Raw genomic sequence first — 213490 nt, forward strand, 5'->3', positions numbered from 1 at the left:
CTCGGGCTGCCAGGGCTGCGCCCACGGTTGGCTGACGGCTCTGGCACCGCCCCACCCCCCAGCGTGCTTGCTTGGCGGGAAGGCCTGGAGAACGGCGTTCTGTCACCGGACCCGGGAGCCTCGACCGTGCCGCGCAGACGGGAGATAAGCGCGTGGGGGCCACTGCTCCGGAGCACCCACGTGCCGCTGGCTGGCCTGGGAAAGCGGGGTCCGAGGGCCGGCGAGTGCCACTTGTCCAGTCTCACGCCAGCTCAGACCCCGCCCGCCACGCCCGTCTCTGAGGCCGGCCCGGGACAGCGGACACGGGGGCCCAGGCCTGGCCGTGGGGGGGGTGCTGCCCCCTAGGCCTGGCTCCCTGGACACCCACGCGTGGGTTGAGGGCCCGGATGGGGACGTTGGCATTGATCCCCGGCAGGTGCCCCCAGAAGGCTCCTCTGGCTGCCACCACAGCAGGAAGCCCGGAGACCCCGGTTTGCTGGGACTCCCGCTCACGGAGGTGCCCGAGTGGACTTGTGGGTGGCTCCCGGCCGGCCTCCTCCCCGTCCCTGCCTCCTGGGCCCTGCCTCGGGCAGAGGTGACGACCCCGGGGGAGAACAGGTGAGGCTTCACCCCCCGAGGCTTGGCGGCCAATGGCATCAGATCAAAGCACTGAAACTGGCCATGGGGGTGTTTGGGAAGATTTCGACACTGGGCGTGGGAACTCGCCGGGCCTGGACAGCGGCCATCTCCCGTCCGCGGGGCAGGCCCAGCCGGCGCGAGGACGCGGGGCTGAGGGGGTTTCGTGGCTTCCCACACAGGGGCTGGGGGTCAGCCCCTCTGCCCCTTTGCCAGGCCCGGGAACCCCCTGCTCGGGGACACAGCAGGGACCACAAGACCCTCGGCACGGAGTGGCCAGAGGGAAATCCCCGCTGGGGGACACAGCAGGAAGGAACGTCAGGCCTGGGGTGAGGGGCACCTGCCCTCCACCCCGCAAGGCCCGTGTGACACTGCCCTCAGCGGGCCGAGTGTCGCTGGTGACCCTCACCATGCAGCCCACCTGGCCCCAGGCCCTGCCGACTTTGCCTCTGGAGCTATTGTGAATCTGCCACTCCTGGTCCACCTTCCAGGGGGCCTGTAGCCCCCTACCTAGGGCCACGTTCCCCCAACCACACCCGGGAGGCCCCGGCCCTCTGGCCTCTGTCCCCTCCCCACCACCTCCAGCTTCTCCGCTGCCTTGGAAGCCCCCACCTACCCCCCGGTGCTCAGGGGCCGTCTGCGGAGGCAACGGCGGAGCCAGTAGGGCCGGAGGGGGAGACAGACCTGGGGGGCAGTGGCTGGTGGTCCCGGCTCACTGGGCCCAGCCCCTCCTTGGTGAGGACTGGGGCTCCCTGGGGACCCCACCCGTCTGCACTTCCAGCCTTGGCCCGTTGGTCCCTGGGCCAGGGTTTGGGGGTGACACTACTGCTCCCCTGATCCCTGGACCCCCGTACTCCCCCAGACTCGGCCCCCAACCCCTGTGCTGAGCGCTGCCTGCAGCCCCACTGTGTGGCTGAGACGACAGAACATCCCACCCGTGGCTGCGAGGGGCCCCTGAAAGCCTCTGGGCCCGGGTGTCTGGGTGCGGGGCCGGCCCCCAGCCCAGGGCAAGGTGAAGAGTGCCCGGCGTCTGCCTAGCTGGGTGGAACCCTGTTCTGGAAGGGGCCAGGGGCCTGTGGTCCTTTATGTCCACTGTGTCCCGCTGGGGGGGCCCGGGAAGCCTTTCAGCCTGGGGTGGGGCAGCCAGAGCCGGGTGGGCTGGGGCTGGACACTTGCCGCCACCCCCCTCCCCAGCAGGGGGCTTAGCTAGGGCAGGGCCCCCCAGGGAGCCCCCACCCTGCCCCTGGCTCCTCTGAGTCCCAGGTGGGGCTGAGCAGTCACTGCAGACTGGCACCCCCGAACGCTCCCTCGTCACACGCCTTTTCCCACCCCGGGACCCCCCCAAGCTCTCCAGACAGAGCCCCGGGCACAGGCCGGCTCCGGGCGGGCGCTGGGGAGGCAGCTCGGCCCCCACCGGCCCCAGGGGCAGAGCAGGATCCTGCAGGCTCCACGTCCACATCCTGGGGGGGACGTCCAGCTCCTCGGCCCCCAGCCAAGGCCGCCCCCAGCCAAGGAGCCGCAGGGCGCGGCCGCGGGCCGTGACGGCCTGAGTGTGTCCAGCTCCGGCTGGGTCCGGCCCAACCGCCCTGCCCGGCCCCAAGCTGATTGCCGGCGGATGTGGAGTGAAAAGCAAACAGATAAGCGTGTTGGGGCCGGGGGTTTGGGCCCCCCTGGGCTGCCCCCCCGCAGGCAGCAGGAGCCGCAGGGGTTATCTGGGCACCTCCTGCCCACAGGCAAGCAGCTGGGCGGGGGCTGGCGTTGCGTCCCCCGGGCTGGTTGGGGACTTTGCAGAGGGCAGGACCCTGGGAGCCGACGGTCGGGGCGGCTGGCCATGGGGGGCTGGGTGCACAAGACCTCCTCCCCCGAGAATCCTCCTCCCCGTCATGGGGGAGGACGTGGGGGTCATTGGGCAGCCCGCAGGGCCCCTGAGGGCCAGAGCCCCGGGGGCGGGTGCAGGTGTCCCTGGGTGGGGGCTGGCGCCAGGCTGGGCAGGCTGCCTCACCGAGGGGACAGTTTGCCGGCTCTGCAGGCGGGTGGGGGCATGCTTGACGGCTCTGGGGCTGCAGATCCTGTCGAGAATTTGGCTTTTCCCCAGCAAAGCCCCAGGTGCCGCAGTCAGACTGGAGTCTCTAGGAATCACGTGCAGGGCCGGTCCTGGGCCGTGAGAAAGGGCCTCGTCTGGAGGGTCCGGGGACGCTGGCGTTGGCTGGGTGGGGCCTGCGGAGAGCCCGGGAGCCCCCCAGGCCCCCAACAGCCAGTTCTGCGCGGCTGTGAGGGGGACAGGTGGACTTCCTGGGCCACTCACACCAGGGGGCCCGCGGGGCCAGACCTGCTGTCTGGAGGCCGAGTGCCGCGGGGGCCTGGGGGCTCCGTGCACACGGCCTGCAGGGCCTGAGGGGGGGCACAGGGCCTGCAGAAGCCCCCCAGGTTGCATGGGAGGCGCCCCCACAGCCAGGCGCTGGGGACCTCTCCCGCAGGGTCAGGGCGGAGACAGGTGGAGACCGCTGATGCCCACGGTCTCAGCAGCTGCCCCTCGGCCGAAGTGGCCCCCGTGGGCCGTGGGGGCTGCCCCCGGGAGGCACAGACGTCCCTCTGACCCTGAGTCCCCCCGAGACTGGAGCACTAGTGAGGGGCTGAGGACCCCCGACGAGGACTGGTGCCCGAGGCGACACCTGCTGCACGTGGCAGCAGCCTCCGTGTCCTCACAGCACCGACTTCCACACGGAGGCCGGTGCCCGGGGTGGACGTGGGCGCACACGTTCCCGGAAGCCTCACGTCATTGCTGCCAGCGCGTGTGGGTGGGTGAACGCCGTGTTCTCCCCACGCGCCTGTCCTGCGGGCGGCCACAGATGGAGCTGTTGGGACCGCGGGGCACGAGCCTGGTCTCAGCACAAACCCGCCGTTTCTCTGGGAGTGGGGTGGCCGGATCCCGCGGCTGGCGTCCGTCTAACTGTCCAGAGGCCATCAGGCCGCTCTCCGGCGAGGCCGTGTGGCTTTGCCCGCCCGGAGCCTGAGCCCCGCACCCGCCGCTCCCCCGGCCCGGCAGGCTCGGTTGCTGGGGCTTCTGCACACGCTAACACGCGTGTCGCGCCTTCACGGTGCAGCTTGAATGTGACTTTCCTGATGGCGGATGACGCCGCGTGTTGTTCACCATCCGTCGTCTCTGATGAAATGTCTGTCCAGACCTTTCACCCGTTTTTAAATTGGGCCATTTGCTGAGGGCGCGTTCAGTTTTGAGGGCGCTTCGTGTGTCCGGGGCCCAAGTCCTTCCTCACGCACGGGCTTCGCGGAGACTTCTCCCCACGTGTGGCTCGTCCTTTAGGCTCTGACTGGTGTCAGGAGACGACACTGTGACATGCTAGAAACTTCTGCTCAAGAGAGCAGAAGCTCCTAATTTCGACAAAGTCCAATTTATTAGTTTTTCTCCTATAGATCCTACTTTTAGTGTGGTAGCTAAGAAATCTCTGCCCAACCCAAGGGCACAAAATCCTGTGATTATAGCATGACCTTTTCTCTTTTTCTTTTTCTTTTTTGTTTTTTTGAGACAGAGTGTCACTTTGTTGCCATGGCTAGAGTGAGTGCCGTGGCATCAGCCTAGCTCACAGCAACCTCAAACTCCTGGGCTCAAGCGAGCCTCCTGCCTCAGCCTCCCAGGTAGCTGGGACTACAGGCATGCGCCACCATGCCCGGCTAATTTTTTCTATATATATTTTTAGTTGTCCAGATAATTTATTTCTATTTTTAGTAGAGACGGGGTCTCACTCAGGCTGGTCTCGAACTCCTGACCTCGAGCGATCCACCCACCTCGGCCTCCCAGAGGGCTGGGATTACAGGCGTGAGCCACCGCGCCCAGCCAACATGACCTTTTTTCAAATGAAAAAAGATAATAGAGGTGTTTAGTCTTGGGACACGTGATAATTTAACACATTCATATGATTTGTAAAGACCAAGTCAGAGTCCTCCAATATTATTATTTGTCTTTTCTTCAAGTTCCCTTGTAGCTATTTTGAGATATGTAACGGATTATTGTGACTTGTAGTTACACTACTGATCTATCTAACTGTCTTCTAGGTCTTGTTCTTCTATCCAACCGTATGTGAAATCGCCGTCTTTATCCTCACTAATATTTCTTGCTCTAAAATCCACTTTGACTCTTTCTATCCTTTTACTCTCAGTAACTTATTTGTGCCTTTTGTCCTTCTATATGGTGAGTGTCTTGAGGCAGTTTACAGAGTGATCTTGCCTGACAATCGCATCTTTCGGTTGGGATGTTCACACTTGGCGCAGTCCCCGGTGTGGCGAAGCTCAGATCTACCATCTTGCTATTTGTTTCGCTTCTGCCATCTGTTCCTTGTGTCCCTTTTCCTTCCTTCTGCCTCCTTTTGGATCAACCGAGCGCTTTCTCATGACTCCATTTTATCTCCTGCGTTTGCGTATTTGCTACAACCCTTAGTTTTGTTTTAGCCGTCACCTTGTGTCTATGGGACGTATCTTCATGTCAAGGTCACGTCTGCAGTCGACCTTGCAGAGACGTTTGACGCTTCACATGCGGAACAAGAGCCCGCCGTGTCCCTCGTCCCAGGCCCCGCTGGTCTCGCCATACGTGTGGCGTCACCCTACGTCGTAGACACCGTACCGCGCTGTTCTCGTTTGTGTTGAATCAGTCATCTTTGAACGAGGGTGAAACAGTGTGTGAACAGTCTTACCTGTTCCCCCCCACAGCTTCAGATGCTCTCATGGCTCTGCGTTGACCCGGTTTTCGGTCGGGTTTACTTTTCCTTCTGCTTGAAGGACCTTCTTTAACGTTTCTTGATAAGGTACCGGCAATAGTTGTTTGTCTGAAAACATTCCTCACGTTTGAAAGATATTTTTCTAGGATGATAGTTTCTTTTAAAAGTGTCGCTCACTGTCTGCTCACTTGCGTGGACTCTGACAGAAATCTGCGTCCTCTTCATACGTGTTCCTCTTGCGTGGCGCACTGCCACCTCCCGACCGCCGTAAGACTTTCTTCTTTTCACTGATTTTGGGCGATTTGGTTTTGGTTCGTCTTGGTGTTGTTCTCTTCCTGTTTCCTGTGCTTGGGGTTCATTGAGCTTCTTGCATCTGTGGGTCCCTAGTTCCCATCAAATTCAAACGCCCTCTGGCCACTATTCCGCCCTTCTCCCCGCCCTCCGCTCCTCCGTGTGCTCCGTCTGCCGCGTGCCGGCTGTCCAAGCTGCTCGCTGACCGGCAGGGCGGAAACCTGCTAGGTGTTCGCGGGTGGGTTGGAGAAAGAATTCTCACACAGAGTTTAGGACAGAAAGAAGTATAAGGTTTGTTTATTTTCGGAAGGAAGGAAGGGAGGGAGGGAGGGAGGAAAATGCCGGGCAGTTGAGGAAGAGTGGCGGGTGTTTCAAAGCCACTGTCCCCAACCTCTGTGGCACCAGGGACTGTTTTCATGGAAGACAATTTTGCCACAGACTGGGGGTGGGGGGACGGTTTCGGGATGATTCAAGCACATTACATTTATTGCACACTTTATTTCTATTTTTATCACATTGTGGCATATGCTGAGATAATGATGCAACTCACTGTTGGTTGGGGACCCCTGTTTTAAAGGGTAAAGATGGCTTCTCCCTCTGCTTTAACGACTGGTCACAGGAGCAACCGCGGGGCAGCCGTGTTTGCTTTTTCTATTTTTTTCCCCTTTTCTCTGTGAAGCCAACTTATCTGAGTCCTTGAAATGTGCTCCTTGCAGGAACGAGGCAGAGCTGGAGCAGGGAGTTCGCACCCTGCCGTCTGCTTAAGCCTCTTCAAGGCTGAGAAAACGAAGTCGCAGAGAGACCGAGTTAGACCACACGTGTTTTAATTAAACAGAACAAAGGGCGTAGTTGTGATTTTTTTTTCTCAGGGGGCAATTATGTGCTGTGAGTTTATTTCCCTTACTTTCTGTCTGGCAGTTTATTTTCTCTGTTAGGCAGGTTACTAGTAAGACCACCTTTCACTGATGAGCTACTTGTGTTTAGGGTTCTTTTTGTCTCTCCGTGTTTCACTTTGAACAGTTTCTATTGCTGTTTCCAAGTTCTCTACTCTTTTCTTCTGCAGCGTCTAATCTGCTGTTGATCCTGTCCGGTGCATTTTTCATCTCATACATGATCGATTTTATCTCTGTCTCTTTTTATTTTTTTGAGACAGGGTCTTGCTTTGTCTCCCAGGCTGAAGTGTAGTGGCGTCATCGTAGCTCACTGCAGCCTCGAACTCCTGGGCTCGAGTGATCCTCCTGCCTCAGCCTCCCGGGTAGCTGGGACTGCAGGCATGTGACACCATGCCAGCTAATGTTTCTATTTTTTGTAGAGATGGGGTCTCACTCTTGCTCAGGCTGGACTCGAGCTCCTGGCCTCAAGTGATCCTCCCGCCTTGGCCTCCCAGAGTGCTGGGATTGCAGGCGTGAGCCACCACGCCTGGCTTGGTTGCTTTTTATGTCTAGAAGTTTAATTTGGGTCTTTTTTACATCTTCTCTATCTCTACTTAGGATGTTCAATCTTTCTGATAGCTTTTCATCACATGGAATACAGTTACAATAACTGTTTTAATATCTTGTCTGTTAATTCTAGCATCTGTGTTGGTTTTGCATTGGTTTCAATTAACTGATTTTTCTCCTGATTATGGTTTGAATTATCCTTTTTCTTTGCCTGCCTGGTACTCTTTGAGTGGATGCCAGATATTATTAATTTTACCTTGTTGGGTGCTGGATATGTTTGTGTTTCTGTAAATATTCTGAAGCTTTGTTCTTTTTTTGCTTGTTTTTTTTGCGTCAGTGTCTCACTTTGTTGCCCAGGTTAGAGTGCCATGGCGTCAGCCTAGCTCACAGCAACCTCAGACTCCTGGGCTCAAGCGATCCTCCTGCCTCAGCCTCCCGAGTAGCTGGGACCACAGGTGTGTGCCACCACATCTAACTAATTTTTCTATTTTTAGTAGAGATGGGGTCTCACTCTTGCTCAGGCTGGTCTCAAACTCCTGGCCTCAAGTGATCCTCCCACCTTGGCCTCCAAGAATGCTAAGATTGCAGGCATGAGCTACTGCACCTGGCCTGAAGCTTTGTTCTGGAACACAATTAAGGTTCTAAGAACAGTTTGATCCTTTGGGGCCTTACTTCTGTGATTTGTTGGGTGGGATCGGAGTGGTGCTCAGTCTAGGGGAAATCACCCCCTGCTATTGCGGCGAGACCCTGCAGAGCAGCCTGCCCATCGTACTGTGAATCAGAGGTTTCTCAGTATGGCTGGTGGGACAGGCACCCCCAGCCTGTGAGTGCTGCGGCTGCTGTTCCCTCCCGTCCTCTCAGGTGGTTCCTTCCCAGCCCTGAGTAGGGGCTCCTGGGCATGTGCCGGGCCATTCTGTGCCGAGCACTCCAGGGCACCATCCGCAGGTCTCTAGCTTTGCTCCTGCGGCTCTGTGCCCTCCAGCGTCCTGTGCACACCAGCCACCCTGGCCTCCCTGGACGCTCAGCCGACCCCCTCCTTGGCTCCCTTCGTTGGCACCGTGTTCTGGAAACTTTTCAAGGTGGTGATCTGGACAGCTGCAGGGCTCCTGTCACATGCTTCCTGTCCCCTAGGGACTGAGCGTCTGTCTCGCCAAATGCCTGTGTTGAAACGCTGGCCCCCAGGGTGGTGGTCTCAGGAGATGGGGCTTTGGGAGGTGATTAGGTCGTGGGCTGGAGCCCTCCGGGATGGGATTAGGGCCCAGAGGCTCCCTGGCCCCTTCAGCCGCGTGACGACCTGGAGAGAAGGTGCCATCTGGGCACCAGGAAGTGGGTCCTCACCAGATGCCGAGTCCGCCGGCGCCTGGGTCTTGGGCTTCCCGCCTCCAGGACTGTGAGAAACAAATTTCTGTTGTTTATGAGCCGCACGGTTTGTGGCATTTGCTACGGCAGCCCGAGTGGATGGAGCCACGCCTCTTGGGGACCTCTGCTGGCCACAGACTGGAGACTTTGGCAACAGGGACGATTCCCTCGGAGGCCTGGAAGTCTGAGGTCGGGGCCGGCAGGCACTTTCTCCCGAGGCTGTGGGGGGTCTCTCCCAGGCCCCCTCCAGCTTCCGGAGAATCCTGGCTGCTCCTTGGCTCGTGAACCTGTCACGCCGACCTCCCCCTGCGCACTCACACGCTGCTCTCTGCGCGTGGCCGTGTCCCCATCCCCCCAGGACGGCGGCCGTCTTGCAGCAGGCGCCCCCTTGCCGCCGCGCCCCGGCGCTGGCCCCGTGCCTGTCTGGCTGCCTGTGCGAGACACTGCAGGGCCCAGGACCGGGAGCCCCATCCCCCGCGGCACCGGCGGCTCCTTGGAAGTTTCTGTGGACTCTCCTGCATGGCCACCATTTGGACCTGCTGGTGCGAAGGCCACACGGCTTCCTCCAGGCCTGTGCACGTGGCCACAGGCGGATGCCCCAGCTCTGGGATCCGGCTTTGTGCGGCCTGGGACCTCCTGGGCAGTCACCGCTGTGGCGGCAGCGACCAGCTCCCCAGCAAGGACCCCTTCCGCAGGGACAGGGGACAGCTCAGGCTCCCCTCGCACAGTGAGAAGCAGCTGCCACAGGCCACAAGCTGGGGGCCACAAGCTGGGGGCCTGCAAGGCCATGAGGGGGGATGGGCAGGGCCGTGAGCGGATGGGCGGGGCCATGGGGGATAGGCGGGGCCATATGTTGGGGGATGGGCAGGGCCCCACTTCTTGCCCTCAGAGCTGTGGGTGGTGATTCATGAGCCTGGTGCTCAGGTCCCTGTCCCAGAGCCACCATCGGTGTGGCCCCTGCACCGTCCTCTTGGCCTGGGGGACCCAGGTGGCCCGGCTGAGGACGGGCATCAGAGCCCTGACCCTCCCCAGGGCCCGGGAGGAGGAGGCCATGGGCCTCCCAGGGCAGAGCTCGGGGGCAGCGGGCGGAGAAGTGCCCAGAAGCACAGGAGCCGCAGCCGGACAGGCTGCTGGGCCGCCGGGGCCGTCACAGGTGGGCCAGGTCATGAGGGTCTGGGCAGTGACAGAGCCAGGGCGAGCTCACAGCTGGGGACAGAGTCCCTGCCCCAGAGCCGTCCTTGGAGCCAAAGGGCCCCAGTGGCCGGAGCTTCCTGCCACCATGGAGAGTTACTGCGATTTCTCTGTGGCTACCGTCCCCATGCAGAGGAGGAAACCGAGGCACAGGGTGGGAGTGACCTGCCGAGGTCCTGTGGGACGGAAGTGGAGGAACCGGTGCGCTTGGCCCCAGACGCGGACCCTGGTGTCCCAGCGCCCACGGGCGGCGTCCACCACGGGCCTGGGCTGCGGAAACACACGTGTGGTCGGTCACAGGGACGTCACCTGACCAGCGTGGCTCGGGCTGTCGAGGGCGGATGGGGGTGGGGCGGGGGCCATGACAGGAGGGCCCAGGGCCGCGGGGCTGCGCCCGTCTCCATGCAGGGGCGCAGAGTGGGCCAGGGGTCACGCGGGCAGCGACCCCACGCTCCTGCCACACACACCTGCAGCTCAGGCCATGCGCGGCTCACGCGGGCCCGTGCCCTGCTGCACACACTCCATTATCAGGGTGCTGCGTGCTCACACTGCACATCTCATGTGTGCGGCTCCGCGAGTCCAAGCACACGGCACACCTGCACCAGCACCGCCGCTCGGGTTTCCACCGTCCGAAACCAGTTCTGCCTGTTCCAGAACGTCCTGTAGACGGAGCCAGAGCGCACGGGCCCGGCTTCCTCCAGTCGGTACCTGACAACACACGGGCACACGCTCCAGAGCCCGCACACGCCCCAAGCACATGCCCTCGCCCAGCCCTCCCCTGGGACAGAGTGGGTGCCAGGTGCCACCTGCTGGCTGGCCTTGGCATCTCGGGTGTCACCCCTTCTGGAACCTTCCATGGGGGTCACACAGGCCCGGGGTTGGGCAGGGAAGCCATGCAGAGCTTCTGCGTGCCCAGGGGCGGGGGGCCAGGCCCCCGGTGTCCTGGCTGGAGGAGCCCCCGGCTGCCCCGGAGAAACTGGGCTGGGCAGAGGGGAGGAGGAACGGGGGCCCCGGGCTGGCGTCCAAGCGCCTCCTCCCCGTCTGCCTCGCGGGAGCTGGACAGGACGGTCCCCCGGGACCTCTGGGCTGGCGAGTCCCAAGGGCGCCAGGGAGGGGCGCTTGGCAGGCTGACCTGAGTCCTCAAGCTCCAGCGGCTGTGCCGGCCCCCCGCCCCCGCCCCACCCTGCTGCTTTGAGAAGCGGCCGCACCCTGGACCCCAGACCAGGGCACCTCCAGCAGCAGCTGTGCCGGCCCCCCCCATGGCCCCCAGGCCTGGCAGGGATGCTGGAGGCCCCCACCCCTGGGGACCCCGCACAATCCCAGCCTGAGCTGGCTGCTCCCTCGGGGCTCCCTGGTCTTGTCCCCACCCCAGACCTGGCCATGGCCTTGGAGTCCTGACCACGCTGCTGTGCCCACAAGCTGTGTGCCCCACGAGAGGGGCATGTGGGCTGCCGCCTGCCCCTGTGGGGCCCCCAGGCCTGGCGCGGCCCGGACATCTGGATTTCTGCACAGCGGGGCTGGGGTCCCAGCCAGACACGCGGGTCCCAGGCCCCCCGTTCAGGGCCCTGGGCCTAGGACTCCACGTGTTTACCCAGCACCCAGGTGAGTCTGGGGGTGTCCGGGGGGCGGTGAGGCTCCTGCAGGTCGGCCCCAACCCCGCCCTGGGTGGCCCCCGGGCCACAGGGTTGCAGGCCCCCACCCCACACACACCCGGGTCCCCGACAGCTTCCTGCGACCCTGGGGCCCCATGGAGGGTTCCTCCCCACAGTGTCCCTCAGGCCAGACACCCCGTGCCCCCTCCCTGTGCCTGCACCGGGCAAGCCCAGGTGACATCCTGGAAACTGGCACCTCCCTAGCAAACCCCTCGCCGCTGCGGCTGGGCCTGCCCTCCTCCCTGGCAGCTGAACCCGCCTGTGGCTGTGGGCCCAGCGGATGTGTGGTGGAACCGCCCACCTCCGTCAGCAGTGGCGCTTCGCTGAGCGCCAGCTGTATGCAGAGCAAGGGGTGGGCCGGCTCTGAAGGGCCAGGAGGACCTGTGGTCCGAGACCCCCAGGAGCACGAACCCACCCTGGGGACCCCGCCAGCCCCTCCCCTTCCCTCCTCTTCCTCCGTCAGCTCCTGGGAGCCCCCGCCCTGCAGCCTGCGGGGGCTGCCGCAGGACACCGCACCCCTCCCGCAGCCGGGCGCTGGCCTGGGGGACGTGACCTCCCCGGAACACCTGGGCAGAGAGGCGCTGGGCAGGGGCAGCCCAGATGCCCTCTCGACCTCTGGGCCCCGGGCCCAGCGGGGGCAGAGCCAGGAGAGGCTGCTGGGGCCTGTGTTGCTGGGTGTGAGGGCAGCTGGGCCCCTGGGGAAGCCTGGGCCCACCAGGAGGGGCGGTCACTGTCACGGCTGGCCAGGGCAGAGTCCGGGGACTGCATCCACTCAGGGGTGGGAGGCAGCTGGCGGAGCCCTCCCAGCTGCCCAGGGCCCTGTGGGCAGGAGAGTGGGCGCAGGTGCCAGGCTGTGCCGGCTCCTGGCTGCCGTGTCTTGTGCCATTTGATGGCTGGCGCGGTGCCCTCGCGTGGACCCAGTGCTGGCCTCACCCCCGCCTGCCCCTGCCCCAGTTCCCACCCGAGACCCCACTTGACCCCTCGGCCGCAGCACTCAACCCTCAGACCCAGCCCCATCCCCCGAGCCCCCGGCCTCTCGCCAACCTCCCCCAGATACGCCCTCCCGACCCTACGCCCCCGTCCGTGCTCCCCCGGCCCCAGTGGACGGGGTGCACCAGGAGCTCGGGGAGGGTGGGCTCCCTCTGCGGCTGCACCCCCAGGACCCGAGGGACGGACATGCAGGCGCTGGGTCCCAGCCCCACCAGCCACGTCTGTCTTCCCCAGGCTCATCCGCCCTGGGCCAGAGGGTGGCCACGCCGGGGCGGGGGGACTTCACGCTCCTCCACGCTCCATGGCGCTGCCCTGAGCTACGCCGTCCCCTCTGTCCCTGTGGAGCGAGAGCAAGTGCCACTCCCAGTGGGCTCCCTGCTCCCAGTGCCCAGGGTCCCTGCTGCCTCGCCGGTTCCGGGAAGAAGCCAGCGGGAGGAAGGGTGTTGGCGCTGGACCTGCGCCCGCAACAGGACCTGGCCATAAAGCCGGGCGGGGAGAGGCCGTGGTGTGGACAGCGGGTGGGGAGAGGCCGTGGTGTGGACAGCCGGCCCGGCCACCCTGGCCCACAGCTGTCGGCCCTTCCTGGGAGCTGGCACCTTTGTTTGTTCCTTGAAGGAGCTGGCGGCACGGCCCGCCCGGGGCCCTCCTGCCCACACCAACTCCACCCAGCAGTGGGGCAAAAGCCTGGAGGGGCCATCAGTGACCAGGCGGGGAAACTAAGGCCCAGAAAAGGCAGGGTATAGAGAAGCAGCTTGCCCGACGGCTAGAGCTGGGCCGGGACCAGGCGCTGGGCGGTTCGTCTCCGGCAAGTGTCTCCCACGGCCTGGCCTCATCCTGGGATGGCCAGGACGGGCAGGGGTGGCCGTCTCTGGTGGCTGCCGCTCCGCACGGGGCCAGGGTCTGGCTGCAGCTGGGTGAGGTCCCCAGAGGGCACGGATGCTCCCCTGGGGGTGCCGGCGGCAGTCCAGATGTATTACCCCAGTGTCTGGCGTGGACTGTGGGTCCCTGGGGCTCCTTAACAGGCGAGCCCGTGAGTGCTGAGCTATTTTCTTTTCTTCTTTTTTTAAATTTCGAGACAGGGTTTTCTCTGTCGCCCGGGCTGGCGAGGAACTTCTGGCCTCAAGCGATCCTCCCGCCTCAGCCTCCCGGAGTGCTGGGATCACAGGCCTGAGAAGTGACTTGCTGTTCACGCTGCCCCCCTGCACTCGGCTCCCAGGGGGCCGCTGGGCGCTCCCCCTCCTTCCACCTCGAACACTCACAGGGACAGGAGGGCCCGGGTCCCCCACGACGTCCCACGTGGATCCGTGGACATCACCAACTTCACGCAACCTCCCCTCGGCCCTGGAGCGTGAGCGCCGTGTCCCAGCACCCCGCAGCCCTGCGGCTCCCACTGTCCCCGCTCCAGCCGGGCTGCGTGGCCGCTGTCACCAGGTTGCTCGAGAGAGTGCCTTGCCACGTGAGGCGGTTGCCGGACCCTGCGACACTGCTCAGCAGAAGTTTTTCTCCAGAATGAACGAAGTGAAAGCACGTGCCGGTCTTCGTTGCCACCATAAGCCTGCGCTTTCAAAGGAGGATCAGAGGAACCCGCCACCTTTCCGAGGAGGCTTCCCGGCTGGGTCAGGGACTGTGCTCCATATGGGCCCGGGGCGCGTCCCGCTTGGGGACAGCTTTGACCCTTCGACGTGCCTCTCCCGGTGACCCATGTGACATCACGACGTCACCCGCTGCCAAAGCACCGCCCACAGAGTCCACAAGGATCCACAGAGGCCGTGGGAGCCCCTCCCTCTCCCGGCTGCAAACCTGGGTTTTTGGTTTTGGACATCGCAGTTATGTCTTATGAAAGTGTTGTTTATGGTGGCATGTAAGGTGTCTGTCATTATTCTAAATGAAATGACACATTTTAAGAATCTGTTTTGGTGCCTGACGTGGCGAGTGTGGGGGATCCCCGCGAAGCCACAGCCCTCGGGGCCTCCGGACTCCGGGACGTGGAGGGTCTTCCCGGAGCTGAGAGCCACGGACGTGTCCCTGCCGGTGGCCCTGGGGCTGCCCCTCCTGCCAGCTGGGACGTGTTCCCGGCCCCCTGACGCCTCCGTGGGGGTGACGTGGGGCACAGGGAGGTCACCCCCACGCAGGGTGCTGGCCCCCACAGCCCCCACAGAGCCGCCCCCCGTCCCAGCTGAGGGCGGGTGCCCCGGCCTCTGTTTATTTTGTTACTTGAAGTGATTTCCTACGAATTTTAAACACAGTTTATTGTTTTTATTGTGAGGAAATACACATAACAAAACGCACCAGCTGCCCCGTTTCCCACAGCTCGGCGGCATTAGGTCTGTCCGAGGCGTGTGCAGTCGTCAGCACCCCGGCTCCGGAACCTTCTCCTCTCCAGACTGGAGCTCTGTCCCATCACACGCTAAGTCCCCGTCCCCTCCCAGCCCCTGGTGACCGGCCGCGAGTGGAATCCTGGTGTGTCCCCGTGTCCCCGAGGTCCCTCCACGGTGCAGCCCGTGCCAGAGGCTCCTCCCTTTTGAAGGCTGAGTGACGTTCCGCCACGTGGACGGACCACGTTTCGTGTCTCCATCGTGTGTCCCTGACGCTGGGGCCTCCGTGCCTTTTGGCTGCTGGGAGCAGTGCCGCCATGGTCATGCGTGTGCAGAATCACTGTTGCCCCCGTGGTAATGTGTGTGTGGAATCACTGTTGCCGCCGTGGACATGCGTGTGTGGAATCACTGTTGCCGCCGTGGTCATGCGTGTGCAGAATCACTGTTGCTGCCGTGGACATGCGTGTGTGGAATCACTGTTGCCCCCGTGGACATGCGTGTGCAGAATCACTGTTGACACCATGGTCATGTGTGTGCGGAATCACTGTTGCCCCCGTGGTCATGTGTGTGCAGAATCACTGTTGCCCCCGTGGTCATGCGTGTGCAGAATCACCGTTGCCCCTGTGGTCATGTGTGTGTGGAATCACTGTTGCCCCCGTGGACATGCATGTGCGGAATCACTGTTGTCACTGTGGTCACGCGTGTGTGGAATCACTGTTGCCCCCGTGGTTGGGCGTGTGTGGAATCACCGTGCGTATGCAGAATCACCATTGCCACCATGGTCATGCGTGTGCAGAATCACCATTGCCCCCATGGTCATGTGTGTGTGGAATCACTGTTGCCCCCGTGGACATGCATGTGCGGAATCACTGTTGCCACTGTGGTCACGCGTGTGTGGAATCACTGTTGCCCCCGTGGTTGGGCGTGTGTGGAATCACCGTGCGTATGCAGAATCACCATTGCCACCATGGTCATGCGTGTGTGGAATCACTGTTGCCGCTGTGGACATGGGTGCATGGAATCACTCTTGCCAGGTCTCTGGGGACACACCCAGAGGTGGAACTGCTGCGTCACTCGGTCACTCTGTGGTCAGGTTTGGAGGAAGTGCCACTGTCCCCAGGGGCTGCCCCACTGACCGTCCCACCTGCAGCCCACAGGGCTCCCCTTTCTCACAGCCCCCGTCTCGCTTTGTGTTTGGAGGTGCACAGCCTAGTGGCCATGATGCGCTGGCCTTCCGGGTTGGGGTCCACCCGTGGGACCCCCCAGGCTGGGCCTGCAGGACCCAGAGCCTGTGGTGGGTTTGTGGGTGGGTGCCGTTTGCCGCCCCTCAGGTACCCCCCCCCAGGCCTCTGGGCCTCACTGTCACCCTCGTCTTCCTCTGGGAGCCGCAGCCCCTGGCTCCTGGCAGGTCAGAGGCCGAAGGGGTCTGAGCTCTGCCCGCCCTGAGGGGCTGCTGAGGGATCTGGCTCTTCTGCCCCCGGAGGGGCCCCCAGAATCCGCCCAGAGCTCCCCCCAGGGTCCTGGGCGCCCGCCTGTCCCATGTCCCCGAGCCAAGGCGGGAGTGTGGCCTGGAGACCTACTGGGGCTGGTGGCTGGGTCCCACCTCCTGTCCGGCTACGGTCTCAGCCAGAGCCTGAGGCCCCCAGGACCCCGGAGCGCAAGACCCCACCCCAGGGGGCTGGCACCGGATGTGGGGCTGTGCCTGGGACCCCACGCGGCTGGCACTGCCCTCTTTATGACCCTCTTCCTCCTCGTGCTGTTCAGTGTCATTAGTGGTGCCTGGTGTGGGGAGCAGGAATTTATGGCCTCAGGGTGACCCGGAGCAGCCTGGTCCTTTCCGTCTTTACTTTGTCAGTGACACTGTGGTGACGTGGGGAGCCTTTGACTCACAGGCCAGCAGCTGGGAGGTGCCCAAGACCATTGTTTTCATAGAAAGCTGTAGGTGCTGGTGACCGGAATTGGACAACACGGCCGGGCACAGTGGCCACGCCTGACCCCAGCACACGGGAGTGGATGCTTGAGCCCAGGAGTTGGAGGCTGCAGTGACCTGTGATGACACCACTGCACTCCAGCTCAGTGACAGAGCGAGAATCTGTCTGGAAAAAGACAGAAAGAAAGAAAGACAGAGAGACAGACAAGAGAAAACAGAGCTGGAAGGTGGGAGAAAAACTCCCTCCCTTGGACGCCGCCTCCCGGTCGCATCCGGTTCTGGCTGCTGGCACTGTCCTGAGTGTTCTTGGGAACGACTCTGGAACCCGAGCCTTTCCTTCAGTGACTCCTAACGTCTCTGAGCACGAGCAGCCTGTAGGCACCGAGGAAGCTCCGTCCCGTCCCGCCGCCAGGGGCCGGGGTCCCCAGCCCTGCTGCTGACTGCCGGGGTCGGGGCCTGGCTGGGCTGGGCTCGTAGTCGGAACAGACGGTCACAGTCCCTGGCGTCTGTTACGTGACTCTTAATCCGTCCACAGTGTCTTCTTAGATCCAGCAGAAAACAGGATTGAAAGCTACATGTGTCCACAGGGAAGGGCAGCAACATGTGCTCGTGGCCGGGGCCAGGGACCCTAGGGGGGGCTGGGAGTCCGTGGACAAGCAGGTCCGTGGCCCCATCCTGTCAGGGCCACCCTGGGCGTGGCTGACATTCAGGGTCCCCTGGGGCTGAGACCTGGTGGCCCAGCGGTGACCCCCCTTTATCTGCCCCTCCTGGCCTCACGCCGCTCCCTGCTCCTGACACTTGGGCTCCCACCGCTGGTCCAATCCAGGTGAGATCAGGTGCTCCAGGCTCCAGGGTGTCCTTGTTGTCACATGTCACTAGTGTTGCCCCTTCACCTACTCCATTTCTTCCCATCCCACGTGTCCGAGTGACGGTGGCTGTCGTCAGGGCGTGTTGCCTTCTGTGGTGGTCGGCTCGGTGGCTGTAACGAAACACCGTTTGCGGGTGGCTTCGGCAACAGACGTTTCTTGTGGTTCTGGGGCCTGGAAGTCCGAGGCCAGGGTCCCCGTGGATCTGGTTTCTGGAAGGCTCTCCCGGCTCACAGACAGCAGCCTCCTCCCTGTCCCCATGTGACGGGCAGAACCAGCCCAGGGGCCGCCCACCCACGGCCTCCTCTAACCCTGATGCCTCCCGGAGGCCCCATCTCCAAACAAGTCGCAGTGGGGGTCGGGCCTCGGTCCCGAGCACTTGCCAAACAATCCGTTTGAGAGAAAATTCTTTGCTGAGCTGCAGGGCAAAACCACGTCTTTGGTTTGTATTTGCTGAGTTTAAAGAGCAGGACATTTTCCACGTCTGTAGCAGGAATATCTCTGGAGAGAGTTTGGGGTCGGGACAGGGTGGCCCTGCCTCCCAGCTGGTCTCTACGGGGTCCGGGTGGTGTTGGCAAAGCAGACACCCCTCTGTCCCAGGCGTCCCCTCCCCAGATGGCACCGTGCATGTGATCTGGTCCCTCGGGCTCAGCCGCGCAAAGCCGTCCGCACTGCCCTGTGGGCCTTCCCGGGGCTCCACTGACGGCTGCTTCCCGGGGGGGCGCCGGTGGGCAGAGGGGCCCCGTCTCCTTCCGGCAGCTGCACTGGGCCCCTCCTCCAAGCGCCTGGGTTCCCGTAACCCCTCCTCCTCCTCTGCTCCCCCCAGACCTAGGGCCACAGCTGCGTCCGGCATTTTCTAACCCCTGGGGTTGTGCACTCGCGGCCCTCTACCCTTGGCGTCCAATCCTCTCTGTTTGAAACACCTGGCATGGTTTGTGTTTCTCCAACTTGGCAGAAGTTTCTGCGGTGTTGAACGGTCCGTGGGGTTTCTCGTGGGCCGTGTGGCGGGGCCCGTGCGGGCCGTGTTTGGAGTGTCCGGCGATCCTGCTCTCCGTGCTGTTCTGACGACTGTTCTTAAGCCCAAATGACCTCAGGACAAAGTCTGCTAGTGCACCACGCATCGAAGACAGCACGAGGCTCCTAAAAAGGTTACAGACGGGACTTCCTGAGGGTGCGGCAATCCCACTGCAGGGTGTGATCCCAGGGACGGAACCGGGAGCCACAGGGATGTCGGAAGGCCCAGGCCCACCGCAGCGCTGCCGGAACCGCCACGGCGCAGCGTCAGCCTCAGCGCTGGTCAGTGGACGGAGGAAGGGAATTCGGTTCGTACACACAATGGAATACTATCCAGCCTCCAAAAAGAAGGAAATGTTATCGTTCGTGACAGCGTGGGTGCCGCCGGGGCATCCTGTTCGGAGGGTCACAGGCACCATCGTGGGTCTGTGGGAGCCGAGAGCTGAGCTCGGGGAGCAGGGGGAAGGGGCCGCCAGGGCAGGGGGCTGGGGAGACAAAGTCGCAGGTAGACTGGGCTGTCGTCACGCGGTGACAGTTACTAATAGTGGATTGTACCCTTGGATATTGAGAGAGCAGGTTTTACGTGATCTCACCAGGAAAAGGGCACGTATGTGAGGCACACGTGTGTGTTGATTAGCATGATGCAGCCATTGCACGGCGTGTGCGTGTCTTAAACATCACGCTGCACACACAGACACACACCAGAGGAGCGGTAAGTGTGTGAGTGTTTGTTCTTGCTCGGGGTCGCAGGTCATCGGCCAGTGCTGCTGGGTCCGCACAGCATCCCCCTCGGCGACTGGCCCCGGCTACCCCCAGCGGATCTTCTCAGGGGGTGGGTGACATGCTGCATCCCTTGCTGGGGGTGTCAACCTCGACCACCCGGCTCAGGGTTCGACTGCAAAGTTACTGTTCCCACTTTGCAGCTAATCAGTCTCGTGGGGAAGATGCTTTGATCTTGTGCAAATAACTCATTTCTCTCCCAAGTGCAGCTGCTGAGCTTGGGATCTGTCTGCAGACACGGCCCTAGGACTGTGCCGTGACGTTCCTACGGTGGTACTCCTGTTTCCCTCATTGCTCTCACATTAACTGGAATTCTTCCATAAGAACGAGCACTTGTTTATGCAATTGTTTATATCACTATGGATTCATAAATATTTGTTTTATTCTTTGGGCTGTAATCCGTTATTATCTGTATTTATTTTGTTGCCCAAATTGTTCTGGCTTTGACCATTGGGAGCTCCTGTGTCCCTTGGACATGGCTCTGTGCCTTTCGAGTACTTCCCTGTTTTATGCCACCGTGGAATTCTCCAGCTTTATCTTGTAATTTCCTTTCCCAGAAACTCAGCCACTTCTGTAAGGAGTTCTGGTTCCTTTTATTGGAGAATGGTGTTCAGAAACCAAGATCTGGGCATTAGGTGTGGTTACGACTACTGGGGCCTCGTTGCTGGTAGGCCTGCTCAGAGGACAACACGTGCATGTGTACTAACCCATGCACACACACACGCACACACACATGCTCATACATCTTTATCTGATGCTCGTTATTTTAAGCCACTTGATTTTGGGGTGGTTTGTTATGCAGCAATTGCTGACTGATACATGTGGCTGGAACTTTGCAAACTATATTTCCAGACTTCCTGGCCGGTGGCTTCCTGGAAGGCGCAGCTGGGAGGCGAGGAGAAGAGATTCCCCTTCCTCTGCCAGCTCCTTGCCGGGGCCCTCTTGCCACAGGGGCTGGTTCCTACCCCAGCCCCACGTCTTCCAGCCCCCAAACCGCCTCAGGAGCCTCTCCGTTCTCTCCGCCCCTGGGTCCCAGTAGCCCAACCTCTTCCAGTCCCCCGGCCCCGGGGCCAGAAGCTGCTTCCTGCTGCCCACAGCCTCGGTGAGTCAGCACCCGCTTTTCTCGTCCCGCCTCCGGCACCCGCGAAGCTGGTCGCTGTACCGACTCCCCTCTGTTGAAACGCTGATGTGGTTTCCCGTCCCCGACGGGACAGTGTGGCTGCAGGGTGGACTCCCACGTTTGGTCCGAGGGGCAGAGGCCCACGCGGCTGGAGAGGAGCGCGGTGAGGGGCCCGGACCCCGGGCAGGAGCGGTTCACCATCCGTGGGACACTGCTAGTGCATTTAGGGAAAACCTGCGGCGCTAAACTCCTACGTCAGAAAAGAAGAGACGTCTCAAATCAATGACCTTCTCTTTGCCTTAAGAAATGAGGAAAGAAAAAGAATATCCAATTAAACCCAAAGTAAGCAGAGAAAGGAAAACCATTGATAAAATGACAGAACAAAACACCAGTGAAAAATTAATGAGACCAAACGCTGGTTCTTGGAGAAGATCAATACGACTGATAAGCCCCTGGCCAGACTGACGGGAAAGAGAAATCACTGGAGCAGGAACTAGGGCGGAGGCCCGCTGCAGACTCCACGGATATTGGGAGGATCATAGGGAATATTATGAACGACTGTCTGCCAGTAGACTTAGCAACTTAACTGAAATGGACAAACGCCTTGGAGACATAATTTATCAAAACTCACTCAGGAAGAAATAACTTGGATGGCCCTCTATGTTAAAGGAATTGAATAATAATTAAAACCAAAGCAAACCTTCCCCCAGAGGAAACTTCAGGCCCAGATGGCCTCACTAGGGAATTCTACCAAAGACTTAAGGGAGCAATGATGCCGATTCTACACAAACTCTTCCAAAAAGTTAACAAGGAAGGAATACTTTCAACCCTTTCTCGGGGGCCAGTATTCCCTCGATGTCCAAACCACACAAAGACAGACAAGGAAAGAAAACCGTGGACCAACATCCCTCACGAAAACGGATGCAAAAATTCTAAACAAAGTTTTTGGTAAATTGAATCCACCAATGTATTGAAATTGTGACCGAATGGGGTTTATCCAGGAATCTGGGGCTGTCTTGGCATTGCAAATCCACGTAACTCACCGTTTCAACAGACTAGAGAACACAAACCATGTGATCATCTCTATAAAAGCAGAGAAAGTGCTGACAAAATCCGATGTCCATTTCTGATGAAAACTCTCAGTAAACTGAGAATCGAAGAGCACTTCCTCCTCAGGACAAAGGCATTTACGAAAACCCTACCGGTGACATCATACCTAAAGACTGAATATTTCCCCTGAAACCAGGAACCAGTCCAGGATGTCTGTGCTCACCACGTCTCATCAACGCTGTGCTGGAAATCACAGCCCGTGCGATCAGGAAGAAAAATAAATTTAGAAAATCTAGATTGGAAAGGAAAGAGGGAAACTGACTTTATTCACAAATAACACAAGCTAATACCGAGAATTGTCGTAAAGCTATGGCAACTAGAGCTGTGCAGTGTTAGGACAGCGTAAAGATAGACAAGCAGGCCAGTGAAACGGAACCCAGAGCCCAGAGATAAACTCACAGGCATATACACCACGCGTGTCCAGCAAGGGGGCAAAGGCACCGCCGTGGAGCAAGGACAGCTGTGTGTGCCAACGGTGCCGGAGCAGCTGGACACCCACATGCCAGAAACGGGCTTCCCGCCGCTCCTCACACCACATACGACATTTGGCTCCAAGCGGATCACGTACCGACAGCCGTGAAACTGCTAAAAGAAATGTGTGACCCTGGGTTAGGCAAAGAGTTCTTACATACGGCACCCACGGCACGATCCGTGAAAGACTAGATCGATACATTGGGCTTCATCAAAATTAAAAATCTCTTCTCTTGCGAAGACACTACTGAGAGAATGAAAAGACCCCCCACGCTGGGAGAGACCCTGCCGTCTCTGATGCAGGACCGGTGTCCAGAGCGTGTAAATAACCTCTAGATCTCGATAAAAATATCCACTCAAATAATCCGATGGATCATGGGCAAAAGATTTTAGACATTTCACCAGAGAAGATACGTGGGGGGCAGATAAGCACAGAAAACGATTCTTAACATCACTAGTCGTCAGAAAAATACAGTTTCAAACCATAGTGAGAGACCACCGCACCCTTGTTAGAACGGCTACAACTGAAAAGGCCGACGGTACCAAGTGTCGGCAGGGCTGGGGACAGCCGGGACTCTCACGGACGCTGGCGGGCACGCGGCTGGGTTGGGCACCTTGGAAACCAGTTCAGCAGTTTCTTAAAGAGTGGAACGTGCACCTCCCACGCAATCTGGACACGCTGCTCCCAGATATTCGCCTGAAAGGAAGGTGTATGTCCACACAAAGACTTGCACACACATGTAATAGCCTTGACTGGAAACGACCCGGATGTCCGTTAGCGGGTGGGGGAGGGGCGCCTGCGACACACACACACACACACTGAGGCGGGAGCCGCTGGCACATGGATCTGAGCGTCGCTGCACAGAGTGAGAGAAACCAAACACTGCCACGAAGGGCACGTACTGCGTGGTCAGTTTATATAAAATCCTAGAAAATGCAAACTAAGCCTCAGTGACAGAAAAGGGACCTGTGGTTCCTCTTGAGTGGGGACGGGCGGGAGTGGGAGATTCCAAGGGGATGCGAGGAGACCCACGTGGGGGATGGGCATGGATTACGCTGCGTCCCGATCGTGGCGGTGGTTTCGAGGGCGTGTGTTTCTCAACACTGACCAAATCATGCACTTAAACACGCGCAGTTCATTACATATCGGTCACACCGCAGGAAAGCGGTTTTAAACTATTTCAAATTGGGCTTTTCAACAATACTGTGTCTATGCATTTTCCAGACTAGTAAATCGTAAGGGTTTTCCTTGTTGCAATAACATCATAATCATAATTTATAGCGGCTGCATGATATTCTAGAATTGTTTGGCTCCTAGAGATTTAAAACTAATCAAAACATATATTAGACCCAAAATTGTAGCGATGGTAGAAAAAGACCAGCGGTCGCCAGGGATTTGGAGGGAGAGTTGACTCGGTGAAGCACGGAGCGTGTTTTAGGGGGACTATTCTGTGCAATACTGTAGGGTGGATACTCAACAGTCTGCGTTTGTCGAAACCCAGAGAACTTTATACAGAACTTTATACACAAAGAAAAAAATATTTAGGAGGTTGGGGGATCCCCAGGATGAAATGCAGAATGCGACAAAACAATCTGCCCGTATCACAGAGGCATAAGATAAACGCATGGAAGGGCGTGGGGGAAGGTGAAGTGTTCGGCACTTGGGGCACCTCAGCAGGGAGGACGGGGACACTGAGGTTCCTCCCCTGGGGCCATGACACCCAGGAACCTCTAATCTTCCTGTTACTCATGATTGAGTTCCTTCCAAAAAGCAACAGTCTCCACCCTTGCCAAAAGCAGCCACACTATTGTGAAGTGGTGGACAGCGTAGGCGCGGGGCTGGGAGGGCTCTGGGACCACATTGTGGCTCTGCTGTTCTCTGGCTGGGCTTGCACCCTCTCCGGGTCTCTGGGATGGAGGACAGTGAGTCCTGCCCTCCAGGTTGGGGGGGCGAGGTGGGGTAGAGTGAGGCGGGGCTGTTGAGCACTTGGTCTGTACCTGCACATGGTGAGTCCTCGTGAGGTGGGAGCTCTGTGGACCTGCTACAGAAGGTGCACCCTTGGACCTGAGAGCTTTCATCTGTTCCTCCATTCACCCATCCATCCCCTACCCTTCCATCCACCCATACATCTATCCCACCGCCCAGCTATCCATTTGTCTTCCACCTGTCTGTATATCTGTCCATCTGTCTGTCCATCCATCTACCCATTCACCCACCCACTCATCCACCCACCCATCCACCCACCCACCCACACATTCAAGCACCTATCCACCCACCCACCCACCCACCCATCCTCCTAACCATCCATCCACCCACCCATCCATCCATCCACCCACCCATACATCTATCCTATCATTCATCCATCCATCTGTCCCTCCATCCACCTACCCACCCATCCATTCACCCATCCATCCATCCACCCACCCACCCATCCACCCATCCATTCACCCATCCATCTATCCTACCATTCATCCATTCATTTGTCCATCTGCTTGTCTGTATATCTGTTCATCTGTCTGTCCATCCATCCACCCATTCACCCACCAACCCAATGACTATCCACACACCCCCACAACAAGCAACCATCCATCTATCCATCCACCTATCCACTCCCCCCCACCCAGCAACTATCCACCCACTGATTCACCCACCCATCCACCCAACCATCCATCCATCCACCCATCTACCCATCCATCCATCTATCCGTCCACCCATCCATCTATTCATCCATTCATCCATCTTCCAATCCATCCATCTATCCTCCTATCCATCCATCCACCCCCCCACCCCCCCACCCCCCAACCCCCCATCCACCCCCCTACCCCTCCATCCACCCCCCCATCCATCCACCCCCCCATCCATCCACCTGTCCATCCAGAAACAAAGTTGCTGAGTGCATCTACTGCAAGGAAGGCCCATGGAGGAGTCCACACAGGCTGCTGCCCTTGAGGTATTCATAGCAGGAAGGGCAGCAATGGTCATACAGTGTGGCCAGGATGGCGAGGACACTGTTCAGGGTGAGGGTGACACCTGGACCAGGTCTTGAGAGGAGCAGGGTAAGTGTCCAAGCCTGGCTGGACTCCCGAAGCACAGCGACTCACCTGATGCGGGGGCTGCCCTTTCCCCCAAGGAGGCCCTTGCAGCAGGGCCCCGGCCTGGGTGAGTGTCCTGGCCTACTGCCCCGGCCCCTCCTGACCCCTCACCCAGGAGCAAATAGCACTGCGTGCTTACTTGCTCCCCCTCACACATCCCATTTTAAACGTGCGCAGGACATGGGAGGTGATGTGGCCTGGGTCTGCACACGCCACACCCCGTCTTTCAGAACCTTTGCAGCCCGGGAAGTGGACATGCTTTGATGTCAGAGTCTGCCCGGGGAGGGGTGGGCATGGCTGGTGTTAGACTTGTTCCCTCGAATCCCCGGATTCTCACCCCTGGGAATCGGTCTGGGCCCTGGCCACCCTGCCCCCATGGATGGCTGGGGCTGGGAATCATGGCTTCTCTCGGCACAACCTCCCTCTGCCCACCAGCGTGGAGCCAGAGCTGTGGCACTGGGGTCAGTCAGCCAGGCCCCAACCCCACTAAGTCCAGCTGGCCGGGGGCTGTGTGGCCTGCTCCTGGCGAGTCCTGGCTGGGGCTCCGTGGTCAGCAGGGCAGGTGCTGGGCCGCTGCACCTCCTGCTCCCTGAGACTCTGGCTTAGAGACTGTGATGTGAGACGCTCAGTGACTCAGTTTCCCCTTCTGTGACACAGGTTAATAATCAGACCAACCACTGGGGTCGTGGGGAATGGCCTGAGATGACACGTATAGCTGAGACGTGGTAGCCTGCATTCGCTGAAGCCTCCATTTGAGTAACTGGCCATGTGGCCCGTGTGGGGGCCAGCCCAGCATGGGGGACAGAGCGGCTGTGGGGACAGGGTTTGCGGAGCTGTAGCGTGGGCTGGTGGGGGCCCTCCACAAAGCCAAGCCCACAACTATCTCCCAACCTATTGGGGGGTTTGGGCCATGCAGGGTGTGTTAGGGTTCTGCATGGAGGCAACCAATAGGGTGTGTGTGTGTGCACGCATGTGTGTGCATGCATGTATGTGCCTGTGTGCACGTGTGTGGGTATGTGCACACGTGTGTACACGTGTGCACCATTGGTTCACGTGATCGTAGGGGCTCCAGTCTGAGACCTGCGTGTGGATCCGCAGGCTGCACACCAGGGAGGGTGGGTGCTGCGGCTGGAGTCTGAAGGCCATCGGAGTGGGGGGCCGGTGCCCTGTTTCCTGGGGACCTTGGGCTTCTCTCTTGGCCGTCGACTGAGCGAGCGAGGCTCCCCACGGCAGGAAGCATCACCTGCTCACGTCTGAACACCACCTTCGCGGCAGCATCTAGACTAGGTTTAGCCAAAGCCTGATACCACGGCCCAGCCGAGCTGACACACCACTGGCCACCATGTGAGGGACAGAACCGCAGCCGGGGACGTACCAGCCGTCCTGGCTCTTCCTGGCAGGTGTGGGCCCCTCTTCTCTCCCTCCCAGCCTTCGTTCCTTCTTCCCCTCCTCCTCCCTGTCCTCTCCCTCTTCCCTCCTCCTCCTCCTTCCTCCCCACCCCGGCTTCCTGATGAGTCAGGTTTGTGGACACACCATGGTGGGAAAGTCACTGGAGGCACCTGTGTGACGTCTGCCTCCTCCCTGCAGGCGGGGCTGTAAATTCCGTGCAGCCCTTGGCAACCGTGTCTTGTCAGGGCAAACAGCGGGCGTGGGGCCGGGCTGGGGGCGGTAAGGGCGCCGGGACCCTGTGCCCGGGTGGGGGTGCTCCGAGCTGAGCCCTGGGCGGGCAGTCGGCTGCCTGCTCGGTGGTGTCCGGCCTGCGGCTGGTGGGCCGTCGCTCCCCGCCTCAGCCACCGCAGCCTGGCCACACAGAGCGGCACCACCAAGCAGGTCCTCAGAGTGGCCGAAGCCCCCACTCTCCCTCCATCCGAGGCCCCTCACGCCCCTGTGGGAAAACGGCAGGGTGGTGGGGGTCCCCCGGGATGACGGTGGCCGCCGCCCTCCCACCGCCCAGAGGACAGCCATTGCCTCGTGTGTGCGTAGCTCACGCTGCCCTGGTGGAATCGAAGCTTCTCGGCCTCCTCTGCCTGGACGACCTCGCAGCCGGCCGAGGCCCGGCTCATGCGGCTGAGCCCGGGTGCTGGTCGGGGAGGCTCTCACTTTGGGGGTAGTGGGCGAGACTCTGGTCACCGCGGCGGGATGGGCTCCCACCCGCCATCTTCTCCAGCACGAGGTCCCTGGACCCCATTAGCGAATGCAGTGGGCTCTCCGCGCCCGGCCCCACGCTGGGATGCCCGCCTTCGAGCTCATACAGGGCCTCCTCTGGGACCCTGCCCTGGGCCAAGAAGGGTGTTAGAGTCAGATCCTGGGCCTGGGCCCCACCACTGACCACCCAGAGGATACTTAGGGGTCACCTTAGATCCGGGAGGACCCCCCTCTCAGACCCTAGGGCAGGAGGGGCCACGCTGGGCCTTCTATGCCCATTTGGCACCCCCAGCCACATCCGGAGGGAGTCTGGCTTAGAAAATCACCGCCCTTAGGGCCTCTCGGGGGCATGTCCAGGATGAGAGTCCAGGAGCTGGGGCCCGTCTTTGGGTTCCCCAAGGGCTGGGTGCCAGCGTGGAGCCCGCCCAGGGACTTGGCACAATGGTCCTGCTCCGGCCCTGCTGGCTCCGGTTCCCTGGTCTGTGCTTCCGCTGGCTCAGCCACACACTGGGCCTCCCCCACGTGCCCAGGTCCTGGCAGGAGGACAGACCCCAGGCCTGGCGTGGGTGGGCACAGCAGGAGGGGACGAGGGCTCCTGGGCACCTTCGTCCCTGATGTCTTTGCAGGGTGGGGCCCGTCTGTGGGCCTCGGCCCCCGGCTGTGGCCGGGAGATGCAGGGGCCTGAGCAGGAGGTGGCGTCAGGGCTCGGAGCAGCACCAGGGAAGGCCTGGAGCAAGCAAGTGTCACCGACTGTGTGCAGGAGCCGGTCTCGGCAGCAGGGAGGTCCGGGGAAGGGGCCTGGCACCCCGCCCGGGAGGAATCTTTCCCGCTCAGCCAGCACGCGGTGCCGCGGTGGATCGGAGGCCCCGTGCTCCGGGCTCGCTTGCTGCCCTCACCAAGGCTGGAAACCGAGCTCAGGAGCGCGTCTGTTTCGGAAACGCAGGGTGTGGAGGGGGCGTCCCCGACCTCCGCTGACCCTCCGGCTGCAGGGTGGTGTCTGCCTGTGCCCCCCAGGCTGGCCACGGTCACACGTCTGGGGCTGGTACAAGCTCGGACGCCACACGGGTCCTCGAGGCGTCTCCAGACAACCGGGGGGACTGCGGCCTGCGCTCCGCGGGGGCACAGCTGTCCTGGCAGGACCCCCGAGTGAGAGCTGGCAGCTGCCGCACCCTCGGCCCCAGGAAGAGCAGTAGACGAGCACTCCCCGCGGCAAGCCAGTTCCCCCGGATTCCGGCGGGCGAGCTCTGGCCAGGCGGGCGCTCCCCGAGTTCCAATTACATGTAATTCCACAGCCCGGCTCAGCCGGGGAGGGAGGGGATTAGAGGGGCCGGGACCGCTGGCAGAGCTCAGTGAGCCACCCATGGGGTCAGCGCGGCCTCCGGGACCCCGCAGGGGCCACGTCCTCCTTGTCCTCGGGAAGCTGCTTGCCCTGCTGGTGCCCCAAGAGTGACAGGAGCCCGAGCAGGCCTGGGGGGCCTGTGGCCGTCTCAGCCCACACTGCTCGGCAAGGGGGGTCCGGAACAGGAGACGGCGGCCCACATAGGGCGGGGCCCCCCAGGAGCACCTCATTTGGCCTGGGCCCTGCTGGGGGCACCGGCTGGCGTCTGGGGGCCGTGGGGGCTGCGGAGCCTGGCAGGACATGCTTTCGGCTGGACGCCCGTCCCCTGGCCCCACGGGGCCTGGTCCCGCTAGGAGCTGGGAGAGACTGGAGCTCCCCCTTGGGCGTGTGTTAGGTTAGGGGGCTGCCGTGAGTTTACCTGGGAAGCTGTAAAGAGATAAACCTCAGATAACCTGAGTCAATATTTCCCCACAGCTGTTTTCTAGATAATCTGGCAAACGCCCCACCCACGCCCGCCCCTCCCCGCCCTCCCACTGGGGCATAAAAGGCCCGGACCCCGGCCCCGGGTTGCAACCCGCACCGCCCGTGCCAGCCACCATGGGCCCGCCGCTGGCCCGCCTGGTGGCCGTCTGCCTGGCCCTGTCTGTGGCCGGCAGCTCGGAGTCCCAGCAAGGTGAGAGGGCCGGGCAGGGGGTGGCAGAATGTTCGCAGGCGACCCCAGCCCTTGGGGAGGTCCCAAGGGCACCAAAGCAGCCTGAGCGGCTACGGCTGGGTCTTCCCCCGCCTGGGTGGGGCCTTCTGCAGCAGCCCCCACCCTGGGGACCCTCGGGGCAGGGGGCGAGGATGGGTCTTTGGTTCCCCATCCCCTTGGGGCCCAGTGGGGTCCAGGGCCCAGTGCCAGGTGGAAACAGCAGCCAGGCCGTGTCCTCGGGCGTGCGGGGGGCATGGGTGGCCAGGACCCCTCAGGAGGCCACAGTCCCAGGGACTCTTGGATGGCCAAGGCCAACACGGGCCCTTCTAGAGAGTGGGCTGTTTGTCCTCCTGGTGCAGGCTCCCCTCAGCCAGGAAAGAGTGTGGACAGAGGATGGGAGACCCCCACCCCCTGGGACGGGAGAGACCCCCGTCCCACGGGGCCGAGTGCAAAGCCAGGGATGGGGTGTTTGGGGGGCCGAGTGCAAAGCCAGGGACGGGGTGTTTGGGGGGCCGAGTGCAAAGCCAGGGACGGGGTGTTTGGGGGGCTGAGTGCAAAGCCAGGGACGGGGTGTTTGGGGGGCCGAGTGCAAAGCCAGGGACGGGGTGGTCAGGGGGCTGAGTGCAAAGCCAGGGACGGGGTGTTTGGTGGGTTGAGTGCAAAGACAGGGACAGGCCGTCGGGGGTCCTGGCCCCGGGGGTGGACGTGCTGTGGGCAGCCTCTGAGGGTCCGGCCCTGTCCTGCTGGATGCAGGTGGGTGGGCCGGGGCAGGCCGGGGTCCGGTGCCTGTGGCGGGGCCTCCGAGGGCAGCTTCGGGGGCAGGGGACACTCAGCCCTGTTCCCACTGCTCCGCCAGCCGTCCGGAGCCAGAACCACGGCCACAACGTCTGCAGCACCTGGGGCGACTTCCACTACAAGACCTTCGACGGCGACATCTACCGCTTCCCCGGCCTCTGCGAGTACAACCTGGCGTCCGACTGCAGGGACTCCTACAAGGAGTTCTCCGTGCACCTGAAGCGGGCCGAGAGCCAGGACGGGGGCCTCCCGCAGATCAAGTCCGTGCTGCTGACCCTCAGGGACGACGCCGTCTACCTCACGAGCCGGCTGGTCGTGGTGAACGGCGCCTTGTGAGTGGGGCCCTCCCACATCCCAGTACCGGGGCGCGACGGCTCCCGCGGGCAAGCACGTCCCCGCGCTGCCCCTGAGACCCCCTCTGCCCCAGCACTCTAAGGACAGCCTTGAGCTCTGAGTTCAGGTCACTAATTCATTCAGCAAACACCGCTGAGCCCGGCCAGCAGGCGAGGGCCTGACTGGTCCCGGGGGTCCTTCGCAGCCCCTGGCCCTGGAGCCCACCCGGCTCGGCCGCCTGCAGTCCTGGCCGTGTGCACCTCCCCTGGCTAGAGTTACCCTGCAGACCTATTGTTCCCGGATTGTCTCTGCAACAATGAGGCCCAATAAGCGCATTTCTGTCCCACCTGCAGGACTCGCCCTTTTCCTGCCCCGGGGCGGGGGGGGGCCTGTTTCTTGCCCGAGGCTCCATCCTGGGGGGAGCAGGGGCCCGTGGGGTGAGGCGCAGGGGCTGGGGTGAGCAGCTGCAGGGTCGGCCCTGGGGGCCACAGGGCAGGGGTTGGAGACCCGTGGGCGGGGCCCTCGCTCAGGGGGCCTGGAGGCGGCTGGGCTGTCCGGCCCCCTCCTCCCCTAGACCTGGTGCCCTCGGCCCCAGGGAGGGCCGTGCCCAGCACAGGGCCCCGGGGCAGGAGAGCCGTGTGGGGCTGGCTCCGCCCAGTCGGGGAGGACAGGTGCTTCCTGCCCACGCCCGTGCGCCCCCCGCCCCCGCCGGGCTGGTGCCCCACAGCACACGCGAGGCACACGGGATGCACATGTGAGGCACACGCTGTGTGCGCGAGATGCCCACGTGACATTCGCAGCCCCAGCACCCCCAGGCAGCGGGACCCTGGCGGGGAGGGCCGGCCGGGTGGCCCCTGCGGGGCGTGAGACTCCTGTGCCCGCAGGGTCAGCACCCCGCACTACAGCTCCGGGCTGCTCATCGAGCGGAACAAGGTCTACACCAAGGTCTACTCCCGCGTCGGGCTCACCCTCATGTGGGACCAGGAGGACTCGCTCATGGTATGCGCCAGCGGCAAGGAGCCGGGGGCAGGGACCTCCAGGGAGGGCAGAGGTGGGGCACGACCCCGCAGCCGGGGTCGAGGGTCAGCAGCGGAAGCAGGCCTGGCCTCACTCGGCTAGCGCGGGCCTGGGCGGGGCCCTCCCCGTGACCCCTGCCAGGCATCTCTGTGGCCCAGCCGGGCCCTCCTGCCCCACCGGGCTGCGGCCCAAACAAGGGGCAAGTTTGTGGGGTCCCGCTGGTGGCCCTGGCCCCTGGGCCTGGCCAAGCCAGCTCACCTGGCTGCTCCCCGCACAGCTGGAGCTGGAGAGCAAATTCGGGAACAGCACCTGCGGCCTGTGTGGGGACTACAACGGGCTGCAGTCCTACTCCGAGTTCATCTCCGAAGGTGAGGCCGGCTCCGGCGGGCGGGGGTGGGGCGGCTGCGGCTGCGGCCCCGCTGAAGGGCTGTGCTCCCCCAGGCGTGCTCTTCAGCCCCCTGGAGTTCGGGAACATGCAGAAGGTCAACACGCCGGGGGAGGAGTGCGAGAACCCTGAGGAGGCCACGGAGACCGATTCCTGCTCCGAGCACGTGAGTTTCCGCCCGCAGCCCCCGCCCTGGCGGCCACCCCTGGGGCGGGGTGAGGGGCACGAGCAGCCTGCCCACCCGCCTCTGTCCCCAGCGTGACCAGTGTGAGAGGCTGCTGACCCTCGAGGCCTTCGAGGCCTGCCAGGACCTGGTGTCGCGGGAGCCGTTCGTGAGTGCCTGCGTGCAGGACCAGTGCCGGTGCGCGGCCGGCGACAGCTGCATCTGCAGCACCGTGGCCGAGTTCTCGCGCCAGTGCTCCCACGCCGGCGGCCGGCCCGGGAACTGGAGGAACGACACGCTGTGCCGTAAGCGCCGCGCCCCTGCGGGCGGGACCCCGGGGAGCTCCCCGCCTGCACCCCCGAGGTGGCCTCTGCCCCCGGGCAGGGCAGCCCGATGCCGAGCGCCCCGCGGCCGGCTCACCCCGCGGCCGTTGCCGTTCCAGCCAAGAGCTGCCCCTACAACATGGTTTACCTGGAGAGCGGCTCGCCCTGCGTGGACAGCTGCTCACACCTGGAGGTCAGCAGGCTGTGTGAGGAGCATCGCATGGACGGCTGCTTCTGCCCGGAAGGTGCGCGCTCGGGAGCCGGGCGGGAGGAGGGGCGCTGCCCCGAGGCCGCCGCGGCCTTGCTGCCTTGGGCTGAGGCTCTCACCTCACTGAGGGGCGGCTTTGCCGGACGGTGGGGCAGCGACGGCACAGGAAGTGCCTCTCTCCCCTCTCGGGCCCCCCATCCCAGGGGCAGGTCCGGACGGACGGGCACCAAGGCCAAGACCCTCCTGCAGCGGTGGCTTCAGGGGGCTTAGGAGGGGCCAGCCTTCCTGGTCATCACCTGCCCCTGGCCTGAGGGCAGTGGGAACCGCAGGTGTCGGAGGTGCCTGCGGGGGGTGGGGGGGGCGGCTGGGGTCACGCCGCGTCCCTGGCTCTCCCAGGCACCGTGTACGACGACATCTCGGGCAGGGGCTGCATCCCCGCCAGCCAGTGCTCCTGCAGGCTGCACGGGCAGCAGTACGCGCCGGGCCGGGAGGTCTCCAGCGACTGCGAGCAGTGGTGAGGCTCGCCCCCGGGCTCGGGGACCTCGAGGGCCGGTGCAGCCGCCGAGCGCTGAGCCTGTGCCCCCCGCCCCCCAACAGTGTCTGCAGTGCCGGCCGCTGGGAGTGCAAAGAGCTGCCGTGCCCTGGGACCTGTGCCCTGGAGGGAGGTGCCCACATCACCACCTTCGATGGGAAAAAGTACACCTTCCACGGGGACTGCTACTACGTCCTGGCCAAGGTAGGCTGGCCGGGGGCCGGGGTGTGGGGCCGGCGGCGGGCCCTTGGCCATCCGGTGCCAGCGGCAGCCAGGCGCTGCCCTGGACGTTGCTCTGGGCTGGAGTCTGGGACGCAGCGTCCCCCCGAATGCCTGCTGGGGCCGGGACTACGGGGGCTACCTGCCCACCCGGCCCTCGGCCCCTGCAACGCCGCCCCTCCCCGCAGGACGACAACAACAACGGCTCCTACGCCCTCCTGGGCGAGCTGGCGCCCTGCGGCTCCACGGAGCAGCAGACCTGCCTGAAGTCGCTGCTGCTGCTGGCTGACGACCAGAAAAACGTGAGCCCCCCACCCCCCACCCCAGCGCCCCGGGGGCCCCACAGCCCCCACAGCCCCTCGCAGCCTGGCCTTCCCCGCAGGTGGTGGCCTTCAGGTCAGACGGCACCGTGCTGCTGAACGAGCTGGAGATGCAGCTGCCCCACGTGACCGGTGAGTCCCGCCCGCCCCGCTGGGCCCGGATCCGCCAGGAGGCTGGTGGGTGGGCCGGGGGAGGGGCCCTGTGGCGTCTGGCAGACCCGCTGTCCTTGGGCCTCTGCTGGGGGCAGTGGGAGGGTGTCCCTCCTGCCGAGGGACCCAGAGCCCACGGCGCCCCCCTCACTGTGCCTCCCCGCAGCGAGCTTCTCGGTGCTCCGCCCGTCCTCCAACCACATCGCCCTGAGCACGGCCTTCGGCCTCCGGCTGCAGGTGCAGCTGGCGCCCGTCATGCAGCTCTTCCTGACGCTGGACCAGGACGCGCAGGGCCAGGTGCAGGGTGAGTGGCCCCGCCCCGCCTGCCGCCTGCAGGGCCCCCCGGGGGGCCTGGCCCCCGCCCGCCCCGGCCCTGCCCCAGCCCCAGCCCTGTCCTGCTTCCTCAGGCCTCTGCGGGAACTTCAACGGCCTGGAAGCGGACGACTTCCAGACGGCGGGCGGGCTGGTGGAGGCCACGGGGGCCGGCTTCGCCAACACCTGGAAGGCCCAGTCGAGCTGTGAGGACAAGGACGACTGGCTGGACGACCCCTGCACCCTGAGCGTGGAGAGCGGTGAGGCCCAGCCTGCCTTGGGGACGCGGGCGCGGTGAGGTGGGGAGGAGGGGTGCCCTCTGCACGGGCTCACCTGCTGCTTCCCGCCCAGCGGCTGGTTTATGGTGACCCATGGTGGCACCTGCCAGGTGACCTGGCAGAGGAGCAGGGCCACTAATTGCTGGGTGGTGGCCCTGGCCCTGGCGCTGGCCTGGTGCCACAGCAGCGTGACCCTGCTGCCCCATCACACGTCACCTGGATGCCAGGCCCATCAGGGTCCAGAGGGGGAGTGGGGGGCCCTGAAGCAGGGGGGCCCATCTTGCTTGAAGCTGCCTGGAGATTTGCCCAGAGGGAGGGGCCTGGGCTTGGGTCCGCTCCAGCCTGGGCCACCAGGAGGCCAGACCCAGGGGACGTCAGGGACCCAGCCCCGGCTGAGGCTCTGCCCCCCACCCTTAGCCAACTACGCCGAGCACTGGTGCTCCCTTCTAAAGAACACGAAGACAGTCTTCGGCAGGTGCCACGCGGCTGTGGACCCCACCGAGTATTACAAGGTGAGCAGAGCTGCACCTGCTCGGTGCCTGGCAGGGTCCCGAAAGCCATCAGGCGTCCCTGGAGCCCTGGCTGAGCCTGCCGGTAGCCGAGCATGTGTGTGTGTGTGTGTGTGTGTGCACACGCGAGCACACGTCTGTGAGTGCCGGCACGTGTGTGAGTGTCGCCTGCGCTTGGGGGGTGCCGGGGCCATGCCCGGCCTCCGCGTCACCGTCCGCTTTGCTTTGCCCCCAGAGGTGCAAATACGACACGTGCAACTGTCAGAACAACGAAGACTGCCTGTGCGCGGCCCTGTCCTCCTACGCACACGCGTGTGCGGCCAGGGGCGTCACGCTGTGGGGCTGGAGGGAGGACGTCTGCAGTGAGTGCCCTGGGGACCTGGCTGTGGGTGGTGGGGGATGGGGGCAGTTCTCTGCCGCCGGTGGCCCGGCTTCCAGCTTCACTGGTCAGGAGTAGACAAAGGGGCAGGGGCACCGCAGGGACCGCAGCCCCGAGCTGTGGCAGCTGAATCCGGAGCCGGGGGTCCCAGGTCACTGCTTTCCCTGGCCCCTGGGCCTTTCCGGGCAGAGTGGGGGCTCAGGGACAGCCTGTGGGGTGGGAGTCGGGGGCAGGTCCCTGCTGCCCCTCACGCCGGCCCCGCGGTGCCCGCAGACAGCGACGTGGACTCCTGCTCCAGCTCACAGCTCTTCCTGTACAACCTGACCACCTGCCAGCAGACCTGCCGCGCCCTCTCCGACCCCGACGCCCACTGTCTGCAGGGCTTTGTGCCTGTGGACGGCTGCGGCTGCCCCGACCACACCTTCCTGGACGAGAAGGGCCACTGTGTGTCCCTGGCCAAGTGCTCCTGCTACCACCGTGGCCTCTACCTGGAGGCGGGGGACGTGGTCGTGAGGCAGGACGAGCGATGGTGGGTGCCGGGACCCAGGGAGGGGCGCGGCGTGGGGGCCGGGGCATCCGTCCGAGTCTGCCCCGAGCAGAGACCTGGGAGGCCGCACCTGGGGGCGCTTCTGAGAGGGGCCGCTCTGCACGGGGACGGAGCCTGAGCCCCGCTCACCACCCCTCCCTCACAGCGTCTGCCGGAACGGGAGGCTGCACTGCGCACAGGTCAAGCTGCTCGGGCAGAGTGAGTGGACACCTCCCCTTGCTCCGCCACGTGCCCAGGCCCGCTCCCCCCACCCCCCGCCTGCCTGAGCCCCCCAGCTGCCGCTTGAGCTGAGACAGCCCCTCCGTCCTGCAGGCTGTGCGGCCCCGAAGATCTACATCGACTGCAACAATCTGACAGCCCTGGTGGTCACGCAGCCCCGGCCCGTCAGCTGCCAGACGCTGGCCGCCGGCTATGTGCGTGTCGGGGGCTGCCATGGGCGGGCGGGGGGTCTCTGCTGTCTGGGCCTGTCGTGAGGGTACAGGGGGGCTCCCATGCCGCGCCCCCCACCCCGGGGCCTGGGTGCCGAGTCCTGTGGACATCCCCCTGCCCCTGGGAGGGGCGTGGAGGCCCGTGGGCCCGCCGGGCACGGGGCCAGGACCTCTCCCCGGGGAGGCGGCGGCCTCACCCGCCCGCTGAGCGCGGCCTGCTCTGTCCCCAGTACCACACCGAGTGCATCAGCGGCTGCGTGTGCCCCGACGGGCTGATGGACGACGGCCGTGGCGGCTGCGTGGTGGAGGAGGAGTGCCCCTGCGTCCACAACAGAGACGTGTATTCCCCCGGGGACAAGATCACGGTGGACTGCAACAGCTGGTAAGCCGGCCTGGCAGCCACCGAGCACACACCAAGGGGCAGGTGCCTGTCCTGTGGGGTCTGCTGGGTCCTGTGGGATCACGTGGTGGCCCCCATGGCAGGGTGGTCTTCCGTGTCTGCCGCTGGCCCCGGAGCCAAGGGGGATGTGTTTGGTGCTGCTTGCGGGGCTGGGCTGGGTGCTTGCAGGTGTCCCATGTGCGCTGCCTGGGACGCCGTCCACACGGTAGTGCCCGGGGTCTCGTCCAGGCCCCGCTTGAGCAGGGGTGGGGCCTGGCCCCCAGGTCCCTTCAGGCTCCTCTGCTGTCCTCAGCACCTGCCAGGGGGGACGCTGGGTGTGCACCCAGTCTGTGTGCCACGGCTCCTGCGCCATCTACGGGAGTGGCCACTACATCACCTTTGACGGGAAACACTACGACTTTGACGGACACTGCTCCTACGTGGCTGTCCAGGTGAGGCCACGGACATGGCCCAGTCTGCCCCGCGTGTGGCCCTCAGCCCACGATGGAGCCCCGGGACGTGGGACGGGCCGGCCCTTCCTGGGCCCCAGCCCAAGCCCTCGGGGGATCCGGCCTTCCAGCAGTGGGTGGGGGGCACGACGATGCCCCTTCCCCCGCGCTGTGACCCCCCGTGGGTGCCTGGGGAGGGTGGGGTTGACAGACCAGCGTGGGGACTGAGGGGCCTGTGGGGGGAGTTACGACAGGTCAAGGAGGGCTGGGCCTAGGCGGCTGCCACACTGTGCTCTAAGCCCCACGCCCCTGCGCAGTTCCTGGTCCCCAGCCAAGAGAGGAGGGGCTGAGGCTTGGTGGGGTCCGAGTCAGGGCGCAGCCCCCAGACCGGGCAGGGCGGGCCAGGGTCTGTCTGCTCTGGAGGCTGCCCGGCCCCTGCCGGCTGGGGTGCGCCGGGCCCCTGCGGCTGACGCTGCCCTGTGGCCCCAGGACTACTGCGGCCAGAACTCCTCGCTGGGCTCCTTCAGTGTCATCACCGAGAACGTCCCCTGTGGCACCACGGGTGTCACCTGCTCTAAGGCCATCAAGATCTTCTTGGGGGTGAGTGCTGCCGGCCCCTGGGGACCCTGGAGCCCTCGGGGACGCTGGGGCCTGCCAGTGACCGGCCTTCTCCTCTGGGCAGAGGACAGAGCTGAAGCTGGAAGACAAGCAGCGTGTGGTGATCCAGCGCGACGTGGGCCACCACGTGGCCTACACCACACGAGAGGTGGGCCAGTACCTGGTGGTGGAGGCCAGCATTGGCGTCATCGTCATCTGGGACAAGAAGACCACTGTCTTTGTCAAGCTGGCTCCATCCTACCAGGTGGGCGCCACCCCCGCCCCCCTGCCCGCCCCTCCCTCCCCCGCAGCCCCTTCCCCGAGCTGAGCGTGTCCCTCGCAGGGCGCCGTGTGTGGCCTGTGCGGGAACTTCGACTACCGCTCCAGCAACGACTTCACCACGCGGGACCACATGGTGGTCAGCAGCGAGCTGGACTTTGGCAACAGCTGGAAAGAGGCCTCCAGCTGCCCAGACGTGAGCAGCGTCCCCGAGCCCTGCAGCCTGAACCCGCACCGCCAGGCCTGGGCCGAGAAGCAGTGCAGCATCCTCAAGAGCAGCGTGTTCAGCGCCTGCCACAGCAAGGTGGGGCACGGGCGGGGCCAGGGCATGCTAATGAGAAGGGCATGACTATGGGTGGGGCCAGGGCATGCTAATGAGAAGGGCGTGGCTATGGCCAGGACATGCTAATGAGAAGGGCATGACTATGGGTGGGGCCAGGGCATGCTAATGAGAAGGGCATGGCTATGGCCAGGACATGCTAATGAGAAGGGCATGACTATGGGTGGGGCCAGGGCATGCTAATGAGAAGGGCATGGCTATGGCCAGGACATGCTAATGAGAAAGGCATGGCTATGGCCAGGGCATGCTAATGAGAAGGGCGTGGCTATGGCCAGGACATGCTAATGAGAAAGGCATGGCTGTGGCCAGGGCATGCTAATGAGAAGGGCATGGCTATGGGTGGGGCCATGGCATGCTAATGAGAAAGGCATGGCTATGGGTGGGGCCATGGCATGCTAATGAGAAAGGCATGACTATGGGTGGGGCCAGGGCATGCTAATGAGAAGGGCGTGGCTATGGCCAGGACATGCTAATGAGAAAGGCATGGCTGTGGCCAGGGCATGCTAATGAGAAGGGCGTGGCTATGGGTGGGGCCATGGCATGCTAATGAGATGGGCATGGCCATAGGTGGGGTCGGGCTGGGGGCTGCTTCTCCGAGGGCTCTGTGGGCACCTTGCAAGCGCCTTCCAGCTTTGGCTCTGTCCTGTGTCTGTTGGCCACGTGACCATATGACCAGCTCTTCCTCTGAGACCCCTGGCTGGACCTCTAGCCTCCGCTACCTTGCTAGGCTCACAGGCTCACCTGGGAGGGAGAAAGGACCCAACGCCCACTAAGGCCCTGGCCCTCAGCTAGGGCAGTGGGAGGTGGGCGGGTTTTGGGATTGTTGTCCTACAGCTGAGGACCGCGGGGCTCCAGAAGCCACGGTCGTCCAGACGTCTGTGCTGGGGGCCCTGGGAGGCTGGTACCGGGTGACGTGCCTGTCCTAGGAGCAGGGCCAGCCACAGGGTCCTGAGCTTCTGGCCTCGTGAAGGCAGCACGGGCCCGGGGCACACTGAAGTCCTCCCCCAGGTGGACCCCACGGCCTTCTACGAGGCCTGCGTGCACGACTCGTGCTCCTGCGACACGGGTGGGGACTGCGAGTGCTTCTGCTCCGCCGTGGCCGCCTACGCCCAGGAGTGTACCAAGGAGGGGGCCTGCGTGTTCTGGAGGACGCCGGACCTGTGCCGTGAGTGCGCACCGGTTCTGGGCTCAGGGCTGACGGGGGCAGGGGCTGGCGGCACTCCTGGCCCACCTAGCGAACGCGTGTCGGGTGCCTGTCGTCCATCCCCTCCCCCACTCCCCGGGCATCCTTCTTCGGGGCCACGGAGGGACCTGGGATGGCAGGAGTGAGCTCGGTGCGCCGCTGCCCCCGGCCCCCACCCAGCCTCACTCGCACCTTGGCGCCCACCTGCGCCCTCCGAGTCTGACCCACCCCTGTCTGCCCCCAGCTGTGTTCTGCGACTACTACAACCCTCCGCACGAGTGTGAGTGGCACTACGAGCCGTGCGGGAACCGCAGCTTCGAGACCTGCAGGACGCTCAACGGCATCCACTCCAACATCTCTGTGTCCTACCTGGAGGGTGAGCGGCGCCAGCAGCCCACGTAGGGCACGGCCTCCGGGGAGTGATGGCCCGCCCGCCCGGCCCATGTGGGGCGGAAGGCGGTGCGGTCTGGAGACCCACAGGGACACCCGGAGAGATGTCCCCGAGGCCTGCGGGGGCCAGGCTCACCTTGTCGCAGATTCAGGGAGGAAGCAGCTTGACGGGCAAATGCGAGATGTCAGGAGTTGGGGTGCTGTGGGCAGCCGGGGGGGGCATTGCAGACACAGGTCTGGGGGTCCTCTGTGGGCATCTGAGCTGGGAACTAGTGCAGAAAAGGAGCAAGGCAGGGAAGGAATGTCCCACCATGCAGAGGGACGTGGGCCGGGCGTGGCTCGGGGGCTGGGAAAGGCCGGGCTGGCCCCCAGCAGGCCACCGGGAGACCCCTGGCTGAAGAACCCTGGGAGGATGGGTGACGGGTGGGTCTGCGGGACGGGGGTCCTCTGCAGTGGTCCCAGCCCTGTGTCTGCACCCCCCCAGGCTGCTACCCCCGATGCCCTAAGGACAGGCCCATCTATGACGAGGACCTGAAGAAGTGTGTCTCTGGGGACAAGTGTGGCTGCTACATGGAAGACACTCGCTACCTACCGGGAGACTCGGTTCCCACCGAGGAGATCTGCAAGTCTTGGTACCTAAGCCCACGTGGCGGGGGCCTGGGAGCCCTCCGCTGGCGTCCTGTCCAGGCGGGCTGGCGTCTCCTGCCTGGCCTTGCTCCCTTCCTGCCCACAGTTGGAACCCAGGGGTGGGCTCCTTTGGCGCTGGCTTTCAGGGCAGCGCAGGGGTCTCTAGGCTGCACTCGCAGTGGGGGAAGCGGCGTCTGAGCCGGGAGGGGAGGCCGGGGCGGGGAGGCCCCTGCAGCCGTGGCCCTTGCCTTGCAGCGTGTGCACCAACTCTTCTCACATCGTCTGCCGGCCCGAAGAAGGTAAGGGGGCCGCGGGCCAGGGCCCCTGACCGGGGCAGCCAGGGCTGGGGCGGGGCTGCTCTCTCTCCCAGGCAGTGCCCCCGTGGGCCCCCTGCCACGCGGCTGCCTTGGAGCTCACGCGACACGTCTGCCTCTTGTGGGGAGCGGGGGCCCTGTGGGCCAGCGTCTGTCCTGACAGGAGCCCTGTTTCCGGGGGGGGGGGGCTCTGGGGCTGGAGTCCCCCTACGGCGTGTGTCTGCCACTTGTTAGAACTGGGGTGTGCCCGGCTGTCCCCACCGCTCGCTCCCTCTCACCCCAGGGAAGATTTTCAACTGGACCCAGGATGGCGTCTTCTGCTACTGGGAGACCTGCGGGCCCAACGGGACGGTGGAGAAGCACTTCAACATCTGCGCGTCCACCACGACGCGCCCGTCCACCCCGACACGCCCGTCCACCCCGACACGCCCATCCACCCCGACGGTCTCCACCACAGCCACCCTCGGCAGCAGCACCAGCTTCACCACCACCACCGCCACCCTGACCCCCAGCACAGGTGAGCCCCGGCCGCGTCCCTGACGTCCTGGGCCTGGCCCTGCCCTGCACCCAGCACTGGCCCCCGGCACAGACGGCCCTTCTAGGGACAGGGGCCCGCCAGGCTCTGGCCCCTGGGAATCGCCGCAAGGTGAGGGCACTGGCATTGCTCTGACCCGGGGGACGTGGCCCCTGATTCCCTGGCCTCGTGAGCTGAGATGGCCACAGCACGTCCACATCCCCAAGCCCAGACCACAGTGGAAGGTGACTTGGGGACATTTCCAACAACCAGCAGGAAAATATCCCTCAGGGTTAGGGAAGTCGGAGACATTTCCTTAAGTGCCTCTGCGTTGGTTCTGGCTGAAACTGCAGCCCCCATCCCACACGCTGCCAGGGCTGTGACAGCCACAGGAAAAAAGACACTTTTAAAAATTTAAAAAAGACTATTAGAAACCCTGACATAGGCAATAATGTCCTCTCTTTTCCCCTCTCTTCATTGCAGTGTCATCAACGACTCAGCGTAAGTGACGTGGGTGGCGTCTCACACTGACACCCAGCAGCAAGGGCGCACGGCCCCGGGCTCCCTCGGCACGCAGACGTGAGGGCGGGCGCACCTGCCCACGGAGCAAAGATGGGTGTATTTCGGGGGCTGCGCAGGGTGTGCGGAGGGCAGGCCCCGATGAGGCGGGACTTGCGCAGCTGTGTTGGCCACCTTGGTGGTCAAGAGTAGAGACAAAGCCCCCTCTGGCTTCCTCGGGGAAACGGGTGACCCCTTTGTTCCTTAGTTTTTTGACACAAATATTTGAGACTAGTTGAGGAGGGGCACCGGGCCGCAGCTTGGAGACAGGGCGTGACACGCCTAGGCATGGCCTGGTGTGGCCCCTCCTCTCCGCTCGGTTTTCAGTTGCAAAATGAGGCTGGCAGTGGGGTCCAGCCCTGGACCCTGGCCCTACAATCTGGTCCCAGCAATGACTGGGAAAGGAGGGGCTGGATCTGGGGGACGGTCACAGAGGCCACTGAGTCCTCTGAGTCACGGTGGCCTCCTAGAGGTTCCTGCCTTGAGGCACGGTGACCAATGCCAGCTTTGCTCCCCTAGATCTGTGCTGCTTCTGGTCCGAATGGATCAACGAGCACCAGCCGGACGGCGGCAGTGACAGTGGTGACCGAGAGACGTTTGAGGGTGTCTGCACGGCTCCCGAGGTCATCGAGTGCAGGTCGGCCGCAGAGCCCCACCTCAGCTGGGAGGAGCTGGGCCAGAAGGTTCAGTGTGACGTCTCACTTGGCTTCATCTGCAACAATGAAGATCAGTTCGAAAACGAACCATTTGGAATCTGCTATGACTACGAGATACGTGTGTATTGCTGTGTGCCGATGGATATCTGCCCTACGTCCACCCCAGCCACCATGACCACAAGGACCACGCCCATCCCTCCAACCACCACGCCCATCCCTCCAACCACCACCCCCATCCCTCCAACCACCACCACGCACATCCCTCCAACCACCACGCCCATCCCTCCAACCACCACCCCCATCCCTCCAACCACCACTACGCCCATCCCACCAACCACCACCCCCATCCCTCCAACCACCACCACGCCCATCCCTCCAACCACCACCACGCCCATCCCTCCAACCACCACCACGCCCATCCCTCCAACCACCACGCCCATCCCTCCAACCACCACCACGCCCATCCCTCCAACCACCAGGCCCATCCCTCCAACCACCACCCCCATCCCTCCAACCACCACCACGCCCATCCCTCCAACCACCAGGCCCATCCCTCCAACCACCACCACGCCCATCCCTCCAACCACCACGCCCATCCCTCCAACCACCACCACGCCCATCCCTCCAACCACCACGCCCATCCCTCCAACCACCACCCCCATCCCTCCAACCACCACCACACCCATCCCTCCAACCACCACCCCCATCCCTCCAACCACCACCACGCCCATCCCTCCAACCACCACGCCGATCCCTCCAACCACCACCCCCATCCCTCCAACCACCACGCCCATCCCTCCAACCACCACCACGCCCATCCCTCCAACCACCACCACGCCCATCCCTCCAACCACCACCCCCATCCCTCCAACCACCACCACGCCCATCCCTCCAACCACTACCCCCATCCCTCCAACCACCACGCCCATCCCTCCAACCACCACCCCCATCCCTCCAACCACCACCACGCCCATCCCTCCAACCACTACCCCCATCCCTCCAACCACCACGCCCATCCCTCCAACCACCACCCCCATCCCTCCAACCACCACCACGCCCATCCCTCCAACCACTAGCCCGATCCCTCCAACCACCACGCCCATCCCTCCAACCACCACCCCCATCCCTCCAACCACTAGCCCGATCCCTCCAACCACCACGCCCATCCCTCCAACCACCACCCCCATCCCTCCAACCACCACCACGCCCATCCCTCCAACCACCACGCCGATCCCTCCAACCACCACCCCCATCCCTCCAACCACCACGCCCATCCCTCCAACCACCACGACGCCCATCCCTCCAACCACCACGCCCATCCCTCCAACCACCACGCCCATTCCTCCAACCACCACGCCCATCCCTACAACCACCACCACGCCCATCCCTCCAACCACCACGCCCATCCCTCGAACCACCACCACGCCCATCCCTCCAACCACCACGCCCATCCCTCCAACCACTACCCCCATCCCTCCAACCACCACCACGCCCATCCCTCCAACCACCACCCCCATCCCTCCAACCACCACCACGCCCATCCCTCCAACCACTACCCCCATCCCTCCAACCACCACGCCCATCCCTCCAACCACCACCCCCATCCCTCCAACCACCACCACGCCCATCCCTCCAACCACTACCCCCATCCCTCCAACCACCACGCCCATCCCTCCAACCACCACCCCCATCCCTCCAACCACCACCACGCCCATCCCTCCAACCACTAGCCCGATCCCTCCAACCACCACGCCCATCCCTCCAACCACCACCCCCATCCCTCCAACCACTAGCCCGATCCCTCCAACCACCACGCCCATCCCTCCAACCACCACCCCCATCCCTCCAACCACCACCACGCCCATCCCTCCAACCACCACGCCGATCCCTCCAACCACCACCCCCATCCCTCCAACCACCACGCCCATCCCTCCAACCACCACGACGCCCATCCCTCCAACCACCACGCCCATCCCTCCAACCACCACGCCCATTCCTCCAACCACCACGCCCATCCCTACAACCACCACCACGCCCATCCCTCCAACCACCACGCCCATCCCTCGAACCACCACCACGCCCATCCCTCCAACCACCACGCCCATCCCTCCAACCACTACCCCCATCCCTCCAACCACCACCACGCCCATCCCTCCAACCACTACCCCCATCCCTCCAACCACCACCACGCCCATCCCTCCAACCACCACGCCCATCCCTCCAACCACCACCACGCCCATCCCTCCAACCACCACGCCCATCCCTCCAACCACCACCACGCCCATCCCTCCAACCACCACGCCCATCCCTCCAACCACCACGCCCATCCCTCCAACCACCACCACGCCCATCCCTCCAACCACTACCCCCATCCCTCCAACCACCACCACGCCCATCCCTCCAACCACCACCACGCCCATCCCTCCAACCACCACGCCCATCCCTCCAACCACCACCACGCCCATCCCTCCAACCACCACGCCCATCCCTCCAACCACCACGCCCATCCCTCCAACCACCACCACCCCCATCCCTCCAACCACCACGCCCATCCCTCCAACCACCACGCCCATCCCTCCAACCACTACCCCCATCCCTCCAACCGCCACGCCCATCCCTCCAACCACCACCACGCCCATCCCTCCAACCACTACCCCCATCCCTCCAACCACCACGCCGATCCCTCCAACTACCACCACGCCCATCCCTCCAACCACTACCCCCATCCCTCCAACCACCACGCCCATCTCTCCAACCACCACCACGCCCATCCCTCCAACCACGACCCCCGTCCCTCCAACCACCACCACGCCCATCCCTCCAACCACCACCACGCCCATCCCTCCAACCACCACCCCCATCCCTCCAACCACCACGCCCATCCCTCCAACCACCACCACGCCCATCCCTCCAACCACCACCCCCATCCCTCCAACCACCACACCCATCCCTCCAACCACCACGCCCATCCCTCCAACCACCACCACGCCCATCCCTCCAACCACCACCACACCCATCCCTCCAACCACCACGCCCATCCCTCCAACCACCACCACACCCATCCCTCCAACCACCACGCCCATCCCTCCAACCACCACCACACCCATCCCTCCAAACACGACGCCCATCCCTCCAACCACCACCACGCCCATCCCTCCAACCACCACGCCCATCCCTCCAACCACCACACCCATCCCTCCAACCACCACCACCCCCATCCCTCCAACCACCACGCCCATCCCTCCAACCACCACCACGCCCATCCCTCCAACCACCACCCCCATCCCTCCAACCACCACCACCCCCATCCCTCCAACCACCACGCCCATCCCTCCAACCACCACCACGCCCATCCCTCCAACCACCACGCCCATCCCTCCAACCACCACACCCATCCCTCCAACCACCACCACCCCCATCCCTCCAACCACCACGCCCATCCCTCCAACCACCACCACGCCCATCCCTCCAACCACCACCCCCATCCCTCCAACCACCACGCCCATCCCTCCAACCACCACCACGCCCATCCCTCCAACCACCACGCCCATCCCTCCAACCACCACACCCATCCCTCCAACCACCACCACCCCCATCCCTCCAACCACCACGCCAATCCCTCCAACCACCACCACGCCCATCCCTCCAACCACCACGCCCATCCCTCCAACCACCACACCCATCCCTCCAACCACCACCACCCCCATCCCTCCAACCACCACGCCCATCCCTCCAACCACCACCACGCCCATCCCTCCAACCACCACCCCCATCCCTCCAACCACCACGCCCATCCCTTCAACCACCACGCCCATCCCTCCAACCACCACCACTCCCATCCCTCCAACCACTACCCCCATCCCTCCAACCACCACGCCCATCCCTCCAACCACCACCACGCCCATCCCTCCAACCACTACCCCCATCCCTCCAACCACCACGCCCATCCCTCCAACCACCACCACGCCCATCCCTCCAACCACCACCCCCATCCCTCCAACCACCACGCCCATCCCTCCAACCACCACGCCCATCCCTCCAACCACCACCACGCCCATCCCTCCAACCACCACCCCCATCCCTCCAACCACCACACCCATCCCTCCAACCACCACCACACCCATCCCTCCAACCACTACCCCCATCCCTCCAACCACCACGCCCATCCCTCCAACCACCACCACGCCCATCCCTCCAACCACTACCTCCATCCCTCCAACCACCACCCCCATCCCTCCAACCACCACGCCCATCCCTCCAACCACCACCACGCCCATCCCTCCAACCACCACCCCCATCCCTCCAACCACCACGCCCATCCCTCCAACCACTACCACGCCCATCCCTCCAACCACCACGCCCATCCCTGCAACCACTACCACGCCCATCCCTCCAACCACCACCCCCATTCCTCCAACCACCACCCCCATCCCTCCAACCACCACCACGCCCTTCCCTCCAACGACTACCCCCATCCTTCCAACCACCACCCCCATCCCTCCAACCACCACCACGCCCTTCCCTCCAACCACTACCCCCATCCCTCCAACCACCACGCCCATCCCTTCACCAACCACTACCCCCATCCTTCCAACCACTACACCCATCCCTTCACCAACCACTACCCCCATCCCTCCAACCACCACTACCATCCCTCCAACCACCACGCCCATCCCTTCACCAACCACTACCCCCATCCCTCCAACCACCACTCCCATCCCTCCAACCACCACGCCCATCCCTTCACCAACCACTACCCCCATCCCTCCAACCACCACGCCCATCCCTCCAACCACCACCACGCCCATCCCTCCAACCACCACCCCCATCCCTCCAACCACCACGCCCATCCCTCCAACCACCACTCCCATCCCTCCAACCACCACCACGCCCATCCCTCCAACCACCACCCCCATCCCTCCAACCACCACCACGCCCATCCCTCCAACCACCACCCCCATCCCTCCAACCACCACTCCCATCCCTCCAACCACCACGCCCATCCCTTCACCAACCACTACCCCCATCCCTCCAACCACCACGCCCATCCCTCCAACCACCACTCCCATCCCTCCAACCACCACCACGCCCATCCCTCCAACCACCACCACCCCCATCCCTCCAACCACCACGCCCATCCCTCCAACCACCACCACGCCCATCCCTCCAACCACTACCCCCATCCCTCCAACCACCACCCCCATCCCTCCAACCACCACCACGCCCATCCCTCCAACCACCACCCCCATCCCTCCAACCACCACACCCATCCCTTCACCAACCACTACCCCCATCCTTCCAACCACTACACCCATCCCTTCACCAACCACTACCCCCATCCCTCCAACCACTACGTCCATCCCTTCACCAACCACTACCCCCATCCCTCCAACCACCACTCCCATCCCTCCAACCACCACGCCCATCCCTCCAACCACCACCACGCCCATCCCTCCAACCACCACCCCCATCCCTCCAACCACCACCACGCCCATCCCTCCAACCACCACCCCCATCCCTCCAACCACCACGCCCATCCCTTCACCAACCACCACCCCCATCCTTCCAACCACCATGCCCATCCCTTCACCTACCACTACTCCCATCCCTCCAACCACCACGCCCATCCCTCCAACCACCACCACGCCCATCCCTCCAACCACCACGCCCATCCCTTCACCAACCACTACCCCCATCCCTCCAACCACCACTCCCATCCCTCCAACCACTACACCCATCCCTTCACCAACCACTACCCCCATCCCTCCAACTAACACCCCCATCCCTCCAACCACCACCACTCCCATCCCTTCACCAACCACTACCCCCATCCCTCCAACCACCACGCCCATCCCTTCACCAACCACTACCCCCATCCCTCCAACCACCACGACACCCATCCCTTCACGAAATACTACCCCCATCCCTCCAACCAACACCCCCATCCCTCCAACCAACACCACACCCATCCCTTCACCTACCACCACTCCCATCCTTGCAACCACCACTCCCATCCCTTCACCAACCACTACCCCTGTCCCTTCACCAACCACTACCCCCATCCCTCCAACCAACACCCCCATCCTTCCAACCACCACCACTCCTATCCCTTCACCAACCACTACCCCCATTCCTCCAACCACCACTCCCATGCTTTCAACCATCACCACCCCCCACCCTGCAACCAGCACTCCCTTGCCTCCATCAAGCACCACCCACACCACTTCAGCATCCTCAAAAACCGTGCCCACTACCACAGAGAGGACTACCTCGGTGACAACCACTACTACGACATCCACAGCCACACCTACTCCTGAGTCCACCACTCCATCCACCCCAGTGCCAACAACCACTCCATGTGTCCTTGACTGCGAATGGACCGGGTGGCTGGATTCAGGGAAAACTGACCCTATGCCATCAGGTGGAGATATAGAATTGATTGAAGATGCTTGTGGAGAAGGCTGGGCAATTAACATCTCCTGCAGAGCCACCATGTACCCCAATATTCCGATCGAACAGCTTGGACAGACCGTGGTGTGTAATGTCTCAGTGGGGCTGGAGTGCAAAAACGAAGATCAAAAGCCTGGCGGGACCATTCCCATGCCCTACTGCATCAACTACGCGATCAACGTGTACTGCTGTAAGTGTGCCAGAACAGTTGCATACACTACAACCACAGCCACCTCCACCCAGACGCCTGCTACCACCACCACACAGACCCCATCCACACCTGGTACTACCACCCTAAATACCTCACCCCCAACACCTGGTACCACCACCACAGCGACCCCACCCCCAGCACCAGGTACCACCACCACAGGGACCTCATCCCCAACACCTGGTCCCACCACAACAGGGATCCCAACCCCAACACCTAGTACCACCACGACAGGGACTTCATCCCCAGCACCTGGTCCCACAACCACAGGGAGCCCATTCACACCACCTGGAACCACCAGCACAGGGATACTGACCTCAACATCTACTACGACCACCACAGGGACCTCATCCCCAGCTTCTGCTTCCACCACCACAGAGATCCCAACCTCAGCATCTGGTGCCACAACCACAGGGATCTCATCACCAGTACTTGGTTCCACCAGCACAGGGACCCCAACCACAACACATGGTACCACCAGCACAGGGATCCCAATACCAACACCTGGTACCACCAGCACAGGGATCCCAACCTCAACACCTGGTACCTCAACCGCAGAGACTTCATCCTCAGCACCTGGTACCACCAGCACAGGGATCCCAACACCAACACCTGGTACCACCAGCACAGGGATCCCAACCTCAACACCTGGTACCACAACCGCGGAGATCTCATCCTCAGCACCTGGTACCAGCACTTCAGGGACTCCATTCACAGCACCTGGTACTACCAGCACAGGGATCCCAACCTCAACACCTGGTCCCACCACCACTGGGACCTCATCCCCAGTACCTGGTACCAGCACCACAGGGATCCCAACACCAATACCTGGTACCACCAGCAGAGGGATCCCAACCTCAACACCTAGTACCACCAGCACAGGGACCTCATCCCCAGCACCTGGTACCACCAGCACAGGGATCCCAACACCAACACCTGGTACCACCAGCACAGGGATCCCAACACCAACAGCTGGTACCACCAGCAGAGGGATCCCAACCTCAACACCTGGTACCACCACCACAGGGACCTCATCCACAGCACCTGGTACCACCAGCACAGGGATCCCAACCTCAACACCTGGTACCACAACCGCAGGGACCTCATCCCCAGCACCTAGTACCAGCACCTCAGGGACCCCATTCACAGCACCTGGTACTACCAGCACAGGGATCCCAACCTCAACACCTGGTACCACCACCACAGGGACCTCATCTTCAGCACCTGGTACCACCAGCATAGGGACCCCAACCCCAACACCTGGTACCACCACCACAGGGACCCCTACCCATACTCGAACTCCCACCACCACAAGCACAGTCATCCCGACCCCTCCAGGCACAGTGCCCACTGCTCAGTCAACCACCCCAAAATCCCAACCTGAGTCCTCCACCCCACCGACCTCTCAGTCCACCTCTTCCCTTTCCACGGAGTCCACCACTCTTTTGACCATCTCCTCACCTGCCTCGGAGACCTCTAGCACACCAGTGCCTTCCTCATCAACGGCACCAACGATTATGACGACAGAAGTCCGCACCGCTTCCTCACCTCCAGGATCTCAGGTCCCCACACCCAGCACCACTGCAGCCCCTCCAGGTAACAGACACATGGAACCACCCTTTCCTTGCCTGGAATCTCACCCAGTGCCAGTGCCTGCTCTGCACAGCAAAAGCCTATCCTAGGAAGGTTGAGGCCAGCTCTGTGTGCCTCCCTGCCCACCGAGCCTGATCGCTGGGTGTTTGGGGTGTGCTTGCCAGTTGCTGGCGTGGGCAGCAGAGCTCGAGGCCACTGTGCTTCCCACCCAGAGGCTTTCCTCAAGTGCAGCTGCATTGCCCACTTCCCTCTGCCCACTGCTGTGCGAGGTTGCATCGTGGGCAAAGTCTCTCCCATGGGAGCCCACCAGGGCTGTGCAGGGCAGGGCTTGCCAGCGAGGGCGCTGGGCATTCTGCCTTCTCCTGCTGGCACCGCCCTTCCTGGGGCCTTCACAGCCAGTCATCCTGGCACCTCCCAGATGGATCAGTGTCCTGCACCTAACCCCTGCAGCCATCTCTTATCATTAGCAGATTTGGTCAGCAAGCCATGGTGCCACCTGGAGTGGCAGCTTCCCCTGTGGGTCTCTGTGTCACCACGAGATGTACAGGTACCCCTCAGCCCTCACTCCCACCTGCACTCTCACAGGAACCACCACCCACGGAACTACGACTGGGCTACCTCCACCTGCCTCTGTGTCGACAACCCCTGTGGGGACCCCCACCCGGCCAGCCCTCCCCTCGACCACGACCTCCAGCACCTCCTCCTCCAGGGTGCCCACCCCCACGCTGACAACCATTCCCATCCCATCCACCATTGTCGAGTGCTGCGTGCTGAATGATACCTACTACGCGCCAGGTACCTGTTTTTCACTCCTAGTGCCTGTGCAGCTGAGGCTGGTTTTGATCCTGGCTCTTCCTGACGCGGTAGGGGTTGGCTCAGGAAGCCGGATGCTGGCTGTGGGTGCATGTCTCCGGGGCACGGGGGCTTCCCTCATGACCTCCGTGGGGACCTGGCCAGCGTGTGCCTCTGGATGGGGTGAGGACTGGGGCTCTCTCCCTTTGCAGGTGAGCTGGTGTACAACGGCACACACGGAGACACGTGCTACTACGTGAACTGCTCACTGAGCTGCACCCTCGAGTTCTACAATTGGTCATGCCCATCCACGCCCTCCCCAACGCCCACGCCCTCTAAGCCAACGCCGACGACTACATCCTCGAAGCCAACATCCTCCCCAACGCCCAGCACGCCGGCCACCACCAAGCCCTCTGGGTGCCCTGACTTTGATCCTCCCAGACAGGTCAGCAGGTCATGGGTGGCTTTGTTCCCTTGGCAGCGAATGTCCAGGCACCATCTTCCGGTTGACCGTCTGAGGTCTGAGGCTTCTAGCAGTCTCTCAGGTGCAGGGTCTACTGAGTCCACCACCCCTAACTGTGCCTACTGTGCCTATCGAGATGGCCAGCTGCAACAAGGCCCCCTTGGCCTCCAGCCTCCCAGGCAGGGCTCATAGGCACTCCTGAGCATGCCCAGCCCCTTGGCTGTGTGGGCGTGGGGGTCTGGCTGACTGCCCCTCACCCTCCCACCCATAGGAGAACGAGACCTGGAGGCTGTGTGAATGCTTCATGGCCACCTGCAAGCATGACAACACAGTGGAAATTGTGGAGGTGGAGTGCAAGCCCCCACCCATGCCCACCTGCTCCAACGGCCTCAAGCCTGTGTCTGTGCTGGACCCCGACGGCTGTTGCTGGCACTGGGAGTGCGACTGTGAGTTCTGTGGCTGTAGGCAGGTCCCCTGGGCTGTGAGGGCCAGGCTCTCCGGGTGCAGACTGACCTCGTTGCTGATCGGAGGACCCCATGGTGGGCCAGGCAGACCAAGGACATGCCTGGCGGAGGGAGGTCACCTCCCTGGAACAAGGATGCTTCCACCATGGGGGGCAGAGTGGCTTTGAACCCTGAGCCTTCTGCCTCCAGCTCCAGCCCCACGCTGCAGAGTGGGCCTCCACAGGCTGGGGGGAACCCACTTTTGGGGGCCGGAGGCTGAGTTGGATCAGCTCTAGCTCAGATGCCACGTGTGCCGTACGCCCAGAGCCGGGGCTGCAGACCTGCCCGAGGCTCCACGAGTCCTGACCTGGCTGGGGCTATGTCTGGCTCACGGAGCTCCCTCCACAGGCTACTGCACGGGCTGGGGGGACCCGCACTACGTCACCTTCGACGGGCTCTACTACAGCTACCAGGGCAACTGCACCTACGTGCTGGTGGAGGAGATCACCCCCACGGTGGACAACTTCGGGGTCTACATTGACAACTACCACTGTGACGTCAACGACAAGGTGTCCTGCCCCCGTACCCTGATCGTGCGCCATGAGACCCAGGAGGTGCTGATGAAGACCGTGCAGATGGCGCCCATGGAGGTGCAGGTACGCCAGGCGCGGCCCTGGGCTCCCAGCGGGGCTGTCATGGGCTCCGTCACGTGGCAGTCCCCAAGCAGCAGAGGACTGGGCTGCAGGGCCCTGGCTGGCCCGTGAGAGAGGGCGGGGCCTCGCTCAGGGCCATGTCAACTCTTCTCACAGCCCCCCAGGGCCCCACGCGTGGCCCCTGGGCCCGGCTCTGTCCCTGAGGACAGGGGCTCTGCACATATGCCCAGCGGAGACCTCCCTACGGCGTGGCATCATTGGCTCTGATGGCCGAGAGGCCTGGGGAGCCCAGCACGTGCACGGGGGGCCAAGAAGTGCCTTCCCGGGCTGCCCCCTGGGACCACCTGGGACACGGGGCTGCTCCTGTGGGTGGAAGGGAGCCAGAAAGGCGACAGGAAAGGGGATGGGGGCAGAGACACCCTCCCACGTGCAGGCCTGAGAGCAGGAGGGTGGTGGCCCTGCCCGTCGGGCACACCCGTCCTGGAGAACACCCGGGTGGCCACCAGCTGCCGTGTCGCTGCAGGTGCAGGTCAACAAGCAGACGGTGGCGCTGCCGTACAAGAAGTACGGGCTGCAGGTGTACGAGTCGGGCATCAACTACGTGGTGGACATCCCCGAGCTGGGCGCCCTGGTCTCCTACAACGGCCTGTCCTTCTCCATCCGGCTGCCCTACCGACTGTTTGGCAACAACACCCAGGGCCAGTGTGGTGAGCGCACGGCCCCTGCCGGCTCCCGAGACCTGCGCCCAGAAGCTGGCTCAGCCCGGGCCGGGAGCGGGTCCCAGCGCCCTGCGTCTGGTCCCTGTGTGGAGCCAGCAGGGGTTGGCCTGGCCTCATGCCTGCCCGCGGCCCTGGCCCAGCCGGTACCAAGGCTGAAGCGGGGGAGGGCTCGCCCAGTCTGCGGGGGACTTGGACTTGGCACCGGCACCACAGGGCCCCTCTCGCACTGCAGGCACCTGCACCAACACCACCGCGGACGACTGCATTCTGCCCAGCGGGGAGGTCGTGTCCAGCTGTGAGATTGCGGCTGACCAGTGGATAGTGAACGACCCCTCCAAGCCACACTGTCCCCAGCTCATCTCCACGACCAAGCGCCCGGCCACCACCGTGCCCGGGGGCAGCACCCTGCCCCTCCCCGAAGACTGTGTCAAGTCTCCGCTCTGTGAGCTCATCAAAGACAGGTGACCTGCCCGGATGAACATGGCCTCAGTGCAGCCCCTCCCCACGCCCCATCCCCCACCTCTTTCCCCCTCCTCAGCCTCTCCCTCCCTGGCTGGCCCAGGGCCCGCTGAGCTTGCGGCCGGGGGTGGACCAGTTGACCCCACAGAGCTGGCATTCAGGGCTGGGGGGTGGCAGGTTTGGGGCTCGGCAGTGGGGGGTGGGGTGCTCCTGAAGCCGGCAGCCACGGGGAGTGAGCGCCCCGTCCCCAGAGGTGTGGGCGTTGTGCCGAGGCGGTGTCCCCTGCCAGAGCTGCAGGAGGGACGCTGGCACCGTGACACTTAGACGCGCAGCGTCTGTCTCCAGGAGCCGGGGCCCAGTGCCGCCTCCCCGCAAGGCCTCCTGTCCCTCTGGGCACTAAGTGGGCCGGGAGGGCAGCCTGGCGGGGCGGGGTGCTTGCTGGGGAGCATGGGGGGGCGGTGCCGCTCCCCCGGCAGCCAGAACGTGACCCGCCCTCCCCACACAGTGTGTTTGTGCCCTGCCACACCCTCGTGGACCCCGAGTTCTACTACAACGCCTGCGTGTTCGACAGCTGCTTCGTGCCCAATGAGGGCATGGAGTGCGCCAGTCTGCAGGCCTACGCGGCCCTGTGTGCCCAGCAGGGCGCCTGCATCGACTGGCGGAACCACACCCAGGGCACCTGCTGTAAGTGCCCTCCTTGCCCCCGGTGTCCCGCAGGGCACTGTGCCCGGCCTGAAGTTGGTGGGCCGGGGCCAGGCACGTGGGGACAGCTGTGGGGGGACAGGGCTGCGGTGCAGGGAGTCCCGCCAGCCCTGCTGAGCACAGCCCCACACCCACACCCAGCTGAGACGGCTGCCCCAGGGTGGAGGGTGGGGTGCCATGGGGCGCTGGGCCGCGCTGGCGCTCAGGGGCATGGGCTCCTCCCTGACCGGCCCTCCTGGTGCCACGTGTGTGTCCCGCAGCTGTGCAGTGCCCATCTCACAGGGAGTACCGGGCCTGCGGCCCCGAGGAAGAGCCCACCTGCAAGTCCAGGTATGTCGCGGGAGCACCCACCTCCAGCAGCGGGAACCGGCGCCCACCCCAGCCCCTCCAGCCCCTCTGACGAGCCTCCCGCCCCCCAGCTCCTCCTCGGAGAGCAGCAACAGCACGGTGGAAGGCTGCTTCTGTCCCCAGGGCACCACCAGCTACGCCGCCGGCTACGACGTCTGCGTGGAGACCTGCGGTAGGGGCCTCTCCTGCGTGTCCCAGGGGCTGGGGCCACGGGGCTGACCCCAGCGCCCTGCCGCACGAGGACGCCACTAACAGCACTTGTGTTCCCCCTCTTCCTAGGCTGCGTGGGGCCTGACAACGTGCCCAGAGAGGTAGGTCCCCCGTCCCCACAAATGCTAGGTTTTGGGGGTGGGGGATGGCAGTGAAAACCCAGGAGCCTCAAAAATCGAATATGAGTCACTGAAATCCAGAAAGGCTGAGTTAGCAGGGACAGTCACCCTCCACCCCCATCTCTGCATCCCCCCACCCTGTCTCTCCACCCCCCCACCCCGTCTCTCCACCTGCCACCCCAGTCTCTCCACCCCCTACCCGAGTCGCCGCATCCCCCCACCCCGTCTCTCCACCCCCATCCCCACCCCATCCCCCACCCCATCCCCCCGTCTCTCCACCCCCATCCCCACCCCATCCCCCACCCCCACCCCATCCCCCACCCCATCCCCCTGTCTCTCCACCCCCCACCCCATCTCTCCACCCTCATCCCCCCACCCCATCCCCCCATCTCTCCACCCCCCACCCCCACCCCATCCCCCCACCCCGCACTGGCCATGTGACACTCAGTCCAAACCTCAGGTGACACCTTGCCCACCTCAGTGCAGTCTGGGCCTCCTACCTGTGGTCACAGTCACGTGGTGCGAGTCTTAGCGCAATTCTGTGCAGAGCTGACACCTCTGAGCGGTGCGTCGGCCACGTGCCAGGCCCATGGTGGCAGACGCTGGTGGACAGTCACGGTTTTGTGCCAGTAGTGACCTGGGCCCTGACTAGCAGCGCTGCCCTGCCCCGGCCCTGCCCCGTGTGCCTGGCGGGGGGAGGGGCTGACGGAGAGCTCACCCTGGGGCCGGTGAGGTCACGCCCCTCCTCCCCTGCCCTCCCCTGCAGTTTGGGGAGAGCTTCGAGTTCGACTGCAAGGCCTGCGTCTGCCTGGAGGGCGGCAGTGGCATCGTCTGCCAGCCCAGGGAGTGTGGCCAGAGCGCCCCCAGCTTCTGCGAGGAGGACGGCACCTCCCTCGTCACAGAGGTCAACCCCGCCGACACCTGCTGCAACGTCACCTTCTGCAGTAAGGCCGCCCCCACCCCCCCACCCCCCGGCCGGGGGCACATCCCGCACGCTGGGCCGTCCCGCGTGGGGAGCTGGGAGCCGCTGGCTTTGGGCTCAGGCCTGGCGTCCCTGTGCAGGGCCGGCCGGGGCAGGGAGGGGACCTGCAGCGGCCCCAGGCGCCCCGCCCTGCGCTCGGGGAGGGGGGCCGTGCCCGTGAGGCACCACCCTCACTGCGTGTGCCCCCCGCGCAGAGTGCAACAGCAGCCTGTGCCAGGAGAAGCCCCCCGTGTGCTCGCTGGGCTTCGAAGTGAAGAGCGAGACCGTGTCCGGGAGGTGCTGCCCCGTGTACTCGTGCGGTGAGCAGGGCGGGGGGCGGGCGGGACCGCTCCCTCCGGGGGGCCACGCAGACGGCTGCGCGCTCAGCTGACGCACCCCCGGTGCCCGGCTCCCAGCGCCCGTCTGTCCACCGGGTGCACATCAGGAGCCGCGGGGACGGGCCGAGTGGCTGCTGCAGGACGGCCTCTAACAGCCTTTCTCCTCCTCCTCCTCCTCCTCCCAGAGCCCAAGGGTGTGTGTGTTCACGAGAATGCTGAGTATCAGGTGCGCCCTGGCTGGGGGGGCGGGGCTGTGGCATGGGGTCCCGGGTGGGCTCCTGGGCTGGCCGGGGCGGCCGGGGGTCCCGCCTCACTGGCCGTCCCTGCACCTGCAGCCGGGGTCTCCAGTGCACTCCTCCGAGTGCCAGAACTGCGTCTGCACCAAGGACGTGGACAACAGCACCTCCCTCAACGTCATCGCCTGCACCCACGTGTCCTGCAACGTCTCCTGTGGCCCTGTGAGTGTACACAAGCCCCGCCCCGTCCTCTGCCTCGGTCTACCCTCTTCCCTCCTTCCAGAAAAGCACCCGGGCCCCGCCCACTTCCACAGGGCTTTGCTGTGACGTTTTCTCTCCTCTGTTCAATGCCGGCCCTGCACCTGCCCCGTCCGGGGCCTCCCGCAAGTGGGGGGTGGTCTTGCAGCCCCAGGGGCCCTGGGCGGGGGGCCGGGCCTGGAGCTCAGCCTCGTGTGTCTGTCCCCAGGGCTTCGACCTCGTGGAGGCCCCTGGGCAGTGCTGCAAGAAGTGCGAGCAGACGCACTGTGTCATGGACCTGCCCCAAGGCCAGCACATCCTGAAGGTGCGCACAGGGTTGCCCCGGCCCCCGGCACGGCAGGGCCTGCCCAGTCCCCGGCATAGCTGCGTGCGGGTGTCCTGGGGCTGCCGTGCCAACGGCCACCACTGGGCTTGACACAAATGGGCTCTCCCAGTTCTGGAGCCCAGGAATCCAAGCACCAGTGGCTCAGGCCACCCTCCCTCGGGGGCTCCTGGGGAGGGGCCCTCCTGCCTTTCCCGGCTCCTGGGGGCTGCGGGCGTCCCTTGGCTTGTGGCCGCACCACTCCAGTCTCTGCCTCCGTGGTCCGGGGACTGCACCTCTGTGTCTGTGTCTCTCCTCTTCTGACTCTTGTAAGGATTTGGGGCCCACCCTAATCCAGGGTGGTCCCATCTTAACATCCCTCATGGAATGATGCCCTCAAAGACCCTGCTTCCGAGTGAGGTCACAGCCATAGATTCAGGGGGTCTCGCAGCCCCCAGGCTGGGCCTGTCTGAGCAGCTGCACCCGCCAGGTGTTTGCAGCCTGTGTCCTGGTCAGCCCCCAGGCCGGGCCGGCCCACCCCTCACTGCCCTCTGCCCACAGCCCGGCGACATACAGAGCGACCCCAGCAACAACTGCACCTTCTTCAGCTGCATGAAGATCCACAACCAGCTCATCTCGTCCATCTCCAACATCACCTGCCCGGACTTCGACCCCAGCACTTGCGTCCCGGTGCGTGGCTGTCTGGGGCCCTGCTGTGTGCTCTGCTGGGAGTGGGGGGGTTCCTTGAAGTCCCAGGGGGCCCAAGCCTGGCCTGAGCTGCCCCAGAGGCTTTGCCCCGGGCCCTTCGGCAGGAATGCCCGCCCCGTGCTAGGAAGGGGGCTGTCACCGCTGGTGGTGTCCCGGGGTCCAGGCTCACTCTCCTCTCCCTCAGGGCTCCATCACCCTCATGCCCAACGGCTGCTGCAGGACCTGTGAGTACAGCACGGCAGGCGGGCACTCGCGTGGGCGGGTCCCCAGTCTCCTCTGCGCCTCCCGCTCTAGTCTGGATGCTGAGTTTGAGGGCCTCACCCGGGGTGCCCAGGAAGCCTGAGTCCCTGCGTGGGTGGAGCCCACGGCGTTCGCCCAGGGGAGGGCAGGGAGGGCCGAGGGGGCGGGCTGGCCCTGCCTGGGGAGGGAGGACGCCGGGGAACGAGGAAAGCAGAGCCAGTGTGGACCCTCGAGGCTGTGGCGGCCCCGCCCCTGAGCCCGCGCCTCCTTCCCCCAGGCATCCCTCGCAATGAGACCAGGACCTTCTGCTCCACCGTCCTTGTCACCAGGGAAATCTCGTACGCCGGCTGCACCAAGCTGGTCACCATGAATGATTGCTCTGGGTCCTGTGGAACATTCGTCATGTGAGTCCCGGGCTGTGAGGGTGGCCTGGGCGGGGCCGAGGCTGGCGCTGCCCCCGGAGGTGGCCCCTCACTGCGGCCCTCCCCCCAGGTACTCTGAGGAGGCCCAGTCCCTGGACCACAGGTGCACCTGCTGCAAAGAGGAGAGAACCAGCCAGCGCGAGGTGGTCCTGACCTGCCCCGACGGCAGCTCGCTGGAGCACACCTACACCCACATCGAGAGCTGCCTGTGCCAGGACACCGTCTGTGGCCTCCCGGAGGCCCGGCAGACCAGCCTCAGCCGTGCCCGGCGCTCCCTGCAGCGTGTGGGACGGAAGTGAGCGCGGCCGGGCGGCCCCGTCCCCGCTGACACGCTGAGCCTCCTCACCTGCACCGGCTTCTCTCTGTGGATATTTATTTCTGAGTCTTTCTCAACCCTTTGCTTCCCGCAATAAACCCGGCAGACATGCTGTGCTGGTGGTTTGCGTTGATGCCACAGGGGTACGAGTTGGCCGCTGTGCACGGTCGAGGCCTGGCAGGTTCACCCCCCGTGGGCTCCGCACACAGGACACGGGGGCACCGCTCGAGCCATGCGGTGGGCCTGCCTTTGGCAGACGCTGCGTCCAAAGCGCGGCGCCCGCGGCTCCCTCCCCTCGGGCTCCTGCAGCCCGCGGGAAGTTCCCGCTGGGCCGTCAGACGCAGTCAGAGCCCCCCGGAAGCCCCGCAGTCCTCAGCCAGCTCCAGGGCTTTCCACGGTTGCTGAGGCCTCATCCCGCCAAGGGGCCCAGATGGCTCCGGGGAGAGTGTGCACTCGTGCAGGGTTGGCGTGGGTACACACGTGTGAGAGCATGCACATGCACACGTGTTTGCATGTGCTGTGCTGTGTGAAACGCACCTCACCCCGGGTCTCCACACGGCACGATGGGCGACACAGTGACAGAAGAGTCCATGAGCTTCTGGGCCTGCTGGGCTGAGTCACCAGCACCTTCGAGCTGACTTGCAGAAGGTGGCGCTGTGCCCGCGTGTGCACCTGGGCGTGTCCGCGCCCACGCGTGTTTGGAGAGCTGAGCCCTGGCCTTCGCGAGAGGCTGTGGAGGCCGCTGGGCCCCCGAGCAGGAACTTGCGCTGTTCAGGGAGGAGCGGGTGACGCGGGGGGCGGTCCCTGGGCGGGGCCCTGAGCGTCTCTGAGGCCGAAGGGGTGGTGCCCGCGAGGCCACTCCCCAGCACGGGGCCGGCCGCCGACACCCAACCAATGACACTGCCTGGGAGGACAGGCACCTGCCAGGCTCCGCAGCCCCTGAGGGGACAGTGGGGTTTGCACCAGGTCCCCACGTCCTGCTGTCCACTGGCTGCCTCCCAGGGAGCTGGGCCAAGACCCCTGCCTGCTCCCGGCCCACCCCAGGGGGCTGCAGTTGAGTGGCGGCGGCCGTGGGCTCTGCAGGCCTGTGGGGACGCCCCAGCACATCCGTGCCACCCTGGGATCGGGGGCCTGCCTGGGCCTGGGAGAGCCCCCGCAAGCACCCACCCCGTCCCCTCTGGTGACCCCTGGAGCCCACACTGTCCAGGCCGTGGACCCCCTGGGTGGTCCCCCCTAGAGCGGCTGCCAGGAGACCAAGGGCATCTGCCTCGGGCACGGCCAGAGGGTCCCGGCTGCTTCAGTCGGCCCTTCCGTAAGGGGGCCAGGGTGCTCCAGAGCCGCTGCCGTCCTCCCTGTGCCAGAGCACAGTGGCCGTCCAGCGTGGCCGCCGCGTTCACCCACGATCACCATTTGTCATGGCGGCTGGTGCGAGCCCGAGGGTCTTGCCTGGCGTCCGAGTCCCCGAGGGTCCTGGCTCTGCAAAGCTGCCATTGAGCAGAAGGGGGGGCAGTGACACTCAGCGTCCACAGGGACAGATTTCAGGAGGAAAAAGACAGGATGTGCCCAGATGCAGAACAGACACTGGATAACGTAAACAGCTGTCTTGATTTTTTTAAAAAAAGTGAACGCCAACTAGAGGAGAACATTCCCAGCATGGAGGGTCTGCAGACAGCCTGAGGCTCACACGGGCTCCCTGATGCCCGGGACTGTCCCCGCGGGGTTGGGGCGTGGAGGGTGCCCCGGTCGGACGGGCTCGGGAGGCTCCGCCACGGCTCCGAGAAACGGAAAGGGTCGGAAGAGATAAAACCGTCCCGACTTAACGGCAACGCGACCATCAAGGGGGGCGGAGGAGCCAAGAGAGGACGGGGCTCCCTGCTGAGCTGGTGAGGGGCCAGAGACAGAGCTGCTGCCAGGCAGGAGGCGGGAAAGCCGCAGCACCTGTGCACACCGGTGACAGCCAGCCGCTGCCGTCCAGGGACAGCCTGGGGGTGGCTGAGTGTCGCCTGCATTTAACAGACAGCAGGATGGGCTGGGACGGGCCAGTGCCCGGGGGCCCACAGCTGCCCACCGCGCTGCCCACGCCAGGCCCTGGCCACACCGCAGGCCTCCCTCGCTCCTCCCCGTGGGCTCGCACCAGCTTACCAATGAACTCCGCAAATGCTTGGCCACAGGAAGGGAGGCAGAAAGTCCTCTCTGTCACTGGGTGAACTTCCGTGGCCCGGAGCGTGGCCCGTGGCCCGCCGACCCGGGCGGAAGGGCTCCGAGGCGTCTGCGGTTTGGCTGAGTTCAGCTGCGCTGGGCCTGGGTCTTGCCTGAGCCCTGATTTCCTGGACAGGAGGCCGCCTGCCCCGGCCCAGAGACCCCATCCCGCCCCTTCTCGGGAGGGTCCTGGAGGCACCGGGCAGGGTGGGTGGAGCCGCAGCGCAGGCCGGGCTCCGCGGGGCCTCAGTCTGGCGGGCGCGGCGCCAGGGCAGGGGAGCTGACCGGGCAGCCAGCCCAGCCTCTCGGGGGGGGGGGCGGGGGCTGCGGCGGCAGGAGCACTCGGGGAGGAGAAAGCCCCTCTGTGGCTCAGGGGCTGAGGGGCGGCGGGACCACCAGGGGCCACTGACAGTGGGCAGAGCGCAGTCGAGGCAGAGGCGTGTCCCCGTGGCCAGCTGGACGGGCCGGAGTGGAGAGCCCATCCCAGACCCAGACGGCACAGCCGGCCCTCGGGCGTCTCCTTGATGCGGCCGCACCAGGCCTGTCCTAACCGCGCCCGTGTGGGGCGCCTGGCAGGGGCAGCTGGACAGGTGGGGCGACTGTGCCCGTCCCTGGACCTGCAGCCGAGGCCGGAGCAGCGGGGTGGGCGCGTGCACGGCCGCCGGTCCCCCCCGCTGCCCTCACGGGGGGCTGCCACAGAGGCCGGAACCAGGTGCGGGTGCAACGGGCCTGCAGAGGGCGGCTCCCTCCCTGTTGGCTTCTGAGGTCAGAGGTCAAGGGTCACAGGTTAAGGTGCCATGCGGTGCCTGGCGTCTCTGGCCCACCACCGCCCTGCAGACGGGCAGCCAGCCCATCTCACCCCTCGGGAAGTGGGAGAAGACGGATGACTCCCTGACCCTGGGGACCACCGAGTCACCTTAGGCCCCTGGGATGAGAGGACGCCGCTGGCCCCGGGCCACCAAGGGGAGCCCCTTCAACACCGGCCCCACGATCTCTCGGGGACCTGGTTGAATAAGCCTGCGGGGGGAGGGGGAGATCTGCATCCTCCCCCCCCCCCCCCCCCCCCCCCGGCCCCTGACCCCGACCCCTGACCCCGACCCCCAAGGCTGGACGCAGCACAGGAAACAGCAGCCCGAGGGCGTCCGAAGGCCCCAGATCCGCCCCCTTCCCTTTGCACACGTCCAAGCTGCCCCTCGGCCTCGGGCCTCCTGCTGCCATGACAACGTCAGGAATTCCGGTTCCGGCTGTTATGCGTGAATCCCCCCCCCCCCCCCCCGCCCCCGCCTGTGCTCACAGTTTTGGTGGACGTGACCTCCTCTCTCGGTGAGAACCTGGGGTGGAACCGCTGGGTCCTGTAGCCCCAAAGTTTTCCGAAGCGGTTGTGGGCGCCCCAGCCCTGTCCCCAACGCCAGCGGCTCCCCACTGCTGGCACTTGGTGGGGCCCCAGGGCCAGGGCAGCCACCGGTGAGGCCCCCGCCAGACTCAGACACAGCCCCCGCTCCCAGGTGCCACGGTCCAGCAGGTCTGGGGGCTCCTTGTCCCCCAGGGCCCGAGGTGCCGGCCTTGGGGCCCTTCAGGGGTCTCGTCCTGGAACGTGCTTGGCCCGGCTCCCTGGCGCGGGGTCCCCATGGCTGGGCCTGTGGGTGCCTGAGCGGAAGACCTGGCCCAGGCAGGCGCCCCCACCCCTGGCCACATGAGGGGCCCTCCTTCGGCCCCGAGTGATCTGATTTCTGGGGTGTGTTGTGACGCCCTCGGGGGACAGGGCCATTTTCCTCTGTGGCTCCCTTAGCTGCCCACCTGCTGCTTGGACGTGGGGGGCAAAGGCCCCAGCCTCTTGGCTGTCACAGGTCATTTATCCAGCCTGGTCAGTGGCAGAAGCCAGGGCCACCTGCCTGCGTGGCCAGGCCCAGGCACCCCCACCTGGATAGATGTCTGGGAAACAGGATCAGCGTCGTTGGTGGTTGTCAGGGGCGGTGGGCAGAGCAGTGTCCTTGGGCCCGTCCCTCGAGGACACTTTGGGGCACACTCCCTGTCGGGGTGCATTGTGCCAGGAGGGGTCAGCAGGTGGGGACCCTGGGCCCAGCCTCCTGGGTCCAGCCTAGACTGCCCAGCTGCAGGGCCGGGGGCAGGGGGGCAGAGGAAGGCTGTGTTTCCGGAAGGGTCTCCCAGAGGCTGAGAGGAGGGACGAGGGGCCCTGCCTGAGTGGGCAGAGCATCTGGAGGTCCCCGGTGGGGGGTCCGGGGGGGCCTCGAGGAAGAGCCTGCCCTGAGCTTCTGGCCCTTTTCAAACCCAGAGGTGCTGCTTCTGGGGCCTCGGGCGTGGCCGCCCCGTCCCAGGCCACGGGACACCCCACTCCCCCGGGGTGCTGCCCAGGGCTGCGTCACCAAACCCCGGAAATCTCATGGATAAATACGGCAGCCGGGCCAGCCCTGAGTGCAAACAGGGAGCATCCGTGTAGTCTCGCCACGCAGCGGGGAGCCTGGGACCCTCCTCTCTCGCCCTCCTCCCTCCCCGTGTTCCGGCACCTTCCCCCAGGCTGGGCGCTGACCGCCCCTTGCTCTGAATGTCCTCTTGAGGCAGAAGGTCGCAGCGTCCTGCAGGGCCCGTGGCCTGGGACTGCTGGGGTCTGGGGGTGCTCAGGCCTTTGGGAGCTGCCGCAGCCCTGCCCCGGCCCACGTGGGGGTGCCAGAGGGCGGCAGCACAAGGGGTCTCCGCGTGCGGAGGGGTTGGCGGCTCAGCCTTGGCTCTGAGCCAGCCTTTCCCCGCTCCCGTGACGGCCCAGCCCCTGCCTGGCGCACGTCCCGGCCAGAGTGCAGATAACCCAGCACTTGTTTTCCCAGGGAGGGGCAACGGGAGAAGGTATTTTCCTTTCTGTGACTAAGTGTGTCTTTTGCCAGCCCCGGTGCCAAGGGATCGGCTCCCAGGCCCCAAGGGACCGGCTCCCAGGCCCCCAAACCCGGCGCAGGACTCAGGCTGCCCGGGAGCCTGGCAAGGTCTGGGCTGGCCCTGGGGTCACGTGGAGCCTGGGTCGCCCTGGGCCTGTCCTCGGACTGCCCGTCAGGGAAGCAGCATCCCGGGCTGGCCGGGCCATCACGCCACCGGGCGAGCACCGTCCCAGGGCGCAGGGGAGCACGGGCAGCTCAGGGGACACTTGCCGACGACGTTGCCACCAGGAAGCCCCGGTCCTCTAGTTCAGGTGGCCGCGAGGTCCAGCCCTTCCGTGGTGGACAGCGGGTTCCGTGTCGGCCACAGACCCTCCCCCCGTGCCCCTGCCTCGTGCAGCAGCCTCGCTGACCCCGACCCTGCGGCAGGGGTGACAGCGTCGGAGGGAGGCTCTGACAGCGTTTCGGGCTGTCCCTTGGCGCCATCCCCCGTGACATTCAGGCCTCAGAGGCTTCGGTCCCGTGAGGACGCGTGTCCAGCGCTGCGGCGTCGTCAGCCTCCGTGTCGGTGCTGGACACAGGGGAGCACAGAGCCCTGGAGACAACGGAGACGGCGCGGGGGGCGCGGGGGTCCCGTGACGGCCGAGATGGCAGACTTCCCGTTATGCATATTTTGCCACAATAAAAATGTGTCATTGGCCGGGCGTGGTGGCTCACGCCTGTAATCCCAGCACTCTGGGAGGCCGAGGCGGGTGGATCACTCGAGGTCAGGAGTTCCAGACCAGCCTGAGCGAGAGTGAGACCCCGTCTGTACTAAAAATAGAAAGAAATTATCTGGCCAACTAAAATATATACAGAAAAAATTAGCCGGGCATGGTGGCGCATGCCTGTAGTCCCAGCTACTCGGGAGGCTGAGGCAGGAGGATCGCTTGAGCCCAGGAGTCTGAGGTTGCTGTGAGCTAGGCTGATGCCACGGCACTCACTCTAGCCTGGGCAACAAAGTGAGACTCTGTCTCAAAAAAAAAAAAAAATGTGTTGTTAAGAAGAGAGAGGTGGGGAAATTTCCCATTTCAACCTTTTTTTGGAGACAGGGTCTTGCTCTGGCACCCAGGCTGGAGGGCAGTGGTGTCCTCGCAGCTGGCTGCAGCCTCCAACTCCTGGGCTCCAGCGATCCTCCCGCCCCGGCCTCCCCAGTGCTGGGACCACGGGTGGGAGCCACGCGCCCGGCCACGTTTCACCCGTGTTGAAGTGCAGTTCAGCAGCATTGAGCAATCCCAGTGCTGTGCCACACCGCCCAGCCCCCAAACCTCCTTGTCTTCCCAAACCGGAGCTCTGTCCCTGTCACACACTAAGTCCCCGTCCCCTCCAGCCCCTGGTGACCACTGTCCACTCTCTGTCTCAACATTGGGGCCCTCGTGCGAGTGGAATCCCAACCTGTGTCCTGTGTCCGGCTCTTCCACTGAGCACCTGTCCCCAGGGTCCCTCCCTGCTGTGGCCTGTCGGATTTCCTCGCTGCCCCAGGCTGAGTGACGTCCCACTGCGCGGATGGGCTGCACGTGGCTTCCCCATCGCCGGGCGGTCGCTGGGCTGCGGCTGCGTCCTGGTCGGGAGGACAGTGCCGCTGTGCAGAGTGCGGGGCCTGGCAGTGACCGCGGGCCCTGAGATCCCACCAGACACGCCTGAGGCCTGGCGGGGGTGCCCACGGGGTGGGGACTTCCTCAGGACGACTGTCTGCACCACAGCGGGCACTGGCCAGAGCCCACCGAAGCTCTGCGTGCATAAGCCGACCCCCCTGGGCCTGCCAGGCAGCCCCCAGCCCCGCCGCGCCCGGGTGCAATCCCCCTGGGGGGTCGCCAGACCCCAGCACGACACGCCGGGCACCAGGACCGGCAGCCTCGGACCTAGTGCCCGGCCCACTCTAGACCCCCAGAGCAGAGGGGGCTGGAGGGAGGCGCACTGGGGAGGGTCCCTGGCGTAACTGAATCCTGAGCCCCAGCCAGGCTGCCATGTCATCGGCACTGGGGGCCTCCGAAGCCTGGCCTTTGTGTCCCCAGGATCAGCCGTCCAGCTGCACCCAAGGGGCCCGGAGGCACTGCCAGCTCCTCTCTCCCTCTCCTGCCCTGCACAGGCTCCGTCTGGCGCGGGGTCCCTTGCCCACCCCCGTGGGGCAGAGGGGCCCACGAGGCCTCGTCCTCGTCCTCGTCCTCCTCCTGCTGCCACAGCGGGACCAGGGCCTGGGGCGTCACAGACAACACGCGCTCACTCGGCCCAGGTTCTGAGCTGGCGCCAGCGTCTGGGGGTCTTTGCCTGGTGCAGGGCAGAGGATAGGGACATAGGGCAGGGCATTTGCACGGCTGGGCTGCACCTAGGGGAGGGCCAACCCCACGTCAGCCCCCGCGGACCCCCAGGCCACGCCCCACGGCCAGTCCTTGGCTGCCCAGGGGTCTCCCGGGGCCGTGTAACATGGCCAAAGCCCAGTGGCTGGAAAACATCAGAAACGCAGCGACTCGATGCAGGTGCTGAAGTCGGAATTCGAGGAGTCGGGAGTGTTCACGCCTGGAGGGTCTGGGGGGCCCCTCGCTGCCTGTCCCCACTCCTGGTGGCTCAGGCGTCCCTGGTCCTCACAAGTCCTCCTGCCGCATCTGTGTTTCTCTCGTGAGGACAGCCCTTGCGGACTCAGGCCCAGTGGGGGGTCCAGGACGATCCGCTACACCCTGGACTCATCTGAGCTCCTCCCCAGGGGGCTGGGACTGGGCTCCTCCCCTGGGGGCCCCTCGAGCGGGCCACCTCCTTGCCAGACACCTGACGGGACTCGAAGTGACAGAGCTGCCCCTGGGGCAGAGGGGGCATCTCACCCCTGCCGGGGGTCGGCACCCTCAGACCCGCTGAGGACTTGGGGTGCCCAGGCACGGGGCGGAGGGGGCACCTCAAGGAAAGTGCTGCTCCCACACTGGACCCACCGGCCGCGTGGCTGCTGTGGCTCCCACAGGCTGGGCACCTGGGGGCTCCCAGCTGGACACAAGCCCCCCGCCCCCCACGGGAAGGACTCTGGGCGCCCCCGCTCCCCGCTCTGGGACAAAGCCCCTGGGCCCCATCCCTGTGGCGTGTTTGCTCTCTGACAGCATCAAGGCAGACAAACACGGGCACAGCCGGCGTGGGAACCGGAACGTTTGCTGCCACCCCTGCGAAGAGACTCCCTACGGGCGGGGTCCGCTGCTGCGGGGAGAGACGGACCCCCGGGCTGCTCAGGGGCCAGGGCTGCGCCTCGGTCCACGGCCCACGCAGGCAGGGGCCTCCTCGGCGTGCCCCGGGCAAGGCACCGGGCTGGATGGCCCCAGCCCCCCTGTGCGCCAGCCTCGCTCTGCCCACCCCAGCCTCCCCCACCCCTGACCCCCCACCTGTGGACCCCAATCTGTTCCCGCCTTGATCAGAGGGAGCCGCTGGTGTGAGGTGCCCTCTGGCCTCCCTGCACCCATCGAGGCCCCGGGGTCTCCAGAGCGCGGGCCAGGCCTGGGGGTCCTGCCCACCACGTGCCCCCCATGGCCCCACATGCACCCCACTGTCCAGCCTCGGGGGCCCAGGGCCAGACTGCCCTGAGGCTTGCGGGTGGGGTGAGTGGGGGCTCTGAGGACCCCAGCTGAGGGGGGGCGGGCCGAGCTGCCCACGCACAGTCCCAGGGCTCTGCAGCGGGGCGGCCTGGGTGGGGGGTGTCCGAGCTGGGCCCCATCCCCCGCACAGGGCAGTGGGCTGTGACCTTGGGTGAGGCGGGTGGGCAGAGTGGGGGTGAGACGACGGCTCCCCGCAGGGCCAGCCTTGCCCCCGGCAGCCGGCACTCCTGGGGTCCAGGGCCTCTGTCCTGCGGGGCCGGGCGGTGCCCCTGTGCCGCACACCCTGTCTCTCCACCTCTCCTCCCTGCAGGTGCCCAGTGCCCACGCCAGCCTGGAGCCTCCTCGGGGGGCCCAGAGGCTCCTGCACCTGCCCCACCTCTCGCTGCCCCCCGGGGAGTCCAGCATCACCCCGCGGGTCTCGGCAGGGCAGGCCTCAAACCTGCCGCCAGGCGGAGAGCTGGGCCCTGCCACTGCCGGGGGGTAGGCCGGCCCCTGGCACAGCTGTCCTGCGGCTGGACATGGCCCCCAAATGAGCCCTGCAGATGTGGGGAGCGGGGGGCGGGGTAGCCGGCTGGGACAGCAGAGCGAGCCCCCCAAGCCTGTCCCTTATCTTGCCCTGTGAGCTCCTCTTGGGTGCGGCTGCTGCCCGCAGATAACCGGATTAGCGGTGTGTGCCCTCAGGTGCGGGAGGAGGGTTATCAGGCCAGGATGTTGTCTCAGGTGGAGCTGGGCTGGCCCAGGTGAGGTGGGCGTTCCCAGACCCCCAATACGTGGCTCTGCCCGGCTCCCACCCGTGGCCGGGAGGTGGTGGGGTCTCTGCCCGCACCTGCTGCCTGCTGCCGTGGGGGAATGGGTGGGTGTGGGTGGCGGGTGAAGGGGCTGTGGGGTGGCCCAGCTCAGCTGGGGGCCCCATGGGTTGGGCCTCAGGCCCCCGCAGGGCAAGGCGTGCAGCCGGACAGGGGCCCTGGTGCCCGAGAGTGCCCCTTCATGCCTCCCGGCCAGTTCCCGGGATCCCTGCTTACAGACGAGGAAACCGAGTCCTGGGAACTTGGCTGCCGTGTTCCCAGAGAACAGCTCACCCCGAGACAGGCTGGGCACCTTACGACAACACAGGACCGAAAAACAAAACTAGGCAGTGAAGAGACTGGGTGGGAGAAACGCAGACAGGAGGGCGCGGGGGAGGGGAGCTGGGGCCCGACCACATGTGGCAGGAACAGTGCCGGTGACGGGGCCGGGCTGGCCGTCCGGGAGGAGCAGGGACCCGGGGCCGGGGGATTTGGAGATGAATGGGGTGAGGGTGGGGCTGGGCCCACCTGTGTCCAAGCACAGCCAGGCCTGGCTCCGCCCGAGACCCTCCAGGGCAGCCCCAGTCCTGCTCCTGCCTCTTCACTGCCTGCGGGTCTCAGCCCTGCAACCACTCGTCAGAGTCCTGCCCTGCGGAGCCCTCCCTGTCGTGTGTCCCGACCCCACCCTGTCCCCAAACTGCAGTGCAGAGGGACCCGGCTGGGGCTCAGGTCCTGCGTCTGGCCCAGAGCCAGGGCTGCGGCTAACACCTCTTTGTCTGCAGCCTCATCGTGGGCTCCAGGCACTCTGGGCACAAAAGCCGGGACACGGAGCCCCTGCTGTCTAGACAGCCCCGCCCCACGGGCAGGCAGGAAGGGGGAAAGGGCACGGGGTGAAGACGCAGATGCCCCCGGCTCCCCTCCCTCCCTCAGGGCAGCAGCTCCAGGAGACAGGTGGATGGGATCCTCGTCCTGAGGGCTCACGAAACCGGGAAAGGAGCCAAACGAACCCAAAGCGAGCGGGAGGGAGGCAGGACTGGAGATAGCACGGGCGTTAACGACACCGAACACAGGAAGATGGCAAAGAAGGGCACACGTTGACGACGTCGGGACCCAGCGGGGCCACCGGTGGCCACAGACCCCGTGGGTGGCAGCGGGGTGGGGGCGCCATGTGCAGACTCCCCACGACGCACACACCGACCCGCTGGCCTAAGATAGGTAGCTCGGTGGCCCTGTCAGCGATTGTGAAAATCGAATTCACAGTGCCAGACACACTAGGAAACAGCTTTTCCCTGGGGCCAGGGTGTTTTATTAAAACAAAACGATCCCTGCCAGTTGGTCATTTCTTCTTATTGTTTTCCCTGCCCGAGTGATAGGCAACACAAGCCACGTTTTTAGAATCCAATTGTCAACATTAACTGTAGCAATAAGAATATCAAGGAAGGTTTTCAGGAAACAGCTGCAGGGCTTTGCTACATGAGGCCCCGGGGTCAAAACCAGCCTGAGTTAAATGCAACTCACGTGGCAGCGTGTTTGACTCCAGAGAGGTCTCCAAGCTCAGATGATTTCAGTGGAGAATTTCATGAAATCTTTAAAGAAGAACTAGCACCAGTTCTACACAATTTCTTCCAGAAAGTAGAAGAGGAGGGAAGCCGGTGTTACCCAGATACCAAAATCAGACAGACAGTACAAAAAACAAACTAAAAAAAAAAAAAAACCAAACAAACAAGTAAAAAACCAAAACTACAGATCAACATTCCTTATGAACATAGATACAAAAATCTGTAACAAAATGGCAGCAAATAGAATTCAGCCATATATACCAATTTTTTTTTCTTTTTTTGAGACAGTCTTGCTCTGCTGCCCAGGCTACAGTGCCGTGGCGTCAGCCCAGCTCACAGCAACCTCCAACTCCTGGGCTCAAGCGATCCTCCTGCCTCAGCCTCCTGGGTAACTGGGCCTACAGGCATGCGCCACCACGCCCAGCTAATTTTTCTATTTTTAGTTGTTTGGCTAATTTCTTTCTATTTTCAGTAGAGACAGGGTTTCACTCTTGCTCAGGCTGGTCTCGAACTCCTGACCTCGAGCGATCCTCCCGCCTCGGCCTCCCAGAGTGCTGGCATTACAGGCATGAGCCACCTGCCCGGCCCAGCCATATATAAAAAAGAATACATCATATCCAAATGAGGTTTGCTCCTGGTTTGCGAGCCTGGTTCGATATTCAGAAAATTAATGTATTCTACTATATTATCAGACCAAAGAAGAAAAATCACGTATCAATTAATGCAGAAAAAGCATGTGACAAAACTCACCCTGTGTTCATCACAAACTCTCAGGAAAGTAGGCGTGCGTGGGGTTTCCCCGAGACGGAGAGCAGGTACCGCCCGCTGCAGGGAGAGCAGCCCACACACGGAGGCTCGGGGTCGCAGCGGAGAAAGGTCTTTGGTCCGCAGAGCGCTAAGTGGGGAGACAGAGACATCTCTCAAATCCACCTCCCGGAGAACTAGGGAGACAGAGTTTTTAAGGATAGTTTAGCAGGCAGGGGATTAGGTAATTAGGTTTGTTAATTGGGGCAGAATTTCGGGGTGTGGGGATCAGCGTCCTGTGCCACTCCCGTCCCTGGGGTCCCGATTCTGGCTGAGTTGGCTTCGCGGTCTGGGCCGCCAGTGGTGGGGGGGCAGGCAGTCCACTGGGACACGGGGCCCTAAGAAACCTTGAAAACCACCTTTAGCTTCCGGAAAGGTGATGCTATCTGCCGAGAAAGTTGAGAATCTTTATGACCCCAGCTGTGTGGCTCCAGGTGGCAATGACAGGGGACAGTTCCTAATTAGTATCATTATTTTTAGCGAGGCCCTCTCTACAGTCCTCGCCTGGCACCCCGTTATTGAAGGGTGGTTTCAACCATCTACAAAAAAGAAAAACCGACGCTAAGAAAACTCCACTGCTGACGTGTCCTTAGTGGTGACGCCGAATCCTTTCTGCCCACGGGGAGTGAAGCGGGGACGTGCCCTGTCCGCACTGACACAACGTCCTGCGGGAGCCCCGGCCCTGCAGTGGGGCAAGAGCAGGGGACAAAAGTCGCAGCGCGGAAGAAGCAAAGCTGTCCTGCTCTCCAATGACATGACGTCTGTGCAGAAAATCCCAAAGACTCTTAAAAAAATCCAAGAACCAACGTCTGTTCAGAAAGGTCGAAGGACGCGGGACACATGTGGAACAGTGAGCTGTCTGTGTGTGTGGCAACGGCCACGCCGCCGTCTCTATCGACCACACGCCACCCTTTGCAATTGCTCCAATACCGTGAGACACTTAGGCGTGGATCTGAGGGAACACGCAGAGGACTCGCGTGTCTGAGAACCGGAAGACGCTGGGGGGAGACGGAGTCTGCAGAGAGACTTGCTGTGCTCGTGCCGTGGAAAACTCGACGTAGGAAAGGCGTTGATTCCCCCCAGATTAACACGCGAGTTTAACGCAATCCCACGGAAACCCCGCCACGCTGGAGGAACCGAGCAGGGAGCAGTGGGGCGGCCGCCTGGTTCCAGGCTCCGCGCGGAGCCGAGCGAGCAGGACCGCGAGGCCCAGACACGCCCGTCCGGCTGCCGGCGAAAGCGCACGGCGCCTCGGCCGGAGAAGACTTGCCCAGAGACAGAAGGGTCACCAGTGAGTCTCACGCCTCCTGCAGAATTAGCCCGAAGTGGACCAGGGCCTGGAATGCAGCATGAGGAGCCGTGCAGCGTTCAGGGAAAGTGTGGGGAGAGCGTTGCTGGGGTCTGGGCCGGGCGAAGCGCTCTGAGGCCAGAAGCACCATCCACAGAAGGAAATCGGCCGCGTGGACGTGTCAAAACTGAAACCTTGTGCTCTGTGCGCGACGTTGCTCTGTGTGCGAGGAGCCGCAGACGGAGAGGAAACAGCAGCAAACCACACACCCCACCGCGGACTCGTGTCCAGAACACACCACGAACCTCAAAGCTCAGCGTTCAACGTCGAACTCCGCCCAGGCGGCGAGCGGACGGGAGGAGCCGGCTCCGCGGTGCCAGCGACGCAAACACATGTGAACAGAGCTCCACGCCCGTGACCATGGGGAGCGCTGCTTCAGTGCACAGAGATGTCACCTCGCACCTGTCACGCTGGCCGGGCTAGACAGCCGTGACAACGCCAAACACTGGCACACAGGTGGGAGCGGATCACCGGCAGTCCCTCTGGAAAATGGTTTGCCGGTTTCCTAAAAACCTAAGCGTGCAACTACTTACAGCCCAGCGACTATACTCCGAGCATTTGTCCCCCACGAATGCCAAGTGACGTCCACGCAGAAGCCCGTGCAGCAGCGTCCACAGCAGCTTCCTCTGCGGCAGCCGCAGCTGGAAACAGCCCACCAGGCCATCGTGAGGCGGGCGGCTAAATACACTCTGGTCCGTCCGCACCGTGAACATTTCTCAGCAATGAAAGGCAGCAAACTCTCGGTACCCGCCACAGCCTGCGTGAATCTGGGTCTGTCGCCTCCCAGCGCAGGTCGGGTGGGCGTCCTGCTCAGAGGGACGAGGCTCCGGAGAGGAGGCTGTTCTAGGGGCTGCGTGGCCCTCCCATGCCAACGGGGCGTGTTGTCCTGTGTGCCTCCTGCTGGCCTCCCTGCCTGAGCCCCAAACCACCCCACAGGGGGCTGCAGGGAGGGCCCAGCCCAGCTCTCAGGGACGTCGGCCCTGGGTGGGGAGCTGGGTGTCAGGGCTGCCGCTGCACCCAGCGCTCCCCAAATGCTTCCCGCTCCGCCTCTGGGGTGCAGGCCAGAGGCTCAGGCACAGGGGGGTCTCCAGGATGTCCCCTCTGCAGTGCCCGCCTCTACAGGGCAGGGGGCCCTGCGGCTGAGGCTGTGGAGTGCCCGGGGTGAGGCCCTGGGGCAGGGCCATGGCCAGCTCTGTGGTGCCGAGAGCTGGAGACCTGGGAGTCTGTGCTCACGGCCTCCCTTCTGTGTGTGTGTGTGTGCATGGCTGTATATGTCTGCAGGGTTGTGTGTGTGTTTGCACAACTGTGCGTGTGGCTGTGTGTGCTTGCATGGCTGAGTGTGTTTGTATGGCTGAGTGTGTTTGCATGTCTGTGTGTGTTTGCATGGCTGAGTGTGTTTGCATGGCTGTGTGTGTTGGTGTGACTGTGTGTGTTTGCAGAGTTGTGTGTATGTGTGGGTGGCTGAGTGTGTTTGCAGGGTTGTGAGTGTGTTTGCATGGCTGAGTGTGTTTGCATGGCTGTGTGTGTTTGCATGGCTGAGTGTGTTTGCAGGGCTGTGAGTGTGTTTGCATGGCTGAGTGTGTTTGCATGGCTGTGTGTGTTTGCATGGCTGAGTGTGTTTGCAGGGTTGTGAGTGTGTTTGCATGGCTGAGTGTGTTTGCATGGCTGTGTGTGTTTGCATGGCTGAGTGTGTTTGCAGGGCTGTGAGTGTGTTTGCATGGCTGAGTGTGTTTGCATGGCTGTGTGTGTGTGGGTGGCTGTGTGTGCTTGTGTGGCTGAGTGTGTTTGTGTGGCTGTGTGTGTTTGCAGGGTTGTGTGTGTTTGTGTGGCTGAGTGTATTTGTGTGGCTGTGTGTGTTTGCAGGGTTGTGTGTGTTTGCATGGCTGTGTGTGTGTGGGTGGCTGTGTGTGTTTGTGTGGCTGTGTGTGTTTGCAGAGTTGTGTGTGTTTGTGTGGCTGTGTGTGTTTGCAGGGTTGTGTGTGTTTGTGTGGCTGTGTGTGTTTGCAGGGTTGTGTGTTTGCATGGCTGAGTGTGTTTGCATGGCTGTGTGTGTTTGCATGGCTGAGTGTGTTTGCAGGGCGGTGAGTGTGTTTGCATGGCTGAGTGTGTTTGCATGGCTGTGTGTGTTTGTGTGGCTGTGTGTGTTTGCAGGGTTGTATGTGTTTGCATGTCTGTGTGTGTTTGCATGGCTGTGTGTGTTTGCAGGGTTGTGTGTGTGTTTGCGTGGCTGTGTGTGTTTGTGTGGCTGAGTGTGTTTGCATGGCTGTGTGTGTTTGTGTGGCTGTGTGTGTTTGCAGGGTTGTGTGTGTTTGCGTGGCTGTGTGTGTTTGCAGGGTTGTGTTTGTGTTTGCGTGGCTGTGTCTGTGCTCACAGGGCCGTGTGTGTGCGTGTGTGGACTGACGCTGCTCCCACGTTTCTGCTCCTTCAGTTTGTGGGCTCGTCCAGAGGGAGCTTCTGCAGTTCCGACCCCAGAGCCGGCCCCGTTGTGCTGTGTTTGCTCTCCCGGGTCACAGACCCGCGCTGTGCGGGCGAGTGTGCGCTGCCTCCTTCGCACGGTGCCGTCCGGCAGGTGTCTCTCCCAGGACCAGCGACCGCGGCTGCCGGGCGCCCCGCTCCTGTGACCTCCTGGGTGGCCGCGGGCGCTGTGCCTGCCCTGCTGTGGGGTCCATGCCGCGTGTGCCGTGTGTGCCATGCAGGCTCTGAGCTGAGCCGGGCGGGGTGAGCAGAACCCAGCCCTGGGGGGCCCTGGGGGGCCCTGGGGCAGTGGTTCGGAGCAGGTGTGTTTACCTGCGCGTTTCTCAGAGATTCCAGGCTGAGAGCCGTGTACACTTGGGTCGTGTTTGCGAGGGGGGCGGGGGCCCGGGCAGGGTGGGGCCCTGCACTTCTGGGTTTCTACCCCAAAACGGACGTGCCGTGGGCTGCCTGCTCTGGGGGCTGGGCTAGCACCGGCCCTGAGAGACTCAGCCCTTGCCCCAGGACTGGGGGGTGCCGGCCCCAGCCCAGCCCCCGTGGCTCAGCTCCCTCCAGCCGATGCTTTTGTGAGCCTCCTCGGAGAGATGGCCGGTTTACTCGTATTTTATATGAACCAGGAAGATCGGAGCTGAAGCCTCTGTGGGCGAGGGGCTGGGCTGAGCCTGCGGCAGAGGGACCCCGGGCGCTGCTGGGACGGGGGAAGCTCAGGGACAGGCCTGCAGGGCCTGTTTTTTTTTTTTCTTGACACAGTCTCGCTCTGTTGCCCAAGCTAGAGTGCGGTGGCATCAGCCTAGCTCACTGCAGCCTCCAACTGCTGGGCTCAAGCGATCCTCCTGCCTCAGCCTCCCCAGTAGCTGGGTCTACAGGTGCTTGACATGTACCTTCTAAATGCGCTGACCCCACTTGGTGGCCATCCCCCACCCAGGCTGGTCCCTCCTGCTGTGCTGGGGCGGAGGTACTGACTGTGCCCCAACACCCACTCAGGCCTGGCCTCCGGGGACCCTCTTGTCCCCCAGCCAACCCGGGTGGTGCTCCAGAGAGGGCATGCAGCCTGGCCAGTGCCCGGGCCCGGGGTGGGAGCGGCACGTGGGCAGTGGAGCTGGGGAGGTGACGACAACAGTGTCCCCGACTGTCACGGGCCCTCGGGGCTCTTGGGATTGTGGGAGAGGCAGGGCTGAGGACACCGGCCAGGTGCTGGCCTCGGAGGGGGTTTGGGGTCTGCAGATCTGCCCCACGATCTGTGACCCTGCAGCCCCCACCCCAAAATTATTCACAGCATCACGGGCACGCGGGGCGCCAGGACAGCGGCCGCCCGCAGCGGTCAGTGTGCTCCTTGCTGTGCACGGGCAGGGAGCCGACCCTGTGGCCGGAGCCGTGCGTGTCGGGACGGGCTTGGGCGGAACCGTGTGTCCAGTGACTCAGAGAAGACAAACAAGCGCCCCACCAGAAAGTCAAATTTGCTGTGCCCCCGTCCCCCCGCACTCAGTCGCAGCCCTGGCCCTGCCCAGGGTGCCTAGGCAGGGTCTCGGCTCCCCGGGCAGCGGCCGGCTGACCCCCACGGGCCCTGCCCCCCACTGCTCCCCTCAGGCCCCTAGGCAAAGCAGGTGACGACGCCTCCCTCCCAACCCAGGAGTGCCTGGCCTGGCAGAGGCAGCCCCAGCCTGCTCCTTCTGTCAACAGCAGTGACAGTTCCCGGTCAGCGTCCCTGTCCCAGCCCGGCCCTCGGGGCCTCCCCCAAAGCCAGAGCCCACTTCCTGCTCCCTCCGCGAGGGCCTCCACCGCCTTCTTCCTGGAATCATTCTCCGGCTTTCTCGGATGCCGGGCAAGGCGGACACGCGGCCCTGCCCCCACCCCCCCAGCCTCCGCCGGGCGTGAGGTCAGATGCTAGAAAGTCGCCGGGTCGGCAGGACGTGGCGGCAGCACCTGCTTCTGGACGGGGCGGGGCTCTGCGAGGCCCCCTCACCTGGCCCTCAGGCACTCGGGGGTGGCGGCCCGAGGCCGGTGGTGGCTGGTTCTGAGCTCGTCCTGGGGACCAGCCCCGCTCAGAGGATGCTGCAGCTGACACACGGCTCACGTCACCCTCGGGCAGCAGGTCCCGAGATTTCCCATTTCACAGAGGAGGGACCTGAGGCTCAGAGAGGGTGACGCGCTGGCCCAGGGCACACAGCGGGGGCCGGGGGACCACAGCCCAGATGCCCCCCAGGGGAAAACACCAGCCCCACCTGGCCTCCCCAGGACAGAGCCCCAGCCCCCACCCAGGCAGCCTCCTGCAGGACAAGGAGGCTGAGGTCCGGCGGCCTGAGAGTCACACGGGGCACCCAGGTCCCGCCAGCCACAGCCGCTGAGCCCAGCAGCCCCGCCGGTCACCCCACCGTGCCCAGGAACTGAGCAGGCGGGTGGTCCCAGCACTGGGGATCCAGCGTCTCCAGCCTTGTCCCTGTGGCCGGTGACAGCAGGGCTGGGAGGGGTCACGGCTGTGGTCAGGCAGGGCGGGGCCTGTGTTCCCGGCAGCCTGGCGGCCACTTCCTTCCCTGATGGGGTCCAAGGACAGAGTGGGGGGGTCTGTGGAGCTCCCTGACACCCGGGTGGAGCCCCCCGCTCTGCGGGTTCAAGCCCCTTTGCTGCCCCACATCTCGGCCCTTCCCCAGCGGGTCCCGGCGGCCTGGGCTTAATCTCCACTGAGTCAGCGGCACAGTCACCGTGGCACGCAGGGCCCTGAGCTTGCTTCCCCTCCCAAGTTGCTGGCCTGAAACACGCCCCACCTGTTCCGGACCCCACCGCATTCCTCCCGTCTCCGTGGCAACGCCTGGGGACACCCTGTCAGGCCCATAACCCCACCCCTCCTGGACGCCCTCCGCTCCGGCTACGGCAAGCCATGGCGGTCACATCCGGGAGAGAGGGGCGCCGGGACACCCCGGCCAGAGCGGTGGGCCGGGACCTGGGGGCTCACGCGCAGCATCACGCGGTGCGTCCTCCCGGTGGGCACGGCCTCACCCGCTGGCACAGTCCCCACCGGGAGCCTCTTCCTGGGAGGATTTTCACAGACCCACTTCCCAGATGAGGAAACTGAGGCTCCGAGAGGCAGCTGGTTGCAGGCCACGCGCTTCCCCAGGCACCTCTGACCTGAGCGTGGGGCGTCCGGGGTGGGGGTGGGCAGGGGCTGCTTTACGGGGCACCTGCTTTTGGGGCTGCCGGCCCCAGGCCCTGCCACAGCCCTGCTGGGAGTTCTGCAGCTCATCCTTGGCCACGCCCACCACGTGGACGGCATTGCAGGCAGGCAGCCAAGAGACTTGGGGTTCAGGGGGACAGTGACTCTGACTCTTGAGGACGAGGCACAGCCCTGCAGTGTCCTGGCTGCTGGCCTCAAGCTGACTCCGGCCCCCAAGGCTGGGATAGCTCCACCCGAGGGGGTAGCAGGAGGGGCCGTGTGCAGGGTGGGCCACGTGCCGTGGGGGGAGGGTCCTGGGCAGATGAGGCAGCTGGGCCGGCCCTGCCTCTGCACCCCTGGGCAGGACCCCCACCCTGGTGGCCTGCGGGGACTGCACGGCTCAGGGTGCCTGGGGGCACCAGGACCTCACTGGCTCCCAGGGACACACAGGGAGCCCCCACAGGACTCAGAAGCAAGGCCAGGTGGGCTTTCTGGAAAGTTCTAGTCCGAGGAACCCTGTTTAGAGCCACAGCCCCCCCTTTCCCCCCCGCCGAGGCATCTGGCCTGGGAGGGACTTGCATGGGACCAGGTGGTCACCTGATGGCCCACGTCCTGCGGATCGGAGGAAGCGTGGCACGGCCAGGTGGTCACCGGCAGTGGCCCTGGTGGCATCTGGTGGGGGATGTGCCGGGGGAGCCAGCCACAGCCAGGGCTGCAGGGTCTGGGTGGCTGAGGGACAGCTGCCTGGGCTCAGCCCCCGCCTCACACACGCAGGTGTCCTGGCTCTGAGCCCAGGCCGGTGACTCAGACAGCTCAGGGGCCACGGCGTGGACACTGGCTGACCCACCGCCTCCCTGCCCTTCCCAGGGTGTGAGGCAGGCTGGGGCCACTCACACTCACCCGGCCTGGGTCCTGGTCACCACCTGCAGACCCTCCTGGCGCCCCACGGCCCCGCCATGCTGGCCACAAAGGCCACACAACCCTCCGTAGCCAGCGACCTGCTGGGCCTGCCCCTAGTGGCATCCACTGTCCCCAGGGGCTCCTCAGGGCCCTTTGCCACCTCAGCCCCCGGCATCTGGTGTTCAACCGGGCCAGGTGGGAGCCCTGGCTCTGCTGGGCGGGTCACACCTCTGGGGCACCAGCTGGCCGGGCCACTTACCCACAGCATGGTGCTCACTCTCCCAGGGGTCACCCACTCACTGATCCACTCACTCATTCACCCACTCACTCATTCACCCACTCACTCATCCACCCACTCATCCACTCACCCACTCACTCACCCACTCATCCACCCACTCACCCACTCACTCACCCACTCACTCATCCACTCACCCACTCACTCACCCACCCACTCACTCACCCACTCACTCATCCATCACTCACCCCCTCACTCACCCACTCACTCACTCATCCACTCACTCATCCACTCATCCACTCACTCATCCACCCACTCAACCACTCACTCACCCACTCACTCATCCACTCACCCACTCACCCACCCACTCACTCACCCACTCACTCATCCATCACTCACCCCCTCACTCATCCACTCACTCACCCACTCACTCATCCACTCACTCATCCACTCACCCACTCACTCACCCTCTCTCTCACCCACTCACTCACCCAAACACTCATCCACTCATCCACTCACTCATCCACCCACTCACCCACTCACTCACCCACTCACCCACTCACTCACCCACTCACCCACTCACTCACTCATCCACTCACTCATCCACTCATCCACTCATTCATCCACTCACTCATCCACTCACTCATCCACTCACCCACTCTCTCACCCACTCACCCACTCACTCATCCACTCACTCATCCACTCACTCATCCACTCATCCACTCATTCATCCACTCACTCATCCACTCACTCATCCACTCACCCACTCACCCACTCTCTCACCCACTCACTCATACACTCATCCACTCATTCATCCACTCACTCATCCACTCAGTCACCCACTCACTCATCCACTCACTCATCCACTCACCCACTCACTCATTCATTCCCTCACTCGTCCATTCCCTCCCTCCCCCGTGCTCCTGCCCCCGCACTCCTGCCTGTGTCGAGCGCCTTCTCTCCCAGGCACGGGGGCTGAGAGGGGCACAGGGCTGCTGAGAGGGGCACAGGGCGGTGGAGAACTGGGTGTTGAAAAGGAGCTGGGGATGGGCCCCAGGAGAGCCGTAAGCAAAGGCTGATAACAGCTTCCAGGGCCTCCCCTGGGGCAGAGGACCGGCCCCCTCCCCCTTTCCTGCCCTTCCTCTTGGTGGGGCCCAGCTGACCTTGGCTGGGGCTGCGTGGCCACCGGGGAGGGGAGTCCACACCCAGGGTCTGGGGTCATCACATGGTGCTGGAGCCGTCGGGGCAGCCCGGTCAGCGGGACGTCTCTGGGCGGGGGCCAGCCAGCAGCTCCCCAGCCTGGGCACCCTCAGCCCCGGCAGCCAGAGGCCGCCGTGTGGATCGAGTTGCCCCCCACGCCCGCCTGGGGCCAGGAGCCGAAGCTCAGCCAGCTCTGCGCAGCGCTGGGCTGGGGGCTGCTGTGGGGAGGGGTCTTGCCGCCTGCTGCCCCTGAGCCCCCTCCCAGAGGGCGAGGTCGGCCAGCCAGGCCGGGCGGGGGAGCCTCGGGCAGCACCTGGCATCCTCGGGGCTGCTGTGGCTTCTCCAGGCACCAGGCTGCGGGAGAGGGGTAGCGCCCAGGCAAGTCTGGGCTGGGGGCCCGGGGAGTCGGGGGGGGGGATGGGTGGGTGCCTGCCGGCCAGGACTGGGGGGGGGCCCTTGGGAAACAGGCCCTGCCTGCAGACACGCCCCTCTCTGCCCGTGGGCGAGGGGAACCGCAGCCCGGCCCCGCCCACACACGTGGGCCCAGGGCTGGGGCCGGCCTGGGCTACAAAAGGCCCCTGACACCTGGGTCCCTCCTAGTGGCCACCGGGGACCTCCCAAGACCCACATGGGCGTTGGCAGGAGGAAGCTGGCCCCACTCTGGGGCCTGGCGCTCGCCCTGGCCTGCGCCCGGCACACAGGTAGGACGGGAGCCCCAGCCGCTCGCCAGGGCCCGGCCTGGTGGGCGTCGGCAGCTCGGCCTCTGCCCTGGGCCCTAGGCAGGCCTCGCGCGGCCGGGCTCCCAGGCTCTGAGCCCCGGCCTGCGGCTTGGCCACCGACAAGTGGCTTCCAGCCCGTGGGGCTGGGGGACCCTCAGGCGGCAGGGCCCTGAGGGGCGAGGCAGGAGCCCCCATCGTGGCCTGGCCAGAGGGGCTCACAGCCCCTGGGCACCTGCCCTGGGACACCCCACACACGCCCGCTCTCCAGCCCACGCTCCCCGCCGCGGCCTCGGTGGGAGCCACCCGGGTCTCTGCCTCTCATGGGAGGCGGGACAGTGTGGCCTCTGCTCCCAGCGGGCAGCTGGGCCTGGACCCAGGAGGAGATGCGGGGGTGGGGAGAGGCGCCTGGGTTCCCCCCAACTCCGGCTGGCACAGCCCTGGCCCAGGCCCTGGCCCTGTGCTGAGCAGACTTAGGGCCAGGAAAACGCCATCCCTGTCTGCTCGGTGTGATCCGAGCCGTGGCCCAACCGGAGCTGCAGGCCAGGCGGGGCGCTGCCCGTACCCCCTCCTTGGGAGCCGCTCTCCTCCGGCCCAGCTCGGCCCCCTCTCCGGCTGGAATTCTCCCCCAGGGCTGCACCCAGCGGGCAGGTGGGGCAGGGCCAGGGCAGGGGTGAGGGAGGCCGGGCAGCCCATGACCCTCAGGAACCCCGGGGCTTGCAGGTGCTGAGGGGCCCGTCCTCCGGCTCCAGGTACTTGGCCCTGCTGGGGACAGGAGCGTGGGGGGCCGGGGTCCCAGCCTGGCCCGAGGACCCCAGAGTCAGGCACAAGAACTGGGAAGCTCAGGCTCCAGGTGGAGGCCCAAGACCCCCTGTCAGGGTCCCTTGGGGGCGGCGGGCACCTGCCTCCAGGCTGGCTCTGCGGGGGGCTGTGCGGAGCCGCTGCCTGCAGATGCCCTGCTCATGCGGCACAGGCTCTGGGCCCCCGAAACCTGCCTCCCAGCCCGGTGCCCCGGTCAGCTGTGGGTCTGACCCCGCCCGTCCCCCGCCCCACCCCGCACCTGGCCCACAGGTCCCCCACCCGCTGGGGGCTCCCCCCAGAGCCCTGGTCACCTGGGGACAAGCTGTGCCCGACCGTGGCTTTTACTATCTGATCCCTTGGGGGTCACTGCCCGGGCAGGAGCCCCCAGGCATGGAGACACTCAATGTGAGGGAACCAATGGGAACAAGAGAATGTCTCTGGAGGGGCCCGGGGCGCGACCTCAGACACCCGGCTTCCGTGGACAGGGGTCCCCCAGCGCCCCGGCCACCCCCTCTCGCCCTGGGCTCTCTGTCCCTCCCCAGCCCGTGCAGTCTGTGGCAGCCCGAGGTGCTGGGCGCCCGCAGCTCAGCCGGCTCCTCGTCCCACAGGCCACGCCCAGGACGGCTCGTCCCAGCGCAGCTATGAGCACCGCGCAGACCTCACCCCTGTGCCCTGGGGACCCGGTGAGTCTCAGCGTCCGGCCCCCTGGCCCCTGCCCGGCATGGCGCCGGGTCCCCAGGGCACTGGTCTTGGAGTGGCTCCCCAGCTGGCCACCGCCGAGGGGCTGGGGCTCGGAAGGGCAGGAGGACTCCACACACGGCCCCAGTTGGTCCCAGCGCCTGCACTCTGCGTCCCCACTGCGTGCAGTGCCCACAGCCACCGAGGCTCAGGCCAGGCCCAAGGGAGCTGCGGAGGGGAGACGGGCTGGTGGCGCCCACGTCCCCTGCCAGGCCAGCGAGCACACTGGTGCCGTGGTGCCGGCTCCTGCCTTCCTCTCTCCCGTTTGGCTCTGGATGTTCAGTGACACGCGTGTTCTGGGCCTGGTGCCTGGCTGCTCCTCCCTGGCACAGCCCTGGGCAGGTGGGCGAGGGGCCAAGAGGCAAACCCGGTGTATTCCCCAAACTGGGCCAAGCAGGGAGGGCCCCGAGCCTAATCTCAGCTCCCAAGAGCTTATCTTGGGCTGTGATGTTGACTCAGGCATTTATTTTCCTTTTGGTGACAGAGTCTCTCTGTCCCTGGGGCTGGAGCGCAGTGGCGCAATCACAGCTCTCTGCAGCCTGGAACTCCCGGGCTGGAGAGATCCTGCCTCAGCCTCCCCAGTAGTCGGTACTGCAGGTTTGCGTCATGACGCCCGGCTAATTTCTGTATTGTTTTAGGGATGGGGTCTTGCTGTCTTGCTCAGGCTGGTCTTGAACTCTTGGCTTCAAGCGATCCTTCTGCCTCGGCCTCCCACAGTGCTGAGATTACTGGCGTGAGCCACTGTGCCCGCCTGACTCCGCAGTTTTGATTCTGGGCCCCGGGGGGTGGGCGTGTGTGAGCTGCCAGCCCCAGGGCTCTCTCCAGGTGGCAGCGCAGAGGGACTAGAGTCGCAGACGCTGGGCGGCCCCCGCGGATAACGGTCAGACAGGGAGCCCCCGACAGGTAGCCTGGGCCCCCACCCAAAGCCGGGCAGGCACCCAGGAGCCCTGTTTCTGCAGGTGACCCACTCAGCGGGGTGATGACCTTCCTGCCCCTGAAGGCCGTCCCCGTGATCCGAGGTGAGTGAACCTGGGGCTGGCGGGGGAGGGTGTGGCTTGCTGAGCTCCCTCCACCGGAGGTGCCAGTGGGAACGGGGATCCCAGGTCCTGGGGGGACACTGCAGGGGCTTGAGAAAGGGTCCCAAGCTTCGGGGAGCACATTCCCAGGGCTTCCTAAGCGCAGCCAGGACCCCGAGAACCCCAGGGATGGCCGGGCGGGGTGTGTGGGGCACAAGGGCGGACGGCATCTCCTGAGGCCGCTCACACCCTCCCTGCAGCCCGGAACCCGGCGCACAACGGGCGCGTCTGCAGCACCTGGGGCGACTTCCACTACAAGACCTTCGACGGCGACGTCTTCCGCTTCCCCGGCCTCTGCAACTACGTGCTCTCCGCACACTGCGGCGCCGCCTACGAGGACTTCAATGTCCAGCTGCGCCGTGGCCGGGAGTCCAACGCCACCACCCTGGGCAGGGTCACCATGAAGCTCGATGGGCTGGTGGTCGAGCTGACCAAGAGCTCCATCCTGGTCGATGGCCGCCCGTGAGTCGGGGCCCCGCCGGGCGGTGGGGCCGGGTGGGGTTGGCATCCGGGTGGTGCTGGGGTCCAGCGAAGCATCCAGGTCCAGGGGGGCCGTGGGGCTACGGGCGAGCCCCTGACAGTGGGGGACTCGCCTCAGCTGTGGCTCTCATTCTGCCCCCGCCTCGCCCTTCATGACACGAAGCTCCAGGGCCCCCATCTCTGTCCCATGGTCATGGTGAATGCGTCACAGGTCACAGCTGTGGCCGTAGGGACCCTCCCCGCCTGGGGCCCCTGTCCTGGCTGTGCCCTGAGCAGCTCTGCCCGGCCTCTCTCTGCAGGGTCCGGCTGCCCTTCAGCCGCTCTGGGGTCCTCATCCAGCGCAGAGGCAGCCACATAAGGGTGGTGGCCAGGCTGGGCCTAGTCTTCACGTGGAACCAGGACGACAGCCTCCTGGTGAGGCGGGGGATGGGGCGGGGGGATGGGGGAGGGGGGACAGGGCAGGGGGACAGACGGTGGGGATGGGGGATGGGGGACCCTGGTGAGACTGGGGGCCCGGGTACCCCCTCCAGCCCTCCGGCCGTTCCAGAGAGGGCAGCAGGTGCTCTGCAGAGGGGCTGTGCAGACCCCGCCCCCCACAGCAGGCAGGAGCCCTGGGGTCTGTGCCCCTCACGGGGGCCCCATGGCGTCACCTGCAGGAGGGGCCAGCCCTGCTCTGGCTCACGCTCCACGCAGTCTGGAGGGGCCCAGGGCTGCGTCCCTCCGTGAGCCTCCTTGGGGTCCCGGGGCTCCTGCACATCTGGGCCCCCCGGGCGGGGACAGCACCTGAGTCTCCTCCCGTTCCAGCTGGAGCTGGACCCCAAGTACGCCAACCAGACCTGCGGGCTGTGTGGAGACTTCAATGGCAGGCCGGCCGTCGGCGAGTTCCTCACCCACAGTAAGGACCTTGGCGCCATCGCTGGCCGTCCCCACCGCTCCCGGGAGGGCTCCCATCCCTGCATCCCGGGCTGTGCACACACGCACACGCATGCACATGCATGCACATGCACACACGCTCCATGCACATGCACACACATGAACCCACACGCACACATGCACACACACACGCATGCACACACACATGCACACATGCACATACATGTACACATGCACACATGCACATGTGCACACACTATAAGCACACACACAAGCACACACACAAACACACGTGCACACACAATACATGTACACACAATACACGCACACGCACACACATGCACACACACACACATGCACGCACCCACACACAGACACATCTGCGCACACACAATCCCGGCACCACAGGCCCCAGGGCTGTGGGGGGAAGCAAAGCAAGGCTCTCAGCGAGGCTGCTCGGGGCAGTGGCCCCTGACTGCACAGCCTCACCTGAAGTTGCGGACCTGCCATCCTCTTGGTCCTTGAGTCCGTCTGCCACCAAGCAGTGGCCTTGCAAATGTGACCTGCCCCAGCCAGCGCCCCAGCCCGGCTCCCCTGGGCCGAGCCCGGAAGCCCCCACAGGCCCCATGCAGGGTGTGCGGCCACAGGGCCCGGAGCCACCGAAATCCTGCAGCCCCTGGCCAGGCGGGCCCCGCACGGGGTGGCGTCTCTGAGGGCTGGGAGGTTGGGGGTTAGCACTCTGGGCCCCCTGCTGTGTCCCAGACCAGCAGCCAGGTGGCTCTGGGTCCCGGGTCAGTTGACTCCTGGGGCCACCACCCTGTGGCCCTGGATGCCCTTGTGCTGGCCCCTCATGTCCCCTGGCGGCGTGGATGGGGACACGCGGGCAGAGTGTGCCCATCTGTGCTTCCGCAGACGCCAGGCTGACCCCCCTGGAGTTTGGGAACCTGCAGAAGCTGGACGGCCCCACGGAGCAGTGCCCGGACCCCGCCCCTGCAGCCCCCGAGAACTGCTCGGCCAGCGTCGTAAGGCTCGGGGCGGACGGGCCCGGGAGGTGGGGAGTGGCCGTGACCGGGGACACTGCAGACGTCCCTGCGTGTGGTCCTGAGCCCGGACTCAGCTGGGCCCGGCCTCTGCCGCAGGGCATCTGCGAGGAGCTGCTGGGCGGCCGGCTGCTCGCGGGCTGCGCGGCCCTGGTGGACGTCGGTAGCTACGTGGACGCCTGCCGGCAGGACCTGTGCCTCTGCCAACGCACCGACCCGCTCAGCTGCGCGTGCGACACCCTGGCCGAGTACTCGCGGCAGTGCGCACACGCCGGGGGGCTGCCCCCGGACTGGCGGGGCCCTGACCTCTGCCGTGAGTACCCCGTCCCAGCCCCTGCCCACCATCCTGTCCTGGGCCGGCCCGGCCAGACGTGACGTGGCCCCGACTCTCCGCTGTCCCCGCAGCCCAGACCTGCCCCGACAACATGCAGTACCACGAGTGCCGCTCGCCCTGCGCCGACACCTGCTCCAACCTGGAGCACTCCCGCGCCTGCGAGGACCACTGCACCGCCGGCTGCTTCTGCCCTGAGGGTGAGCGCGTCTCCACCGCCCGCCGGGCAGGCCCTGGGAAACTCGCGGACGCGTCCTGGGTGCCAGGTGGCTGCACGGCCACGGCCTGGCCTTGGAGGACAGATCCCGGCCCGGCCAGCTGAGGCCCCGGCCAGTGGCTCTGAGGGAGGAGGGCCTGGCCCCTCCACACGCCACGGTGTGGACATGGCGCCGGCACCTGTCACACGGCTGCTCCCCGCAGGGACGGTGCTCGACGACATTGGGCAGACTGGCTGCGTCCCTGTGTCCCAGTGCGCCTGCACGTACAACGGGGCCACCTATGCTCCGGGCACTGCCTATGCCACAGACTGCACCAACTGGTAGGTCTGGGCCCTCCCTCCCGGCCCCCGTCACGCCCGGGCCTGGCCCTCTGGCCGAGACCCGTCGGGTGCTCGGGGTCCGCACTCAGCGGGGGCCTCTGGCTGCTCCTAGCACCTGCTCCGGGGGCCGCTGGAGCTGCCAGGAGGTTCCGTGTCCTGGCACCTGCTCCGTGCTCGGCGGCGCCCACTTCTCCACGTTCGACGAGAGGCAGTACACGGTGCACGGGGACTGCAGCTACGTGCTGGCCAAGGTACGGCCTGGGATGCCCGGGGGCTGGGATGCTCCCTCAGGGATGGAGCTGGCTGAGGGTCTGCCCAGCCCCTCCAGCCCTGGCTGCCTGTGGCTGCTGCGCCTGGGGCAGCCCTGGGGGTCTGCAATGCTGAGACCGCGAGGAGACACCCGGCTCCCCAGTGTGTGTCCCTGTGAGTCCCCGAGGCTGCTGGTCGGAGCCTCCGGCATGGGGACCCCCGGCTAGTGCCCTGCCCGACTGCTCTGCAGCCTGGGTTTCGATCAATAGTCGTTAGAGCAATTCCAGGCTTACAGAGAAACTAGGGAGGAAGCATGAGAATTCCATGTACCTGTGTCTCCTGCACACGGTTTCCCTGCCATGAGCGACCCAGCCATGCGCGGGGCGCTGTCATCGTCCGTGAGTCTGTGCCGACGCCAGGACTGGCTCTCAGGATGGCGCGCTCCGTGGGTTTGGACGGACATGCGGTGTCCGGGGTCCACACGGCAGGGTCACACAGAACTGTCCCTCCTCACCCGGCAGGTGCCAACCGTCTCTGCCCTCCCCTCACGGTCACTGGTTGGCATCGCCCAGGGCCACCTTCTCAGATTTGTCACTCTTTGTGTGCCTGGTGTCCCCACGGGGGTCTGAGAGTCCCCCTCGGGGGGGGAGGTTAGAGGACAAAGCCCCCAGGTGGTGGCGGGATGGAGGGGCCCAGACCTGGGAGGGCCGGGCGGCCGGGCGGGCGGAGCGTGAGGGCCCTGCTGTCCCCCAGCCCTGCGGCAGCGGCTCCTTCACGGTGCTGGCCGAGCTGCGCCCGTGTGGGCTGACGGACAGCGAGACCTGCCTGAGGAGCGTCACGCTGAGCCTGGACGGGGCGCACACGGTGGGTGTGGCCGGCGGGGCTGGGGGAGCCCGGGGGCGGATGTCCCTCAGGGCCCCTGGGGGGGCAGCGGAGGCCTGGCCCCACCCTAGCCCTGTCCCCCCCTGCCCCAGGTGGTCGTGGTGACGGCCAGCGGGGACGTGTTCGTGAACCAGATCTACACGCAGCTGCCGGTCTCTGCAGGTGAGGCGCCCTCCCTCCTTCCCTCCCTCCCGCCCGGGCCCGACCCCGCTGCCCGGCAAACCCTCCCCGTCCGTCCACAGCCAACGTCACCGTCTTCAGACCCTCCACCTTCTTCATCGTGGCGCAGACCGGCCTGGGGCTGCAGCTGGAGGTGCAGCTGGTGCCCCTCATGCAGCTGTTCGTGCGGCTGGACCCCGAGCTCCGCGGGCGAACCTGCGGTAAGAGGTGCCGCTGCCGGGGTCCCTGAGCCCCCCTCGCCGGCCGGGGCGCGGGGCCTCACGGCCTGCCGCCCCCAGGCCTCTGCGGGAACTTCAACCAGAACCAGGCGGACGACTTCGCGGCCCTGAGCGGGCTGGTGGAGGGCACGGGCGCGGCCTTCGCCAACACCTGGAAGACCCAGGCCGCCTGCCCCAACGTCAGGAACAGCTTCGAGGACCCCTGCTCCCTGAGCGTGGAGAACGGTGTGTGTGCCACACGGGGCCAGCGGGCCGCAGGGGTCTCCAGGGCCAGGCTGGCAGCCGGCACCCCCTGCCCTCCCCGGAGGTCGTGAACCTGGGCCCCTGCTCGAGGGCAGAAGAAAGGGCACGAGGCTGTTGCACCTACCTTTGACCCTGCCCGTATGCCCTGGCTGGGCAGTGGCGCAAGGGGGACTCGGGCTCGGCGGGGCCTGGCCTCCTGCCCTCCCGCCTGTGGCCCAGGATGCGGGGTCCGCGCCCAGACGGGGCCGGAGGGCCTTGCTTTCCTGCCCAAGGTGGTGGCCACCAGCACCCCTGGCAGGTGGTAGCCCTGGGGGCTGAGTGGGGACCACGCGGCCTGTGGCAGGGTTTGCCCTGACACCCGCCTGCCCAGGGGAGCCGGACGCCCAGTCCCCAGGCCGCCGCGGAGCCGGGCGGGGGAGCCGCTGACGGCCGCTCCTCCCCCACAGAGAAGTACGCTCAGCACTGGTGCTCGCGGCTGACAGACACCCACGGCCCCTTCGCCCGGTGCCACGCCGCCGTGAGCCCCGGCACCTACTACTCGGTAACGCCGCGCCTCCTCGGTGGAGTCCGGACGCTGGGCCTCCCAGCTGCCCTGAGGGAGGGGGGGGCGCTGGGGCTGGGACCAAGCCCGAGTCTGTCCCCAGCGCCCGCCCGCCCGCCCTCCCCACGCTCACCAGGTCTGGAGCCCTGGCCCTTCGCCAGGCCCAGGGCTGAGCCCGCGGTAGGCGGTCGGCCGGGCCCGGGGCTGAGCTGACCGGGGAGGGAGGGGCTGGGCCACGGGTCAGGACCACCATCCAGGGGCCACAGTGTGCGATGCCCACCGCGGGGGGCCAGGCCCTGACGCCTGCGGCCCCCCCAGAACTGCCTGTTCGACACGTGCAACTGCGAGAGGACCGAGGACTGCCTGTGCGCCGCCCTGTCGGCCTACGTGCACGCCTGCGCCGCCAAGGGCGTGCTGCTGCGCGGCTGGAGGGACGGCGTCTGCGGTGAGGGGCCGCGGGGAGCGGGGAGGGAGGCCTGGGCCGGCCCGGTGGGCGGCCCCCAGCGCCCTGAGTGTGCCCTCCTGCCACGCCGCAGCCACGCCCACGACCACCTGCCCCGAGTCCATGGCCTACCACTACCACATCAGCACCTGCCAGCCCACCTGCCGCGCTCTGAGCGAGGGGGACGTCACCTGCCACGTGTCCTTTGTGCCCGTGGACGGCTGCGCCTGCCCCGAGGGCACCTTCCTGGACGAGGCGGGCAAGTGTGTGGAGGCCGCCAGCTGTCCCTGCTACCACAGGGGCTCCGTGGTCCCCAGCGGGGAGTCGGTGCACGACGGCGGGGCCCTCTGGTAAGAGCCTCGCTGGGCGGGGGGACCCCAGAGCTCCGACCGGCAGTGCCGCCCTGACCACTCTCTCCTCACAGCACCTGCACACGGGGGGCGCTGAGCTGCATCGGGGGCCCCGTCCTCGCGTCGGGTGAGTCGGGGGCTCGCGGCCTCGGCCTCAGTGTCCCTGAGACGCCTGAAACACGGCTTCGGGGCCAGCCCACCGCAGTGCACGGGGCTGGGGTGTCGGTCGGTTTCCGTGTGTCGGGCGTGGTGCGAGCCCCGGGCTCAGCCATGGGGACGGCGGGGTGTGGGCGCCCCACATGCACACAGCACAGACACGCCTCCCTGCACGCGTGGGTCCAGGCACTGGGGCAACCCGTGTCCCTTGGGCCAGCCTGGCGGGGGTGGTGGGTCCCTGACGGCCCCCTGTCCCCAGTGTGCACCGCGCCCATGGTCTACGTTGACTGCCGCAACGCCACGGCCGGGGCCGCCGGGGCCGGCTGCCAGAAGAGCTGCCACACCCTGGACATGGCCTGCGTAAGCCCCGCCCCCCGCGACTCCCGACCGCCCAGAGCCCCCACAGCCCCACGGAGGGCACCTGTGCAGACCCTCAGCCCCTCAGGGTTGGTCCCGGGGTGGGCGCGGCTCCCAAACGACAGGAGGGCCCAGGCCGCCCGGTGGCCCTGCCCACGGCTGGTGGATCCCAGGCAGGTCCCTCCGGCGTGGTGCGGCGGGTCTGTCCCTGGGACGGCCCCACCCGTCACTCCGAGTGTCTGCGGCCCCACAGTACAGCCCCCAGTGCGTGCCCGGCTGCGTGTGCCCCGAAGGGCTGGTGGCGGATGGCGAGGGCGGCTGCGTGGCGGAGGAGGACTGCCCCTGCGTGCACAACGAGGCCAGCTACCCGGCCGGCCAGACCATCCTCGTGGGCTGCAACACCTGGTAGGCTCGGCCGCGGGGCCTGTCCTGGGCGACACTCGGCACAGACGCAGGGCTGGACGCCCAAGCCCAGCCAGGGAGGCCGGGCGGCATCCGTGGTGCCGGGTCCTTCCGGGGGGCCGGGCGGCTGCACCCACCGGACGGGAGCCCCCGGGAAGGCCGCGCACGCCCCACCCCGTCCCACCCCGTCCTAGCCCGCGGGGGGGGGGGGGCTCTGGCCTGACTCCCGGCCGCCCTGCCCAGCACCTGTGACAGAAGGCTGTGGCGGTGCACGGACAAGCCCTGCCTGGCCACCTGCACCGTGTACGGGGACGGCCACTACCTCACATTCGACAGGCAGCGCTACAGCTTCAACGGCGACTGCGAGTACACGCTCGTGCAGGTGCGCAGCGCCGCCCGGTCCCCACGGTGCCCCCACGGTCCCCACGGCCCCCACAGGCGACGGCCCCGGGCCCAGGCAGGTCGGCCCGCCTGTCCCCGAGGGTCCCCGAGGGCCTGGCTTCTGATGGCCTCTGCTCCCCAGGACGACTGTGGCAGCAGCGGTGGTGCCCAGGAGGCCTTCCGCGTGGTCACCGAGAACGTCCCCTGCGGCACGACAGGCACCACCTGCTCCAAGGCCATAAAGCTCTTCCTGGGGGTGAGTGTCGGGGGTCCCAGAGCAGGGCCGGGGGCCCCGCCCAGGCCCTGAGCCGCCCCTTGCCGCGCAGAGCTACGAGCTGAAGCTGAGCGCCGGGAAGGTGGAGGTGATCGGGGACGGCGCCGGGCAGGAGGCGCCATACTCCATCCGCCAGACGGGCGTCTTCCTGGTGGTGGACACGAACGTGGGCCTCGTGCTGCTCTGGGACCGGAAGACCAGCATCTCCATCCAGCTCAGCCCCGAGCTCAAGGTGAGGCGCCGGGGCCGGGGGCAGAGAGACAGAGACAGAGACAGAGAAACAGAGACAGACAGACAGAGACAGAGAATTGTCTCTGAAGGCTCTGGGGGACCCTCTCTGGCCTCTCCCACTCCTGGGGCTCCGGGCATCCTCGGCTGTGGCCGCGTCACTACAGTCTCTGTCCCCCATGTGCCTGTGTCCAGATTTCCCTCTATTTCCCAGGGCTGGCCGTTGTTTAGCCCACTCAAACTGAGCACGACCTCGTCCCGACTGGGGTGCCCTGCACGACCCTGTTTCCTGACCCCTTGCAGGCCCAGGGTCAGACCCAAGCGTGCCCTCAGGGCACCATTCCGCCCCCCGTGGGGGGTCAGCGCCCTTTTCTCCGGGGGAGGCTCTCGGGGGGGCCCCACAGGGTGACGGGGACTTGCTCTCAGGCCTCCCCAGAGGGAAGAGAGATGGTGCCGTGTCGCAGGACCCTGGGCATGACATGGCGGGGGGCAGCCACCGCGCGGTGCCCATCCCCCTCGCTCTGCGCCCACAGGGCAGGGTCTGCGGCCTGTGTGGGAACTTCGACGACAACGCCCTCAACGACTTCACCACGCGGAGCCAGTCTGTGGCGGGAAACGCCCTGGAGTTCGGGAACAGCTGGAAGTTCTCCCCGAACTGCCCGGACGCCCTGGCGCCCAGGGACCCCTGCACCGCCAACCCGCACCGCAAGTCCTGGGCGCAGCGGCAGTGCAGCATCATCAACGGCGCCACCTTCGCCGCCTGCCATGCCCACGTACGGCCGCCAGGCCGGGAGGGGGGCTTCTCTGGGCCCAAGGGACGCGCAGTGATGCCTGGGAGCCCCAGTAGGGAGAAGGGGCTTGGGGGACACAGCCGCGAGCCAAGGGCGTGGGCAGTCGGGCCTCAGGGGCTGGCTGGTGTGGCCACGCGGGATGGGCCCTGGGCTGGTTTGGGAGCCACGGGGACTGTCACCGCTGAAGACTGCCCGAGAGCCCGAGGCCTGAGTCGGGACCACCCAGCTCACACGCTTGCTCCCCCGAGCCCCGGCGGGAACTGGCCCAGGTCGACAGGCCAGCACAGCCCCAGTCCCGGGAGCCACGTGGTGCGGGGTCCCCAGAGCCTGAGGCCCTGTGCCCCTCAGGTGGAGCCGGCCAAGTACTACGAGGCCTGCGTGAGCGACGCGTGCGCCTGCGACTCGGGGGGCGACTGCGAGTGTTTCTGCACGGCCGTGGCCGCCTACGCCCAGGCCTGCCACCACGTGGGGCTCTGCGTGGCCTGGAGGACCCCCGACGTCTGCCGTGAGTGCACGGGGCTGCGGGGCAGAGGCGGGAAAGGCCGATGTGCCTGGGAACAGAATACAGAGGAGAGGTGGTAGAAGGTTCTGGAAGGAGGTCAGCAGAGTGCCCCAGTCCGGCCCAGGTGGAGCCAGGGGAGCAGGGCACGGCCGGGAGGTGCGCTGGCTGCAGACCCCAGCCCGACGGGGCCCCTCGGCACCCCACCCCAGCTGCCCCCACACGCCCGTCCTGCTGGCTGAGGGCACAGGGTGGGGACGCCCGCAGACCGCCTGGGCTGGTGCCCGGGGCCACTGAGCCGCCTCCCCCGCAGCTCTCTTCTGCGACTACTACAACCCCGAGGGCCACTGCGAGTGGCACTACCAGCCCTGCGGGGCCCCCTGCATGCGCACCTGCCGGAACCCCCGCGGAGACTGCCTGCACGACGCCCGCGGCCTCGAAGGTGGGCTGCCCGCGGCCTGGGAGGGCTGTCCTGGGTCCCCTGGGGCCTCCCGCCAGGCCGCACTCTTGCCGGCGGCCCCGCCACGGGTTGCCACGGGGCCGGTGCTGTGCCCACGAGGACTCCCGGGTGGGGCTGCTGGTCTGTCCGGGTGGGACGCGGAGGCTCAGGCCTCTCTGCTGGCAGGTTGCTACCCGACGTGCCCAGCGGAGGCTCCCATCTTTGACGAGGACAAGATGCAGTGTGTGGCCAAGTGCCCGGCCCCACCCCCGCCACCACCCTGCCGCGTCCAGGGGAAGTCGTACCAGCCCGGAGAGCCGGTGCCCTCGGACAGGAACTGCCAGTCCTGGTGAGCTGCCCGGCTGCAGGGATGTGGGGGGTTCAAGCCCACAGCCTGGGTTTTAGGGGGTGCTGGGGTGTCCACAGCCTGGGTTTTAGGGGGTGCTGGGGTGTCCACAGCCTGGGTTAGGGGGTGCTGGAGTGTCCACAGCCTGAGTTAGGGGGGTACTGGGGTGTCCACAGCCTGGGTTAGGGGGTGCTGGGGTGTCCACAGCCTGGGTTAGGGGGTACTGGGGTGTCACAGCCTGGGTTAGGGGGTGCTGGGGTGTCCACAGCCTGGGTTAGGGGGTGCTGGGGTGTCCACAGCCTGGATTAGGGGGTGCTGGGGTCCACAGCCTGGGTTTTAGGGGTGCTGGGGTGTCCACAGCCTGGGTTTTAGGGGGTGCTGGGGTGTCCACAGCCTGGGTTTTAGGGGGTGCTGGGGTGTCCACAGCCTGGGTTAGGGGGTGCTGGGGGTCCACAGCCTGGGTTTTAGGGGGTGCTGGGGTGTCCACAGCCTGGGTTAGGGGGTGCTGGGGGTCCACAGCCTGGGTTTAGGGGTGCTGGGGTGTCCACAGCCTGGGTTAGGGGGTGCTGGGGGTGTCCACAGCCTGGGTTAGGGGGTTCTGGGGGTCCATAGCCTGGGTTTTGGGGGTGCTGGGGGTGTCCACAGGCTGGGTTTCAGGGGCCAGGGGCTGCAGGACTGGGGACCTCCCTGTTGCTGGAGCCGATGCCGTGGGCTTGTGTGACTCGAGCTTTGCCGGGGCCAGGACCCCCACGTCCTGAGGCCCAGGGGGGCTGAGCACAGGGCGGTGACAGGGGGCTGTAGGGTACAGTGCAGGCGACGGGGGGCAGTGGGGAAGCTGCAAGCAGGGGGGGCCACTGCGCCTGCAAAGAGGCAGTGAGGGGGTGACTTCAGGCCAGCGGGGCCTGTGGGGCCTGTGTCCCCCATGTGGGGTGTGGGGCAGCCGGGACACCTGTGGACACCCCTGTGGAGCGGCCCCCGCCCAGCCCCTGCACGGTGGGTGCCCAGCGGCGGTGCCGGCCCCCACGCCCAGCCGCCCTCCCTCCTCTCCCCAGCGTGTGCGGTGCCAGCAGCGTGCAGTGCTCCTACAACGCCAGCGGTGAGCGGCTGCAGCCTCTGGGGGCCGGGGCTCGGGGGGCTCGGGGGGGGGGCTCGGGGGTCTCCGCCCGTGGCCCCAGCCCCTGACAGGCCGGCCGCTCTGCCCCACAGCCTGCGTCTGCACCTATGACGGCCGGCGCTTCCGTCCCGGAGACGTCATCTACCACACAGCGGACGGCACGGGCGGCTGCCTGTCCGCCCACTGCGGGGCCAACGGCACCATCCAGAGGAGCGTCCACGGCTGCAGCCCCAGCAGCCCCCCGCCCCCGACCACCTTCTCCTTCTCCACGGCCCCACGGGGTGAGAGCGCCGCTGCCGCGAGAGGGCTCCGGCCTTGGGGGCTGTCCCTCTGCCCGCTGACGGGCACGGCTTCTCGCTGGGCACCGGGCTTGCGCCCCACTCTGGGCACCGGCGGCCCTTGAAGGTCGGGAAGGCCCGGAGTGGGGCGCTAGGCACAGGGACGGCCTGCCAGCTCCCCACCCGGCCCCGCAGTGGGAGGGCGCCCGGCTCCGTGGCAGCCCCCGCCAGCCCTTGGGGGGTGGGAGCGCTCACCCTCCCCTGCCCCCCACATCCCCACCCACGTCTGGGGAAGACGTCTCGGGGCCCCTGAGACATCGACTGAGCTCCTCGGACAGGGACACACCAGCTCCCAGGGGCACCGGCCCGTGGGTTCTGCTCAGGGCATGGGCTGGGAGTTCGCTTCCCCTAAACAAGATCAACTTGCCTGTTTGTCACACCTGCCCGGGCCAGGCAGGCGCTGAGCAGCTGTCCAAGTTGGAGACAGGCTGGCCCAGGCCACCGACGGGGGTGGCAGGGTGGGACGGGGCAGGGCCAGGTGCAGCCGCCCGAGGACGGGCCCTGATGCTCAGCCTGGCACTGTCTCTTCTGCCCACAGACGTGAGCTCAAGACCGACCCCCAGCCCCGGCCTGAGCACAGCGCACGCGGGCCCTCCGAGCAGGGCCCAGTCCACAGCCGCGGGCACCCCACCCAGGACGGCACCTTCCTCAGCCTCTGTGCCGGCCCACCATGGCTGCGGGGAGGAGTGCCTGTGGTCACCGTGGCTGGACGTCAGCCGTCCTGGACGGGGCATCGACAGCGGTGACTTCGACACGCTGGAGAACCTCCGAGCCCACGGGTACCGCGTGTGCCTCGCACCCAGGGAGGTGCAGTGCCGGGCCGAGGACGCCCCCGAGGTGCCGCTGCACGTGCTGGGGCAGCGGGTGGACTGCAGCCCGGCGCTGGGGCTGACCTGCCACAACAAGGACCAGGCGTCCGGGCTCTGTGACAACTACCAGATCAGGGTCCTGTGCTGCACGCCCCTGGCCTGCCCCACCTCCCACGGCCCCAGCCAGACCACGCCCCCGGCACCTTCCAGGACCGCGGAGACCCAGGCCTCGGGCTCCCCAGCCCCCGGCAGCACAGCCGGCCCGGCCACTGTCTCCACAGCTGCCACGGCACGGACCACGGTCAGCACCACGCCTGCCCCGGGCACCAGCACAGCCGTGCTGACCCCCAGCTTGACGCCGGGGCCCACAGCCTCGACACCCCCTGTGTCGCCCCCTGGGACCTCAGGGGCCACGGGCGAGCCACCCTCCCCCAGGCCCACCCGGGACTGCCAACAGGAGGTCTGCAGCTGGACCGCGTGGATCGACGGCAGCTACCCCAGCCCCGAACCGAACGGTGGAGATTTTGACACGTTCCAGAACCTGAGAGCAAAAGGCTACAAATTCTGCGACAGGCCCAGGCGCGTGCAGTGCAGGGCGCAGGCCTTCCCCGACACGCCCCTGGCCGAGCTCGGCCAGGACGTGACCTGCAACGCCAGGGAGGGGCTGCTCTGCCTGAACCGGAACCAGCTGCCGCCCATCTGCTACAACTACGAGATCCGCATCCAGTGCTGCCGCCTGCAGGACGTGTGCCCCCCGGGGACCACGGCGCCCGCGACCTCGGCCGCCACACCGCCCACGCCACCTGCAGCCCGCACTGAAACGCACACCACGGCGACAACGGCAGTCCCCTCGACCCCGACACAGCACACGGGGGTGAGCTCCACAGCGGTGGCCACGCCGGCCAGCACCAGGCACAGCACTCACGTGGTGACTGCCCCCGAGACCAGGGACTGCCAGCCCAGGTGCGCGTGGACCAAGTGGTTCGACGTGGACTATCCGGCCCCGGGGCCCCACGGTGGAGACGTCGAAACCTACAACCACATCATCAGCAGAGGGGAGAGCATCTGCCACCGGCCCGGGGACATCAGCAAGCTCGAGTGCCGCGCGGAGAACCACCCCGACGTGGGCCTGGAGGCGCTGGGCCAGGTGGTGCAGTGCAGCCGCGACGTGGGCCTGCTGTGCCGGAACCGGGACCAGGCGGGGGCTCAGAAGCTGTGCCTCAACTACCAGGTGCGCGTGCTGTGCTGCCGGACCCCTGACGGCTGCCCCCTGACCACCATCCCGGTCACAGTCCTCAGCACCTTAAGTGAGAACGTCACCAGCCCAACTCAGAGCACCTTGTCTGGGCAGAGAACCAGCACAACCTCTGAGGAGACAGCCAGCACAACCTCCTCACCACAAAGCAGCACCAGCTCTGGTCCCATGACCAGTGGCACCTCTGCTCCTACAGCCGGCACCACCTCTGGTCCTATAACCAGGACAACCTCAGCTTCCACAGCCAGCACCACATCTCGGCATAAATTGAAAACTACCTTGGGTCCTATAACCAGCACAACCTCCTTGCCACAAACAAGCACCATCTCTGGTCCTCCAGCCAGCACAACCTCTGGTCCTATAACCAAGGAAACCCCTGCTTCTACAGCCAGCACCATCTCTCGGCATAAATTCAAAACTACCTTGGGTCATATAACCAGGACAACCTCCTCACCACAAACCAGTGCCACCTCTGGTCCTACAGCCAGTACAACCTCTGGTCCCATTGCCAGTGCCACCTCTGGTCCTACAGCCAGCACAATCTCTGGTCCCATAACAAGGGCAACCTCTGCTTCTACAGCCAGCACCATCTCTCAGCATAAATTGAAAACTACCTTGGGTCCTATAACCAGCACAACCTCCTCACCACAAACCAGCACCACCTCTGGTCCTACAGCCAGTGGATCCTCTGGTCCTATAACCAGGGCAAGCTCTGGTCCTATAACCAAGGCACCCTCTGGTCGTACAGCCAGCACAATCTCTGGTCATATAACCAGTGCATTCTCTGGTCCCACAGCCAGCACAACCTCTCATGCCACACCCAGTGGCACCTCTGGTCCTACAGCCACAACAATCTCTGGTCCTATAACCAAGGAAACCTCTGCGTCTACACCCAGCACGACCTCTCGACATAAGTTGAAAACTACCTTGGGTCCTATAACCAGCACCACCTCCTCACTACAAACCAGCACTACTTCCGGTCTTATACCGAGAACAACCTCTGCTTCTACAGCCAGCACAACCTCTGCTTCTACAGCCAGCACCATCTCTCGGCATAAATTGAAAACTACCTTGGGTCCTATAACCAGCACAGCCTCCTCACCACAAACCAGTACCACCTCCAGTCTTACAGTGAGCACAACCTCTGGTCCTATAACCAAGGCAATCTCTGGTCCTACAATCAGCACCACCTCTGGTCCCATTGCCAGTGCCACCTCTGGTCCTACAGCCAGCACAAAATCTGGTCCTATAATCAGGACAACCTCAGCTTCCACGGCCAGCACCACATCTCGGCATGAATTGAAAACTACCTTGGGTCCTATAACCAGGACTACCTCCTCACGACAAACTATTACCATCTCTGGTCCTACAGCCAGCACAACCTCTGGTCCCATAACCAGGGCAACCTCCGGTCCCATACCCAGTGGCACTTCTGCTCCTATACCCAGGGCAAACTCCAGTCCTACAGCCAGCACAACCTCTGGTCCTATAACCAGGGCAACCTCTGGTCCTACAGCCAGCACAACCTCTGGTCCTATACCCAGGGCAACCTCTGGTCCCATACCCAGTGGCACTTCTGCTCCTATAGTCAGCACATCCTCTGGTCCCATAACCAGGGCAACCTCGGGTCCTACAGCCAGCACCACCTCTGGTCCTATAACCAGCACAACCTTTGGTCCTATAACCAGGGCAACCTCTGGTCCCATACCCAGTGGCACCTCTGTTCCTATTGCTAGCACAACTTCTGGTTCTATAACCAGGGCAACCTCTGGTCCTATAGCCAGCACATCTTCTGGTTCTATAGCCAGCACAACCTTTGGAACTATAAGCAGGGCAACCTCTGGTCCCATACTCAGTGGCACCTCTAGTCCTATATCCAGCACAACCTCTGGACCTATAACCAGCAGAACTTCTGGTCCCATACCCAGTGGCACCTCTGGTCCTATAACCAGCACAACCCTTGGTCCTATAACCAGGGCAACCTCTGGACCTATAACCAGCACAACCTCTGGTCCCATACCCAGTGGCACCTCTGGTCCTATAACCAAGGTAACCTCTGGTCCTACAGCCAGCACCAAATCACAGCATAAATTGAAAACTACCTGGGGTCCTATAACCAGCACAACCTCCTCCCCACAAACCAGCACTGCTTCCAGTCTTACAGTGGGCACAACCTCTGGTCCTATAACAAAGGCAACCTCCGGTCCTATAACAAGGGCAACCTCTGCTTCTACAGCCAGCACCATCTCTCGGCATAAATTGAAAACTACCTTGGGTCCTATAACCAGCACAGCCTCCTCACCACAAACCAGTGCCACCTCTGGTCCTACAGCCAGTACAACCTCTGGTCCCATTGCCACCTCTGGTCCTACAGCCAGTACAACCTCTGGTCCCATTGCCACCTCTGGTCCTACAGCCAGCACAATCTCTGGTCCTATAACCAGAACAACCTCAGCTTCCACAGCCAGCACCATCTCTCGGCATAAATTGAAAACTACCTTGGGTCCTATAACCAGCACAACCTCCTCACCACAAACCAGCACCACCTCTGGTCCTACAATCAGCACAACCTCTGGTCCCGTTGCCACCTCTGGTCCTATAGCCAGCACATCCTCTGGACTTATAACCAGGGCAACCTCTGGTCCCATACCCAGTGGCACCTCTGGTCCTATAGCCAGCACATCCTCTGTTCCTATAACCAGGCCAACCTCTGGTCCTATACCCAGCTCATCCTCTGGTCCTATAACCAGGGCAACCTCTGGTCCCATACCTAGTAGCACCTCTGGTCCTATAGCCAGCACAACCTCCAGTTCTATAACCAGGGCAACCTCTGGTCCCATACCCAGTGGCACCTATGGTCCTACAGCCAGCACAAACTCTGGGCCTATAACCAGGTCAACCTCTGGTCCCATACCCAGTGGCACCCCTCGTCCTACAGCCAGCACATCCTCTGGTCCCATTGCCAGTGCCACCTCTGGTCCTATAGCCAGCACTACCTCTGGTCCCATAACCAGGGCAACTTCTGGTCCTACAGGCAGCACATCCTCTGGTCCTATAACCAGGGCAACCTCGGGTCCCATACCCACTGGCACCTCTGGTCCTACAGCCAGCACATCCTCTGGTCCCATTGCCAGTGCCACCTCTGGACCTATAACCAGCACAACCTCTGGTCCCATACCCAGTGGCACCTCTGGTCCTATAACCAGCACATCCTCTGGTCCTACAGCCAGCACCAAATCACAGCATAAATTGAAAACTACCTTGGGTCCTATAACCAGCACCACCTCCTCACCACAAACCAGCACTGCTTCCAGTCTTACAGTGGGTACAACCTCCGGTCCTATAACAAGGGCAACCTCTGCTTCTACAGCCAGCACCATCTCTCGGCATAAATTGAAAACTACCTTGGGTCCTATAACCAGCACAACCTCCTCACCACAAACCAGCACCACCTCTGGTCCTACAACCAGCATAACCTCAGCTCCCATACCCCGTGCCACCTCTGGTCCTACAGCCAGTGGATCCTCTGGTCCTATAACCAGGGCAAGCTCTGGTCCTATAACCAAGGCAACCTCTGGTCGTACAGCCAGCACAATCTCTGGTCATATAACCAGTGCATTCTCTGGTCCCACAGCCAGCACAACCTCTCATGCCACACCCAGTGGCACCTCTGGTCCTACAGCCACAACAATCTCTGGTCCTATAACCAAGGAAACCTCTGCGTCTACACCCAGCACGACCTCTCGACATAAGTTGAAAACTACCTTGGGTCCTATAACCAGCACCACCTCCTCACTACAAACCAGCACTACTTCCGGTCTTATACCGAGAACAACCTCTGGTCCTACAGCCAGCACAACCTCTGCTTCTACAGCCAGCACCATCTCTCGGCATAAATTGAAAACTACCTTGGGTCCTATAACCAGCACAACCTCCTCACCACAAACCAGCACCACCTCTGGTCCTACAACCAGCATAACCTCAGCTCCCATACCCCGTGCCACCTCTGGTCCTACAGCCAGTGGATCCTCTGGTCCTATAACCAGGGCAAGCTCTGGTCCTATAACCAAGGCAACCTCTGGTCGTACAGCCAGCACAATCTCTGGTCATATAACCAGTGCATTCTCTGGTCCCACAGCCAGCACAACCTCTCATGCCACACCCAGTGGCACCTCTGGTCCTACAGCCACAACAATCTCTGGTCCTATAACCAAGGAAACCTCTGCGTCTACACCCAGCACGACCTCTCGACATAAGTTGAAAACTACCTTGGGTCCTATAACCAGCACCACCTCCTCACTACAAACCAGCACTACTTCCGGTCTTATACCGAGAACAACCTCTGGTCCTACAGCCAGCACAACCTCTGCTTCTACAGCCAGCACCATCTCTCGGCATAAATTGAAAACTACCTTGGGTCCTATAACCAGCACAACCTCCTCACCACAAACCAGTACCACCTCCAGTCTTACAGTGAGCACAACCTCTGGTCCTACAATCAGCACCACCTCTGGTCCTATTGACAGTGCCACCTCTGGTCCTACAGCCAGCACAAAATCTGGTCCTATAAGCAGGACAACCTCAGCTTCCACGGCCAGCACCACATCTCGGCATGAATTGAAAACTACCTTGGGTCCTATAACCAGCACAACCTCCTCACCACAAACCAGCACCACCTCTGGTCCTCCAGCCAGCACAACCTCTGCTCCTATAACCAGGGCAACCTCTGGTCCTACAGCCAGCACAGCCTCTGGTCCTATACCCAGGGAAACCTCTGGTCCCATACCCAGTGGCACTTCTGCTCCTATAGCCAGCACATCCTCTGGTCCCATAACCAGGGCAACCTCTGGTCCTACAGCCAGCACCACCTCTGGTCCTATAACCAGCACAACCTTTGGTCCTATAACCAGGGCAACCTCTGGTCCCATACCCAGTGGCACCTCTGGTCCTATAGCTAGCACAACTTCTGGTCCTATAACCAGGGCAACCTCTGGTCCTATAGCCAGCACATCTTCTGGTTCTATAGCCAGCACAACCTCTGGAACTATAACCAGGGCAACCTCTGGTCCCATACTCAGTGGCACCTCTAGTCCTATATCCAGCACAACCTCTGGACCTATAACCAGCAGAACTTCTGGTCCCATACCCAGTGGCACCTCTGGTCCTATAACCAGCACAACCTCTGGTCCCATACCCAGTGGCACCTCTGGTGTTATAACTAAGGTAACCTCTGGTCCTACAGCCAGGACCAAATCACAGCATAAATTGAAAACTACCTGGGGTCCTATAACCAGCACAACCTCCTCCCCACAAACCAGCACTACTTCCAGTCTTACAGTGAGCACAACCTCTGGTCCTATAACAAGGGCAACCTCTGCTTCTACAGCCAGCACCATCTCTCGGCATAAATTGAAAACTACCTTGGGTCCTATAACCAGCACAGCCTCCTCACCACAAACCAGTACCACCTCTGGTCCTACAGCCAGTACAACCTCTGGTCCCATTGCCAGTGCCACCTCTGGTCCTACAGCCAGCACAATCTCTGGTCCTATAACCAGAACAACCTCAGCTTCCACAGCCAGCACCATCTCTCGGCATAAATTGAAAACTACCTTGGGTCCTATAACCAGCACAACCTCCTCACCACAAACCAGCACCACCTCTGGTCCTACAATCAGCACAACCTCTGGTCCCGTTGCCACCTCTGGTCCTATAGCCAGCATATCCTCTGGACTTATAACCAGGGCAACCTCTGGTCCCATACCCAGTGGCACCTCTGGTCCTATAGCCAGCACATCCTCTGTTCCTATAACCAGACCAACCTCTGGTCCTATAGCCAGCTCATCCTCTGGTCCTATAACCAGGGCAACTTCTGGTCCCATACCCAGTGGCACCTCTGGTCCTATAGCCAGCACAACCTCTGGTCCTATAACCAGGGCAACCTCTGGTCCCATACCCAGTAGCACCTCTGGTCCTATAGCCAGCACAGCCTCTGGTCCCATACCCAGTGGCCCCTTTGGTCCTACAGGCAGCACAACCTCTGGTCCTATAACCAGGGCAACCTCTGGTCCCATACCCAGTGGCACCCCTGGTCCTATAGCCAGCACATCTTCTGGTCCCATAACCCGGGCAACCTCTGGTCCTACAGCCAGCACAACCTCTGGTCCTATAACCAGGGCAACCTCTGGTCCTATACCCAGTGGCACCTCTGGTCCTATAACCAGGGCAACCTCTGGTCCCTTACCCAGTGGCACCTCTGGTCCTATAGCCAGCACAACCTCTAGTCCCATAACCAGGGCAACTTCTGGTCCTACAGGCAGCACATCCTCTGGTCCTATAACCAGGGCAACCTCTGGTCCCATACCCAGTGGCACCTCTGGTCCTATAGCTAGCACATCCTCTGGTCCTATAACCAGCACATCCTCTGGTCCCATTGCCAGTGCCACCTCTGGACCTATAACCAGCACAACCTCTGGTCCCATACTCAGTGGCACCTCTGGTCCTATAACCAAGGTAACCTCTGGTCCTACAGCCAGCACCAAATCACAGCATAAATTGAAAACTACCTGGGGTCCTGTAACCAGCACAACCTCCTCCTCGCAAACCATCACTGCTTCTGGTCTTACAGTGGGCACAACCTCTGGTCCTATAACAAGGGCAACCTCTGCTTCTACAGCCAGCACCATCTCTCGGCATAAATTGAAAACTACTTTGGGTCCTATAACCAGCACAACCTCCTCACCACAAACCAGTGCCACCTCTGGTCCTACAATCAGCACAACCTCTGGTCCCATTGCCAGTGCCACCTCTGGTCCTATAGGCAGCACATCCTCTGTTCCTCTAACCAGGGCAACCTCTGGTCCTATAGCCAGCACATCCTCTGTTCCTATAACCAGGGCAACCTCTGGTCCTATAGCCAGCACAACCTCTGGTCCTATAACCAGGGCAACCTCTGGTCCCATACCCAGTGGCACCTCTAGTCCCATAAGCAGTAGCACCTCTGGTCCTATAGGCAGCACAGCCTCTGGTCCTATAACCAGGGCAACCTCTGGTCCTATAACTACTCCCAGCCCTGTCCCCACCACCAGCACGACCTCTGCTGCTTTAACTAGCACAGTCCATGTCCCTACTCCCGGGACAACCGTCATCCCACCTGTGACCAGGGACTGCCAGCCCAGGTGTGTGTGGACCAAGTGGTTCGACGTGGACTATCCGGCTCCGGGGCCCCACGGTGGAGACGTCGAAACCTACAACCACATCATCAGCAGAGGGGAGAGCATCTGCCACCGGCCCAGGGACATCAGCAAGCTCGAGTGCCGCGCGGAGAACCACCCCGACGTGGGCCTGGAGGCGCTGGGCCAGGTGGTGCAGTGCAGCCGCGACGTGGGCCTGCTGTGCCGGAACCGGGACCAGGCGGGGGCTCAGAAGCTGTGCCTCAACTACCAGGTGCGCGTGCTGTGCTGTCGGACCCCTGACGGCTGCGCCCTTGGCCCCGTGACCCCCTACACGACTCCCCCTGGCGAGACGTCACCTGCCGTCCTGTCCAGCTCTGCCACGTCCAGCTCTGCCGTGTCCAGCTCTGTGGCGCCCTCCAGCCCGACCTGCTTCTGCAGCGTTGGCGACCGGCTGTATCCCGCAGGTATGTCCCCCCTCAGGGCTGGTCCCAGCACCCCGGCCGCGGCTCTCCCTTCGTGGGCAGCCACCGTGTCATGGGCTCGAGGTCTCTGCCCGCTCGCGGCACAGGCTGACGGCCCGTGCTGAGCGGCCACAGTCCTTCTGTCCAGTGATTTCCCATTTACATGGGGTGGAAGGGGCCCCTGGCCACGGGACCACCGGCTCGCGGAGGGCCGCGCCCTCTCTCAGCTCACGGCCGTGGCGTCCCTTCCTCCCACAGGATCCGTCATTTACCGCCAGGCAGACCTTGCAGGGCACTGCTATCACGCCTTGTGCAACTGGGACTGTCAGGTGGTCAGATGGGTTGACAGTGCCTGTCCCTCCACCACGGCGCCCCTGTCCCCGGTGACATCCCCTTCCACCGCCACCTCTGAGCCTGTCCCGGCACAGGGATGTCCACATGCGGTTCCCCCACGAAAGGTAACGCCCACCTTCCGGCCCCTCCGGACCCTCGGGGGCTCCTGTGGGACCTCAAGCGTCTTTGCAACTGGGCTTGCACTTGAAGGTCTTGTGCAGGTCACTGGCCCCGCCCACCCAGAGATGGCGCCGTGCCAGCCTGGGGCATCCGGTCCTGGGGCTTCCCGACGGGCCTGCCTGGCAGGGAGCCGGCGTGGGGGCTGAGGCTGCAGCTGCAGGCCGGGTGCCCGGAGGGTACAGCTCCCACCCAAGACCCCCAGCCAGCTCCGGGCTGGACGTCGGCAGGGGGCGGGAGTGGGATGGGCAGGAGACCGGGGCTCGAATGGGGGTCTCGGCAGCACAGCCGCGGTCCCTCGTCCTCCCTTGTCCCCTCGAGGGGACCCCAGAGGCTGGGGAGGGCTCAGAGCCTGCCTTTGCCTGTGCTTTGCAGAAAGGGGAGACCTGGGCTATGCCCAACTGCTCCCAGGCCACCTGCGAGGGCGGCAACGTCATCTCCCTGCGCCCGCGCCCGTGCCCGCATGTGGAGAAGCCCACCTGTGCCAACGGCTACCCGGCCCTGAAGGTGGCCGACCAGGACGGCTGCTGCCAGCACTACCAGTGCCAGTGTGAGCGGGGGGCCGGTGAAGCGGGGGCCAGGGCAGAGGAGGGGCTCGGCCCAAGCAGGATGGAATTGGGTGGACGCCAGGCAGGACTTCCAGCATCAAGGCAGGCGCGGGCGGGCTCCAGGGTGGCAGGACCCCCAGGGCACTGAGGGGTACCCCCGCCCGCCCGAGCCCCCAGACCACCGGCCCTGCCAGGCGGGAGAAGGGGGAGGCGGCTGTCCCTGCCACACTCAGGCCTTGCCGGGCACCTACCGGACAGAGGGGTGTGTTCCGATGCTGTGGGGGAGTCACGTGCTGCCCGTGTGGCAAGACAGGGGTGGGGGGCTGTGGCGGGGGAGGCCCCGAAGCCCCATAAGGCCGCCTTGGCGCCCGGCAGGTGTGTGCAGCGGCTGGGGAGACCCTCACTACATCACCTTTGACGGCACCTACTACACGTTCCTGGACAACTGCACGTATGTGCTGGTGCAGCAGATCGTGCCCGTGTACGGCCACTTCCGCGTGCTCATCGACAACTACTTCTGCGGCGCGGAGGACGGGCTCTCCTGCCCCAAGTCCATCATCGTGGAGTACGGGGGGGACCGCGTGGTGCTGACCCGCAGGCCCGTCGGCGGGGTGATGACCAACGAGGTGGGCACGCCCCCGCGGGTGCCTGGCGGGGCAGGGGAGCGCCCTCCCCGGGGCCCTGGCGGCACTGACGGTGCCCGGCCCTGTCTTCCCGCCGCCGTGCCGCGTCCAGGTCATCTTCGACAACGAGGTGGTGAGCCCCGGCTTCCGGAAGAACGGCATCGTGGTCTCGCGAGTTGGCATCAAGATGTACGTGACCATCCCCGCGATCGGCGTCCAGGTCATGTTCAGCGGCCTCATCTTCTCGGTGGAAGTGCCGTTCAGCAAGTTCGCCAACAACACCGAGGGCCAGTGCGGTGAGGCCCCGGGCTGTCCCTGGCAGCGCCGTGCGCGAGTCTGGCCTGGGACACTGTTCTCGTCTGTGAGGTCAGGGTGGGCTTCCTGTAGGGGGAGGACGGCCGACCCCAGGGCAGAGCGTGCTCGGTACCCATGAGAGAAAGTCGGGGCACCCACGGCCTGGGGTGCCGGGGAGCGTGGTCGGGTCGGGCAGCGGCGGAGCCCGAGGGGCCCGGTCCCCGGCCGGCCCTCACGGTGGGGCATCCGTGCACCACGGAGGGGTGACCCCGAGATGCCAGGGCCCTGCCCCCAGTGTGGGGATATGGACCCCAGGGGGTGGGCGAGGCTCTGCGGTCCACGGCCTGACCCGCGCCGCGTCTGGCCAGGCACATGCACCAATGACCAGAAGGACGATTGCCGCCTGCCTGGGGGGGCCGTGGCCACCTCCTGCTCCAAGATGGCCGGCCTCTGGAACGTGACCAACCCTGACCAGCCGTCCTGCCATGGGCCTCGCCAGGCACCCACCACCGTGGGGCCCACCACCGTGGGGCCCACGCCCCCACCTGCCACGTGCCCGCCGTCCCCTCTCTGCCAGCTGATTCTGAGCAAGTGAGGCCGGAGTGAGGGGTGGCCCCACCAACCCCACCCTTCCAAGGGCTGCGGGAAGAAGCGGGTCTTCGGGGGCCGTCCCTGGGGCGCCTAGTGGGTGCTCAGTCCCCGAGTCTCGCGCCTGTCGGTGGGGGCGTCGGTCACTGTGCCAGCAGCACAGGTGTGCAGGGCCGGGGGCCCTGGGAAGGGTGTGCAGGACGTGGGGGGCCGCCAGGCCCTGACCCCTGTGCTCACGGGCCCTGTAGACGCTCCCCTGTCCTCCTGGAGAGGCCAGAGACCCGGCACCCGTGGGGCCCCCAAAGGGGTGTGGTGCCCGCTGCACCACCTGGAGGCCCCCAGGGCGCAGGGGCTGAGTCCAGGGAGGGCCTGGCAGGGGCTCTGCCCACCGCCCCGTCCTCCCCTCCACAGGGTCTTCGAGCCGTGCCACGCCGTGATCCCCCCATGGTCGTTCTACGAGGGCTGCGCCTTTGACCAGTGCCACGTGACCGACCCAGAGGTGGTGTGCTCCGGCCTGGAGCTGTATGCGTCGCTGTGCGCGACCTACGGCGTGTGCATCGACTGGAGGGGCCGGACCAACCACACGTGCCGTGAGTGCCCTGGCCTGGCGGCCGCCACCACCCCCCAGGTCATGCCAGCTGTGAGGGGACAGGCACGCCGGGCAGACGGTCAGCAGGTGGCTTGGGTGGTCAGGGTGGGCTTCCTAGAGGGGGAGGAGGGCCAACCCCAGGGCAGAGCACACTCGGTTCCCCAGAGAGAAAGTCGGGGCACCCATGGCCTGGGGTGCCGGGGCACAGTGGTCCGGTCAGGCAGCCGTGGAGCCTGAGGGGTCCCTGGCGGGACCACGGTGGCCACGGCAGCTCCTGAGTGGGCGCCAGTGCTCCCAGGCCCGCCCTGCTCCTGGCGGACCCCCTCAGGCGTGGCCCCTGTGCCTGCAGTGCTCGCCTGCCCAGCCGGCAAGGTGTACCAGCCCTGTGGCCCGGCCGACCCCACCTACTGCTACGGGAACGACAGCGCCAGCCCCGCGTAGGTGCCCCCCTCCCCCCCCCCCCGCCCGGCCCCCCCCCACCCTGGGGCAGGGGCTCGGCCAACCCTCGGCTCCCTCCCCGCAGGGTCCTGCAGGACGTCGGCACCATCACGGAAGGCTGCTTCTGTCCCCAGGGCATGACATTCTTCAGCGCCAGCACCCAGGCCTGCGTGCCCGCCGGCTGCCCCCGTACGTAGACCAGCGTGGGCTGCGCGGGCCTGCCCCAGTCCCCGAGTGTCCTCCCAGCACTGACCGTGGTCCCTCTCCCCCCAGGGTGCCTGGGGCCCCGCGGAGAGCCCATGGAGGTGAGCGCAGGCCCGGCCCCGGCCCGGCCCGGGGCCCAGGAGCCGGAGGAGGGCGGCTCCGACACGCAGACCCCGGAAGTGGCCGGGGTGGGGCGGGGCGGGGAAGGACGGGTCGCGGGAGGCCCCAGCGCCACTCGGGAGGCTTCTGTCCCCGGCGCCCAGCCTGCCTTGGGACGGCGCCCCGGGTGGCTGCCCGGGCTGACCCTGAGGCCTGCCCTGCCCCTCCCCGGACCCTCTGCCCTGCTGGGACGCGGGACACCCTTCTGAAGGCCCCGGGTCCTCTGCTTGCAGCCGGGCCAAACAGTCACCGTCGACTGCCAAGAGTGCAGCTGCGAGGGGACCGCTTGGACTGTGACCTGCCGGACAAAGCCCTGCCCGCTGCCCCCCGCCTGCCCCCTGCCCGGCCTGGTGCCGGTGCCGGTGGCCCCTCGGGCTGGCCAGTGCTGCCCTCAGTACCGCTGTGGTAAGGCGCTCGCGGGGGGGGGGGGGACGACACGGCTGCCCCACACCGGCCACACACGCATGCACAGCACCTGCCCCGGAGGCATCCTGGCCACAGCCTTGTCTGCTGTCCCTGGAGCCCGGTGTGGGGGAGGGGCCCTCCGCCCAGGCTGGCCCGGAACCTTCCGCAGCCCCAGGGCGGCCAGCGCTCCTGGAGAGCCCCGGGGCCAGGCTGGGGCGCAGACTCCCGACACCCCCCCCTCCCGCCCACAGCCTGCAATGCCAGCCACTGCCCCAGGCCCGTGGAGTGTCCCCAGGGCTCCCACCCGGCCCTGAGCTACGAGGAGGGGACCTGCTGCCCAACGCAGAACTGCAGTGAGTGTCCCCGACCCGGCACCTGCTGCGTTGGGCGCGGCAGGCTGGGGACCCAGTCTGGGAATTTTCGGGGCTTAACCAGGCAAGGCCGCAGCTCACCCACCGCTGGGCTGCGGCTGCGGCCTGGGCAGGCGGGGCCTGGGACCCCAGCCGAGCGGAGGCGCCGAGGCGGCAGGAACGGGTAGGGGGGTCTCTGCCGGGCCGGCCGCAGCCTGCTTGTCTCCCCCGGGCAGGCTGGACGGTTTGCAGCGTCAACGGGACTCTGTACCAGGTGAGAGCCCGCTGGGCACAGAGCCCACAGCACAGGGCTGAGCTTCCCACCCGCCCTGGCTCCCCAGCCAGCCCCTCGGAGCAGACTTGGGCATGGCCGGGCACCTCCTCCGCTGGGCCCTGGGGACGGAGTCTGCGAGTGCCACCTGCACACCGGAGTGGCCGAGGCCCGACACGGCTCCGCAGCCCTGGAGGGGTGATGCCCGTGTGCCAGGGCCGGCCCGGGGCCCCTCGCCCCTCAGCATCCACCGTGCCAGCTGGGCCGGACCCCACGTCTCCATCCCGAATGCGCCAAGGCCCCCAGCTGGGCCCCAGAGTGTGATCTCGCTGGGGTGCAGCGTGGGCTCGGCCCTCAGCACGGGGCCCCTGGGCTGTGGTCTCTGGGCCAGGAGTTTCCGCCAGGGACCCCCCAGGGGAGCGGGTCAGCCTGGCAGGGGACAGGAGGTGGACCCCCTCCATGCCCGGCCAGGCTCACGAACGCCCGGCCCCCCGGCTCTCCCCAGCCCGGTGCAGTGGTCTCCTCCACCCTGTGCGAAACCTGCAGGTGTGAGGTGGCCGGCGGCCGCCAGGCAGACACACCCGTGGTCACCTGTGAGACCCAGATCTGCGACACCCACTGCCCCACGGTGAGCACCCACCGCCTGCCCCGCCCCCACCCTGCAGCCACCCCGGGCTCAGGCCGCACGCCCTCCCCTCCCTCAGGGCTTCGAGTACCAGGCCCGGAGCGGGCAGTGCTGTGGTGCCTGCGTGCAGGTGGCCTGCGTCGCCAACAGCAGCGGCAGCCCCGCCCACCTCTTCTATGTGAGTCGCGGCTGCCACCGGCCGGGCAGCGTCGGGCACAGCCTGGTGCTGGGGCTCTGAGCAGGCGGGTCCCGCCCCGGGCGCTCGCGGAGCTGCACCGCAGGGCTGGGGTGGACGGACAGACGCAGGGTGGGACGGAGGGAGGTTGGCGGGGCACTCACGGCCCGGCTCCCTCGCAGCCTGGGGAGACCTGGTCGGACCCTGGGAACCACTGCGTGACCCACGAGTGTGAGAGGAGCCAGGACGGGCTGGTGGTGGTGACCACACGGAAGGCGTGTCCCCCACTCAGCTGTGCTCTGGTGAGTTCTGGGATCCGGGCGCAGCCGGGGCGTGTCCCCAACGGGGCCAGCCCAGCAGCGCCAGGAGGGCTGTCACCTCCCGCATGGGGGCTGTGGCTCCCGCCTGTTCCCGCTGGGGCTCCCGCACGTCCTCCCCGCACTGACTGGCGCTTTCCGGCACAGGACCAGGCCCAGCTGGGCGAGGACGGCTGCTGCCACTTCTGTCCCCAGCCCAGTAAGTGCCCGTGTTTGCCGGGGAGGCCTGACCCGCCCGCGGAGGTGCAGGGAGCCCCCTAATCCCTGCCCGCCGTGCCCCTCCCCAGGGTCGACCTGTGCCGTGCACCACAGGCAGCAGCTCATCCGGCAGCGGGACTGCAGCTCCGCGGAGCCTGTGCACCTGGCCTACTGCCAGGGCGACTGCGGGGACACCGGCTCCCTGTGCGTGAGGCCCCCGCCTGGCAGACTCGTGGTTGCAGCGGGTGCAGGGGCCCGGGCTCAGGGGCCGGGGGGCAGATGAGGGCAGAACCCTGGGGGCAGGAAGGGGTCCAGGCCTGGAGTCTGAGGCCCGGGACGGGTCTGGGTGGGGCTGAGCGCAGGTCTGGGTTTCGGGGCTCTCCCCTCGGCTACTCGCTGCAGCCCCGAGGCAGCCCCGGAGGGTGTCCTCGCACCTAGCACACGGGCGCCGGCGTCACACGCTGGCCTCCGGCAGATGGGGTGGGGACACGGCTGTGGCCCCCACGTGGCATCCGCGCTGACGGCCCTGCCCACAGGTACTCCCTGGAGGCCCAGGCGCTGCGGCACAGCTGCAGGTGCTGCCAGGAGCTGCGCACGACGCTGCGGAACGTGACCCTACACTGCGCCGACGGCTCCCGCCGGGCCTTCCACTACACCACGGTGGAGGAGTGTGGCTGCGCGGGCCAGCGCTGCCCCTCGCCCGGTGACGCCAGCCACACGGGGGAGCCGGAGCCCGATGGCAGCGAGGAGGAACACAGCCGGGAGACAGGCGGCCGGAGCCGGCGAGCAGGGTCCCAGGAATCCCCTGCCCACTGACCCACCAGAGACAACGTCCTCCGTGTCCTCAGTCTTGGTTCCCAAGGCCCTTGTCCAGTGACGAGTCCAGAATACAGTCCCCCACGGCGCTCACTGGGCAGCCCCTCCTGCCTGTGGACCCCGCTCAGGCAGAGCCTGGGCCGCTGGGGGCTCCTCTGGCCACAGGCCCAGCCTGCCGAGTCGGGGCTTAAGCACCACGTGAGGGTCTCACGAATGACTGTCGGTGACAGGGCCACCGGCTACACGGCAGCTACCGAGAGGTAGAGCCTCACACGACCTCGGCCCTGGGCTGTGTCCCCTCCACAGGAAGTGGCCAAGCTGTCCCATAAATATACTTCAAGCATTTTGCAATTCCTGGACTCTGTGCATCTTTCAGCTTGTCCATGAAGCCGAGTGAGGGAATGGGTGAGTGGATGAGTGAGTGGGTGAGAGAGTGGATGAGAGAGTGGATGAGTGAGTGGATCAATGAGTGAGTGGATGAGAGAGTGGATGAATGAGTGGATCAATGAGTGAGTGGATGAGAGAGTGGATGAGTGAGTGGATGAGAGAGTGGATGAGTGGATGAGTGAGTGGGTGAGTGAGTGACTGGATGAGAGAGTGGATGAGTGAGTGAGTGGATGAGTGAGTGAGTGGGTGGATAAGTGAGTGACTGGATGAGACAGTGGATGAGTAAGTGAATGAGAAAGTGGATGAGTGAGTGGATAAGTGAGTGACTGGATGAGAGAGTGGATAAGTGAGTGACTGGATGAGAGAGTGGATGAGTGAGTGAGTGGGTGGATGAGTGAGTGGATAAGTGAGTGACGATGAGAGAGTGGATGAGTGAGTGAGTGGATGAGAGAGTGAGTGGATGAGTGAGTGGATAAGTGAGTGAGTGAGTGGGTAGATGAGTGAGTGGGTGAGTGAATGGACGCATGAATGAATGTGTGAGGGGGGAGGCCGGGCATCAGGGCGGGAACCGAGTACATCACCCAGGTGAGGGCTCTGGTGCAGGAGGGTTGCACCTGGTGGGGAGCCCACGGAGCTTCTGGGACTCTTCCTGGCCCTGCAGTGAGCTGGGTGTGCAGGTGGCCGTGTGTGTGGACTCGTGTGCGCGTGGACTCTGCAGGCTCTCAGAGGCTAGTGACGCGCAGCGGGCGCAGGGACTCTCTGCAGGGCTGGGCAGGGCCTTCCCCGTGACCACCCCCCCACCCCACCCCCACATCCCTGATCCCCAGAGGCCCAGGGGAGGCCCCAGACACCCCCAGGGACACGCTGGGCCCCGGCCACGCAGCAGTGGCAGGACGGAGTGCCAGGATGGGCAGCGCTGGCCCCGCGCCCCGGGAGCCCACAGCTGGACAGCGCCGGCGCGGGGAGGGGGCAGGGGACGCTGTGGTCACACACGAATGCCCAGGGGTTCCAGAGCTCCCTGCCCAATCCTGGGGTGGGCTGGTGGGGAAGTGGCCCCCAGGCAGAGGAGCCGGGGGGGACGGGCACCAACCGCTGGACAGCGCTGGCCGCCTGGGGACACACGGGGTCCCGCCTGGCCTCTGCCTGGGCCAGGCCAGGTGCAGTCTGGGCCGGTGGGGGTGGCGGTACCCACCTGCCATTTTGCGAGTGTGGCCATGTTCCCTGAGCCGTCACCAGGTGGCAGCACCTCTGGGCCCTGCACCTCCGTGGCCCGGGCGGGTCCTGGGTGAGGGGACGACGGCACTCAGCCACTTGCTCAGGGACCTGCCTCCTCCCACCCCCGTCCAGCCAGTCCTGCAAGTGGAGGCCGGAGCTGGTCCCCAAAGGCACCCAAGGTCCCTCCTGCCTGGGGGTCATGTCCGCACCTGCAGGCACTGGCAGGTCAGAGGGCACAGCCGGCCCCGCGCCCACCTGGGCTATGGTTTTCCACCGCGGGCAGGTCGCCGTGCGGCTTCTTGCCTCCGCATGGGCTCAGGCCCGGGGCCGCCCGGCAAGTCCAGCCCCAGCGGCCACTGCTGCGCAGAGCCGACCTCACAGCCTGACTCCTGCCGTGACCAGGTGGGGCAGGGGGCTCCCCAGCCATGACCCTTGACCCCCCGCTGGGCAGGCGGGAAGCACAGCCTGGGGGCTCCTGTCCCGGCGCCCAGTTGGCCCACTGACCCCTAATCAGTGTGCTGCCCCCCCGGGTGGATCTGGTGTCTGGACTAATCCCCCACCCCCCGCTGAGCACAGCTGACCCCCAGGGCTGGGGAGGGCGTGGTCCTGGCCCTCCTGCACTCACCTCCCTGGCAGGAAGAAACCGGATAGCGGGTCCCTGGCGGGAGCAGCCGCCCCACCCCCACCACAGCCCCCTGCTGGGTTATGCAAGCCGCAGTTTCCGGAAAGCACTATGGAGCTGGGCATGGCCCCAAACACGGGCAGCCACCCGCCGTGCCCCCTGCGGCCCCCTCCTCCAGACACTGGCAACGCTGGGGTTGGCGGGAGGAGGGCCAAGGGCCAGGCTCGGCCGGGGGAGGGGTCCCGAGGCCCCCCCCGGGCCTGGCCTGTGTGGAGACCTCGCGGGGAGGGCTGCACACGCACGTGTCGGGCCAGAACTTGCCCATCTGAGGGGGCGCGGTGCCCGCCCTCATGCCTGGGGCTACGCTGGGGCCAGCTTCTGCCAGACTGAGGGACTAGGGAGGGTCCGGAGACGAGGCTGGGGCAGCCTGTGGCCGTGGAGTGTAGGTCCGGCTTGACCTCCGCCCTCTCGTCCCGCATCGTTCCCCTGTGGGAACCCGCAGCCCTGCCCTGCTCCGGACCCGCAGGGCGAGGCTGCCTGGTCTGAGGCCGGGCCAGGGAGGGCCCCAGTGGTCAGCCTGGTCCTGGGCACACAGGCGCTGCTTGGAGCTCTTTGGGCACCGACCTGGGCCCTGGGCAGCAGGTCAGCCTCTCCAGAGCAGACAGGTGTCTCGGGCACCAGCCTGGCCCAGACACAGAGAGGGACGCAGTGACCTCAGGGCAGCCAGCCAGGCGCTGGGAACAGAGGGGCCCGAGAGGGTGAGGGCTGCTCGGCCCAGGGGGAGCAGGGTGCTGGCGGGTGCCGACCACTCACCTGGGCACAGGCCCCACTGTGGGACACGCAGCCCTGCCCCAGCTGTGCCTGGCCACCAGCGGGGCTTCCAGGACGGCAATGTGCCCGCAGTGGGCTGGTCCCTGGGCGAGACCCAGGGCACATCTAGCCAGTGGCAAACCTTGCAAGAACAGAAAGCTGCAGAAGAAATGGCCACCAATACTGAAAATCCAACCAGTGCCGACAGCCCCTGGCACTGGCCGGACACGAGAGCCGCCTGCATCACTGCCGTCTGCCCACAACCCCGAGCACCCGGAAAGCGTCACACAAATGCGGCAGTGCAGCTCCGGCTGCGTCAAAGCCGCGGGGTGAATGACCGCCGGGCAGAGAATGCCCACACCCGGGACGGGGACACAGGCGGGGCTCTGCGTTCCACACGGCCCAGGCCGGCCGCAGGCAGCGGAGGTTTCGGAGGAAGTTGGCAAACTCACTGTGGAATCGACATGGACCAACGGTCCTCAAATATCCGGGTCACCCTTGGAACGGAAGAGCCAGGCGTGCACTGCCCTGCCAGGCGGGGGGCTCCCCACCCAGCCAGCGCGGACGCAGCACCCGAGTGGGGGCACCACGCACACCAGAGGCCCCTGGGGACTCAGCACCCAGCCTGGGCATGGGAGACTCACCCTGATCCCAGCGGTGCACCCTGCCGCGCGGTGAGCAGAGTTCACCTGCCGCTGCCACACGGCAAAGTAAAGCCAAAGAAGGTGAATCCGGCAGCCGGGCCGCGGCTGGGACTGTGGGCGCAGTGTCCAGAGTCCGCTGGGGACAGTGGGACGGGGATGGCCCCAGGCAGAGGGGCCGGGTGGCTGGACGCAGGCGGCCAGGCCAGGCATCGCTCTGAGCGCGGCAGGGCCGTGGGGGCCATGGGGGCTGTGGGGGCCAGCGGAGGCACAGCGAGGTCCCCGCGTGTTTGCCACTGCCGTGGCGGTGCTGGCCGGCTCGTACAGTCCACCTCGTGGGCCACACCAGGTTTCTACGTTTCACAAAACAGAATAAAATAATACATCGTCGAGAGTGACCGTGAGAAAGCGCTTGTCTCCTCCTGGGCCCCAAGAAAACCGAATTTATGACTGAGGTTCCAGAAGCACAGACGGCGGACCCTGCAGTGAACAGAGACAGGGTGGGCGGGTTTCTGGGATGGAGCCCTGGGCCGAGGCCCCACGCAAGGCCCATTCAGGGGGCAGGAGGGCGGGCGTCTGCAGAGAGGCCGCGGTTGGGCCTGGGGCTCGAGGCGCGGCCCAGGCGGGAGGGACCCACTCGCTCACCTCTCACACTCTCTCATCTTCCACTGTCACCCAGAGTGACTCGGTTTACCTGAGGGTGACCTGCCCCCTTCACCACGATCTCACCTGCCTCCCCTGACCCTCCTTGCCCGGCCCACCCTTCTCCCAGTCTGGGTTCCTGAGCCCTCGGCGGCCAGCCAGGGCGCCCGGCCACAGCTGTGCGGGACGCTGGCTCTGCCCTCCAGACAGGCAGGGACGCAGCTCGGCCTCCGTGCTCCGGGCCCTGCTGGAGGCCCCTGCTGATGGGGGCAGCTCCCATCACCTCCCGAGAGCCCTCTCTGCTCACAACCCCCATGTGCCACCCCCAGGCCCAGACCCCGCAGAGGCCGTGAGGGCAGGGCTTGCCAAATGGGCGGGAGGAGGTGCTGCTGCCTGGACTTGGGTCCCTTCCTGTGCCCGGCAGGGCAGCCCTGCCCCACCCGTCCCCGCAGGAAGCCGGCCGAGTTGCCTGCTGGCCCTGCCTCAAACAAGCCCCGTCCTCAGTTGGTGGCCGACACACTGGCCCCAGCCCCACGGGGTCCAGGAAGAAGCCACTGGTGCAGGACCTGCCCTGGCCCCTGCCCCTTGCTCCCAGCAGGCCACCCACCGCAGTGGGACCCTGGGCCTGGGCCGGGCTCAGGAAGCCACTGGCAGCTCCACTGAGCCCCGGCCTGGCCTCTTCCCCAGCGACGTCCCAGACGGCCGTCCCCGGGGCCAGCTGGTGTCTACAGCAGAGATGGCCGGGTTGGTTTTACAAACTCTGTTTCTGGAGAATTTAGAGCAATTGCTGCCCAGCTCACACGTGGGAGTGTGGGTGCAGCCACGGCCACAGAGCCGGGCCCAGGGCACACGTGGACGCCTGGGCTGGGGGCCCTGCCCCTCCCTTGGAAACGGGTGGGCAGTTCACCTGGGCAGAAGCCCCCCGACCCAGGGACTCCACCCACGTCCGCTGGGCAGAGGGGCAGGGGTGCGGCCCACCCTCCTCCTCCAGGCCCTGGGCTCTGAGGGCGGCCGTGGGCGAGGCAGCCCCTGTGTCCCCGTGGCCAGGGCGCCTGAGTAGCGCTGGGTGAGGCCTGGGTCTGACCACCTCCCCCTCGGCCCCACAAACAAAGTCCCCTGGGCCTTTCAGACGACCCTGACCCTTGACGCCTGCTGTGCACACCGCTTCTCTGAACTGGGGTGCAGCCCAGAGTTCAGAGCTCACTGACCGCTGACCTCGGGGCAGCTCTGACTGGCGCCCCAGGAGCACCGTGGTCCACTCAGGCCACACGCGCCTTCCGAGCCTGGGCCCATCCCAGACGTGGGGGCCGGGGGGGCCCTGGCCAGGCAGCTGCGCAGACGGACAGTGTCTGGGCAGGGGCAGGGGTCATGCCGGAGCCTGGGCCGCCCGTCACCGCAGGGCCTGAGCCTGGGGGCCGGGGGCAGTGCCCGGCTGGCCTTGGTGCCAGGAGCCGCACTCAGCTCCAGGCCACCAGGGAAGGTGGCAGCCATGTGGGGCTCGCGGGGCCTGGGCACCGTGTCAACACTGGGGTTCCTGGAGGGAGGGGGGCCTGTTTGCCCGCTGGCACTGGCGCTCTCTGGCTGGGCCCGGGCACCGCGCCCCCCCCCATGTGCTCCCCCTGTGTTTTCTTAATCCCCGGCAAACACAGCGGGGACCTGGCTCTTCCTCTGCCCACACCCGCCCCACATCCTCCCCGCCTGCCTGCCCAGGCCACGCCTGCGCACCGCGTGAGCCGCCCAACCCCTGGCCCTGCGTGGGGTGAAAAAGAAGAGAAAACTAAACCCAAAGCTAGCACCGGGGAGAAAGAGAAGAGGTTACAGCAGAGATAAATAAATTAGTGAATTAAAAAAAAAAAAAACAGAAAAAACAATGAAACTAAAAGCTGGTTCTTTAAAAAGATCGATAAAATGGAGAAATATTTAGCTAGATTTGCTAAGAAAAAAGAGAGGAGATTCAGATTACTAACATCAGAAATGAAAGGGACATTACTGCCAATTTTACAGAAACCAAAATGATTATAAGAGAATACTATTAACACTTACATGCCAACAAATTTGATAGCTTAGAAGAAATATACAAATTCCTGAAACCACAGGATCTAACAGAGAAGCTGAACAGACGATGACGGCTAAGGGGACTGGATCGGTGACAAGGACCTTCCCAGGACAGTGGCTCCACTGCTGAATTCGACCAAACATTTAAAGCGTTAAGACCAGCATTTCCCAAACTCCCCAGAGAAGCTGAAGGAAAGGGAACACACTCCCAATTATTCCACGAAGCCAGCATGACGTTGACGCCAAAGGCACACAAAGACAGTACGAGAAAAGGCAACCAAAGATCAATATCCCTCATAAACACTGATGTGAAAATCCTCAGCACAACACTACTAAACCGCAGACAGCAGAGTGAAAGGATTATGGACTGTGATCAATGGGTTTTACTCCCAGGATGCAAGGATGGCTCAAGCAATGAAACATCAATCAGTGAAGTGCCCACATTAACAGAGTGACAACTGCAAAAACCATCATCTCCACTGATGCAGAAAAAGCATTTGCCAAAATTCAACACCCTTTCATGATTGAAAAAAAAAAAAGACTTGATAAACTAAGAATAGGGGAAAACTAACTCAACATAGTAACGGCCACATACGAAAGCCCACGGCTAACCTTGTACTCGGCAGTGAAAGACCGAAACCCTTTCCTGCAAGACCAGGAACAAACAATGATGCTCACATCACGTTAATGCTCAGCATAGCGTTGGAAGTTCCAGCCGGGGCAGTAAGGCAAGACAAAGAAATGCAAGACACCCAAATTGCAAAGGAAGAAGTGACATTACTGGGTTCATGGGTCACATCATCTCACATGTAGAAAACCCTAAAAATCCCACCCCAGAACTGTCCCAGCTGATGAAAGTATTCAGCAGTTGCTGTAGACCAGCACTGAGCAATCAGAAAGGAAAATGCAGAAACAAGCCCATTCACACAGCATCAAAAAGAATAAAATGCTCAGGAATAAACTTAACCACGGAGGCAAAAGTTTGTGCACTGAAAGCTACAAAACATTGCTGGGAAAAATGTAAAGACACGAAGTGGAAAGACCTCCTGTGCCCACGCGTCTGATGATGCAAGATGATAACAAGACTCTCCAAAGGGATCTGCAGGTGTCACGCGATCCCCACCAAAATCCCAGTGACGTTTCTGGACAACAGAAGAATCTACGCTGAAATTCATGCAGACTGTCCCGGACCCTGAGTAGCCAATATCTTGAGACAGGACAGAACTGGACGGCTCACACTTCTGGACTTCAAAACTGGGTGCAAAGCTGCGGGAACAAAACACCGTGGAGAGAACCCAGGCCCGGACGCAAGCCTCGGCACGCGCGGCCGGCCGACGTTCGCCCGTGTGCCGGGACCGCTCCGCGGAGAAACACGGTGCTGAGTACACCAGATGTTCACACGCGACGAGAGCCGCCGGACCCTTCCCTGACCCACGGCAAGGAAAACTCAAAATGGAGCAAATATCTAGACATAGGAGCTAAAGCGATGAAACTCTCAGAAGAAAACGGGAAAATCTTCATGACGTTGGATTCGGTGACGATTTCTCGCACAGGACGGCAATGGCACAGGCGGCAGGACAGATACAGACTCCATCAAGATGAAACCTTTCTGTGTCGAAACAGTCACAGACAGCACAGACGGGGAGAAAGATCTGCAAATCACGTATCTGGTAAGGGATTACTATCTAGAATGTATTTTTAAAAACTCCTAAAACTCAACAACAAAAACCCAAACAACCCGACTCAGATTCAGACACAGGACGCGGGTGGACGTTTCTCCCAAGGAGACGTGTCAGCCGGCACAGCCTTCGGGAAACGGGAGGCCGCGGTGAGATGCCACGTCCCAGCCACGAGGCTGGCCGCTGTGGAGGGAACGGCCAGTAGCCGGTGTTGGTGGAGACGCACAGGAGCCGGGGCCCGGGCACTGATGGGACAGGAAGTGGGGCCGCGGCGTGGGGGACCCCGGGGACGCAGAGCCAGACACAGGACACACCCCGGCCGGTGCCACTCGCTGAGGCCCCCGTCCTCGGTCCCACGGAGACAGAGCGGATGGGGGTGCGGGGCTGGGGAGGGGCCGGGGCGCTCGTGTCCACGGGGCAGGGCTTCCGCTGGGGGGATGAGAAGGTTCTGGAGGTGGGCGGCGGCGCTGGCTGCACATGGTGAAGTACTTAATGCCCCTTGACGTGCAGTCAGAAATGGTGAAAATGGTAAATTTCTTGTCATATGCCTTTTACCAGAATAAAAAAGTCATGCCGGATAGTTTTCCTGCCTAACCTGCTCCAATCTGCCCCTCCCAGACCCCCAGGCCGCTGCCCGTTGCTGCTCCCTCCTTCCCCGTCAGGCCCCACGCCCAGGGCAGCACCAGGACAGCTGGCCGCTCAGAAGGTGCTAGAAGGCAGGCAGGGAGGGCGGGAGCAGGCCGAAAACCGGACCTGTGTGAAGGCCAGGAGACAGCAGAGCCGCGGGTGGGCCACGGCGGGGGCGCAGGCTGGGGCTGCCCTGGGCCGGGGGCCCCACGTTCTCGCAGCCTGGGTGGGGGTTGGGGAGTGGGCACAGCTGTCCTCACAGCCCGTGGCTCAGGGGGCAGGATGTCCCCCCACCAGGTGACTCAGCCCACCCAGCGGGCCCTGCTGCCGGACAGGCCAGGGTCTGGGCCATGACGGCCACCAGGCACCAGCCCTGGTGTTCAGGTAGCACGAGACCCCCGAGTCTTGCAGGAGACCCCGGAGTGTGCCAGGGAGGGCGGGGCCTGCTGGGCCACCCGCACAGGGGGCCGGGTGCCAGGACCACCCTCGCTGTGGGGCCCACCCAGCCCTGGGCCTGCCCTGCCCACGGCCCTCTGGGCACACACTGGGCCCTCAGCCCACCAGGGACATGAGAGCACCGAGCCCCCGCCCCAGAGGGGAGGTGCCCCTGGGGCGCAGCAGGTAGCTGGTGTGTGGCACCCCCACGTCTCGTCCCCAGCACTGCCCAGGGTGGGCTCCTGGCAGACGACAGCCCAGCCAGCCCACGCCCTGGGCCTCCCGGGGGCTCCGTGCTGCCCAGCGGGAGCCGGGCAAACAGCCAGCACTCAATGAGAACACGAGGCCCATGGACCCTGGGGCCCCGTCCTCCAGCCTGCAGGGCTGTGGCGGGAGGCAGGGAGGGCCGGGAGGGGTCCGGGGCTCCTGGGCGGGTCGTCCTGGCAGGACCAGCCCCACACAGGCCGCCTGAGGCGGGCACAGCCCAGGCGGGGCCACCGGGCAGGTTCCTGGCACCGCGGGCAGGAGGCTCCCCAGGCCCCAGGAGGCTGTGGCGCTGCCCCCCTTCCCGGCAGGAACCGCTGTCCCCCCACTGCCCGTTGACGGCACCGTCAGCCGTGAAGAGCTGACTCCGCAAACAGGCTGAGCAAACAGGCCGCCCTCCCTGGCCACATCCGGGATGTCTCAACAGCCGCAACCCCACAGGCCACCGTGGCGGTCAGCCCCACCGCCTCGGCCCGCCGGATCTGCCCTGCCCTGACCTCTGCCCTCTGCCCTGGAGGCGTTCAGTGGCGGGCCCTGCCTGTGGGGCTCTCTTCCCGGGCTGGGGTGCGGAGGGACGGCCAAGGGACACTGAGCCACCTCGGGGTCCCCAGAGGAAACATAGGCACCTGGGCCACTTGAGCTGGGGTGAGGGGGCCACCCCTGGATGGGGAGGAGAGGGGGCCAGGAGGGGACCCGGGAGCCGCAGGCCAGGGGATCTGGGCAGGGGACAGGTGCCACAGCGTCACTGAGCACCAGCTGTTTGCCCAGCCCGTGCCCGGGGCAGGCAGGAAGGCGGCAGAGACAAGGGTCTGCCAGGGGCTCTGGCCCACCCCGCTGGCCATGCCCTGAGGTCCCCGGGCCCAGCCGTTGCCCCAGGCCCCTCCAGCTGTGCCAGAGAGTTGGAGACCAAAGGCGCTGGCCCCCTTTGCTTTGGAAACGTCCCCTGGTGGGAGGAGCTGGAGCAGCCTGAGCCCTAGGCGGGAGCAGGGTGCGAGCTCTGCTGGGACCTGGCCCAAGGGTGCCCCGCGTGACGGGACCCCGGCCCTGCCACAGCCACGAGGAGGGTGAGGTTTGCAAAGCGTGTCCAAACCCTTTTGAAATTATCAAGGTGGCAAAAAACACGTAACACCTGCAACCTCAGCTGTGTCTACGGGCGTGGTTCAGCGGCGCTCAGCCCGTTCACGGGGCAGCCAGCCCCGCCGCCCGCCCCAGAGCTGCCTCGTCCTCCCACACCGGGGCCCTGTCCCCGCTGCATACGCACTCCCGCCCCTCCCTGCCCCCAGTGGCCACCACCCACTCCCGGTCCCCACGGGCCTGACGACTCTGGGACCTCACGGCAGGGCCACACGGTGCGTCCTTTGCGGCAATCGTAGCTCACCGAGCAGCGTCTGAAGTTCACGTGTCATCGCCCGCGTCAGAACCCGTGTCAGAACCCGTGTCCCTCCAAGGCTGAGTGATCGTCCAGGTGGGACGGCCGCGCTTGACCCAGGCACCCGCTAGGCCTTGCGGCGTTTGTGACCAAGGCCACCGAGAACGCGGGTCTGGGCCACGGCGCTGAGGCCAGAAGGGTCGCAGAGCTCAGCGGTCAGCTCTTTGGGGAAGCGCCGCGGTTTCCCGCCCCGCGCCCTCACATTCCCACCGGCAGCCGGGGCTCCAGTGTCACCATGCCCTTGCCGACTTGTCACTGTGTTGGCTGGACAGCAGCCGTCCTGCTGGGCTTTCAAGGCTTTGCGAGGGGCCTTCCCTTGGCCACAGCGACTCCCCTTCTAGGGAATCTGTCTCTGAAAGGCGGGCGCGGGGTCCCCGCCAGGGCCCGGGACAGGGCTTGACGGAGAGAGCACAGGACGGCCCCGCAAACACACGGCAGACGGGCAGGGAAGCACCAGGGACGGCACGCGGCAGAGGAGGGTGTGTGGATGCTGAGGGTGGCCGGGCAGAGAAGGACGTGTGGCCCAGGAAGCTCCCGCCCACACCCTCCCGGGGCTCCCTCCCGGGGGTCCCTCCCAGGGGTCCCCATCAGCCCCCAGGAGCAGCTGCTTCCTTTGCCCCCGCTCGCATGGGACAAGCAGCACTGACCGCCAGTGAGCTCACTGGCCTCAGTTTCCCCTGGAACCCGAACCTCAAAATGCAGAGGAGCCCAGAGACCTCCCAGAGCCTTCAAGGGCTCTGCTCTCTGGGCTGGGGTCCCTGGACATGCAGCCTCCTCCCGGGACCCCACAAGACACACAGACCCGTCCCCAGCCCTGGTGCCAGCCAAGCACAGCCCCGAGCTGAGCAGGTGCCCCAGGGCTGCCCACTGCCGGGGTTGGTGCTGGCACAGCGCACGACGCCCGCTCTGTGGGACGGGTGCTGAGCGCCTGTCCTCGGGCCCAGGCCTCCCACGCTGAGTCCCCTCTCCGTCAGCCCCTCTCCCCAGCCGGCCGCCCCCGGGAGCCTGGTGGGCTGAGGGTGGGCGAGGCAGGCTCGAGACCACGTCCCTGCAGCCGGGGTGGTCGGGGCCAGCCCTGCTTCGGGGCTTTGCCACGGAGGATCGCACCGGCATTACCGGGCATGGGTGGGACCCCCCCCCCCCCAGCCGACCGCAGCCAGAAGCCGCGGGGGGTGGGGGCGTCCTGGGCCCAGGGGTGCAGAGCTACAAATCCTTCCTCCTCCAGCCTCTTCCCTGCCACAGCCCCTCCCTGAGAGCAAACACACGCGGAGGCTCCAGGGAGAGGAGGGTGCCCTGCGTGGCCGGGAGCCGGGCACCGGGCCAAGGCCGACGGCTACATAAGCCCGTGGCCCCCCGGGGCGGCAGGCACCGGCCACTCTCCTCGCCGCCCGCCCAGCCGGCCCCCACCATGGGCACCAGGGGTGCGTGCCGGGCGCTGGCGTGGGCCCTCGTGGCCCTGCTTTTGGCACGGCAGGCAGGTAAGGCCCCCGGCCCACCGGACGCCGTGCTCATGGCAACCTCCCGACACCCCGGCCCCTGACCTCAGTCTGTGTCCACTTGGGGTGACGCAGCGTCCGCGCACAAGGAGGCTGGCGAGAGATGGAGAGAGGGGGCCCTGCTAGGCCGGGGTGTCCTCCCCTGACCACGGGGCAGGGCCCCTGGGGTGGGATGGGAGCGGGTGCCGGCCGAGGGCCGTGCTGGGGTAGGTGCCAGAGCGAGCAGGACTGCCGCTGCCAGGAGATTCCGCAGCCGTCGGGGGGAAGACGGGGCATCGCGCAGGACTGAGGAACGAGACAATAGAGGAGAGACAGTGGGGTTGGGGACGCAAGGCTTTCCAGACCAAGAGTCCCGAGACTAGTTCCTCCCTCGTGTTTGTTCATTCTAAGAATATAAGGTCATCCTAGATCATACCAGCCATCACTGCTCTGTAGCCATCCCGCAGGCAAACGAGCTCTAAAGATTTCCAAATAGATCACAGTAACAGGTGCACGGCATTCAGGTAAGCCTTAGAGATCACTGATGAAGGCCGAGAGATCCAGGTGCACGTTAACCTCAGCAAAGCTATTAGCCTAAAACAAAATAGGAACATACATTTGGGATTGCGCCAGGCCAGTTCCACGCAGGCTGGACGTTCCTGACCGCGGCCCGGAGCAGCTTCCGCCCCAGGAGAGAAACTGTTCTCAGTTCCTCCCGCGCTTGGAATGTCCTCGGCACCCGGAAAACAGCCAGACTGTCCCGTCCGCAGAGGCGTCCACGCCAGCAACCTCCCTAGGTCACCCCGGCATTTCTAAGCCACCCCAGCAAGCCCCCATGGGGTGGGGGCCTGCAGGTGACAGGGCCGGGGCCACAGGGACAGGCGAGGTGCCCAGGGCCATCACAGGCCACACCCACGGCAGCTTTCGCGGCCAGCGGTTTCCCTGGCCTGTCACCTGTCCCAGGAGGAGCCGTGAGCGCTAATACTTACTGTCAACAGAGAAAGCCGTGGCCCCAGGGCCGCCGCCAACACCTGGAAGTGCCCCTGCCCGCGGCTGCCCCTGTCCGTGCTCCCTTCCAGGGTGTGAGCAGGGCTGGGGCAGGGAGGCCCCTCCTGCCGTGGGTGTGGGACGCTGGTTTCCCCGGCACAGCCGTGTCCCCCACCTGGCGGCACCGGGCATGGCCAGGGCTCTGTGAACCAAAGGGGCTGTGGGCCCCACCTGGTCCTCCCCTACCAAGCCCGCGGGCAGGAGGCTGGTTCTGTCGCCGCCAGACACACACTGTGGCCGGTGGGGGTGAGGCTGGGCCCCACAGAGGGGCTTTGCATCTGTGTGAGCCCTGGGCTGCACGTCGGGGGACACACCCTCCGCGGTGTGACGGGCGGGCGGCAGTGGGCACTTCTCTGGCCGAGTGATGGAGCCCGAGTCGCCGGCCCAAGGAGGGCCCTGCGCCCAGCGGGCACCCGAGGGAACGGGGCCGGGGAGGAGGGGCTGCAGGGCTGGCAGGCGGTGGCGGCCACGCTGTGTCCTGGGTCGGGGTGGATGAACGGAGTGGCCTCGCTCCTGGGAAAGGCAGGCAACCGAGCCCTCCAGGGAAGGGAGCCACGCGCCAGCCAGTCCCGGCCTCCCCACACGCTAGCGGGCGTGGCGGGGAGAGTGGGCGCCGTGGTGCGGCTGTGAGCCGGGCGGCCCGGCCGGCTGTGTCCGCACCTGAGCTGAGGAGTGGGGGCAGGGCTGACCCAGCCCGTGCCACGATGATGGCGGCCCGCCACCCACCGCCCACTGCCCACCGCCCGCCACCCGCCAAGCACAGCAGCTCCAGGGCCACGGGCAGGGACTGGCCCGGCCTGAGCCCGGCAGAGAGAGGCTGGGGGCCGGGGGTGCACATGCCCCTTCCCAGGACCCTCACCCTGGAGGCCTCGGGCCGCCATCCCAGCGCCAGCCCAACGCCGGGCGATGCCCCGCGGCCCGGGCCCCGCCTGACTGACAGTCCTGGTCTTGGGTTTCTGCTCCGTCACGCCTGGACGCCTCCCCGACAAAGCCGGTCTTTGTCCTTCTCCGAGGGACATGTGGACGGGGCTGAGCCCCCTCCTCGAGGTGGCCACGGCGACAGGGCCACGCCTTTTCCTGGTTCCATTTCCTCCCCCTGCCCGCGGAAGCAGGCGCCGGCCGCCAAGTTCTGCAGGGGTGGCGCCTGGCGGCAGAGCTGGTGGGCAGAGCTGGGGCTGCTCAACCCAGTCCCATCGGGCTCCCAGGCAGCCCCGGGAGGGGTCGCGGCCTCGGGCCAGACGAGCTCCTGCTGCACCAGCCCTTCCGGGCACAGAGACGCAAACAGTGTGCGCGGTGGGCGTGGGCGGGGGGCCCGTGTCTGGCTCTGGCCGACTCCCACCCCTTCTCCTGCAGAGACCCAGGCCCCCACGGAGCGGAGCACAGGGCCCCCCACGCACGGTCGCAGGGCGGACGGCGGTACGCAGCCAGGCCCAGGTGGGGGTTTCCTGCCCAGGCGGACAGGGCTGGGCACCGAGTGGGCCGGGGGATTCCACGTGCCCACGTGCCACACAGAGCCCCCTGGTCCCCGCGGGCCAGTGCAGGCGTCAGGGGACAGGGTGTCTACATGAGAGGAAGGTACACAGTGGAGAGGCTCATACGTGCAGGCAGCACACGCCTGCGTGTACACGTGTGTGCACACGCAGATGGACACCCCAGGGCGGGAGGCTCCCGGGTGACAGGTGGGGACGGGACGGCCCTGCCCCAGGCCAGCCGTTAGCCCTGGGCTCCCTGTCGCCCCGGGGTGGCCAGTGAGGGGGGGCCCTGGAGGGCGTTCCCAGTGACCTGGCGCGGTGGCCCGGCCCTTGCCCACAGCCTGGCCCACGTCCTCGCCCGCCCGGCACCTGAGCTTCGTCACCCCCATCACCGTCCTCCCCAGCAGCGGTGAGTGACACCGGCCCTGCCCGCCCGGAGGGGTGGGGCCCTGACTTGCGGTGAAGCCGGCACCACGGGCCGGTCGGGGGCCGGAGCCTTCCCTGTGGGCAGTTCTGGGGGCTGAGCACAGGTGCGGGGGGGCGGGCAGCCCGGGGTCTCGGGGGCATCGGGCAGCCAGGCAGCTGCAGCGGCCAAGAACAAGGCGCCTGGCCCGGAGGGGGCTGCGGCGGGCGGCTGGGCGTGGGGAGGGCGTGGACACTGGCGGCCGCTCACGCCCTCCCCGCAGCCCGGAACCCGGCGCACAACGGGCGCGTCTGCAGCACCTGGGGCGACTTCCACTACAAGACCTTCGACGGCGACGTCTTCCGCTTCCCCGGCCTCTGCAACTACGTGCTCTCCGCGCACTGCGGCGCCGCCTACGAGGACTTCAACGTCCAGCTGCGCCGCGGCCGGGCGGGCTCCCAGCCCACGGTCACCCACATCGTGCTCCGGGCCCCGGGGTTGGTGCTGGAGGTGTCCAACGGCTCCGTGCTCGTGGACGGGCAGCGGTGAGCGCGGCCTCCGGGCCCATCGGGGCCCCCCAGGCCCCACTGCCAGGGCCGGGCTGGAGGAGGCGGGGAGGGCTCTGGGCGCAGCCGCACGGCCGGGGAAGAACCGGACCTTCCCGCCCAGGGAGGAGCTGCCCTACAGCCGCGCCGGCCTCCTGGTGGAGCGCAGCAGCGAGTACGTCAAGGTTGGCGTCCGGCTGGTCCTGACCCTGCTGTGGAACGGAGAGGACAGCGTCCTGGTGAGGGGTCCTGCGGGTCCCCGGCCCCTCCCGGCCCGTCCGGAGGGGCCCAGGGGGTTGGCGGCTGGCAGGGGCCGCAGGGCCTGGGGGGCAGAGGCTCCGAGGCAGCAGCTGCCCCTCCCCTGCCCCTAGCTCGAGCTGGACCCCAAGTACGCGAACCAGACCTGTGGCCTGTGCGGGGACTTCAACGGCCTCCCGGCCTTCAACGAGTTCTACGCCCACAGTGAGTGCGCCCAGAGCTGGGGCCGTGGCCCCGTGTGCCCGTCCCACCGCGGCCTGGACAGTCCCGGGGAGGCCGGGAGGGGCAGGGGTGCGGGTCCCCTGCCGGCCAGCCTCGCCCTCCACGCCACACGGGTGCTTCTCTCTGCAGACGCCAGGCTGAGCCCCCTGGAGTTCGGGAACCTGCAGAAGCTGGATGGGCCCACGGAGCAGTGTCCGGACGCCCAGCCCGAGCCGGCCGGCAACTGCACAGACGGGGTGAGCGTCTGCTCCTGGACACGGGCACAGCCGGGCCGAGGTCTGAGCTCGTCCTGGGGGCCGGGACAAGGCAGGGCCCAGGCCAGGCCGAGGGTGGACGCCGAGGGAGCCCAGGACCAGAACCTCCCCCGGGAGCGGGGAGGACCCCCCTCTGGACGTGGCCTGGAAGATCCGGGATCCCCAGAGCGGCAGAGTCGCTGGGGCTGGGGTCCCTGTCCCCTCACGCAGCCCACCTGGGCCCTGTGGGGAGGACCTTCGCCAGGGGGCGGCACTGAGCCTGCGGGCCCAAGGCTGACAGCCAACTCCCACTGCCCCTTCTCTGATGTGCCCCTGGGGCGGGGTCCGCGCCTTCCCTAGGCCCAGCCTGGGCAGGCACGTCCTGGCAGGCGGGCAGAGCTCGCAGGCAGGAAGGGGGCCGGTCCGCGCACCTGGCGACCCCCTGGCTGTGCCCCCAGGAGGGCGTCTGCCGCAGCACCCTGCTGGGACCGGCCTTCACCCAGTGCAACTCCCTGGTGGATGCCTCCGCGTACCTGGCCGCCTGTGCCCAAGACCTGTGCCGCTGCCCCACCTGTCCGTGCGCCACCTTTGCCGAGTACTCCCGCCAGTGTGCCCACGCCGGGGGCCAACCGCAGAACTGGAGGGGCCCCGACCTCTGCCGTGAGTGCCCCCGCCTGGGCCAGGGTCGCGCAGGGGAGACGGGGCAGGGGCTGCCCCTCAGGGGCCAGAGCCAGAGGGTGGCCGGGGAGAGGGGACGGGGGGCATGGGCAGGGGGGAGACGGCCCCATCCCTCGACTTGCGCCTTGCCCAGGAGACAGCCGGGCACTGGGGCCACCCAAGACCAGGGCGTCCGGGCTGTTCCAGGGCCCGGCCCAGCATCCAGAGGCCCTGGTGGCAGGTGGCAGGTGGCAGGTGGGGAGCAGCTGGCTGCAGCTGGCCGGCACGGGGGCCAGCCCTGGGCCGTGGGGAGCGGGGCTGGGGTCTGGCCACCCCTGGGCCCAGCCCTGCCTCCTGCCACCGCAGCCCAGACCTGCCCCCTCAACATGGAGCACCAGGAGTGTGGCTCGCCCTGCGTGGACACCTGCTCCAACCCCCAGCGCTCGCAGCTGTGTGAGGACCACTGCGTGGACGGCTGCTTCTGCCCCCCAGGCAGGTCCCCCCAGCACCACGGCCGTTGCCGTGCCCCGTGCACCCCCAGCCCCAGCTGGTGGCCCAGAAGCACAGCCTCTCCCAAGGGTCCCCAGAGCCCAGGCAGGTGGCTGCTGGCCACCAGGGCCTGCTGGTTGGCAGAGGCGGGAGGACCAGCTGTCACGAGTCCTGCAGGCCAGGCGGGGAAACCAAGGCACAGAGGCGCTCAGGGTCCCCCTAGAGCAGGGGTCTCAGGGCAGAGGCAGCAGCCTGGTCCGGGGCCCTTCCTGCAGGAGGCAGCTTGTCCCCCAGGCGGGGGTCTTCTTGGGGGCTGGGCAGGGGACCCCCTGCGCCTCGGCGTCCCCACCTGCGCTCACGCCCCCACCCCGCAGGCACCGTGCTGGACGACGTCACGCACTCCGGCTGCCTGGCCCTGGCACAGTGCCCCTGCACCCACGGCGGCCGCACCTACGCCCCCGGGGACTCCTTCGCCACCAGCTGCAGCTCCTGGTAGGTCCCGGCAGCTCCCGCCGGGTGGGGCGCGTGGGGTGGCCCAGCTCTCCAACTCCCCTCTGCTCCCCCCAGCACCTGCTCCGGGGGGCTGTGGCAGTGCCAGGCCCAGCCGTGCCCCGGCACCTGCTCCGTGCTGGGCGGTGCCCACATCTCCACCTACGACGAGAAGCTCTATGACCTGCACGGCGACTGCAGCTACGTGCTGTCCAAGGTGCGCCCGCGGGCACCACGCCTGCCCCGCCCCGAGACGCCCCGCTCGCGAGGGGAGCCCGGCTCACACCCACCGGCTGCGCACGGCCGCGGGGCCCCAGGCCTCGGGACAGGCTGCCGGGGGGTGACCAGAGGTGCCAGCGGCCACTCCCCAGGGAGCCGCCCCCCGTGGGCAGCCCGCGGCCCACGCCCTCACGGGGTCTGCCCCTCAGAAATGCGCAGACGGCACCTTCACCGTGCTGGCCGAGCTGTGGCAATGCGGCCTGACAGACAACGAGAACTGCCTGCGAGCGGTGACGCTGCACCTGGACGGCGGGGACACGGTGAGGGCCGCCCCGGGCGGGAGACGGAGGCCTCGGCCCCTGCTCAAGCCCCACAAGCCACGTCCCGAGAGGCGGTTCTAGAAGCCACTCAGGCTCCCCGCGGGTGACGCCGGGTGACCCCGTCTCAGCCAGGGCAGGGGGTCCGGCAGCGTCTGACCCCGCCCTCCCCCCTGGCCAGGTGATCCGGATCCAGGCGGACGGCGGCGTGTTCGTGAATTCCATCTACACCCAGCTGCCCGTGTCGGCAGGTAGGCAGGGCCGGCGCCTCCAGGGCGGGCTCGGCCCCCAGAGCCTGGCAGTGCCCCGCTCGGACCCTGGCCTCGGGCAGTTCCGGAACAGCCCACGCTCGGCGTCTCGACTGCAGAGTGGGGGTGACAAGGCCCCCCGCAGGCTGCAGGGGGGGGACCCTGCATCTGCCCCCGGCCCCGCCCCAGCCCCGCCCCTCCGTCCGCCAGCCCAGCCCCGCCCCTCCGTCCGCCAGCCCAGCCCCGCCCCTCCGTCCGCCAGCCCAGCCCCGCCCCTCCGTCCGCCAGCCCAGCCCCGCCCCTCCGTCCGCCGCCCCAGCCCCGCCCCTCCGTCCGCCGCCCCAGCCCCGCCCCTCCGTCCGCCAGCCCAGCCCCGCCCCTCCGTCCGCCAGCCCAGCCCCGCCCCTCCGTCCGCCAGCCCCGCCCCGCCCCTCCGTCCGCCAGCCCAGCCCCGCCCCTCCGTCCGCCAGCCCAGCCCCGCCCCTCCGTCCGCCAGCCCAGCCCCGCCCTCTGACGCGCCCCCACCCTGGCAGCCAACATCACCATCTTCAGAGCCTCGAGCTTCTTCCTGGTGGCGCAGGCGGGCGCCGGGCTGCAGCTGCAGGTGCAGCTGGTGCCCCTCATGCAGGTGTTCGTGCGGCTGGACCCTGCGTACCGCGGCCAGACATGCGGTGAGGCGCCCAGTGGGGGCTTCGGGGGCTTCCGTGGGGGGCCGGCAGGGGTGGGGTGGGCAGAGGCCGGCAGCAGAGGGGACTGGGGAGGGGGCCGGCGCCAGCCCAGGACGCTGCCGTCCGAGCAGTGGCCGGGAGGTGGGGGGAGGACGGGAGTGGGCTGCCCACCCGGCGACCTGCAGTCGGCTCTGGAAGCAGGACCCCGGGGAGATGGTGGGCTCGGCAGCCCCCTGACGTCCCCCGGCCCCGGCCCCAGGCCTCTGCGGGAACTTCAACCAGAACCAGGCGGACGACTTCGCGGCCCTGAGCGGGCTGGTGGAGGGCACGGGCGCGGCCTTCGCCAACACCTGGAAGACCCAGGCCGCCTGCCCCAACGTCAGGAACAGCTTCGAGGACCCCTGCTCCCTGAGCGTGGAGAACGGTAACCCCCAGCCTGTGCCGCCCCAGGCTCAAGTCCCACCTGGCCTGCCCTCCCTGTCCCCTGGGCCGTGGGGGCCCCTGGGCGGGGCTTGGGGGGCCCCACAGAGGCAGGAAGGCGTGAGGAGGGCCGGGGCGCGGGCAGACGGGGCATGGCGGGCCGGGCCCCAGATTCCAAGTCACGGCTCCCGGGGGCTGCGGGGCGGAGCCGCATGATCACGCGGTGCCCTGGGCCCCCCCAGAGAACTACGCCCGGCACTGGTGCTCCCGGCTGACCGACGCCACTGGTGCCTTCTCACCCTGCCACTCCGTGGTCAACCCCGTGCCCTTCCACTCGGTGAGTGCCCACGACGGCCGCGGCCCCAGGACTGGGTTGGGGACGCTGGGGACAGAGCCGGGGAGGAGGCCTGGCAGGGCCCCTTCCTCGAGGCCACCTGTCCCCATGGCCACCTGTCCCCATGGCAAAGCAGTACCAGCTGGTGGCTGGAAGCCAGAGGCGTGATCCTCGTGCACCCTGGGGACGGGAGGTGTGGGCGGGGCTGGCACCCAGGTCCCTGGAGAGCGCCCCCCCCCCCCCCCCCCCGCCACCACCATCTCCGCCCACAGCCTTTTCCTAAAGACACCAGGTGCCGGGTCAGGGCCCACCCTCACGGCCTCGTCCTAACTTGGCTACATCCGCGAAGACCCTCTTTCCAAGCAGGCCCCTCTGCAGGCCGTTAGGACCCCCCAGCGTATCTTTTGGGGGATGAAATTCAGCCCCCGGCAGGGGACTCACCAGCCACTTTCCTGGAAGCCCCAAGCTCTGAGGTGCACACGGCTCCGGCCCCAGGACCGTGTCTCCAGGGCAGACCCCGGCCCACCCCAACCCCCACCTGCAGCCTTTCCCCGCGGAGACCCCTCTTGTGGAGCGTGGCCAGGCTCACGCCTGGAGGGCCGGCCCCCAACTCCCCTCGCGCAGCCCTGGCCTGCTCCCGCCCTGACACGGCTGCCCCCGTGGCCATGGCGGCTGTCGGTGGCCCCGACCCTGCTCAGAGCTTCGGGAGACCCCACCCCGACCCCCACCCCGATGCAGCCCTTCTCCTGCCGCGGGGCCGCTCCTCCTCGGGGGGGCCCTGACGCCTGCGGCCCCCCCAGAACTGCCTGTTCGACACGTGCAACTGCGAGAGGACTGAGGACTGCCTGTGCGCCGCCCTGTCGGCCTACGTGCACGCCTGCGCCGCCAAGGGCGTGCTGCTGCGCGGCTGGAGGGACGGCGTCTGCGGTGAGCATGCCACCGAGACCCACGCGCGCCATCCGCCATCGTGCGGTTCCCGGCCCAGCCCCTCCCGTTTCCTCTCCGGCCTCGCAGGAGCCCCCCATCCCCACCATCCGGGACGGGGACACCGGGTCCGGGGCGGGCCAGGCCCAGCTGCTGACTGGATGCTCCCGGCCCCGCCGCTCACAGCCGCATACATGAGCAGCTGCCCTGAGTCACAGAGCTACGCCTACGTGGTGGACGCCTGCCCGCCCACCTGCCGCGCCCTGAGCGAGGGGGACGTCACCTGCAGCGTCTCCTTCGTGCCCGTGGACGGCTGCACCTGTGCCGAGGGCACCTTCCTGGACGACACGGGAGCGTGCGTGCCGGCCAGCAAGTGCCCCTGCTACCTCCACGGCACCGCGGTGGCCCCCGGAGAGGTGGTGCATGACAATGGCGCCGTGTGGTGAGCGGGGAAAAGAGGCCGGGAGGCGGCTCCTCGCGGCGGAGGGCCAGGGCCTAACCCCGGAGGGTCCAGCGTCCTTCTCCCCACTTGCCGAGTTCACCGGCACCTCCCAGGGCTGAGGCGGGCGCGGGGAGGGCGCGGGGCTGGCGGGCTGTGGTGCAGCCACGGGTCCAGGCCGACCGTCCGTCTCTCGCAGCTCCTGTGCCGGCGGGAAGCTGAGCTGCCTGGGCACCGCACCGCAGAGCAGCTCAGGTAGCACGACCTGCGCCCGCCCCGCCGGGAGGCTCCAGGGCAGGGAGGGGCCCCAGGCGTCTGCCCGGCAGAGCGGCCAGGTGCCCGGGGGTCCTGGGCACGCGGCAATCAGGACACGGTCAGGGATGTGTGGGGTCGTCAGCCAGGGGGCCGGGGACCCTCACTCCGAGCTCTGCCCCCAGGCTGTGCGGCCCCCATGGTGTACCTGGACTGCAGCAACAGCTCCGCGGGCGCCCCGGGGGCCGAGTGCCTCCGCAGCTGCCACTCGCTGGACGTGGACTGCGTGAGTCTCCCGGGCACGGCGGACGCCTCCCGTGGTCTGTGCTGCAGGGAGCGGGGCCGCGAAGGGAGCCGGGGGTCCGTGGACGGTTGTGGCTTGCTGACCCCAGACGCTGCCCCACCCACGGTGCTGCCTTGGGAGTGGCTGTGCGTGCACACCCGGCGGACGGCCCCAGGGACGGCGCCCACGCGTGCTGGTGCCCGGCCTGACAGGTGCCGCCTGCCCCACAGTTCAGCACACACTGCGTGTCCGGCTGCGTCTGCCCCCCGGGGCTGGTGTCCGACGGGGCCGGGGGCTGCGTTGCCGAGGAAGACTGCCCCTGCGTGCACAACGAGGCCTCCTACAGGCCTGGGGACAGCATCAGGGTCGACTGCAACACATGGTGAGTCACGGTCCGAGCGGCGGGCGGGGCAGACCCGGGACCGAGCCGGCCTGAGCCAGACGGGGCCTTGGCGGGAGCAGGAGTCGGTTTCCTGGAAGGTGCCTGGGGGCCCGGGTGTCTCCTGGCACGTGGCGGGGCCCTGCCGTGGAGGAATGGCCGGGGGCTGGGCCTGGCCTTGGCACCGCCCTGCACATGGGCCCGGCCACAGGGCTGTGTGTGCTGCCCAGGGTGGGACGGGCTCTGGGAGGGCAGCCCCCCTGGAGCAGGCACCGCCCCCCACCCCGAGCAGCACCTGCAGGAACCGCCGGTGGGAGTGCAGCCGCCGGCCCTGCCTGGGCACCTGTGTGGCCTACGGGGACGGCCACTTCATCACCTTCGACGGTGAGCGCTACCGCTTCGGAGGCAGCTGCGAGTACACCCTGGCCCAGGTACGTGGCCGGCGTGGTCCCCGCCTGCTCCGCAGGACGGACGTGCTCGGGCCGTGACCAAGGCCTCCTCTCTTCCCATCCCAGGACTACTGCGGGGGCAACGCCACCCACGGGACCTTCCGTATCATCACCGAGAACGTCCCCTGTGGGACCACTGGCGTCACCTGCTCCAAGGCCCTCAAGCTCTTCGTGGAGGTGAGGGTGTCCCCAGGAGGGTCTGCGGGCCAGCCTTCCGTGGCACCCACGGGCCTCCAGCTGTGCCGTGTCCCGGGGTTGCCGCCACACACAGCCACACACGGTTCCCTCAGCCCCGGAGCCCGAGCCTCGGGGCGGAACGGCCGGGCTGTGCTCACCCCCCGCCTCTCCCAGCTCTGGGGGCTGCAGACGCTCCCCGGCTTATGGCCGCATCACCCCAACCTCGGCCTTTGCCCCCACGTGGCTTCTCCCCGTGTGTCTGTGTCTCTTCGGTCACTCATGAGGACCCCTGTCATGGGACCTGGGGCCCACCCGGGTAGTCTGGGACGATCTTGTTTCAAGACCCTTCACATAACCCCATCTGTAGAGACCCTTCTTCCCAACAGGGACAGTCACAGGTTCTGGGGGTTAGAAGGTGGGCAGACCTTTCTGGGGACCCCTTCACCCCCCCACACCTGGGGACACTCACTTCCAGCAAAGGGAGGTCAGAGTTTACAGGGCAGAGAGCAGAGCTGTCGGCTGGGGGTCTTTCCCCTGGAAGGGTGGGAGGGGCCGAGGGAGGGGCAGTGAGCAGGGGGCGTGGGGTGCAGTGCCTGGTGGGGGGCGGGGGGCCCACTCCCTGCACTCCCTACCCTGGGCCGCAGGCCCCTCCCGGCAGCTGCTGCCTCCCCTGTGCCCCCAGAGCTACGAGCTGATCCTCCGCGAGGGCAGCTTCACAGTGGTAGAAAGGGGGCCCGGCGGGGACCCGCCCTACAAGATCCGCTACATGGGCAACTTCCTGGTGGTCGAGACCCGCAGCGGGATGGCCGTGGCCTGGGACCGGAGGACCAGCGTGTTCATCCGGCTGCGCCAGGACTACAAGGTGAGCGCCGGCCGCACACGCCCGGGTCAGGCTGTGCCGGGCCGGAGCGTGGCAGCCGGCAAGGCCGCCGGGGCTGCCTTCACTTGCAAAACCTGGGCGGGGTGACGCCACGCACGGGGTCAGGTCCCCACGGGGTGTGCGGAGACCAGGGTCCCCGCTCTCTGGACTCTGAAATGGGCAGAGGGCTCTACGGGGGGCAGGTATCACCTGCATGGCTGCCTCCAGGACCCGCGTCACACCTGTCCCCTGAGGGCCCTGCACACCCCGGGCTGGGGTCTGTGCTGCCCCTACTGTCCCCACCCCCTAGCTGTCAGGGCCCCTCGCTCTGCGCCCACAGGGCAGGGTCTGCGGCCTGTGCGGGAACTTCGACGACAACGCCCTCAACGACTTCACCACGCGGAGCCAGTCCGTGGCGGGAAACGCTCTGGAGTTCGGGAACAGCTGGAAGTTCTCCCCGAACTGCCCGGACGCCCTGGCGCCCAGGGACCCCTGCACCGCCAACCCGTACCGCAAGTCCTGGGCGCAGAAGCAGTGCAGCATCATCAACGGCGCCACCTTCGCCGCCTGCCGTGCTCAGGTAGGGCTTGGTGGGCAGGGCCGGCGGGCGCTGCGTCCAGCCGGGTGGGCACACGGCAGGTCTCTGGGGACAGTCTCGACCCTGAGCGCTTGGCACCAGCCTGGGGTTTTCAGGTCTCGAGTCTGGACCTCCCACCAGCCCGGCACCTGTGTTCCTTGTCCCTGGCACAGAGCTGTCCCCTGTGCAGCCCTGGCCACCCTCCCCCAGGACACCCAGGGCTGCCCGGTCCCCAGCACCAGCAGGGCCACCACAGGGGCTCACAGCTGGCTGGGGAGGGTTCAGCAATCGGCCTTCAGTAGAGACTCTTCCAAAAGGCAGTTTCCTGTTATTATGAGAAATGCTTGAGTGCCCACTTAAGGTCGCAGCTTTGTGACTCAGGACCTCAATGGCAATGAGAAGAGGGCAGGTCACGTTTACACACAGCAGCTGACAGGCCTTGGCTTGTGCTGACAGCCCCTGAGTTACTCTCACCGCGGTCACGGCTGCTCCCTCGAGTAGGTGGCCAACGTCCCTCTGGCCGTCCTGCTCACCAGCTCAGACGGTGCCCCGTGGCCTGCCCAGGCTGACCACGGATTCAGATGGTGCCCCGTGGCCTGCCCAGGCTGACCACGGATTCAGACGGTGCCCCGTGGCCTGCCCAGGCTGACCACGGATTCAGACGGTGCCCCGTGGCCTGCCCAGGCTGACCACGGATTCAGACGGTGCTCCGTGGCCTGCCCGGGCTGACCACGGATTCAGACGGTGCCCCGTGGCCTGCCCGGGCTGACCACGGATTCAGACGGTGCTCCGTGGCCTGCCCGGGCTGACCACGGATTCAGACGGTGCCCCGTGGCCTGCCCGGGCTGACCATGGATTCAGACGGTGCCCCGTGGCCTGCCCGGGCTGACCATGGATTCAGATGGTGCTCCGTGGCCTGCCCAGGCTGACCATGGATTCAGACGGTGCCCTATGGTGGCAAAAATGAGAACTTGGGGCCGGGCGCGGTGGCTCACGCCTGTGATCCCAGCACTGTGGGAGGCTGAGGCAGGAGGTCACTTGAGGTCAGGAGTTGAGGCTGCAGGGAGCTGAGATCCCACCACTGCACTGCAGCCCGGGCGGCAGAGCGAGAGCTTGTCTCAAAAAGCAAGCAAGAAAGAGTGAGACCCTGGTCCACTCTAGGGTCTGCTGCCTAGAGGACTGAGTTCGGGGCTCGCCCTTCTCGCCCTGAGGAAACAGCCCCTGGGTGTCAGGACAGGGTCAGCACCACGGTTCCCAGGGCGAGCAGGGCTGGAAGGCAGATGCCATGTAAAGTCACCTGCACCTTCCTCCGGCCATGTTCACTGTGTGCCTGCAAGTTCGGCATGTTCTGAGTGCTAAGCTCACCCCAGTGACTGAGGGACAAACCTGCTCCCACAGAGCTTACCCCCGGGAGGGAGGCAGCAGGGTGGGGACATGCAGGACAGGTGTGGGAGTCCCTGAGTGGGGAGCCACCGTGGGGCCATGGGGAGTAGCAATTGCGGGGACGGCTCAGTGACAGGAAGGGCCCGGTGGGCAGGAAGCCAGCGCAGCTGGAGTAGAGCCACCAGGGCCACGGGCGGGGTGAGAGGAGGGGAGGCCAGCTGCTGTGCCCCGTGTGGGTGTGGAAGCTGCAGGCCACATGACCGTGTCACCTGGTGAAAGAATCCAAGGGGCACAAGTGAAGGTGCAGAGGTGGGCACACAGGCAGGTGAGCAGGTGGGCAGATGGAAAGGTGGGCAGGGGCACAGGTGGGCAGGGCCACAGGTGGGCAGAGGCACAGGTGACAGGGGCACAGGTGGGCAGGGACACAGGTGGGCAGGGGCACAGGTGGGCAGAGGCACAGGTGGGAAGGGACACAGGTGGGCAAGGGCACAGGTGATGGGCACAGGTGGGCAGGGGCACAGGTGAGCAAGGGCACAGGTGGGCAGGGGCACAGGTGGGCAGGGACACAGGTGGGTAAGGGCACAGGTGACAGGGACACAGATGGGGAGGGACACAGGTGGGCAGGGACACAGGTGACAGGGGCACAGGTGGGCAAGGGCACAGGTGGGCAGGGACACAGGTGGCAGGGACACAGGTGACAGGGACACAGGTGACAGGGGCACAGGTGGGAAGGGACACAGGTGGGAAGGGGCACAGGTGGGAAGGGTCCGAGGTGGGAAGGGGCACAGGAGGCAGGGACACAGGTGGGAAGGGGCCGAGGTGGGAAGGGGCACAGGTGGGAAGGGACACAGGTGGTAGGGGCACAGGTGGGAAGGGGCCGAGGTGGGAAGGGGCACAGGAGGCAGGGACACAGGTGGGAAGGGGCACAGGTGGCAGGGACACAGGTGGGAAGGGGCACAGGTGGCAGGGACACAGGTGAGAAGGGGCCGAGGTGGGAAGGGGCACAGGTGGGAAGGGACACAGGTGGCAGGGACACAGGTGGGAAGGGGCCGGGGTGGGAAGGGGCACAGGTGGTAGGGGCACAGGTGGGAAGGGGCACAGGTGGCAGGGACACAGGTGGTAGGGGCACAGGTGGGAAGGGACACAGGTGGGCAGGGGCACAGGTGGGCAGGAGAGGTGGTGCTGGGGCAGCTCCCTTTGAGACACACTGGGGGCACTTGTGGCCCCAGAAGCCAGGGCCGCCACTCCCTGGGGTGGGGCTTTGAAACACAAGTGGCCTCAGGGACTCACTCAGGCCAGCCGAGCCCTGGCCGGGGCGGGATGCGTCCTGCTCTCTGAGCCACACACGGGCCCTGCCCCCAGGTGGATTCCACCAAGTACTACGAGGCCTGCGTGAGTGACGCGTGCGCCTGCGACTCGGGGGGCGACTTCCAGTGTTTCTGCACGGCCGTGGCCGCCTACGCCCAGGCCTGCCGCGACGCTGGCCTCTGCGTGTCCTGGAGGACCCCCGACGTCTGCCGTGAGTGGGGCTCTGTCCGTGGTGCTGACGCGGGGCCGGGGACAGGGGCAGGCAGAGCAGTCTCTCCCGGGGCCTGACCCACACACATGTACGCACAGATACCACACACCTGTGGGTTTACACGTATGTATGCACATTCATATGCACAAACGCAGATTTGTGCAAAAATACCAGACAGGTGTTCCCCCGGAGATGGCTCCTCAGGGACAGGAGTTCCAAGGGCAGAGCCCCGGCCGGCCCCCGAGGCCCAGACGCCTGGGACAAGCCCGGGACTGCCCTGGGAACGCAGCCCGGTGTGGCGGGGCTGCCCGTGCACACCCAGGGGAGGGCCAGCAGGCACCCCCTGAGGCTCTGCCCCCCTGCCCAGCCCTGTTCTGCGACTACTACAACCCACACGGGGAGTGTGAGTGGCACTACCAGCCCTGCGGGGCCCCCTGCCTGAGAACCTGCCGGAACCCAAGTGGGCGCTGCCTGGTTGACCTGCCCAGCCTGGAAGGTGAGGGGTGGGCTGTTCTGGGGGACCTCCCTGGGTCCGTGCAGTGTGCACGGGGGTGGGGGCCCAGGACCCTGCCCGCTGGCAGGGGGCGGCTGTCCCAGGCAGCACCGGGCCGGCGGAGGCTACACGGTGCGCCTACTCCTGCCATGCCCAGGCTGCTACCCCAAGTGCCCGCCCAGCGAGCCCTTCTTCAGCGAGGACCAGATGACGTGTGTGGCCCAGTGTGGCTGCTACGACGAGGACGGGAGATACTACGATGTCGGCTCGAGGGTCCCCACAGCGGAGAACTGCCAGAGCTGGTGCGTGGGGTGGGGGCGTGGGGGGTGCTGGGGAGGGGCCGGGGTGGCTGTCCCCAGGCGCTCAGCTCCACTCTCGCCTCCTCCCAGTGCCTGCACCCCCGGCGGCCTCCAGTGCACTCACAGCCTTGCGGGTAAGGCGGGCTGGGTGGCCCGGGAGGGCCTGGCGGGGCCGGGGGCCGGGGAGCTCCGTGACCCGATGCCTGCCCCGCCCCAGCCTGCACGTGCACCTACGAGGGCAGGACCTACGGCTACCAGGACGTCATCTACAACACGACGGACGGGCTCGGTGGCTGCCTGAGTGCCATCTGTGGAGACAACGGAACGATTATCCGGAAGACCGTGGAATGTCCCGGAACCCCATCCACAGCGCCGTTCACCTTCACCAGCATCTCGACGCCCCTCCCCACGACGGGTAAGCCCCGCCTGGCTGTCCCGAGGCCCAACCACGTCTGGGTGACCAGGAGGGACCTGCAGGGCACTCGGTGCAGGAGGCCCAGACACCAGGGACACCTTGGGTCCAAACCCGCCGACCCGCTTCCCCAGGCTCGGGCTGGCTGCCCACAGCCCCCCACCCCCTGCATGTCTCCAGGAGCTCCCCAGGAGGCACAGGGGACAGGGCTGCCCCCCAGGGACAATAAAACCTTCCCGGACACTGTCCTGTCCCACAGCATAGCCCATCCCAGCCACTCCCTCAACATCAGAAGGCTGGGGCAGGCCCTTGGGGCCCCAGGGAAAGGGTCCTAGGTCACCCTCCTCCCTGCGAAGCAAGGAGCAGCAGAGGCTGAGCCAGGGCCCCTCTCACGCCCCTCCCAGGCCCTGTGCCGAGCTTCTCCACCGTGTGTGTCCTCGAGGTCTGCCGCTGGTCCGCCTGGTACGACGGGGACCGTCCCGAGCCGGGCGAGGAGGGTGGAGACTTTGAGACATTTGCAAACCTGAGGCAGAAGGGGTACCAGGTGTGCAGCGCACCCACCGACATCGAGTGCCGAGCGGCGGGGCTCCCCCGTACACCCCTGCAGGAGCTGGGCCAGAAGGTGGCCTGTGACCCCACGCAGGGGCTGACATGTGCCAACATTGAGCAGAAACCCCCACTCTGCCTCAACTACGAGGTGCGAGTTCTGTGCTGCGACTACGTACCCTGCGGCCCCTCCCCAGCCCCAGGCACCAGCCCCCAGCCCTCCCACAGCACCACTGCAGAGCACCCCGGGTCCCCCTCCACCCAGACCAGGGTAACTGAGGGGACAACCCAACAAGCAGTGCCCAGCTTCCCATCGACAGTGGCCCTGACCTCCCAGACCAGGCCCAGCTCGCCCACTGTGACGGTCACCCACTCGGTCAGCTCCCTGGGCCCAGGTTCCACCACCTGTCAGCCCCGATGTCAGTGGACAGAGTGGTTTGATGAGGATTACCCCAAGTCTGAAACGGCTGGCGGGGACATTGAGTCCTACGATAAAATCAGGGCTGCGGGAAGGGACATCTGCGAGCGGCCGCAGGACATACAGTGTCGGGCCGAGAACTTCCCCAACTGGACCCTGGAGCAGGTGGGCCAGACGGTGCACTGCAACGTGCGCTTCGGCCTGGTGTGTTGGAACCAGGAGCAGGAGGGCGTGTTCAAGATGTGCTACAACTACCAAATCCGAGTGCTGTGCTGCAGTACCGATCACTGCACGGGAGCCACCTCTGCCCTGCCACCAGCCACGACACCGGGGACAGCCACCACACTCCCCTGGGCCTCGTCCTCAACACCACAGCCTACGAGTAGCACAGGGGTGACCTGGACTCCCCCAGCCAGCACCACAGCCGTGTCCATCCTCTCGAAGGGACCGACATCCCCCAGCTACACGACTCCTCCAGTCTCCACGCAACCCACTAGCCCAAGGTGGGCCACGTCCATCCTTCCAACTCGCCCAACCCTGGAGGGGACCACAGGGACAACAGGCACAACGGGCCCCTCATGGCCAACCACACCAGCCCCAACAACACAAACCTCGACGGCTCACCTAACAGGCACTGCCAGCACCATCTCCAAAGAGTCGCTGACCACAGGCCTGGCACTGACGACACACACGAGCCAGCCGCCCACTTCCTACACCGAGACCGGCACCTCAGCCAGCGCCACCACCAGCCAGGGCACGACTGCCTGTCAACCCAAGTGCGAGTGGACAGAATGGTTTGACGTGGACTTTCCGATCTCAGGGGTTGCAGGTGGGGACATGGAGACTTTAGAAAACATCAGGGCTGCGGGGGGCAAGATTTGCGAGGCACCGGAGAAGATAGAGTGCAGGGCAGAGAACTACCCCAACGTGAGCATCGACCAGATCGGGCAGGTGCTGATCTGCAGCCTGGAGACGGGGCTGATCTGCAGGAACGAGGACCAGGTGGGCAGGTTCAACATGTGCTTCAACTACAATGTGCGTGTGCTCTGCTGCGACGACTACAGCCACTGTCCCAGCACAGCCACCCCCACCGGGCCCGCCTCCCCAGCCACCACCTCCCTGGCCACCACCTCTCAGGCAACCAACACTCCAGCCGTGATCTCCACAGGAATGACATCCAAAGGAACCACCTCCCTGGCCACCACCTCATATGCCACCACCTCCTTAGGCACCACCACCCCGGCCACCACACCCCAAGGCACAGCTTCGACAGCCACAACCTCCATAGGCACAACCTCCACGGGAACCACTTCCTCAGCCACCACCTCCCCAGCCACCACCTCCTCAGCCACCACCTCCCCAGCCACCACTTCCTCAGCCACAATCTCCTCAGCCACCACCACCCCGACCACCACATACACAGGCACAACCTCTAAAGGAACCACCTCCACGGGAACCATTTCCAAGGGAACCACCTCCCCGGCCACCACCTCCCCACGCACAGCTTCGACAGCCACAACCTCCATAGGCACAACCTCCCCGGCCACCACCTCCTCAGCCACCATCTCCTCAGCCACCACCTCCCCGGCCACCACCTCCTCGGCCACCATCTCCTCGGCCACCACCTCTGCGGCCACTACCTCCCCAGCCACCACCTCCTCGGCCAGCATCTCCTTGGCCACCACCTCCGTGGCCACCACCTCCTCGGCCACCACCTCTGCCGCCACCATCTCCTCAGCCACCACCTCCCCGGCCACCACCTCCTCAGCCACTACCTCCCCGGCCACCACCTCCTCGGCCACCATCTCCTTGGCCACCACCTCTGCGGCCACTACCTCCCCAGCCACCACCTCCTCGGCCAGCATCTCCTTGGCCACCACCTCTGCGGCCACTACCTCCCTGGCCACCACCTCCGTGGCCACCACCTCCTCGGCCACCATCTCCTCGGCCACCACCTCCACGGCCACCACCTACACGGGCACAATCTCTAAAGGAACCACCTCCACGGGAACCACTTCCAAGGGAACCACCTCTCCGGCCACCACCTCCAGGGGTTCTACCTCCACAGCCACCACCTCCTCAGGCACAATCTCCACAGGCACCACCTCCCAGGCCACCATCTCCCCAGGCACAGCTTCGAGAGCCACAACCTCCATACGCACAACCTCTGCGGGAACCACCTCCCCACCGACCACCTCCCCAGCCACCACCTACACGGGGACAACCTCCAAAGGAACCACCTCCACGGGAACCACTTCGAAGGGAACCACCTCTCCGGCCACCACCTCCACAGCCACCACCTTCCAGGTCACCACCTCCCTGGCGACCACCACCCCAGGCACCACCACTCCAGCCACCACCTCCACGGTCACCCACTCGGCCAGGCCCCTCAGCCCAGGTTCCACCACCTGTCAGCCCCGATGTCAGTGGACAGAGTGGTTTGATGAGGATTACCCCACGTCTGACAGCACTGGCGGGGACATTGAGTCCTACGATAAAATCAGGGCTGTGGGAAGGGACATCTGCGAGCGGCCCCAGGACATACAGTGTCGGGCCGAGAACTTCCCCAACTGGACCCTGGAGCAGGTGGGCCAGACGGTGCACTGCAACGTGCGCTTCGGCCTGGTGTGCTGGAACCAGGAGCAGGAGGGCGTGTTCAAGATGTGCTACAACTACCAAATCCGAGTGCTGTGCTGCAGTACCGATCACTGCGCGGGAGCCACCTCCGCCCTGCCACCAGCCACGACACCGGGGACAGCCACCACACTCCCCTGGGCCTCGTCCTCAACACCACAGCCTACGAGTAGCACAGGGGTGACCTGGACTCCCCCAGCCAGCACCACGGCCGTGTCCATCCTCTCGAAGGGACCGACATCCCCCAGCTACACGACTCCTCCAGTCTCCACACAAACCACTAGCCCAAGGTGGGCCACGTCCATCCTTCCAACTCGCCCAACCCTGGCGGGGACCACAGGGACAACAGGCACAACGGGCCCCTCATGGCCAACCACACCAGCCCCAACAACACAAACCTCGACGGCTCACCTAACAGGCACTGCCAGCACCATCTCCAAAGAGTCGCTGACCACAGGCCTGGCACTGACGACACACACGAGCCAGCCGCCCACTTCCTACACCAAGACCGGCACCTCAGCCAGCGCCACCACCAGCCAGGGCACGACTGCCTGTCAACCCAAGTGCGAGTGGACAGAATGGTTTGACGTGGACTTTCCGATCTCAGGGGTTGCAGGTGGGGACATGGAGACTTTAGAAAACATCAGGGCTGCGGGGGGCAAGATTTGCGAGGCACCGGAGAAGATAGAGTGCAGGGCAGAGAACTACCCCGAGGTGAGCATCGACCAGATCGGGCAGGTGCTGATCTGCAGCCTGGAGACGGGGCTGATCTGCAGGAACGAGGACCAGGTGGGCAGGTTCAACATGTGCTTCAACTACAATGTGCGTGTGCTCTGCTGCGACGACTACAGCCACTGTCCCAGCACAGCCGCCCCCACCGGGCCCGCCTCCCCAGCCACCACCTCCCTGGCCACCACCTCTAGGGAAACCACCTCCCTGGCTATTACTTCTTCCGGCACCACATTGGTCACCTCCTCCACTGGAACCACCTCCACGAAAACCACTTCCAAGGGAACTGCCACTCCGGCCACCACCTCTATGGCCACCACCTCCTTAGGTATCACCTCCACGGCTAGCACGTCCTCTGCCACCACCTCCCCAGCTACCACCTCCTCAGGCACCATCTCCATGGGAACCACCTCCCAGGGCACACCGTTGATGGGTTCCACCTCCATAGTCACCACTTCCACAGGTACAACCTACACAGCCACCAGCTCCCCAAGAACAACCTCCACAGGAACCAGCTCCTCGGCAACCACCTCCCTGGGGACCAGCTCCTTCACCAGCACCTCCTCAGGCATCACCTCCACGACAACCACATCGTCTGCCACCACCTCCCCAGCTACCACCACCTCAGGAATCATCTCCACGGGAACCACCTTCCCAGCCACCACCTCCAGCGGCACAACCTCCACCGGTTCCACCTCCATAGCCACCACATCCACGGGCCCAAGCTCTATGGCCACCACCTCCTCAGCCACCACCTCCCCAGTCACCACCTCCAGGGGCATCACAACCACGGGTTCCACCTCCATAGTCACCACTTCCACAGGCACAAGCTCCACAGCCACCACCTCCTCAGGCACGACCTCCAGGGGAACCACCTTCTCTGCCACCGCCTCCCCGGCAACCACCACCCAGGGCACAACCTTGATGGGTTCCACTTCCATAGTCACCACTTCCACAGGCACAATTTCCCCAGCCACCACCGCCCCAGCTAGCACCTCCCCAAGCACAAGCTCCACAGGCACAATCTCCACAGGAACCACCTCCTTGGCAACCACCTCCACGGGAACCACCTCCCCTGTCACCACCTCCAAAGCCACCACCTCCTCAGCCACCAACTCCCCGGCCACCACCTCCAGGGGTTCCACCTCCATAGCCACCACTTCCACAGGCACAACCTCCACAGCCACCAGCTCCTCAGCCACCACCTCCCCAGCCACCAGCTCCTTCACCAGCACCTCCTCAGGCATCACCTCCTCAGGTATCATCTCCACAGGAACCACCTCCCCAGCCACCACCTCCAGCGGCACAACCTCCACAGGTTCCACCTCCATAGCCACCACGTCCACGGGCATAAGCTCCACGGGCACCACCTCCTCAGCCACCATCTCCCCAGTCACCACCTCCAGGGGCATCACATCCACAGGTTCCACCTCCACAGTCACCACTTCCACAGGCAAAACCTCCAGAGCCACCAGCATCTCAACCACCACCTCCGTGGCCACCACCTCCACAGCCACCACCTCCGCAAGCACAACCTCCATAGGCACAGTCTCCACAGGAACCACCTTCTCAGCCACTACCTCCAGTGGCACAAACTCCAGGGGTTCCACCTCCATAGCCACCACGTCCACGGGCAAAAGCTCCACAGCCACCACCTCCTCAGGCACGACTTCCAGGGGAACCACCTCCTCTGCCACCGCCTCCCGGGCAACCACCAGCCAGGGCACAACCTCGATGGGTTCCACCTCCACAGTCACCACTTCCACAGGTACAACTTCCCCAGCTACCACCGCCCCGGCAACCAGCTCCCCAAGCACAACCGCCATAGGCAAAATCTCCACAGGAACCACCTCCTTGGCAACCACCTCCACGGGAACCACCTCCTCTGTCACCACCTCCAAAGCCACCACCTCCTCAGCCACCAGCTCCCCGGCCACCACCTCCAGGGGTTCCACAGCCATAGCTACCACTTCCACAGGCACAACCTCCACAGCCACCAGCACCTCAGCCACCACCTCCACAGCCACCACCTCCTCAAGTACAACCCCCATAGGCACAATCTCCACAGGAACCACTTCCCCAGCCACCGCATCCAGCGGCACAACTTCCACAGGTTCCTCCTCCATAGCCACCACATCCACAGGCAAAATCTCCACAGCCACCACCTCCTCAGCCACCAGCTCCCCGGCCACCACCTCCAGGAGTTACACCTCCAGAGCCACCACTTCTACAGGCACCATCTCCTCAACCACCACCTCCGTGGCCACCACCTCCACAGCCACCACCTCCCCAGGCACAACCTCCATAGGCACAATCTCCACAGGAACAACCTCATTGGCAACCACCTCCATGGGAACCACCTCCGCTGTCACCACCTCCACAGCCACCACATCCTCAGCCACCAACTCACTGGCCACCACCTCCATGGGCACAACCTCGAAGGGTTCCACCTCCATAGCCACCACTTCCACAGGCACCACCTCCACAGCCACCACCTCCCCAGTAACCACCTCCAAGGGGACAACATCCATGAGTTCCACCTCCACAGCCACCACTTCCACAGTCACAAGCTCCATAGCCACCACCTCCTCAGCCACCAGCTCTTCAGCCACCAGCTCCTCAGCCACCACCTCCACAGCCACCACCTCCTCAGGCACAACCTCCATAAGCAAAATCTCCACGAGAACCACCTCCTCGGCAACCACCTCCCCTGTCACCACCTCCAAAGCCAATACCTCACTGGCCACTGTCCCCAAGGGCACAACCTCCAGGGGTTCCACATCCATAGCCACCACTTCCACAGGCACCACCTCCACAGCCACCGGCTCCTCAGTCACTACATTCGTGGCCACGACCTCCCCGGCTACCACCTCCCCAGGCACAGCTTCGACAGGCATAACATCCATAGGCACAACCTCCACGGCAACCACCTCCCCAGCCGCCACCTCCAGCGGTACAACGTCCACAGGTTCCACCTCCATAGGCACCACATCTGCAGGCACAAGCTCCACAGCCACCACCTCTTCAGGCATCACCTCCTCAGCCACCAGCTCCCCGGCCACCACCTCCAGGGGTTCCACCTCCATAGCCTCCACTTCCAGAGGAACAACATCTACAGCCACCAGCTCCTCAGCCACCATATACCCAAGCACAAATTCCAGGGGCACAAGCTCCATAGGTACCACCTCTACAGCCACCGCCTCCCCAGGCACAACTTCAACAGGCACAAGCTCCACAGGAACTACCTCCTTAGCTACCACCTTGCTAGCCACCACTGCCAGAGCCACCACTTCCACAGGCAAAAGCTCCACAGCCACCAGCTCCTCACCCACCACCTCCCCGGCTACCACCTCCAGGGTCACTACCTCCAGGGGTTCTACCTCCATAGCCACCACTTCCATAGGCACCACCTCCACAGCCACCACCTCCTCAGCCACCACCTCCTCAGCCACCATCTCCTCAGCCACCACCTCCCTGGCCACCACCTACACGGGGACAACCTCCAAAGGAACCACCTCCAGGGCAACCACTTCCAAGGCAACCATCTCTCTGGCCACTGCCTCCACATCCACCACCTCCCAGGTCATCACTTCCCTGGTGACCACCACCCCAGCCACCACCACTCCAGCCACCACCTCCACGGTCACCCACTCGGTCAGCTCCCTGGGCCCAGGTTCCACCACCTGTCAGCCCCGATGTCAGTGGACAGAGTGGTTTGATGAGGATTACCCCACGTCTGACAGCACTGGCGGGGACGTTGAGTCCTATGATAAAATCAGGGCTGCGGGAAGGGACATCTGCGAGCGGCCACAGGACATACAGTGTCGGGCCGAGAACTTCCCCAACTGGACCCTGGAGCAGGTGGGCCAGACGGTGCACTGCAACGTGCGCTTCGGCCTGGTGTGCTGGAACCAGGAGCAGGAGGGCGTGTTCAAGATGTGCTACAACTACCAAATCCGAGTGCTGTGCTGCAGTACCGATCACTGCACGGGAGCCACCTCCGCCCTGCCACCAGCCACGACACCGGGGACAGCCACCACACTCCCCTGGGCCTCGTCCTCAACACTACAGCCTACAAGTAGCTCAGGGGTGACCCAGACTCCCCCAGCCAGCACCTCCCTGGCCACCACCTCCAGGGGCACAAGCTCCAGGGAATCGACCTCCATAGCCACCACTTCCACAGGAACAACCTCCACAGCCACCAGCTCCTCATTCACCACCTCTTTGGCCACCACCTCCCCAGGCACAGCTTCGACATTCACAACTTCCACAGGCACAACTTCCGCAGCCACCACCTCCCCAGCCACCACCTCCAGAGGCACAACCTCCACAGGTTCCACCTTCATAGCCACCACGTCCGTAGGCACAAGCTCTACATTCACCACCTCCTCAGCCATCACCTCCCCAGGCACAGCTTCGATAGGCACAGCCTCCACAGGAATCACCTCCTCAGCCACCACCTCCCCAGTCACCACCTCCAGGGGCATAAAATCCACGGGTTCCACCTCCACAGTCACCACTTCCACAGGCACAAGATCCAAAGCCACCAGCTCCTCAGCCACCAGCTCTGTGACCACAGCCTCCACAGCCACCACCTCCTCAGGCACAACCTCCATGGGCACAGTCTCCACGGGAACCACCTTCCCAGCCACCATCTCCAGCGGGAAAACCTCCACAGGTTGCACCTCCACAGCCACCACGTACACAGGCACAAGCTCCACAGCCACCACCTCCTCAGGCACGACCTCCAGGGGAACCACCTCCTCCCCACACACCTCTCTGGCAACCACCACCCAGGGCACAACCTCGATGAGTTCCACCTCCATAGTCACCACTTCCACAGGCACAACTTCCCCAGCCACCACCTCCCCAGCTAGCACCTCCCCAAGCACAACTTCCATAGGCAAAATCTCCACAGGAACCGCCTCCTCAGCAACCACCTCCTCTGTCACCACCTCCAAAGCCACCACCTCCTCAGCCACCAGCTCCCCGGCCACCACGTCCAGGAGTTCCACCTCCATAGCCACCACTTCCACAGGCACAGGCTCCACAGCCACCAGCTCCTTGTCCTCCACCTCCCTGCCCACCACCTCCGCAGGCACAGCTTTGACAGGCACAACCTCCATAGGCACAACCTCCACAAGAATCACCTCCCCAGCCACCGCCTCCTTCACCAACACCTCCTCAAGCATCACCTCCATGGGTGCCACCTCCACAGCCACCACCTCCTCAGGCACAATCTCCACAGGAACCACTTTCCCAGCCACCGCATACAGCGGCACAGCCTCCACAGGTTCCACCTCCATAGGAACTACGTCAACGGGCAAAAGCTTCACAGCCACCACCTCCTCAGTCACCAGCTCCCCGGCAACCACCTCCAGGGGTTCCACCTCCACAGCCACCACTTCCACAGGCACAACTTCCACAGCCACCACCGCATTAGGCACAACCTCCACAGCCACCAGCTCTTCAGCCACCACCTCCGTGGCCACCACCTCCACAGGAAACACCTCCCCTGTCACCACCTCCAAAGCCACCACCTCCTTAGCCACCAGCTCCCTGGCCATCACCTCCAGAGGCACAATCTCAAGAGGTTCCACCTCCATAGTCACCACTTCCTCAGGCACCACCACTAGAGCCACCAGCTCCTCAGCCACCATCTACCCAAGCACAATTTCCAAGGGCACAAGCTCCATGAGCACCACCTCCACAGCCACCACCTCCCCAATCACCACCTCCAGGGGCACAACCTCCAGGGGTTCCACCTCCATAGCCACCACTTCCACAGGCACAAGCTCCATAGCCACCACCTCCTCAGCCACCACCTCAACAGCCACCAGCTCCACAGCCACCATCTCCTCACGCACAACCTCCGTAGGCACAATCTCCACAGGAACCACCTCCTTGCCAGGCACCTCCTCGGGAACCACCTCCCCTGTCACCACCTCCAAAGCCACCACGTCCCTGGCCACCGCCTCCAGGGGAACAAGCTCCAGGGGTTCCACCTCCATAGCCACCACTTCCACAGGCACAACCTTCACAGCCACTGGCTCCTCAGCCACCACATTCGTGGCCACCACCTCCCCGGCCACCACCTCCTCAGCCACAGCTTCGACAGGCACAACATCCATAGGCACAACCTCCACAGGAATCACCTCCTCAGCCACAAACTCCGCAGCCACCAGCTCCTTCACAAGCACCTCCTCAGGCATCACGTCCATAGCAACCACCTCCTCAGCCGCCACCTCCAGCGGTACAACCTCCACAGGTTCCACCTCCATAGCTACTACATCCACGGTCAAAAGCTCCACAGCCACCACCTCTTCCGCCACCACGTCCACAGCCACGACCTCCGCAGCCACCACCTCCTCAGGCACAATCTTCACTGGCACCACTTCCCCAGCCACCAGTGGCACAACCTCCACAGGTTTCACTTCCATAGCGACCACGCCAATGGGCACAAGCTCCACAGCCACCACCTCCTCAGGCACGACCTCCAGGAGAACCACCTCCTCCCCGACTGCCTCCCCGGCAACCACCAGCCAGGGCACAACCTCGATGGGTTCCACCTCCATAGTCACCACTTCCACAGGTACAACTTCCCCAGCCACCACCACCACAGTTAGCACCTCCCCAAGCACAAGCTCCAAAGGCACAATCTCCACAGGAACCGTCTCCTTGGCAACCACCTCCAAGGGAACCACCTCCCCTGTCACCACCTCCAAAGCCACCACCTCCTCAGCCACCAGCTCCCCGGCCACCACCTCCGTGGGTTCCACCTCTATAGCCACCACTTCCACAGGCACAACCTCCACAGCGACCAGCTCCTCAGCCACCACCTCCGTGGCCACCACCTCCACGGCTACCACGTCCTCAGGCACAACCGCCATAGGCACAATCTCCTCAGCAACCACCTCCACGGGAGCCACCTCCCCTTTCACCACCTCCCCAGTCACCACCTCCCGGGGTACAACCTCCAGGAGTTCCACCTCCATAGCCACCACTTCCACAGGCACAACTTCTAGAGCCACCAGCTCCTCAGCCACCATCTACCCAAGCAAAACTCCCAGGGGCACAAGCTCCATAGGCACCAGCTCCACAGCCACCACCTCCCCACTCACGACCTCCAGGGGTTCCACCTCCGTAGCCACCACTTCCATAAGCACAACCTCCACACCCACCAGCTCCTCAGCCACCACCTCTGTGGCCACCACCTCCCCAGGCACAGCTTCGACAGCCACAACCTCCATAGGCACAACCTCTACACAAACCACCTCCCGAGCCACGACCTCCAACGGCACAACCTCCACAGGTTCCACCTCCATAGCCAGCACGTCCACGGGCACAAGCTCTACGGCCACCACCTCCTCAGCCACCACCTCCTCAGTCACCACCTCCAGGGGCATCACATCCATGGGTTCCACCTCCATAACCACCACGTCCACAGGCACAAGATTCAAAGCCACCAGCACCTTAGCCACCCCATCTGTGGCCACCACCTCCACAGCCACCACCTCCTCAAGCACAACCTCCATAGGCACAATCTCCATAGGAACCACCTCCATAGCCACCACATCCATGGGCAAAAGCTCCACAGCCACCACCTCCTCAGCCACCACCTCCTCAGCCACCATGTCCTCAGCCACCAGCTCCCTAGCCACCACCTCCAGGGGTTCCACCTCCATAGCAACCACGCCCATGGGCACAACCTCCACATCCACCACCTCCTCCGGAACAACCTCCACAGCCACGAGCACATCAGCCACCACCTTCGTGGCCACCACGTCCACACCCACCACCTTCCCAGGCACAACCTCAATAGGCACAATCTCCACAGGAACAGCCTCCTTGGCAACCACCTCCACGGGAACCACCTCTGCTGTTACCACCTCCAAAGCCACCACCTCTCCAGCCAGCACTTCCCCGGTCACCACATCCAGTGGCATAACATCCACAGGTTCCACCTCCACAGGTACCACTTCCAGAGGTACAACCTCCATAGCCAGCACCTCCCCAGCTAGCAGTTACACAAGCACAACCTCCATAGGCACAATCTCCACGGGAACCACCTCCCCTGTCACTGCATCCAGCAGGACAACCTCCACAGGTTCCACCTCTATAGTAACCACGTCCACGGGTAAAAGCTTCACAGTCACCACCTCCTCAGTCACCAGCTCCCCGGCAACCACCTCCAGGGGTTCCATCTCCATAGCCACCACTTCCACAGGCACAACCTCCACAGCCACCAGCTCTTCAGCCACCACCTCCACAGCCACCACCTCCACAGCCACCAGCTCCCCAGGCACAACCTCCATAGGCACAATCTCCACAGAAACAACATCTTTGGCAAGTACGTCCACGGGAACCACCTCCCCTGTCACCACCTCCAAAGCCACCACCTCCTCAGCCACCAGCTCCCCAGCCACCACCTCCAGGGGTTCCACCTCCTTAGCGACCACTTCCACAGGCACAAGCTCCTCAGCCACCAGCTCCATGACCACCACCTCCCCGACCACCACCTCCCCAGGCACAGCTTCAAGAGGCACAACCTCCACAGGAATCACCTCCCCATCCACCACCTTCTTTACCAGCACCTCCTCAGGCATCACCTCCATGGCAACCACATCATCTGCCACCACATCCTCAGGCACAACCTCCATAGGAACAATCTCCACAGGAATCACCTCCCAAGCCCCCACATCTAGCGGCACAACCTCCACAGGCTCCACCTCCATAGCCACCACATCCACGGGAAAAAGCTCCACAGCCACCACCTACTCAGCCACCAGCTCTCCGGCCACCACCTCCAGGGGTTCCAGCTCCATAGCCACCACTTCCACAGGCACAACTTCCACAGCCACCAGCTACTCTGCCACCACCTCTGTGGCCACCACCTCCATAGCCACCACCTCCCCAGGCACAACCTCCATAGGTACAATCTCCACAGGAACAACCTCCTCAGCAACCACCTCCATGGGAACCACCTCCCCTGTCACCACCTCCAAAGCCACCACCGCCTCACCCACTAACTCCCTGGCCACCACCTCCAGGGGCACAACTTCAAGGGGTTCCACCTCCATAGCCACCACTTCCACAGGCACCACCACTAGAGCCACCAGCTCCTCAGCCACCATCTACCCAAGCACAATTTCCAGGGGCACAAGCTCCATAGGCACCACCTCCACAGCCACAATCTCCCCAATCACCACCTCCAGGGGCACAACCTCCAGGGGTTCCACCTCCATAGCCACCACTTCCACAGGCACCACCTCCACAGCCACCGGCTCCTCAGTCACCACATTCGTGGCCACCACCTCCCCAGCCACAGCTTCGACAGGTACAACATCCATAGGCACAACCTCCACAGGAATCACCTCCTCAGCCACAAACTCCGCAGCCACCAGCTCCTTCACAAGCACCTCCTCAGGCATCACCTCCATAGCAACCATCTCCCCAGCCGCCACCTCCAGTGGTACAACCTCCACAGGTTCCACCTCCATAGCTACTACATCCACGGTCAAAAGCTCCACAGCCACCACCTCTTCCGCCACCACGTCCACAGCCACGACCTCCGCAGCCACCACCTCCTCAGGCACAATCTTCACTGGCACCACTTCCCCAGCCACCACTTCCAGTGGCACAACCTCCACAGGTTTCACCTCCATAGCGACCACGCCAATGGGCACAAGCTCCACAGCCACCACCTCCTCAGGCATGACCTCCAGGAGAACCACCTCCTCCCCGACTGCCTCCCCGGCAACCACCAGCCAGGGCACAACCTCGATGGGTTCCACCTCCACAGTCACCACTTCCACAGGTAAAACTTCCCCAGCCACCACCGCCCCCGTTAGCACCTCCCCAAGCACAAGCTCCACAGGCACAATCTCCACAGGAACCGCCTCCTTGGCAACCACCTCCACGGGAACCACCTCCCCTGTCACCACCTCCAAAGCCACCACCTCCTCAGCTACCAGGTCCCCAGCCACCACCTCCAGGGGTTCCACCTCCATAGCCATCACTTCCACAGGCACAACCTCCACAGCCACCAGCTCCTCAGCCACCACTTCCGTGGCCACCACCTTCCCGACCACCACATCACCAGGCACAGCTTCAACAGGCACAACCTCCACGGGAACCACCTCCTCAGCCATCACCTCCCCAGCCACCAGGTCTTTCTCGAGCACCTCCTCAGGAATCATCTCCACAGGAACCACCACGCCAACCACGACCTCCAACAGCACAACCTCCACAGGTTCCACCACATCCACGGGCACAAGCTCTACGGCCACCATCTCCTCAGTCACCACCTCCAGGGGCATAACATCCATGGGTTCCACCTCCACAGTCACCACTTCCACAAGCACAACCTCCAGAGCCACCAGCACCTCAGCCACCACCTCCATGGCCACCACCTCCTCAGGCACAATCTCCTCAGGCACAACCTCCACAGGAACCAGCTCCCCACCCACTGCCTCCAGCGGCACAAACTCCCGGGGTTCCACCTCTATAGCCACCACTTACACAGGCACAGCCACTACAGCCACCAGCTCCTCACCCACCATCTACCCAACCACAACTTCCAGGGGCACAAGTTCCATAGGCACCACCTCCACAGCCACCACCTCCCCAAGCACAACTTTGACAGGCACAAGCTCCACAGGAACTACCTCCTTAGCTACCACCTTGCTAGTCACCACCAGAGCCACCACTTCCATGGGCACAAGCTCCACAGCCACCACCTCCTCACCTACCACCTCCCCAGCCACCGCCTCCAGTGGCACAACCTACAGAGGTTCCCCCTCCATAGCCACCACGTCCACAGGCACAATCTCCACAGCCACCAGCTCCTCAGCCACCACCTCCGTGGCCACCACCTCCCAGGCGACCACCTCCCCAGGAACAGCGTTGACAGCTACAACCTCCATAGGCACAACCTCCACGGGAACCACCTCCTCAGCCACTACCTCGCCAGCCACCACCTCCTCAGCCACCGCCTCCCCGACCACCACCTACACGGGCACAATCTCCAAAGGAACCACCTCCAGGGCAACCACTTCCAAGGGAACCACCTCTCCAGCCACCGCCTCCAGGGGCACAACCTCCAGGGGTTCTACCTACACAGCCACCACCTCCTCAGGCACAATCTCCACAGGCACCACCTCCCAGGCCACCATCTCCCCAGGCACAGCTTCGAGAGCCACAACCTCCATACGCACAACCTCCGTGGGAACCACCTCCTCAGCCACCACCTCCCCAGCCACCACCTACACGGGGACAACCTCCAAAGGAACCACCTCCACGGGAACCACTTCCAAGGGAACCACCTCTCCGGCCACCACCTCCACAGCCACCACCTCCCAGGTCACCACCTCCTCGTCCACCATCTCCTCAGCCACCACCTCTGTGGCCACCACCTCCTCGGCCACCACCTCCCCAGCCACCACCTCCCTGGCCACCATCTCCTCGGCCACCACCTCCGTGGCCACCACCTCCTCGGCCACCACCTCCAGAGGCACAACCTCCAGGGGTTCCATCTCCACAGCCACCACCTCCTCCAGCACAGTCTCCACAGGCACTACGTCCCAGGCCACCCCTTCCCTGGGCACAGCTTCGACAGCCACAACCTCCAGAGGCACAACCTCCATGGGAACCACCTCCTCAGCTACCACCTCCCCAGCCACCACCTCCTCAGCCACCACCACCCCAGCCACCACCTCCGCGGCCACCACCTCCCCAGCCACCACCTCCTCAGCCACCATCTCCTCGGCCACCACCTCCCCGGCCACCACCTACACGGGCACAACCTCTAAAGGAACCACCTCCATGGGAACCACTTCCAAGGGAACCACCTCTCCGGCCACCACTTCCAGGGGCACAACCTCCAGGGGTTCTACCTCCACAGCCACCACCTCCTCAGGCACAATCTCCACAGGCACCACTTCCCAGGCCACCATCTCCCCAGGCACAGCTTCGAGAGCCACGATCTCCGTACGCACAACCTCCACGGGAACCACCTCCTCAGCCACCACCTCCCCAGCCACCACCTACACGGGGACAACCTCCAAAGGAACCACCTCCACGGGAACCACTTCCAAGGGAACCACCTCTCCAGCCACCACCTCCACAGCCACCACCTCCCCAGGCACAGCTTCGACAGCCACAGCTTCCATAGGCACAACCTCCACACAAACCACCTCCCCAGCCACGACTTCCAGTGGCACAACCTCCACAGGTTCCACCTCCATAACCACCACGTCCACAGGCACAAGCTCCACAGCCACCACCTCCTCAGTCACCACCTCCCCAGTCACCACCTCCAGGGGCATCACATCCACGGGTGCCACCTCCACAGTCACCACTTCCACAGGCACAAGCTCCACAACCACCAGCTCCTCAGCCATCACCTCCGTGGCCACCACCTCCACAGCCACGACCTCCTCAAGCACAACCTCCATAGGCACAGTCTTCACGGGAACCACCTCCGCAGCCACCACCTACTCAGGCACCACCTCCAGGGGAACCACCTCCTCTGCCACCGCCTCCCCGGCAACCACCACCCAGGGCACAACCTCGCTGAGTTCCGCCTCTATAGTCACCACTTCCACAGGTACAACCTCCAGAGCCACCACCTCCCCAAGCACAACCTCCATAGGCACAATCTCCACAGGAACCACCTCCTCAGCAACCACCTCCAATGTAACCACCTCCCCTGTCACCATCTCCAAAGCCACCCACGCCCCAGCCACGACATCCCCATTCACCACCTCCAGGGCCATAACATCCATGGGTTCCACCTCCATAGTCACCACTTCCACAGGCACAACCTCCACAGCGACCAGCTCCTCAGCCACCACCTCCGTGGCCACCACCTCCACAGCTACCACGTCCTCAGGCACAACCTCCATAGGCACAATCTCCTCGGCAACCACCTCCACGGGAGCCACCTCCCCTTTCACCACCTCCAAAGCCACCACCTCCCCAGCCACCACCTCCCCAGTCACCACCTCCTGGGGTAAAACCTCCAGGGGTTCCACCTCCATAGCCACCACCTCCACAAGCACAACCTCTAGAGCCACCAGCTCCTCAGCCACCATCTACCCAAGCAAAACTCCCAGGGGCACAAGCTCCATAGGCACCACCTCCACAGCCACCACCTTCCCAGTTACCACCTCCAGGAGCACAACATACACGGGTTCCACCTCCATAACCACCACTTCTACAGGCACCACTTCCACAGCCATCAGCTCCTCAGCCACCACCTCCGTGGCCACCACCTCCCCAGGCACAGCTTCAACAGGCACAACCTCCATAGGCACAACCTCCGCAGGAATCACCTCCTCAGCCACCACCTCCCCAGCCACGAGCTCCTTCACCAGCACCTCCTCAGGCATCACCTCCATGGCAATGACATCGTCTGCCACCACCTCCTCAGGAATCATCTCCACTGGAACCGCCTCCCCAGCCGCCACGTCCAGCGGCACAACCTCCACCGGTTCCACCTCCTTAGCCACCACGTCCACGGGCTCAAGCTCCACGGGCACAAGCTCCACGGCCACCACCTCCTCGGCCACCACCTCCCCAGTCACCACCTCCAGGGTCATTACATCCACAGGTTCCAGCCCCACAGTCAGCAGCTCCACAGCCACCAGCACGTCAGCCACCACCTCCGTGGCCACCAGCTCCACAGCCACCACCTCCTCAGGCACAACCTCCGTAGGTACAATCTCCATGGGAACCACCTCCCCAGCCACTGCATCCAGCGGCACAACCTCCACAGGTTCCACCTCCATAGCCACCACTTCCACAGGCACAGGCTCCACAGCCACCACCTCCTCACCCACCACCTCCCCAGTCACCACCTCCAGGAGCACAACCTCCCGGGGTTCCACATCCACCGCCACCACCTCCTCAGGCAGAACCTCCACAGCCACCAGCTTTTCAGCCAGCAGCTCCGTGGCCACCGGCTTCCCGACCACGACCTCCTCAGGCACAGCTTCAACAGGCACAACCTCCACAGGAATTTCCTCCCCAGCCACCACCTCCAGCGGCACAACCTCCACAGGTTCCAACACCATAGCCACCACGACCACAAGCTCAAGCTCCACGGGCACAAGCTCCATGGCCACCACCTCCTCAGCCACCACCTCCCCAGTCACCACCTCCAGGGGCATTACATCTACAGGTTCCACGTCCACAGTCATCTCTTCCACAGGCACAAGATCCAGAGCCACCAGCACTTCAGCCACCACCTCCGTGGCCACCACCTCCACAGCCACCACCTCCTCAAGCACAACCTCCTCAGGCAAAATCTCCACAGAAACCACCTCTCCAGCCACTGCCTCCAGTGGCACAAACTCCAGGGGTTCCACCTCTATAGCCACCACTTCCACAGGCACAACCTCTAGAGCCACCAGCTCCTCAGCCACCATCTACCCAAGCACAACTTCCAGGGGCACAAGCTCCATAGGTACCACTTCCACAGGAACCACCTCCCCTGTCACCACCTCCCAAGCTACCACCTCCTCAGCCACCACCTCCCCAGTCACCACCTCCAAGGGTACAACCTCCATGGGTTCCACCTCCATAGCCACCACTTCCACAGGCACAACCTCTAGAGCCACCAGCTCCTCAGCCACCATCTACCCAAGCAAAACTCCCAGGGGCACAAGCTCCATAGGCACCAGCTCCACAGCCACCACCTCCCCACTCACGACCTCCAGGGGCACAACCTCCAGGAGTTCCACCTCGAAGGTCACCACTTCCACAGGCACCACCTCCACACCCACCAGCTCCTCAGGCACCACCTCCGTGGCCACCACCTCCCCAGGCACAGCTTCGACAGGCACAACCTCCACGGGAACCACCTCCTTAGCCACCACCTCCCCAGCCAACAGCACCTCCTCAGGCATCACCTCCACGGCAATGACATCATCTGCCACCACCTCCTCAGGAATCATCTCCACGGGAACCACCTCCCCAGCCGCCACATCTAGTGGCACAACCTCCACAGGTTCCACCTCCATAGCCACCACGTCCACGGGCACAAGCTCCACGGCCACCACGTCCTTGGCCACCACCTCCCCAGTCACCACCTCCAGGGGCATTACATCCACAGGTTCCACCCCCACAGTCACTAGCTCCACAGCCACCAGCTCCACAGCCACCACCTCCTCAGGCACAACCTCCGTAGGTACAGTCTCCATGGGAACCACCTCCCCAGCCACTGCACCCAGTGGCACAGCCTCCACAGTTTCCACCTCCATAGCCACCACTTCCACAGGCACAGGATCCACAGTCACCACCTCCTCAGCCACCACTTCCCCGGCCACCACCTCCAGAGGCACAACATCCAGGGGTTCCATCTCCACAGCCACCACCTCCTCTGGCACAGTCTCCACAGGCACTACGTCCCAGGCCACCCCTTCCCTGGGCACAGCTTCGACAGCCACAACCTCCAGAGGCACAACCTCCATGGGAACCACCTCCTCAGCTACCACCTCCCCAGCCACCACCTCCTCAGCCACCAGCTCCTCAGCCACCACCACCCCAGCCACCACCTCCTCGGCCACCACCTCCTCGGCCACCATCTCCTCAGCCACCACCTCTCCGGCCACCACCTCCTCGGCCACCACCTCCCCGGCCACCATCTACTTGGCCACCACCTCCGCGGCCACCACCTCTTCGGCCACCACCTCCAGAGGCACAACCTCCAGGGGCTCCATGTCCACAGCCACCACCTCCTCCGGCACAGTCTCCACAGGCACTACGTCTCAGGCCACCCCTTCCCTGGGCACAGCTTCGACAGCCACAACCTCCAGAGGCACAACCTCCATGGGAACCACCTCCTCAGCTACCACCTCCCCAGCCACCACCTCCTCAGCCACCACCTCCTCGGCCACCACCTCCTCAGCCACCACCTCCTCGGCCACCATCTCCTCGGCCACCACCTCCCCGGCCACCACCTACACAGGCACAACCTCTAAAGGAACCACCTCCACGGGAACCACTTCCAAGGGAACCACCTCTCCGGCCACCACCTCCAGGGGCACAACCTCCAGGGGTTCTACCTCCACAGCCACCACCTCCTCAGGCACAATCTCCACAGGCACCACCTCCCAGGCCACCATCTCCCCAGGCACAGCTTCGAGAGCCACAACCTCCATACGCACAACCTCTGCGGGAACCACCTCCCCAGCGACCACCTACACGGGGACAACCTACACGGGAACAACCTCCAAAGAAACCACCTCCACGGGAACCACTTCCAAGGGAACCACCTCTCCGGCCACCGCCTCCACAGCCACCACCTTCCAGGTCACCACCTCCCTGGTGACCACCACCCTAGCCACTACCACTTCAGCCACCACCTCCACGGTCACCCACTCGGCCAGGCCCCTCAGCCCAGGTTCCACCACCTGTCAGCCCCGATGTCAGTGGACAGAGTGGTTTGATGAGGATTACCCCACGTCTGACAGCACTGGTGGGGACATTGAGTCCTATGATAAAATCAGGGCTGCGGGATGGGACATCTGCGAGCGGCCACAGGACATACAGTGTCGGGCCGAGAACTTCCCCAACTGGACCCTGGAGCAGGTGGGCCAGACGGTGCACTGCAACGTGCGCTTCGGCCTGGTGTGCTGGAACCAGGAGCAGGAGGGGGTGTTCAAGATGTGCTACAACTACCAAATCCGAGTGCTGTGCTGCAGTACTGATCACTGCATGGGAGCCACCTCTGCCCTGCCACCAGCCACGACACCGGGGACAGCCACCACACTCCCCTGGGCCTTGTCCTCAACACCACAGCCTACAAGTAGCCCAGTAGTGTCCAGGACTCTCCCAGCCAGCACCTCCCCCGCCACCACCTCCAGGGGTTCCACCTCCATAGCCACCACTTCCACAGGCACAACCTCCACAGCCCCCAGCTCCTCAGCCACCACCTTTGTAGCCACCAACTCCCCAGTCACCACCTTACCAGGCACAGCTTCTACAGCCACAACCTCCATAGGAATCACCTCCTCAGCCACCACCTCCCCAGCCACCAGCTCCTTCACCAGCACCTCCTCAGGTATCACCTCCACGGCAACCACATCGTCTGCCACAACCTCCCCAGCCACCACCACGTCAGGAATCATCTCCACAGGAACCACCTCCCCAGCCACCACCTCCAGCAGCACAACCTCCACGGTTTCCACCTCCATAGCCACTATGTCCACGGGCACAAGCTCCACGGCCACCATCCCCTCAGCCACCTCCAGGGGCACAACCTCCAGGGCTTCCACTTCCACAGCCACCAGCTCCCCAGCTAGCACTTCCCCAAGCACAAAGTCCATAGGCATAACCTCCACAGGCACCACCTCCACAGGCACAAGCTCCCCAGCTACTACCTCCTCAGGCACGACCTCCAGGGGAACCACCTCCTCTGCCACCGCCTCCCCAGCCACCACCTCCATGGGCACAACCTCCACCGGTTCCACTTCCTCAGCCACCATTTCCACGGGCACAAGCTCCACAGCCACCACCTCCAGGGCCGCCACCTCACTGTCTGCCACCACCTCCCTGGGTACCACCTCCCCATCCACCACCTCATTGGCTACCAGGTTATCTTTGGTGACAGGAGCCTCCACCACAGCCACCACGTCCCCTCAGATCACCAAAACCGTCAACATCTCCACCACTCAGAGGAGTCTCACCTTCTCCGTCCCCAGTCCCTCTGCCCCCGCGGTCTTCACCACCAGCCCCTTCCATACCACGGGGCAGCCCACTTCTGGGATCCTGACCACATCCACCAGGCCACCATGGACCAGCATCCCACACACGGCCCCCCTGTTGACCTCCAGCTCTGGGCTCACCGTTGGGACCACCCTCCCCTCCAGCCGTCCTTCTCCCAGCACGGGCTGTGAGCCTCGGTGCGCCTGGACAGACTGGTTCGATGAGGACTACCCCATCCCTGGCCCCGAGGGCGGGGATTTTGAGACCTATGCGGTCATCCGCGCAGCTGGCCACATCTTCTGTGAGCATCCCCAGGACATCGAGTGCCGCTCCGAGAAGGAGCCGGACCAGCCCTTGGAGGCGGTCGGGCAGGTTGTCCAGTGCGATGTGCGCTTTGGGCTGGTGTGCAGGAACCGCGACCAACTTGGGCCCCTGAAATACTGCTACAACTTCCATGTGCGCCTGCTGTGCTGTGATGACTACAGCCACTGTGCCGGCACTGCCACGGCTACCGGCTCAACGGCAACCCCCTCCTTTGCCCCGGGGACCACTCACACCGCTGTGGTTTCCCCAAGAAGCCTGACAACCTTCAGCGTGTCCACCAGGTCCACTTCGGTCCTCACCACCCTCAGGCCCACCAGCACCCCCTTCTCCCGGACGCCCTGCTTCTGCAAGGCATTTGGACAGCTGTTCTCCCCTGGTGAGTCTATGGGTTTCCGTGGCCCTTCCCCAGGTGCCATGTCAGCTGGGTCTGCCTTGGAGCTTATGGCTCTCCCTCCACAGCCACACTCAGTCCACACCCTCTCTTGGGGCCCGCCTGCGACACCTGCTCCCTCCTGTCCTGACCTCTGCCTGTGCTGTCCCCAGGCTCTGACTGGCTGGTCACTCGGTGTGGCTGCATCTCCTATGGTTTTCTCCTTCGCAGGAGACCTCATCTACAATAAGACTGACAAAGCCGGCTGCCAGTTCTACGCAGTCTGCACCCAGCACTGTGACATCGAACGTTTCCCGGGGCATTGCCCCAGCTCCCCACCACCGGCATCCTCCACTCCTCTGCCCCCCACCTCTCCACCCCCTGGCTGCGATAACGCTGTCCCTCCCCGACAGGTGGGCCCCACTTTCCCCCTCCACCTCCCTCTGTTGTGTGCATGATGTCTTAGTCTGAGGGGCACAGCCTGGCTTGGGCCCTTGGGCCTGCCTCAGTGACCCTCTGCAGGAAGCTTCTCACAGCCATGTGGGACCTGGGGCTGTAGGTAGTGGCGGGTAGCTGGGGAGGGTCCCCGAAGTCAGCCCAAACAAGCACTGTGTGTGTTCCCTGCCCAGGTGAATGAGTCCTGGACCCTGGAGAACTGCACGGTGGCCAGGTGCGAGGGTGACAACCACGTCGTCCTGCTCCCACCCAAGCCGATAGCCAACATCACCTGTGTGAACGGGCAGCAGCCCCTCCAAGTGTGGAACCAGAGCCGGCCCTGCGATTTCCACTACGAGTGCGAGTGTGAGCACATGCCGGGTGTGACTCCCCACACATGGTGTTAGCCAGGCTGGCAGAGTGGGGCGTGGCTGGTGGCTGGGGAGATCTGTAGCTTGTCGCTTCAGAAGACAGGCCAGCCATGGGTGGATGGGGGCCCATGTGGGTTCTGCTGACGTGCAGGCTGCTGCGAGCGCTCCACCTGGAAGGGAGCCTGCGGCCGGCCTGCGGAACACATCTGGACCAGGCTGCGGTGGGAAGGGAACCAGCCAGGGGCCCTTAGGCCAGGGGACATGCAGGATGGTGGCGGGAGGCTCAGAAGTGCTGTTTCCTGGGGTCCTAACGACGGCCCCTGTTACTGAGCGGGATGCACTGGTAAGAGGATGTGGGGCTCTTACTGCCCTACTGTGGCCGTGTCCCGGGGCTGCCGCCACAGACAGCCACAGACCGGGCGGCTTCAGACAGCAGACACGGATTGTCTCAGCTCTGGAGCCCGAGCCTGGAGGCAGAGCGGGGAGGGCCGTGCTCCCTGCAGAGCTCCAGGAAGACCCCCGCCTCTCCCAGCTATGGGGACTACAGACGCTCCCTGGCTTATGGCTGCATCATCCCAACCTCGGCCTCTGCCCCCACATGGCTTCTCTCCATGTGTCTGTGTCTCTTCGGTCACTCATGAGGACCCCTGTCATGGGACCTGGGGCCCACCGGGTAGTCTGGGATGATCTCGTTTCAAGATCCTTCACTTAACCGCATCTGCAGAGACCCTTCTTCCCAATAAGGGCACATTCACAGGTTCTGGGGTGGACATGGACATTGGGGCACCATTCAATGCATGGTACCCTTTTAACGGAAGAGGCTTGAGTGGCTCCCCTGAGGTGACAGTCACAGATTGGTGATGCTGGGTGACCGTGGAAGTGGAGGGCTCGGGCTGTGGCTGCAGGGGCCTTCAGCCTCCTGTGTGTCCGTGTCCCCAGGCTCCTGCAGTGGGTGGGGTGGCTCCCACTACTTGACCTTCGACGGCACCTCCTACTCCTTCCTGGACAACTGCACCTACGTCCTCATGAGAGAGATCCGCCCGCGCCACGGGAACCTCAGCATCCTCTTGTACAGCCACTACTGCGGGGCCTCTGCCTCCACCTCTGCCGCCAGCTGCGCCCGCGCCCTCAGCGTCCACTACGAGTCCATGGGGATAGTGCTCACCACCGCGACCGTCCACGGGAAAGAGGAGAGCCTGGTGAGTCGGGCTAGCAGACGGCCCTCCCTGTGCCCAGGCCGCGGCCTAGTCTTGACCTCGCGGGCGGGAAAGGGCGACTGCAGACAGGAGGCACTGGGCCCACAGCCAGACACTGTGGCCCCACTCTGCCCACAGCAGCCCCGAGGGGCAGAGCACACCCCATGGGCCCAAACACAGCCAGCTGCAGACCCCAGGCCTGAGGGAAAGCACAGCTTTGGGGTGAGGGGTGCCTGGCCCTGCCCCTGGTCACGGGCTCCCACGTGCCCCCAGATCCTGTTCGACCACGTGCGGGTGACCAGGGGTTTCACCAAGCACGGCGTGACCGTGTCCCTGACGGGCGCCAGCACCATGGGCATCGACATTCCCGCCATCGGCGTGAGCATCACCTTTGACGGGCACAACTTCCAGATCCAGCTGTCCTACAGCCACTTCGGCAACAACACGGAGGGCCAGTGTGGTGAGTGCTGCGGCCCGGCCTGCAGGACCTCCCCAGGCCTCAGTCCCAAGCGACCACAAAGGAAGGGTGGGGGAGCAGTGGGGGCCACAGGAGGCTGCTCAGAGCCCAGCCCAGTGGTGCCCGCCCTCGCCAGGCACCTGCACCAACAACCAGAAGGATGACTGCCGCCGGCCAGATGGCACCACAGCCCCCACCTGCAAGGACATGGCCAAGTCCTGGCTGGTCCCTGACGGCGGCCCGGAGGGCTGCTGGGCCCCAACAGGCCCACCCCCGACTGCCAGCCCCACGCCCCCAGCACCCCACACACCAACCCTGTGCCCCCCAGAGCCCCTCTGCGAGCTCCTGCTAAGCCAGTGAGTACTTCCCGGGGGGCGGCAGGCCCTGGGGCACCCTGCCCAGGCCCAGGACTGGCTGGCTGGGGCACGGTGCTCCTGGCCCTGACCGCCCATCCACAGGGTCTTTGCCGAGTGCCACGGCCTCGTCCCGCCCGGCCCGTTCTTCAACGCCTGCATCAGCGACGGCTGCCGCACCACACACCCCAGGGTGCCCTGCCAGAGCCTGGAGGCCTACGCGGCGCTCTGCCGCAGCCACGGCGTGTGCAGCGACTGGCGCAATGCCACTGGCGGGCTGTGCGGTGAGTCGGGGGCAGCCCCAGGGCTCCAGCCTCCCCGGCCTGTCTGACCCATCTTTGTGCCCACAGACCTCGCCTGCCCGCCAGCCAAGGTGTACAAGCCCTGCGGCCCCGTGCAGCCCCCGTCCTGCGACTGCAGGTAAGCGGGGCCTGGGGGTGGCAGGAGAGCAGAGGACGTCCAGTCTCTGAGCCCCAGATCTCCAGATATCCCCCGACCCCAGGGCTCCCTGGAAACACCCCCGTCACCCTGCACGCCTTACAGACAAGCAAGTGAGGGTGCCCACGCCCCACCCCGACCCCCCGGTCTGTCCATCGGTCCCCTGCCCATCACGGGGTTCACACGGACAATGGTGCGAGGGGGTCTCCCACATCGCGGGGCCCCAGGACTGTTCTTGCTGTGCAGGAACCAGAGCCCACCGCTCGGGGGGCTGGCGGAGGGCTGCTTCTGCCCCGAGGGTCAGATCCTCTTCAACTCACTCAAAGACATCTGTGTGCACACGTGCGGTGAGCTCCATCCACCCTGCGGCTGGGACATGTCGCAGGGGGGGGAGGAGGGCTGGGCTGGGAAGGCCCCTGCGGGGTCCACGCTGCCTGCCCAGTTGGGGTGCCCACCCATGGCACAAGACAGTCATGGTGTGGCCTTGAGCCCCATGGAGCCGGATGGCCTCTAGAAGCCCCGTGGGCAGCGGCTCATTCTCAGGTGCCTCTGTCATGGTCCCTCCCCAGCCACCACCTGCCCCTGGTATGGCTGGGCCCCCACGCACTGCAGAGCTGGGCTCATGGCACCCTGAGCCAAACCGCAGCCACACAGCCCGACACACGTGACCCAAACCGCAGCCACACCGCCCCACACACCTGCCAGCCCTCTGGGGCTTCTGTCCCTGGGGAGACAGGCCTGGGTCTGGGGCAGTGGCAGCCAGGCTGCGCACACGCATGGCGGCCTGTGGCCTCTGCCCGCCGCCTAGACCCAGCACCCTCAGTGACGTTTGCTCCTCTCCTTCCAGGCTGCGTGGGACCGGACGGGTACCCCAAACTAGTGAGTGGCTCCACCCCTCCCCTCCTGAGGCAGGGAGGCGGTGCCTGCATCTGGGGGTCAGCTCTGCCGGCAGCTGGGCGTGGCGGGTGTGGGGCGCCAAGGAGCGCAATGTGGACGTGCCCCGGGGCGGGCGTGGGCGTCCTGCCCTGTCACTCTGTGCTGCTCCAGAGACGGCAGCCGGCGGGGACCCGGCATGCCCAGGCTGACCGTGCCCTGAGCCCTTGCGGACCCTGACTTGGTCTGTTCCAGCCCGGCGAGCGCTGGGTCAGCCAGTGCCAGGACTGCGTGTGCGACGAGGGCTCGGTGTCAGTGCAGTGCAAGCCCCGGCGGTGTGAGCCCCAGGCCCACACCCCACAGTGCGACGGGCCCGGCCTGGTTGCAGTGACCAGGCCTCGGGCCGACAATCCCTGCTGCACCGAGACGCTGTGTGGTAAGACCGTGCTGGGCAGCACCGGGTGGGCAGGGACGCAGAGGGGCGTCCCGGCTTGGCTGCAGCTGACAGCTGGGGCAGGCACCACAGCTCCCGCTGCCCCACTGTTCCACCTGGAGAGGAGGCGGTGACCTCCGGCCTGCCCAGGTACAGCCCAGGGACTGGGGAGCAGCGGGAGGGGACAGCGGGCGCTGGGAGGGAGGCAGGAAGGGCCATGGCGCGGGCGGCCCACAGGGAAAAATACCTGTTTGGCTGCAACATGCGGAGGCGCTGTCTACGCGGGAACCCGCATGGCAGGAGACGGGAGGAGGTGGGGGAGCAGGAAGTACCCTGACAGCACCCCTGTCCCGCAGTCTGCAACGTCACCACCTGCCCACCCCAGAGCCCGCCCACCTGTGGGCCTGGGCAGGTGCCCACCCACACCCAGGAGGAGGGCAAGTGCTGCCCCACCCTCATCTGCCGTGAGTGGGGCTGGCAGGGCGGGACAGGGCGGGGTGGGCCCGGCCTTTACCCGCCACCACCTGAGCTCCACCCTCTTCCCTCTCAGGACCGAAGCTGTGCACCTACAACGGCACTGTCTATGGGGTAAGGGTGCCGTGCCCGGGGCTGGGGCCTGAACGCCTGTGAGGGACGCCCATGTCCCTCCAAGCCCCCATCCTCACCTCGACGTTCCTGCCAGGAGGGCGGGTCGGCAGAGGGGCTCCGAGGGCACCTTCCTCCGAGGGCCGTGTGCCCCACGCCTGCTGCCAGCTTCAGGGTTGCCCAGCAGGAGTGTGGGCAGAACACACCCGCCGGGTCCCACATCTGCCCACAATGAAGGAAACTGGCCCCTGGGCCCCACCTGCCACAAGGAGGGGTCCCGGCCCCTGTGTCCCCCATGCGCTCAGTGCCACCCTCCCGCCCACTGCAGGTCGGCGCAACCTTCCCAGGGGTCACTCCCTGCCACACCTGCACCTGCCTCTCCGCAGACCCCCAGGACCCAGCTGTGCAGTGTGAGGAGGCTGCCTGCAACACCACCTGCCCCCAGGTGAGCTCGCCCTTGGGCTGGGCTCTGGGGAGTTCCCTACTCAGCCTGGGCTGGGGAAGGGAGGGAGGGAGTGCAAAGCCAAGGGAATGGCCGGGGCCGGGGGCCAGGAGGGCGGGGGAGACAGAGGTGAGATGCTGGAAGCAGGGCTGAGGCTGAGTGGGAACAGCTGGGCAGGGACACGGCTCAGGGCCACAGGGCTGCTGGGGTGGGCACGGGGGCAGGCCAGGCGGGAGGGGCTGACCACCCTCCTGTCCCGCAGGGCTTCGCGTACATGAGCACGGCTGGGCAGTGCTGCGGGAAGTGCGTGCAGCACGCCTGCCTCACGCCCGACGGCCAGCCTGTCCAGGTAACAGGAGGGTGTGTGGGGGCATCTCAGCCCCCTCCTGGGAGACCCTCACCCCAGCCGGCTCAGCACACAGGTAGCCCCCACCCTGCCTCCACCCTCCGCCTTGCATTTCAGCCCAACGGAACCTGGGTCAACAGCCGGGTGGACAACTGCACTGAGTATCGCTGTGAAGTCGAGAACGGGCAACATGTGCTGACCCCACAGCCCTCGCCCTGCCCCGTGGTGCTCAGCTGCAGGGTGTGTGCCAGGAGGCCCCGCCCACTGGGGAGGCCCCACCCCATCCCAAAAAGCCCTGCCCATGGAGGCCCCACCCACCCAGGAGGCCCCACCGCATCCCAGAAAGCCCTGCCCAGGGAGGCCCCACCCACAGAGGCCCCACCCACCCAGGAGGCCCTGCCCAGGGAGGCCCCGCCCACCCAGAAGGCCCCACCCCACCCCAGAAAGCCCTCACCCACAGAGGCCCCACCCACCCAGAAGGCCCCACCCACCCAGGAGGCCCCACCCCACCCCAGAAAGCCCTGCCCAGGGAGGCCCCACCCACCCCAGAGGCCCCACCCCATCCCAGAAAGCCCTCACCCATGGAGGCCCCACCCACCCAGGAGGCCCCACCCCATCCCAGAAAGCCCTGCCCAGGGAGGCCCCACCCACCCCAGAGGCCCCACCCCATCCCAGAAAGCCCTGCCCAGGGAGGCCCCACCCACCCAGGAGGCCCCACCCCATCCCAGAGAGCCCTGCCCAGGGAGGCCCCGCCCACCCAGGAGGCCCCCACCCCACCCCAGAAAGCCCTGCCCAGGGAGGCCCCGCCCACCCAGGAGGCCCCCACCCCATCCCAGAAAGCCCTGCCCAGGGAGGCCCCGCCCACCCAGGAGGCCCCACCCCATCCCAGAAAGCCCTGCCCAGGGAGGCCCCGCCCACAGAGGCCCCACCCACCCAGGAGGCCCCACCCCATCCCAGAAAGCCCTGCCCAGGGAGGCCCCACCCACCCAGGAGGCCCCACCCCATCCCAGAAAGCCCTGCCCAGGGAGGCCCCACCCAGGGAGGCCCCACCCCATCCCAGAAAGCCCTGCCCAGGGAGGCCCCACCCAGGGAGGCCCCGCCCCACCTGAGAGGCTCCACCCCAGCCCCGCCCCCATCCTTGGCCCTGCAGGGGACCCTGAGGAGGACCGGCTGCTGCTACTCCTGTGAGGAAGAGGGTAAGTGGAGGCCAACCTGCCAGTGCCCTCTTGTCCCCACCCCCCGGGATTCCTGCCCAGACTTGTCCCACTGGGAGCCCAGGGACCCCGGCCCCCAGACCCCACACTGAGTCTGGGGGTAACGGCAGGCTGGTCCCGCGTGGAGGGCGGGCACTCACAGGGAGGGCCTGGCGGGCTCTGCACTGCCCTTCCTCCTCCCAGACTCCTGCCAAGTCCAGGTCAACACCACCATCCTGCGCAACGGGGACTGCGTGACCGAGGGGGCAGTCAACGTCACCTTCTGCGAGGGCTCCTGCCCCGGAGTGTCCAAGTGAGTGGGCTCCCGGCCCTCCCCGCGGAGTGCATGGCCACCCCAGCCACACAGCACCCACCGGGCCTGTCCGCACCCTGCGCTGGGTCAGGAGGACCCACACCTGCCACAGGAGGGGGGAAGCACCCCCGCCACCCCCCGCCCCACAGCGCTCCCTGGCTGCGGACTCACGTCCAGGGGCCTGAGGGGCAGCGTCCGCCTGGGGAGGGTGGCACAATCAGAGCCTTCCATGGACCCCCCACAGCCCTGGGCTGTGGCCAGCTGTGAGCAGGAGTGGCCAGGAGGCCTGCAGCCCTTGGCCAGTGAGGCCTGGCTCAAGGTCCCAGGGGAGGGTCTCCAGAGGTCAGCAAGAGGGAGGAGCTGGTTCAGGGAAGACAGAGCAGGGCTCAAAGTGACCCTGACACCCAGAGAACTGCCCCATCCCAGGAAGGGAAAGCCCTGCTTGCTCCAAGAGGGAGTGAGGCCACTTGGACAGCCGGGGCGACCACCCCCAGGCCCCAGGGGCTGTCAGAGCCACGGTGGCCGGTCCTGAGCGTAGCCCCGCAATGCAGGTACTCAGCGGAGGCCCAAGCCATGCAGCGCCAGTGCACCTGCTGCCAGGAGAGGCGGGTCCACGTGGAGACCGTGTCCATGCAGTGTCCCGATGGCACGGCCATCCAGCACACCTACACCCACGTGGACGAGTGTGGCTGTGAGCCAGCCTGTGTCCCCGCACCCACGGCGCCCACAGGGGCCCCTGTCCTCCCAGTCTAGGGGCCCCCACGCCCCCTCCACCTGGAGCCAGGACATGCATCACTGACCAGGAAAACCTTAGGCGGCCTGTTCCACGGAGCCCACCCACCGTGGCTCCCTCCACCTCTGCTCACCTTCTGCCACCCCATTGAGGGAAGGGGCACCCTGGGCTGACGGTCAGTGGGGACCCGCCTGAGGAGGCCCCTGCCCGGGCCCTGCCCTCACGGACCCTGTGGCCTGTCTTGGCCACCTGCCCCTCCCGGGCCCACCACAGGGCTCCCGTGGCGCACCGAGGCCCCGCTGGCCCCTCCAGCAGCCAGAGAGCAGACGGGCCAGTCCGGGCACGGCGGCCACCACAGGGAGCTGTACCAGGCCAGGTGGCCGCCTGCCCACGCCTGCTGCGGGGGGTCCCAGGGCTGAGGGCCCGGTGGCCGGGTCAGAGAGGGCTCAGCACCCAAACACCCCTCTGTTCACCCAGCCCAGTTTTGCTAATAAACTCTGAGCATTTGTGCACGTTTCCTGTCCTGACGTCCTTTCCTGCCCCTCTGTGGCCCCCCCTCCCGGCTGCACGACGCCCCGACGATGGCGCTGGGCCCGGCAGGCACCGAGGGGCCAGAGAGCCACTGGGGGTGGGGGGCGAAGGGCGCCCGCGGTCGGGCTCGGGCTGTGGGGCACCGGCCAGAGACCAGGGCTCAGCCAGGGACCCAGCAGTGGCCCCAGCCGCCACGCGCACACGGGGCCGTGCAGGAGGACAGAGCCGGGAGCCTGGCGCGCGGGCGGGAGAGGCGGCTGGAGCTGGGCCCGAGGGTGACCTGCGCCCCGTCCTGTCACACCTTCCCTCGTGTGTTTTCTTTGGGGCACTTGTCACAGACGAACTTGCATCTGGCCTTTTCTGCCTCTGCCCTGGGGTGGGGGTCTCTGCCCTTCCTGACCACCGCTCTGGCCAGCGCAGAGGGGCTGGGAGGGCCGCAGGGGCGGGTGCAGCCGGCTCTGGCTCTGGGCTGCCTGCGCGGAAGGTGGGCAGGTGGGCACGGGGGGCTGTGCCCCTGGGGGGCAGAGGCAACACCCACGCTGGCCCAGGACACCTCTGGCGGGGGCTCAGTGACCTGACCTCCCCTGCGCCCCCGGTTGGCCCGGCGAGGAGGGCCTGGGCTCTCTCCGGTCACTGCCGGCGCTCCAGCCTTGCCCACCCGCCTCGCCGAGGTCTGGCAGCGGAGGCCACGCCAGGGCTGTGCCGGTGACGGCTGGGCGCTGGGGAGGCAGGCACGCGACCGCGGGCGGCAGGGCAGAGCAGTTGCCAGTGGAGGTCACTTCCTGTGAGCTGCCCTGCGTGGCCGTGGCCAGGCTACTCCCCCGCCCACCTGCAAGCCAACGACATCTCCTCAGACCCATCAACACACACGTGGGGCTTCCGTGCAATGTGCGCTATTATGTCTCCCCCTTTACAGATGGGGAAACCGAGGCACAAAGGGAGGAAGAAGCCCAGGTAGTGTGACCTGAGTCCCCAGAGAAGGCAACTATAAAAATAAACACCAAGAATAAAAACAAAACAATGTTACTTAGACTTTAAATGTTTTTTAAAATGGATCTCTGGTTTCCAGAGGACAGTGGGTGTGTCTCCCCCACAAAAACAAAACCAGGACAAGGATGGAAGAAACCAAAATAGCAGCATCTGAAAACAAGAAAGTGTGTCTGTCAAGCGGACAGAGTCCCCGAACGGGAGGTGTTTGGGAGGCACCAGCGGCAGAGGAGGCCCCATCGGGCCCGAGACCTTCCAGGCAGAACCGTCAGGGGCCTGAGACCTTCCAGGCAGAACCGTCAGGGGCCTGAGACCTTCCAGGCAGAACCGTCGGGCCCGAGACCTTCCAGGCAGAACCGTCAGGGGCCTGAGACCTTCCAGGCAGAACCGTCAGGGGCCTGAGACCTTCCAGGCAGAACCATCGGGCCCGAGACCTTCCAGGCAGAACCGTCAGGGGCCCGAGACCTTCCAGGCAGAACCGTCGGGCCCGAGACCTTCCAGGCAGAACCGTCGGGGGCCCGAGACCTTCCAGGCAGAACCGTCGGGGGCCCGAGACCTTCCAGGCAGAACCGTCGGGGGCCCGAGACCTTCCAGGCAGAACCGTCGGGGGCCCGAGACCTTCCAGGCAGAACCGTCGGGGGCCCGAGACCTTCCAGGCAGAACCGTCGGGGGCCCGAGACCTTCCAGGCAGAACCGTGGGGGGCCCGAGACCTTCCAGGCAGAATTGCCACCGCAGTGCGAGCAGCAGCCCAGGAAAGGCAGCGGGTGCTGGGGCCGTGTCCCCGGCCAGCAGGAGTGACAGGAGGCCTTTAGGATTTCAGGACACAGAGACAGATCCAGAAACCTCAGCATTTTCCCAAAGCGCCAACGGAAGGAAGAGCGTGGCAGCAGTGTCCCCAGACCGCGGCCCCAGCCCGCAACTGACGCTCCCGGCAGGTGCGGGATGTCGAGAAGAAACCCAGGCCTGGACTCTGGACACGGGTCCACACCCCGCCAGGTTGGCGCTCCAGAGCGAGTGACGAGGGCACCGTCCCCACAGGGCTGCTCCTGCCCAGACCTGCATGAGCCACTCGCCGAGCTCGGTCTCTGGGAGGAGGAAGGGGACCTGCGGCAGACGCAGCGGCGCCCGCGCGGCGAGGGTGAACGGGGAAGCCGGCGCCGTGCATGTCGTGTCCACGTGGGAAACGCACCTCGCGGAACTCCACGGGCCACGCGGCGGTCCTCCACAGCTAGCGCTTCCGGCCGATCTGAGAAAGCCCTGCCCTGCCCCGGGACCGGGAGTCCTGCCTCCTGCGTCATTTCCCGACGGCTCTGCGGCTTTGCCTCCGCCTTGCCGTTCTGTGTCCACCCAGCATCAGCGTCTGGAAGTGGCAGGAAGTCGGGGTCTGACTACCGCACCGTGAGCCGCAGAGCCCACCTGTCCCCACCAGCCACCGGCACGGCCTCCGCGCGTCCGGGTGTGTCTGAGCAGCTTTCTCCACGTCACGCGGCTTTGGCGAGAACGTCTCGACTCTCCTCAGTTGTTTGGAATCAATTCATTGAGCTTTACGAAAACCACCACGAAACAAGGGCCTGCTGGGGCCGTGGGACTGCACGGCTGTCACTGGGCATAGCTGACACAGCTAACGTGACACCCACCGCCACCCTGTGCCCAGCCGTGCACCCTGGCCCGCCCCGTCCCCACAGGGCCTCTCCGAGGGGGGCCCGGGCCGTGGGGTCCCCTCTCCACACTCCACTTCTCCCCGTCATCTTTCGAGAAGTTCAGGAAGAATTCTGACACGCGTGTTCTCCAGCCTTTTCGGCTGTTTTCAGCGGGAGGGGAAGAGGCGTCCGACCCTTGCAAGAGACCAGCGGCCTCGAGGCGCAGTCCCACCACCAGCCCCGCCCACGCCTCCGAGGGGGCCACGCCCTCCGCGCCCCGCCCGCCCGGCCACCCGACCCACCACTCAGGACAGGGCGGGAGCTGACTCGGTCCGGCTGCGCCCAGTGCCAGCAGGGCGGGCAGCCAAGGCGGGGAGCGGCCTCCGCGGCGGCCCTGACACTGCGTCTGCTGCAGCAGCACACGGCGACTTAGCGGCTACAGAGAGAAAACGTCCCGCGTCCCCGACACCACGTCTGCCTGGGCTGTGAGCAGGGCTCAAGGGCCGATGTGTCCCCACGCGGGAGCCGTCGCCAGAGGAGCGTCACAGCTCCGCCGGGCCCTCGTGGGACGAGGAATGTGGGGGGCCCATGCCCCACACTCAGTCCCAGGTGCGAGCGGCCTGGAAACAAGAGCAACAAACACACGACAAACACGCAGCAAACCGCACACGGCTCGGGCCGAGGAGCCGCCCAACACGCCCAGGCTCGCGGGGCCTGGTCCTTCCACAGTTTAAACCGGAAAACAAGCAGTTCTCACGCTTGGTGTAAACGTTCCAGGTGAGTGTTCCGACTCTACCCGTTGGATCGCAGCCGCCCTCCCGCAGCCCTCGGACGGGCCGTCCACGCGGAACCGCGGCCTGACCGGGGCGTTGCCTGCACACGGGCAGCGAAGCAAAAACACTCAGCCACACACATGGTGAACTTCCCCTTAAAGGACTTTATTTCTCTATTTTTATATGGATCATTTATTAAGTTAGAAACCTGAAAAGTAAAAATATATTTTACAATCAAGGAAAAATCTGGACACTGGACCCCAATAAAATAATCAGAAACGCAACGTTCCGAGGATGGTTCCCACCAAGCCCGCGAGGAGCCGCGGAGCCAACACCCGCAGGGTCTGTGGGGGCAGGGGTGGCGCCTTCAGGTGCCTTGACAAGGCCGGGGGAGGAACCACCCCCTGCTCTCGCGTCCCCAACGCGGCCTGGGTGGGACTCACGCCGGGGCTCCCTCAGACGGCAGGTGCACGCCGGGCTCTGACTCCCACCAGCCTAGGCCAAGCAGAAGAAAACACAGCCAGGCCCGAGGCGCGGAGCCGGCCCGGCCACGCTGCGTCCACTGACCACCTGCACCTCCCAGCCCGGAGCGGGAGCAGCCCCCGGACACCCAGGGTCCAAGCTCAGGCCCCACCCGGCCGCAGCTGCCGCTTTCGAGCTGGGGGACAAGCCCCCCGCCGAGCGTGCAGATGTAGGCGGGGGTGGGGCGGGGGCGGGTCGCCGCTGTCACTCTGAGGGGCTGCAGGCGCTGAGGAGGGACGGCCCTTTCCCGCTGTCCTCAACAAGGTGCTTCAGGTAATAAACCTCGAAACAGGAAAACGGCACAAAAGGAAGGCAAGAGGAATCTCATCTAACCAAAGGCCTTATAAATGTGGTCTTTCTTTGCTCTGTTAAAAAAATAAAATGTTCATGGAAAACAAAACAAGAGATGGCAGACGCGTGGCGTCACCTGAACTATCGCTCTCCCTGGCACCCACGCCAGCCCTCGGGCGCTCCCTCCCCGGGGGTCCCATGTGCTGCTCCTGGGGCTGGCGGCGGAGCCACCACGGAGCCACCACGCAGCGTCCCCTCCCAGCAACGTTAAGGCAGAAACGGACATGGTGGCCGCCCCGGGAACCCAGGTGCCAACGCCCCAGCGCAGGCTTGGGTCCCATCCGGGTCGGGCCTGTTAACATCACTAAACAAAAACCTAGGCAGTCACAGTCCCGCCCACACCTCCAACCCTGCCGCACAGGCACGAGCCCAGCCTGAGACAGAACCAGGACGGTTTGTCAAGGCGAGTGGCCGACCCTCCCGACCCGGCATGGTCGTCCTTCCTCACCACACGGTCAGGCCCCTGAGGCCCCACCTGGCACCACCAAACCCCCAAAACCACCATGCCCTTCTCCAGGCTTACAAAAATAAATATTTATCAACAACATATTTAACACAAAGCACCCCGCCAGGGGCACAAAGCAGTATTTTCTAGCAGACACTAAAGCTTAACCTATAATTCAAGGGGAAAAGACGACCCTCCAGTGCCAACTTCCTCACTCTACATCCTCCGCAGAGCCCAGAGGGGCAGCGTCTCTCCGCACCCCAGCAGCAGGGCAGACGCCCACAGGCTGGCAGCGAACGCCGGGCAAACGCCAGCAACTGCAGCCCAGCGCAGGCCACAGGCACCGGGCAGGCAAGAGCGCACACGGCTGTCAATGGTGTGAGTGTTGTGTAAAGTGCATTAATCACTTCTGAGAAATTTCTCAAATCTCTGATTTTCACAACTAGCTGTCACCCAACGTGTTCTGCAACCCCAGATGCTGCGCGCGGTGACGGGGGCGGGGGGGGGTCAGGGGCACCTCCAGCCCCCGAAAGGTCTCGGGGTGTTCACACTCACTGGATCGGCGTTCCTCTCCCAGACCGAACCCACAATGCCGGTGGCCTGCGCGGCTGTTGGCGGCAGGGCCCGGACCCCTGCCGTAAACTCGCAGCAGGCGGCTCTGCGACCTTCCACCCCAGCCTCGGCTGTGCTGCAGGAGACTCTGCGACGTCCCCTTGGGAGGACACCCGGGCTGGCAGGAGCTTGGCAGGGGAGACGGGCGGGGGAGCACAGCCGTCTGGTCTGGACGTGACCTGCGTGCTCGGGTGGGCAGGGGTGGGCAGACGGGCGAGCAAGCCAGGGAGCGGCGGGTCCCGCCGGCTGCCAGCAGGAGGCTGCCGCGGCTCAGCTTGGCCGGCCAGACCCAGGCGGGGCCAGGGCAACAGAGCATCGGGAGGACGCGAGTGGCAGCTCTGAAAATGACTCCCGAGTCAGCGTGAGGGATCTGCGTGCCTTACATTGACGGGTCTCTCTCAATCAAGCCAGATGACCAAATGCCCTCAGTGGGATGGGGGGCGGGGGTGCTCAGCGGCCTCTGCGCCCTGGCAGAGCAGCCAGTTTCCACAAGAAGAACGTTTCCCAGAACACACGAGAAGGGGAGACCCCGTCCCCGAGCCCCAGGACCGTGAGGCTGAGCCAAGCCCTGCCCCACCCCCAACACCAGAGCAGGAGACCACCCTCCAGGACCCAGGGGAAGCGCGGCTGCCGGGACCGAACCCACATGCGTCCCAGAGCAGGTGCGGGCGGGTGACACAGAGGTCCAGGGGGCTACGGGGGCTCTTTCACAGGAATCTTGTGGGGACAGCGTTCCCGGGGGACCCTGGGTTGGCAAGTCCACAGCGCGGGGGCGGCAGGTCTAGGACTCCTCGCCCATCTGCAGCAGCGAGTTGATGGCGGCGTCCTTGTTCCCTCTCTGGGCTTCCAGCACGGAACGGATCACTTCCCTGTCCATGTTGGGGAACATGTCCTGGATGGCTTTCAGGTCCTCCTCGCTGCAGCGGGGCTGGGCGCTCACGGCTGGCGGGGGCACCGCCACGGGCACCATGCCGGGGCCGCAGACGGGCATGCCTGGAAGCAAAAGATCGAGCCTGGTGAACACGCGGGAGTCTCACAACAGCACAGCACTGAAGGGAAAAGGCAACGCCGTCCACTGGCAGCCTTGCGGGGGCCGCTCCTCAGCTCTCCCGCAGCACCCGGCCCGCGGGACACGGACACCCGGCCCGAGGGACACCGGCACCTGGCCCGCAGGACACAGACACTCGGCCCGTGGGACACGGACACCTGGCCCGAGGGACACCGTGAAACCAGCGACCTGGAGACCCACCGGGCACGCGCGCGGGGAGGACGGGGTGGGGACACCTCCTTCAACAACACTCTGCACACGGAAACGCACTTGACTCTCCACTCTCCTCACGCTGGCTTTGTTACGGTGCGATCACCGGGCTGGGCCGGGGTGACCCAGGTGACCGGCCGTCTGGATCTAAGGCCCCACGGCTGGCACCAGACGCCACTGACGAAGCCACCCCCGTCTGAGGATGAGCCACGCGCTGCGCTCGCTCCCCCAGACACCCGCTCTTCCTGCGGCAGACGCTCGAACAGGCTCTGCAGCCTGGCAGTGCGTCCTGTGACTGTCACCAGTGGGACAGACAGACCACAGCAGGCACCAAACACCTCGATGACGGTGCGCGCCGGCGTCTACAGTGAACACAGCACACGTGTCAACACGTGTGAACGCACCACCCAGGAGGACGCTCACACACGCTCGAGGCAGGCGGGTGGCGTGTGGGCTCCGCTGCCTGAGACGGGCCAGGCCCCGAGGAGGTGGCCAGGCGAACTCACACGTCAGAGTCCTGCCTCGAGGCCGCTAAAAAGCCACCAGAGACTAACACGCCTCTCATCCTCTCACCTTCAAAGCACACGCTTCCCAGCCAGGCCCACAGGAGAGTCGGAGGAATAATTTTAGGACATAATCTTTCTTTCTAAATTTATAAGAGTGTAAAGACAGCAGAACTCTATCTTTAACACTGGCCTAAATCAAAATTGGCAACAAGGACCTAAAAGGCGCTGAAATGGGCTAGAATTTGGCTGTAGGAGCACGAGTGGGACCAAGGAGACCGAGGGGACCGAGGACCGAGGCTCACGCGGAGCCCCAGCACTCCCCACTCAGGCCATGCAGCCCAGCAGGACGGGGCGCCGTCCCTGCCGCCCTGAGTCGGGCTGTCACACCTCGGGGGAAGGGGCGGGCCTGTCAGCACCGGGAGAAAGGACCGCCAGCCACGGCAGGAGGGACGCATGCCGTCCTCTCACGGAGGGTGCGGTGTGGCAGCTGCCTGTCCTGCAGTGCCCTCAGCGCCTCGTGGGATGGACACGGTGGCTGCACACACAGGCAGCTCCCCGATGTCAGGGCACAGGTGCTTGGGACGTCCCTGTGCCTGTTGGTGCCGCTCCTCCCACGGCTGCGGCATCCAGAGAACAGACTCCACCAGCCGCTGCGGACCCGCAACCCCAGGGTGACCCTGCCCAAAGGGGGAGGGGACGGGGTTCCTGCAAAATCAGTGCGGCCAAGCGCAGCGCCAGGCGGGGGCCTGGGGAGCCGTGTGCTCCTCCCACGGCCGACAGCAGCTCCCGACCCACGTCCAGCCCAGCCCTGGCCCTGAGTGCGGCCGTGTCCCTGGGAGCTGTGAGTGTGGTGCCCTGGGGCTGGCTGGGGACACTTTTGAGAACGTAGGACAAGGAGCTCTGGGGCCCTGGTGGACCCCAAAGTCCCCGGGGCCTCGGGCAGAGCAGAGCCCAGGCCCCTGCCGTGGCAGCCCGCCCGGCACATGCACCGCAGGCAGCACGGGAGCCGCCGCCCTTCCCGCACAGGACGCAGAGCCGGAGCTCACGCCGCAGGGATCTGTGGGGCACACGTCCCCACACACGGTGCTCCACGCAGACAGAACGCCCGTCGCTCAGGAAACCAGGATGCCTAACTTGCCATTCGCAGCACCCAGAGCAGGCACCGAACCAAGTCAGCAGGGGACCGGCCACCGCCGCTCCTGCGTCGAGGGGGAGGAGCCGGAGTGCAGCGGCTGCCCACAGCTTCTCACTCAACACAGCGTGTCCGGGAGAAGAACCTACGAATTCTTGCGTCTCAAAAATTTCAAGTTGGCGAATTAACAAACACGTAACAGCAAAGAAGGAGAGAATTCTATGTTTGTTTAGGAAATTAATAAAAACCTAATTCTCATTTAAATCGAGCCATTTATGTATTTTATTTTCTTTATTGGGGGGACAGAGTCTCTCTCTGTTGCCCGGGCTAGAGTGAGTGCCGTGGCGTCAGCCTTGCTCACAGCAACCTCAAACTCCTGGGTTCAAGCGATCCTCCTGCCTCAGCCTCCCGAGTAGCTGAGACTACAGGCATGCGCCACCATGCCCGGCTAATTTTCCCTATATATTTTTAGTTGTCCAGATAATTTCTTTCTACTTTTTTTAGTAGAGACGGGGTCTCACTCTTGCTCAGGCTGGTCTCAAACTCCTGAGCTCAAACGATCCACCCGCCTCAGCCTCCCAGAGTGCTGGGATTACAGGCGTGAGCCACTGTGCCCGGCCATTTGCGTATATTAAACACCGTCGGCTGTTCATTTTCAAATTCCCATGTTTGCTGCAAGCCCCTGGGAGGGAAATCATGCCCTGCGAGCACGTGGCTGGGTTTATCGAGAACTCAAAGGCGGCTCGAGCACTGGCTGTGCACGTGGAAGGTGCCGCCACACAGCCATGCGGATGTGCTCGGGAGTCCTCTGTCCTGACAGTGGCAGGGCAGCTTTGCCTTCACGCTGCTGAGGGCATCGACGCTGCCGTCTGGTCGGCTCCGCAGAACTAGAGGGGCCGCACACAGAGACCCCGGCCGAGGGATGGGAGGGACGGCCCCGAGAGAACAGACGGGGACAATGATTCTCGGCCACGGCACACAACCGGACACCGGCCAGCACAAGCACACGGGCGTCCCCGGCGGGGCCAGGCTGAGCAGGGGGAACCCACACCCCCCAGACGGGAGGCAGAAGCACAACTCAAAGGGTCCCGGCAACTGGACAGGGCGACTCCTCCCCCAGGAGGGGCAGCTCGCGGCCAGCACCGGCCCTGTGGTCGCGCCTTTCACGCCCTCGTGCTGTTCCGCCACTGACACAGACGCCAGCTTCGCCTGCAAAGCGCTCGCCACGCCCAGGAGGGGCTGCCTGGGCACCCCCGGCCAGACTCACTGCCCCCTCCCCTCCCCCAACACACGCGGGCCCACGGGCGGGCACACGGGCGGGCACACGGGCGAGCACACACACAGGCACATGGGCGAGCACACGGGCGGGCACACACACAGGCGGGCACATGCGCGGGCACACGGGCGGGCACACGCGCAGGCACACGGGCGAGCACACACACAGGCACACGGGCGAGCACACGGGCGGGCACACACACAGGCGGGCACATGCGCGGGCACACGCGCGGGCACACACACAGGCACACGGGCAGGCACACGGGGCTCTTCGTGGGACCCACAGGCACAGCGCTGCTCTCCTCCGAGGCTCACAGCCTCTTCCCGGACAGCCGGGGTGGGGGCAACCAAAGCAACCAGGTGTCCCCTCTCCGCCCGGAGACAGCCAGCCCCGCGGACGACGCTGGGGAAGCCAGCGGCACCTGACCTTCGCCAAAGTGGCGTCTCCCTTTCACTCCGCAGTTCCCAGCACAGAGCACGGCCTCGCGGAATCACACCCTTCAGACATTCCTTTAAATTAAGGTTAAAAAACCTGCTATAACCTTATGATGCCTACCAACTAACTATTTGAAATCTGCTAAAATCTAGTGACTTCAGCCATCAAAATAATCCTTTACTCTAGAAAGTCCTAACCTATCCTCTATCTCCAGGCCACAGCTAATGGCGTAGCGCTTCCACGATCACTCGCATTTTCTGTCCTACCCTCATTTCATTGCTGTGGTCACACTGTACCTTTCTCCACCTCTGGGAAACGCAGAGGGAAAAACCTAGCAGAGGCCCCGACGCTCGTCAGGGCACGCACTTTCTGGGTCACCTTGGTTTTTAACTGAGCAGAGAGGACAGGTCCCCTGAGGGCACAGCCAGCTGGACTCCGGCCCGGGCACTGAGGGGCACCGGCTGCCGTCTCGACCCGTCTGTGCAGCGGCTCCGGGACACGGACGAGCCCTGGTGCTCACCGCGGCTGCCTCAGGCCTCCAGCACAAGGTCACCAGACACGAGACCTCACACAGACGCCGCGGGACACGCGGCAGAAGGGCGCTGCGGAGACCCCAGGAGGACGGCGCTGAGGATGACCTTGGAGGGCCCCTCCATGGGAAGGACGCGGGCACCACAGGGCAGCGCCAGGGAGAGGGCACAAGCCCCGTCACTGCGCCTCACAGCTCAGGAACGTCCCCTTGGTCTTTGACAGTTTCCATTTCTCTGCTGCGATGGAAGCGCTTTCCTTGCATTTGGTCGACCCCTCCGTTAACTCTCTGAACACGTTATCGCAGCTGTGACGTTTCTGGGTCATCCTGCGTCGCCTGCTATTAACTGGTCTTTCCCCAGCTGCGGGTCACGTGTCCCAGTCCCTCTGCCGGGCCCCTGGTTTCTAACTGATGCCAGACTCCACAGAGGCCACCACGCAACCGCAGATGCCCCCGAGTCTGCGCCTCCCACAAGAACAGAGGCTGCTGGTCCCCATGGCCACACCGTCACAGGCAGGACGTCCTGAGTGCCACGCACAGCAGAGGTCACCAAGCCCGTCTCCTCCCGCCCATCTGGGCTGGGTGTCAGGCCTGTCACGGCGCATGGAGGACGAGGTTCTGACTCCATGCTGGACGCTGGGTGACGGTGGAGCTGACCAGGCCTCCCCACTCTGGCTGGGCCGGACTCCAGCACCCCACACGGCCTGGCTGATCTGTCCTGCCCAACCCCACAGCCAGCCCAGAGCTCGAGCGGCCGGCGCCCCAGCACCCACATCCCCGACGCCCTGCCCGGGGCTCAGCCACTCCACAGCCCTGGCCTGTGGCCCTCACCACCTCGGCACAGAGGGCCACCTGCTGCGCTTGTTCCCGCCCCAGCTCTGGACCCAGGCGCAGACTGTCTCAGGCAGCAACCCGGGTGACCACAGGCTCACCCAAGTCTCTCTTCTCCCAGGGGCCTGCTGGCCAATGCGTGGCCCACCGCCGTGGCTGTTATGGCCATGCGTGGCGGGGCCAGGGAGCACCTGCTGCTGCCACAGCCACAAGTGGGCGTTGGCCCAGAGCCAACATGGGGGTGTGAAAATGCAACGGCATGAAAAGCCACGTCCCGCTGGGCTGTGCGGCACAGACTGGCAGCTCAGACGGGCAGACGGACAGGCAGGGCCAGCGTGAGCCGCAGTGGGCTCTGCCTGAGGGGGCAGGGTCTCCCAGTGCAGCAGCTCGCACTCCGTAACCGACGCTTGGAGACCACACTTCCACAGCTCCAAACACTTCAACTCACCTAGTGTGTGCCAACAGTCAGAGAAAACACAAACTCTGTTTTCTACGTACATATAAAACACTCAAACGTCACGCCAGCCTCGCCGGCTTTTAGAAAGATCTTCCTGAAACGTCCGTGCGTGTACGTGGCTCTCGGCTACATGGAACGCCTATGCCGGGGCCCAAGTCCCCTCCCCACCCCCTCCCGAGCCTGCCCCTGCCGCGCGGGCACACACCTGCAATGGGCACGTAGCCAACGCCCTGCTGGTACACGGTCGGCATCAGCACCACCGGCTGGGGAGGCATCACCATGGTGGCCGGCAGCAACTGAAACACACGGAAGAACACGCCACACGTCACAGCCTCGTCACCCAGTCGCACCACAGCCCTCCCAGCCGTGGGCCGGACACGGGCCTGGGAGGGCAGAGCCCCTGCACCGACGCCCGGCCACGTGCCCCGCTGGAAGCTGAGGCCAGGTGACCCAGGCTGGAAGGTGCTGCCCGGCCCCCGGGCCCACGGCCACCGGAACGTGAGCAAACACAGGTGGCGTGAGAAAGCACCAGGGTCTCCGGGTGAGAGACGCTGGCACCTGCCCCGTGCACAGCAGTCTCGGACTTCAGCTCAAAACACATTCACTGCGAGGAAGGTAAGTGTAACAATGGCTTTGTGTTTACCTAAGTGTCTGCCAAACGCCCATAACAGCATTCTTGAGGGGCTGCACTCACGTCAGGGGCAGGTTTTAGAATATTCCAGCATCGCTATGACAGCCTGGCGCGGCGCCAGACCCCGCCTCCCTGCCCAGGGAGCAGCCTGGGGGCTGCCGGCACACACAGGCGCTTACGCGCTTACGCGCCTCTCGACTTTCACGTTTGCTTGAAATTTCTTACGGTAAAGTTAAAATAACATTAATTTTTTAAAATCTCCTGGGTGACACAAACGACATGGTAGCAGCCTGGGTCCCAGATCCCCCAACCTGCTCTCCGAAGCCCCAGAAGCTGCAGGGGCCCAAGGACAGACTCGTGGGAGCTACCCCCTGCCCGGCACGGACAGGCCTCTGATTTACAGGCCTGAGGGCAGTGTCCCCCCATGTCCCCGAGGGGACGCTGGGCCACTATGTGGCCAGGAACTGCCCTGTGGGGAGGAGCCCGCTGGCCGCAGAGCCCAGAGCAGCAGGCACAGGAGGCCGCCTGCATCTCGGGCCGGCAGGCGACACAGCTCCACCCCAACGGCAGGACTGGGGGAGGCCGAGGACACAGGTATCCGCAGTGGGGACCGCCCCAAGGGGCGGCCATCTCAGGGACACGACCAGTCTCCCAGCCACCCGCCCGAGGCTGTGGCTCTGTCCCCGGGAGGCCCAGTCCCGCAGCCTCACCGAGTACGACATGACGAGGTTGATCATGCCCTCCTTGTCGTCACCCTGCCTCCCGCTCAGGCAGTACCACTTGTCCTCCACCGCGCCCTCCTGCTTCAGGGACTCAGGGATGGTGACGTGGGTCCAGGCGATGCGGTCGTCCATGGAGAAGGCTCGCTGCAGAGACAGTGCAGGGAGGGGTCTGCCACGTCCCCACCCCACGCCCCTTCCCCGAAGCAGGAGCTCTGCCCCCCGCTGCCCCGCCATCAAGGACCCCCTGGTCTCCCGGTCCTCTGCAGAACGGGCCCCCGCACCAGCCCCCCATTAACGAGACCCCCAGGACACCTCCAGGGCCTGGCCAGTGAGGGCATCACGGCGTTAGGGGATGGCCAGCGGGCTTCCCTGCCCTCCGACCACCGTGACGGGTGGGGCCGGCCCTGAGGACGGAGACAGCGAGAGTCCCCGGGCTGCTGTCCTCATCCAGTCTCGGTTCAGGGACACCCACTGCTCCTCCTCCACCCTGGGGCTCGACCCCTGATCCGCCAGCCCCAAAGCAGGGTGGGCACAAGACGGGAAGCAGGAGGAAACTGCCCTGCCACCCGTGCCCACCCTGCTTCCCACACACTCCCGATCCTGGAGGACCCGAGGGGGAGGGGCGGGAAAGGCGGGCAGGGGGCAGAGGGCAGAGGCCGTGCCACCACCGGCCCGGCTGCCCCACGCCCCTCCGGCTCTCGCATGGTGGCCCAGGCACGAGCCGTGCAAGAGCCTCGCTGGATCCATCTGCGCTGCCGGCTCCCCCTCAGAAACCCCCCGAAGACCGCAGCACCCGACCACCAACGCGACTCGGGACACTCAGGGGACGCTACCAGTGGCCACCGAGACTCGTGCACCAGAACAGTCCCACCCAGCAACGCAGCCACTCTCATCCGGAACCCAGGCTCTGGTGAGCAGCGGCCACCTGGTGGTGCCGGCTGGGGGGACACTGGTCCACACTCTGTCCCCAGAGGGCCCTGTGTCACTGGTGGCACTCCCAAACGCAAGGCTGGGAAAGCGGCTGAGGGCTCTCCTTTCCCAACTCCGTGCAGGAAGCAGGACCCTGTCTCGTGCCCACTGCAGAGCCAGGTGCGGGGCCACCCAACAGCTGGCCGGCAGCCTAAAGCCACCGCAGGGGCACGTTCTGACCCCACCCACAGGTGGCCCTGCGGCAGTGGGGCGTCCCCCTCACCTCATCGAAGATCTCCAGGTAGAAGGAGTCCACGCCCGGGGGCACGGTGCAGTGGATGACCTTATTCCAGCGAGGGTTCTTGGCGCCGTTGTGGGCCGTGGGCGTCTCGTACACCGCGTAGCCCAGGCGCAGCCGGCAGTAGGGGTCCATGCGGGTCATGCCGTAGTTCTTGGCCAACTTTGCCTGAAACGAAGCCAGCGTCAGGACCACAACCGTCAGAGGGGACACGAGCGCTCGCCGGGCTGCGGCGTCCTCCAGGCCTCGAGGGCCTCGGTTTCCAGACGGTGGAGCTGCCACCGCTGACTGGGGGAGCTGGGGGCGGACACGAGAGCTCCATTTGGGCAAACCGAGTCTGGAGCGCCCGCTGGACGCCCAGGGAGGGCTGCCTGGGCATCTGGAGTAGAGCTGGGTGGCGGCCTGGGCCAGAGCCAGCGCACGCGGTGCTCGTGCCCGTGGGGCTGCGGGGCCACTGACCTGGGCACGCGGGCGAAGCCAGGGAGGAAGGCGGCGGACAGGCCCCCTTGGCACCCCACTGGGGCCAGGAGGTGGCAGGGGAGGCGAATGGGGCACCTCTTGGGGCCCAGACGCCGAGGGAGGCAGCTGTGCTCAGAGAGCAGGGGCGGCCCGCAGGCCGAGGCGCCGAGTCAGGAGACGGGCGTCTCCCAGCACGGGCGCGGCGCACGCGAGGCCAGTGGGCGCGTGCAGGGCGCAGGCAGGCTGCCCACGCGGGCTCGCGGGCTCGTGACAGAACCAGGAGCGGCCGCAGGGTGGGTGCTGCCAAGGCCCGGCCAGCTCTGGTGCTCGGCCCCTCCAGGAGGTGGTGGACGGGAGTCCCCCCACAAAGTCACTACCCATCATTTTAATTAATTCTTGTCAGAACCTGGAGTGACCGATATTTCTCACACACATTGTTTTTCAACATCAGACACGTTTCAGGAAAAGCTGGACCCAGAAAAAGTTCCATTTGTCCACACAGGAAATGCGGCGTAAACACCCGAAATCCTCGCCACCGCCGCCACCCCAGGCAGGCGGGAGGGAGGGACACCCACCTGCACCACGGTGACGTTGAGGCGGCCCACGGTGCCCACCGCCCCTCCGTACTGCAGCTGCTGGGCGGCCTGTGCGTCCAGCTGGATCTGCTGCTGCTGCTGCGTGGGCGTGATGCGCAGGAAGTCCTGCGGCAGCTCCCCGATGAACACCTGCGGGCGGGCGGGGCGGCGTCAGGGCGTCAGGGCGGGGAAGCCCGAGCCGCGGGGCCAGCCTGGGCCGCACCAGTGGGGACCTGCGTCCTCACTCAGCGCACTCAGCGCGGGCCCGAGCCCCCCGGGGACCCTAACTGAGGACAGGTTCTCGTCCCAGAGGCGGCCTGGCAGGTGGCACCCTGGGCCCTTTTCAAAGGTCTCACGCGCTCGGGGACCCACATCTGTGACCTTCCCCTGGGCTGCCACACCTGGGCCCGCAGACGGCAAGTCATTTGCTCAAACAACTGAACAAGATGAAATCTGAACCTGAGACCTAAAATTAGTTGGAAAACCCTCTGTGCCGACATGCCTCAAATATTTCTACGTCAAACAGTTCGAATTCAGAAACTCCCTAAAGAAAACAGGAAATAAACAGATTCAGAACGAAAACCTCGAAAGACCTCAGCAGTCTGCGTTCTGCCCCAGCCCCTGTGCCCGGCCCTGGCGGGAGAGGGCCCTGCTCCCGGGCTAGGGGGACGGGCTCCTCAGAGACCTAGCGGAAACCAGAGCGTGTCACACGCACGTTTGGGGACGTGCACCTGCTGACAGCTGTGCCAGGGAGCCCTGGGGAGGCCCAGGTGTCTGGAACACCCTGACCACCTGCCGGGCAGACCAGGCACCTGCACCTGCCTGGGATGTAGACTCCCAGCGGCACAGTGCTAGGCAGGGTTCCAGAATGTTCTGCAGTTTGTTGAGCTCTGTACCCACTGTGCTGTGGTCACCTTTCGTTTTAGAGGTCCCTGGAAGGGTCCAGTTCCTCTCCTGTCTCCGCGTCTCGGGCCTGCAGAACACGGGCCCAGTCGGAGCTCCAGAACCACTGGGACCGCAGGAGGCCTGAGCCGCTCCACGCGCCGTCTGCGACGCCAAGGCCAGGGACTGTCGGCGGGACGCGCCCTCTGCACCCACCTGAGCAGCCAGCTCGCTGGGCCCACCGTCCTTTCCTAACAGGTCGCCCTTCCCCACACGCGGCCCCGTCTCTGGCCCTCGGAGGAGCGTCCCGGGTGCGGACGGCAGCCCACCCTTGCCCCTCCAGCCTCCTGCACAGGCCGGGCCGGGAGGACCCGGGGCACAAGTTGCTGCTGGAAAGAAGCAGCAGGCACCTGAGGACCGCGGTTGCCAGGTGAGGCTCAGGCCGGCCTCCCCCGGGGCGGCCCCTCCAGAGGTGCGTTACGCAGGTTACCACCAGGCCCCGGGAAGAGCCGCGAGGGCCCCGTGGCGCAGACACCAGCACCTGTTCCCGTCAGCACGCGGGACGCCAGGGTAAGGGCCCTCCCCCACTCCCACGGGTTCACAGCCCAGAGCTCTCCCCGGACACCTGGCCCCAGGCCACCCCGCCCATCCGGCAGGGCCCTGGCACAGGCCCTCCAGGCTGTACACGAGCTCCGTCTGCTCACCACGAACCACGTGTCTTCACACTTGCGTTAACCAAGTCCTTGGGGTTAATGTTCACAGCCAAACTCCAGTTTATTTATCTGAGAAACAACTGCCTGCTTGTGCCACACAACAGCTCTAGGGACCCGGCAGGGACAGAATCCACACCCCGCAGACCGACGGGCGAGCTCGCATCCCGCTGCCAGCAGCAGAGGGAAGTGCCGGACGGGGTGCGGGCCTCAGGGTCGTCGGCGGGGTCAGGAGAACTGGGTCAGGGTCCTTCTGTCCTCTAGAGCCGTCTCCCTGTCACCACACCCACTCAAGACAGCGCCATCGCTTTTTCATGGGAGAAAATGAAACTGCATCAAAGGTCAAACAACACAGTGTTATTTTTCAACAAGGATCTAACCTGAAAATTTCAAATATGAAACGAGGGTTTTAACAACATAAATTAAGAGCGTGAACAGAACGTGACAGGGGAGGAAAGCGGGCTGCTGTGGAGACAGTGGGTGGACACCAGCACAGCCAGGTGACCAGGCCAACACCACAGCAGCGAGTCACAGGGACACCGGGCCACTGAGGCGGGACCACAGGAGGACGACGCCTGCCCCGGGGGTTTCTTCCCCAAAACTCGTATTCCCACAGAGGACACTCGCCAAAATCCCTGACTGGTCCTCCTCAACTGTCACGGTCCCAAAACACAAGGGAGCCTGAGAGTGGCCCCAGGTGGAGGAGGCGTTGAGAAGGGGACGCGGCGACACAGGCAGGGTGGGCCTGGGACGGGACGGAGAACCGAGAAGCCACCCGAAACCGGAGTTCACGCCAGCACCCAGGTCAGAGTGTCGCTGTGAGAGCCACTCGTGGTGACGGGGATGCCAGCGGGGAAACCGGGTGAGGGACACACAGGGACTCTGTGCCATCTTGTTAACTCTTCCATGAAATATAAAATTATCACAAAATTAAAAATTTACTAGAAAAAATTCCAATTTAACCTAGAGAGAGAAAGCTGCATTAGTTGTCTGGGGCTGGCTGCCCGAGGAGACAGGCGGGTCCGCTGCCCCCGCAACCCCGCGACCCCTCAGCCAAGCCTGAACTCACCCAGAGGAGGGGGGACTCCCCAGCCTGTGAGATGCCACCGTCACCGTGAGCAAAGTGCAGGCAAGTCACAGGGAGCCCAGGCGCCAAGGAAACCGCACCACTGAAGCCACCAACAAACCTGTACTTCTGAATGGGTTGTTAAGACTCAGAGGGTGCGGGGCGCCAGCCAGGCGCGGGGCCCACAGAGCCGTGCAACCCGGAGAGCACAGGCGGAGGGCGCGAGGCACCACCCACCGGGTAAGATCATAAGGGGGGTTATGTACAAAAATGCTGGAAGAATTTTCAAGAACAGACCTCGGGGGGAGGGAGGCAGGGAAGATTTAGTTTTAATTTATTTATACTTTTATATCCTGATAGTTATTTAAAAAAACAATTTTTTCACCACATACATGAAATACTTTGGGGGGAAAAAAGAGATGAAGCTCTCTGGGTTTTAACTTCTTTTAAAACAAAAGCCGCTTTTACAAGTATTAGTCTTTTTTTTTTTTTTTTTTTGAGACAGAGTCTCGCTCTGTTGCCCGGGCTAGAGTGAGTGCCATGGCGTCAGCCTAGCTCACAGCAACCTCAGACTCCTGGGCTCAAGCTGATCCTCCTGCCTCAGCCTCCCGAGTAGCTGGGACTACAGGCATGCGCCACCATGCCCAGCTAATTTTTTCTATATATATTTTAGTTGTCCAGATAATTTATTTCTATTTTTAGTAGAGACGGGGTCTCGCTCTTGCTCAGGCTGGTCTCAAACTCCTGACCTCGAGCGATCCTCCCGCCTTGGCCTCCCAGAGTGCTAGGATTACAGGCGTGAGCCACCGCGCCTGGCCAAGTATTAGTCTATTTTAAACACAGTTTGAAAATGTAACTTAGTATTTCTTGGAATCGCTGATTCTTCTTCCGCCCCACGTGGGGCTCGCGGAGAGGATCCCGGCCAAGGTGGGAGTTCTACCCCAACGCAGTGAACTTTCCCATCGTGAAACAAGAAATTTGCAAAATTCACTTCTATTTAAAATAATTCCCCTTCAAGTCCAAATTTTAGTTTTGGCACAGAAATAAAGTCTTAATTCTTCTTCGTTATCATGTAATGCGGGTGGTCACTCCTAGACTAAACACTTTTTAAGCGCCCACTGTGAATATTCCTGCCGCAGTAAGTTTCCAGCGGAAAGCTCTGCCTGGCCGCTCAGACCCTCTCTCCCCCTCAAGGACCCAGCACCTGCCATCTCCCTCTTCCTCAGGGAGCAGGGGCCGCTCGTATTTATTGGAAAGTAATCTCTCTCCAGTTAGAAGCAAAAAACAACCACAAAACCACGTCTCTGGGCTCCACGTCCATCCGCTGCTGGGTGTCACCTTCCCCCTTCTCAGCAGCACCAGGAGGCTGGACCAGGCTCCGGCCCTGCAGCCCCTACGCCCGCAACCCTCTGCACCCAGGCGCTGGCCGAGCTCCACAGCAGCCTCAGGCCCACGACACGTCCAGCAGATGACCCCCGAGCGAGCGAGCAGCTGTCACACGCGTGCACTCGGCAGGCCCAGAGCCGTCCTGCCACCCGGGGCCTGGAGGGACGCCCAGCACGCCCCACCCTGGAGCCGGCCTCCACTTACTTTCCTGTGTCACCTTCCCAAGGCCCCACGGCAGAGACCCGCTCGGCTCTTTCCCCTTCAATCGCCCGCTCCCCCCTTGGTAACGAGGACGCGACAGGCACCTCAAGGCCACGATGCTGGGCGATGCCGACTCTGCCAAGGTGTCTACGCAGACACTAGCACGCTGTGTGAGGAGGACTGGGAGCCACAGCGCTAAAGTGAACGTGGGTGTGTTGAAGAGGGCAGAAAGGGAAGATAAAATGACAGACGAGTCCCCAAAGGTTAGCATATAAAAGCTGACCAAAGGACAAGTGACTTTGAATGCAGTCTCTACCAGGAATCCCACGGCACGCAGCCTCATCCCACGTGCCAGGAGCGGGGACAGAAAACCCTGTTCTCACCCAAACAAAACAAAAACCAGCCAAGTGACAGGCCTGGGGAGACGGAGTGCCAGAGACGACAGGCACGACAGGCAGGCCCAGGGGGTGGGGGCAGGCACAGGGGGTGCACTACGGACACCTCCCAACGCCACTGTGTGCTTGGGGCTTTCGCAGGAAGATGCTGGGGGACACGGCTGCTCTTAGGGTGCTCGTGTTTTAATGAGAGAGGACAGACAGTGTCAATGAGCCAGCCACGAGCCACACGTCAAAGGCAGCGAGTGCTACAGGCCTGTAAGGCCACGGCAGGTGGGGGCACCTCACGCTATCACAGGCAGCAGGCGGCCTCAGTGACAAATGCCATCTCGGCAGGACCTGAATGACGAGGTGTCAGCCCTGCAGGCCCTGGGAGAGTGACTCAGGGTCGGGAAATGCTCACGCAGCAGGCCCAGCCGGGAGCCTGTCTGGCAGGTCACAGGACAGCAGGGAGGTGGCAGGGCTGGAACAGGAGGTCAAGGGACAGGAGGTCAAGGGACAGAGGACTGGGGACCAGGAGTGGTGGCCCCCGAGGGAGGTGAGGAACTGGGCGGGTGAGGGCAGGCGCTGAGCACCTGACCGCAGGGTGCAAGCAAAGGCCGGCCCATCCGACGAGGGACCCGCGGGGCGAGGGTGGCAGTGATGTGGCCCAGCAGGGACCACGGAGACTGCGATCCTGGACTGCTCTGCCTGGCGGGCACAGAGGAGACAAAGCCTGAGCTACGTGAAGGAAGGAGACACAGGTGGGCGGGAGGAGGACCTGGCCCCCTGCAGCGCCCGGCCCACCCCGGGGGAGACGCCAAGGAGCTGCCCTGTGTCTGGACCTCAGGGAAGAGGCGGGAGGAGACGGAGCCACTGTCCTGGGGGGTGCGGGGCGTGCAGCCAGGACACCAGTGAACCCCGGAGGGGCTGAGTAGACGGAAGAGGGGAGGAGAAGCCGGCGAGGACAGCCAGCACGCCCTGCAGGAGCCAAGCAAAGACTGAGCCGACAGAGAGGGTCTGCTGCCTCCTTGCCCACCGGGGCAGTTCTCCGAGGGCTGGGAGCTCGCTGTGGGGCTTCCTGAACAGGACGGCCACTGCCAGCCCCACCAAACCCCCTCCAGTCTCCCCATTCCCGGCCTCGGGGGTCGTCCACCTACAGCTGGCACAGTGGCCCCTCCTGTGGTCTTCAGCAACCACACACACAGCCACCCTGCACCCCAACCCCAGCACCTGGTGGGTGCTGACGCCAAGATCCGAGACGGAAAATGGCAGGAGCGGAACTCCCAGGCGGGGACCTGGCCCGGAGCGGCAGCCGAGCCTCCTGAGGCGTGGGCAGGCCCCGCAGCTCGCGAGGTCATGGCCCCTCCCAGGCCCCACGTGCTGCGCAGCCGAACTGGCCACACGCACGCCCAGAAGGGCTCGCCAAAGGGCGACACTGGGGTCAGGGAGGCCAGGCAACCGGCCCCCAGCCGAGAGCCGCCCCCACAGTCAGAACCACAAGTCGTTACTGCTAAAATCTCAGCCTGGAGTTCAGGGGAAGGTGACAAAAAGCAGCAGCCTGTGGCACAGGCCAGAAGCAGCGCTGAGGACACGGTGAGGAGATGGGGCGGGAAACGCACAACAGGAGGAGGGAACGTCTGCGCCGGGCGGAGAAGCAACCCTGCACAGGATGCCACGCACGGTAAAAGTGCCTTTCAGGAAATGGAGGAATGGCAGTTACAAACAAAAACTAGGTTTTCCACCAAAGAAAATGAGTTTTCCACCCTAAAAGATGACCCTGAGGCAAAAGCAACGATCCCGACGGAAGGTCTGAAGCGCCAGACGCAGTGAGAGCAGAGTGGCAGGCGAGCTCACACTCACGGTCGGGCCACACAGCAACTGCACACCACACACGGCACCTCGGCCGCGAGGGCCGACCCGGGGCGCGGCTGAGGTCTCTGCATGGGTCAGGGGACAGCAAATACAATGACTCACTTTGGAACCTGCCAAGTCTGCATATTAAAATGTCTGCGGTAACTCCTAAGAGAACAGAAATACACTACATATTTCCCAAGCCAGTGGAGGATAAACAATTGAATTCTGAAACATTATGTTCAGTAAATCTAAAATAAGGCAAAGAAAGAAAAAGAAACAAGTAGGACAAATAAAACCACAAAAGCAACGGTTAAAAAACAAGCATGTATGTATGTGCGTGTGTGCAGGTGCCTGTAACGCGGAACTACGCAGTATGTTCCCGTCGAAAGGCTCAGACCTGTAAATCTGACTTTTTAAGAGTCCAGCTACACGCTGTGGATAACACACCTATCTTAAACATAAACGTTCAGAAAAATGTAAAGATAAAGAATGAAAAAAACATCACGCAAACGCTCTTTAAAAGAAAGCTGGAGCAGCCACAGGGTGTCAGAGGAAACAAAGGCGACAGCTTTCACTCCTTCCAGGACCCCACTGGGTCCACACATAGTGACAAGTTCTGACGCACAGGAAGAGGCAGCGATTCCAAACTTGCGCTCACTGCTGACCTGGCCGAAAGAATCCAGAGCAGACGCCCACAGGGACCCAGCACGAAGGAGTGGTGACCAGCCGGCGGCACCGTGCCCTGCGCTCAGGACCCCGGCCAGCAGGAACCGGTGCCCACCTGAGGGCCGCCCGCCCGAAGGCCCGTCCACGTGAGCGAGCAGAGGGAGGAGACGCAGGCATATATGGAAATCACAGGTTCTTCGCGACACTTGAAAAAGGGGAGGCCAACACAAACCTAAATAAAGAGAAAGCCGATTCCTCCCTCTGCTGTCGGGAAGTTAGAGGAAGAGCAAGCGCTTAGCTTGCCCTTCCTCTTCGCGCGGTATCTCCGCACAACCAGGCAGCACCGGCTGGTGGGAAAGCTTATCTTCACCCACAGTCCCAGTGAAATGTGGAACAAATGATAAAATTCAAAAGCCACCCTCTGCCACCCCTCACACAACTACCAAGGAAGTGAAGGGTGAGAGGGCAGGGCAGCGCGGGCCCCCAAGGGAGAAGCTGTGAACAGGCGGGGCCAGGCTGCCTCCAGCTGGACCTGCTGGTGGCCCGCATCTGCTCCAGCAGGGCACGGAGTCCTGACCAGGCTGGACTCAGCCACACCCACACGCCCACAAAGGAGCCCTGCCAAAGCTGCTGCCCCTGCCCCTGCGCCTGGCCCGGACTGCGCCTCCCTGGCTGGCAGGCACCACTGTGGTTTGAGGCAGAGTCTCCCGAAAGGCCCCCAAGCTCTCACAGAGAAGGCAGGGCTCACGCTGCTCCATGTGGGGACGGATATGGTGCAATGGATAGAAAACGGCTGTAATTCCAAATTGCTTAAAAGGGAGGCAAACACAGCATAGGGCTGTGGCAGCCCTCAGTGGCTACTCAAGGAAAAACGCTTTCCCTGAGATCCAAACACTGTAGCTCCTGGAAGGAAGAAGGACATCGGCTCTCCGGGAGGGAGAAAGCAAAGATTTCTTTCAGAACAGTCTAGCTGGTTCTACTCCTGTCCTCTCCACACCCCACTCCCCGGCCCCCATGAGAGGCCCCTCTGCTCCTTCACAGCCCAGGGACTTTGCCGTCACCCTCAGCACGAGTGGGAGGCAAGGGCCAGCCCACAGTCACAGCTGCCGCGAGTCCCCGAGTCCAGACCTGGGACCCTGGGCCGGCTCAGCCCTGCCAGGGTGGACACTCGGCAGTGCCGCCTGCCAGGGCCTGGTGCTTACCCAGCGCCACCTTCATCAGCACTGGCTGCACCACAGCCACTTTGGGCCTGAAAGCCCGGCACCTGCTGACCCTGTGCCGCCACCGCTCCATGACGCAACAGAAACGGGAGTGATGAGACAGGCACCACGTCGGCACACGCTGCGAAGTCAGAGCTGCGCTTGACTCCAGCACCAGCCAGTGGTCTCCCAAGGACGGGTCAGCCACGGGGAAGCAGGGCAGTGGAAGGAGGGCACCGTGCAGGGAAGTGCCGTGCGGACCCAGCCCTCCGCCTGCAGCCCAGGCCCCCCAGCCTCCCTCCTCTCCTCTCCACCTGCAGAGCCTGCCTGCTCCTGCTCTCAGTACGCCCACTCCCTGCCCACCCCACACCCTGTTCTTCCCTCAGGTTCAGGTTAGATACTCCTCCCTGACCCTATGTCCAGCCCAGGTTAGGCCACCACTGACAAACGTCACAGCATCTAACACTCAAGACCACAGATGGGATGGCGACTGTCACCACATGGTGCACCTGTGCTGCCGGGCCCCCTCTGCTACCCTGCAGGATCCCGGTGGCGGGAACTGGCCCTGCGTGTTCCCTGTATCGGGGCTGCCCTAGATGTCGTGGTCAGTAATGCTGGTTGAAAAGTCACACGTACTCCAAGAGGCACTTAGGACCCTGGTCACTGACAACACCTTCTTGGAGCCCCTGACAGCTCTGACCCAGAGCCAGTGTGGCTGCTTGCTTACAGGTCAACGGGGCTCCCTGAAATACTGGTCTACACAGGCTATGACGTCCAGCTAAGTTACACCTGGAACACAGCCCAGGAAACACCACATGGAAAGTCTGACAAATGTCAGTCCTCGACACCACAGACCCTGCGTGTTTCAACACTGTCTGACATGCCCATTACTCATCGCAGTGTAAGCCGCACGTTGTCACAGCACTGGGTGACGGTTTCCCTCAGTGACAGGGAGCGCTAACTGGTGCTGCCTGCTCAGCTTGTGCTGGACATCACAGGAATTCAAACTCAGTCCCCCAGCCCAGTCAGGTTCCCAGGAGGTGGAGGACAGCTCCCAGGCCACATGGGGAGGAAGGGACCATCCTGCCCAGAAGGGGACAAAGACGGGCGCGTGTGGGTTCCCCTGCATCTCGGTCAGCCAGCTGGGTGGAAGTGACAAAGTGCTGACGCGATCCAGCTGCTGTAGTTCACATTGCCGGACTGAAGATGGAGCCGGAACCTTCGGCCGGACACGGCCAAGTCTCCACACCTCGCTGTGACCAGACGTGTGTCTGCTGTGCCTCACGGTCCCCACAAAGCTATCTGCACACGATGGGGCTTCCACAAAACCTGGGGTTCATTTCAAACTCACAAAAAACATTTTACGCCAAGAATTCTCCCCTCATCAGGAAAAACACCAACAAGACTTGTCAATACCCAGTTTTAAGGGTGAGGAAAGCCCCCGTAACCATGGCACTTCAACCACGTTCCATACTGGACTTCCCGACTAAAGGGACACTGCAGCATCATGTCACCTTTGGCACATGATGAACCACTGTTGATAAAGACTCCACTACTATTACAATCCGCCCCAGCCCAGTCTCAGCCAGCGAGCAGGCCACTTAGGCCAGGGGCCGGTCCTGAGTCAGTCTACGCCAGCTCTGCTGCAGAGACGCTACAGAAACGTGAGAGGCAACACTCAGAAGGAGAAATTCGGAGGTGGAAGGGCTCTTTGAAGTTCTTGGTTCCTGTCCTCTCATTTGCAAATGAAGAAACTGAGGCCCTGAACAGTGACCACTAACTGGGGACACAGCTGGGCCCAAAAGCTGATCACTACTGCCCTGGCTCTGTGTGAGAAAGAGGGAACGGCCTCCATATGTGGAACGGACTAGGATGTGGAGCCTCCATGAGGGGACCCTCCTCCACCTGGGGGCCCACCCGGGGCGCAGCCGACCCTCCTCCACCTGGGGGCCCACCCGGGGCGCAGGGACCCTCCTCCACCTGGGGGCCCACCCGGGGCGCAGGGACCCTCCTCCACCTGGGGGCCCACCCGGGGCGCAGGGGACCCTCCTCCACCTGGGGGCCCACCCGGGGCGCAGACGACCCTCCTCCACCTGGGGGCCCACCCGGGGCGCAGGGGACCCTCCTCCACCTGGGGGCCCACCCGGGGCGCAGGGACCCTCCTCCACCTGGGGGCCCACCCGGGGCGCAGGGGACCCTCCTCCACCTGGGGGCCCACCCGGGACGCAACCGACCCTCCTCCACCTGGGGGCCCACCCGGGGCGCAGGGACCCTCCTCCACCTGGGGGCCCACCCGGGGCGCAGGGGACCCTCCTCCACCTGGGGGCCCACCCGGGGCGCAGCCGACCCTCCTCCACCTGGGGGCCCACCCGGGGCGCAGGGGACCCTCCTCCACCTGGGGGCCCACCCGGGGCGCAGGGGACCCTCCTCCACCTGGGGCCCACCCGGGGCGCAGGGACCCTCCTCCACCTGGGGGCCCACCCGGGGCGCAAGGACCCTCCTCCACCTGGGGGCCCACCCGGGGCGCAGCCGACCCTCCTCCACCTGGGGGCCCACCCGGGGCGCAGCCGACCCTCCTCCACCTGGGGGCCCACCCGGGGCGCAGCCGACCCTCCTCCACCTGGGGGCCCACCCGGGGAGCAGGGGACCCTCCTCCATCCCGCGGTCTTCAGGGTGTGGGCTCTTCCATCTAGGGGCCCACCCGGGGCGTGGGCCCTGGCCCTCGGGGCGGCCTCCCCTCCGCTCTGCCCCGGGGCGGGAGGGGGCCCAGCCTGGCCCAGCGCCGCTCACGTCCGCCAGGCCCGCCAGCCCAGCGCCCGCCGCCGCGCCCGAGGGAAGCAGCCGGGCCCGAGGCCCCGCCCGCCGTCGCCGCAGGTCGTCGCCCCCGCCCGACCTCGCCCGGAGGACTCACCGGCCCGCGCTGCGTGCTGACGGTGGTCGCCATGGTGCTGCGGCCGCCCCCACGCCCCGCCGACCCGAGAGAGGCCAGACGAGCCCTCGCACCTCGCAGAAGCCTGCGACGCCAACGGTCGTCACCGCGAAGCCGCCGCGGCCACAGTCAGCTGACGGCAGCCGCGCCCCGCCCCCCGGCACCGCCCCACTGCGCAGGCTCCACGCCCGGCACCGCCCCTTCCGGTTCCCTCGCGCACGCGTGCCGCCGGCCCGGGCGGGGACCCGCCTCCCAGAGGACGCCTGCGCAGTCGCTCCCTACAGGAGCCCGACGGCCCCGCGAAATGGCTCCCGCCATGGGCGTCTGCGCATGCCCAAGCTCAGTCGCCCTGCGCCTGCGCTGTGGGGACGGTCCCGGCTGGGCCGTGGGCTCCGCTCCGAGAGGCGGGGAGGCGCGAGTCAGCCTCTTTGTCCCCCACGAATCCTCCGGCGGCAGCGCGTCTGTGTTCACGTTGTTAATATAGCAGTCAGGGTGCAGGGGCGAAGCATGCGGGCTGGACTCTCCCCCCTCCCCTCCCCTCCACCTGCCCCCCGGCCCCTCCCTTCCTTCCCTCCCCTCCACCTGCCCCTTGTCCCCTCCCTTCCCGCCAGCTCCACCCCGTCTGCTCCTCTCCCCTCCCCCGACACCTGTCCCCCACCCCCCCTCCGTGAAGAAGCTGGGGGCGGTGGGTTCTCAGGTCGTCCTCTGCCCTCATCCCCGTCCGCTGCCCCAGAACTGACGGCCACTCCCGCTAGACACGCTTTCTTCGCAGGGTCTCGAAGGCCACGTCTTGGGGTCGGGGCTCCGGTCTCTCCTCTGGCTCAGTCCCGGCACCGTCTCCGTCCACGCGCGGCGAGCGCGGTGCGGGCGCCTCGGGCCCCCTGCGTGGGCTGGCCCCGAGAGCTGTCCCGCGGGACCTGCGGCCCGAGCGGCCTCCTGCACGCGCGGGGCAGGTCTCAGGGCGGATCCGCGCCCCCCACCCCGCTCACGTCCTCGCACGGTCTCCTCCGGGGTGCACGGGGCGCGCCTTGCTTCTGCACGACAGAGCACGGCGAGGGGACGGGCTGTCGCCACGGAGGACCCCATCCTGCCCGGACGTGCTCGCGGGGCCTCCCGCCGCCGCCTCTGGAGGAGCGAGATGCCCCAAGTCCTCACCCACGGGACGCTGTGCCCCAGGCTGCGCCCGGACGGGAGCCCCGGCCGCCTTCCCAGGGAACCCGGACGGCGCGCGCTGCGGCGCGTCTACTGAGTTACCCGTTCCTGGAATTCCGGAAGAAAAGCAGAGAATGCGGCGGGATATTTGCAGAAATGATGGTGGGAACTGCCCCAGTGAATGACGGCGCCACCCGCAGGCGGAAGAGGCAGCGACACCGCGGAACCAGAGCACGTGGTCTCGTCGTGTTCGGGCCTCCGGTGGCCAAAGAGAAAATCCCCGATGCGGCCGGAGGAAAAGGCACGTTACACGCGGAAGAATAGACTAGAACAACAGCCTTCGGGTTGGAAATGACGCAAGCCATGCGACAAAGGTGACATCTTTAAAGTGCTGAAAGAAAAATCTAGAATTCTGTGCCAACTGAAATATCTGTCAAAATGATGCGGTGACACAGATCGGAACAGCCATCGTCTGTGTGTTGGGGGAAGGGAGGGCAGCTGGACTAGGGGACCAGGAGGGGACTCTGGGGTGCTGGGAAGATCATACGTCTTGATGGAGGGAGGGGTTATACTAATGTGTGAGCTTCAAAAAATTCACTGGACTCCTTCCGTGGGATCTGCGTTTTTGGTGTATGTAAATTTTATCTCAATCAAAAGTTAATGACAAAGAGAAGACATTTTCTACGTGTACAGCAGGGTTAGTCTAAATTTAGGCCTTACAAATTTGCAAGAAGAAATAGCAAAATACTAGCCAAAGGAAGAAACTGTTTAAATGATGTCATGGCCTGCAGGGAACACCCGAAAGACTCTGTGGACAAATGACCAGAAATGGGGACTCAAATCTCAATTGTGAGTTGTGTTATTCAGGGTGTGACATGTTAAATGTCACCCTTGCTACAGATGTCTTAATAAATGGTTATTTGCAAGGGTACGGCAGGACTAACGGGACAACTGGCCTGGTAAAGCGTCTGAGGACGGACACAGCAGGCAAGGCCACCCTTCGGCCTGAGAGCAACGCGAGGACAGCCCAGGGAGAGGCGGGCGCCTGGCAGGAGCCTTCGGCAGGAACACGGCCGCTGCCAACCTGCAGACCTGGCAAGCCAGGGAAGGAGACACGGGAACATCCCGGTCTCCCCTGCCACCTCCGATGGCCTGCCAGTGCCTCGTATTGGCCGATCCCAGCAAGGACACGGAGAAGGGGCCCAGGTGGCTGGTCTGCAGGAGGCGGCCTCCCGCCCACGCACGGGCCAGGATCGCGAACTGTGGTGCATCCGTCGTCTCTTCTGTGTGGCTGGCCGCCCCGAAATGTGGTGCTTTACAACAACAAGCATTTGTGAGATCGCAGTTCTGGGCAGTTCTGGTCTGGTTTGGGTTGAGTGCGTGCCTGATGGCCTCACACATATGTCTTCCATCAGTTTGGTAGATTAACCAGAGTCTGGCGGCTCCCAGAGAGCCTCACTCTCATGCCTGGCCCTGGCCTGTGGCCGTGGGGTCAGTGGGCCACGTGTCTCCCGTGACGCGGTAGCCACGCCCAAGTCTCCTCAGATGGCACCAGGGTTCCAAAAGCAGCAGGAGACCGAGCCCCAGCGTGTCCACTCCTGTCTCACCTGCTAATGTTTTGTGGCCAGGGCAGGTCCCTGGCCAGCCCAGATCCAAGGGGTGAGGAAATGGACCCGCTCTTTATGGGAGGGAAATGGGGGTCGAGATTTTGCAATCGGGCACAGCTGGAGGGTGGATGTGGGGCCAGGGGAGCAAATGCAAAAAACCAGTTCACGCTTTGCCCCTCAGCATCCACTGTCGTTTTCATTTTTCATTGATACATATTCCACACAGCTGTGGGGTACATGTGACATTTTGTTACATGCACAGCCTTGTAATGACCAGGTCAGGGTATTTGGAGTGTCCATCATCTTGAGTGTCTATCCTGTTTACGTGCCGAGAATAACTCAGGTTCTCTCCTGCCTGCTGGCTGTGGTCACCCCAAACACTGGACCCTATTCCTCCTGTCTAACTGTATGTTTATGCCGGTTAACCGACCTCTCATCACCCCCCGCCCCAATCACGCGCCCTCCCAGCCTCGGTAACCGCCATTCCACTCTCTCCCCCACCCATGAGATCACACCCTGTCTGACCCCACTGGCACGAGGCCCCGAGTCCCAGAGTCCCAGAGACAGAAAGTGGATGGGGCCAGGGCCTGGGGAGGGGGCGGGAGTTAGTGTTTCCTGGGACAGGGCTTCGGTTTGGGAAGACGGGAAAGTTCCAGAGACGGACGGTGGTTACGGTTGCAGCAACGTGAATGTTCTCAGCACTGTGGAACTACGCACTTAAAAATCGCTAAGATAGAAATTTTATATTCCGTGTATTTCACCACAACAAAAAAACCAAAACGAGGAACGAGACACAACTAGAGACGTCTTGCTCAGACACAGCCCAGCGGCACCCCCGCGGGGCAGGCGGGCTCCCTGGTGGGACAGGCCGGGGCTCCCTCGCCCGGGGCTGCGGGGACAGGGCCATCCACACAGGCCGCCCCAGCTCGGCAACATTGACCTCCACTGTTTGATCTCGTCACAGCACTTGTGCGACGTCTGGTGCCACGAAAGGAGCAAAGGCACTTCACTGTTCACCAGCTGTTCTGGGGGCAAAATCCAGTCCTTGCAATGCCCGTGTTTCAACACGGACGCCTCGTCTGAGGCAGTCACTGAAGCAGGGCCGACGTCCGCTGCGGGAGGGGAGCCAGTGACGAGAGCCCCACGGAACACCAACCGCGACCGCAGCAGGCTCTGTGTGCGGGACGGAGCCTGTTCCAGAGAAGACCGAGCTGCCTCCTGGTCGAGGGATGTGCGTTGTCGCCGCCACGAGGGCCAGACCAGGGCCAGCAGCTGGTGGGAGCCGTGGCATGAGCCGCCTGGTCCAGGAGACATCTGCAAACCGTGGCCAAGGCCTGGCTCCAGCGGCAATCCCGAGGGAAGCCCGGCGGCCCAGCAGAGGCAGGCACAGGGCAGCGGTGCATCTAGCCTGGCGCAGACCAGCGGCCCTCTCTGGGCAGGGGGCCTTCGGGACACGCCAAGCTCGTGGGCTCGGTTCCAGCAGTTTCAGAAAGCTGCAACCTGCTCCCTCCCTCCCCACGTCCACTCCAGGGCAAAGATGTTCCTTTCGGGCACCCAATACAGCCTGCCTGCCTCACAGCCACGGTGGCTTTCAGCACCTGCCACGTACCAAAGCACCTCACCGCATGGCCACAGCTCGAGGATGTCGGGGAAGCTGTCCCTGCGGGAGCCACCAAAGGCCTACCCAGTCCTAGCTCAGAACTAGTCCTGCCTAGTCTTAGTTCTGGCACTTGGGCTTCCAGAGCTCACAGCCTCGCTGCTTCTGCACCAGGGAAGCAAGATTATGGACGGCAACAAATCCACGTGCTGCACCCTGACCTCCAGGACCTCAGGGTGTGGCTGTGTTTGGAGATCGGCCTGTAAGAGGTCACTGAGTTACAGCAAGGTCACCAGGTGGGCCCTGGTCCAGAGGGCAGGTGTCCCCCCCGAGAGGAGGAGATTAGGACACAGACACCACAGAGGACGGCCGTGGGAGGACACGGAGGTGGGGGGCGTCTGTAAGCCCAGGAGAGAGGCCGCAGGAGGCACCGACCCTGAGACGCCTCAGTCCCCGACGTCCGGCCCCCGGGACTGCGAGACGGTGTGTGCTGCCGTCGTTAAACCGCCCAGCCTGTGTCTCGTCACGCAGCCGAGCCACTCGGCACACACGCTATCCGCTCACAGGTGGCTCCGCGCGCTGCCGCGGCCCAGTGAAATGTGGCACCTGCGTCTCCGTCCGGCCCGCAGGGGTTCCAGCCGCTGCCCCTCAGACTCGGGTCGCCGGGAAGGGCTGCACCCGACAGCAAAGCTGCTGCTTCTCTGCCCGGCAGGAAGCAGCGCTGTGGGCTTTCGCTCAGGATTTGAAAGTTCCCGATCTGACTCAGCTGCGTTCGGCAGGCGACTCCCCGAGCCGGGCCCCACCGTGGGTCTCCAGGCACTGACGGATTCTGCTTCTCCCAGGGTCAGCCCCAAGTCCCGGGGGCTTCCTGGGAACCCTGAGTCACCAGAAAAGACTCCTCGGCTCCTTCCGTGGCCCCGCGCTCCCCGCCATGCCGGCACTTGCCCCTTCTCCATGCAGAAAGGTGGCCGACATCATCCTCCAGGAAAACCACACGGCCACGCCGGCCTCCGGCGGACCCTGAAGCCTCAGGAGCAGCAAGGCGGCGGGTCCCGAGTTCTGCTTGTCCTGACGGGTGGGTAAACAGGCAAACGGCCACGCACCCACGTTACAGGGTGCAGGAAGGGGGGCCTTGGCCACGGAAGTCGTTCGTCTTCATCCCATTCGCAAGCCGTGGAAGGACACGCCACAGGGAGAACTGCGTCCAGGCATCGGCTGCGGGAGGTGGAATTCGAGTGTGTGCACCCCCCCAGGGGGGTGACGACCGTGACCCTCACCAGGCATGCAGCCAGCCCCTGCCACACCCAGAGGAGGGTGCGTTTCCCCTGCGGGTAGGCTCTGAGCGTGGGCAGGCCGGCAGGGGAGGTGGGTCATCGCCCTGTGTGGGGTCCAGCCCAGTGGAGGGGAGAGAGGCCGGCCCCCTCCGTCCCCAAGAGCTGGCCTGGAGCCCACTGCCCCTCCGCGCCCACCTCCGTGTTTGCAGACAGGCGGGCTGGGGCCCACGTGCAGCGGCTCCGTTGGGGGAGACGGTGCCCTTGACGTTAAAAACGTACCTTTCTAAATAACTCTCTGGTTATTTCCTTCATTTCATTATTAGAAATGAAAACTTAGATCACAGCTGTTTGGAAATGAAGCCCCACAAAGTCACCAAAGGGGAGCTCTGAGGGCAATGGAGAGGCTTCTATTCTAGAACAAGAAATATTAAAAACAAAACAATTAGGCTAGAATAAGGAAGAGCAAAGTGGAGGAAAAGACGAAACAGAAACTAACAAAATAGAAAATGAAAAAGTGGGCTTGCTCAGTAAAGCCCAAGCTGAGCTTTGAGAACATCAAATTTGATCAAGGTAAATAGAAAATAAATAAGTAGAGAAAACAAAATTGCCAACAGCTGTAGGAAAGACGAAAGGAAATAAAGACACCAAAGGCATTTTAAAAAGTTAAAGACACGTTTACATCAACAAATTCAAAAATCTTGATGAAACTGACCATTTTCTAGGTGATATGGTACAAAATGGACTCAGCTTTAGCTCATTCATTCCAAGATATTTGGGGACAGCCGGGGACAGACAGACAAGGACCCTGCCTGGAGGCGCTGACCTTCTAACGGGAGGAAGAGAGGCAGAAAACACACCGAGCCGTGGCCAGGAAGATGCGGCACAGGCCGTCCGCCCACCACCACCACCACCGGGAGGCGGGACGGGGGCCCAGCATAGCCCCAGGCTCACGCTCACCCCGGATGGAGCAGATGGGGCCCTGCCCACGCCGGGGCCAGAGCGGGTGCGCCTGAGCCGCCACAGCAGCCCACACCCAGACACACATGCCACACACACCTGGAAATACACAGACACGCAGCCATGTACAGTCACACATACATGGACACACACATATACACACAGCCATGCACAGTCGTATATACATGGACACACACACCCCACACACACCTAGAAATACACAGACACACAGCCATGCACAGTCACACACGTGCACGGACACACACATATACACACAGCCATGCACAGTCACACACACACAGAGACACACACATACACACACAGCCACGCACAGTCACACACACACGGACACACACATACACACACACAGCCACACACAGTCACATGGACACACGGACACACACATACACATACACAGCCATGCACAGTCACACACACAGAGACACACACATACACACACAGCCACGCACAGTCATGCACACACAGAGACACACACACACACACAGCCATGCACAGTCACACACATGCATGGACACATATACACACACAGCCACGCACAGTCACACACAGAGACAGACACACACATACACAGCCATGCACAGTCACACACACACACACACACACACACAGCCACGCACAGTCACACACAGAGACAGACACACACATACACAGCCATGCACAGTCACACACACACACAGTCACACTCACACACACACGGACACACACACATACACACAGCCATGCACAGTCACACACACACACAGATACACACATACACACACAGCCACGCACAGTCACACACACGCACGGACACACACACACACACATACACACACACAGCCATGCACAGTCACACACACGCACGGACACACACAGACACACACATGCACACACGGCCACACACAGTCACATGGACACACGGACACACACATACACATACACAGCCATGCACAGTCACACACACACGGACACACACATACACACAGCCACGCACAGTCACACACAGACACACACGGCCCCCAGGAAAAAGAACAGAGAAGAGGAAACCACAGGACGCTGTCGCGTAGGATCGCAAACATCCCACGAGCTCCCGTTTCATGGCAGTCACGTCACAGACAGCACAGAGAGCGTCCACGTGCCCAGGCGCTGTGTCCACGCTCCAGTCCTCTCCCCCCGAGGCAGCGGCGGCTTTCATTGTTTAAAACTGCATGTTCTGTGTCCATATGGAAGTAGTGCTGTTTTTACACTTGCCTAAATAAAACACCGCACAAAGTCCCGCCGGGGTGGAAATAGCAGCTCGTCAAGCGAGGAGCAAGGTTTGTGTCGGTGTCGACACGTGGGCTCTGGCGCCAGGAAGCCCTGGACGCGGTTGGGGACGCCAGGGACCGGAGATGGGGTCCCCACAGGTCAGGAGCAGGCGGGGACCGCCCAGCTTCGCCAGGGCTCCCCCAGAACCTGCCGACTGCCCGGTCATCTCCCGCACACCGGCGGAGGCAGGCGGCTGACGTCTGCTCGCGGACGTGGGTGGCAGATTTGGGAGAACTGACATCCTAACAGCATTCAGGCTCTTGATCCATAAATATGGTATATTTCTCCATTTTTAGTGATCATTGAAAAATTCTCTAAAAATGTCATGATTCCCACCCCGACGTCCTTTCTCGCCTTCTGCTGGGTTTGTGTGTAGGCGTCTGAGGCGCCGGGTGCCGTCACAAGTGGCAGCTCCCAAACCCTGTCTCCAGAGCTGTGCTGCTGACACGGAGACGCCTGATTTTTATATGTTAATTTTTTATTGTGATAAAATGCGTGTAAAAATATTTACTGTTTTAACCGTTTTTAAGCGCACTGTGCAGGGCATGGAGAACATTCGAGCTGCGGTGCAGCTGTCACCCCCAGGACTTCCTGGGCCTCCCCAGCCGACACCCGGCCCTGCAGATTGGTTCCCACAGGCAGCGCCGGCAGCTCCAGGCGGCCTTGACAATGCACCACGACGGGCGGCTTCAACAGCAGACGTCCCAGGTGGAGCGGGCTCCTTGCCAGGCCTCTGTCCTCGGCAGGCAGGTGGCGTCTTCCCGCCACGCACGTCCCCTCCAAACCTCCTCTCCCGCTCACATGGGGGTCGCGTTGGCTTGGGGTCCGCCCTGGGACCTTAGTGCCATCACGTCTGCAGAGCTCCTGTCTCCAAGTGGGGTCACCGTCTGAGGCCCTGGGTCGGCCATCACGTCTGCAGAGCTCCTGTCTCCACGTAGGGTCACCATCCGAGGTCCTGGGTCAGCCATCACGTCTGCAGAGCTCCTGTCTCCAAGTGGGGTCACTGTCCGAGGTCCTGGGTCGGCCGGTTGCCAATTACACCACGTGGACACATCGTCTTCTCCTTCTGATGGCCTGTGAGGACCCAGCGAGCTCAGGCGCGGCGGCCCCTGACCCACCAGCACTGCAGACAGGGGCTTCCCCATGTTCCCAGTTCGCTGTTTTTTTTTAAAATCATGAACGAATGTTGGATTTTATTAAGTTCTTCCGGCTGTATTGAGACAATTCCTTGACTGTCTCCTGTGCTCTGTTGATGTGACGAGTGAGGCTGACGCCTTTCTCAGGGCCACTGTCTCACGGCGGCCGTGTTGTGCGTCCCTAGGCCCGCGTCGTTTACCCTTTACCACCCCTGAAGTCGGGCGATCTTGCAGTGGATGGTCCTGTGCTCACTACCAGCCTGCGCTGCTGTGACATGGTGGCCCTGCCTGTGCACGACAGAGCTGGCAGCGCCTCCCAGGGGCGTGGCTGGGCAGTGGCAACCCCTTCGCCGGCGTTTCCCAAAACGCCACCCAGGGACCATTTGGAGAGGGACCATGAGTGCTGCCTACCTTTGGAAACTCAGCCTAACGCTTTCCGGTGAGATCTTTCTTAAGTGCATCAGAACTTGCAGAATTGGCATCAGCCCCCCAGAAATTGTCAGCGGGCCACTGCTTTGAGAAGCGTCCCCTGAAACCTCTCTGGGGAAAACCTCAAAACGCACTGAAAGACACACGGTAGACCGTGGCGGGAGGTCGGCGCTGGGCGGTTCGAGCTTCCTGAGCAACTGACGAATCCGGTGCCTCTCAGTGGGGACCCCACACACTGATCCACGGAGTCCAGTGGCCAAGAGTGAAATTCTTATGGAAAAGCTCACGTGTAAGAAGAGCTGGGAACACACTGAAAAGAACTTTGAGCGGGGACTGGACCTGGGGGACACGAAAATGTCCCGAAATCCTCCGTAACCCAAACTGCGTGGTGCAGGCGTAGACACACGGCAGGCCAGGCTGCAGGAAACTGGCCCGTGCCAAAGGCAGTTCACCAGTCATGGGGACAGGTGGGGTGTTGGGACAACCCGGTGGCCATCTGGAGGAAGAGACATTTACATCCATGTCTCTCAGTGTACAGGAGACTAAACTCCAAACAGATGAGGGGCCTGAATGTAAACACTAAAGCCTTGTAGATGCAGAAGGAAACAGCGGACCCTCTTAAACTCAGCCCAGGGAGAGGTTCTCTAACTAGGAGTCAGAATCCAGAGACAAGAAAAGAATAACTGTTAGACTACATAATTTTTTAAAATTTCAAAGCACAAAAAAAACCCCATAAACAAAGTCAAAAAACAAGCTAACTAGAAGAAAATGCTTACAAAACACACCAGAGACAAAGGCTAATACCCTTAATATGCAAAGAACTCTTAGACATTGCGGGCTAAAGAGAGAAGAAATCTCTAGAAAAATGGGGAGAGGCAGGCGCTGTGGTGCCTGTGGTCCCAGCGCTCGGGGACTGAGGCAGCCGGGACCATATGGTGAGACCTCTGTCTTAAAATACAGACAATTCACACACACACAGACGTAAAAATGGCCCTCGAACATTTGAAAATAATTTAAGCCTACTTTATAGTTGGAGAAATGCAAATTGAAAGAACACCAAGATCCCACTTCTGCCTGATCAAATTAGTGACGTGTAACAGTGTGACCAGAGGCAGGGTGGGTGGCTCACGCCTTAGTCCCAGCACTCCGGGAGGCCGAGGAGGGAGGATCGCTTGAGGCCAGGAGTTCGAGACCAGCCTGAGCAAGAGTGAGACCCGTCTCTGCTAAAAACAGAAAAACCAGCCGGGCTTGGTGGCGCACGCCTGTCGTCCCAGCTACTGGGGTGTCTCAGGCGGGAGGGTCGCTGGAGCCCGGGAGCTGGAGGCTGCAGGGAGCCACGGTGACGCCGCTGGACTCCAGCCTGGGCGACACAGCGAGCCTGTCCCAAAGAAAAAGACACAGTGGCGACAGGCGGCGTTGGAGAAGCCGGGGGACGCACGTGGGCACAGCCCCTGGGGCGCAGCTTGGTCAGACCCAACAACGCTGCCCTTGGGGACCAGACGCGCGCGTCCCCGGAACTGCCACGTGGCGGCGGGGGGCGTGGCCTTGGCGATACCGAGGCCGGCGGGGCCCTGGGGGGGCGAGGAGGCCGCGGGGAAAAGCGGCGGCCCCGGCCCAGCCGCCCGGCTCCTTCCGGGGCCGGAGCCGCTCAGGCCGGGCATTTTGTCGTCGCAGACGGACCCAACGCGACGGCCACCGCCCGCGGCTTCCGGCTCCGCCCCCTGCTCGCAGGACGCCGCCCGGAGGCGAACCTGGCCACGTGACGCGCGCGCGGCTGCGCACTGCGGCCTGGTCGCTCCGCCCGACGCCGGGAAGGGGCCGGGAGCCTCGGGCGCGAGGCGACACGGGTCCGTGGGGACCCCGGGCAGCGGACCGAGCCGGGGACCGAGCCGGGACGTTGCTTCCCCTCTGCGCCCTGCGGCGGCGCGGGACGGCGGCACTGCTTCTTGTTGGAGTGATAGAATTCGCCCGGCGAAGCCAGCAGGCCTGGGCTTTCCTTTGTGGGAGATTTTTAAATCGCTGACTCAGTTTTGTTACTTGTCGCCCGTCCACTCGGATTTTCTGTCTTCTCCGGTCAGTTTCAGGGATCTGTGCCTTTCTAAGAACCTTTCTGCTTCATCAAAACTGTGTAATTCCTGGGCGTGACGTTGTTCGTGGCATCCCGTCCGATCCTCTTAATTTCTGTGAGTTTGGTAGTGACGACCTTTCCTGCATTTTTTTTTTTTTTTTTTTGAGACAAAGTCTCACTTTGTTGCCCGGGCTAGAGTGAGTGCCGTGGCGTCAGCCTAGCTCACAGCAACCTCAGACTCCTGGGCTCGAGCGATCCTCCTGCCTCAGCCTCCCGAGTAGCTGGGACTACAGGCATGCGCCACCATGCCCGGCTAACTTTTTCTATATATATTTTTAGTTGTCCAGATAATTTCTTTCTATTTTTAGTAGAGACGGGGTCTCACTCTTACTCAGGCTGGTCTCAAACTCCTGACCTCAAACGATCCACCTGCCTCGGCCTCCCAGAGTGCTAGGATTACAGGCGTGAGCCACCGCGCCTGGCCTTGTATTCTTGATTTTGGTCATTTGTGCTGAAGAAAAACAAATCTTAGGACCCCCCCAAGTCCTCGCGCAGAAGGGAAGATGCCGGCCCACACCTGTGAAGGACGGGCCCTCAGGTGTGCGCAAGGAAGCGCCTCACCGGCCTCTGGCTAACATGGAAACTCGACAGGTAGCTTTGGGCCCATGGCTCCTTCCAGCTCCTGCACCGCAGCTGGTCCCACTCCACGCTGGCAACGAAGCGCGATCTCCTCCTCCCAGGTGCAGACCGCGGGCGACAGGCCAGACACCCTTTGCCCACGCGGGACACCTGCACAGCCCATGCTTCCCTCGCTGCCATTTCTCCTCTAACATCCGCCTTGTCTCAGGTAAAACGTGGGTTTTCCTTGGGCCTCACGAGGACGTAACCATTGCGTACCCCCCCCAACTTTTTTTTTTTTTCTGTTCTCTTTAAATGCGGGAACTTCCAGGTTCCCCTTCGGAAAAGCAGCCACAGCTTTGTCTGTGGTTTGTGTGTTTCTTGGGGCAGATCCTCAACTCGGCTTCCTAAACCTCCACTGGGGGGACACTTGGGGCCGACAGCGCCTTCCCTTGTTCTCCGCCCTGCAGCTAAAGGTGGCTGTTTCCTTAATCTTTTCACAGAGCCAACTTTCAGGTCCGTCGATTTTTCTATTTATTTTCTGTTCTGTGGCTCACTGGCTTCCACTCTGGTCATCACTGTTTCCTTCCCTGTGCTTGCTTTGAGTGCAGCTTGTTCTTACTGGCCTAGTTTCTGGAAGTGAAGCCTAAGCACTGATTTGAGATCTTTCCTCTTCTCCGACACAGACATTCACAGCTCAGCATTTCCCTCCACACACTGCGTTCGCTGCATCCCACGAGTTTCGGTGTGTTAATAAGCGCTGGCATTTACATGTCCTTTAATAGCAACAGGTGTTTCTAAAAGCACTTTACAGGTATTAGCTCATTTCATTCTCTCGGGAGCCTTACGAGGTCACGTGCCATCACCTGCGTTTACAGGTGAGGGACAGGAACAACGTCGTGGAACTGGCCCGACGTCTGGCAGGTGGGGAGATGGCGGCAGAGCCAGAGCCGATTCCCATCCCTGGGCCACGCCACCAGCTCTCCACACAGCCAGGCGCTGGAAACGCAGCCCCAGCTGGAAACAGACCCCGCCATTTCCAGCTCCAGCTCCCAGGGCAAAGTCCAGCGCCCGGTGCTGGTCTGGACTATCTCGGGCCGGACCCCTGCCGCCCCCAGAACCCCTATTTCCTGACGTAGTTGGCCAGAGGAGGAACTGACCTGAAATTTGGGAGGTGAACAAAAACCGACAGCCACTGTGTTATTTTTCTAGTGTGGTAAAATAAACATAACATAAAATTTACCATATAATTTTTAAGTGCACAGTTTGGCAGCGTTAAGCACATTCACGTTGTACAACCGTCACCACCACCCAGCTGCAGAACTTCCTCCTCTTCCCAAACTGAAGCTCTGTCCCCGTGAAACACTAGCTCCCCGTCCCCTCCCAGCCCTGGCACCCCCCTCCACTTCCTGTCTCTGTGGGTTTGACTCCGCTAGGGGCCTTGTCACACGTGTGAGTGGAATCACAGTGTCTGTCCTTCTGTGTCCAGCTTATTTCACTGAGCACAATGTCTTCGAGGTCCCTCCACGTTGCAGCCTGCATCAGGATTTCCCTCCTTTGTTAGGCTGAGTAATATTCTGTGGTACGGAGGAGGGGCCATGTTTTGTTTACCCATCATCCGTGATGGGCACATGTGCTACTTGCGCCTGGGGCTACTGTGGACATGGCTATACAGATGTCTCCTTGGGTCCTCGCTGTCCACTGTCTGGGGTGTGTAAATCACTGTGTTCTCAAGGCTGTGGTGGTCACAGGCAGCAAGAGGCAGACACAGAGGTGGTGGCACCTTCCAGCTGTCCCCATACCCCCACTGCTGACCCGGTGATGCTCAGCGGCCCCAGGCCATTGTCAGAACACCCAGAGGCAGAGCTGTGAAGAGGCAGCAGCCCCTGCAGACGCCCACTGCAGCCCTCGGCCACCCCTCTCCAGCATGGCCCTGTCCTGGGTCCCCCGCACCTTCCCAGGGCTTCCTTTGGTGCTGCCGTCCTCCCGTCTCTGCCTCTACTTCCACCTCACCTGGACATGGCATCATGTCTCCCTCCTCTAGTAAACTCTTTACTCCACATGTCAGTTGTCTCTTGCTGTGTAGCAAATTACCGCTAACCTGGGTGGCTCAGGCCGGCACCTGCCACATCCCACTGTTTCTGCGGCACGTGGGCGTGGCTCAGTGGGTCCTCTGGGCCAGGCTGTCTCACGAGGCCTGCCTCACCCCGAGGCTCAGCCTTGCTGTCCCCGCACTCGTGTTTTCTTCTTAGTGAGAAGGGCTCTGCCACCCCAGGGCCCTGAGGTGGGGCCAGCGTGAGTGGCTCAGACTG

General features: G+C 64.5%; 6 protein-coding genes across 8 annotated transcripts; 3 read left to right on the forward strand and 3 right to left on the reverse strand.

Moving 5' to 3' along the window:
* The first annotated feature begins 29047 nt into the window (after positions 1 to 29047).
* Positions 29048 to 59376, forward strand: MUC2 (mucin 2, oligomeric mucus/gel-forming). The gene is made up of 58 exons (XM_045557085.1): positions 29048 to 29123; positions 29998 to 30268; positions 31154 to 31268; positions 31564 to 31654; positions 31728 to 31837; positions 31929 to 32139; positions 32277 to 32402; positions 32762 to 32879; positions 32963 to 33101; positions 33305 to 33418; positions 33499 to 33568; positions 33753 to 33890; positions 33994 to 34158; positions 34594 to 34688; positions 34921 to 35047; positions 35338 to 35593; positions 35757 to 35809; positions 35924 to 36024; positions 36270 to 36421; positions 36732 to 36870; positions 37357 to 37467; positions 37550 to 37729; positions 37808 to 38047; positions 39092 to 39248; positions 39511 to 39642; positions 40141 to 40288; positions 40539 to 40582; positions 40881 to 41114; positions 41595 to 41612; positions 42189 to 43591; positions 43721 to 43879; positions 44243 to 44422; positions 44576 to 45244; positions 45644 to 46090; positions 46349 to 46462; positions 46901 to 47026; positions 47453 to 47725; positions 47981 to 48085; positions 48128 to 50579; positions 51162 to 51371; positions 51581 to 51813; positions 52103 to 52277; positions 52683 to 52930; positions 53451 to 53634; positions 53879 to 54107; positions 54611 to 54789; positions 55068 to 55137; positions 55227 to 55327; positions 55435 to 55466; positions 56251 to 56428; positions 56661 to 56765; positions 56969 to 57009; positions 57119 to 57241; positions 57486 to 57581; positions 58140 to 58268; positions 58471 to 58510; positions 58804 to 58930; positions 59019 to 59376. The coding sequence occupies exons 1-58, from the start codon at positions 29048 to 29050 to the stop codon at positions 59245 to 59247; spliced, it is 12588 nt and encodes a 4195-aa protein (XP_045413041.1). The 3' UTR covers positions 59248 to 59376.
* A 21641-nt stretch (positions 59377 to 81017) lies between these two features.
* MUC5AC (mucin 5AC, oligomeric mucus/gel-forming) lies at positions 81018 to 112588 on the forward strand. Its single transcript, XM_045558559.1, has 49 exons — positions 81018 to 81105; positions 82530 to 82604; positions 83619 to 83678; positions 83936 to 84197; positions 84515 to 84629; positions 85020 to 85110; positions 86001 to 86110; positions 86228 to 86441; positions 86534 to 86659; positions 86880 to 86997; positions 87110 to 87248; positions 88000 to 88110; positions 88221 to 88290; positions 88371 to 88508; positions 88587 to 88751; positions 89216 to 89310; positions 89629 to 89755; positions 89847 to 90102; positions 90177 to 90229; positions 90518 to 90618; positions 90869 to 91020; positions 91261 to 91399; positions 91541 to 91654; positions 91725 to 91904; positions 92434 to 92673; positions 93040 to 93196; positions 93504 to 93632; positions 93816 to 93978; positions 95028 to 95071; positions 95182 to 95370; positions 95966 to 105130; positions 105386 to 105585; positions 106013 to 106187; positions 106561 to 106811; positions 106921 to 107104; positions 107471 to 107693; positions 108102 to 108280; positions 108629 to 108716; positions 108803 to 108906; positions 108991 to 109022; positions 109314 to 109485; positions 109737 to 109838; positions 110072 to 110109; positions 110612 to 110734; positions 110811 to 110909; positions 111089 to 111208; positions 111371 to 111422; positions 111511 to 111625; positions 111958 to 112588. Exons 1-49 carry the CDS (start codon positions 81033 to 81035, stop codon positions 112235 to 112237), a joined length of 15708 nt encoding a protein of 5235 aa, XP_045414515.1. The 5' UTR covers positions 81018 to 81032; the 3' UTR covers positions 112238 to 112588.
* A 6976-nt stretch (positions 112589 to 119564) lies between these two features.
* LOC123642185 (translation initiation factor IF-2-like) lies at positions 119565 to 123020 on the reverse strand. The gene is made up of 6 exons (XM_045557087.1): positions 122993 to 123020; positions 122361 to 122500; positions 122112 to 122274; positions 121621 to 121992; positions 120884 to 121216; positions 119565 to 120786 (listed from the first exon to the last, which is right to left on the reverse strand). The coding sequence occupies exons 1-6, from the start codon at positions 123018 to 123020 to the stop codon at positions 120359 to 120361; spliced, it is 1464 nt and encodes a 487-aa protein (XP_045413043.1). The 3' UTR covers positions 119565 to 120358.
* A 3381-nt stretch (positions 123021 to 126401) lies between these two features.
* On the forward strand, positions 126402 to 172394 carry LOC123642186 (mucin-5B-like). Its single transcript, XM_045557088.1, has 49 exons — positions 126402 to 126858; positions 126919 to 126981; positions 127378 to 127446; positions 127724 to 127985; positions 128110 to 128224; positions 128357 to 128447; positions 128595 to 128701; positions 129157 to 129358; positions 129722 to 129847; positions 130219 to 130336; positions 130412 to 130550; positions 130762 to 130872; positions 131051 to 131120; positions 131651 to 131788; positions 132045 to 132209; positions 132448 to 132542; positions 133340 to 133466; positions 133650 to 133905; positions 134102 to 134157; positions 134340 to 134440; positions 134668 to 134819; positions 135109 to 135247; positions 135332 to 135442; positions 136125 to 136304; positions 136642 to 136881; positions 139624 to 139780; positions 140148 to 140276; positions 140431 to 140575; positions 140663 to 140706; positions 140790 to 140987; positions 141389 to 163720; positions 163946 to 164127; positions 164344 to 164515; positions 165460 to 165719; positions 165990 to 166176; positions 166310 to 166529; positions 166632 to 166810; positions 166877 to 166946; positions 167211 to 167311; positions 167812 to 167843; positions 168093 to 168273; positions 168627 to 168734; positions 168821 to 168858; positions 169184 to 169300; positions 169560 to 169646; positions 169761 to 169883; positions 170794 to 170839; positions 171041 to 171149; positions 171701 to 172394. The coding sequence occupies exons 1-49, from the start codon at positions 126402 to 126404 to the stop codon at positions 171900 to 171902; spliced, it is 29109 nt and encodes a 9702-aa protein (XP_045413044.1). The 3' UTR covers positions 171903 to 172394.
* Positions 171960 to 175884, reverse strand: LOC123642187. The gene is made up of 8 exons (XM_045557089.1): positions 174112 to 175884; positions 173835 to 174080; positions 173447 to 173652; positions 172993 to 173132; positions 172814 to 172927; positions 172411 to 172545; positions 172172 to 172297; positions 171960 to 172051 (listed from the first exon to the last, which is right to left on the reverse strand). The coding sequence occupies exons 1-8, from the start codon at positions 174697 to 174699 to the stop codon at positions 171960 to 171962; spliced, it is 1647 nt and encodes a 548-aa protein (XP_045413045.1). The 5' UTR covers positions 174700 to 175884.
* A 74-nt stretch (positions 175885 to 175958) lies between these two features.
* Positions 175959 to 199216, reverse strand: LOC123642965 (toll interacting protein). 3 transcript variants are annotated; one of them, XM_045558560.1, is made up of 6 exons: positions 199015 to 199216; positions 187763 to 187912; positions 186714 to 186896; positions 185510 to 185665; positions 184374 to 184464; positions 175959 to 178737 (listed from the first exon to the last, which is right to left on the reverse strand). In XM_045558560.1, the coding sequence occupies exons 1-6, from the start codon at positions 199045 to 199047 to the stop codon at positions 178526 to 178528; spliced, it is 825 nt and encodes a 274-aa protein (XP_045414516.1). In that variant the 5' UTR covers positions 199048 to 199216; the 3' UTR covers positions 175959 to 178525. The 3 variants fall into 3 exon arrangements, with proteins under 3 accessions (XP_045414516.1, XP_045414518.1, XP_045414517.1); XM_045558562.1 differs by lacking the exon at positions 199015 to 199216 and adding an exon at positions 188677 to 188819; XM_045558561.1 differs by lacking the exon at positions 199015 to 199216 and adding an exon at positions 188659 to 188819.
* Positions 199217 to 213490: the final 14274 nt, after the last annotated feature.

This window comes from Lemur catta, chromosome 7 (genome assembly GCF_020740605.2).
Source record: "Lemur catta isolate mLemCat1 chromosome 7, mLemCat1.pri, whole genome shotgun sequence".
In the NCBI taxonomy this organism is placed as follows: domain Eukaryota; kingdom Metazoa; phylum Chordata; class Mammalia; order Primates; family Lemuridae; genus Lemur; species Lemur catta.

Excerpts from the sequence above, each read along its gene's own strand:
- MUC2 (XM_045557085.1), top strand. The coding sequence starts at position 29,048 with ATGGGCCCGCCGCTGGCCCGCCTGGTGGCCGTCTGCCTGGCCCTGTCT. Across the intron at positions 31,655-31,727 it reads CTCCGAGTTCATCTCCGAAG|GCGTGCTCTTCAGCCCCCTG; the intron begins GTGAGGCCGGCT and ends GTGCTCCCCCAG. Across the intron at positions 55,328-55,434 it reads CGTCTGCGTGGAGACCTGCG|GCTGCGTGGGGCCTGACAAC; the intron begins GTAGGGGCCTCT and ends CCCTCTTCCTAG.
- MUC5AC (XM_045558559.1), top strand. The coding sequence starts at position 81,033 with ATGGGCGTTGGCAGGAGGAAGCTGGCCCCACTCTGGGGCCTGGCGCTC. Across the intron at positions 84,630-85,019 it reads ACCAGGACGACAGCCTCCTG|CTGGAGCTGGACCCCAAGTA; the intron begins GTGAGGCGGGGG and ends CTCCCGTTCCAG. Across the intron at positions 90,103-90,176 it reads CACGACGGCGGGGCCCTCTG|CACCTGCACACGGGGGGCGC; the intron begins GTAAGAGCCTCG and ends CTCTCCTCACAG.
- LOC123642185 (XM_045557087.1), bottom strand. The coding sequence starts at position 123,020 with ATGACACGTGAACTTCAGACGCTGCTCG. Across the intron at positions 122,501-122,992 it reads TGAACTTCAGACGCTGCTCG|CTGGAGGGGCCTGGGGCAAC; the intron begins GTGAGCTACGAT and ends TCTCTGGCACAG. Across the intron at positions 120,787-120,883 it reads GGAGGGGCAGATTGGAGCAG|GGGCATTAAGTACTTCACCA; the intron begins GTTAGGCAGGAA and ends CTGCACGTCAAG.
- LOC123642186 (XM_045557088.1), top strand. The coding sequence starts at position 126,402 with ATGCCCCTTCCCAGGACCCTCACCCTGGAGGCCTCGGGCCGCCATCCC. Across the intron at positions 128,448-128,594 it reads CAACGAGTTCTACGCCCACA|ACGCCAGGCTGAGCCCCCTG; the intron begins GTGAGTGCGCCC and ends TTCTCTCTGCAG. Across the intron at positions 169,884-170,793 it reads CCGTGGTGCTCAGCTGCAGG|GGGACCCTGAGGAGGACCGG; the intron begins GTGTGTGCCAGG and ends TTGGCCCTGCAG.
- LOC123642187 (XM_045557089.1), bottom strand. The coding sequence starts at position 174,699 with ATGACGCAGGAGGCAGGACTCCCGGTCCCGGGGCAGGGCAGGGCTTTC. Across the intron at positions 173,133-173,446 it reads CATTTTAAAAAACATTTAAA|CGCCCAGCCGTCACCGGCAC; the intron begins GTCTAAGTAACA and ends CTGCCTCCCCAG. Across the intron at positions 172,546-172,813 it reads CTGCGCTGGCCAGAGCGGTG|CCCGAGCCCGACCGCGGGCG; the intron begins GTCAGGAAGGGC and ends GGTGCCCCACAG.
- LOC123642965 (XM_045558560.1), bottom strand. The coding sequence starts at position 199,047 with ATGGCGACCACCGTCAGCACGCAGCGCGGGCCG. Across the intron at positions 186,897-187,762 it reads TCAACGTCACCGTGGTGCAG|GCAAAGTTGGCCAAGAACTA; the intron begins GTGGGTGTCCCT and ends GCTTCGTTTCAG. Across the intron at positions 185,666-186,713 it reads ACCTGGAGATCTTCGATGAG|CGAGCCTTCTCCATGGACGA; the intron begins GTGAGGGGGACG and ends CTGTCTCTGCAG.